General features: G+C 37.5%; 6 protein-coding genes, 1 long non-coding RNA gene and 1 other non-coding gene across 15 annotated transcripts; 6 read left to right on the plus strand and 2 right to left on the minus strand.

Annotated features, from left to right (window-relative positions):
- Window positions 1-14,159: 14,159 nt before the first annotated feature.
- Window positions 14,160-62,461, plus strand: MRC1 (mannose receptor C-type 1). The gene is made up of 30 exons (XM_072328455.1): window positions 14,160-14,659; window positions 19,036-19,437; window positions 20,544-20,717; window positions 25,101-25,265; window positions 27,291-27,404; window positions 29,084-29,230; window positions 32,974-33,156; window positions 36,998-37,155; window positions 38,096-38,209; window positions 39,266-39,381; window positions 40,559-40,707; window positions 41,816-42,015; window positions 42,501-42,625; window positions 43,337-43,424; window positions 44,110-44,254; window positions 46,224-46,265; window positions 46,385-46,548; window positions 47,709-47,776; window positions 48,407-48,507; window positions 49,019-49,161; window positions 49,885-49,999; window positions 51,873-52,042; window positions 53,587-53,689; window positions 54,661-54,890; window positions 55,831-55,996; window positions 56,624-56,776; window positions 58,747-58,863; window positions 59,112-59,279; window positions 61,773-61,826; window positions 62,124-62,461. The coding sequence occupies exons 1-30, from the start codon at window positions 14,599-14,601 to the stop codon at window positions 62,363-62,365; spliced, it is 4,377 nt and encodes a 1,458-aa protein (XP_072184556.1). The 5' UTR covers window positions 14,160-14,598; the 3' UTR covers window positions 62,366-62,461.
- A 4,853-nt stretch (window positions 62,462-67,314) lies between these two features.
- Window positions 67,315-95,425, plus strand: LOC140247865 (macrophage mannose receptor 1-like). The gene is made up of 30 exons (XM_072328070.1): window positions 67,315-67,451; window positions 68,948-69,346; window positions 70,300-70,473; window positions 71,095-71,259; window positions 71,428-71,544; window positions 72,457-72,606; window positions 73,665-73,847; window positions 74,024-74,178; window positions 75,016-75,129; window positions 75,903-76,018; window positions 76,757-76,905; window positions 77,291-77,490; window positions 77,890-78,011; window positions 78,752-78,839; window positions 79,531-79,675; window positions 80,158-80,193; window positions 80,285-80,454; window positions 81,338-81,405; window positions 83,312-83,412; window positions 83,740-83,882; window positions 84,548-84,662; window positions 84,766-84,914; window positions 86,567-86,669; window positions 87,156-87,388; window positions 88,803-88,968; window positions 89,099-89,251; window positions 89,564-89,680; window positions 89,920-90,087; window positions 91,353-91,394; window positions 91,792-95,425. Exons 1-30 carry the CDS (start codon window positions 67,391-67,393, stop codon window positions 92,034-92,036), a joined length of 4,347 nt encoding a protein of 1,448 aa, XP_072184171.1. The 5' UTR covers window positions 67,315-67,390; the 3' UTR covers window positions 92,037-95,425.
- Window positions 85,537-85,608, minus strand: TRNAM-CAU (transfer RNA methionine (anticodon CAU)). The gene has a single exon. It is a non-coding gene; the product is annotated as a tRNA-Met (tRNA).
- Window positions 95,426-108,661: 13,236 nt separating the features above from the next.
- On the plus strand, window positions 108,662-137,541 carry LOC140247828 (macrophage mannose receptor 1-like). The gene is given in 31 exon segments (XM_072327878.1): window positions 108,662-108,817; window positions 109,856-110,257; window positions 111,115-111,288; window positions 112,614-112,772; window positions 113,173-113,286; window positions 113,830-113,964; window positions 114,785-114,967; window positions 115,665-115,697; window positions 115,700-115,821; window positions 116,479-116,592; window positions 116,909-117,024; window positions 117,323-117,471; window positions 118,498-118,697; window positions 118,980-119,107; window positions 120,135-120,216; window positions 121,359-121,503; window positions 122,997-123,032; window positions 123,154-123,329; window positions 124,192-124,259; window positions 125,029-125,129; window positions 126,271-126,407; window positions 126,860-126,974; window positions 128,167-128,363; window positions 129,478-129,568; window positions 130,527-130,762; window positions 131,575-131,740; window positions 132,778-132,930; window positions 133,294-133,410; window positions 133,907-134,068; window positions 136,079-136,108; window positions 137,069-137,541. Coding segments are annotated over 31 exon segments (4,284 nt in total). The 5' UTR covers window positions 108,662-108,720; the 3' UTR covers window positions 137,215-137,541.
- An 830-nt stretch (window positions 137,542-138,371) lies between these two features.
- Window positions 138,372-173,001, plus strand: LOC140247830 (macrophage mannose receptor 1-like). Its single transcript, XM_072327880.1, has 29 exons — window positions 138,372-138,409; window positions 140,536-140,840; window positions 143,004-143,165; window positions 143,827-143,940; window positions 144,933-145,079; window positions 145,920-146,102; window positions 146,946-147,100; window positions 148,303-148,413; window positions 149,547-149,662; window positions 150,484-150,632; window positions 151,475-151,674; window positions 152,918-153,045; window positions 153,956-154,043; window positions 154,646-154,790; window positions 155,994-156,029; window positions 156,128-156,297; window positions 156,925-157,007; window positions 157,810-157,910; window positions 158,263-158,402; window positions 159,325-159,439; window positions 160,438-160,592; window positions 161,247-161,349; window positions 162,952-163,181; window positions 164,917-165,082; window positions 166,044-166,190; window positions 167,288-167,404; window positions 168,039-168,212; window positions 169,929-169,955; window positions 170,485-173,001. Exons 2-29 carry the CDS (start codon window positions 140,774-140,776, stop codon window positions 170,745-170,747), a joined length of 3,792 nt encoding a protein of 1,263 aa, XP_072183981.1. The 5' UTR covers window positions 138,372-138,409; window positions 140,536-140,773; the 3' UTR covers window positions 170,748-173,001.
- On the plus strand, window positions 172,401-203,574 carry LOC140247829 (macrophage mannose receptor 1-like). The gene is made up of 30 exons (XM_072327879.1): window positions 172,401-172,533; window positions 174,136-174,534; window positions 175,410-175,583; window positions 177,113-177,277; window positions 178,077-178,190; window positions 180,362-180,508; window positions 181,422-181,604; window positions 182,125-182,282; window positions 182,535-182,645; window positions 183,707-183,822; window positions 184,257-184,405; window positions 186,710-186,909; window positions 187,214-187,341; window positions 187,596-187,683; window positions 188,225-188,360; window positions 189,479-189,517; window positions 189,621-189,784; window positions 191,118-191,185; window positions 191,618-191,718; window positions 192,356-192,498; window positions 193,208-193,313; window positions 194,121-194,317; window positions 196,054-196,153; window positions 196,810-197,042; window positions 198,215-198,380; window positions 200,202-200,354; window positions 201,113-201,229; window positions 201,481-201,648; window positions 202,451-202,486; window positions 202,843-203,574. The coding sequence occupies exons 1-30, from the start codon at window positions 172,467-172,469 to the stop codon at window positions 203,040-203,042; spliced, it is 4,326 nt and encodes a 1,441-aa protein (XP_072183980.1). The 5' UTR covers window positions 172,401-172,466; the 3' UTR covers window positions 203,043-203,574.
- Window positions 203,575-221,303: 17,729 nt separating this feature from the next.
- LOC140248888 (uncharacterized) lies at window positions 221,304-225,773 on the minus strand. Its single transcript, XR_011902903.1, has 3 exons — window positions 225,739-225,773; window positions 224,818-225,013; window positions 221,304-222,060 (listed from the first exon to the last, which is right to left on the minus strand). It is a non-coding gene; the product is annotated as an uncharacterized lncRNA (long non-coding RNA).
- Window positions 225,774-230,459: 4,686 nt separating this feature from the next.
- On the plus strand, window positions 230,460-265,622 carry SLC39A12 (solute carrier family 39 member 12). 8 transcript variants are annotated; one of them, XM_072330003.1, is made up of 13 exons: window positions 230,627-230,765; window positions 232,152-232,261; window positions 236,068-236,349; window positions 238,741-238,948; window positions 240,537-240,739; window positions 245,010-245,181; window positions 247,816-247,988; window positions 249,208-249,360; window positions 250,529-250,639; window positions 253,044-253,107; window positions 256,660-256,818; window positions 258,461-258,648; window positions 263,564-265,622. In XM_072330003.1, the coding sequence occupies exons 2-13, from the start codon at window positions 232,199-232,201 to the stop codon at window positions 263,690-263,692; spliced, it is 1,905 nt and encodes a 634-aa protein (XP_072186104.1). In that variant the 5' UTR covers window positions 230,627-230,765; window positions 232,152-232,198; the 3' UTR covers window positions 263,693-265,622. The 8 variants fall into 8 exon arrangements, with proteins under 8 accessions (XP_072186103.1, XP_072186108.1, XP_072186104.1 ...); XM_072330000.1 differs by having other exon boundaries at window positions 230,630-230,765; window positions 231,909-232,261; XM_072330001.1 differs by having other exon boundaries at window positions 230,630-230,765; window positions 231,909-232,261; window positions 250,532-250,639.
- Window positions 265,623-280,021: the final 14,399 nt, after the last annotated feature.

Consider the following 280,021-nt stretch of genomic DNA (forward strand, 5'->3'; position numbering starts at 1 on the left):
TCAGTGATTGAGCACCTGGTGGGAAGGCAGGGCCAACCAAGGGGAGCTCAAGTGTATGCAATGCATCTGAGTGATCAGAGTGGATGGAGCCAGGAGCTATTCCTTCCTAGACCTCGTGTAAGGGTTGGCAGTGGAGGTAGGGATGTCTCTTTGGAGATCCCTGTATATGTGAGGCCTTCTGAAGGTAAGCAGCTTTTTTTTCCTTTGTTTCTGTTTCCACATCTGCTGCGTTTGGGCTTATCCTCACTTACTGCAGCCTGCAACTTTGCTATCCTGCTCTCAGTGCTGTGCTTTCCATCACATTATAGTGTTAGAACAGTTATCATCAGGAATTGAATTAATTATCAAATAATAACACAGGGTAGCCTAGTACTTGGTTATTTGATCTGTGGCAATGAAGCTGTTTTGACTTATCGTGCTTGTGATCTGTGTTTTATCTGAGAAATGAGTCATAAGCCATGGTGAGAGAATGTGGAGGAACTTCCATATGTGAGGGCTCTCTTGTGCTTTTTTTTTTTGTTATTTACCTTTTCATTGGAGTGTATATGGGCAGCATGCAATAACACAGAAAATCCTATGGGGGGAATAAAGGCAAATATATATATTTAGTATAGACTGAGAACGTATTTGGAGTAGAATCTATTGAACTGACATCAAATGTAAGAAAACAACCAGTAGTGATTGTAGAACCTTTTATTTTGCTTTGACTTTGCTTAGCCCTCTTCAGCATAAGTTTTGAGTGCTTAAGCATGCAACTTTGATTCCCACGATCAAGGTTGGTGTTTATGCCCCATATTCCCTGCACTGTTAACAGCTGCTGTGCCAGTAGTCATGTGTTGGACGCTTTGAATACTGCTGTTGAATCCAGCAGGAATACATTTTGTGGTTGCTAAAGCCTGCTATCAGTAAAACTGCATTCACTCTCATGAACTTATCAGTTATCTGCCCAGCCAGTCTCTCTGTTTTCAGTTGTACGACTGATTCACTTGATTTTTACTTAAGCTGAGTTCCCATCTTGATGTAATAGTAAGCAAAGTACCTGCTGTTACTGAAATCACACGGGGATCTATTTCTAGCCACTTGCCGTGGCTCACCTCTGTATTCATGCTACTTGAGGATTATGTGGCTTTTGCAAACCAAGTGTCAGACTGTCCCAATTTACTCCGCTCTGCAACAAAGTGTGAACATCTACATCGCTTGGTTCTGATGCCTCTTATAGCTGTGAAAATTTCCCCGAGTGAACCTTTTCTTTGTTCCCTGGTGACATACTCTTGTAGCTGATTATGCAGTTTTGTGGCAGGGTTCATTGAGGCCAACTCAGCAGCAAAAGGCCTCAGGAGAGCAAGTAATGTATGCTGCGTTCTTTTACGTGAACGCAGGAGCAGAGGACAGAGTGGTGGCTCTGTGCAGCTGTAAGAACACAGTCTGTGTCAGCTGCCATCTGAAACAACATGTAAAGATTCATGTACACATTGTCCTATGGGCTCTCTTGGTATGTGTGTTTGTTTAGAGGGTTCTTTATCCTCATGGTGCTATGAGGGGGAAGGAGGGAGAAGTAAGGATTTTTTATTGTATTGTATTTTAACAGAGTCTTATGAAACTTGGTTTGTAAAATTTCTTGTACCTTTTGTGGAATCATAATTTGCTGCCTGATTGAGTGGATAATGGGTAGGGTTTGCCGTTAGGAACTATTAACACTTCTGCTCACTTAACTGTGAAGTAGATTATTTCCATTTAGTAATTTATCTTAGCAAGCTCCTTCTCTATGAAACAGCCACGCTTTCTACTCTTCAGTACTACTTATCTTCCAGATAATCAAGGCTTCCTGTAAATGCTCCCTGTCTGTGAGTCCTGCTGACCACTTCAGAGGGCGGCTCTTTGCCCTGGTTGCTCAAACCAGTTCCTGAATTTGCCTTTTCCATGAACCAGACTGCCTTGAATTTGTCTGTCAGTGGAGCTGAATTTGACACCAGATTTGTTGCTTGTTTATTTATTGAAGTGAAATGCTGAGTTGTGGCTTGGACCAGTCACTGAGCACCTGGTGGGAAGGCAGGGCCAGCCCAGGGGAGCTCAGGTGCATGCAGCTGGGATTCAGACCTCATTAAGGGTTGGCAGTGGAGGCAAGGGTGTCTTGCTGGAGATACTGCCTACCTGAGGCTTTCTGAGGGTAAGCGGCTTCGTTTCCATTGTTTCTGTGTATGCAGCTGCTGCATTTGGGCTTATCCTCATTTGCTGCAGCCTTGGACTTTGCTACCCTGCTGTTATTGCTGTGCTTTCCTTCCCATTATAGTGTTTATTTATTAAGTATAGATTGTAGGTAGCAAGCAGTTGTGAATGTGAACAACCTGATCTGAACAGCTACTGAGCTGAACAGTGCTCAGTGGGACTCTGTTGCTCAGCATCAGAAAAAGTCCAATCCTAACTCTTCTGGATGTCTACATACAGGGGGCTTGTGTAAATACTCAATGTGAGAACTGTATATATATGTTTATAGAAATGGAGTTCCACATATATGCGTGTCTCCTAATGATTATCCCCTTCTTTCACATATTTTCTCATACTTAGTTCTTATAGTAAGCATGTCCACAAAGGCTAATTGTAATTTAAATCATAAATTAACTTCATTTTATCAATACATACACACACATTAACGTACCTTGGCTTTTCCATTCTGTCAATTGTCTTGTCATAATACTGTGGGTGTTCTGTGCAGCCTTTGAGTTGTTTTTTGGAATAGGGATAGTCCTGCTCTTTCATCTGTAAAGTGTGTCCTCACTGGTTTGGTCACACAGCTCCAGTAACTGGGATCCTATGTTTCAAGATTTCAGAGCCCTGTGCAACCCAAAATAGTGCACACTATAGTGGTTGGCAGACCTGCATGTGGCGGGATGGGAAGATCTTAGAGGTCCCTCCCAAGCCATTCTATGATTCTCTTCCACTTGTTTAGCCTATAGCGTGTTTTCCACGTAGCACCTTGCCATGTACTTCGGTTTGTCACGCTGTGACCCTCAGAGCTGACTGCATTATTTTTGGTTCATCAGTGGCAAAGTTTCACAAATGGCCAGGTCTCAATGCAGGAAAATAGTGTCTTTGTTCATGGGGGCTCAGGTTTGCTTCCAAATTGCTTAATGATACAAGCTGATGGTTGCATCCTATTTGCTATTCTTATCCACTGTGGTATTCAGGAAGGCAGTTACTTGAGTATGCATAGCAAGTCAATCAAAACCTTGTATGTGGGTTCTCTATACATCATGTGCTGCTTTTAGGGATTAGGTAATGCTCATCTAATCCCAAGGATGATTCTGGTTTTCATTTCATCTGGGCTATGTGCTTTGCAGTTTTGAGGTCTTGTTCTGCACTCCAGCGTGTTGCTGTTGGCTTCATGTGATGGATGGGGGCATGGAGCTAGGAGAATATTGATTGTTCACGGTGTAAAAGCAGGCTGTTCCTACCTTGCTGTTGTCATAGGCTGTGTCTAGATATTTTCCCGGTGTTAAATGATATCTGCTGCAGTGAGAGCATATCCATCAGGACCATAGGCTGCTTCTGCAGCTTCTTGGAAACAAACAATAGATATTTCAAATCCATGACAAAATACAGCATAAAAAGTCTCTTGCTGCAGGGCTGGTGTTCCATAACATAGATTGTTCTGAAAAGGAAGTATTTTCTTTATTAATGTGAACTAATGTGAGTGCGTGCATTCCAAGCACTTAAAAATGGAAGAGACAGTTTTTAAAGCATTATTAATTGACTGCAATTTTTATTGTATCAATAAATGAAGACTGAGCAAAAATAAAAGTGCTGCTGGGAGTGTTATCTGACATGTCCCACCACCATTATTGAAACTGAACTGATAGGGAAATAAATAGGTTGCTCCAAAAGTAATGTCTCCTGTTTACCTCCATGGAAACTACAGCAGATGCAAAGAGCACAATAAAACTAACTGATAGACCAGATTTTCAACTACAAAACACTGTTTTTCAGCATAGTCACCAATGTTTACCATTTTGAGCAAATGAGCTGATCAAGATGTTCTTCATTTCTTAGTGTAACAGCTGTGCATGGCTGCCCAGAACATAGCTTGTGTTTCATGTTTCTGTCACTGCTGTTGAAATGCACCACACATCATCTCAATGTGCTCACATCCCCTGCTGGGTCCCCATAAACATTCAGCAAGCACTGATGAATGAATGTCAATGGGTGTCATTTTTTTTCTGCATGGAGGAATGAAATTCCACACTTTTGCTTCATCCACACTTCAGTGTTACGTGCCATTCTGTCAGACTGCCCCTCTCCTGCTATCTGTCATATAGCAACAAAATGTAATGGAGTGCTAGTGGGAAGTTTCAGCTTATACTGCCCTACCACCAGCTTCTGCCTCTGACGTTATGAGCCAATGTAATAAAAGAGAAGGCATTACTTTTGCAGCCTTCCTTCTACTTTGTTAGGAAACAGTTCTGAAGATACCAACTCAGGTCCCATAATCAGCTCTTCATTCTTTCTGGTCTCTCACTCAGGAGGAAGCTATTCTGTTATTTCAATTGTACCATTAGCTACAGCAGGACTGGAGCATTTAAAAGCAAATACTTTGGAAGCCGTTATACTTAGGCTGCTGAGGACAATGCTCTGAAGGAAATACCAGTCTGCTTAATTAGCCTGCTTTCCTCAGAAATTACATTCTTAACAGGCCTTGTATAAGTTTCCAGGGAAGCTTGAGTGAGTACATTTGGGTATTTTTATCATGCTGTGTGTGCTATATGGTGTCCCTCCTAGTGCTTTTTCCATTGGTATTTGGGGTAATTTTCATGCTTTTCTGGAAATAGACTTTGCTTTGAGGTAACTCCCAGCCTTTTCCCTGCCTGTGCTCTGGAAGGTGCAGATCCTGATATGCGCACTGTGTGCCCCAGTGTAGGGAGGGGACAGCAGTGGTGTGATTGTATCAGCCATGAGTGGTGGAGAGCTCTGGGCTGACAGAGGTGCTGGGAAGGCTGTGGGGTTAATCTGCTGTATCCCAACTAAGAGCAGAGCTGCTCCTGGTACGGTGCAGTCCCACGAACAGGCAGCGGTCAGGAAAACAGTGCTGACCCCTGATGAGTTGTTGTATTTGACTGTTCCACTGCCATATGAAGAAATGTGAACTCACTCCCTACAGACTGGTTCCTGCTGCACATTCCACTGCCATAGGTTCTGTGGGCTTAAGCATCTTTCTTAATGAACAAAATGACTCTTTCATGGTTCCCCTTTAAGCCCCAGGATTCAACAGGACAGCTGAGGCATTGTATATGTTTTCATACAATTTTTAAGCCCACATTGTGCACTGAGTTTACTGAAATATCAAGATTTCTTTTATGTATTTGTTTCTATCAGAAGCACACATCTATATGTTGTCCTTTGGAAAAAATATTGGTGTGAAAAACAAGAAATAGCGTAATCAGCCTTCTTGGTAACATCATGCATTGGAATTGGAGTGAATATGTAGCAGGGCTCGATGATAGGATTTCATCTTCCCTCTTTTCAGTGGTTCAGTGCCAGATCTGTGAGGTGCTGGCATTGCTAGAATGGGGTCTGACGTGGGGTAGGGCCTGAAGAAAGGGGGAAGGAATGAAAGGGAGAAGCAAATCTCCACTTGAAGTGGGGTTCAGTCAAGAGGGACCAAGAAAGGAGAGGCTTTGAGCAAACAACTCAATCTTCAGCAATGAGGCTTTGTTTCTGGAAGGACACGCATGCTTTGTATATAGCGAATTCATCCACACCAACTTGATACTGTCTATAAAGCAAACAGTGTTTTAAAGCTGTGTAAAAATTCAGATCTTTTCCAAAGCTGTTAGAAGAGCTATGAAGTCAGGCAGGGCTCTGAGTGAAGCCAGAGCTGAGATGTGTTCTGACTCATCCTAGGCCTTACAGAAGCCTTCTGCCTTGGGTGCAGCAGTGAGGCACCTCCCCTGGGAGAAGTTTGAAACAAGCACAAACTCAGGACCTATAGGCAAATCTTCTTGGCTGGTATTCTGACTCCTATGGCACGCGATATCCTGAGCACTTCAGTGTTGGGCTCCAATTGCTTACATTTTCACTGCTTTGTTAGGGAAAAAAAAATATATCATCTTTCATGATTTATGAAGCACTTTAACTTTCTTTTCCCTATACCTGCATTTGCTGTTTTCTGCTTTGCTCTCAGCTGTACGAGTTGAGTAAAGGAAGCATGGAATGTGTACGTGAAGCACGGTTTACTATATCCTGCTTCACTGCCTCTGTGACATTTGCTGATTTAGTTTCCTGTAAAAACTCTGATACATCACCTCACTTCTGGTCATAGATAACAGGCAGGAAGAGCTGCCAGGACTCCAAAAAAGAATGGCCCATGTAAATCCTCTCTGCAGCACCGAGCAGAAGTGAGCCTTTTTATTTTAGGAAGAAAAAGCAGATGACATGTTTTGATAATGCAGAAGGAAGCTGTTCTCTGAAAATACAGATATCTGAAGTTGTTCGTGACTTCAGACCATTGCTGTACAGAAGTACCAGATAAGATGACCACGTTGGTGTGAAATACAATGTGAGCACGAAGCTATGGTTTCAGAGCTCCCCATTCCTCTGGCATGCAGCCACTGCCTGAGCCATTCCATGCTGGGCTGGTTGAAGGAACAAGCAGCTCTGTGCCCATAGTACAGTCAGAAACAGGCTGTGAGGATTTCTTATAGTGAGGTGGGAATTGCAGCCATCTGATTCCAGGAGAGGCAGTGGAGGTAGCCTGAGTTGGGTTTATGTGCCAATAGCACAGACAAGGATTGGTTGATGGCAAACCAGGGTATTTTGTCTGACTCTGACACTACTTGAAATGACAGAGAAATACTGAAATATAAAGTTCTTTTTAAAACCTCTGGGCTTGAACGCCACCTGTGAAATGGCAGAGATAGCAAAATATAGAGACACTCTAGTCTTGACAAAAAAAAGAAGCACCCAAGAAGGGAGAAACTCTTCACTGACACAAAATTAGTCTTAAAGCATTGCAATAATTGTTTTCTTTTATCAATTTTGAGAGTTCACATTTAGGACTGAACTAGCCGCCAGGTTCTGTGTTCTCTGAGTTGTTTTTGATGCCTCCCATTGAAACGAGGGATGAAAATAACCCATCCGTGACTGCGGGCAATCTCTTGCTTCCAGCCAAGGAACCAGGAAAGGCAAACAAATAATCCCAACCTCCCCAACCCCTTCCTGTTTGGATTATTATCCCTTTCCCCTAGGCACCTTTTACCTTTGGCTGGATGTTCTTTCCCTTGTGTGTGTGTGTTCGTGTGTTTTGTTTTTTAATTGACTTACACAATAAATGCCTTGTCCATGAAAATATCTACAGAAGTTGGAATACAAGTCACCCACAATCAACCTGGATCTGTAAGGAGGGGAAGACTCCTGGAAACAGGACCGTTACTTTTGGCTACAGGGTTATTATTCAGGAAAGAAAGGGAGAGTCCAGAAGGCTCTTTAGCCCTTCAGTGCTGTCACTGTCTGTATGGGTGAGAGCTGAGCTCCACTGAAAATGGCCACATTCTTATGAATCTTGATCGATCTAGCACAGATTTACAGACTGCCCTGAGATGCTGTGGATGCTCCCTCTCTGGAAGCATTTAAAACCAGGTTGGTTGGGGACCTGGATGGGATTTTATGTCCTTTGCAGCCCAAGATATTCTGTGGTTCTACTCAGTGCGTAACATTGGTGTGCCTTAAACTGATGAAATGCATATGGTGCCTGTGTTGCACACAAAGAATCTGCAGAAAAACAGTAGTTTAGTTTAGGAGATGTGGATTCTAGTCCTGTTTTCCCATCAGAGTGCTGTTTTCCTGGGTTTGAAATCTCTTGGCATAGCTCCCAGGAATCTGGACTGCTTCCCTTTAAATTTTGCAAAGTCAATATTCATAAATATTCCCGAGGAAATGCCTGTTGAGTCTGTTACAAAGTGGTACGAGACATTGCATTCACATCTCAACATTTAATGCTTATTTTAATAGCTCTTTTAATGAGAAACCAGTTGGACAAGTAACAGTGAAATTGGCTGTTTTCCTTAAGCATGCAGCCTGTACAGTTTGGCTGTGTGGCACAAGATTTTCTGCCTTCTCATAATACCTCCTGACAGAAAAGAAAAAGGTGATTCAGCCTCTGCTTTATTGGCAGGGCGTTACTGTTGGAAGTGCTTCTCAGTGACAAGATGAAGCGATGATAAATGTTGGGATGCTTCTGAGTCAACAACTGAAAAACTTCATTCCAGGTTCACTGAACAGTTTTCAGAAGGCAGGATATTTGGAGCTCCACAGTACTGGTCATGTATTTAATGTGTTGCTACATTTCTGACTAACTTCAAGTCTCTTGCTAAACTTCTCAAAACTCAAGTCAAGGCTGCTGAATTTCCCAGAACTGGTGACTTACAGTGGCTTGGACTCACCCCTCCTATCTTAAACCTCATAAGAGGAGAATAGCTCTAACTTTTGTCTTCCCTTTATCTTTCTCCCACTAAGACATAGCATAGGAGGTGCTGCCTCAAGAGAAGGTGGAAAGTTCTTTATCTCTTGAGGTGGCACTGCCCTGAAGTTTAGCTGCAAGTGGGCAGGTGGAGGAAAAACAGAGAAGGACCATCGTGGCAACCCCAGCAGCATCCTGAGGTCCATGTGAGGATCTGTCTCCAGGGTTTCTTCTGGAAACCTTGTTTTAGCAGTTTCTTCAGCTGCTCATTCTAGTTTGTGTCTCCTCACAGCAGTATTCAGTATCATTCCAGCCCTTCTAACCCAGCAGATCTGCTCCTCCCATCAGAGCTCCCTCGTGACAGCCAGTGCAGCCTCTTTCCCTCTAGCCACCTCACAGGTCATCATGCACCTCCTTGGGCCAAATTCTATAAAATTCTTTCATATCATATGCTGGAATGCAGGATAGCTTTGAGAGTATCTCAGCCACTTCTTGGCTCATAAATTGTAGTGTATTTACTACTCAGTACTCAGCATATTTTCTCCTCTAATAAGCCAAGAAGCATAGCAGCATTATTGTTTTAAGGGTAAGGAAGCAAGGGTGGGAATGAAGCGAAACAGTCACTGAGTTAGGCACTTCAGTCTGACTTTAGGGAGGATTGTATGTTGTCAGGACTGGTGATGCTGCTGTGATGTGACACGTGCTGTGCAGATGATGTGAAATCCATGGTGGGAGGCATCCATCACTGTACGCTGCCCAGATCTGATGCACCCTGCTGGGGTGTGTGAAGCATCTCATCCTATGAACCCACCATGACAAGCAGTTCTCAAAGTTGCTCAAGTCTGAACTTGTAAACGGTTCTGGACTGATCAAAACTGCCTTATTTATTGATGGAAAAAAATGCCAAATAAAAGCATTCTCAATTTTAGTCATTCCCCCTTATTGCTTAATTTCACATTTTCTTTGTGAATCTGAAATCTGATTCCTTTTTTTCAAATAAAACCCTTCTGCCATAAGGGCAGTACTTTGTTGCTGTAACTATTATGAATGAATATTCATGAAGCCCATACTTACTGGTATATTGATTACTGACTCTTTCTAATGAGGAACATTGCCATGTTGCTCAATTACTACCCAACAATTTGCAGAACTTGTCGGGTATCCTCTTGATACTTGTAAGATCAAATCAGTGATGATGCATGGTTTTGTTCCAGTTTAGATGATCTGAAACAAAGATAAAGCAAGCAAGGAAAAAAAGAACCCCCCCAGATAACCTTATCTGCAAAAAACAACACAGAACCATCAACCTAGATGCTTCACCTGACAGTTACCTACTGATCCTGTAACCTGTTCAAAGATGTTTGATGGTTGGACTAGATGATTTTGTAGGTCCCTTCCAACATTGTGATTCTATGATTCTTAAATGCAGCCTCCTACAGATTTATTCCTGTCCTAGAGGATGATAGCTCCTGATAGCTCAAGTCTGTGGTTAATAGTCTTCGTTAATATTTGGAGTTAATACTGATGATGGATATGAAGTCTATTTTCTTTGAATTAAACTGCATTTTCTTGTGTTTGTACTGTGATGTGGTAAACAAAAAGGACTAACAAAGCAGCTCTATTTATTCTTTTAGCTCTCTGTACCATATCTTAACTATTGCATTTTGTTGCTGTAAAGAGTATTTCCTGGTAAGAAAAATATCTTCATCCTTACTGAAGGTTCTTTGTTCCATGCGTGAACTACCACATTTCTGCTGTTTCCTTTCATCCATGGTAAATAACTAGAATAGAGCCTACAATACAAAGGCAGAAACTATTATCAAGACATTATGGCATTATATTAACTTCAAGCTGCGTTCTGTTCAGCTCCTACTGAGTTCCGAATTATACTGAACTCTGACTCTTCAACTGCATGTAGTATTATGCACAAAGAAAACTTGTGGAGGTCGCTGTGTACTTGTAAAGTTAAGGGATTAAAAATGCGTATTCAATTTGTTAATGAAAAAGTAGTTTTAGTAAAAGATTTTTGGAAGTTAGATAAATTAGAAATGACAGTCTATATGCAGTCTGTGATCAAGCATCTGAGAAGAAAATATCAGGAGAAGTAAGCTGGAGAGAAGTCATCAACAAGTTGCACTGCAGAACTTCCAGACATCAGTGTCTTAATGCTGAAAGTGCATGTGGGAGAAAACTTACAACAGAAAAATCTTTGGTATGTTTGGATTCTGTTTTAAATGAGTTGAGTGGAAAGAATATGGCCCAATTTATAGTTATGTTTCTTCTTGATTCTAAACAGGCTGTCTTACTTTGCAGTCTTTTTATGAAATATGTGTATCTTATGAAGTTTCTGGCTTTGAGATTAAAAAAAAAAGAAAAAAAAAAAAAGAAAAATAAAAGCATGTGTACACTGAAATGATGTCTTGCTTAAGAGAAAGAGTTATTTTCAAAGTGTGTCTGTCTTGGCTCATTCCACCAGTCTCCTAATAGGCTGATTTGAAGATGTGATCACCTTATAATTAAGGGCCTTCTACCTGTATTTTGGACAAAACTGTCCTCTCCTCGCAATGCAATGTCTAGCTGCATTTCTGACGTAACAGAATACCCTGGAAAATGAAATTAGAATTGATGAAAGTCAATCTGTTTAGATGAACTGGATGTTTTACAGCCATGGGTCTTTTATACTTTGCCTCTTGAGACTCTCCTACTATGACAGAAAGCAAAAAAACATCTGGAATTTTTTTATTTGCCTTAAACATCTGGTAATTTTTGGCCGCATTTACTGTGGCTTTTAACTATGCAGGCAACTCTTATTTGTAGCTGTAAGGAACCAGATATGCAAGGGTGTGGACATTCCTCTTTATTTTCATAATATGGGTGAGGCATAAACCAAACCTGACATGTTAGGAATCATGAGAGTATAAATACGTTCCCAATAGCCATGCATGTTTATGAAGCAATTATGATGTATGCAGGGAAAAGTGATATTCTTATGTTCTTACTTTCCATTAAGAGCAGAAAGCTGGAATTTAAGAATTTGATATGTATGCATTTAAGGCACAGATTCAAGTTATTAGCTGTATTTAAAGTGAATGTTATACATGGTATTAGTGGTATTCTCAAGGGGCTTTTACTAGATAAAGGCTGTTTGGTGACAGGTATTAAAGCCTTGATTTTTCACCTTTTATTCTGTTTTGGTTTCAGAAACGATGAATGTTAAAATCAATTTCCGAATAACAATTCAGAGGAATTTGTGTACAAATTAAATATTAATTTTGCCCATTCCTGTTTTTTCCACTGCCCAATATTTTATTTATATAGTATGTTAATATTGGGTAGGCACTGTGATAACATTGTTATCACAAGCGTTAACATGTGAACAGATATGCTTTTTGTTCTGAAGTATATCTTTAGTATAAATGACAATGCAAATGTTAGAAATGTGCAGAAAACTACTGAATGCCATCTGAGAGATACAGAAACATGTGAAACATCAAAAAAAAAACCCAAACATATTGGATGCATGTGTGAAACAACAGACAGAAGTGGGTTATTATAGGTCTGGATATGATTTCATTTAGATAGAACTTTCCATCTTCCTGTTGACTATCAAGAATCAAGAGCTACTGTGACTTCCCATTTTCAGAGTATTTTGCCAGGAACAGTCACCAGTTGCAAGTACTGGCTGTGCCAGAACTGGAGAGGGTCAGATCTGTTTCAGAGAAATTTAGGCCTTTCTGTTCCACAGGTAAATGACATCTGGCTTGCTACCCACAGAGAAAGACGAAAACATATGTTTATCCAGGGCATGTTTAAGTAGTATCCTGTCATCAGTTATTTAGCAGATAGAGTTATTCAATCTGGTGACTATTTGCCTACAAATCTCTGTAGCCTGAGACTTTCCTGAATCCTTTTGTCCCCAAAGAGAGCATTTTTTTTTTCCCTTGGAGAGCATGCAATATGTATATGCAGTTGTACATTGACTCCCTAGGAGCAAGCCAGACCCAAACTTAATTGTTGAGCAGTATGATGTAGATGATACATATAGAGGCTGAGTCAATAAACTCATCCAGATCAGCAAGGAATATATACAATTGTGTGTACGTACACTTGTGTGTTTATATATATGTACCACTTTTGGAATGAGTTTGAAGTGGCAGTACCTCCAGTGTGTGCAAGGGGCAATGAGAAAAAGGCTTTTTTGAAGAACCAATAAAGGAAGTAATTTGTTGAGGCAAAGATCTCAAAAATGATTGGAATTCCAGACTTAGTAGGAGCTCTTCTAATGTCTCATTTTGGTTGGGAGGGATCTCAGGAAGTCATCTAGTGTGACTCCCCCCCCAAGCAGGGCTAATCTGAAAACTGCATAATGTTGTTAAGCAGCTGGTCCAGTTTAGTCCTGGCAGTCTCCAAGAATGGTCCAGTGTGGTCCCTTCTGTTGACTTCCACATATAGCTCATTCCTGGCATGGCCACTGATTGTCAGACATGTATAGCTACTTACTACCATTTTTCTGCCTATTTACGTGACATGTGTTGGCACTTATGTGCAGCCTTTTTTTAATCTAATGACTTTAATTATATCAAGACTGAACTTTGCATATTGTGTTCCTTCGCTGTTTACCTTTGGGGAATCCTTGGTATTCTCATGGCCAAAGTGTGAGTTATGGTCTAACAAATAACATTATTCGATCAGGAAAGTAACTTTTGTTCTCCACCTTGTGACCTGTTCCTTCTGGCACTGCATGCTTTCCTGGGGTTCCAGTTATTGCTGTTATTAAAATAAACACGTAAACAGATCTTTTCCCTCTAAAAGCATTGTTTAAACATACTTTGAATGCCTGAATGTTCCTAAGGTGGTAAGGTTAGAATATGGGGCAACTTTTCATTTTCAAGTTGTATTATGATTATTTGAGTTAGCAATATCTCCTCAGTGGAAGCACTTGGGTCTTTTATTTGTTCAGCATAAAGGTCAATCCAAGCACTTAGAGAATAATAAACAGGTGCCATCTACTGCAGCAAGGGAATTTGTATCATTTGCAGGATGAAGTTTCCCAGGTGAGAATCCACTCACATAATGACACAGACTCTGCTTCCCACCTCTTGTTTTGGGGCCACACTCTGCCTGACCTTCATGGCACCTACAGATGTCACAAGAAAATGTGGATATATTTACTTCTCATGTGTTGCCCACAGAAGGGCTCAGCATGGCTGAGTTGGCTGGCTGGCATCCCTACTTATGTTACTGGGAGCCTTGTGGAGTTCAAATGAGCTTGGATTTAATCTCCATTGTTTCTTCTCCTGTAATGACACCATAAAAGTATCTGCTCACACTGATCTGTCTACTTCCACAATAAGCCCATGTGGGTGCTTGCTCATCAGGCTGAGTATACAATATTACCATGCTCAGTAAATGTCACAAAAACTTCTGTATATAAAACAGCAGTAAGACTGATGCTTTCCATCCACTCGCGACCCTTCAGCCCATGTACCGATTTCAGCCTCAAAGCAACACTGTCCTGTTCCCCACAAAACACGAGGTATTTGGTGGTGTCCCCCTGTGCTCCAGGCAGGCTGTGCTTTAACGATGACTGAAATTGGTACATCTTAATGGAAAGCCGGTACACTTGTTTGGGGAAGCGATGCTTGCTCAGCTCCCTTCCTTCCCCGCCGGGACCCGCCACCTGCTCCTGCCGGGGAGGAGCGAGGGGGGCACAGCCCAAACGCTGCTTTCCAAGAGGTAGGTCTCCCCTCGCCCCGCAGCGGGCAGCGGTCGGAGCGCTGTTCCGTGCGGGCAGGTCGGAGCCCCTTCCCCGCAGGGCTCGTTTTCTTGGAAAAGCGAGCCCCGATCCACGTGCGACGCTGACAGGGTCGCAAAGGAGATAAAAAAAGAACAACAGAAGAAAACAGCCCGGCCCGCCTTTCAGCTATCACCGCGTTATCACCTGCGTGTGCCTGGAAGGAGGCTCTTCCCTCCGCCGAGGAAAATCAGCTTAGGAAAGCAAAGTTTGAACAGCGAATTCCTGTTATTTCAAAGCATCCCATGTGACAGGATATTTCCTTATCATTTCGAGCCCAGAGCTTTCCCCTGAGCCACCGGCCCTTCACAAGTGCAGCGGAGCTGCCCGGCGGGCTCCACTCCTGACAGCGGCGATGGCTCCCGGCCCGCTCCTGCTGCTCCTCGCCTTTCTCCCCGGCGCTTTTCCACTGCTGGGTAAGTGCCCGCAGGGACTGTGCACGGCACGCCGGGAACAGAGCGGGGTTTCCGAGCCCTGGCTGACCTGAGGCGGTGTGTTTGTATGTGTGTTTGCGTGGAGGGGGCAAGATGCCGTGCCGTGCAGGTGGAGAGTTGCCCCAGAGTTGGGAGGCAGCCCGCCGCCTCGTTACCCCTGAGGGCACCTGCCCTCAGGCAGCACCCTGTCCCGACTGGGCTGATCCATGGGTGAAGCTGCCCCATGCGGCGGTCCTTTGGGTTCTGGCATCCAAAAGCCCCAAGCCGGGCTGTCTTGGGAATGTTAGAGTAACCAGAGAATTGGCACAGGGGTCTCTGGTTAAAAGCTGGAGCTTGCGCATGAGAACTATTCTGATTTCCAGTGCACTGCTCTCATCCAGGGAAAGTTTTACACCTGCCATTCCTTAGCATCCTCTGTAGTCAAGGTTGAGGTTTACCAGAGCAGTTTTGTAACACCAGATTGTAACCTTTTTTGCCTTGTGTAGTTAGCTACAGTCATTGCAGGCTGTCTGCTAAGAGAATTTACCCTACCTGCTGGCTGCTTCCTTGCTTTCTCTCCCTTCCTCTGGCTTTTAGTGTGCTGCTGGGACACTCTGCCTTGGCCTTTGGTGTTCTTAGTACTTCTCAGACTTCACTAGCCACTTTCTGATCTCCACTCCTGTAATCCATGACAGTTTGCAAGTGTTACAAACTCCAAAGCTGTTTTTGAATACTAGAACACCTAAAATGTAATCTGTACAAAAGATACTTGGCACACTCTGTCTGGGACTGGAAATAGGCAAATCATTAGTGTGATGGGTAAAGAAAAATAAAAAACAGTCAGAATATAAAAACCAGTGGGAAAAAAAACTATCAGGGTGTGCTTGGGACAGCTGGAGGAAAAGATACTAGTGGTTACTGCTGTGGTTTAACACTGACAGATGCATGCCTAAGTACTGCACTGCTGCTCTCTTGTCTTTATTCCTCAGGGGGACTGGGTGTGGGAATATCTGGCCAGCTCCTAGGGTAGCCTCCTTCTCCTGAAGCTTTTATTGCTAAGCATGATCTCATGTGGTATGGAATATTCCTTTGGTCAGTTCAGGTTCACTGTCCTGGCTATGCCCCCTCCCATCCTTGTGCCTTCCCCCCATCCAACTGACGTTTGGGGGCTCAGGCTGTTGACACAGCCTTGATGCTGCGCAACTACTGCTCAGCAACTGCCTGAGTTTATATTAGTGCAATATCAGCACCATTCTAGCTGCAGGTGCAAAGCACAACACTGTATGGGCTGCTGTGGGGGAAGTTAATTCCAGACCAGACAGACCCAGCATAGTTCTAGGGTTGGTTCTTATGCCTGGTGGATTCCCATGCATTCTAATGGACCTCATTCCAGAGGTAATTTTTGACACTTTCATTATGGGTTGCTCTCTTAAAAACTATAACTCAGAGTACCAAGACTGTGTTACTTGGGGTGATGCTGTGGAGGACCTTACCTCCTATAGCTGATCTGTAGTGAAGAATGGGAGTTCTAAAGCCAGTGTTGCTACTGAATAGTGATGAAACACATGGTTATGTCACTGAAACCTGGGAATAAGACTTACCAACACAAATTACATGTTAGGAAGCTGATGTTACTTTAGTGTAGTAGTCAGTGCATGGGGGAATCTCTCCTCCTAGCATGTATGTGCAGGAGCTAAAGCACGTGCATTATATATTTATTTGGCATGTGAATATTCATACATTTTCTGTGAAGTGCCTGCCTATTCCAAGGGTTGACATACATGTTAAAACCTAATGCTATGCATGCACTATGTTATTATGGGGTTCTTTAAGGGATCTTTGGTGGTTGTTGGGCTCCACTGGGAGGTGCTATCTGCCCAAAAGTTCATATGCTTTGTAGGCTATTTCTCTTATTTGTTTAAGATATTATTTATAGAAATTGGCTGCTGACTAAGTTTGTAGTTATCATTTTGACCTTATGGTAGCTAATGCTATCAACCCTAGTGGAGTGCAGCATACTTCACTTCTGAGTGTTGAGACTCTGCTTTTAGATTGCAAGTATCCTGCTTATCTAGGAAAATCAGCCTTCCCTGGGTACAGTGTGAGTTTGCTTAAGCCTCTGAATTAGTTGCTGGTTATCAGTTACATAACTGAACAGTTTTCCTCAGCCCATTTTATGGTTGCACCTCAATCTGTTAGCAAGAAGCGATATCAAGTGGTTAGAGAGAAGTGTTGGCAGGGTATAATGAGTGTAGCACAGACAGCTGACTTTTTTTTATATTCTTCTAGACTCCCTTATATCTCACAAAGAAAGTGTTGCATGGGTATCTATTTTAGTGTTCAAATAGACACAGAAGTACAGCTGTAAACTGGAGCATCCCAGACCCATGATACAAGTCATCTGTATAGTGATGGATATAGCAGGAGTGACCGTAAGGGAAAAGGAATTCATTCTCAGTCACAGTTGCTCCTGTATCCTTCTACCTCGTTCTTCCCTGCTGTTTGGGTGCCAACTTATTTTCAGTGCCTACTTGTATAAGCTGCTGCGTTGTGTTTGCACACTGTGAACACCTTGTAAAGCTATAGTAAAAAAAGTAGAGGACCAAAGATTTGCTTTACTTCCACTATCCACACCTCTTTACTCAGCTTTCTGACATTGTTTCTGCAAACAAAACCCTTGGCTACAGCAGTCCAGGCTATTGACTTGGGACTACCTTTTTTTATGTGTCTAGCACCCTCTCTTTAAGACCGTAAGTTGCATAAAATATGTAATGTTGGATTAGGCCAGCAGTACAGTGTTAGCAGTTTAAAAGATCAAGCAGTGTTTTCTGCGCTTGTGAAAAAAGTCTGACTTTTTCTTTTAACCGGAAACTTTAAGTAAGATTTCAGGAAAGGGAGAGTTGCAAGCACTGCATGTATCGTTGTGCTAAATGCTGGTAGAAAAGCAGAATTAAAAAAGTTATCACTAGCAGCAACAATTATATATTTCCTTGTATTGTCTATGAGTAAAACTGATTGGCAAAGGGGAACAATTTGTGCCTCCAGTGCTCATCAGTTTTATACTGCTTCCCTGTGAGCTGGAAGCCAGAGGACAGGAGAAGGAAACTGACCCATGGATGAGATAAGTTTAGGTCAGCTCTTTCTCTGAGATAGAGGCTATTTGTTCCCAGCTTCTTCTTCTGTAGTAATTTATGATCATTTCCACATTGGAACATCAGCAGAAAAGGAAAAATGTTTTGTGGTTAATCTGTTTTCCCCTTACGTATTTTTGCATTGTATAACTTGCTTACTTTGGTAACCTAAAACACTAAAATTAATGATACTTTAATTAGCATTAATTCCAGTGTAACATAAATATTTCTCTTCCCTTGCTTGTAGCTTAGTTAAAGTACCATTTTAAGGCCTTGATCAACCTGTTAAATTATGAGATGCAAGGTTACAGAACTATTAATTTCTCATCCTAAAATGTATCTCAAGAGAACCAAAGGAGAAGAAAAAATTCTCCATCTCTAGATGAGACCAGCTCATGAATGATTACCACACAGTAGATCCAGGTCATATAAGAAATGCTAGGAACTTCTTCAGTGATTGCAGTTTTGAAACAAAATGGACAAATGTGTGCTGTTAAACATGCTGCGCTAAGAAGGAGAAATAACTTTGAGAGCTATACACGGTCTCATAAATTTTCATTAGTCACTAAGAGGGATTCCTGTTGATGGCAAGTCCCACTGGTGTCAGTATTCCATACCTAGTGGAAAAACATAAGAAAGAAGGAAATCACCAGTGAATGCAGCTGAGAGAAAAATGGTGATGCTGTTGTAACCCTGCAAGTAGCTTTTGTCTAAAGGTGAATTAGAAAAAATCAAAAATCTTTCCCCTTCAGTAAAACTTCAGGGATTTCAGCGGAACTTATGAGAGCAGATCTCTCCATCATGGAGAAACAGAGCCTGAGGAACTTATGCTGTAGTCTTCACAATGGGAGTCAGGATCAAGGAAGCAGAGCAACTGGAGCACTCAGCCTTAGGCTCTGTAGCACGTGGTGTGCATGCTCCCTGCTTTCACTGACTCCCATGGACGCTGTTTGGAACAGAACAATGAATGGACCTTTTTTCCTCAGTTTAACACATGCTTTAAAGCAGAATGAGGCACTAGATCTGTGTCTCTATGGTCTTACTATTTTAGTACAGATTCTTTCTTTGGTACAAAATAGTTTAAATGTCCTGAAATCTGAACTAGCTACAGTCACTTCAACAGCTGTAGGCTGTGGGAGGATCCTGTCCTCTTTTGCTGAGCAGATAATGAGATTTCAACCTAGTCTAGTATTTCATTTAGATAGTAGGTATGATTGTTTCTAGCCACATTTGCTTTTTGTCTTACAGATACTAGCACCTTTTTAATATACAATGAAGATCACAAGCGTTGTGTATTGGCTCAGAGTTCTAATTCAGTGACTACTGCTCCTTGTGTTCAAGAAAATGAGTCACAAAAATTCAGGTGGGTCTCAGATCACCAGCTTATGAGCATAGCATTCAAATTGTGCTTGGGAGTACCTTCGAAGAAAGACTGGGTTCCGGTCACTCTGTATCCTTGTGACAAGGCTAGCGAACTTCAGCGATGGGAATGCAGAAATGAGACTCTCTTTGCAATCCAAGGGGAAGATTTGTTTTTCAACTATGGAAACAGACAGGAAAGGAATATTATGCTTTACAAGGGATCTGGTTTATGGAGTAGGTGGAAAGTCTACGGAACTACAGACGATCTGTGTTCTCGAGGCTATGAAGGTAAAGTTCTATATATTAATTTCTGTATTTTGAACTGGCTGCTATATGTATCTAATTACAATATATAGAGGAGAATTACCTTAATCTTCTTGATAATCAGTGAGTGTGGGCTTTGGTGAAATCTATAGTACTTGAATGTGTTTTATGTTTTCTGTAGCGTTCCTTTTGCTTTCTAGTCAAAGGCCTGAAAATTAATAATTAGATAATTAACCACACAAGACAGCGGTTTGTCTGGGAGGAGAGAAAAGCCTTTGATTGTTCAGAACATGCATATAACTATTACGCAACAGTTAATAATAGCTTTGACTTTTTAGATGTGTACAGAAAGACAAAGTGTGAATGCCTATTTTGTTGATTATGTTCACCTCTACTCTGCAACCCCACCCCTGGGGAGAAAATATGATTTTTTTCTGTATGGATATTTTTTTCTGTAAGGATATCTTCAGCTCCAGTATGTTGATGGTGTTTTTCTAGATGTTTGACATTCCTTTGAGAGCTGGTGCTGGAGTGTTAGACAAGTAAATTGGATATTTTATATACACTCACAAATATATGTATATGATGGCATTTTGGCAGAGAAAGAGAAGTATCAATTTTCTAGGGTTTATACAAAGAATAATTACAGTATTGTGGCTCTGCATCAAGGGCCTTTGTTTAGGGTATAAAGAAGTTACTCTGTGATGCAGCTTTCAACTTATACCAATGTGACATGATGTCTAAAATGACCAGCAACTGAGTTATCAACAGAAGAATCACCAACTGTGTGGGCCTAAAAAGCAAATTGCTTGATTTTATGGATTTTATACTTTTGATTGTTATGTATGTAAAATTTAGCATGGGAATACATTTGTCTTGGCTCAGTCAGTTCTGGTCAGTAGTCTCATTTTCTGTCCAGTGGTCTCCTTTAAGTGATGGAAATAGAACTAGTTGTGGCAATGGGTAGCAATTTACAACTACAGATTAAAAATTATCAACTTTCCATTTATAATGCATGTTGTATACTAAGCTAGCAGACTGCGTGCTCTAATATGAACATAAAGCTGGACTGATATACATCCCATGCAAATTACCGCTTACACATTTTTTAAACTATTGTGTCTCCTTAGATACCTACACAGTGAGAGGAAATGCTGAGGGAGCACCTTGTGTATTCCCTTTTAAATTTGGTAATAAGTGGTACGCTGACTGCACAGATGCTGGCAGAGCAGATGGCTGGTTCTGGTGTGGAACCACTGCAGACTATGATGCTGACAAGAGATTTGGATTTTGCCCACTGAAAAGTAAGTTCTGTGTACTGCAAGTTCTGCTTTGCTCTTTTATTCAGCTGCATGGGGAATAGTGCTGTCCTTTCCATGTGCTCTACAAAGTGTAATTCAAAACTGTAGTTTTCTGTCTCTACACAGCTAGCTATCCTTTAGGAACTATTTGCATATGTGAAAATAGGGCTCAGCATAAAAAAAAAAACACCTGATTGAATCCAGGTGAGAGAGAGTGTGGATTGTATGCTGGAATATGTAATTGCACCATTTATTTGAATAGAAATTTAATTTGATGTAAAGATGTTACATTGGTATATTTCATAGGCCACACAGAAGTTTGTGCTGCAAAATTGGAAACTAAAATATAACTTAACTAAGAGTACTTCAGAAATGAGTTGCATTTGAATATGAAAGAACTTATGTGGTATTTTCTTAATATATGCACTATATACCTTAACGTTCTGCAGTAGAATAATTAAAAACAGTGAGAAGCATTTATATTATTAATTCCCTGGTTGAAGTGTAATGAGAGTTTGAGCTGTAGTTTATGTAATACAGAACTTTATGTAGAAATGTTGATATTCCTTGAAGTAAATTTGAGTATATGTTTGAATTATATTTAATTTCAATAAATTTTCTCTAGACTTCTGTAAAATATGTACTGAGCAGTTTGTGTGCAAACTGCTGCTTTTTCTGCCATGATGGGAGAGTCAGTATTTTTCCTTCCCTTCTTTATTATTGTGTTTTGTTGTAAAGCTCCAACTGACTTCATTTAAGAACAAAAGAGAAAAATATGCCTTTCCTCTTTCCTTTGATCTGAAGAAAACAGAGTGCGTTGATCTTAAATGATCTGACAATGAAGTTTTATTGTTTGAATGATTTCCACGAATGTTGCAGTCTTTATTTCAGAGAAATAAAAATTGCAAGTTTTTTCCTCTGCCAGTATTATTTTCAGTAAATTAAAAACATATTGGCAGTATTTATTTCATAAATACAACACATGCAAGACCAGCGTAAGCTTGTCACCTGTCTAGCATTATTGAGGAGAGCAAATAGGAGGTGTCATTAAAAAATTGTTTAGTTCTTTGACATAATTCAAGGAAATCCATTCAGATTGTTTTTGGAAAAAGCTGCTTTATGCTGATTGCCTGCACATTTCCTTCCTGATTCTTCAGTACTGGCTATAAAATATTCACATTTAGGTCATACATTTTAACAAGAGACAGGCAGGAGTAGGAAAGTTTTAGTCCTACAATAAAGAATTGTACTGTACTACAGAATGATAAGTTATTAAACTTCAAGAGCACCTTATAAACATATGACATTAAAGTTTTTGTGTGTTAAAGATTATTTCACAGAATCACAGAATGGCTCAGGTTGGAAGGGACCAGGATCATGAATTTCCAATCCCAGTTCCCCAGGCAGGGCCACCAACCTACCCATTTAATACTAGACTAGGTTGCCCAGGGCCCCATCCAACTTGGCCTTGAACACGTCCAGGGATGGGGCACCCACAGCCTCACTGGGCAGCCTGTGCCAGCACCTCACCACTCTCATAGTAAAGAAATTCCCTCTGACTTCCAACCTAAATCTTCCCTCCCTCAACTTAAAACCATTTCCTCTTTTTCTGCTGTTATCTACCCTTCCAAAGACTTGATTCCCCTCCTGTTTATAGGCTCCCTTTAGGTACTGAATGGCTACAATTAGGTCCCTCAGCCTATCCTCATAGAGGAGGTGCTCCAGTCCTCTGATCATATTTATGGCTCTCCTCTGGGCCCTCTCCAATGGTTCTCTGTCTTTCTTGTACTGCAGGCTCCATACCTGGACACAGTACTCCATATGGGGCTTCACAAGAGCAGAGTAGAGAGGAACAATCACCTCCCTATCCCTGCTGGTCACCTCTCTTCTGATGGAGCCCAGGATATCATTTGCTTTCTGAGCTGCAAGAGCACACTGCTGGTTCATGTTAAGTAAGATGTCAGCGTGTTGCTTTTTTGAACTATCTGGGGAGTAGAGGTGCTGATATAAAGTAGGTGGTGCAGACTATTACAGCTCTTTGTTCTAGGGCTCAGACAAACACTGAAATTAAGATTGAATCCATCACTTTTCTACTATAAACAAAACCAACTAAGTGTTGTCCGGTATGAGGTGGGCTAAGATTAAAAGCAATTTTAGCTAAACGAAATGTGGAAATCTGACTGGTAGAGGTAACAAAATTGTATGAGCCCTTTAGATGGTGCTTCAAAAAAGATGCTGATATGGTGACAATGAAACTTAAATCTCTACAGGAAAAACTGAGAATTGTTGCTGCTACTACAGACAGTTTTTAATATCCTAGGAAATACTGATTCTTTACAGGATACACTATGTCTTTTTGAGCTATATGTTCCATTGCAGTATTAAAGCATGTGCTGAGGAAGGTTGCACGAGGTAATATCATTGGGAACACAAGTCGTGAGACGTACATGCAGCTGTATTCAGGAGGCAAAAGTCCACTGAGGCCCCTTTCTTGACAGTTGAAAGGGATAGAATTTCCCTGAAAATTTTCAAAAGACTTGTAAGGAGTGCATAAAACTTGCAGCTGGTGAGGAAGGAAATAAAGAGTGCAGGAAATAAGGAAATATTTAAATAGCTTTATCCTTGAATATTAATCATTGGCCAAATCTGCATTTGTGCATCCATTCAACTTTATTTTATGATGGACTTTTTCCTCATGCTGGTCTTTTGAGATGTTGTGGGTTTATGTCTAGTTCAGAATGCCTTGTAAATTGGTCAGCTAAGTTACAAAGAGTCATTTATCTTGTCTTCTGATTTACCTGGAACTCATAACATGGTTTTGGATCTCACAAATCATCTAGGAAAAAGGAAGAGAGAAGACTTATCAGAAATAATTCTCACTAATTTCAACATATATAAAAATACACACTGAATTATTCTGTGTAGAGGTAAATTTGAGTTTTTTTCCAATTATGCAGTTAGGTCAGGTGTGGTTCCACATGAATTAAGTTCAGATGCTAAAATATATCAATCCAGAAAAGTGAATCCTCTTCTAGTTTCTCTGGGGATATTAAACTTTAAACAATATCATTAAGATTTTTCTGAGCCCTGCTTTCTTAAGGTGTTCAATTGCCTAGAACTCAAATATTAAAAAAACAAAAATTGAAATATTAAGAAATGAACTTTATTTTTATGAAAGGCCAAAGTTCTACAGAACAGCCTCATATGCAGCTGTAAACTAGAGACAGGGAGAGGAATGTTGAAGGTCAAATGAATGCTTGTTCTTCTCTTCCTCTCTATTGATTGCACAATATCTGTAAAAACCCTTTGTGTAAGGCCAGACAATCCGTTTTACTGAATTATAGATTTTAATAGTTACAGTCTCTCTTTTATCCCAGACATGTGCTTGTGCACATGGTTGTGTAGAACACAATGTAGTGAAGAAATTTTGGCTTCTGATACTCATAAAATACTTTGGATGGAAATTGCCTTCTGAATAATGGTAATGGAATGAAAGTTTCCATATTTATTGAAAGGTCCGTATTAGAGTATACTATGAATTTATTTTGTTGTCTAAGGCTAATTCAAAAAGAAGCACTTCATATAGTCTATAAACTACCAGATTTAATACAGGAAGAAGTGGAACTGGTTACTGACCTGTTGACATCTAATATGTACCACCCTTTGTCTTGAGTTTTGTTTATTGTACAGCTTTCCTCTTATTTACACGCACAGATTTTCTGAGTTCTCTGAATTGAGAAAAGGAAAAGACCTCTTTCTCTGATTTTTTGCAGCTTGCAACTTCAGGAGCTGATACAGACAGGCTTCAGGAATTTCAGGACTTTTCCTGTTGCCAGCAGACAAAGTGACCTCTTCTTTGTTCCGCTTTTGTCTTGCAACTTTATTCTCTCTATGGAGTGATATTTGGCTCACTGTTGGGGGGCCCCCTTTGGCTTCCATTTTTCAGTCTAATGCTTGGCTCTGATTACCTTTATTTTAGTAAGACAATCTAAAGCCACTTTATGTAGTATCCAAAATTGTAAAATAAATGAGGATTTCATAGCTCAGAAAAATCATCTGGTTTATTTTTGGACTTTAGCTAGTGTGAGTTTGTAAGACCTTAGTGGGTTCCTCTATGTGACAAGTCAGTTACTTTAGAACAACTGTAGCTGTTCATCTTAAACAGCAGCTTTGTTGTACTGGAGAAAAATGTGATATTGTTTTGTGATGCTGTCCAACATGGCTGTCATGGTTTGGCCTAGACCTGGGTTTACTAACGCATTAAAGAACTCCTTTTGCACCTGTTCTCTATTGCAATGTGTAGCTTTGTGTATTTTTGCTCAGTGATTTATTCTATATTGTATCTGTCTAAGTCTTTGTGATCAGCATTTCTTTTTCTCTTGACAGTTAATAGCATTGATTCATTGTGGAACACCGATCCTCTAACAAATGTCCAATATCAGATAAACTCTGAGTCTGCACTAACGTGGCATCAGGCAAGAAAAAGCTGTCAACAACAGAAGGCTGAGTTATTAAGTATCACAGAGTTGCATGAACAAACATACCTAGCAGGTAGAGTAACATCATCCATCAGGTTTTTTTGAAAGAGATTTGTTTTAACTGCAACCCTTATATACCATGTTCTGTCTTGAAAACTGGCATTTTCTTCAGTTCTATTAATTGTGGATTTAAATTGTTATCTAGAATAATTCAGGTGGAAACTTGAAAAGATAATGATTATCATAAATTAATATTTCTGGAAATCTACAGTGATATAAAAAACACAGCAACTGATTAATTTAAGCAGTAAGGAAATAATTTTGGATTGTGTATAAATTCAAACTATTGTTCAAAGAAAAGATGCAAATGTCAAGAATGCATTCTTTTTATACCGCATTTGCTGTGTGTACTCTAAGCATTTTTGCCATATTTCATTAAAGCTGCTGTATCATCTTTATATGCTTAATTATGAAAAGAAAGAGAAAGGAACTCATAAACAAGAGAACTTAAATACAAATAGCTTAAATTCAGATTCCTTCCCCGCTCCCCCCAGTTCATTTCCAAACTTCCCACCCTCCAGTTTATTTCCAAACTTCCCTTCTGTGAAAATTCAATCTTGAATTCATGCTTGAAGACATTCATGTCCTACAGAGGCAGCCTTGTTTTCACTCTGAGTCTGTCTGCACACATGAGGTAGTCCAATATTACAGCTACTAGATAAATTAGAAAGCATTTTGATAAGCTTCTATGCTGTAAGCTGAATTTTTGTACCTTCCAGATTCAGAGGCTGATTGATTATTTGATAAATCTACTTTTAATACTGTATGTAACCTGTTCTGTGAAAACAGTTAAAGGATTTGGCCAAAACATGACTCTTCTTTAGTGATAAAGTTAATCTTCAAATTAATGCTCAAGAGAGCATTTACATTTCGGAGTGAGTTGTTAGTAGACATGTTTTAGTTGCAAACTATAGTATATTGTTGCCAAAGTCAGTTTTTCATTTTGCAGCTATTCTCACAGAATTAGGTTATCCTATCATGCTCAGACCTTGATTCTCTTAAACCATAAATTGTTAGTAAAGAAGTAGTACTGGAACACATTAACCTGTTGATGCCAAATCAGACTGGCATTAACATTCCAGTCCTTTTCAGTACTTAACAACCCCTGCCTTTAACTTGGCTGTGCTTTAAGTGCTACCCATAACCATAGTGCCAAAGACAACTAAATACATAAAGTAAATTTGAATACTGGCATGATGCCATCAGTCAAGGCAGAAATGCTTATTGAAAGTTGTGCAATGATTTCCTGTAAGCTATGCAGAAATGCATCAATTCAAAAGCAATCAGCACTCGTCCAGCTAAGCTTGCAATTCTTAGTTATAAAGCAGAGAGAAGCAATTGAGTTATAATTCCCATAAAAAATAACACAGAATTCAGTAGGAACATGCATGGGCATGGTATTATTCTAAGTGCTTTTCAGATGTAGAACAGTAAGTTGGAACATGTTTTGGATTCCTGACTTATGGCTAAAGTAGTGAATTCAGATGAGTTTCAAAACGTACCAGATGTGCTGTTAAAAAGATGACTTTTGGAATGACCTTATTTAAGTGTGGTATGATAAAATATAAACAGCTTACAATACTAGTTTAAAATATTTATTACATTTGAAGTTCACATTTGTTAATTTTGTTGGAAAATAAAATATTTACAGGAAAGAATTCATATTGGATCTTAGAAAACTGATTATTTATTTATTTACTTACCCTCTGTGCTGCAATCAGTTTTATACTTAGTGATTCTAGAAAAAAAATTGATTTGATTCATATTTCTGATAATCTGTTTACAAGAGCATATATATATTATTGTTTCTCCGTTCTAACATAATTCCCAACATCTAAAATTGTGAAAACTCTGCAAGTAGAAGTAATGTGAGCAATGTGAAACCGTACGTGCAGTTTAGCTTAGCCACCTGAAGTTAAAATTTTTAACTCTTGCACTAGGTAAAAGGAGAGCCAAAGGAAATTAAGCTTTCAAGTTTCAAGAGAATGTTTGCTCTTGCTGTGCATTACCAGTATCTTTCTTTGTCTCTGTTCCCTAGGTTTGACTGGCAAGCTCACTTCTGCTCTCTGGTTTGGCCTTAACAGCCTGAATTTTGACAGCGGATGGCAGTGGGTTGGTGGTGCTCCATTTAGATACTTAAATTGGGTTCCAGGTGAGATTACTTTTTTTCTAAGAGGTTAATTCTTTTTCTTCTTCTTCTTTTCCAGTTTGTTTTGGTTATTTGCTTAATGACTGGATCTTTATTTTCATTTTGGATGAACCAACCCTGGCAGTAATACGTACAGAACAGGATATATTAGGCTAGTCTACTCTGAGGCAAAACCAGCTGCTTCACACCTGAAGCTGCAGTGCTGAACTCCAGTGCCAGTATTAAAAACATAGCCTCCTATGCCATCTGTAGACAGCAGTGAAGAGCTGCTTTTCTGTTTTTTTATTCAGTGTCTGTGTTAAGGTGACTTGTTTCCTTCAGGACTCCTGTTTCCTTGCACCAGCTCTTCAGGAAGTCTTTGGAGACTAACTTAAGTGAATGTCTGAATTTATACAGTTTGAATACTCTTCATTTTCATCAAGCACGTCACATGTATTTAATTTGCAGTAACTCTGTAAGTTACTCCATCATGTCACTCAGTAGTTCCATTTTGGTGGTAAGCCCCAAACCAAATTTTAGGTGGAAAAAACTTCTTTGTAAGCTTTGAAGAGTAAATTGAACCACTGTCTAAATAGCTCTCCAATGGAGAGAGCACACAAGGCAAACAGATGGGCTGACATACAAGTTCCTGAGAGGATGTTTACAGGTCTGTCTGCCAAAAGCACAGGTGAAGAGCTGCATGTAGAGAAGGGTGGAGAAAGCCTGGCTGAGTTAGAGCCAAAGCCGCAAGGGAAGCTGTTCATGACTGCTAAAACTGCAGGCAGCTCTCATTTATCCTGTAAAGAATTATTTGAGTTTTGGAGTAACCAAAATTGGCTCTATTTGTTTTTCACTCTGCTAGCATCTATATAACTAACGTTATACTTGTGCTTTCTAGTTCACAGTTACACTTTTTGCCAGCTTATCTTTATCTCATCCCCATTTTCATGGGTGCTTAAAACCTAACTGTCCTTTCCACCAGTAAATTTTTAAAGAATTTGGGGAAGCTTTACATTCCTCTATCTCACAAGTTCTAAACAGTAAGTTCTAAACAATACAAATTGGATGTGGTACTCAGGGATATGATTTAGCAGAGGTTTGTTGTTGTGGTGTTGTTTTGTGTTTTTTTATTTTATTTTATTTTATTTTTTTTAAGAGATAGGCTACTGGTTAGGCTGCACTTGGACTTGATGATCTTCAAGGTCTTTTCCAACCTGAGTAATTCTATGATTCTATGATTCTATGATACAACAAGATCAACAAGTTCAGATTAGCAATATAATCGTTTACTATTTATACTAAATGCAGAATTTGACTAGCTTACTGAGCAGGTAACAAATTGCACTATAGAATTGAGAAAGGGGGAAAAAAAAACAAATGAAATATTTGCACTGTAATACCACATATCAAGGCTTTGAACCTGTGAAAAGAGTGTTAACAATCATGAACTGGATAAATACCTCAATGTGTGGTCACTGTGAGCAGAATATCTGCTAAAGGAACAAACTGCATCATTCAGTTTAAAGGCCTGTTGAGAATCACAACTGCCTATATATAATATATTATAATTAAAGCATGGAACAAATTCAAACATGAAGGCAATTGGGAGTGTAACCATGAGGCGTTTATTCTTAGTTGTTATTGATGAATAGTTTGTCATTTAAAAAATGTTATCCGTTTATTTATTTACTTATTTATTAAAGGACATCCTTCTCCAGAACCTGGAAAAATCTGTGCAGCATTAAATCCTGGCAAAGTTGCCAAGTGGGAGAATTGGGAATGCAACCAGAAACTCGGCTATATTTGTAAACGAGGAAATGCTACATTAGCATCTTTCATTGTTCCTGCAGGTAGGCTTGGTAATAATCCCCTGACAAATTACTAGTGGTGTAAAACTGAGAAAAGATAATGTCTGTGCAAAATGTGACTTGACCAAGCTTCCCTGTAAAAGTGAACGTTGTGTACTTCCTCTTTATTCTGGTCTCCTTATTTCCTGAGTTCCTTTTCCAGAAGCAAGCAAAACTGTCACATTTTGTACATAGAATAAGAGGGTAAATAATTTAATGCTTAAAAAATTGTGTAATTATCTAAAAATCCATGTTCTCACTGAAACTAAACTATCTGTCTTGCTGTCATTTTTGCTGCTTATGAAATGGAGTAAGTTTAACAGCACAAATTAATAGTAAATTTAATGAATTAAAAAAAAATATTCTAGGATTTAAAAATTTGTTAACAACTTTGTATTTATGTAATTATGTATGAATTTATATTTTCTATATACCTAAACTATTTAGTTTAATTACAAAATTCTTTAGATTAAATACGTGCAGACACTATTTTAGAAGAAATATAATTTGGGTACATGGTACAGTGCACAGGAAAGACAAATTAGGCATAAGTTTTCATAGCTTTATTTAGACTTGTTTCCTTATCCTACGTCTTTGTGCTATCATTTACACTGTAACTTCTTCCTTTGTTTCAACACTCTTTCCTTTTCTTACCCCTTATTTTCAAGCTTATTCCTCTTTATACAGGTTATACAGGTATCTCCCAAATCCACTGGCATTATTTTGCACAGGGTTTAGAAGAAGAAATCCAAACCCCTACCATATTTCTGGTCAATTTTTAAATATACATTATTGGAAGATCAGATGTCGAATGATGAGTTTCCAAAAAGTTTGACTTGAAAAATATGTTTTTTAATATTGTTTCTGCTGCTGCCAACATATGGCCAGCTCAGTGATATCAAAAAACCTGAAACAGTGTCTTCTGTCTAACTTGTTTCTCTTTAAGAAAAATGAGTGAGCTAGTGCATTATTAACCCAATATTGAAACCAGTGTTACTTAAATAAACTCCCATCTTGAAATTGAGTTGATTGCTTGAGTTGGGAAGGACACTAATGCATATTTGAACACTTTTCTGAATTACAATGCAAATAATTGTTAGCAATTCTATACTTTTGATAGCCAAAATCTTTATTTAGGTTGAAGTAGAGTTGACTGTTTTTCATCTTTTCAGTTTCATAAACATGTATTTAAACACTGATACTTGTAAATCTACCACTGATTCAGTGTGGCCTATTTTTTATTTTTAGATTCAGTCTTAATTCAGAGCTAATGGCTATTTCTTTCTTATATATTAGGGTTTTGATTTCACACCTCACCCTTCTCAAATTCAAGTGCATCAGTCATTTGCAGGAAGAAGAGAAATGAGACAAAAGGTTTCACTTGTACAGAAATTGCTGAGTAAATGTGGTGACAGGTTAAGCAGAGGTTGGCAGTGGTTCACATCATAAAATATTTTCCAGAATGTCCTAAGGGAGGAAGTCATAAAAGGAATAAACATGCAGTCACGCAAGGTGTTAAGTGCCCTCAATTTCTAACGATGTAAAGGAAAACTCATGTCAGACAATGTTTTCCTCACCAGGATTCTAAAGTCAAAATATAAATTAATTGCAAATTCATGCAGGCAATTAAGTTGTGCACCCACTACTAAATGCAGAGGCAATTCCTTAATATTTTGACCCCAGAAGCTACATTTAAGTTCAAAAGAGCAGCATGTGAGGTTTGTGGTAGAGAACACTTTATAACAGAATGTAATCACGTATCGATAACAATGAAGAGAAAAATCTCTACAGGTTCTTTCTTTTTGTAGCATTAGAAGATTTTCAGGAACTCAACAGCTGTGTGGATTTTCTTTGCTGGATTTTTTTTCCTTTTACTTTTTTTTTCCAGCAGGGGGCCACATTATTATATACCTTTAGGTCGTTTAGATTTTAGGGCTTCAAAGCAGTTGATCTGTAATACAGCAAAAGTATCAATTAGAATCCATTTATTTCACATGCAAAATATGCAGGAAATATAAGGAAAAGCTGGCTGGCTGTTTACCTCCAGCAAGTGACTTCCAAATAGTTTTCATCTCAATTCAACAACGTAAACTATTGAGTTTCCAAATATTTCATAAACCCCAATATCTGATTAGAGAATGAAACACACTTAATTTAACTGCTATGAATGTTGTGTAAGCTCTCTCTTATCAACCACAAAGAATGAGTGTGTGAGAGAGAAATGTTAATGCTCTAATCATAAGAATCATTCAGCTAGTACTTTTACCTTCATAGACACCCAAGTCATTAACTGGGTGACCTTCAGACTTCAGGAAGCCAAGCTTATAGTTTGCAGAACTATTTGGTCTTTTTAAATCTATGCTTCATTTTTATATGTTGATCTATTCAGTATTCATCAACTTGGTATTTGTTTTTTGTACGTTAACATGATTCCCATTGTTACATATTACATGCTTTAATATGTCCTGCTTATTTTGTTTAGGTCACATGCAGCTCAGGGTTTCATACTCGTTTTCTTTAAAATGAAAAGTAGATCATGGGGCTTTGTATCGTGGTTTTTTTCTGTAGAGGAAGAGGGAAGAACAGAGTTAACTTTTGCTGACAGCTGGAAATGAACAACTTGAGGCTTTGTCCTACTGAGAAATCCCCAGCTATGTCATTCAATAAAATTTGCTCCAAAGTAATTAGGCTGTCAACTACTTCTCCAGTTTTTCTGCAACAAATTCCCTCGTGTTACTGGATTTACAACCAAAAGAGTCTCCCTGCCTACTGTAGCTGATTTAGTGTTGAGAGTAACGTTCATACAGTCTCCTTCAGTATGAAAGAGAGATTCTTACAAAGCCACAGGGGAATAGAGACCTGTTTGATTGTCTCTGTAGCTATGCCTGAGCTGATAGTGTCTGTTCTATTTTGTTTACTGTTTTCAAAAGGGTGTGCTGAGCCAATGTGTTAAAGATGCATACAAGTCTAGATTTTTTCTTTTTTAAAGCTGCTCTCTGACTGCTTGCTATAGCAAAGCACTGTAAAATACACATGCTCAGAGCTGACTCCAGGCACAGAATGGATCAGGTAGCTGCCTAAAACATGATACTAACCTCTACAACAGCACTTGTCATCTCTGTTTCATTTCTCTGAACAATTCCACATACCATCAGTTTGTCTTTCCAACATCTTTATCTATTCTCAATTGTGCTTTTAAAAAGTGTTCCTCAAAGTAGAATTCGCATTTGGGTTCTTGCATGATCCTGTAGAATCACTTGATTTTTCTTTGTTAATCTAGAAAATGCAGCTAGTCCATAAAGTGCTTAAAGTCTAGTGCAAAAGAATTACCTTCTTGTGTAAGTTCTGTAAGCTCAGTTTCTTATCCTGTACCTGAGCACCACTGAGAATGAAAAGGAATGCTGACATGAAATGCAGAAAAATAACAGCATAATTCTTTAGATTTTACAATTAAATATGTGTGTGTGCATGTAAAGGTCAAAAGTGTGTTTTTTGCAGTTAATTTCTTTCCATTTTTTTATTTCACAAGTTGCAAGCACTTGTTTCCAACTCTATTGCCCTTAAAAATATCTGGGAATTTTAACTTTTAATCATACATGCCCATGATGATCTTTTTAGATATTTTTCAACCCTGCTATTCTTGAGGATGAAAATAAACAATTAATTTGTTTGTTAAGCCTTTGCTGATGTAACTTTAAATCTTTTGTTGCAAATAGAATTCTGAAGTTCTTCGTTCTTCTTTTCAGAGACTGATGTGCCTATTAGATGTCCTGACCAATGGATATCGTATGCTGGTCACTGTTACATCATTCACAGGGACCCCAAAATATGGAGAGATGCCTTAACATCTTGCAGAAAAGAGGATGGGGATCTGGCTAGCATCCATAATGTTGAAGAGTACAGCTTTGTTATTTCTCAGCTTGGGTACAGTGAGTATTTAATTTTATTTATTTATTTATTTATTTATTTATTTATTTGCAATAATACATCATTTATACTAAGAAAATAAGAAGTTTAAGAGAAAAGGAGAAGTCTGTTTTTCTGTTGTTTTTTTGTTTGTTTTTAACAATGTCCTCATGACACAATTCAGAAGGGTTTACATTTTAAACTTTAAAAGTTGGGAGAAAAAACAACAACAACAGGAGAATTAAAACTACACAGACTATGCTGTTATGAAAAAGCTGTGGTCAGTGTTGTGAATTGCATCAAACAAAAACTCCTTTCTCAGGGTCTACTTTTACCTCTTATACAAGTTAAGGCCATTTGTAACATTTTCAGGAGCTGGAAGAATTTTTACTTTCACTCTGCGAAGATAGTGAAGGGAAATAATATTTGTTGGTCAGAAAATTTGGGGGAATTTATGGATCCTCTTACTGTCATGTTCATGTTTTTCAAGTCATGTCAATTGGGTTTCTTCTGAAATAAGGAGCTGTCTGTCCCAGTATGTGTATTCAATGTTTACATACTCAAGTTCTTGCAAGGCAAGGATGACCTTAGGTGAGAAGCTCCTTACGTGAGATGCAACCATGCTGATGCTGAGGCTATTTTGTAGCTGCTGCTGCTTTACATGCAATTTATTTTACATTTAGTGTCAGATAGTACTCTTTGATGGGTGAGACATGTTCACACTTATGTTTGCTTCATTGCAGTAACTAATCCTGTGTGTGCTTTTAGTACCCTGTGAGATATCTTATTCTCACTGAAATGGCAGCAAGCTGTCTTGAGCTGCTGCATAACAGCAGAAATAGCAATCTCAAAATGGCTGATCTGCTTTAGTTTTGTATCCCGTACAACTCCATTGCAACTTGTGTTTGTTCTTACAGTCATAATATTGTAGGATATCCCAGGTTGGAAGGAACCCACAAGCGTTATCAAGTCCAACTCCACATAGAAATGCCTAAAAATTAAGACGTATATCTGCGGGTGTTGTCCTAATTGTTCTTGAACTCTAGATCCTGTTCCAGTGCCTGACTACCATTGGGTGGAAAACCTTTTTCTCATTTCCATCCTGACCATCCCCTGATGCAGCTCTATGACACAGTTCTGTAGCTTTTACCAGAGTGCAGAGCTCAGCGCTGCCCCTCTGCTCCCCTGTGAGGAGATACAGCCACCATGGGGCCTTCCCTGAGCCTCCTCTGCTCTGGTCTGAGCAAACCCAGGGACCTCAGCTGTTCCTTATACGCCTTAACCTCATAGTCCCTCCCCTGTCTTCCCTATCCTTTGGGTGGTCTCTAATAGTTTTATGACCTTCTTATATTTTGGCATGCCAAACTGCACATAGCACTCAATGTGAAGCAGCATGAGCCAGAGAAGCGCACAGAGTAAGAGCACTGTAAGTGTGATATGCTGTTTGTGAACTACGCAAAACTTCAGTTCTTTGAAAAGGGATGATTAGGAAAGGTGAGACCTCTTGATGGAGGCATTAGGACATTTGAAAGAATTTGAAGGAAATTAGAAGCATTTTCACCTCAGTCCTTGAAAAGCAGGTAATTCCAGAGGTTAATACTTTTTTTCCAAAGGCCTTTTCTGGACTGATTGTATTGCACTGTGTTTTAAAAAGTGAATATTTCTGAAAGGCATATAGTTCTGAAGGAAGCCAGACTTCTCACAGATGGCACATATACTGCAGCAGACTATTTAGAAAGTAATTTTTTTTTTTAGAGGAGAAAAGTTGAAACTGCTGAGGATGCCTTTAAGGCATTTGTTTCTCAGTATCAGATTGCCACTGCTCACCCCTGTGATGAGAGCACTATGTACTGCAGTGCCTCGATAATCTTGCCTGAATCAGAACTCTGCTGCAATAAGTGTTGTACAAACAGAATAAAAGCCCATCTTTGCACCAGACAATTTAGTCTAGTGATAAAACTGGGCAATAAGGGGTATTATAAGTATGGTCACAGTAGCAAAACTTCAGTTATCCACAGAGATTTAGAGAACATAAAGAATGAAAGAGGAATGTATCGTGCATATTTACATGGAAATGCAGAATCTGATGTTGCACAAACATGGCTCAGTGCACACTTGAGAGAGTGGAAAATAGCTAATTTATGAAGTTGTAGGAAAAAGATCTTAGTATTTAGTCACACAGCTTTTGAGGTCACCAAACTGTGTGCCAGCATTTCTTCTACAGACAGGAGAAAATGTTATGTAGGAAGGGGTTCTGCTAATTCTTGTCCATTTTTATTTGCACAGTTAATTTTATGTCTCAGACATAATCTTTGTGTTATGGTGTGCTGTTTTTTGTATTACTGCATTACCATGGTATGAGCTCACCACACTAGAATGTCATGCTGTGGAGGAGGCTTCTGTTGTGCTGGGTGCTGAGTGGAATCTGGTGTCCTCTGAGTCTGAGTATTACGGGAGGGTTGGTAAGAACGGTATAGATGAGCTATGAGGGCTGATTATACTCAGATATAATAAAAATGGGGAAGGAAATGGAGGGAAAAAGGAAGGATAGAGATGATGATTCAAGTGGCAAGCTGGGAAGGTGATTTTTCTAGGAGCATGATTTGTCAGAATGGGATGCCTCCATCTTTCTGTAGCTAGCAGATGGCAGAAATGTCACAGGAGAGTTTTAAGCTGCAGAGGTGTCTATTAAAATCTGAAATGTGTTAATCAAAAAGGATTGCCTTAGGGGAGATGTTTTTTAACAGGGAAGCAACAGAAGAGAATCAATTCCAGTTTCCATTTGAAGAACTCTTGAACAACTGGTATCTTTTTGGGTGGACACAAAATCCCATTCTTAAATTTCATAGGCAATTCCGTTGTCAAGTCTACTGTGATCATTATGGGTAGAAAACATTAAGAGGAAAATCATTCAAGAAGAGAAAACTGTGAGAACAAACTGTGAACATGAAAGATGTCTGAGTATTGTTAATTCAGAATACTGTTCTATCATGCCACCACTAATGATGGAATTAAATATGCTTTATGTCTCTTGTAATAACTGCCAATTGCAGTTAACAAAGTTACAAAACCAGTACTATAACAAGGTTAAAAACCAGTACTACAAAGGAATGCCCTTTGATGATGATTAAATTCAATCATTATCAATGCCCAATTTTTAATCTTCCATAGGATTTTATTCAGAAGATTTTTGCAGAAGACGACTGGATGGTGAATGATATAGTAGCAATATGGTAAAGTGGAAACTTTTAAGCACAGATGAGTAAACCTCTAAGAAACAGCAGCTGTGAAATAAGATGATTGATTAATCCTACACTTTTCCCTCCAAGTGAAAATTTACTCCACAGTGGACTGACAAAAAGTGAAGCAGCTACAGAAATTGCATATTGCTGTAAAATGAAACAAAGCATAGGAACAGATGATGGGACAACTTGCAAGCGTGCTTGTTGACTGTCAGCTCTAAGAGACACTCTGAGCATCTGAGCATTAGAAGAGCTGGCACTTCTTTCTTGCACTAGAGGTGAATGAAAGTGGAGTTAGGATTTTATTTAGGTGGTTAATTGTGCTATGTTACTTATTTTATGCAAGAGTTTTAAGCTGGAAAAGGAGAACAAACCGAACTATGCTACAACATAGTTCAATAAAGAGAACAGGTTTGTGCTTCTGTATGAAGCTAAACACTGCTGTTTTATTGCCACTAGAGTGAGTGGCTTTTCCTTAAGAGTGGACTGGGTGTATGGACAATGCTATGCCCTCTATATGAAACAGAGAGCCTTAATTTCCTGTGACTGCCTTTTAGCCTCCCTGAGAGTAAGATCAAATGAATAACATCATATATAAGGACTGTTATCAATCATGTTTTAGAGCCAGATGATGAGCTTTGGATTGGGTTGAATGACCTCAAGGTTCAGATGTATTTTGAATGGAGTGATGGGACACCTGTAACCTACGCCAAGTGGCTTCGTGGAGAGCCCACTCATGCAAACAATAGGCAGGAGGACTGCGTTGTTATGAAGGGAAAGGTAAAGTCATGTTTAACTATTGACTTAATTATCTTTATTTTATTTTATTTATTTTATTTTTTGCTGCTTCCTTGAAAGACAATGAAGTGGTGGCTCTCCTTCAAGGCTCACAAGGTCCAGAGATTTCCATATGTGCATGTGGACTTTGGAAGAAACTTTTAATTACACTACAAAACACATGAACATCTAAGTGCTGGAACCTGCAAATGGTTAAACTGCTAGGTAGCAAAAATAGTTACATATATAGTTACAGATAAGTACTGGCATGTGATTTATTTTATTTTATTTTGTATATGAAGAGATGTTGGTAGAAGATGAAGTAAACTTAAAAATGGGATATAACATCTGGTTAGATATATGGGATATAACATCTGGATAGATATAGCCAAGAACCAACCAAAAATACCAGTTCAAGGCTGCAGAATCTTGGCATTGTAGTGACAGGACAAAGTATAATGATTTTAAACTAAGAGACCAGATTTAAATTAGATTTATTAGGAAATTCTTTATAAAATGGATGGTGAGGCACCAGAACAGACTTCCCAGAGAAGTTGTGGATGCCCCATCCTTGCAGGTGTTCAAGGCTTGGTTGGATGGGGCCCTGGGCAGGGGGATCAGAGGAAAATAATCTTGATGGTCTTTTCGAACCCAAACCATTCTATGATTTCCTTTCCTCCTGCTTGATTAACAAATTAGTTGTCTTTGTAAAGATGATGTATTGCTGTCACCTCAAGGGTGACTTTTCAGCAGGGTTAGTAATCAAAAAAGGGATACATTAATGGTGAATCACTCTCTGCAGTCAGACTGAAATTCTGTACTGAAGTTATGTGTAGGTTTTGCTTCCTTAAAAGCTAGAAAAAAGATCCTTAAATACTTAAGCATAGAGCACATCTTTGAAACATAAATCCACTTGACTGTGATGTTCTGTTCTTATGTTCAGGATGGATTTTGGGCAGACCATTCTTGTGAAAAGAAAATTGGTTACATCTGTAAAAGGAAACCCCTGTCAGAATCACCTACAGAAGAAGAAGCTATTGACACGGGCTGCCAGAGAGTAAGTGAAAAAAAAAAAAAAAAAAAAAAAAAAAGTTGTTGAAGCTGAATGGGCTGCTAGGAAGGATTAAGAAGAGAAAATGGCTCCTGGGTGAATCTGGAAGGAGAGGGGAAATAAAGGAGAAGTGTTTTCTGTGTTGTCATCATTAGAACAGTTGGCCTTCTCATTTTTATGGGCAGGTGGTACAGGTGAATAAGTCCAGACTCTGACTCTTTGACTCTTGGTGTTCCTTTTATTTTTCTAGAACTTGAAAGTGTACAAAACTCAAATGTGTAGCTCTTGAGTAGGCTATTATTCCTTGATTGGAGTTCAGACCTTCTTAAGAAATTTGCCTTCACCAGCAGTTGCTCTTCAGCTCTGTCTACATTTTTTCTTCATTACTGTTCATGGCAATAAGAATGTGTTTGTTTTCACACTATTCTCAAGGCTTTGTTTAGATGTTTGGCCATGCTTCCTGCTTTGAAGAATTTGTTACAAGTTCCTAAGCAAAACTGTGCTCCTTCTGAATGGCTGCTGAATTTATTCCTTGTTAGATAGTCTTCTTGATATGAAATTGAAGAACATTGTGAGAAAATTTGTGTTAATTGTGGCTTGGTTACAGCAAATGATTCCTCTGTAGGCATATTCCTAAGATAATTACATTTGGATGACAAAACAATAGGAGAGAGTGTTAGTGTTAATAATCTATAAACTTGTTTGATGTGTCATTACCAATCTAGAAAGGCAAGCTTAAATTCGCTTTCCATTAGCATTCTCGTGCTTGCACACCTATGTGACAGGTAGAGTACTGAAAGCACACAATAAAATCCCATCATATCTTTTATAAGTGGAAATCACTGATAAAAAATCATTATAAATCAGAACTTTAAAAAAACTTTCTTCTTGCCTGTTTCCACTCTGCCTTTTGCACTTCAATTGTTCCTTTGTCTAATGGTTAGCTGACGGTGTCATGAGTCTTTTTTACTTTTTTGTTTATATTTATGTTTTTTATATGTTTTTCTAAGAACTTTATGAAAGTTGGCAGCATATTTAATCACTTAATGGTTATTTTGACAGGGCTGGAAAAGACATGGTTTTTACTGTTACTTCATTGGGAATACGTTTGTAACATTTTCACAAGCAAATCAAACCTGTGAGAGGCATCAAGCATATTTAGCAACTGTTCAAGACAGGTAAGAGAAAATTGCTTGCATTAGGGGCTGCATGAGAACTTGACATATAATAATGTCAGAATGTCAAAATAAAGATTTTGATATGGATGACAATCTTTCTTGAGATGAACATACAAAACTTGTAAAAGATTTTGCATACATATTGAAATCTATGAAGTCACTTTATAGTAAAAATAGTCAATGTATATGAAATGATTTTTTGCTATTGAAAGTTATAGGAAGGAAAAATAATAGGAAGAGGAGTTTCAGAATTTCAGAATTAAACTACTTACTCAAAGTTTAAATAGGAATCCAAATGAGGATAGAAGTGCCTGGTACTTGACAACATCACAATACATGAGTCTTCAATGGGTGCTAAGTTTCTGAGCAGCTCATACACGTTATTGAATACAGCATATTTCAAAAATAAGAAAGTCTGGTGTGCCTGCAGCTGACTCCGTGCTTTACACTTTCTCTTGTCTCTTTCATTATAATTTAAACAGATATGTTCCATTGTGAAAACTGTTTCATGGATAATAACCCTCTAAATGCAGAAAGAACTGCAGCTGTGATTAAAAAGTAGTTAAATAATGTGGTCTTCAGACTAAAGGGAGACTTTTTTTTTTTTATTACATTAGCTCTGATTTTGCAAAGGGTTTTTATTTAAACACTGTAATGAACTATGACAGGCTTTACCTCTGAGTAGGTTTGTTTCCTAAACATTTTTTTTCATGTATGATCATTGGATCTAATTTGCAGTTTTCCTTAGTTTAACAGTTTATTATCATCATACTTCAGCCTTTACTTTAGTATATTTCTGTAATAGTGCTGAGGCCTTTTGTGGTTTTGGATTTGCCTGTAAAAAGAAATTATTAAATACAAGGGTACCAAAAAGTCTTTAAAATACAGTGATATTTCAATTAAGTCCTGCCATGTTCCTTCCTTCCCATATCCTCTCCAATTTCGTAACAGTTCACCATTATACACTTTCTATACTGGACGTCACAAGAGAAGACAGAATTGTTCAGTATTCAAGCTTACAAATAATATTATGTTTTGTTATTTGGTTTGTTCATGTAAATCCCTCCATGTCACTCTTTCAAGAAAGTACAAAGGTAGTTCTGAGAAAATAAACTGTTTACAGCTTTTAAAAATTAATTTAGTGATATTAATTTAACAGTTGTGTTCTTTTGAACAGATACGAACAAGCCTATCTGACTAGCCTGGTTGGGCTGAAAACAGAAAGATACTTTTGGATTGGACTTTCAGATGTAGAAGAGAAGGGAACTTTCAAGTGGACTAATGGCGAACAAGTCTTATTTACACACTGGAATTCTGAAATGCCTGGTAGCTATGACTCTATGCTGTCTAATGAGTGCAGTGCCCAGAATATATTCCCACTTGTGTTTTTTATTTCAGTCTTTAGCTCCTGTCTGATGGTATAATGACCAATTGCTCTCAGATATATCTGGCTGCTCTCAAGCATGCTGTGCTGGTCCTAACTCCTTGCATGGTGCTTAACTGAGGTTTTTAACCTGGGTGTAAAAGAAACTTGGAAGTGCTGTCAAGGTTCTGATTTACCGTCATTCGGCATGTACTACTTTAGAAGATCATTCCCTTCAGACATACTGTGCCTTACTCAAAAATCCTGCCTGTTCAGCTGTATCTCATAGTACATTTCCTAAGTGCATGTTTTGAGTTGTGGGAAATCACAGCATACACAAAACATTTCTGGCCTTAGAGAAAACAAGGTTGTAGGAGAGGACAAGAGGAAGGTTTGTGGGTTTTTTTTTTTTTTTTTTTTTTGTAGTTTTTTTTTTTGTTTTGTTTTGTTTTTTCATTTAATATTTTTTCTAGATGAATTGTGATTTCCTTATTTACCAGGTTTTCTAAGTTTTGTGAATAGAAATCTGGATATACTATATGTATTATAATACATAATATGTAGATATATATTTGTTATAATACAGTGGGAGGGGCGGGAGGAAGCTTTTCATGTCTGACATGGTCACATCAGAAAGAAGATGGTCTCCAGCCTTTAACATTCTGATATGTTATATCAGGCTTTTGGGAGATAGCCAGATCCTCTTCAATTGCAGTGTCTAAGGCAGCAGCAGGCCTATGTATAGCAAGCTCATTTTATTAAATCATAGTCAAATCAGACAAATTTGGTTAAACAGCTCTTATCATGTCTTCAGTTTTAGGGAAGAATTGGTTGAATTGCATGATAGAGTCAGCCATTGGAAGTTGATGTGATTTGATATGCGGCACAATTCAGTATCTCAGATATGGGTGAAAAACTTTTTTTGTTTTTTGCCTTTTTTCCCGTGAGTTAGAAACATTTTTAACTTTGTACAAGCAAATACTTTAATTTCTAACAGGACAGAATGCGAAGTTTTCTAAAGTTCTCAGTGACCCCTGAAATGTTGCTTTTATGTATTCATTTTTCAACTAGGAAGAAAGCCGGGCTGTGTTGCCATGAGAACTGGAACAGCAGGTGGATTATGGGATGTAATAAAATGTGAGGAAAAAGCAAAATTCCTATGCAAAATGTGGGCAGAAGGAGTGACGCCTCCACCTGTTCCTACAACAACTCCTGTTCCCAGTTGCCCAGAAGGTTGGAACTCAAACAATCGTATTAGCTTTTGTTTCAAAGTAAGTATGTTGCTTAGTTCTCAGTTATGGCGGTTTCTATTTGGTACACCTACATGCAATAAGAATTGGTGTACAATAGACTTACTGCTTAATCAGCTTATTCATGGATTACACATTCAGGTCCTGTGCCCTTTTATTGAAATATTTGTAATTTACTTTTTTTTTTTTTTTTTTTTTTTTTTTTTTTTTAAAGTCTAATCTCGAGGTCTGGTCATTAGAGCTTAATTTCCCTATTCTTGTTCTATTTAAAGTGTCGTTCTCCTGACAATTTGCAGCAGGTATTGCTGACATCAATGCAGTCTGCCAGCTTGACTCAAAGATGCTCAGATGAAAGCTGTTTTTCAAACAGACGAGCACTGACCTTACATTGTAATTTTCTTTAATCCCCATAGAACAAGTTAATTTTAAGTGAATTGTTTTTGAGTTTCTTGATCATGTGATCTATATGGTCTATTATGCCTGATGGTAAAATATACTGTCTTTAGCCCTTTTCTAGAGGAGAGCAAAAGAAAACATGGCTCGAATCTCAAGAATTCTGTCGAACTATAGGAGGAGATCTGGCCTCCATTAATGGTAAAGAAGAGCAGTATGTGATATGGCGTTCTATTGCGTGAGTATCTGTAATGTGGTCATCTGATCACTTTATTTATCCTTTTGATCTTTCTGAAATATTTCATTTTAGGCATATGTTTTTACTTCACTGTAAACCAGCATCTGTATCAAACAGCAAAAAAAACAGTGCTGATGAAATAGCAGTTCTAGTATGACTAGCAACAGTCACCCTAGAGGCTAATGCTATAGTAAGATTGGCAAAATACCTAGTAGAGACAACGTTAATGATCAGATGTAAAAACTTTTACTGTGGATTTGTGGATTTTTTGAAATTAGTATAGATGACAGTTTGTTTAACATATGCACATGTACAAATAGGAAAGCAGTCAAGATGTAAATCTAGTTACTTAAGGTGCTATTTTTTAATGTGATTCAGCTGCAGCAAGTAATTTTGTGTTTGGAAACTCTACATGCCTTTAAAGTGAAAACAGAGAAACCGCAGGTACTGGACTGTTAGCGAGCAGTGCTAAAAGCTAGAAATAGTTGAATTTTAATATTTGTCCTCTCAAGTTATTATTTGTTTTAGCTTTAAGCATTATTTGTAGAGAAGCTGATTAACTGCTCTGGATGATAGGTTATAAAAAATACCGTAATGCCCTTATTAGTTTTGTTTTTATGTTTAAGCTCCTTAGAAATTGAATATTTATTCTTGTTTGTTTGTTTGTTTTTGTTTTTTGTTTTGCTTTGTTTTGTTTGTTTGTTTCTTTAGAAACAATGGTTTTTACCACCAGCATTTCTGGATGGGCTTGTATTACTTAAATCCTGATGACGGCTTTGTCTGGAGTGATGGATCTCCGGTCAGTGGTTTAATTCTTCAGAGCTGTCTTTTTCCATTCTCTGAGTTTCTCAAGTGCATGGTGTAAATGTTTGTGTGCAATTTTATGTTTAACCATAACACTTTACTCTGTCATGCTCACATTAGGAAGCTTATGAATAGTAATTTAATTATTATTCATGGATGAATACATTTTGTGGCTGATTTTTATGGCTAAATCATACTGATTTTTGATAAGAAAATGTGCATTTAAATAGAAGTTAATCATACATAAAACTAAAACTAGAATTTAAACAGGAAAATTAGAGTAGCAGTAATATTTTTATGAGAAAAATGCCAACATTTTTGTTGTTTCCCTATAATGTCCTACTATTTTACTCAAATGGGCTATTTGCTTTATTTATCAACATGTGGCATTCACCATCATTGTTGTTAGATGAATTTTACAGAATTTATGTCCTTAAAAGGATCGGTATTCTTCCAAGTGTGATAAGAAGCAACAGTTACTTAAATTGTGGTCCAGTTGCAACCTGAAAACAAATCTGAAATGTCACTATTTACAGGGGGAAGCTGGTTTCCTCTTACCTTTGTTTTTCTACTTGACAATAGAAACAGATCTTATGCCTGTGCGTTGATACTGTCTCTCCCTTCTCTCTGTTATTACTGTACTGTATTACAGGATCCTCATAAAACCTTTTCTATCATAGGTGAGGTATGAGAACTGGGGCTTTGGAGAACCCAATAATTATCAAGGAGTTGAACTCTGTGCAGAGATCAGTGGTGATTCAAGCATGCTTTGGAATGACAGGCACTGTGATTATCTATATGGATGGATCTGCCAGATAAGAAAAGGTACCGGTTGCTTCCTTCCATGTATTGTGATAACGAAAAAAGAATTTCAGTTGTTTGGGGTTTTTTTTTGTGTGTGTTGTTCCCCCCCCCCTAAAAACTAGGAGATGTTGCTTTTAGTATTCACATTCACTTCTTTGTGTTTTCTTCAATGAATGCTACTTTTTCTTTTTCTTTTCTTTCTTTTTCTTTTTTTCTGATTTTAGCTACAACTAAGAAAATTGTTTACAATATTTGAAATTTTTTGTATAAAGACTCTCTCCTTTATTAGCCATAGGTATTATTTGGTAAGCTAACTTAATCTATAATTGCAAGATGTAGCCTGATTAGGGAATAATTCGTTTTGCATTAGCTAAGTTTTACATTTATTTAGTAGTTTATCACAAAGTACTCTTAAAACCTAAGTTTGTTATCTGAAAACATTAAAAAAAATAATTATTTTGGGAAATTATGAGTTTCACAAACAGGACATGGAAGTACCTTTGAGTATTTTGGAAAGCGCTTAGTTAAGCTTTTTGCCATGTTGGAAGGGCAAGGGGCAAAACAAGGATGACTCATTTGTAATTGTCAGATTATTGACAGTAAGTTTCCAAATCTACAAATCTACTGTGTTTTGGTAAAAGGATTAATTGGGCACTGATTTTTTATTTATTTATTTATTTATTTTTAGTAAATATCAATATCAATGAGATTATTTGTAGTACAAAAATAATTGATAAACCTATAGAGAGATGTCCTGTTTTAGAAATTGTTTTCCTGTGATAATAATGACATATCTGAATCTTTCTCTGTCGTGCCATAACCAAAACAAACAGGGATGTACTGTAGCCTGGAATATTATTTTTAGAATGGACTAGTTAAATTCTTGGGCATATGTATTTTCCAGTGAAATTGTCTGTGGAAATTTTTAAGATATCAGTGTAAGCTCTTCTGCGAGAAAATCCTGGTCGATGAAAAGCTGGACACAAGGCAGCTTTCATCCTGGAAGGCCAACTTTATCCTGAGCTGCATCAAAAGAGAGATGACAGCAGAGCAAGGGAGGCAATTGTTGCCCTCTGCACTGCTCTTGTGAGGCCCCATCTGGAGTATTGCATCCAGGCCTGGGCCCCCCAGAGCAAGAAGGACATTGAACTATTGGAGCAGGACAAGAGGAGAGTCAAGAAAATGATCAAAGGGCTAAAGCACCTCTTCTGTGAAGAAGGGTTGTGCGAACTGAGCTTGTTCAGCCTGGGGAAGAGCAAGCTTCATGGAGATCACGTTGCAGCCTTCCAGTATTTAAAAGGAGCTTATAAGCAGGAGAGAGACAGACTTTTTACACAGCCTGACAGTGACAGGACAAGGATGAATGGTTTTGAGCTGATTTAGATTAAATATTAGGAGGAATTTTTTTACTCACAAGGCGATGAAGCACTGGGGCAGGCTGCCCAGAGGAATTGTGGCTGCTCCATCCAATGAGGCATTCAAGGTCATACTGCATGGGGCTCTGGGCAGCCTGATCTGATTCATGGCAACCCTGCCCACAACAGGGGGTCTGTAACTAGATTATATTTAAGGTCTCTTCCAACCTAAGCCATTCTTTGATTCCTGCTGTCTTTCGTTTAAGCCACAATTCATGTATTAGTTAAGTGGAAAAAGGAGAGAGAAATAGGACTGTCTTAATAGCGAGAATGCCCTGAGACATAAGATTTTCAGCATGTAGGGAATGTTAAATATGATCATTTAATTTAGGCAAATATCAGGGTATTTATTATAAAGTGCCTTGCACATTAGGGATTGCTTGTATTTAGAACATAGGGGAACAAGAGTTTTTATTTGAATTTGGCCAAAAATAAGAGATTTAAACCATTTAGTTCCTTCTAATTTTTGGTATTAAATCCATTGCTAACATAAAATTCAGTGTTAAGAGGCATGCCTGTTGCTCATGGTAAACATTTTCTCTTACTGCCATAATAAATATTTCTTTTTCTTACAGGTGCAAGTTTAAAGCCTGAACCAACAGAATCTCCTGTACCCAGTAAGTGTTCTTGCTTTTCCTATTAATGTATGTGTGCTTAAGCATATTTTAAAAATTCTACTAATGAGAATATCTTGTACCTTAGTAACAGTATAGTTAGCTTATTATTTATCTTACAGAGTATGTGACTACTGATGATGGATGGATTATAAATGAAGACAGGCATTATTATTTCAGCACAGAGAGTGTTCCAATGGAAAAAGGTCGAGAGTTTTGCAAAAAGAACTTTGGAGACCTCGCAGTCATTGAGAGTGAAACTGAAAGAAAGTTCCTCTGGCGATATGTAAGAAAAATTAATTAACGCTATGCAATAATCATCCAGAATAAATGAGTGCATGCATAAGTCCTGTTCAGTCTGTTTTCCTCACAGGTTTTGTAACAGTGCAGTCAGTGAAACTTCAGTAGCATTAAGGCAGATGAAAATGTATGAGAAATCAAAGTTCATTTTTTTTTTTTTTTTTTTTTTAGATTGCTTCCTATCAGAGCCAGGGCCTTTTTTGTTTAGAAATAAGTACAGTAAGCATTAAATACATCCTTATTTGCTTTTAAATCATACCATGTGGCAGTTAGGCCACATTTTCATAGAATTATAGAATCATAGGTTATCCCAATTTGGAAGGGTCCCACAAAGATCATTGATTCCATTATATCTATCTGCAGCTGCTAATGTGCTAAGGTAAATCTTAATGCTTAATTTCAACTAATTTTTGGCTTTGTTTTAGCAAGAAGCATTGTAATCTTGAACTACAATTTGGTAGGGCAAGTGAGTTAACTGAAAGATGATGGATGAAACATTCGAAGTAGCGAATCAAAATAGGTATTGGTTTATACACAACTCTCAGAACACTGGCTTTTGAAATTGTCAGTGTATCTAAGATGTAGTCTACCTAACAACCTCTTTTTGCTCAAGGAGGCAGAAGGACAAGCGTCTTATATGGAACATAATCAGGGGTGAAGTATGTGAGTGGTGGACTATAAGCAAAGAGCTTTTAGATGATGTTTCCTTGGTGACTGAAAGCCTGATTACTGTCTTCAGATCACCTTCTTTAAGTCAGTAGTCTACAAGTCAGATTTGAACTACTTGAAGCTTTTCCTGACCTTGCTGAAGGATGTCAGTGAGTTGACACAAGCCTATATTAATTGACATCCAAATTGCAGGATTTATTTCTTGTAGGGTATTTGTAGATGATGTCTGTCATAGACACTGTTCAAGAGTTGACAATTTCACAGATATTAAACTGTAAAAAGTGACAATATACTAACCAAACTTTTTGGTCAGTGGTGAAGTTTGACTGATGATTGTCAGCTATGAGCTGCTTTAAGTTTGCTGTTGTAACTAGACATTATAGCAATTCCTATTCTCTGTGAATAAATAGTATATTACTCATTATTAATGAATTTCTGTGATAAGAAGTGTATACAATATTAATTGTTATATTCTAGATCTTGAAAAATGGCAAAGAGGATGCATATTTCATTGGTTTGCAACTGAGTGTTGATCAAAGGACAAGGTAGGTGGCTGTGAACCATCATGGTTGCATTTATTGAGCAGAGAAAAAAATTTATGAAGTGCTCGAATTAAATTTAATCCTGTAAATGTGTGTGAGAATATTTTTAAGTTTTACTCAAAATTTCCAGGGATTAGTGATTCATGCTTGGTGTTTTTTATTCTGAAAGTTTTAAAACTGTATTCTGTCCTAAATTTATCACAATTTTTTCTCTGCATAGTAGAATGATCAAGCATTTTACTTGTGTTATGACTAAAATCTCTTATATGTGTAATAGGTAAAATGAATGTATGACTTGGGGAAAATGGTGAGAATCTGTACTATCTCATTTTAAAATGCTGTCCAGCTTTTATGTTGGTCTAAATGGATATTTTGGGTATTGTCCTATCAGCTGTAGAAGTGTCTGCTTATTGTGTAAATCAAAAATAAGCACACATATTATGTTTATGCATGGAGAACAATTCTAAGGTGGTTAGCAGAGTGACAAACCTTGTAGATTAGACTATTGAATGACTATATTAATTATTATATTAGACTATGAATGACTATATTAAAGATATTGTAAAATGACTTCAATATGTGATCAATCCTACTTATATTAAAGAAGTGTTTTCTTGGATCATTTTTCTTAAGTTGGATGGATGGCACTCCAGTGAATTATTTGGCATGGGCACCACATGAGCCTAACTTTGCAAATAATGATGAAAACTGTGTAGTCATGTATAAAAATTTAGGTGAGTTCTGTATGTTTGCTCTTGAATTTCATTATTTATGAGCTTGAGTGTCCCATTTTTTATTTATTTTTTTTCTTCAGAGAGGCACCCATTTATTTTATTTTATTTTTTTTCTCTTTTTTCCCTTCATTTGCTGTTGCATGTTGTTGTAGAAGACCACAGTATTATAGTTTGGACTTAACATTTCATGGTTCCTATGTTTATCTTAAATATAACATGGGGAAGCTTGGATAGAAGTTTGTGGTTATGATTTCAACACAACTGTTTTATATTTTTAAATTAAAGTTAACTTAGTGTGTCACTATAAAACTCTACTGTCTGTTTCTACGTTGCTTTCAACGCTGATGACAGCATGTATAAAGTGCCTTATTTATCCTAAATTCTGAATTAGAATTATAATAAATGGAGGGGCTTTAGATGTGATCTTTCAGCTTACTTTGGGTGAAAATTATTTTGATCTAACTAATTCAGGTTATGGTGTCACACAATCCCCCTTTTATCTTACATTTAGGATTTTGGAATGATATAAATTGTGGTTATCCAAATCCCTACATATGTGAAAGGCACAACAGTTCCATTAATTCCACAGTTCCTTCAACAACATTTTCAACTCCAAGAGGATGTAATCCAACTTGGCTTTCCTTTCAGAATAAGGTACTGTAACAAAAGCAGAGCATGTTGATGTTTGGCAAAACATTAAATAGAAAGTAATAATTACAAATACATTATTAAATAATTTATTTTTTTCCAGAGGGCTGGTTGATGTCTACATGTTTTTCTTTGTTTGCCCATCCACAATTTCATTTTTTGACACTTCATTGGAAGTGATATATAAACATATTTGGTTGCAGCTTATGAAAGTCATTCTCTAGTCTTCTCTTCAAACCTTCTTTTATGCATTTCCTAAAGAATTTACATATAGTTCTTGAAGTATTGACACTTTGGTTTGTGTTTTAACCCTATTATAATACTGCTTCAGTAATGAATATATTTTGCCTATCTTGAATTTAGAACTGTGAAAAGTTTTGTAGAGTCAAATTAAAATTAAAATAAAACAAAATACAAAAGTGGGTTAATATTGGTCTTGTAGAGATTATCAATATTAGTTTTCTGGCATTAAAAGTCAGATTTTGCTTATTTTCTACCAATTTCAAATCGAATTTAGTTTATGTCTTGTTTAGGAGAGTGTTTTCTTGAAACTTTACCTAGAGAATGGACATGATTTGAAACTTCATTTTGAGCAGAATGTGTTTTGTCCCAGTTAAATCTGCTATTTCACCACCTTTTCTCCTTCCTGCTTTGCATTCAATAGTGATGTTCAATCTGTAAGTGATGTTCTAGTAAAGGTAATAAATAGAGAATTTGTTCCTGTTTTAGTGTTACAAAATATTTGGATCTACAGAAGATGAACGTGTCACTTGGCATGCTGCACGAACAGCTTGCATGAATTTAGGAGGAAACCTGGCCACTATCCCTAATGAGCAAGTGCAAGGTACTGAGAATAGTTCTGTAGCAACTAGATGAGATGACATTTAATTTTTACAGATGGTTGCATTTGTGTAAATATGGACAACATTTGAAGGATGTCTTTGCATCTGATTTTGGTTCCACAACATACAATATTTAGAAATTTACAGTGAAATCTGCACCTGAATCTACCAAATTCTATTGCTGGCTTAGAAATGCATGCATATTATCTTGGCGACCAAAGTAATGCCTTTTCTGCCTGCACATGATGCCAGTAGGACTCAGCAAGTTTCATTCCAAGTGATGTAGTTTCACTAGTTGGCGTTAACTCACTGCGTGGCTTTCCATAGTAACTCAAGTAGAACAGCTTTGGGATTAAAGCTTTCTGTCTCTGGGCAGTTTGCGACAGGTTTGACTGATCATACACCTAGCCATAACTCACTACATATTTGCATCATTATTTTCACCAGACGAGTTTATTTTAATGATTACAAGAATCATATCAGTGACTGGGTAAATGGGCAGATATCCCATGGTTGAATATAAATGATGCAATAATTAGGAGAGATTTTGATAGATGTTAATAACATCTCTTTTTAGAAATGTTTTAAACTACACTGAGAAACAGATACTGCATAATGTTTGTGAACTGTTTGTGAACTTAAAAGAGCATGCTGATAAATGATACTTTGTAAAACAAGTCATTGTACTCTGAGCAGTTAACTAGTTTAACTAGTTAATTAGCTAAAACTTTAGAGTGCTAATATGAATTTAGCACTACTTAATTTTTTTCCACACATCAAGTGATCAAGAGTCAAACTTTCACAGAACTCATCAAGCATGATTGAATTTCCATCCTACATAAAACTACAGTTTCTCAGATAACTTATGCAGGGCTTGAAATGACAAATAAAACTATAAGCATTAAACTATTGTTTCTGCAGTTACTGTGGGTATGAAGACTTGAATTCTTGTTACAATTTCTTTCAGAGCAGCAACGCTAACATTTGGCATAGAAATCTGTAGGTCTTAGTCTTGGAAATGCTAAGTAAGTTGCATCCATTTTAAAGACTGAAAGAAGATGTGTGGTTAATAGAGTAGACAAATTTATCTTTTTTTTTTTTTTAGAGAAGAATGAGCTCATAATGTTGACTAGCAGTTGGCAAAAGGCATCACAATTTTATTTTAGCAATTTTATTTTAGCAAACTGGTATACTGTGTGGTCTTGTGGGCTGATGAATGCCAGCTGAGATAGCTCTGTTTTTAAGCTATCTGTACTAGCTGAGATGAGCAAAGGACCTTCCTGGGCTTTTTAAAGCTGTGGTAATTGTCTCTTCTGAGACTCATTTTAAAGCATCTTTCTTGTGTGTTCTGTTGCTTGTTATGGCAGTGCAGGCTACTATACTTCCTTCAGTGAGGAAACAGTTCTGCTATTATAGATGCAGCTGTACAAGTGGCTGGTGCTCAGTTGTGTTGTCTGTATGATACCACAATAATATAACCACTCTGGTGGGATCATAGAAAATGTATATAATCTACTCCACTTTATATTTCTAAATCAGTTCTAGTACTGGGATTAAACAATGTTTTGAGACCCTATAAAACTATTCTTGTCATGCTTTTGGAATTCATCCAAGTACAAGGTTAGACCCTTAGCTGGAGTATGTTGCACAGAACAAGAGAAATATATGTTGGTTATCTGTTAAACTCACAAGTTGCCTACTTTTTATCTTAAGTATTTGTGTTGCCAGAAGTAAACTGTTGTTTACTTCAGTAAAATACCATATGCCATTAATGACAATGAGGTCTGACACCTAGGTTCAATCACCCTTCATGGAAAATATTTCTCATTTTCTTTCTCTTTTACTATTTTTAATTATTATTTTCTTCAACTCTAGCTTTCCTCACTTTCCACATGAAAGATTTTCTCACTGACACATGGATTGGATTAAATGATATAAATCATGAACTGAAGTTCCTCTGGACAGATGGAAGAGGAGTTTACTTTACAAACTGGGCCAAAGGCTTCCCATCAGGACATATAGGATCATACTCATATGATGGCCAGGTAAATTGCAATCACAAACTGTCCACTGATACATGCTTTTAGATTACACATTTAGGCACTTGCTGGGATTTAAAACTTTACTGCTCAGTTTACTAGTTTCATATCTGTATAATTTACTAGCAGTACTGACATCACCATAGTTGTTTTTCTTTCTTTCTTTCTTTCTTACCTTGTGATATTGCCCAAAAAGTGTGTGGAATAAGCACATCTTCCTCGTCTTCTGACCACTGCTGTGCTTTGAATGTGAGGTGTTTCGTATTTAGCATGTAGCTTGCAAGATTTATTTACAGAAAAACATTCCCTGTTGTACATATGAGCTAATTTAGTCAGTCACATTTGCAGGAAGGACATATCTTTGTAAAAAGCTAGGCATTCGAGTTTCATGGAAAAAAAACCAACTTCCCTATTTTGCTGTTATACAAACTGATTTCACAGGTCATAGAGTCCCTCTCACTAATCTAATGTGATTTAGATTGTTCTCAATTACAGCATTAGCTGTATTTCTCTTGAATGAATTTTTACCACACAAATCCTAGTTTTATGAATATTTTTTCTTTTTCTGGTTTTGAAAGTATCCCCTCTGAGCTTTTTATCTTTACTGGGGAAAATGTTTGAGAATATGAAGTTCAAAATAGAAAGCATGTATAAAGTGTTACTTTTGGAAGGAACAAAGCATTTTTTCCCCCTCTTTTTGTAGGAGGTATTATGATTTCTATGAAATTATCTATGAAAACTTTGTTTTCAGTTTAAAAATTTCAAATTTATTTTTACTTGACCTCAGGAAAAAAAAAAAAAAAGAAAAAAAAAAAAAGGAACATATCATAGCTTATACAAAGTACTTTGCATCTGTTCAATTGGAAATATTTAAATCTTAATGCATAGCACTTACTATTGAAGTTTTTCTCTGTATAGCTTTTGCTAGACAGCAAAAGTAACGAAGAAAGTAGTGCATTAGTCACTCTGTATTTAATATGTGTGAACAAAGTTTCTAGATATTGTGTTCATGTAATAGAAACTGAAATTTCACTGTTAAGGTGATACCTACAGATTAGTGACTTTGAGTAGCAACTGGTCTGAGTTTGCTGTGTCTAGTATTATGGCTTGCAATAAGAAATTTTAAGGGACGGATATTTCAGAAATGTTACATTGCCCATTGAAGGTTCCTGTTTGTTTGTTTGTCTGATTGTTTGTTTTTGGAGTTTGTTTTCTTTTTCCGTGAAAAAAGTTAGTCTTTTCTTCAGTATTTGATTTAATTTCTCTTTAAATCATCTGGGGCTTTCCTTTTCTTCATGCTGTATGCTTGGAGATGGGAGGAACCAGAAATTTCTTGTCTGCCTATTCACTGCAAGGTTGCTCAAGATAGAGCAACATTAAGAAACTTGTGATGTGCAAGAGGAACAGAAACTCTACATCATTAAAAACTTGCAAAGATATGAGAATAAATTAGAATGTTATATCTGTATGAAGTTGTAAACGAGAGACCAAAGTTTCTTATTCACATTTTCTAGTTATTTGTAACTGATTTTGTATCTTCTTGTCCCAAGGCTGATTGTGTTGTCATGAGAAATAATCCTGTTAAGGAAGCAGGGAAGTGGGCTGATGAGAGTTGTGATAACAACAGAGGATATATATGCCAAATTAAAGCAGGTATTGCTGTTTTCTTATAAAGTATAACCAAAGCTTATGAGTATTCAGGATCTTGCTGGGGTGTTCTGTGCTGGATTTCAACACGATTTCACTCTTAATAAAGACACATCAACAGACTGTTTTTCAGGCAGGAACACCAGTATCATGTTTGTCAGACCAAAGGTCTTCCAGCTGACTGCTTCCAGTAACTGCCATATTACTAACTTCCTGAGCTGGAATTTATATCTGCATATTCGTGTTTAGTATGAAATTTCACTGTAAGGGTGGTACCTATAGATCAGTGTTTGCTTTTGAGAAAGAGCAATTCTAATATTGCTGTGTGTAGTATTACACCTTACAACAAAGCATTTTAAGAAACTGATATGACAGAAATATATACGAATGATAATTTTTCTGTGATTTTTGTCTGTCATTTTCTGAACATGTTGGCTTTTAAAACGTATTCTGGGAAATACTAAATTGTACAAGCTGAATGAACTGTCTAGAGTGTGAATGTAACTCATTCACTATGAACTTGAGGTGATTTACCTCCAAAAGGAAAACAAAAACCAGTGAAAACCTGGATTTAAATATCAGATTGATTTGGAAGAGCTGGTCTGTTTTGTAGTCTCCATTTTCTCTGGCAAAAATATCTCTTGAAGATAACAAGCAAAACACTTCTGTTGATGGAAAGTTTTGTCCTACTCTATTCCAATTTATTTAAGTTATACTATTCTGGAGAATTATACAGAATGCTCCTTTATTCTTTGTCATGAATTGCTCTAAGCGGCTCTTTTCCTTTTGACAGCTCTGTAATTGATTTATACTATAGAATCTTGCCTAAAGAATAGCATGTTCAACCCATGTTGGTCAGGGAGTATGAAATCCAGAAAAGAGGCAGGTTGCTGTGTCTTATTTGCAATTACAGTCAAATAATATTCAGCTGTTAAACTAGTACATGATCCTTTTTTTTTTCTTCCTTTGTTATACAGATGCTGAATTTCTCCCTTCTACAACTACAGACCCAACAAGCATTATCCGTTATGGTAACAGTAGTTATATGTTTGTCCATACAAAAATGAATTGGGCGGATGCACGAGAAAACTGCAAACGTGTTCAGTTTGACCTTTCCAGCATCTTAGACCCCTACAGTCATTCATTCCTGTGGTTAAAGATATTAAAGTATGGGGTGCCTATATGGATTGGTCTTAACAGTAATGTGGTAAGAACATCAAACTAATTAAACATGCTGCTGCTTTTCTTATGGAAAAATCAGAAAATGCAAAGTCATATTATATCTTTATGTTCTTATTTATTTATTTTTTGATCCTAAATACTTCTTATACTGTCATATCTACAGGTAGGGATCTCCACTCTTCCATTACTCTTCCTAAATTATATACAGTGTGCATAACTTTTAACACTTTTTCTGTAACATTAAACTCTATGCACTTCCAGACAGTACATTGCAAAATAGCATTTTGAATTATCTCTTTGTAGTTGAGATAAAATCCATGTACAGTGAAAAACATTTACTGTGAAGTAACAATGGTTCTGATAGAATCACTCTTCAAACATTTTGAGGGTAGTTAGCCAAATTATTAATAAATTGGTTTATTTTATTTGTCTGCCCTCTCCCATTTCTTTGATATTTAGGTACATTCTTGTATTAAAATATGTTGTCTTTTCTGCTTGAAACAGTCACTTGTCCTGCATCCCCCACATTTGGCTTAATACACAAAGGAAATAAAAACTGGTGGGCATAATGTAGCATTTCTTAAATACATAAATGATGAAACGTTCCTCATAATAACTAAATTATTTGATTGTTTTCACAAACATTGGTGGGAGATAAATTGTTTTTTAAATGTGCTTCAAATTAAAATATTCTATATTTCTTGAAGCCTGAGAGGAAAAAAAAAAATTACTCTTCCCACTTTACTCCTAAAAACTACTTTAAGTGAGATTATTAGTACATTCAAGTTAAGAGTTTTGTTAAGTTTAAAATTCATTCAGTGTCACTTACTCTGCACTTCTTTTTTGCTAAAAATCATTTTTTGCCCTAACTGAAAACTTCTTGCACAGGCATCATCATAACAGGCATTTGACTGATGCATAAATTGTTAAGACTTAAGATTTCATTCCCGGGGTTTTGTTTTCAGACAAATGGGCGTTATGAATGGATTGATAACTGGAGAATGAAGTATACTAAATGGGCTGAAGGGGAGCCAAAGCGAAAAATCGGGTGTGTTTACCTAGACATTTCTGGAGCCTGGAAGACAGGATTCTGCAATGAAAGTTACTTCTCTGTTTGCAAAAAGCCTGATGGTAAGAACTGGAAACTAACTATTGCAATTGTATTGATTGTCTGACTTAAAATGAGGGCCAACATTTAATTAACAAAGCTAGTGTGTCTATGGATAGCCAATTGCTTTACATTAATAGCTATATATATATATTTCAACTTTATTCTGGTATAATTATGTAAAAAAATTAAGAAAATTGAAGAATCAAAAGATAACGAATCAAAGGGCAGTGGTCACACCCATATGGTGTTAAAGGGAAATAGCTGACTGACCAAACCATAGTTACACAGAATATTTGATCATAGTAGCTTATGGCATTAGCTCACAACCCATAGGACCAAGCTCATATGGCCCCTAATTTAGCTCTGACTGTGAGTAAAGATAGAGATATAGAATGTGTTAAAGCATAACAGTGTGCTTGGATTATATTAGATTTCTTAAGGCTGCAGTACTTTTTTCTTTGATTAAGGACATTCAGCTGTTATGTTGCAGTAAGCAGTACAGACTATAAAAGTTACATTTTATTAAATACTTGAATAAGTTTACTAATGTTCTGTTGGAATAGTCTGTTCATGATAAAGGAATATATAAGACAATGTGTTCGTAATTTTTTTTTTCCTTTCCCTTTCCTTCTTTTTCTTTTTAACAGTTCAAGCTCCTACTGAGCCCCCGCAGCTTCCTGGAAAGTGCCCTGAATCAGAAGGACACCATTCTTGGATTCCTTTCCGAGGTCACTGTTACTATATAGAATCTTCATCTACAAGAAACTGGGCTCAGGCATCTTTAGAATGTCTTCGACTGGGTATGTATCGTCAGTTAAAGAGCTTGTCTTTCAGAATTTTTTTCTCTCTGTGGAAAGCTGAACATGCAATATACACTTTGTGATTTCAAGGATGGTCCAAGTGTTGACCCACAATTAAATCTAATTATTACCCTGATTTTGGAGGAGATGGAGGATAGCTGTCTACCATTTGTACATGCTGCATTTTATGTGTACCAGGCATTATAAGAGCTGTGTGGCCTGGAGTGGAGATCAGTAAAGAGAAAGCTTTGTTCTTTGGCCCTGCTAGAAGACAGTCATTCTCATCACTAAGTAGCAATCACTAAATCTTGGTTTAGTGGAATTTTTTATCAATTGTACATCTGATCTGATTTTGCACCTTGATTATTCCTGTTTTGAATTCTGATAGTTTAATTTCCTTCTCGTGTTGTGCTGCCTAAGCCTGCACCCAGTGCCCAAAGTAAGGCTGCACCACTGTATAGCAGAGTGGGACAATTGCTTTCTTGATTAGCTTGCTATTCTCTGCATGCTGTGCTCTGGGATGACAGCCCTTTTGGCTGTCAGGGCATGCAGTTGACTCATATTCAACTAGCCATTTATTTGCCTTGATATCTTTCATGCCTGGTCACTGGGGCTGAGGCTGTTGTGTAGCAGCCCTAGGACAGAACCATAAAGAATGATGTACCTTTCTCTGAATCCATAACTTGGGTTCTTCCCCTTGCTCCTCTGGACTTGGGAAAAATGGTCTTTGGTGGGCTGATGGCTTCTTTGATGGATCAGCAGTAGCCAAGGAAGGATACTCATGCTACCCTCTCTGCTAATGTCTCTGTGTTGAGGATGTGCAGAAAAGCTTTTCATGACAAACGTTAACAGTTACAAAATATCTGAATCATTCTGCAAAAGGGGAACAAATAGAAAAACATGAAGACTGCAGTGAAAAAAAGAGGAACGTTCCATGTTCTCCTATATTTTGCTGTCCCTACTTGCACTCTGTTTTTTGTTTGCAGTTGGGCATTTTCCAATTATATCTCATCCATAACAGAATTCAGAACCATAGTAGAATTTATCACTAGCTCAACAGTAATCCACATTTCGTTCATATTTTCATTCTTTTTAACTCTTACCTTCCTTACCTGAGGAAAAATACCTTCAAATATTCATTCTCCCAATCAAAGCAGATGTTGCAGTATTGACTGGATTGTAGCCTCATGCAAAAGAGAGCTGAAGATGGTCTTCATTTAGTGTTTAATGACATTCCAAACAAAGCTGCATAGTTCGTTCTCTCTGCTGGCACACTGCAAGCCCCATGCTGTGATGTCTTGACTTTGCTACAGCATCAAACAAAATGAATCATTATGGCAGAATGCCTTGTGTTGTATGTGGATGACTAACCGGATATCTACTACACTACCTGGACAACAGATGACCAGAATGATCTTTCTCTAATGACTGCAGTGAGAATATAGGAAAATAAACAAGAACTAGTTGAAGACTTTCAGTAATGACTGTGCTTCAGAAAGGCAGCAATTGAGCTATATATGATCTATATAAAGGCTTGGAAAATATTTAATCATCAATATGTGAAGTTAAATTGTGCAAAGACTGAAGATTCAGCTACTTTTTACTTTAATCTTGTGATTTTGCATAGAGACTTTTTAATGTTAAACCATCAGTAGGAATTATTACTGTATAACATATTAGCTTGTATTTTTCCTTGAGCCATTATTCAGTTTTATTGCTATTTCTCAGTGATGATAAAATTGTGCTAGTGCAATGCCTTGGAAATGATTAAAAAAAAAAAATACACCAACAAAAATACATGAGTTCTTTGTGGGATATTATCAAAAGTTAGTTCTTGTTCTGAATTTCAAAATCCATTTGGAACTTGGCACAGATAATCGGTGGTAAAAATAAGATTGGCATTTCACAGAACAATGAAAGTGCCTGACACTGTAAAACTTTGAGATATTTGTTTTCTTTGGATCTTGCAGGTGCATCTTTGGTATCAGTTGAAGACTCAGCTGAAGCCAGCTTTCTGACATACATAATTGAACCACTTGAAGGGAAGACATCAACTTTTTGGACTGGAATGTACAGAAATGTAGATGGTAATTTTTTTTTTTAATTATTTTTATTTATTTATTTATTTTTATGAAGAATTGCCATAAATTGTTTAATATGGATATAAAAAAACTATATTATACTTCTCTAATACATTTCAAGAGAAATTAGAAAGGGTAATCAGGAAAGCTAGTAATCAAGAAGTAACCAGCAGATTTCTCAGGAAGGCAATAAAAACAGAGCAGAAGATGAATAATATCTTATTCTTTAATGTGTTCAATATTTTCTCACTTAGGAGAATGGCTGTGGCTAGACAACACTGCAGTGAATTTTGTCAACTGGAATACAGGAGAACCTTCCCCTCAACAAAATGAACATTGTGTTGAAATGTATGCAAACTCTGGGTACTGGAATAACATCTACTGCACCTCCTACAAAGGCTATGTTTGCAAAAAGCTAAAGAGTAAGTGCTACATTTATATTTTTTTAATATAAGGAATATTCTTTTTGTGTGCTAGTATTTAGTAGATGACTTTTATGCACAGTGCATTTTAGCTGAGCAGTTTGTGTTTTTATAAATGTGAAGAGAATGACACTTGCATACTAACAGAAAGAAAGAATAAGTCTTGCCAGAAAGCAGAAGGGCTGATTAGCATTCAGAACCCTTTGAATTGCTTTGAAAATATTCTGTTCTTATCTCAACTGTTCCTAGTGTGTGCCTTTAACAAGCCTGTCTGTCCTGTGTTGACAGTTGTTCAGTTATCAAGTTGTTAATGTTCTTTGCACACACAAATTAGTTTATTTGAAAATATATTGCTCAGGAAATCCCCCCTTTTTAGCACAGGGGGGTTACCCTTTCCTTGTTATGGAAGGCTCATATGTGTATTATTTTGCAGTGTAAAGCAGTGCTTCTTTTAACTGATTATTTTTTATTTGTGAATTAACAATCAATTTTGGCTTTTTTCCTCTATGTTTTGCTGTTTTGAGAAGATAAATAAGTGAAAATTAAGGCAAATAGAATAGTTTGTATGTAATAAACTGAAATAGCAGAATGTGCAAATTTGGCACATTTAGGGCATATGTTTTCCTAAAACTCATACCAGTCATTTCTTCCAGCTTGTATTGCAGTATCAACAATCTCTTACTAATAATTACTGAGGAGAACAAAATACACTTAAAAGCTGAGCTGTCCACTTCCCTAAAATACTGGAAATGAGTGAAATTCTGCTGTCCTTTCTAAGAATTTGCTTTTATGGCTTACTCAGATGCTTGTAACAGTGACTGTATTTTTCACAGGAAATACTGTAGAGCTGTTGGGTTTACCTATCCATTCAGAGTTTAAAGCCTGTCTTTTTACATTGTGACTGGGAAATGAAAAGACAATTTATTTTCATTCTTTAACTAAAATAGTCATAGAGGCAGATAAAAAATGTTGCAATTAATGGCCGCCCCTTTCTTTTCAACCATTCATATCTCTTCTTTTTACTGACACCGTAATTCACCTGTTCTGATACTAAACCAATTCTGAGAGTTGAAATGGCTGAAAAACAGTTATGATTAGGTTCAAACAATCTAGCTTCCTGAGCTGGAATGTTCTAGAGTCATTGAACTGCCAATGTCAATTCAAGGACTAAGTAGTCACTCAGAATCATTTGAGTCTTAAACTGCTGTAGTAATGCAGCTCAGGTCAGCAGAATTTTGCAAACCTGTGGTAGCGCTAAATGGAGTGTTAGAAGCATCACTTAACTTAGTTTCATTTACTGTGCCTTGCTGCATTTGCTGCTTTCTGAAAGGTTGTAAATGCAAAACAGTGACTGAAATATTCTTGTAAAATAGATGATATTTGCTGTTCCACTTGCTAAGATAAAAATTATTTCAGTAACTTGAAATTCTGGAGCTGCTCTGTTACATAAATAATCTAACTTAGTTTTGTAAATAAGTATGTAGTCTAAATAATTCAACAGTTCTACAGGTGCTAGTGGATTGGACTTCAAAATAGTGGCTAGGAATATTATGTTCATGGCATTTCACTATAACTTGTCTGAGAATCACAGAATTGTAGGGATTGGGAGGGGCCTCTGGAGATCTGGAGTCCATCTCCATGCCTAAAGCAGTTTCCTACAGGAGGTTGCATGGGAAAGTGTCCAGGCAGATCTTGAATATTTCCAGAGAAGGGGCCTCCACAGCCCCTTTGGGCAGCCTGCTCCAGTGTTCTGTCACCCTCAAGTAAAGAATTTTTTCTTCATGTTCCCATGGAACTTCCTGTGTTCCAGTTTGTACCCATTGCCCCTTGTCCCGTCACTGAAAAGAGCCTGGCCCCAGATCTTTCAGATTTACAAGCATTGATTAGATACCCTCATAGAGTCCTCTTTTCCAGGCTGAACACTCCCAAGTCTCTTGGTCTTTCCTCATAAGGGAGATGCTCCAGGATCGTAATCACTGTTCTCTTTCTAGAAGTTTCCTGTCTTTCTTGAACTGGTGAGCCCAGAACTGAGCACAGTACGTGAAAATTGCTAAGACATGCTGGAGTTCAGGAATAGACTTAATTGTCTGTGGAGGCAAGCCATCTCTTAGCAAAGCAAACATATTTGCTATTTACATGTAGAATGATGAGTACTGCAAGGATTTATAATTATATTCAGGATCATGTTTGAGCAGGTCTGTCCTAAAGAAGCTGTGTAGTCTTTCCTTTGGTTTTACACTGGTGTGGGGATCTGCCTCCATATTCTTTTCTGATGTTCTTGGTATATTTATCCTGCTAGTTTATGTAAACTGTGAGAGAATGTAGCACAGTTGGCCATTGTGGTTTGACTTTTGATATATGTGCAGAGCTGTGTGTGAGATTTGTATTACCATATACTTTTCTGAATGTGATTTTCACTATGAGTTTTCAAATCACATAATTTTAATATAAAGTGTAATAACATAATTATTTTTCAATGTTTTCAAATACCAGCAACTGAAATACTGCCATCAGCTGAAATGCCACCAGCTGAAATGCCTACAAAGGGTAAGGATATTTGCTTATTTTCTTTCAGGTAGACAAAAATGTATCCAGTGGAAGATCATATTAAAAAGAAAAAATAACAATCATATTCTATATTATGTATCCTACATTTTTTTTGGTAGGATTTTCTACATATTCCTACATTTTCCGAGTAACTGTGTGTTTCTTAGGAGCACATAATTTCCTAGTAGAAAATGATATACTCCACTGAGTATCTGAACAAAAAATTAAAATAATTATTTGTGTTACGAAATGCAGCTAGCCTTTTAAAATCAACTTACTGTTTATATTTGTTTTCAGCGATGACCAAGGATGAGGAGGCTTCTACTCTAAGCCACGGTAAAACAGGAATCGTAGTTATTGTTGTCATCATCATCCTTGCTGGAAGCAGCCTTGCAGGCTTTCTCTTCTACAAAAGAAGAAAGAATCGCTTGTCAACAAATGACAGCTTTGAGAACAATTTGTATTTTAATAGTGATGGAACTGGAGATACAAAGGATCTTGTGACCAACATAGAACGGAATGAACATGCGACACTATAGTATAATAAAATTAATGTAATATGTAATGTAAAATGTAATGTAATGTGCCTTGTTTTAATAAAATTATGCAACTACAGTTGCATATTTTCTCAGTGCAAATACTGTATTAGCCAGTTGCAGTGTGTGCATAATATTACATACAGCATCATCGTTATTTCATAACCATCTTGTGTAAGATTTCAGATGATGTTAGGGAAAAAGATAATGCTAATTATTAAATGGAACAATAGCAATGGATGCAGTAAAGAAAATGAAATTTTGGTTGATTCACTTAAGGAAGCTTTCAAGATTTGTAATTTCTGCACGAAATTCATTTCAGACTATGTAGTGATATACAGAACCTTCAAGCTATTCAACAAACATCTCTCTAATTCTGCCAGCTTTCAAGTACTCTCAGTGGCATTACTACAGTGGTAGTTGCTAGGTAACAAACCTGTGTTTAGGTATCCTATTTGAACCAAGAGACTGAAAAAATCCTTTCATGGCAAAATTCCTATTCCTGTGATTTCACACCATGTGGAGAACAAAGTACTTAGTTATTGTTGCTTATCTCTTCTAAGATTTGGTCAGGTAAAAATGGGAGGCAGGCCTTTGAAATGGAAAAAGCATAGTTGGCTGGAGTTTTTGCTGGCTACAAGGGGACTTGTCTGGGAGAGGCAATAAAGTTAACAGCAAAATTTCCTTTTTATCAGGACAGTTACAGAGAAGGGGGAGAAGCAATACCAATATGTGTTCTGAAGGCTTGTAGGAGCACTTTGTTTTGATAATTACATGTTGCTTTTTTATACCCTCACAAGCAGTGGCATAGATTTGTGAGGTGCGACTGGAAGTCAGGGGCTATTTAGCCTAACCAATGTATCCGTTAGTACTGACCTAGTTTCCTTGCAGAAATGCCTAGGTTGGTTACCATTTACATAATTCTTCAATTTCCAAATGTGGGTTTTATATTTCTAGTTTTTCCAAATCTTATAAAACACAAATCATGTGTGATTCCTCATTCTCGTATAAAGGTGTATGATAATTTGATTTTGCGGTTTCAGACTCATTCTGTGAAATAAACAATAGCTAACTTTGATTTTTAAATGGTCTTGCCATTAAGACGGACTGTAATAGGATAAACTTAAACAGGAGAAGGCAATCCTGGAGACATTCCAGTCTGAACTGTGATCAAATAACAAACTTATTTTCCTGTATCTATCCAGGGATTATATGCTTAAAACCAAGAAAAAAATGCCAGCTGTGATCTAGAAAAATCTGGAATTTTATATTCATATAGTGAAGATGGGGAAATCTGTTCTGGAGTCCCTTTTCTCTTTCTGCCCTTCTCCTTTTCTAATAATAATAGCAGTTATTTCTTCTGCAATTTCCTTTTTTTTTTTTTTTTTTTTTTTTTTTTAAAACTCATATTTGTTCAAGCTTGTCTTTTTGGGGATTATTAATTCTAATGGTTCTTCATCCCACCTGATGTAGTTTACAAACCAGAAACTTCCTGTTCAGCTTTGATTAATGATGTTAAAGATGATGATATTTCAACAATATCGTTGAAACAGAAAGAAACAGTGAAATGCCAAGAGGCTGTATTGGGATTCTAGTCTCATTGACTGCCTGTTGTGCAAAAACAAATCAGTACAATCTCTATCCAAAAGAAGCTCAGTCCTGTTCTGAGGCCCTCCACAATCCTAAAGGCCTCAGATCACACCAAATGATTCTTCCAGACAACTTTTTGTCACATGTATGTATGCAAGTGTATAACTGGAAAGAAAACAAAGATTGAAGAGATGTCTCATTTCCTCATACTCTGCCATACTTAGTAGGTGTGTCTCTACAGCTAAAGATTGACAGGGAGAGAACCCAGCTCCTGGAGTCTGTCTTGTTCTGAATTCATCTACCCATTCTGAGCTGGATGCCACTTAATAGCTAGCATTAGGTGTAGCTGCTTTTTTGTAATGCTGTTCTACTGTAAGACATGTAAGATATTTGGAGGAATATGAAATTTAAGCTGCATGCTTTACTGTCACTCCAATTGCAATACAGTGGAGTTAGAGCAAATCTCCTATGAGAAAGAGCAAACATGAAAGCAGTGGCATTTATAATACAGAAGATCATTTAAGTTCCATTTAGTTAGCTTAAGAAGAGCACTCATATGCTATACATGATGTGTACAGTAATGACAATTTGACAATTTTTCAGTTTTTGAATGGAAAGCAGAGAAAATAACTTGATTACTTTAAACAATATCTAATTAACATAAGACGAAGTGGACTTGTGATCATTTCAGTTTCCTTTTTTCTTTCTTTCTTTTTTTTCTTCTTTCACATAGTTCCCTTTAGACTGAATACATAGCACAATGTTTTGACGATCATCATTTCTTTGGTCATGTAAATCTTCAAGAAAGATTGAGGAGAGTAGTTTTCAAAGTATTTCTCTTTCCACATTCTCTTGTTATTTCAGTCCTGGATTGCAGTGGTTTAATCAAACATTGGTGACATGTCCTCCTTTCCTGCTGCTAAGCGATCATATTCTTGACAAGTCACTGAATACTTAGAAGAGTTTCCATGATTGGGCTTGGGAAACTATTTGTGTTGCTCCATAAGTATGAATAAAATCAGTACATCTTCTTATTGATTGTCATGTCAACGTTTCTTTCAGCCGTTCTCTGCTACAGGCTGTTATTCCTTATAGACGCAGTCTTTCCTCCTAAGTACCCTTGCTGCTTTTGTGCTCTTTTATTTTGTGTCCAGAGTAGATGCTGCTACTTAGGTCTTGCTTTTGTGAAATATTCTTATTTAAAAAAAAAGAAACGAACAAAAATCTTGATTGAAAAGATGAAAGACAAAGGATGGATAGAGAAGTGAAAGAGACCTTTTGGGTGATCCTTAATAGTTCATATCCACAGCCCCCTGATTCTGCTGAGCTTTCTTACATTTCATCTCAGTGGTTTAGGTGGATGAATGACAAATAAAGGAGGTGATGTATCTTGAAAATAAAGTAAAATTCCCGGTGCTTTTCGCTGCTCTTTCAATACACTCTGAACCTACCTACAGAAATGAAAAGCTTGTTCCCTCTGTTTGGTTGTTTGTTAGTATAGGATGTTTCTACTAAGATTTTTGGTTTCGGCATTGAAAAAAAAACACACCTTTTTCTGGACTGGAAACTTTGTGATTTTGCTCTATATGTGCGGATTCTGAATAGAAATCTTACATCAAACAGGGTAGTTTTTTTTTCCTCCTCCACCCCAGATATTTATAGTGGTGCCTTTTGAAAATGAATTATTGAACTTTAGGGACACATCTTGTAGAACCTGCATGGACTTAACCAATTAATTTCTGTGGTAGTAACTGAAGAATGACTTGGGAGCAATTGTTGGTAGCATGCAGAATTTTGCCTTGCCTCTTTACATCCTGCTACATTTCTTGTGCTTTGTTTCTGTTTCCTCTTTTCTGCAGAAGAGGAGAGAGAGAGACTTCAGAGAGAAGATGGTGAATCTGCATGGTGTAACTTCCTGCCTGGGAGCAGAGATTGCCAAAGGAACAATGCTGACACAACACAAAACTCAGTGCTGCTTTTCTGAGTGGAGTGCCTCTCTGCTGTCTTCTGATCTTCTTTCTCACTTTTTGGGTGTTTAAAGGCTCTTCTCAGACAACCATGGTGGTGAAATGGACCTTAGTATTTTATTTTGTTTTTTAAGCTTCTTTCAGCAGATAATTGAGAACAATCCTTCATTCTCTTGTTCTTTCTTGCTATTTGGTCCCTTTTTCTTGCCCAATGGCCCCATTGTTTTCTCTCAGCATTGTAATTCTTGATCTGATCTAATTTCATGTGGACTTTTCTAGGCTCCCATGTGGACTTTTCTAGGCCGTGTGTTATTCATTTGCATCTGAGTCAGAACAACAGAAACGAGGTCTAAGGTCGTCATATATATATCCAGGGTTTCCTTTGCCTACAATTGCAGCAGTTTATTTTAGCACTGAAGGACCTTAAAGTGTACTATCTGTAAACTGAATATCAGGGAACTTATTCCAAACCAGCTTCTCCTGAAGATACGGGGATGGAGATATTTCAAAGGCCATATTCAAGCACTTAAGAATTCAGAAAGTGCTGTAATCCTACCACAGGCATGGGTGCCTTTTCTCTTCCTGAGCCTCTATGTATTTCTAATTATTTTACATACGATAGAGCAGAGGGTTTTTTTCAAAGTAGGCAGCAGAATTTTGTCAGAATATCTGAACAGAGTGTACTTTTGGATGTGGAAACTTCCACAGACCAGATGGATGAAAAATGTGGCAGTATTCTTTATCAGTTTACTTTCCCTCTTTAGTGACAATTGAAAATCCATCATTTTCTAGTGGCAAATTACGTTTTTCCCTTAATTGTGTCATTTCTTTTCAGAACTTCATCAGTTGTTGCTGTCAGGTTGGGTACACTTCTCTGTGTGTCAAGGACAGAGCAAAACAAGGGATAGGTGCTTCCTGAAGAAAACAGATTATTCTACAGCTTTTCTCTTCTCGTGGAAAAGCTGAAATGCTTCTTTTTTCTCTAAGATCACAGTTACTTGATTTGCCTGGTTTTCCCAGCCATTTTCCATGGTACCATATTGAATTCTGTTTTTTGGATCATGCAAATCTTACTCTTCCTTTTTATTTTCTTTATTTCCATTAGAGAGATGTTCATATCAACTTCACCCTAAAAATAATGATCCTGAGTTGTATGGCATGTTTCCAAAAAATCTTCACTAATATGTGACATCTTAGAACTAACATATCCATGGAAGAGAAAACTCTTGCATTCAGTACCAAAAATAGCTTAAAAGGTAAAGCTTATTCATTGAGGTATGATTTCAAAATTACAAATGTGACGTGATTTGGTTCCTTATTTGCAGACCAGAACTTCCCTGTATCAGCTGAGTCTTTAAACCAAAAAGGATTTGTTAATCTGGGTCAATGCAGAAGGGTTTTCTTGCAAGACACAATTTGTTCTTCAGCAGGAGTTAGAAACGGAGGGGAAAAAGGAGCAAAACATCTGGCAATGGCTGTTTACCTTTTTGTGATTTTTCTTTTTTCCTTTTATACATCTCTTCAAGCATATGGTAAGTCTCTGCTGAGTACAGAGTTTTGTATGTCACCTTTCTCCTGCTTTTCTGACATCCTTCCTCATGGAGATTGAGTTTAGATCTATTTGCAGCCCAGCATGTTATTTGGAATAGTTTCTTTCAACTCTTAAATCTGGTGATGTTAGACATTGCTCCCGTCAGCCAGTTTTCAAGGGGTGTATGAGTAAAAGTAACAGCAGGTGTGGGTGAGGTGGTGCTGATTTCTGAAAAGCAGCTGGCTGAGTGTGGACATAGCTGACCTGAAAGTACTCCACTGAGAGGCAAATCAGCTCGGGTACACAAGGCAGTGAATGTTCTCTCAGCATGCATGGAACCACTGGCTGATGTCTGCACTGAGTTTCCTACTCAGCTCATGTGGCTGTTGCACATAGACTGTTGTTTACTGGAATTCTATTTCCTAGCTGGTAGCTTTAGGAGGGACCTTAAAAGCTGCTGCCTGTGATTCTGGTCTAATTCACCACGTGTGAATTTCTTCTCTGCAAGTTTTTGGGCAAGGCTTAGCTGGCTAGCATGAAGCACCTCCGCAGCTGCAGAGCTGTGCCAGGGTGAATTCCATCTACTTGTTCAGATCTTTGGATTTTTGTAGGAATATCACCACAGCAGTTTGACTGCTCTCTGGTGTGCTGGGATACAGGGTTATGAACTCCATCTATTTCTCTCCTGGTGTGGCAGAAAAGCTTAATGGCACAGCAGAGCGAGCTGGGTCACGTTGCTGTCAGTTGAGGGGAGCTGAGGGATACAAAGCCAGCAGCAAAGACATTACAGGTTTGGAGCATGCTGAAGTTCTGCCCACATTTTTTTGCAGTTGGTCTTCAGAAACAAAGTCCTGTCGTGCAATGCTTTACATTTCTATTTACAAGTGTAGCTATTAATGGCACTGAGGACCAGTTATCCTGTGCTCAGAACTGAAGTGATGATGTTGCAATTTGTGGTTTCCCTCCTGAGAAAAGCACAAGCTGAACTCTGACTCTGTGAAGAAACAACTTTTTGTATGGCTGCCAAAATTCCAGATATGATTAACTAAAATTGTAAAGTGGTGCACTTGTTTGTTGAGTTGCAAAACGCAGTGTTATGCTGGGCCAAATGGTTTGATATTGCATATGGAAACCTTTTTTCATGCTTCTAATGCTAAAAGCCTTTTACTAGCAAAATTAAAACCTGTTTAATGTGCTGTGTAGCAGTGAAAGTTTGCAGAACTCATGAAATCTAATATAAGTCATTTTGGAAAGGCATTTTGAGAACAGTGTGCTTTAAGGAGGAATGTGAAAAAGAAGAAAATTCTGTTCTGTACTGCATGTATCTTAAAAACATTGTAATGAATGGTTTTCATACTGTTGATGAAACTATGAATTTCTTTCACTATCAACTCTGAATATCCAATGTTTGTTGTCAGAGACTGCCATATAGCAAGAAAGTGACTTATTTCCTATGACAACTGTCCTCAAAAATTTGCTTATGAATTTGCTTTATAGATAATGGAATATTTTTAATTTATAATGAAGATAGCAAGATCTGTGCCCAAGCTCAAAACAGCAGCTCAGTCATAACTGCCATGTGCAATGAGAACAATGAGCTTCAGAGGTTTAGATGGATCTCAGCCACGCAGTTGCTGAGCATGGGAATGAAGCTATGCCTGGGAGTGCTCACCAAGGATGATGAGGCTGCCATCATATTGGAAACCTGCAACAGGACAAGCGAGCTTCAGAGGTGGGAATGTAAGGATGAGGCACTTTCAATCCAAGGCAAGGATTTGTTTCTCAACTATGGCAAAGGGAAGGGGAAGAAAATGAGGTTATCCAAAGAATCAGGCAAAGGGAGCCAGTGGAGAATCCACGGAACTGCAGGCAGCATATGCTCCAGGCCCTATGAGGGTGAGTATTGAAAATTAATTTCTGTATTTCTTGGTAAATTAACTGCCCCACTTTAAATGAATTCAACTACCTGCTTGTCACTCAGCAATCCTCATAGTAGTGACATCAGTAATACAGCTCACTACAAATGGCTTAGCAATGCAACAAAAATATCAGAGAATCATGGAATAGCGTAGGTTGGAAGGGACATTCTACCCTCTGCTATGGGCAGGGTTGCCGCCCACTAGACCAGATTTCTCAAAACCTGTTCTTGCACCTCCAGGGATCCACAACTTCTCTGGGCAACCTGATCCGTTGCCTCACCACCCTCTGAGTAAGGGATTTCCTCCTAATAGCTAATCTAATCTCTCCTCTTTTAGTTTAAAACCTTTCTCCTATGTCTTATCAATCTTAGACCATGTAAGAAGTCTCTTTCCATCTTTTTTTATAAGCCCATTTAAGTAGTGGAAAGTCCCTCAGATCTTTCTCTTATCCAGACTGAACAAACCCAGCTTCTTCAGTCTTTGCTCCTAGGGGAGATGTTCCATGTCTCTCAGCATCTTTGTGGCCCTTTTTGGACCTACTGTGACATGACTGTATACTTTTCTACACATCTCAAAAAGTGTGATTCTATCAAATGAAAGAATAAAAGGCTTGTGATGAAATAAAAAAGAGAATGGGAATTTTCTTTGAACAGCAACAATGGAGGGAGATGATGTGGGTAGAATCTGTGACTGTTTCAGAATCAACTCATGCAATGAGAGAAGCTGAGTCATGAAACAATAGTCCAGACATGACAAGCAATAAATGTGACAGCTTTTCATTTTTCTGAGGGCCAAATCAAGACTGTTTAAGAGTGTTAATTAGGGATGTCCATGGAGAGATGTCTGTGAACAAACCCCGTGATCAATATCAGATACTGTAAATTGTTGACAGATACCAAGTGACTGCTATTGATCTGTTTCTCTCCATAGATATCTATACACTGGGAGGAAATAATTTTGGTGCACCTTGTGTGTTCCCTTTCAAGTTCAATGGTAAATGGTTCGCTGAGTGCATCCGTCGGACTGAATACTCAAGCTCTCTCTGGTGCGCAACTACTTCAGATTTTGATAAAGACCAACGTTTTGGATATTGTCCATCAAAAGGTAACTTAGTTATAAATATTTCAGGGAAGGCATTAAGTAAAATGTCACCCACTCTCACACTCAAAATCTCCTCAGGATGTGCAAGTAGTACTTGACAGCAAAATGGATTCTGGGTAACCTAATTCACTGGTAAGCTGTGCAAGTGAAAATGGGGGCTCTGCTCTTCATTCGGTTTCTCCAGCTGAGATGAGGAGATTGGTATCTATGGAATCTATGGTGAGGGTGGTGTGTGGGACTGATGGAAAAAAGCAGAAAGAAGTGCTTTTGAGGCATTTTGAGGCAAGTAATGTATAGAGTAGGAAGGGATCCAAAGTAAAAAAGAACGGATGGAGAGACCAAGATATTCTGCATGGGGAAAAGGAGGTTAATTTGGACTGCACTGTGAGAGAAGTAGAAGAGATATAATTAGAAAAGAAGAATGTTAATGTAGAGAAATGAGATTTTTAAGAAGTAATTCTTTATGTTATAAGTGTGTTATTTTTATTGAAAGCACGAAGTACATATGTGGGGCAAAACCTACCAAACCATACAGTTACACTGTTTTAGTCTTCACTGAATACTTTACTTTTTACACTAGCAAGTGTGATTATCTTGTCAAGTTGTGCTTTTCATATTTTATAGACAGTCTCCACAAATTCTTTTGGAAAATGAATCCTTTGACTGAAACCTACTATCAGATAAACTCAAACTCTCTTTTGACATGGCAACAAGCAAGAAGAAGCTGCCGGCAGCAGAATGCAGAATTACTGAGTATCACAAACCCTCATGAAGAGATGTTTTTATTAGGTAAAGCTGAAAACTACATACAAGCAAGTGACCTTGTCACTTTCTGGAAAAAAAATCCAAAATCTTAAAATAGAGTGAAAAAAAAAAAACTATATAGAAAAGATGTGACTTTTTTCCTCCTCCCCCCCCCCTCCCCCCCCCCCCCCACTTTTATTTTTGCACACATAGGACTCACCACTGATCTGGGATTCAGTGCCAAGCTCTGGACTGGTCTTGTCAGACGACTTGATAGCAGCTGGGAATGGACTGAGGGTAGTCCTCTCAGATATCTAAACTGGGCTCCAGGTGAGTGTGTTCTTCAGAAAGATGATGATTCAATATTCGGACCAAAATTCTGTTCTCTTCCCCAAATCCCAGTTACCTGTTTCCTTTTGTTTGTGTAGAATTTGCACAGGTTACGTGCGTGTATGGTAAAGGTAGGATGTTACAATAATGGGATTGCATCAGATATGGCTCACTGTTGTTTCTGAATTTCCCAGGAAAAGCAGAATGAAAAACAAGAAATCCAAGAAAACCACTGAAAACAAGCATTTGCACCTCACTCAATGTTTGATTTCCGTTTACAGTTTTCTCATCACACATATTATTCAAACCAAACAAAAACCTCATGAGTGGTATATAGAGAATTATGAAAGAGGAAAAGAAAGGAAACTCTGTATACATGTTTTCAAGTGCTCTTCTTATGTATTGCTTATGATGCATGCGTGATGAATTCTTACTAGGTTTCTAGTATATTTTTCAAGATTTAATTCACCATAGTGTGTGTTGCCGTAGTACATAATTTCATAGTAACAGTTTTGATGTCAGAAGAATCCAAAGGATGAGCACTTGTGTGGAATTCAATATAAATTTCACATCCATTTTTTAACAGCAAAGGATTCTTAGTGTTTTGCAATAGTACCAACCCATGGGGAGTTGTGCCTTAACTGAATTTTTATGAAGTGTTTTTCTGTATGCTGCAGTATTTCAAACACCATCATTTTCTCCTTGAATTGTGCATGGGAAAGGGGAAATTCTCATATTTGAAACATGGGTTCTCCCAGTGGGCTCACTCGTGTCTCCTCATCACCACTCCTGGGAATTCTCACTCTGAAGAATCAGACACTTAATTGTGACTGCACATTCCCTCCTGCGGTGAGATGAAAATATTCAGTGTTAACAGAGCGATTCTCTGTATGTTGTGCCTCTTTTCTAAAGGAAATCCCTCTGTGGAGCTTATAAAAATGTGTGGAACTTTCCAAGGCAGGAATGGCAAATGGGAAAATGTGGCTTGTAATCAAAAGCTGGGATATATCTGCCAAAAGAGAAACTCCTCCGCTGTGGATGACACCTCCACTGTTCCCTCAGGTATGATGTGTCCTGCAAAAAGATGTGAGCCTGAGCTCCTTCCACTCTGTCTGCTCTGTTATGAAAAGAAAATACTGGAAGTTGTGGCTGACATCTTTTCCCATTGGTGTTCTCTTTTCACTGGAAGCAAAATAGTCTTTTCTATGGGAAGAAAATGTTTAGCACTTGGGAATTCTCAGCATGTCTTTAGCTCTGCTGTAACTCCCGCAGCAACACATACAATAGTCTATAACATCGTTCACTGAGTTGGGGGTTTAATGGCACATCTTAAATACTATGGCTGGCTGCATCCATACAGCTTACTGGGAATGGTTTCTGACCCATGCTTACCTCTAGACCTGTGCTTGGATTTTGACTGGGGGCATGCAAGCTTGTACATGTCAAAGCTGTGTTTGGGGACTGTGATAAAGTCTGAGCAATGTGGCTGATCCCAGGAGAACTGTGCACACACCTCCTGCTTTCATCTCCAGTGTACTGAATTTGTGCAGACCATTTGAACCTTTACAGAAGTGGAAGGTGGTTGGCAAAACTAAATTCACACCAAGAAATAGGCTCTGAAGGAATTGCACTGCATTTCGGTGCAGTGAGCATTTCTGGTATAACATTAATTTGTCTGGGCCTTCCTGTGTATAATATGGGCTGTGCAGGAGCAGCAAGTGACTGGCAAGCACCTGGTGTTCCCTGAAAAAAAAAAAAAGAAAGAAAGAAAATCTCCAAAATTCAACAAGACAAAGTTCCTGACAAGAGGCCCCATGGCTGTACCCAGAGCCTCATGGATGGGGATTTGACATAGAGTATTGCCCTTTAAGTTAGCATACCAAATTAGTGAGTATTTATTTCATCCTCTAAAAGAGCTATTAAGTAGCTTCCAGAACAATATTGTTCTGATGGAAATATCTGTTTTGCATTCTTTATGATACTCCCACCCTTTTTGGGGTTCTCTACTAGTTTGTACTCCAGTATCTCAGAGAGTATCCAGTACACGTAATTTTCTTTGTGATTAGCAGAAAGCACTCAGCAGAACCACTCACTAATTGTTTGAAATATTTTTTTCTTAGGAGACATGAAGCCTGTTAAGTGCCCCGGGGAATGGGTAGCCTATGCAGGGCATTGCTATAGAATTTACAGAACACCCAAAATATGGAAACAAGCCCAATCATCTTGTAGAAAAGAAGATGGAGACTTGACAAGTATTCATAATGTTGAGGAGTACAGTTTTATAGTGTCTCAACTTGGGTACAGTGAGTATTCGCACAAGACATTTCTTTGGAATTATACTCTCTTGCTGTTAATTGTGTAATCGTTGTAACCACAGTCTTACCTGTTAATTTGTTTACTTTTTGAAACTCCTTGTTCAGTAATTGTAGATGTTAGACACCATAGCTCAATTTTAAGGCAATTAACTTTGTTTTTCCAGAGCCAGATGATGAGCTGTGGATTGGTTTAAATGACTTCAGACATCAGATGTATTTTGAATGGAGTGACGGGACACCTGTGACATACACCAAGTGGCATCAAAGACAGCCTACCCACACACCTAATAATGCAGACTGTATTGTTATGAATGGAGAGGTAAAAATCCTTCCCTCACTTTTTTTTGCCCTTATACCTACCACAGGGAAAAAAATTCTGTGTCCAAAAAAAAAAACCTTAGTTTGATTGAGAATACCTAAGTATGGAGGGAGGCTGGAGACCAGGTTTGGGAAGATGTATGGTGGAGCACCAGAAGCGATGCACTCTGCTGAGAGTTGATCTACTTTATAAAAGTTGCAACAAATCTCCCATCTGAAATTTGTTGAAGTGACCCCTCACCTGCCTTCAACATGGCCAATCATAGCAGCACAGCATAGATATTGGAACAGGGACTTCCTTATGTTTCCTTTAAAATATTAATGTATACCTTTATTGCAGTTACTCTGGGAGCTCGTATTACAGGAAGCACAAAGAATTAGGTATAAAAAAATTTTGTACTGTTTTACACTCAGTTTAAAATGACATATTGTTATACTTGGGAGACGGTATGTTTTTCATATCTTATTTTTATTTTCTCCAAAACTTCCTTGCTGATGTCATCTGGGTGTATGAACATACTATTGTATGTATGAGTATGAATAATACTACAGAGGTGAGAATAGGGTGAAAGAGAAAACGTTTGCTTACTTTTCTCAGCAGCCACTGAAAGTTTAATACATACCTCCGTAATCCTCACACTTCTGAGGAAATGTGGCCCTCAGTTTGTTGTGTTCCCTGTCTGGGAGGTTTGGAGAAAGTATTCAGGCTTGGAAATGCTGAGGCAACTCACTCCATATGAAGAGAGAAGTGATCTCTCTGTGAATAGTAAATATTCCTATAGAACCTGGATTTTCTGTAATTTAACTTCTATTTGTGTTTTTTTCTTGCCTTACTCAGGATGGGTTCTGGGCTGACAGTTCTTGTGAAAGAAAACTCAGTTACATCTGTAAAAGAAAACCTTTGGCAGAGGAATCAGGGGAAGCTGAAGTTACGTACCCGGGCTGCCAAAAAGTAAGTGTGAAACAGAAGCAGTGAAAAGTCACTGCATCTCAATTTGACTTCCATGATGGTAAGTGGCATAGAAGTCAATTATTGCAATTTGTGGGCTCCTAGAAAACTGTTACTTTTTCTGTGTTGATGCTTAGACTAATGGACTCACAATGGTTTCTCTTTTCCTCACTTACACATGCAATTCATTCTGCTCCCTCCTGGTGCAGAGCTGTTCCTTTTGCCCCCAGCAGCCTCTCCTTGCAAACCTCATTGCTTTTGAGCTGGATCCCACAGGTTGCATGGAGCCATCTTGGTTCAATCCACCTGTCACAGGAGGCAGGAATACAGGAATATCTGAGCCTGCTGTTTTACAGTGTGATTGCAGCATGGCCTCTTGCAACAGCTGCACATAAAAAATCATATGCTGTTTTATGCTATTTAAAATGGCATAACATAATGCTGTGAGAGAAAGAAAAAAAAATGTTTTCCATATTTTATTTTTAATTTCTCCAGGATTTTCTTGTTAGTGTCACCTGAATATATGAGCATAATGTGGCTGTGAGCTTCTTTCCAGCTCCAAGTTGTAGCCATGACCCGTTAATGACAAAGGCATCTGTCAAGGGGCAAGAAGCACTGCTGTGACTGCAAAGCTGTTTTGATTATTGTCTACATTCTGTTTCATGGCTTCTGAGGTTTATTTTGGTGTGGGAAGTGATGTTAATGTGGCTTTTAGAAGAGCTCTGTGCTGGGCAATCTGACAGTTCCCCTTGTGTATCTGTTGTTTGCATTGTCAGGGCTGGATGAAACATGGCTTTTACTGCTACTCCATAGGGCAGCTACCAGCAACATTTTCAGAAGCAAAACGTATCTGTGAAGAAAATAAAGCTCACCTGGCTACTGTGACAGACAGGTATGGCAATGTATTCTTGTCCTTTCAGATATGCAACCAAGCCAAAAAATCATCTCTTTCTACTCTGCAGTTATTATTAGTGTCTAATGTGATACCACTTCTTTGGTGTAAGATACATGTTAAAACTAAGTATAACAAAATAAAGCAGACAGTGCTATGTTATCAGGATTAACACTCAAGCTACGGCTGCTACCCACTCACACTCTTGTTGAGTGTGGAATCCTGGAAACAAAAATTTGAGTCTGCCCCAAATAATCGCTGTTTTAAAACTCATTGAAAGGAATTAAACAGATAGATATGAAACTATTTATTTCTTCTGGATTTGAGATTTTAGCCTTTTCTTTATAATATGAAGATCAGGAAATGCATTCTTTTTAGAATAATTATTTTATGCTAGACTAAAAGGATTTAAAGTTATAAACCCTATTTTAAATCACTAATTAAAATAAATGCATTAACCCATTTGGCTTATATTTCTCATTGTATTGCACAAAGGGAGAAGAGAATCACTTTAAATTATAAGCGTGATTTACATTACCTAATTATAAAGTAAACAATTTGTATTATGATGAGATCTACATATTTAAGACCATGATCCTTATTCGAATCTATGCTTATTTTTTCCATGTAATTAGCAAATCATCTTAACTTTACTAGATTTACTTCAATTAACAATTTGAAGAAATGGTAAGATTGCAATAAAGCTTGATGCGTTACTTTAGTACTTATTCTTCACAGATATGAACAGGCCTTTTTAACTTCTGTGATTGGATTCAAGCCAGTGAAATATTTCTGGATTGGACTCTCGGATGTGGAGGAGCAGGGGACGTTCAGGTGGGCTGGTGGGGACCCCGTCATCTTCACTCACTGGAACATGGGAATGCCAGGTAGGCACCAGGGGTTCAGAGTTTCTGCTGTGGGGAACCAGGAAGTCAGGGTTTAGAAACTACAGGATGATTTTAAAACAGTTCTGCCATAAATGTGCAGAAACAACCACGCAACTTCTGTATTTGTACTGAAGCTGTAGCAGCTCTTTCCAAGTGGCCACCTCGGACTGCATGTGGCGACTGCTGTCATTCATTTTTGGTTCTCTGCTGGTTTTTATATTTTGTTGATCCATAGTGTAATATAAAGGGAGTTTTTTTAATAGTTTATTTTAACTACTTGAACATCCAAACACAGTGGGGACAGGTAGTTTTTAGTAGAGAGTATATGGTTTGAGATGATGCAGGTACATATACAGAAGGTTTTAAAATTGTCTCTTTCATGAAGGAAGGGAGCCAGGCTGTGTGGCCATGAGAACAGGAACTTCAGCTGGATTATGGGATATTCTCAACTGTGAAGAAAAAAACCTGTTTCTGTGCAAGCAGCTGGTGGAGGGAGCAACCCCACCACCCCCTCTGACGACTCCTCCACTCCCGTCATGCCCAGATGAATGGCAATCCATTCCTCAGAGCAGCTTCTGCTTCAAAGTAGGTGTTTAACAACTGAAAACAAACATTTGTCATTTCAAGTAAGAATATGCTCCATCTACACACAGAGATGTCCACACGGAGGGTGGATTTTATCCTGCTTACTTGATGGGTCATTTGCGGTAACATATCTCCAACCGTATCCTGGGTGGAGCATCCTGAGGTGCTGAAAAGTGCTGCCTGCTGCTGGAATTGAAGTTTGGGGCTACCAGGATTCTGAGATGAAAAACAAAGCTGAAATAATCAAGTTTGCTAGGTGATGACACAAGCAAGGTGGCACAAATAAATGGCAGATGATTAAACTAGAGATCAGAGAACAGAAGGAAAACAGAGGCTCAGAATGATGATTGTAAATTACTGTGATATTTGAGACTGTATTTAACTGCCCACTTTTCACAGATTTTTCAGAGAGGAAGGGAGAAGATGGAAACATGGTTTGGTGCAAGAGATTTTTGCAGAGCTATTGGAGGAGATTTGGCATGTGTCCACAGTGAAGAAGAGCAAAGACTAATATCTACTTTGTAAGTATCTGCAAAATTCATTGTTTAAATATAGGAAAGAAAGCATTTTAAAAATGAACATTTTGCAGGACATGAGGAATTTCCAGTGATCAATTTCTTCTTTGGAAAGACAATATGCATTTCTGCAAAGTGTAAACAGGTAGAAACAAATGTAAACAGGTAGAAAGAAGTGAGCAAAAGTGCTTCTTGGCCAGCCTTTGGGTAGATTCATGTATGTGTGAGAGCAGCCTGAACACACAAAAATGAAAGAAGGGTCATAAAAACTGGTTTCATCTGAGTTTAGTTGAAAAAGAGAAACCTATTGTAGTTGACTAGCAGATGAAGTATAATAAGGAATATTTCATGCTGTGAAATGTAATTTTCCTTCTTTAGTTAAGGGGAAAAATTGGAGGCTAAGAAAGACTGACCTACTGATGTGTTTATGTAAATGTTTAACTGGCAAATGTATACTGGCTAGTCTGGGTTTGAATGCATAAGTTTCTTTGTGGGACCAAGACCTTAAGATTTTAATTTAATTCAGTAATTTTGATAATGTGATATCTGTGATCATTCCTGTGCAGCTCTGTTTCCCTGATTCCTGTCACATGCAGTGCTAGGTTGTTTTTTCCCACATGTAAATGGGGGGGTTACTTTACATGAATTCCTCAAGTGATAATTCAAGTGCCAAAACTTTCACATGACATATATTCGCCATCTCTATTTCACACTCTTATTGTCTGTATTTGTACATAATCATTCAGAAATAAAGACTATCGTCACGTGTCTTACTGGATGGGCTTAAATGCTTTGGACTCTGATGGAGGATTTACGTGGTGTGATGGTTCACCAGTGAGTAAACAATTTCTTGTTCCTACTCCTTTTCTTATACTACACATACTACACAGATGCCTTGTTAAGCATGTACAATCTTTAAGTCAATTTCCCAAGTCTGATTTAGGAATTAGTTTTTATCTTTTGATAGTTCACAATCATACACAGTAGTAAAACTGTTATAGCAATTAAATAACACCATAGATAATGGAATACTCCGTTTTCTTTCTTGGTTTAAGCTATTCTGGTTGTACCAACCTCTATATTCCCATTTGTCATTTACTGTGAGAAATAATTGTGATTGCTTAGTCAGGGTAAGGTTTTTTGCCTTCACCCTTATAAGCAGCTCAATGTCTGCAAGGCCCAAGTCCATACGATGGCAGTTTTGGATGTCTCTGAAACATCAAAGCAGGAGGAAGTGATCTGAAGAAAATTCTTAGATTCTACTTCCTAGAGCATGACAGAACAGCTTCATCTCTTCACCTATAATGGAGGACAACAGTTTTTTGGCTTACTAGTTTTGGACAGTAGGTACACAGAAGAATCACTATACTATACAATGGTCTTGTGGTCATGTCCTTTTTCCAGAGCTTGGCACAAAACAATAATGTGGATTGTGAAATCAAATGAAGTGCTTTCTTCTTTAACAAGTTCAAAAAAATGTTTTGGTTCAATAGAAAACCCTAAAAAAGTTGTGTTTTCACTATAGGTAAATTTTCAAAGATGGGCAAATGGAGAACCAAACAATTATGATGGAAATGAAAAATGTGGAGTGTTTTATGGCTATAATGATATGAAATGGAATGATATATTTTGTGAACATATGCAAGACTATGTTTGTCAAATAAAAAAAGGTAGGTTGAAAACCTTTTTTTCTTAAAAGTATTTAGAAACAGTTCAGAACATCCTCTCTAGGTCAGATCACGCTGCATGCATTAATGCCAGCTGTTCCACCAAGGACAATGAAACACTAAGTGGATTTCAATTTAAATAAAAGCAATCGAAAACTGTGAATTCATCGATGAGATACATGTGTGAATTTAGCATGCACATGCAGCTTGCTGACAAAATGAAATCAAGTAGCCTAAATCTATAGTTCGTAGTTTATGTTAGCTTGGCTCTAATATAGTAGTTGTTTGCTGAGTGTGATACCTTCTTTCAGATATTCTTAGAAATTCTGTGACAAAAACAATTTTACGAGTAACTTCTAGCTTTCATTTTATTGCTAGAAATTAAAATGCAATGTTAAATGATTAGAAGCAATTGCATAAATATCTCAAATATATTTCTGATATATTTAATATACTTTTAATATAAAAATTGATTTACTTTGCAGGAGCGTCACTGAAGCCAGAACCTACATCCACATTTGGTAAGTCTTGTATTTTCAGCATATGAAGAAATTTTCGTACAATGGTGTTAATGTCTGTTATGAACACCCTACTTAATGTTTCGTATTGCAGATTATGAATACATTGTTAGTGAAGATGACTGGATAATATATAATCAGAAGGAATACTACTTTAGCAAGGAAGCAATGCCTATGGAAAAAGCAAGGGATTACTGCAAGAAGAATGGTGGTGATCTTGCCACTATTGAGAGCGAAAGTGAAAGAACATTTCTTTGGAAATATGTAAGAAACTCACTGTACTTCACAAAAAAGGAGTTTTGTCCTCCACTGAGGCCCCCTTTTCAGCTGGATTTGAAGTAGTAGAAAATAGTCTTCATAATAAAAACTCAGTGCCACCTTTCATGAGTTTAACTATCTAGAAACTTTAACATAATCATTATTCTGATAATAATTGCAATGGGTAGAAAAGTCTTCCATTTCTTCCATTTCTTTACAAGACCATTGCCAGAGTGCAACTTCCAAAAATTTTGTTCTGCTTAGCTGAAAATTACTTACTGAGTGGGCACTTTGTTTTCCACTTCATTCTCTTCACGGAATTTAAAAAAATAAATAATAATAAAATAATAATAATAAAAAAAAATCCCTCTTTTTGTCAAAATAGATTTTAATTTTTCAAGAAATAGTTTGTGCCAGGCTGCTTTCCAATAGGAAGTGAATAACTTGGTGATTATAGTCTTCTATATATAGCTTCTATACTATTAAAAACTAGTATGAGTTCTTCCTTTCTTCCATGTGATTAAGCACTGAACTCCATTATTAACTTGTAGCCTTATGGTAATGTTCAACTATGTTTTTATAAAAATTTAAAATTATGGTTTTATTTTATAGCCCTTTTAAGACATATTTTTGCTTTGTTTTGTTTTTATTCTTCTTAACACAGCATTTTGTTCCATTTCTTTTTCATCCCATTATGCTCTTATTTTTATAATTGGATATTCATTTTGAATTTCGCAGTTCGGGCACATAATCCCAGCAACTCCTTGCACATTGCTTGCCATCTAACTGTATAAATATATATAAGGTGTTTTTGATTGCTTGTTCATTTTATTTGAAATCTATTTTCTTGCATCTCATTGAAACTTTTGTGTGTGTGTGTACGTTTTAGACTTTTTATAAAGATCGAGGAAACTGCTTTTACATTGGCTTAACTGTGAGCCTTGACAAGACGTTCCGGTAAGTGAAAGCATTAAGTATGTAAAACTCATGTATGATGTATGAATATTTGCCAAGGCTGTTTCTAAGAGGATACTGAGGCTTAAAGGTGGACAGAGTTTGTCTACAGCCATATTTTGATGTAAAATCTTAAAATACAATTCTCATTCTCAAGGTAGCACATCTCCTATTATATTTTCATTATCTTTTCTTCTAGTTGTAGGCCCTGTTTTTGTTCTGCAAGGCCATGTTTGCTCATAGTCAGTGTAGTCTGAGTTAACACATGCACTCACTCTCCTTGCAAATGCAAGAGAAGATAAGACGAAAGTCTCTAGAGATGTTCCAGATGGTACTTAAAGACAGTATAAAATATTCAAATAATCCAAACCTTACTCTGCCTTCATCTTCTGCCTTTTTCTAGTGTCTTCTTCAGGGATTTGAATGTTGGTCAGATTGGTATCTGCTTCATTTCATCTTTTCTTCTGGAATTCTCAAGATGTCTTTCTTGTCCACAACCCACAGACACTCATCTCTGTGGAGTTGAGACGGTCTAATTTCCTAGAATTTCTGCTTCTCCTCATTGTCCCCTACCCAATACTTAGAAAAAAAGCCTAATTGAATCTTTTTTTTTTTTTTTTTTTTTTTTTTTTTTTTTTTTTCTGGATGATGCTGTTACTTTATCAGAAATCATAGAATCATAGAATTCTAAATCATAGAATCATAGAATGACTCAGAATAATATAAACATAGTTTCCAACCCATAGTTGGGTTGGAAAGACCCTTAAAGACTGTCTAGTTCCAGCCCCCTGCCCTGGAAAGCAATCACTTCCACTAGATCAGTTTGTCCAAAGCCCTATCCAACCTGACCATGAACTTTTCCAAGCTTGGTGTATCAACAGTTTCTCTGACCAACCTGTTCCACCACTCTCACAGTAAAGAATTTCTTAATGTCTAATCTAAATCTACTTTAAAGCCATCTACCCTTTTTCTATCACTATTGTCTCTGACAGCCCCTCTCCCGCTTTCCGGTAGGCCACTTTAAGTACTGAAAGGTCACAATGATGTCGCCCTGGAGCCTTCTCCAGGCTGAACAACACCAGCTCCCTCTTGGCTTTTTGGGCTGTATGTGCACATTGCTGACTCATTTTGGCTCATGTCTTTAAGACATTCCTTCCAGTTTACTGTGCATTATTTTTTTCCAGTTTGAGTCAGGAAGATTTGCAAGTGAAAGCAGTTAGGCATCCTGTTGAATTCCTTATTTGTAGTCTACTGGCAGGAACATGCATACTGTTGCTTAGCCTCACAAACTGGAAAAACACTGAATGGCCCTGGAGCTCATGATGTTTGAAGGCAGATTCCCTACTTGACTGTGCTCCCTCCAGCACTCTGAGGCTTTTCAATGTTTCTTTTTTTGTAGGGCATTTTTGAGAATAAATTTGAGAATCACCAAAATAGGAAGTATTTTTTTGCATAACTGAAAGCAATAGCAACATATACTAAAGATTTCCTTTGTTTAACAAAATGGTTACTACTGTGTAATTCAAGGGTTTCTCTTGCCCTAGAAGATGTTATATTGCTGTTTTGGCCCCAGGAAATTACTAAGTTAGCCTCATGTTTTTGCATCTGTGCTCCAGGTAAGGCCAGACCCGGTGTTATACTTGTGTATTTTCTTTAAGTTATTAATACTCAGAGACAGAGAAAAGCTGTGACTTTGAGAAGACTAGCCGAGACCTGGTTCAGGTCAGCAGTGTACACATTAGACATGAAGATATTCTTTAATGATTCCAAATGAAAAGTTTTCCTTTTAGCAGAGAATAATGTGTGTTTGTAAACTAGGATATTGAAAACAAAATACCAAGCTCTAGTATGTCCTTAACAAAAAAATACTGCCATAAGAATTGTTAATCTCCCAAATCACTTATTGCAGGTGGGTGGATGGAACTGCTGTTAACTATGTTGCCTGGGCCCCAAATGAACCAAACTTTGCAAATAACGATGAAAACTGTGTGGTCATGTATGTCCGAACAGGTGAGTGCTGTAACAATATTCCACCCTTCATGGTGTGGGACAGGCTTGAGAGGACTGAATGCACAAATCTGGGTCTTAGAGATCTGAAGTAGATTTTAGAGAGGTTAATTAAACTTTTTAATTATGATGACCCTTTGGCAGTCATGAATTTTGCTGTAAACCTGAATATTTCTAAGTAGAACATACATAAAAATTACTTATTATTTCCACGGGGAGGGAAATATGATAATCAGTTCTACTTCCTATTATAGATTTGCTATTATTTCCTATTATAGATCATTCTTTATTTCTGTTTCAGTTTTTTCTTTTATTCTGATTTGCTTCAAGGTACATGGAATGACCTCAACTGTGGCAGTGTTGAGTTTTTCATCTGTGAAAGGCTTAACAGTACTGTTCGTCCAAGCATTTCTCCCACGGTATCACCACCCAAGGGTGGGTGTCCAGAAGATTGGCTCCTCTTTGATAATAAGGTACAGTACGGAAAGTCAGTATAATGCATTATTAAAAGAATAGAAAACTTCCTTGGTTCAGTTTTTAAGTTGAAGCAGCATTTTTGTTTATCACAAAATATATTAATGACACTAAAAATAAGATTCCTGAGATAATAGTCTGTTGGGACCACAATTGTTATGAAAAAAAATCCTGTGCCATACAAGGAGAAAGCTTCATTTTTTATTTCTGCTATTATTTAGTATTGCTGAAGATAGATGAACAATTGTGGGAGAAACAACTTTTGAACAGTTGTACATCCTTGTTTACTTTGCTGAGCTTATCTGGCTGTCACTTACTGCTGGGACGCTTTTTTGGCCTGTGTGCATTCCTTTCTGAGGTCTTAAGCATTTCTTCCTCAAAGTCGAGTCTCAGAAATGCTGTGGAACCATTGCTTGAACTTAATTTCCACCAAAATTTTTAGACTGATGTATTTCTTCTTCTAATTGAGTACCAAAATATGGAGGTTTTCCAGTATGCATCTTTTCTTTCAGAAAGACCTAAAGGTAAGCTAGAAAGGACCAAGTTAAATGTCCTTTTGGTTTAAAATATCTAGCTTATCTCACTTGTTGCCAAGAGAGATGCTTTCACTCAGAGCTTTAAAACACCATCCAACTTCAGCTTTGGCACACTTCTTTCTTTTCAGTGTTTCAAAGCATTTGGCCTTAATGAAAATTATACACTCACATGGCATGCTGCACGGAACAATTGTATTTCTTATGGAGGAAACCTGGCTACTGTATCAAAAAAGGAAAATCAAGGTATAAAGTACAAATCTTTTGATATTAGATGAGACATCAAATGATCATGGAGAAACAGATTATAACATTTTCCTTCCATGTACAATGTTTATCTTTTCTTCAGCTTTCCTCATGTCTCTCTTAAAAAATACCGCAACCGATGCCTGGATTGGACTGAATGACATAAATCATGAGCATACATACTTATGGACAGATGGAAGTCCAGTTTACTACACAAACTGGGCAAAAGGTTCCCGAAGTTACTATAGTAAGGTAAAATTTTTTTTGTTATCATGGAATCATGAAATCGCAGAATAGAATAGGATGGGTTGAAAGGGACCTTAAAGGCACTTAGAGGGCATGAGGGAGACAAAGCAGAGACTAAGACCCATTCTCCTATGTCTTCAAGTTTTGTGGTCTGTCTCCTCATGGTTGGAAGCTAGCTTAACTTCTTCCCCTTGCAGGGACTTCAGACAAGGTAGTTGGCCTGTCTGTATCACAAAACCACACATCAATTTCTCTTTCTGTTTCCTGAATACTACATTTCCTAGTGATTTCCTCATGCAGCCTGGCTGCTTGCTCAAAAAGTTTGCCACACTTGTACTTCCTCTGACCTCAGACCCTAGGAGAACTTCCAGGTTCTTGAGTTCCCTGCAACAGAAGATAAGGGCAGCTCTATTCACTCATCAAAAGGTCTCTCTGCCCATCTGAATTTCCATCTCAGCCCAACCACTGTGGCCGCTGGTCACCATGTGTATCTCAATAATGCTGTTCCCAGAATACAGAGAGAGAGAGAGCTACCCAGTGCCATTCTGATCACTCGTGTTCCCTGAATGCATCTTGGAGTCTGACTGTTAAAATAAATTACATTGCTTTTTAATGTCAAAACTGCTGCTAGCAGAGGATGGTTTCGATCCATCGACCTCTGGGTTATGGGCCCAGCACGCTTCCGCTGCGCCACTCTGCTGCTGTTATTTTAGCTTTGGTGGATGCTGTAAAGTTACCTTTCTACATTTATTTGTGACAATCGTGTTGCTTTTGAAAGCAAAGTAGCCATGGGGCAGCTCTACCTTCAGACATTTTTTTTTTCTCAACTTCTTTTTTCATCATGATTTTGTATGAATCCAGACAGATGTTTGGAAGCATTGTGAAAAGTTCAGACAAGTGAGCAGTTTCCTTCCTGAGCTGAGTTTTAGGCTCTTCAGGACTCCTCCATCTTGCACATGAATATGTTTTCTGTAGAAGGCTGTGTCCCCCTCCCTGCACAAGTTGTTTCAAATATTCTCTCCTTCATTTGCAGCCATGACATAGGCTACTGCCTCAGAGGGGCCAAAGACAGTGATATTATGCTGATCCAAGGGAGGTAGATGTGCTGCTTCCTACTGCATAGAGATGGAGGAAGCTGAAGAGCTGAAACTATGGTGCAAAGTAGTGTACCCTACAAAGGATGGTTTCTGGTTGCTGCCCCTGTACTTTGAGCAGTGGCGACAACTTTGGTTGATTGGTGCAGAAAGAGGGTTTTAATTCTTTAAGCAAACTTCACTTTGTTGAGCTTCCACATAACCTGCAGGAAAATGGCTGAGCTTAAATGTCCTGTGGGCCAGAGCTAGTGTGTGGGCATCTAAGTCATGCACACACACATGTATGCAAGCACAGAGATTATGTACATATAGATTGTCCCAGATGCTTCTTCCTGCCTCTGCACTACGCTTTTTAACTTCCTCCATCATCCACAAACTTTACTACTTGTAAACTGTTGTTGCCATGTTACTACTTCTTACCATTTCTTATATGATTTCATATAGATTGACATAATTGTATTCAGACGTGTACCTGGAAGTGATAGGGAAATGTATATCCAGTAGGAGAAGGAATGCTTCCTATTTATTCATATCTTTTTCTTACTAATCTTATTTCCTCCATAGGATGACTGTGTCTATATGAAGAAGAACCCTATTGAACAAGCAGGGAAATGGAAAGATGAAGACTGCAAAGCAAGCAAAAGCTACATATGCCAGAAAAATACTGGTGAGTTTTCTTTAAGCACCTTCTAGAATAGTTTATGTATTATGGTTATGTCAAACCCATGATAAAAGTGCTTTTCCCATATTCAGTGTCATTTTAACTATAATTAATTTGTCAATATCTCTTGCATTAGGATCCATTTCAACAAGCACACATACTGTTTCCTGCATGAAAAACTCCTTCCTGTTTCAAGGACCAGATCAGTAAATTAAAAATAATAGTAAACTATGGTTCACCAGGTATTTTACTATTTTTAGCAGTCAGAATGGAGAGACCATGAAGATCATTTCTGATGTGAAAAGTTTGCCAGAGAACATGAAAACAAGGCTTAATCACTGCAATGCTAATTGGGAATCTTAACTTGTTATTGCAGTCTCTCTCAGTTGCTTGACTACACTGATGCACTAGATCCTCTTTCATTGCGATACCGTGTCTAGCCAAGATAAAGCTTCTAACTTACCTTTTCATTTATTTGTTTACTTGTTACAGACCCTAATTTGCAAAGTTCCCAAGCTGTGGTTCCGATGTTTGGCTTTAACAACTATGATGATGACCGCTATGCAGTCATCAACTATAAAATGAACTGGGAAGAAGCACAGAAGAATTGCAAAGACCAATACGCAGATCTTGCCAGCATTTTAGATCCTTATGTTGAAGCTTACCTGTGGCTACAGATACTGAAGCATGGAGAGCCTGTATGGATTGGTCTTAACAGCAACATGGTAAGTCAATAAAATGCTTGTGACAAACACACCTGTACTCCAGATCAGCATAGATCAAATATATTTCTTGCTCAGAGGTTGGCAGAATCCACTACTGTGTCCTCCAGCAAGAGTACTATCAATCACATGCTTGGCAGGCATCAAAGTCTTGCTAAGATACTTACTTGACTTCCCTCCAATTGAGAAGCTTCAAACATCTATATTTTTGGCCTATTTTTAACATAAGTAAGAACTGCCACAGTCTACATTTCAGAGGCCACTGAGACTGTAGGTGCAGCAGCTAGTGGCTTCAGAGGTAAAGGAGGCTATGAACTTCTGCTTCCAGTGCTATGACACACATGTGAGAGAGCACAGATCTTTCTGAGAACACTCTGATGAGCATACCACAGAAACAGCTTGGCTTAAAAGTAGTTTTTTCTTTGTGTGGTTATTTTGAGCTTTATTGTTTCAAGTTAAAGGCAAGCATTAACTCTTGTCTCATTAGCAGGGGAAATGGGAATCTGCAGCATAAAGAGAAGAGTAGGCCTCTGGCTGTGGGAATACTATAGGGTGGTTTTCAGAGCTGATGCCAGTGCCCTGCCAAAAGCTGCCAATAGCTTCAGCCAGTGAAGAGTGTGAAGGGCTGAAAGGAGAAGCATTTGCTAAGGGCATATAAAAAGAATAAGAAAAAAGATAATGCAGCTGGATATTTGTGGGAACAGAGTTGTAAGGAAGTCAAGAGCAGAGAATTAGAGCTGGAGCTTGTTGGGACAGGCACAGTTCCTGATGTGAGAGAAATAGCAGCTAAATTTGGGTGAGAGCAGGCATAGGGGAACCAGGATTGGATACAAGATTGGGATGGAACTGGACAAGAAATAAAAACTTCCGTGAAGAACTGAATAGCAAATAGTGGTGAAACCCACTGGAAAAAATACATGTTGTAGAGATAAAAATATTTATGTTTAGTAGCTGGTCCTTGAGTTGGGTGGCAGAGGTCTGCGTATGTGTCCCATGAAAACTGTAATCAGTATTTCTTGTTCCAGTGGAACTTCTGCTAGAAAAACTTGTGTTAGAGGAATGCAAAGAACAGTTTCTCTGCAATTTTTGTTTGATTTCTGTGTTTATTTGGACTTCTCTGATAAAATCTTCAGTTACATACTCACATTCACTACCACCGAAGTATGTCCATTTACTATACAAACTGTATAGTGTGAACTGAATATTGCAGGTTGAGTGGTGAATAAATGTCTGTAGCACTACCATCCTATCTGCTGCAGAGGGCTGAGATTTGGTCATGACAGAGGAAAAATTAATTATGTGCAAGAAACTGTGATTCTGACCTGTCCTAACTTTTACATACCTTCAAGTACAGTCTTAATTTTCTTTTAATCTAAATCACGTGTGTGATGTAATCTTAACTGTCATTTGGTTTTAGACTCGCGGCCTTTACATGTGGTCAGATAGAAGGAGGAGCAGATATCATAACTGGGCCAGTGGAGAACCAAATAAGAATGCAGCCTGTGCCTATTTAGATTTGGATGGTTTTTGGAAGACAACATCTTGCAACGAATCATTTTTATCTCTCTGTAAACAATCTGATGGTAGGTTATGAATAGGAGAAATGCATTTTGAAAGGCTGGAATTTCAAGTCCTGTCTTTACTTCAACCACAGCAGACCATGTGTTCCTTGGCTTTTAAAAACCCACTGAAAGCTGTATGTCTCCTTAACAGAGTTAATTCCTACTGAATCACCACAGCTTCCTGGAAAGTGTCCTGAACCAAAACACGGTAGATCTTGGATTCCTTTTCGTGGACATTGCTACTATGTTCACACCACTTCTGAAGTAAGCTGGCCTGATGCTTCCATGATGTGTATTCAGATGGGTAAGTGCCTTTTTATGAGAGCTGTTCTGAAAGTAATACCTTCTATTTTACCATGTCAGCCCATGGTGTTAAAGGTGGACGTTGGTAGTACATCAGAAGAGTTTGAACTTTACGGCCATGACATTTTGTTGTGAACTTGTGATCTAACAATTTGAAACTCTTGAGCTTTAAAGGATTCCTCCTCTACCTTTCACTCCTCCCCACCCTCCCACCCCCCACTTTTCTTTTTCTCACAATTATTCACTGAAGTAAAAAAAAATGTATAGTGAGAAATATTGCTGAAATTTTTGTATTGTTTATTTGATCTTTTAGGTGCTTCTCTGGTTTCCATAGAAGATCCAGCTGAAATGAACTTCCTTTTACTTTACTTGTCTCCACTTGCAAGTGATTTCAGAAAATTTTGGATAGGATTGTTCAAAAATATTGAAGGTAATTATTTCATAATGACCCTAAAGGGTTATGGAGTTAACTTTCTGTGTACAGCTCGTGAGCATTTAAAGTTGACAAGTTCCCATTTAAACATCCCTGTCTGTTAAAAGAGTAAAAACAGAATCTCTGTACTGACAATTTATTCAAATAAAAAATTCCACATGCAGTGTCCTTGGGCGTGGTAGACTAGAAATATTCCACCAAGTCATCCGTTTACTATTTAATACTTTTCAATTTAGGGGAATGGATGTGGACAGACAGAAGTGTGGTAGAATTTGTCAACTGGGAGTCAGGAGAGCCTACAACAATTTATGACAAACACTGTGTGGACATGGATGTCTCAAGTGGAGCCTGGAGGAACTATTACTGCTCTGTTGACCGCAATTTCATTTGTAAAATCCCAAAGAGTGAGTTCTAAATTCTATCTACTGACTTATTTTATAAGTAGTGGGTAACTTGCATCAGGCCTAATTGTACATGCATTAGATACTCTTTGTGGATGGATATTGATGCATGTGCGTCAAAGCCAGGAGTAACTTTTGTTATGAAATATAATGCAGGAGAAGAATTTGAGTCACTTTTTTTATCTTCTCAGTTTAAGAGCGATGATTTTTTGCTATTTGCTGTGGCAAGAACATATCAGTTGGTGAGAGCATCGAGAAAGTTACATTAGAGTGCAAGAGGCATTAGATGAAGAGCAGATGACTAGTTTAGTGATGAGAAGACAGACAGATAGCTAAGCTGAGAGGTGGCTGTGCAAATCACTGAGCTTCTGGAGAATGAAAGCAAGAGCTGCCATTGGGACTAATAGAAATGAAGTGTGCTCAGTTTAACTGAATAACCAAGCAGAAAGTGCCAGCTGAGGGTGGGCAGCGGAGCCCAAATCATTCCTGTGCTGACCCAGGCATAATGAGACTTGCCAAGACTACCAAAGAAATCAATACATTTTATTCTTAATGTCGGCCTTGTGGTTTTCAGTTGAATATGTCACAGCCTGAGATGAGGCCCCCTGGCATGCACAGCAGTGCTTCATAAAGTATGAAGGATGTAAATCTGAAAATGCATACATGGAGTGTGCCACATTTTCTTGCATAAGCTGGGAAATGGTTTGAAAACGCAAACAGATCCCCTTCACATATAATTCACGCAACTTGAAACTAACCAAATCTTTTGTTTTTGGATTTCCACATATTGGCAGTAGAGACATCCATGAGCTCTAAAGTGCTAGCCAGCCAGCCAGGTCTGCAGGGAATTTGCTGCATCCCAAGCAAGAGTGAAAGGAAAAAGAAATTACCTAAAAATACAGCTTAAATACTTTTAAGTGAAAATGTGCTTTTCAGTTATTCAAGTGTTAAAATTGAATTCTTCAGAATGAAGGATGGGGACTGTGGAAGTATGAAAACCTTTAGCATCTGCCTCCCCAGCCAATAAAAGTGTTCAAAGCAATATACAGTGAGACCACAGTTTGGAGTTTTAAGAACAAATATGTTTAAAAAAATAGTTGATAAATTCATTAGGAATTTTCAAAGACAGTGTTTTCATATATTTTTTCATCTCCACTAAGTAAAATGTAATAGGAACACAATATAACAATTATGTATATGGTATGTATTTTGTATTTGAATGACTACTTAAAAACTGTGTATAATATATATATGTTTTAATTTTAAAGTTATTGAAGTCGAACCAACCCATGATTCATCTGTCAATCAAGGTAGGTTTTATAAACACATTGAAAAGAAATTTCAATAAATTATAGACATTCATTAGTTACAAGTTAATGAGCTTCATTGAAGCACCTATTTAACTATCATTAGTGATTTTATTTTAAACCCGTTTAAAAGGAGAACTTTTCTCTCAAACTGGCTGGCTTATTGATATTTTTGTTGTTTTCTGAATAAAATAGGGTGTAACATAGTGCTACTTTTGAAAGAAGTCTAGGAGAAATTGAACTTAGTTTTGCTCTATGTATCCAGAATGGGTGTCAATTTTAAGTATAATTGTTCAGCACTTTTCTAGTTTACCTGGCTTGTTTACTTATGGAAATGCTTGCTGTATGCAATGGTAATCTCTGGTCATTTGTAGTAATTGTTCTGTTTTGTTTTTCATAGCATCAAAAAGAGAAGCTGCTGTTTCATCCTCACATAGTCGAGGTGTGATGATTGTTACACTAATCTTCCTTCTGCTAGCGGGAACTGGCCTTATAGTCTATTTTTTCTACAAGAAGAGACATGAACAGACAACTGTTACAGCCAGTTTTGGCAATGCCATATACTGTGGTAGTCCTGATCCGGTAACTCATGAATCAAAATGTCTTGTGACCAATATGGAAGAAAATGAACAGGCAATGGTTTAATAAGTAGGGTAAACTTGGGCCTGATTGGAAAGGAACTGAAGTACTGGAATACCAGAATTTTGAAGTTAAACTGATTTTCTCTTATGGAAATTCTTGTTTATTTTGCACGGGATACTTCTTGCTAGTACTAGCAGGAACAAACAGTCTTGCAACACTCTAAATCTGCTCACAAGCAGTAGTTCTTGGGAGGACTGTTGAACATACATAAAATCCTGGAACTACACTGTGTAAAGGAACACTCAGGATGTTCCAGTCAATGAATGGGTCCTGCATCACCTTCATATACTGGGATTGTCATAGTCATCACAGGAAACAGTGAGAGTAAGTGTCTTAGCACTCCCCAAAAAGTACATATAGATCTGTAGGAATCCTGGAGATGCCTCCTCTGATCTCCAGTGCAGACTGGCAGAATCACTTGGTACACACTCATGCTGCAGCAGGACCAGCGCCCTGCCCCATCCAGGTAGCCTGCTCCAATGTTTATACTTGCTCTTGGTAAAGTTTGCTTTCTTTGAATCACATTTGAATGTCTCTCGTCTTCCCACTTTTGTATAGCAAAAGTCTGTGCACCTTTGACTAGATTTTGGCAGCATATTTTCTATATAGACCCATTTAGTTAATTGAACATAACATTTATGTCTCTCATTTGCCTATTCTCATTTTTGCTCTGACGCTCTTCTTATCATATATCCATACATCAAGTCTCCTATTCCTCTCAGTGGCCCTTGGGTGACCCCTTCAGTTTTTCTCTATCCAGATCCAGCACATAGTGATTCACTGAGTCAGACCAGTTCAGACAAAGCCTGGACTTTTTTCACCAGCCTTGCAGTACATGCACTATAGAATGAGAGATGATTTTGAAAGTCCTGCTAAAATCAAGGTAAATGAAATTCATTTTTCTCCCCGTCTTTGGGGATTGTGAGCCAATTATTTTTTCATATGAAGTAATCGGTTTTTCCAGGCACAATTCACCCTTTGTAAATGTGTTCTGACTGCTTCTTTTTCTTGGCTTATTTTGGTTCTGGAAATGGTTTCCAAGAGAATTGTTCCATTGCCCTCCTAAGGACTGAGGCCACCTCCTGCAGTCACTGTAACTTGTCAGAGGTGATAGAGTGCAGACTCTCAGTGACCACAGCCAGTTCCCTTGGTATCCTCATATATAACCTCTCAGGCCTCATGGACTTCTATATATGCAGCTAACATTAGTCCCTAACTCAATACTTCTGTGCCATGCATAGCACTTTTCTCCACTATCATCTGCTGCTAGCTATTTAAGACCTGTGGAGTTGAGGGGTGATTGATGGCATTGAATACCTCAGTCATGAACTTTGTAGGCCTCCTCCTTCATCTGTGGAACCATGTCTTCCTTTTCTGGTGAAGTATCTACAGAAACCCTTTGTGTTGCTCTTCATTTTCCTGTCTAGTCTCAACCACAGCTGAGCTTTCACTTTCCTCATCCTGTCTTGGTGTACCCAGGACATGTCCCTCTTTGTGTGCTGAGTAGCTTGTGCCTTTTTCACCTTCCATACACTACCCTTTGAGTTTTATCTCAATCAGAAATTTCTTATAAAGACAGGCATGCTTACTATCCTACCTACTCTGTGCCTTGCACATTGGGGCGAGCTGTTCTTGAGCTTTAAGGAGGTTGTTCTTGAAGATGCAAAAGCTATTCTGGGATCTTTGGAATTTCAATTACCATATCCAGACTTGATTTTCCTTTGTGTCACCACTGTGTAAATTCAGGTCAGAAACCTCCAAAATGCAGATATTACATATTCTCCAAGTGGGATTTCTAGAGCACATATCTGTAACACAGGAGTGATACAGTACTTCAGGGTATTTCCTCACAAAACTGTTATTTAATCTTATTTTAATGGTCATTTGTAAAATGTCAGTCTTTTCTGAATTAACACATTTTCCTTTTCATATGACTTACATAAGGATCGAAAGGTCAGCTAAGAAGTATGAATATATTGTGAATAGAAACATTTTCTCATTTAAATAGCATAATAGGAATTTAGAAGGTTTCTATGAAAGGAGAACAGGCAGGATGCATTATAGTGAATTCATAGATGACAAAATTTATTTAAAATTTCTCATTGAAATTACCAATACCAGTAAAGATTTCTTCTCTTTTTAGGCCATTTCTTTAAAATCTGAAGCTTGTTATTAGGAAGGCTTTCATAATTTCAAACCAAATTCTCTCTCAAAGTCTGTTTCAGTTCTGTGAGCTTTGTTCAAGACTTCATGACCAAGCCTGCATTTCATACAAGTGTATTGTCTGCTTTCAGAGTCTAAAAGTATACAATATTCCCATATTGTTTTGTTTTGTTTTTTACTTTTCCTTTGAATCTTATGCTAAATGCAAACAATCAAATGACTTGAAGCTCTTAGTTTCAAGATCTTTATTTAATTTGTTTGTTGTTTTTATATATATATATTTTTTAATCTTTTGACAGACTTTAATCATGTTTAAGTTAAAATATTTTAGTTGTACATGAAATATATGTAAATAAGTTTTTGTTCTACTTTGTCTTTTTAAATAGAGCCATTTATCAGAAAAGTTAAAGTAACAGGAAAAAAGGGGCAGGATTTTTGTAGTTCTCCTGAAATAAGCATCTAATTTTCCCAATCTAACATGTTCTTAAACTCCAGTAGTGGTTTGTCTCTATCATCCCATGAAACAGTATGTCTCAGTATTCTTCATTCCTGAAAGTTTACCCTAATAAATATCTGATATTCTTGTAATTTAAAACTATTCACTTAGTATACTGCCCTAACAGTTTCTTACATATTTGATAGCTCTTGTCAATTCTCCTCTGCAGACTTTCTGATATTAACACCTGCTTTTCCCTTCTGAATTCCCTGGTTATTTCTTCTTCATCTTTGGTTCTTTTGATGCTCCTGCCTAGAGAAATGGTTACCAGAAATCAATAATCCCAAACCAGGAAATGTATCTAATGAGAAATTAGATAGCAACAATTTACAGAGGTTGATATGCTTTATAAACTAATAGTCCCATTGCATTTGTAAGAACTCATAAACTCATTACACCAAGAGTGTGATGTGACTGTAGAAGGCCATTAGTGCACACAAGAACCAGCAGCGGATTGTAAAACCTGGGCCACACCCAAGACAGCAGTGAGTGGTACCTGCTAATGAAGACTGTGATCCTCTAAAGGATGTTCCAGGCACTTTCTTAGAAGCCTCAGTATGGTCTCTGCAGCTGAGGTTATGGTTGGGGTTGGTTGCCAAATTCAACCATTTAGCTGTGAGGGACCATCCATGAGTGAACTGCTTAAATGAAGGAGTTAATATGTTGTGTCACCAGCTGTCTACTATTCAGAACTGCTTTCATCTTGGTGAAAAATAAATCACTTGTTCTAAGATCTGTGTTTCCTCCCAAATTCATTCTGTATCAGTGAAAATGGACTTTACAAGAAATGTTGGCCTGTAGATTCAATTGGAATAGATAAAGAATTGTGAAATGAACTGATGCATTCAGGCCAGATTCCAATGGGCAAGAGCCAGACTTTCTGTGATCAATAGAAAAAGTTTGAACTGCTCCATAAACATGAAGTTGTCCTGATGTCACTGAGTATGGGCACAGAAAAAGCTAAAGTTCCTATTGTCTCTCCTTGGTCGTGTCCTTATCTGACGTATCCAGATTTCTTGTGTGGAGAAGCCTCTGGGGTGATGGAAAGGAAAAATTTCCCATAGAGAGGTATAGCGAAAACTGCTTGCAACCCAAGAACATGCTGAAAGAAAGCTTAAAGGCAATCAATTTCTCTGCAGATACTGTGGGTAGTGGAGAGTTTTGTTTGTAGACAACCTAGTAGAGAATAAAGAAAACCCTCTGGTGTACTGTTACATGCTTAATTTGAGGAAAAGTTGTCAGTAAATTCACCTGCTGGATATGGCCAGTTTGGGATCTAACTGCTGGGTGTGGAGAAAGCAAGACAGACAAGGTGGAAAAAGGGTATGTTGGGTGTATGATTCCTGTGATCAGTGGGGAGAATGAGAGAAGAATCAGCTACAAAGAGGCAAGTGGAACAACGAGGATTGATTGAATATCTCTCATCCTCCCAAAGATGTCTCCTGCACCCCATCTCACAAGAAAAATGCTTTTTATTACCAGGCAATGGGAACAGCTGCCTTCTCTCCTGGTGATGCTACAACATGTGATGGTGATGGTTGTTAGCTTCCTGTCTAAAAACAAGTGTCTGATAACGGCACATTATTATGTGCACCGTGACTTAATGTTGCATTTAAAAACAAGCAACATTTAGGATCTATTCTGAGTGAAATCTGTATACAAAAAAATTTTAATAGGAAATGGGAAAACAGAAATATGCAATCTCCACACATTGCAAAAATAACAAATGTCTGGGAAAGAAGAGACTGACTTGCTTCTGGCTGATTATTTCCCAAAGCAGCTACATTTAAATCACACAACATTAAAGCTGTTCATTCTTAGTTGGATTAAAACTGAAACAGAACTGATTTTCCCACTAAAAGCTGTCTACATTATAATTGCTTTACTGAAGATGTGAAATTTAATTATAAAAAAATGTAGCAGAGAGGAAAAGTAGAGAAGGGGATTTAAATAAATGAGGAAGATAGAAATAAAAGATAAAAAGGAAGGACTTCTTTGCGTGAAAGCTATTTTTATTCAGCTAAAGAGTCACAAAAGACAAGAATATTCTATGAATTGTCTTCCTTTATTTTCCATTGCTTTTCATTCACTTTCATAAGCTGACTAAAATTACACTGAATACTTGAATTATTTCAGTTCCAAAAGCTTAATGTTTAATCCCAGACCCACTAATTATTCATATACTGCTTTTAATTGCTACCACAAGCAATGAAAGTGTCATACAAAGTCGGTTTTGAAAATACCTTGTGTGTTCTCACTTAATATCATTGTAGATAAGATGGCTACAGGAATGCCATTCTTGGCTGTGGAATCTCCATCTCTGGTAATATTCAAAGCTCAGCTGGAAAAGGTCACAAGGAAGCTCTGAGAGGGGACATAGCTTTGAGCAAGGCATTCAACCAAACAACTTCCAGTGGTCCTTTCATGTACAGTTCTGCAGTCAGCAGAGGTATACAGGATTGTACAAACAGGAGCCAGTTCTGCACATGGTGTGAGCAGCTCAGAGCTCCATCCACCTGGAGTCAGGAATCACCCTGGAACATATGTTGAATATACTACGTACACTTCATGAACAGCCAGGGGCTTCTTGAAATGTCTGCAAACCATTGTCTGTAGTGTGTCCCAAAGTGGCAAAGAATGGCAGGAAGGGTTGATTGAATGTATGGGATATGATTTGTCTCCTGTGAGCCATCTTTTCCAGCCCTGGTAGCATAGATATCTGTAGAGCCTGTATTATTGTGACTACATAATGATGCTGACATAAGGTTGTGTATTTAAATTAAGCCAGTTATTTGGCTTTATCATGATTTAAGAAAAGCTTTGCAGAGTCAGATGACGGGTCTGCTCAGCCCAGCATGCCAATAGTCTCCAAAAGCAGGTGCTTAATGAAGAGCCTAAGAGTCAGCAAATATTCAGCAGCTGCTCCTTGTTTGCCTTGACCTCCACGTTTGTAGCTGAGGGATTTTCTGAGCCAGAAGTGGTGTTTTGGATCCACCTGCTTATAAAATTAATTCACAGCTAAGCTGGGTTTGAGTTTTACAGTGCTCCAGCGCCTCCACAGAAAATCCTCAAATACACAATTTTTAATTTGCCATTTATGTGAGGCAATTTACTCAATTTGCATGGAACGGGAAAAGAATTCCACACAGAGTCTTAACAACAGACTAGATAATACACTCAGAATATGCTGATATAAAGTTTTGCTATATAAATCAGTGTGGCATAACCTCCAGTGTCAACACAGAAAAAGATTTTCTAATGGTCTGTACATAAGAGGGTGGAGGTCTGGCACCTCTGGAGAGGCAAACTACTTTTTTCTCCTGCAGTTTAAGACTAATACTGCAAAATTCCTGGGCTTGTACCAATGCAGCTTGAATCACAGATTTTCAGTTCAGAACTCTTAAAAGAAAACATCTTTCAAGACAATCTGCTTCTCTTTTTGTAAGTAACCCAATGGTACAACATGATGGTTAATTCAGAATTTGAGTGGAAAGAAATGAAACTCTGATTCACACCTTTTCATGAAGAACAATAGTATATATATATATTATCCTTTACTACTGCATTAATTGAAGGAAACTTTGGTAGGTCTTTACTCGCACAATAATCTTCAGTTTCATATTTCATTTCAGAAGACAGTTACTATATGTCCTTTATGAAGTTCATGGATGTTTCCTGTGTTGCTCTGTACCTAGTGTCTGGGTTTTATCAGGAAATACAAGTGCCCAGAAGGTGTGCAACTGGATCTATTCTTAATTTAGGTGAATATAGTCCTTATGGAATTTTGAATTTAAGAATACCTGACATGAAACATCCTCTTTCATGGCAATTTGAGCAATACATATAGCTATTGAAATAGAATGACAGAGATTTGGAAGCATATCTACAAGTGTAAGCCTATTTCAATAATTTGTTTGTAGAGAACATGAGCTAACAATCTGGTACTGCTGGTAGGGAGAAGTCCTGTGTGACTCAGTGAATGCTGAAGAGTCAGATATAGCAGTGGGTGAAGTCATTCTTTTACCCATTATGATTATGATGAACTATTATGATTTGACTGCATTTCTAAGCCTGCTGATGAGAGCAGGTGTGGATGTGTGCAGCCCCTTCAGATGCATGGCTCCCATGGCACCTTTCTCACTGATGAGCATAGGGTAACCTGGGCATTTGGATTTGGCCAGTAGACAAGGGGAGCTAGCCCTGGAAGGCTTCCTCAAGGCCCTGCTGTCCTGAATTGTTGCAGCATCTTTTATTTACCACTGAGTGGAGTCCTTATCTAGTGCACTTCTTATCAAGCATGCAGACTTGCAAGGCTTGATTCCCTAATCTGATGTGCACAGTTTGCTCAGAGCAGTGTGGCAGTGAAGCCATGGCTGCCGCCAGATCTGGATGGAACAGGGCAAGGTTAAGTGTGGGGCTTGTGCAGGGTATCCTCGTTGGGCACCACTGTGAAATCTGTGGTTTCTACAGATAATTTTGTACAGGCAATATTTATGTAGAAAATGAGAAGTCTATAAAAGAATATTAATTTCAAAACACACATTTTTACCTATTAGACACCTCTGGCATGTGCTGGATTCCTTTCCATGACCCTAATTACCTTATTAAATGACATGCTGATGCTCTCCTGTAATCCGTTTCTATGGGAAATTGAAGGATTAGAGGGGTTTGGTCCCCTGCAATCTAGATAAATTATCTTCACAGATTGGAGGGGGAGGTGGGATGAAAAGAAATCACTTACATAGTCTGGAAGCCACAAGAGATTTTTTTTTTCTCAAAAGTTTTAATAATTCAGTGGGAATAACATCTGTTTTCTCAGAATTATGTGGAAGTCTAACATTATGGAAATATGCCTCAAATCTCTCATAAAACGTATCTCTGTTAAGCCATTGACAAGCTGTTTTAGCTGATATTTTGCAAGCTGTATAGGAGACATTTTGGATTGATTTAAAAGGAATTATTACTTCAAAATGACACATCTTTAGCATTTCTGGGATTTGAGATACAGTGAGTGGGCGAAAAAAATATAGACCAAAATAAGCGTCAATGTATTTACTGACATCTAGTAGAACGAACAACAGGAATTTAAGAAAATGTCTCAGAAGTTATAACAGATTGTTACATCTTCGGTGTGTTTAAAGTGAAGACTTGTCCTTCAAAATTGGTTTCTTATTGACTTGAAATGAATCAATCATTCGTTGAACATGCCCCTTATCATATATATTTTTTTATTATTATTATTTTTGCAGGAAGATTATGCCAGCAAACATTATTTTTGATTTTTGTTTTATTACAAGTAAATTAAGTTTCTGATGGACAGAGGTAGTTGAGTTATGAACATTCAAAAGCAAAGTGGTTTACTCCTGGAAGAAGTGGTTCATTTTGCCAGGGCTGTTCAATAGTTTACTTGATGACTGAAGAGCTATCCCTGTGGTTGTTTTAAAGGATACTGAGTCTTATCTACACACAATGCTGGGATGAGTGTCGCAGTATGAAACCCTCACACTAAATACAGCAGTTATCCAGCCATCCTAACCTGCATGGAGGAGAAATACCACTTAGAGGTAGTCACAATGTGAAGCTCATCTAGATAACTGCGAGAATAATGATTATATTTCCTATCATGCAGAATCTGTGCATTTGTTTTTTTGTGATGCTTTTAGCTGATAGCACTGAGTTTTGCTTCACAGTAAAAAAAATCAGTCTGTAAACCTTTGGTACACAGCCACATTGTGTCCTCATGCTGCAGTGTGTCACCAGTGTGTCACTTCTGTGTGTGTTCTCTACCAATGTGTCACCTCAGCTTTCTAAGCTGCAAAAATTGTCTAATTATAGAAGTTAGAAGAAACATACTCTCAGTCTGGGCATGACTGGAAGGAAAGTGTGAAATGATTTTAACTCTTGTAATGCTAAGGTAGGCACTCGAAGGCATGATGTAATTAATGCACAGGTTAGAGTCCTTAGGGATTTATATCTTCTGTGAACAAGAACCTTTTATCATATACATAATAGAAACAGAACAGAGGCAGTGTCAGCTAAAACTAGGCAGCTGCTGACAGATACAACTTCACCTTATGAAGCACGACTTTTTTTCCAACTGCCTCTCCAGGAATTCAATTTAGTCCTGAATTCCTTAGTTCTTTTCTTCTCACACTGTTTTCTGTTTTCTGATTATGCTGAAATTCTGTCACTGTTTACTGAGAATTGTCTCTGAGTACAGCAGCCAATTCTCTAAGCACTAAGGTTAATCAAACTCATCTTTTTTATTTTTAAACAAACAAACAAACAAAAAAAGCACAGACAAAAAACAAACAAAAAAAACCCAACGAATACCAAAAAGAAAATAATATATTGAGTTTTTCAGCAGCCCTGCATTACTGGATTTGATCTTGAATCCAGACTGTTGATTTATGCAATGCTGTGCAGATCTCTTTCAGAACTAGTCAATGTTCGTTGCAACTATTTGTCCATCTCCAGTTGTTTACTTGCCTTCTAGTGAAGTCGCTGAGAAAATGGTACTGATATAAATATAGCAAATGCATTTGTTTTATGTAATGAATTATGCTCATGAATGTGGTGACAGTGTCTCACATAAAATAGCAAAAAAATGATACTCTTCACTGAAGCTCTTCAGAACAGTCTTCAGTTTGATAGACTGTGTTGCTGCCAAGAAAATGGGCAAGATTACAAAAAATGCGGGCAGAAGCCCAAATTGTGCTTGAATTCACATGGTGCCATTAATATAGAAATTCAGAGAAGTTAACGATACTCTGTACCTGCAGAGATAAGAATAGCATCTACAAAAGTATTCGGTGATGGACACTGGCCCACTCAGGTGAATATTTAGAGGTGTTAGCTGGATGCATTGGCTGCAGAGGATGCTGCCTTAGGGAATTACTGTAGTTGGGAACTGGCTGTGACTCAAATCTAAAGTTTTAGCCAAGGCTTTCCATATCTACAGATATTTCAGATAAACCAACTAGTTTTGTGATTCTGAGAGTCATGACATTAGAGCTGAAAACATTTTTACAGGTAACAGATTTTGTAACACCATCATGTAGTGCAAGTGTGAGAATTAGAGGATGTGTGGTTTGCCTAGGAGGGAGGGGAGCCTGATCTATTGCATAAGCTGGGAACAAAAGACTAACCTTTCACTTTTCCTGTGTTCGGAAACCATGGAACCTTTGTGCAGTGTAGAATTTTCTAACTCACCATAGATATTCTGGTTAGTCCACAGAAATCTAGCTGGAGACTACCAGTTCCTTTCACAAATGTCTGTCAAACTGTTGTTTTTACACACAGCTTCTTAATTATTTTTCACTTTCTCTTCCATCCTTTTAACTTTCATTAGGTGCAGAGATGGGAATAGCAAGGTTCAACTCTGCAAATTTGCAAGTTTCCTCTATCAAGGATTATCTAGTTTTTGGTAAATGATGCAAAAGAGCACCTGGTAATTCTGAATTAGATAGCTCCACAGGATATTGACGCTAGTGAGTGTAATACAGTTTTCCTGCCTGAAATGCCCAGTTTGGGCACCTTCTCCTCAAACATATAGGCAGCTGGAGTAGGTCTAAAGTAGAAAACCCTGATAGAATTTGTCCCTACAGGTAACTGCATCTGTCGGTTACAGTGGGGCCAATCTAGCCCTGGGATCCTGGTCCCAGCTCCATGCAGCTTGTGTGGATAGCAGTACATTGTGCAAACTAAATGAACTTAACTTGCCCTGATGGTCTGAGCCATAACTTGCATAAACCTGCATAGTGCCCAGACTGTGCCTGGAAGATCTGTGACAGATTTAGAAGCTCTTCATAACAAAGAAATCTGGAAATTATTTCAGATTGAAGTTGGTTCTTGAAGCAATTCACAGAGCTCCTTTCACTCTGTGTGTAACTGTGTGTAACTGCCCAGGAAAAGAACTGAGGCATACAGATTTATTTTTTTTTTAAATTTTTACTGTTTAAAGATTTCTTTAGTAACAGTCCATGTGAATGTTTGCTCAATCTCCTTCTGTGCTGTTAATTATGAAAGAGATCTCAGTGTACTGATGGGCAGTCGGCTGAATGTGAGCCAGCAGTGTGCCCAGGTGACCAATGGCATCCTGGCTTATATCAGGAATGGTGTGGCGAGCAGGACTAGGGAAGTCATCCTGCCCCTGTACTCAGCATTGGTGAGGCCTCACTTCGAGTACTGTGTTCAGTTTTGGGCACCTCAGTAAAGACAAGGCATTGAGGTGCTGGAGCAGGTCAACAAGGGCAACAAGGTTTGTGAAGGGCTTGGAGAATCAACCCTATGAGGAGAGGCTAAGGAAGCTGGGGCTGTTTAGTCTGGGGAAAAGGAGGCTGAGGGGAGACCTTATTACTCTCTTCCAGTACCTGAAAGGTTCTTACAGCGAGAGTGGGGTTGGTCTCTTCTCTCTGGAGACAGAACAAGGGGAAACGGCCTCATGTTCTGCCAGGGTCAGTTTAAGATGGACATCAGGAAAAACTTTTTTACTGAAAAGGCACTAGAATAGGCTTCCCAGGGAGGTGGTTGAGTCACCATCCCTGGATGTGTTTAAAAACTGTTCCGATGTGGTGTTCAGGGACATGATTTAGTGGAGGGTTGTTAGAGTTAGGGTACTATGGTCAGATTGTGGTTGGACTTGGTGATCTTTAAGGTTTTCTCCAACCTGAGCAATTTTCTGATTCTATGAAATTTCTTTTTTTCTATCAGAAAATAGATTTGATACAATTGCAGTTAGCAGATGTATGAAGAGGGGATGAAGACATAAACTTCCTTGTAGGGTGATGAAGAAAGAAGAAACTTAAGGTTCTTCAGATGGAATTCTTCCACCTTCATACATACTGGTCAGGCCCCAGATTTCAAGTACGTTTTTGGAGTTCATCGGTCTGCAGGGTGGGGAGACATTTCTTGCCAGACTTCCTGCTTCTCTTGCATATTCAAGTCAAATCACACACTTGGCTATGGTAGAGAACATGAAGAAAAGGATTTAAAATCTATATAAAATTAGAGTATTATCCCATGGAAAATATTTTGAAGCATTTGTTTCTGGAATGTGGTATGTGTTTTGTTTTGTTTTTGTTTTTTTATTTTTTTGTTAGGAAGGAAAAAGTGATAAAGCAAGGGAAGAAAACAATGACAATCACAGAGATAACATAAAGAACAGAGATCTTTTTACAGTTATTTTTATAACCACATACAAATTTCCAGGAAGCATGACTGGACGAGTTATTTTATCTAACAGAAGTCATGCATGTTAGCAACAGTCTAAATTTGTATTTTGATTATTTGTGACAACTACCTAGGAGCTACTAAAGGGTAGTACAAAATGGATGAGTGTATCTTAAAGCATACAAGCCTGTTGTATCTCAGCCAAAATACTGAGGTTCAAATGCTCTTGGATCGTCTTGCCTAGGGAATGTCCACAGCTGTGATATGACCTTCAGGTGCAAGCCTCCCAGATGGGCCATTCATTTCCTGGAATATGGTGTCTGGGGCTCCACTGCTGGAAAACCTTGTGTTGTAGTTTAACCTGGCAGCAGCTCAGCACCACTCAGCCATATGATCATTCCCACGCACCCCTCCAAGAGTTCAAAACAAAACAAAACCCATAGATTGAGATTTTAAAAATAAATAAATAAATACTGAGACAGAAGAGGAAAAAATAAATAAAAATGTAATTATCACCACCTACCAACCAATTTACAAAAACAGTACAATACAAGTTCCCTGGACTTAATTCAGGAACCTGTCCTATTCCCACCCAACCCTTGATTCCACCCCATTAAGGCAGTGGATCTTCCCCACGGAGTGATCTGCTCCTGGATGTGCTCCCATCACTCAACAACAGTCTCAGCAGCAGAGTGCTATTAATGGTGTTTTGGCTGTTATCAGAATATCCTGGAGATTGCTTTTGCTGAAAGAGTGACAACTGAGTTTAGCTGACTTCTGATAACTGCTTATCACTTTTGTTTTTATAAAGTGTTTCACTAAATAATCTGTCCAAGTACTTAATTCTCAATTTTTTTTTCCCCAATGCTGAACTCTCCCTTGTTAAACAGTTTCCATTGTTCCTTTTTTCCTGTACTTTCTGTTGTTTCCTGAGTAGGAGAGTTTGTGACCTTTCTCCATATAGTGATGTTTTATATCCTTAAAGATTGCTATTTGGAGCTCTTGTCTTCCCTCCTCTGGACAAACTTTGTTCTGCTTCTCCTCAGAGGCTATGCAATTATTCTGTATCTTTCTGGGCTTATAGTATTTCTTAAAAGAAGAAAAATTAATAGGTTTAATGTTATTTCTACTTGAAAATTCTCCTTCCTCTGTTACAGTTGTCTTATTACAAAAAGAAAGCAGATAGGTTTGTAAAAGGCACAGATGATAAAGAATATTTTTAGTTTATAGAACAGGATTTTTGAGGATTTTTGAAAACAGAAGACCATGTCTGATTTTGTGGATGGGGTAATAAAGTGGACACATGGAGTGTTGAGGTGTTAATTTAGAGTTTGCCCAGGAGTAAAGATGGTTTAGCCTCAGCGGCTCTTTTTAAGTAGGCTAGGCTGATACTAAACACTTGAAGAAGTAAAATCTGATAATGGTCTGGTCCCTGTTTCTGTTGGATGTGTAAACATCAGCCACATGAGTCAGCAAAATAAGTTACTCAAAGAGTTCATTAGGGTGTATTACCTTAAAGAGTTAAAAAAATAATATGTAGATTAGATACTCCTATCAGATTAAGAGAACTTCTTAATTCTTGGAAACATTTCCTGCACTTCCGCTCAAGTCAAGGGCATTGATATTTGATACTGGTGTTTAACTAATCTAAGTTCGAAGAAAAACAAGTGGATTCTTAGAATTTGTATGTTAGTGAAATGCTATGTAACACAAAAACGTAATGCTTGAATCTTGCTTGTTCTTGCTTTGAATTATACAGTGTGTAATAAGTCTAAAGACTAAAGAAGTAGGTATTTAAGGAATATCTCCTTGTATCAGACAAAATCCTATGCTATTTCTCATTATCCTTCGACTGAAATTTGCAAATCTCCAAATTAAACATATCGTTAAATCCGATTTAGACACTCTTCTCCAGTGTTCAAAAACCTTATGCATCTTGTGTCATATTTTGGATATTACCGTTAGTGATTTAACATCACTACATGAAATATTTCACTTCAGTTTTAATACAAGGGTAGAAGGTAAGGCTTATTTAATTTCAGTATGCATCTTTTCTGTTGGTTGTTTTTTGTTGTTCTTGTTCTCAATTGACAATTCTGTCACAAATCACTTTGCTTGTGAAGGTTAAAATAGTGAGAACTTGGTGTATTTTTGGCTTCTTCATGTCACGGCAGTACTTCACGGATCTATATTTTGTTTGCATTTTGTTTTCCTTTTCTCGTATGTTCATGGAGCACAGGGCTTTTCATTAATTTGTAATAAATTCTAGATATGAAAAGACTGAGGTTTTTTTTTTTATTATTATTATTAACTGCATTGTATTCCTGTTAGTATGATACAGGCCATATGGAGCAAGCAATTCATCTAATTAAAAACTGACTTTCACAGCATTTTTTGTAGGAAGTGTCAGGCAATTTCACAACAGCAAGATAACTGATTTTTCATTACTCCAGAAAAGTTTGCTGTCTTTTCAGATCTCTATATGAAGATGGGGAGACTTACCTTGGGGCTAAGTGACCCCAAAGGGTCTTTGCTATTGAAAGATCACAGAGCGTTTTATGGACTCAGTATATAGGTCATTTTATGTCACTGTAGCTTTCAGTGCACACCTGGCAGCAGTGTTCAGCAGATCATTGTCTGCAAAACAACCACTATGGCACTCCAGTTAGTTTAGGTACAACAGATATGCTGAGGTATAGAGTGCTGTTCATGCTCTGCTGTTATTTTTCTCAACTTTTGAGAGATGAAAAATTTAATTAACTTATTTGGGATTTCCAGATGAACCTTTAGCAACATAGCCTTTACACTATTAGTAAATAATCTGTTATGAGACTGGTGTCTATGATGTAGGTCTAAGAACTAATGCTGCAGCCTCCCTGAATTTGAGGGAAAAGAGAATTGACTAAATTCACGACAAGGGGTAAAGCTTTGTTTTATAGGCTGGCTTCTGAACTTCTGGGTGAGGACTGGACAATCTGTGCCTTACAGCTTGCTAGTACTAGCACTGCCCTCATGTCAGGGCAGACCCATGAGATAAAGGCAACTAACTGGAAGATAGCATAGGTGCTATAGGGAAAGAACACAGTGCCATCTCCTGTGCATCACTCCCCAGTGCATGTTTCTGTTTCCTGTTGTCTTGCAGGCAACAGGAGCTGTCAGATAAAGGTGACAAGGCTCCTTTTTCTTTGTTCTTCCTCATAGTCTAGTCTCATGGATTTTGATGTTACTGAGAAGCAATCTCCCTCCAATAACCAGCACAGCACCCTGTAATCCTCCATCCTGGATACAGTGGGGAAGATTCAATAGTGCTCATTCTGTTCATGAACCAACGTTTGCTGTACTGCCAGGTGTCTGGCTGTGCTGGTTTGAGGATCAACAGAGCTAAGTGAAGGGACAGTTCCTGTTTTGTTTTTATGTTTTTGTACAGTGTCCAGTTGAGAAGAAAGAGGAATGCCTCTTGGGTTTGTGCCATACATGTGCCTGAATAAAACAAGGGTCCTAATAGAATAAATGACAACATATATATATAAATGGGCCAGAGGAAATACTGTCTGTCTGAGACACACCAGTTCAGGCTAAAGAAAGATTTATACTTTCTAGGCAAGATGTTTGGCAGTTGATTAAAAGACTTAGGAAAAAGAGTAATGTCTAATATCTTTTCCAGAGAAAGGTGTTGGCTTTGTCATTTATAGTATATTTTGTCACCATCTGAAAAAGAAAATTTGGTTAACTTTGCCCTTAACTTCCTAATATCTGAACCATTTCCTTGTAATTTCTTATTTCGTAATTCAATTTCTCCTTTTTATTTTAATCTTGCAAACCTGCTCAGAGAATTAACTCTCTTGCTTTGTCTTTCTGCTGAGCAGCCAAGTAGAAACAACTCTGTGTTTAGGAAATGTAATCGTCTTGGCAGCAAAGAGACGATGCCAAATTTCTTTGCTATCACACTGTTAACAGTTTCAGAATAAGTATGCTACTACACTTCAAATAATATTTTCATACAACAAATTGATTTTTTTTTTTTTCCAGTTTAACAGTTTTTCTAAATAAAACAAAATATTTACCTGATAGATACCTACTGTGATAAAGTCAGGCCTAGATGCAACTAGAGAGACGTCTGTTGTGGTTTGGAGAGGAGCACTGCTTCTTCCAGATTTACATACAATCAGACGCCAAACTGCTGGGTGCTTGTTCTGTGATCTGAGTAAGAGCAGCTACATGGCATTTCTTGAAACTGTGGCTGGCTATTGGGATCGCTGCCAGACAAGATTTACCTACTCCACAGGAAAAATAGGGACTGAATTGAAAGTGAGATGTTCATCAGGCAGCTTTGGTTGTTGGTATCCGAGCTGTATTGCTGTAGAAATCAAGGTCAGTAGGTTAATGAGAAGGAGAGTCAGAAGGAAAGAATTCTAATAATTTTATACACAGTGAATTTCACTTGAATCCTGGTCTTTTAAAATTCAGTCCTATCACACATGAAAATGCAAGACCAGTGTATTTTTTCTGATAGTTTCTTCACTGTGTAATGAAAGATTTAAAAGCTGAGGTTGCATTTCTCCATGGTACGTCACTGCTGGTTTCATCCCATGAACTCTATGGATGTTTATCCAGGAGAGAGAACAGCAAAGTACTGATATAACCCTCTGTCTATCACCTGCTTTCTCAAGGCAGCACAGTGTGCCATCAAAGGCAAAATTAGCGCTGTGGTCTGTTTTTCTTTTTTTTTTTAATACAGCATGTGACAGAATATTTCCTCATTTAGCACTCAGGGACTTCTCTCCAGCCTAAGAAACTGAGAAGCACTGCTCACTGTCCTCACTTCAGCGAGGCTTCATTTTCAGCAACAAACATTGTATGGCTTTTGGTGGAAGGAAGAAAGCAGCATTTGCAATGAGGTTCTCTGGGTTCCTGTTTGGTCTTATTCTCATTCACGGTGCTTTGCAGCTGGAAGGTAAGTGCCTTCCTCTTCTCTCCTGTAACGCTGTATGTGAAAGGCTTACTTGTGCAATTCATTAGTGCTAGTAACACAATGGAAGTAAAATCTATGTGAAATACCTGGTTTACATTTGGGTAGTTATGGTAGACAATATAACTTCTACCTCTTTTGTTGCACTTCTCTCACAGATGTTAAACAGAGAACTTTTGGAGAACCAGATGTCTCCTGAGTAAAATTGTTTGTTATGGATTGCCTCACAGTTCCTGTTTTTCTTAATTGTACGTGGTATCGCTGCAGGAGCTGAACTGTATTGTGTTGTGTGTTATAAATTAAGTTTTTGCAAGCTTCATTATGAATTTCCTTTTTTTTTTTAATACCTTTTTTTTTAGTATATATGATACTCAGTGATCAAAAGAGGTATCATGGACCCCCCCAGGTTATGAATGCCAGAAATCTGGAGTGCTGCTTTTTCATATTGTGTTTGATTTCCCAATACCATTTCTAGTTTTACACTGCCGAGGCTCACAGTAGACGCTGCAGGTCTTGCAGGTCAGCAAGGCTCAGGAGCCTTCAGCAAGTCCCACAGTGGTTCACTCATATTTATAGTGAAAAAGAAAAGAAATCTGGATTCTGGAGGGAAAATAAATGGCTCAGCGTGATGGCTGTGACAACTGTTAGATCTGGCAGCATGAGAAAAGTTTGTGGAGGTAGATCTGCAAGGCTGTGCATCTGAGGACACATGGAAATGGGGCAATGATGACAGCAGTTTGTGTGAGGGAATTCTTATGACTAACATAAATAAATCCAACAAGATAGACTTAGCTCTTCAGATGCTGCTGGCTCCCACTAATCCACAATGTAACAATATACAGTAAAGAAATGCAAATTCTGTTATCTATCTACTATTTTTAAACAATAAAATAGATGTTCCATTGGGCTCCATTCAAAGATGTTTTTATTTGACATGAAAGCAACGACTCCTACTTTGAATAGGAAGCAGAATATGTCACTTACATTGATTATTCCTATGCTTTGCATTGTTCTGTTTTACAGATACTGAAATATTTTTAATATATAATAAAGTCAGCAAACTCTGTCTTCAGGCTTCTATTGCGCAATCAGTTCGAACTGCCACTTGCCATCAAGACAATGAATCGCAAAAATTCACGTGGATTACTGATCATCAGCTCATGAGTGTGAGACTGAACCTATGCTTGGGTGTTCCATTGAAGGAAGATGAGGTTGTGATCACCCTGTTCCCATGTAACCGAACAAGTGAGCTCCAGTGGTGGGAATGTAGAAACGAAAGCCTTCTTGCAATCCAGGGAGAAGACTTGTTTTTCAGTCCTGGCAAGGAAGAACATGATAATGTTGTATTAAAGAAGAGGCCGAGTCCAAAGAGTAATTGGAAGATCTATGGGGCCATGGATGTTTTATGTTCCCAGAAAAAAGAAGGTAAAGAAAACCGCACTAATTTCTTTGTGATTGTTAGAGTGTTTAGGATCTTTAGCTCTGAATATTCTGATTCCTTCAGAAACAATCATAATTTAAAAAAATAATGGTACTGGGAGAGTTAAACTTGAATTCAATTTCATATTTTTGCAAAATATTATGTATGTTTTATATAATGCATATATAATATACTATACACACTGTAATATTATAGTAGTATTATAGTATTATAATACTGTAGTGTATGTTCCATAATTAGCCTCACAGTATCATAGAACAGCTCAGACTGGAAGGGATTTTAAAGCCTACTCAATTCCATTCCTCTGCTGTGGGCAGGACTGCTCCCCACTACATCAGGCTGCTCAGGACCCCATCCATCCTGGCCATGGACACTCCAAGCATGGCGTATTCACATCTTCTCTGGGCAGTGCTTCATTACCTTCTGAGTAAAGAATTTCTTTCAAAATCTGATCTGCACCTCCCCTCTATTAGTTTAAATCCATTCTCTCTATCATTGTCAGACTGAATAAAAAGCTGGTCTCTTTCTTATAGGCTCTCTTTTAAGTACTGAAAGGCTGCAGTAAGGTCTCTCCAGAGCCTTCTCTTCTCCTTGCTGAACAAGCCCAGCTCCCTCGACCATTCTTCATAGCTAAGGTGCTCTAGCCCTCTGAGCACCTTTGTGCCCCTCCTCTGGGCCTGTTCCAACAGCTCTGATTACTCTAAATTGCCTTTCCTCATAGCGATACAGCTATGGGAAAGCTAATATGGAAATAACTTAGAGATGCAATTTAGCAATTAACATAGCATTTATGATAGTTTACATTATTTTCTATACTGTTGTTATCCTTTTATCTTCTCAGAGACCTTTACACTGCTAGGAAATGCTTTTGGGGCACCTTGTGTGTTCCCTTTCCTGTACAAGAAGCAGTGGTATGCCGAGTGCACGGCTGCTGGCCGCTCAGATGGCTGGCTGTGGTGTTCAACAACTGCAGACTATGACACAGACCAGCGATATGGATTTTGCCCAGTAAAAGGTAAGTTATCTGTTCCCTCACAGTTCTCTTTAGCCAACCAGTGGTAGCAGAGGGTCAACATCTTTATAACAATGCATAGTTTACATCAGCAAATTATACTGTATTGCCATATCCTACAGCACCCTACAGAAGGAAATAGCACAGTGTTGCATAAAGATTTGTAGAAAACTGATGGGTAAAATAGCATGCAGTTCCCACCAACTGAGGTGGTGCTGCTGATCAGCAGGATAACTTTGAGTTTTTCCTTCTTTCCCAGACAGGATACATTCTGTGATCATTGTACATGCCTTCTCTGAGTACACCCATTGTGATGGACATGGGCATAATAATAAGCACTGTAGGAAGCACCAAGATTAAGTTAACATGTATATTTGCTTAAGTGGAAAGTGTTATCATTAATCCTAATGAGCCCTCTTCACATAGTCTGGATAGCATTCTTTCCATCCAACCCTGACATTTCTCTGAAAGTGAATTTTTTTCTGAAAATTGACTTCCATTTCTATGGTCACTTCTCTCTCCATCTCCCTTCCTGGCTGTATGATTGACAGGTAAGCCTTTACAATCCTTCTTAACTCTCCCCTGCCTTTTTCCCCATCGCTCTGCAGTCAAATATGCAGTTGAGGTTACTACAAAGATATTACAACAGTAAGCCTAAATGGCATGTGACACAGGGGTCAGTGGATACTTTTCAAAGCCTTTGAAAGTCATTTCTCAATTTTATTTTATTTTTTAATTTTTTTTTCATTCAGCTTTATACCGGCTTTGGGGAATAATCAAACATCTAATCCAATTTTGTATTGCATTTTAATAAGCAGGAATAGATCCTCACCAGATCAAAGAGCAAAGATAATCAGAAGAGAAGCAACTCATGGCTCAGTACCATGGCAGTGCCACAGCTCTCAGACTGTGGGAGGAACCACCAGAGGCTTTTAGCAGAGGAAGATTTATCTAAGAGCTGTCTGATGCTAAATTCAGTCCTATAGCTGTATCTCAGAGCTCTCAGTGGAAACTGCTGCCAAGAAAGAGAAGAAGCTGGATATCTTTTTATAGATTTCAGCTAAGATTTCTGCCACAGCACTCCATGTAATATACATTTCTATGCAATCACTTCCTTAGTAGTAATTCCTGGATTATGTATGGGTGGGTAATATTTTTCAGTGCTGCCGGCTGGGTCCTTACCTTCATCTTTCCTTATCCTGCTCCAAAAATTTTCAGGGCTCTTGGAAGAACAGAATAACAGACACGAGAATGTCATGCATATGGAGAACCTGCAACTCATTTTTCTGTGAGTTACTGTCACCCCATTATAGTTATTTTATCCACAGACAGAGATACCACTTGGACTACAGATGTGTTAAGAAATGCCCACTACCAAATAAACTCTGAATCTGCTCTCACATGGCACCAAGCAAGGAAGAGCTGTCAGCAACAAAATGCAGAATTACTGAGTATCACAGATATTCATGAACAAACATACCTTAAAGGTAAGGAAGTAAAGCAAACCCTAATTTATTTACATTCAGGTTCAGTCTATCACTGTAGCTATGGACTACCTGCTATGGTCTCTTTAGAATTTACTCTTACACTGTACTGATATTTCCACATGAGTATCTCCAATCTTGTAAAGATTTATGTTGTTCTACAAAAACACTGATTCTGAATTTACTCTGAGATGACATTTTGCAATAGAAGATACAAAGAGTAAGAGTGTTTTGTTGCTGTTGACTGCGTTTTCTGTTGATCAAAACTTTAGTGTTTCCATTTCTCACAATATCTAAAGATATTCATAGTTAGATATTTAAGAATTTCATGTCTTCCTAGAGAAATTATTAATGACTTTTGCTAATTAAAAAATGATATATGAATCTTCTTTTGTTTATTTAGAGTTAACAGAAAGTACAGATTCTGCACTGTGGATTGGCCTCAATAGACTGGACTTGAAGAGTGGCTGGGAGTGGATTGGAGGCAGTCCTTTCCAGTATTTAAACTGGGCTCCAGGTAGCTGTGGCTTTGATTGAGTTCTGTACTTCTGAAGACAAAGAACTCGTACTTCAAATTCATCTTTAAAATATTTTCTCAGATTATTTGGGCATGAGAAAAAGTAGAACATTAGCATTAAGCCACCAAAACCATATTTGTATTTTAGCCTTTCTTGTGTTAGCTTTAGAAAATTGTATTTATTTATTTATTGGTCCACGGTTTTCTTTTTCTATAGCAATGTAAATCAGAAACTTCTATGTATTGCAAAAATATTTTATTTCTGAAAACAGTACTATATCTTCCACAGTTACTTAGTTTTCCATTTCTGGTCTCCAGCAACAAAAATAATGTTAAGAGTCAGAAGATTGAGCAAATTACATGTTTACGTACACTTAAACTATATTGCAATATGCTATATTAGATGGGGGCATTCCAACTACTGGAGACCTGTATCAGTTCAAGAAATGTTTATATGTTTTACTAAGGGATATGGTTTAGTTGGGAAATATTGTGGACTGGGTGATCCTGAAGGTCATTTCCTTATTTATATCTTTCCCAAAGGAAGTCCCTCTCCAGAATCTGGAAAACTCTGTGTGGTTTTGAATCCTGAAACAAAAGCTAAATGGCAAAATTGGGAATGTGATCAGAAACTTGGCTACATCTGTAAAAAAAGAAACTTTACCTTGATACCCCCAGGTATGTGATCTCTGTTGATAATTAAAAATAGGAGCTGTTGTTGAAATTCCTTGATGTTCCCTTTGGCAAAGATGAACAGAAGAAATTTATTAGAAATTAGAACTATTTTTAACAATTACTGTCACTTTCATTTTTTTCCCATTCGTGATTTTACAGCCATTGCACTCTTTCTAGAATGGGCTCTAAGTCCCACCACACAGGGTGAAACAGCCAGGTCTCTTTTTGATACCACAGAGTTCTGAGCATGAAAAAGGAGAACAAAAAAAAGTTGTTTTTCAGAAGAGAATGTAGTAAATACAACTAAAGGAAGAAAAACTGACACATAGCAAATATAAAAGTTATTTTAAGTAAATATGTCCCTGCAGGTATTTTCCTGTGCATATGTCCAGTTTGAAATTTTTCTAGTTGATTTTTATCTATGGAGACACTTAATCTTTCAGAAAATCATAAGTATTCTGTTAAGTACAGATGATTTTGATTTTTCTTAACTGATAAACAGCTTCTAAGTATTACAGAGGGTGTTACCATTTCTGTATTAGTGTGATTTTTACAGGTATTTGACCATTATAAAACCTGCAGATTTTGTGCTAAATAATATATGTATTAAAAATAAAATAAAATAAAATAAATTCCTAGTTAAAACAGCAAGTTTGAATCATATTTATATCTAATGTTTTCTGGCCATCTTTTCATTATAGTGAGAATCCCCAAAGAAAATTCTTAGGTTAGAGCTTTTGTACAGGATGAGTGAAGTTATTTTTAGCCTCCTGTCATTTCCATGGCATTTGGACTCTGCTAAAATACTGATATTTATTTCAAGGTGACATTGGGCCTATTGCTTGTCCAGATGGATGGACATCATATGTAGATCACTGTTACAAGATCTTCAGGGAAACCAAAGGATGGCAAGAAGCTTTGACCTCGTGTCAGAATGAAGGGAGTCACCTGGCCAGCATCCAACACCTTGAGGAGCACAGCTTTATAGTGTCTGAGCTTGGGTACAGTGAGTGTTTCCAGTTGTTGGTTCTTTTCTTTTTCCTTTTTTTCCCTTTTCTGTGTGCAAAGAGTAACCAGCTATCTGACCTGAGAAGTAGAAACTGTATTAACATTAAATATTGCAGCCATCATCACAAGAAGCACTTACAGGAATGAGTTTTGCTTTCTTTTACTTTTTGATTCTATTATCACCCCCTAGATTAGTGAAGAAATTGTGAATATCTTTCCAGATCTTTCTTTTCTCATTTTTTTTAATGCTACCTAAATTTACCCTTCATTTTCAATAGCTTTTCTTTCATTAAGAATGCCTAAAACCATAGGATTGTGCACCAATTTAGGCCAGAGTGTACCTTGGAAGTTATCTGGTTCAGCCCCAGCTTGCACAGTTAGCCTCAGATCAGGGTAGAAGGCAATTTTAAGGTGGTCCTGTGTGGAGAAGGGAGTTGCACTCGATCCTTGTGAGTTGCTTCCAACCTGGGATGTTCTATGATTTGTTCTATGATTTTATAATCTAACTTTTAACATGTACTGTAATTATTGTAATATGTGTGTGAATCAATTCACATATAAGATAATCATGCAACAAACTAAATAATGTTCTGCTTTATAAATTAAGAGACTGTATGTTCTAGATCTTGAGGCAGCTAAAAAAAGGATGCAGCATTATAAGAGGTCTTTTCTAGTTCTGTGATTCTCTGTTCTAGAGCCAACAGACAAGCTCTGGATTGGCCTAAATGATCACAAGTTTCAATGTTCTTTGAATGGAGTGATGGTACGCCAGTGACATACACCAAATGGCATCTTGGAGAGCCATCCAGCACCAACAACAGGCCAGAAGACTGTGTTATGATAAAGGGCCAGGTAACATTATTCAGCACACCTTTGATTTTAATATAAAAACTAAATCGTTAGAAGAATAATCTGGCTTCCTATTTCAACAACTGTGTAGGGCCAGAAAAGGGAATGGAAGGACAAAAGTTGAGACTCAAATATGAATAGTAAAAAAAAATTAATAATAATAATAATAATAATAATTAAAAAAACATGAATTATTGTGCTACTTAAGACATTTTCTCTTTGAGTTCATCACAAAGTAACCTCTGAAATAAAGCAGGTCTTCCAATGTCATTTGGATACGTTCTCCAACTGCTTTTTTTCTGGTGGCAGTGATAGCACATGGGGATCCCTGCTGCTGCCCTTGTGCATGCTCCTTTGCCTATCGTTGAGTGGAGCAACTGCCTGTTCTGGGACCTGCTGAACAGGTTGGGGACCAGCTATAGCTGAAAAGTGGCCAGGAAATCTGTCACCTTCATTGCCATTCATCACTACCAGCTGTAGCATAGACCATAGACCACTCTACCATTTCACTGAGTGAGCTGATCTAGTTTTGTTATCAGCTTAGGGAACTGCACATAAAAGTGGACATCTGTTTCAAAATGGAAGGAGAAATGAAGATCTGTTCAGTTTCTTTATTCATGTTAATCTCATTGTTATTTATTTCTCTTTTCTGCCTCATAGGATGGTTATTTTGCAGATTCTGACTGTGAGAAGAAAGCTGGTTATATTTGTAAAAGAAAACCTATATCACAGATAGCTGGAGAAAAGGAAAATACTGATGTAGGTTGCAAAAAAGTAAGTGTATAAGATTGGAACATTATTTTTTAGATCAAAAAAAGGACTTTGTCTGAGAATAATCAAATATTACTTGAATTATTATTTATTTACAGATTTCTTTTTATTATTTATTATGGAGTTTCTCACTCTTAAGTTACATTAAGCTACTTACAGAAACCATTTATGAGGAATCTGAAATTTCAGTGCAAAAGTTTGCTAATTCATAGTTTTTATAATTATTGTCCTTCATTCATTTTGAAATTATACAGCTCATTTAATACATGGATCCACAGTTATTTGAAACTCAAAAGGAGATTCTATAATTGTCTTACAGGGATGGGGAAGATATGGGACCTACTGCTATTTTATTGGGCATGTACCAGCTACATTTTCTGAAGCAAACAACACTTGTGAAGGACAAAAAGGTTACCTAGTCACAGTTGAAAGTAGGTATGATAATGACTTTGTCTGTTGAAAAGGTAAAGGTTGTATGTTTCAAATTACTCGTGGAACCATTTCTCAATTGTTAGACAAGATCTAACAGTAAATTATCCAATCTACAGATGAGGTTTGTAGTTGAAAACGAGCCACATTTTGATGGATTTATATGGCATCTGTAGCAAGGAAGAGGAGAAAAGGGTTCACCATCAGATGTCTAATCTAATTAGATAAATCAGATACACTGAAATTATATAAACTTGGATAAATACTTTTATTTTCATTTGTGTTACTGTGGTCTTCCTTACAGGTATGAACAAGCATATCTGACTAGTCTTGTTGGGCTGAGGCCTGACAAATATTTCTGGCTTGGCCTCTCTGACATGGAGGACCAAGGAACTTTCAGGTGGAGCAGTGGTGAAGATGTCTCCTTCACACACTGGAATGCAGCAATGCCTGGTAGGTGCTGTGACTGTGAAGGGTGGAGCCCATAGTCCCTACTCACATTTTTACTGACAACATTTTCTGAATGTTATCATTGAGCCTTCCAATGTATTTTACAGGAACAAACAGTTCCTAAAATCTTTGTTGTTGTTGTTGTTGTTGTTGTTTTAATTTCAAAGGGACAATTTGAATTAAAGTTTTATACCAGGGTGTCTGATGTACTTACTCTTAAGTTTGACTTTATGCCTCATCTGCACAAAGACTGTCATAATTAAAATCTTGAAAATTGCCTTCTTTTTGATAAACAGGTTACAGATAGTTCCTGAGATTATTCTGTACTCATCTCTGAAAAAAAGAGTGTGAAACAGAGCAACTGTAATAAGGACTTGAAGTTAGAATTACAAAATGATAGAATCAAAACTGATTATGCCATATTTTTTCACTTACAATGTTAAGAAGCCTACATTCACATAATACTGATAATGCACAAATGAACAGAAAGCGAGGTTTTGAAATGCTATGAGGGAATCTGCTCTTCTTGAGATAGAAAACATCCTTCCCAATTAATTAATTTCTCAAATCTTTCAGTGAGGTTATGAAATCTTAAATGAAATGCAAACAGCAGAGGGCTATGGAACTGGAGTAAGAGAATGCAGTAAGAGAAAATTTCTTGCCAGGTACTTGCAAGCAGATGAACAGATGAAACTTCATCATATCTTTTTGAGGCTTAAGAAAGAATGAGATCCTCATTAAAAGCAGAGGTTTCCCCTGTGAAAAATAAAAATTTCTATCCATAGAATTCATTATGAAGAACATCCAAAATAGAAAGGAAAACAGAAAATCTTCAAGCCGACTATGACCTCCTCAGACGGAAACTTATTCAGCTCTCTGGAAAACATTAGAATGTTTCTCTTCTGTTCAGGTTCTATTCAAGTGCTAGTGTATGACAAGAAGGGAATGGGCACTTCTCAGAGTTTTTAAGCAAGATTCAAGTAATTTAGAGTGTATGATGAAAGTCAGCGCTTTTTATTTCTCACAAAGGAAGTAAACCAGGGTGTGTTGCCATGAGAACTGGAACTGCAGCTGGATTATGGGATGTTCTTGACTGTGAGTCTAAGCAAAAATATATCTGCAAACAATGGGCAGTTGGTGCAACAGCCCCACCTATTTCAAGTGCTGCTCCAAAGCCCACATGTCCTGAAGGCTGGATATCAAATGATGATGCAAGTTCCTGTTATAAAGTAAGTGCTTAATAGCTAAAAGAAATGCTTTGATTTTCACCTATTTTGTTAAATAATTAGACCACTGTAATGGAAAAATGTTATAAGCAGTATAATCCACTTCTTCTACAGAGTATTACTTGGTTTCTACGAAACTTCATTTTTATTTGATCAAGAGCATATTTCTTCATTTTATATTTTATGCAAATTACATTTATGTGTCTTACTTTGTCTTATAGATATACACACATATCATTATTTTATGTTACAGGTAGTGTATGTTTTAAAGTAATTTCTTCACAGTCCTTTTGCAGGTCAGATATTAAAGAGAAATCATGGATTGAAGCTCGAGATTTTTGTAGACAAATTGGAGGGGATCTGGCCACCATTAACAATGAAGAGGAAAAAAAAATAATAAAAAGAGGAAACAGGTGATTATCTGTGCGTTTTTTGCCTTATTAGACTCTAACGGTACTTAAGATGTACTATTACATATATACTCAGATAATTTCTAAAGCAGAGATTCCTAAAAATCTAAAACACTTTGATAACTTTGAAATTTTATCTACTTATGAGTGTTAACTGCTTAAAAAAAAAAAAAAAAAAAAAAAAAAAAAAAGACTTATTTTATGGCTAATGGATATCATTTAGGAATATATGAAATTGTAGGAGTGGGTGTTCTCAGCAGGGTTGAAAATATTACCAATATATTTATTTTTCACTCACCTTGACAGCCAAAGCTGAGGCCATCTTCAAGAGCAATAGCCTCTCTAAATCAGCAATGGCCTTTCCTAAGAAAACAGTACAGTGGAAATACAAGATCACTACTATCAGTGATTTTGATAAATCAACCACTGATGCTAAGGAAATGCGGAGTGACTGTTCATACGTCAGTTAGTGGTGATACAATGTCAGCTATTCTTACAGCTCCATTGCTATAGTATTGATGATTAGTTAGGGACTTGATATTCTTGAAGGTCTTAACCAACATAAATGATTTTACAATTCTGTTCTCTTGCTTTATTCAAGAAGCATCCCTTGTTTACGCTATGTAACAATTACTAACATGTTTTTAAAGGCTTCACTTATATTTCTAAGTTAACAAAACAGTGTTTGTATAGGTTGTAAATGCAGGGCTAGTGTGCTGCCAATTACATCTGTTGCATCAGCGCATTCAAACTGTGAATCCCAGTGAGTATAATAAGCATTTGTAAACTGCAGGGAAATTGTATCATAGGGGCTGGTACGGCAGGTAATAGGGAGAAAAATATTAGATTTTTCTGTTCTATATTTCTATATGTGTAAGTATAGCCTGCACCAAAGCTAATATGATAATTAATACTACTTCACTGCACTTTGGAAAATGCTTGAAAAATGATAGTTTAATGATGTGTTCCTGGATGCTGTTTGCATTAGTGTTTACAAACTGTTCTGTCTTATAATTTGTGTTTGAGTCAGTCACTGTTATTTTGAAAGAGTTTGGATTGGTATATATTCCTTGAATCCAGATGAAGGATTTGCCTGGAGTGATGGCTCTCCTGTAAGTACTTTAATTTTTCATCAGATTTGTTTGGTTAAGATGTCTTGGGGTTTGTACATGTGCTTTTTGGGTTTTTACTATTCTCTTCAAAGAGAATGCTAATCCTGCGAATGTTAATATGGCTGTTAACCTTTACTGCCATCAGTAAAACCACAGCAACACATTTGAACACATGGAAATAATCTGCATGTCGCTATGGTCTGCAGCTTTCTGCACAGCCTTCCAATATATTTTCGTTTCCAAAAATGGAGTATGAACACATAGCATCACAACATAAAACTTGGTCATACCAGACCTTGTATCCTTTTTCTGGTCAGAAACATATGAAGAGGTAAACATGCAACAGATGTATTTCTCAGTGTCTTCCTACATCCTCCAGTAAGCAGAGGGTCAGGCTCTTTCAGAAACAGCTAAGATCTGTATTCCTACATGATATTCCTACAGAACTCCATTTCTTATTATCTCCAAATGCTCTTATACTCTATTTCCTTTTTTTTTTTATTTTTTATTTTTTCCATGCAAGAACCTTTCCTTTTATCTTGTAACACTTTAGTTTCCTTAAAAGCTTTTGGAAAGAGAGCTTGCCAAGAACTTTTTCAAAATTCCAAGTATTTTATATCAAACACCTCTTCCTTCCTGTTTGTATGACATTTCCTTCAGAGGTAACTCCAGCAGGCTTGTAGGACAAGGCTTCCCTTCCAGAAGCCGTTCTTGCCCTTATTAACTCAGAGAGAGGAAACAGTGAGAGCTGAATTGAAGAATGTTATGTTCACTGCTACCAGATGGCTATTGGACAATATCATTTTGAACCAGGTCACAATCAGCGAAGTGAAAACTACATTGCCTATGCAGGAACAGTGAGAGTGGGTTGGGGTGAAGTCATCAACTAGATGAAGCTCATTAGAAGCAGCGCATTTGACCATTTTTATTCTGTGTGTAATGTTTGAGATATGGACAAGAAGAAAAGTCCTCCATGTCAAGACAGCCTGATCTCCCATTCATTGACATTGCCCCATTTTAAAAATTCTTATACCTATTTCTTTTCCTATATTTGTACTCTTCTCATAAGACACAGAATCTGTGTTTCTTTATGCCAATGGATATAACTGCTGAAACAGATTAAAAGATTATTTCTTTTATAGGTTAGGTTCACAGACTGGAAAGATCATCCAAGAAGTTCAGGAGGTCACATGTTCTGTGGTTTAATCTACGGTAGTGAATTTTCTAAGCAATGGCTTCTTTCACTCTGTGAAGAGCAGCATGACTGGGTTTGTCAAATTAAAAAAGGTAGATTTATTATTCTTTTTAATCAGGAAGCTTGAATAACTTTTTAAAGTATTTGCTTTCTAATCTAATTTGCTGGAGAAAGATACAAAATTTTGAAAACTATACTTTCTTACTTTCTCCAAATGCATGCCAAGAAAAACATAAAAGAGATAAAACAGGCCAGGATTTTTTCAATGACAGATGATTAAAAAAAAAAAAAAAAAAAAAAAAAAAAAAAAAAAATTTCTTTCTTCATGTAAATAATGGTGTATAAATAATGGTGTTTCATTATTTATAACTTTTTGTGTGCTTTTGATGTGGGAAGTAAGAAGTTGTGCCTTCCTTACAGCACTGATCATGGATAAAGCTGGAAACAAATCTAAAAATCATCTGGTGAACAAGTAAATTTTTTCCTTGAGGTCTGACTGGATTTACTGCTTATTATATGCAGCGTTCGAGGCACGGACTCAGATGTGAACGATCCAAATCGTTTATTACAAGTTCTCACATCCCTTATATACCTTCACAAGTTGTTGTTTTCTCACTTTCCCATCCGCCCTTATAACTTTCCCAACCACCTTTACATGTCAACAAAGCATTCTACAAAACACTTTTCAACTGTCCATGCAGGCACATATCCAATCAGAGCTGTGAGAGCCTTCTCCTTCCAGAGGTGTCCTTGGTTCTCATGCTGTTTATCTTGCTCCACAGCTGCTGCTCTGAACAGCTTTTCTTGAATTCCCACAATTATAGACCTCCAGAAGAGGTAGCAGGAGATGGCTTTCCTATGGGAAAAAGTTCCAGTAGAATAGTTTGTGCTGGAGTCACTTACTTAAAGAAAAGTGTTCAGGATCACAGTTGGTATGTTTGGTACTTGTTGCTGAGGCTAATCATAGCTATAGCAATACAGTTAATGAAAATCAATAAAACAAAGAAGTAGTGCTCCATGTTCTCCTCTACAATTATGCAGGAAACATCAGCTTTTGGAAAAGAAATGGTTCAAAGCAGTGGCATTTATTTTTCCATCTGAGGTTGAACTAGTTTGCTTTTAGTATGTACAGCTGTATTTCCTTTCACCTATAAATATTTGGGACTAAGAGAGTATTAGATAGAGATGAAGGGAATCTGGTGTTAATTTTCATCTTATTTTTGAGAAGAACCCTCTGGAAAATTATGATATACCTACTGGGGAATCAGTAAAGAGAATATAAAACCAAAGCTTAACATGTTTCAGATAAATCTATTGTGGTTCATAGCTATGGAGACTATTTTAATTAACATTGATCTCAACAGGCACACAATCCATCTGTGACTTTGCTGAAATGAGGCACAGCTTATTATATAAAATTATAAGACCATTTATTTTTTATAATAGTTGAAATTTGTGGCTAAGCCTGCTTCTTTTCTAGTCAGTGGCAAAGGAGTGCAAAAGTCTGCATTAGTTCTTGCTTGGTTCCTTGCCGTCACTCACAGAAACCATGCCACATTATACCTTCTGTTCTGTTGTGTTGCAGGAGTGATGCCAAAACCTGAACCAACTGACACATATGGTAGGTTTTGCATGCACTTATTCTTTTTCTTGTCATTTTTTTTTTTTTTAAATCAAAATTGTTACTCTCTGTTTTATGTCCTACAAATGAAGAATTTAAGCCTATCTTACTTGTCTTCCAGAGTATAAAACCACTGAGGATGGATGGGTCATTTATGAAGATAAGCTATACTACATCAGCCGAGAACAAGTCTCCATGGAAGAAGCCCGAGAGTTTTGCAGGATGAATTCTGCCGACCTTGCTGTAATTAGTAGTAACAGTGAAAGGAGGTTCATACAGAGAGCTCTAATAAAAAATGTAAGACCAATACAGAATAGAAATAATTTTGACAACCCTCCTGCAAACTTTTAATTATCTTAGAAATAGAGATAATGTTACTTTTGCCAATTAAATGTAACTGACACCAATGAAATCCCCAACAAAATGCTATTTTTTGTTCTGTGTGATTTGTTTTCTCCTGCCTGGCATGTGCATTTCTACTTGCTTTACATCAAAGAATTTTTTTGAAATTAACATAGAAATATAGAATGGCTTAGGTTGGAAATCATCTTAAAGATCATTTTGTCCCAGCCCCCTGCCATGTGCAGGGCTGCTGCCCATAGATCAGGTCCAGGGTCCCATCGAACATGGCCTCAAACGTTCCACAGTTCCACGGGTATTCACAGCTTCTCTGGGCAGCTGTGTCAGTGTCTTACTGTTCTCTGAGTAATTAATTTCTACCTAATATGTAACCTAAATCTCCCCTCTATTCTTTTAAAACTGTCCCTGCTTTTTCTAACACTACTAGACCATGTAAAATATCAATCTCCCTCCTGCTTATAAGCTCCATTAAAGCACTGTGTAAGGCTGCAGTGAGACTTCTCCAAGCTAAACAAGTGCAGTTTGCTCAACCTTTCTTCATAGGAATAGTGTTCCAGCTGTCTGAGCACCTTTGTGGCCTCCCTCGTATCTGCTCCAACATCCTTCTTGTACTCCAGATGGGGCCTCAGAAGAGTAGAGTGGAGGGTGATCACTTCCCTTGCTCTGCTGACCATCCTTCTGTTGAGGCAGCCAAGGATTCTATTGGCCTTTTGGGCTACACATGCACACTGCTTGCTTACGTCCAGCTTTTTGTTCACTAGAACCCCCAGGTTCTTAACATAGTTTCTTTCCGTTTTAGGATAAATACAGCTCAGAGTCAGAACAATACTTCATTGGTTTAAAAGTGAGTCTAGATAAAACATTCAGGTAAGTTAAATCATCGCAGTGTCTGTTAATATGCAGAAGCAAACTATTATATGTAGTCAGAGGTACTGAATGTGGTGTTTATCAAGGACAAGAACTGAAGCCAGTTGTATGTTTAACAAGTACAAATCAGAAGCAAATAATCCTAGTTCCATTACTTTTTCCAAAAAAGAAAAATGGAAAGAGCATATTTTCTTAAGTAAATACACACCAAAACAAAAACTTGGCAGCTGTAATCTTATGCTTTCTAAGTCTGTTTCAAGTATTGGCCCAATGAACAGGAAGTATTTCTTGCATCCACAGAAACATCAAGAATACTCAGACTGAGGAATGTAATATTAAGTACATTAATTCAATGCTAATTGAATTAACATTGTTACATTATCAATATTAACAATATTAAGTAATATTAATTAAGTGTGAAGAAATTAAGATAAATTAAACTTCTAATATCCTCTGTGTTACGTATTATGACTAACTGAATAATACTTTCTGATATTAGTTGTAGGTTGACCACTTCTGGTTGCCAGTGGAAAATATTCTTGACTTTTTCTTTTTCTGTACTGCAAGCAGCAATAACTTACACAAATTTATTCAACTTTGAATAATTAAATTTGATTTGAAAACCAGAGAGAAAAAAAACAGTAACAGTTTTATCCAGTTCCTATAAATGCTTATGGACTTTGTCTTCTTTCTGGAATGTTCATTAGGATTCTTATCTGATAACTGAAAGAGTATTAATTCATAATTATTTGTGTATCTTCTCTTTAAGCTGGATAGATGGGACTCCAATAACCTATGTGGCCTGGGCTCCTAATGAGCCTAACTTTGCAAATAATGAGGAACACTGTGTGGTAATGTTTTCAAAGCAAGGTAGATAATAATATTAAACTGTTAGATTTTACTTCTCTACGTTTGGTTTATAATTGATTCTGACAAACTTCTACTGTTAGTCTCCATACAGTCTTGCTGCTATTTTCCACACTTCCTTAAGAGGGACAAACCAACAAGATACAATGACTGGCATAACCTCCAGCCTTAAAAGTGTCTATGTATTCAGTATGGGGAGACTTTAGTCCCATGTGTAATTTAATGCAAGTACCTCTCTGGGTTCATGAGATTGGTATTGTACATTACAGTGCTCTGCATTATTTTGAGTAAAAAACTGATAGGTGAGTTGAGCCTATCTTTAGTCCTGTGAACTTAAGAAAGTATTTATGACTTAGCTGCAAAACAAAGGGAGTTTAAGGTACATGCCAATAAGAAGATAGATAACAAATATTTTATAAAGTTTGAATACTATCTGTGCTCTCAGATTGATCTGGAATGTTCTATCTCATACATTTTGCATGTTTTCTTTTCATATTTGCTTTAAGTTGTATTACCTCTGCTCCCTGCAGTGTAACGATGCGATGGCTTGAACAAGCCATAAACAAATACAGGCACTGTGGAGAGCCCTGAAAGAGCAGGAGCAGCAGGGTCAAGCAGTTCAAATTAAACAAAAGGGGCTATAGCTGTTCTATGTGAGAACTTCAACTGGCTCATTCAAAGCTGCCATGGTTACTTTGCTGTCAGATAAAACTGCACACTGAAATATAAAGAGAGTACATTGTGTTCAGATTTAAAAAGAAAAAGAAAAACACAACAACTTCATGAGATGTTTATATTTTTTCTCATCCTCTGCCTCCTGTAATTCTTCTACTTTGACAGCTTAATGTGAGTGAGGAAAGCAGAATGAAGTTAATTGGTAACCAGGGCATTTGCTCTCTTTTTCCTGTCTTTTGTTCTTTTTGCAATTACTAAGCAAGGAGCCCACAAACTGTTGGTGCTGAGAAGCTAAAGCACATAAATGTGTTCCTTTTGTAAGCAATATTTTTCATCATATTTTCATAAATGTGGCATGAAGATCTTTTACTCACTTTGATGGTCTGAAAAGTAGAGTTTACACTCCTGTTCAAAATAGATTGTTGCAAATGCTATAACATATTGACTTGTTTATTCAATATATTTTTAGGCTTGTGGAATGATGTAAACTGTGGTGCCACCAATAGATTTGTATGTGAAAGGCATAATAGTTCTATTAATTCAACACTTGCTTCTCCGTTTCCTCCTGGAGGATGTCCAGAAAGTTGGCTTTTCTTTAAGAACAAGGTACATCAATAAGTATCTTAAGTGAATTGCATATAGCAGCAGGACTGAAAAAAAGAACTATAATCACAAAAGTATGCATTATTTTATGATATTATGAAATAAAGGAGTAATTATCCAGTCAGTGTATGCTGACTGTATACCAGGACTTCTCTGGAGGTAACTATAGACATTTGACTTTCTAGACAAACACAATATATTGTTACTATTTAATAATGCTTCTGATGATATGATACTCAGTTCCTGGTTTACACCTTGTGCAAAGAAAGGGTCCAAATATCTGCCTCACTGGACATATATGCTTAAAGGTCTTGCACATTGCTGATTTATTAATTTTGAAATATGTCAATTATTCTAGCCCTTCCTGGAGAGCTGTGCTGATTGATAGTATTCACAATCAACAGTTTCCGTCTTTGTTAGTCTGAATGGATCGTTGCAATTTGTTTTTCCCTCAGTGTTTCAAAATATTTGCCTCCAATACAACAAGAAAGCTGGCATGGCATGACGCACGAGAAGTTTGTATTCATCTGGGAGGAAACCTGGCTTCTGTACCAAATAAGCAAGTACAAGGTACATAAATGTGCTCTCCTGAAACACCTTACCTTGCAAAGAAAAATATCTATTTCCTACTAAGGAATGTGCTAAACTCTTGAATACATATTACAAAATTATCTGCTGAGAATGGCTTATTTACGGGTCAGTTTATGTTTGGTTTTAATTCTGAAGGAATATTTGCTAAATCATGTTACGTGTAAGAAATAACATGCCTGTTTCCAATTCTTTCGGTTACTTGGCTTTTGAGAAAATTTCAGACTGTTTTGAGTGAGGATGTCCAAATTCCTCAGACTAACAAACTATTATTTTTTTCTCTTACTGTCAGTACTATTTTTCTGAATTGCTACATGTGCGTACAGTGTAGGGAAAGGGACATTTTCTAACTTGCTCCAGAATTTTCTTCTTTGGCTGCTTTTCTCAGCCTTAATGCTTGTTTAACATATGTTCCAGAGATGATTTTCTAAACACTTAGTTCAAAGATGTGTTCTGTACTGGGAAACGTTATCCTTCTAATTTGGCTGCTGCTGGGGTGCATTAAAAAGAGCGTGTCCAGCAGATCGAGGGAGGTGATCCTCCCCCTCTCCTCTGCCCTGGTGAGGCCTCATCTGGAATACTGTGTCCAGTTCTGGGCTCCCCAGTACAAAAAAGACAGGGATCTCTTGGAAAGAGTCCAGCGGAGGGCCACAAAGATGGTGAAGGGCCTGGAGCATCTCCCCTATGAGGAGAGACTTAGGGAACTGGGTCTGTTTAGCCTTGAGAAAAGAAGGCTGAGAGGGAACTTGATCCAGGTTTATAAATACCTGAAGTGTGGGAGCCATAGTGGCGAGGCTGGTCTCTTTTCAGTAGTGCGTGGGGACAGGACTAGCGGTAATGGGCTGAAACTTCAGCATAGGAAATTCCGCACAAATGTGCGCAAGAACTTCTTTACGGTGAAGGTGACGGAGCACTGAAACAGGCTGCCCAGGGAGGTGGTGGAGTCTCCTTCTCTGGAGATATTCAAGACCCGCCTGGATGCCTACCTGTGTGACATGGTGTAGGGAGCCTGCTTTGGCAGGGGGGTTGGACTCGATGATCTCTAGAGGTTCCTTCCAAACCCCTACAATTCTGTGATTCTGTGATTCTGTGATCTAGGCTTTTCCACATTTTTTCCTGCTTTGGGTGAGTCATGATGAATTTTCCTTAATAAGAAGTTTTTGCTTCCCTCTAGCTTTTGTCTACTATCATTTAGAGGATGCTACAACCAATGTTTGGATTGGGATGAATGATATCAACAGAGAGTCCACATTTCTTTGGGCAGATGGGAGCACCATTTCCTACACCAATTGGGTTGAAGGTGCACCACAGACCAAACAAACCTTCTTTGACTATTATGAGTTTGAAGTGCTGAAAGACAACACTGTGGAGGTATATAGAAAACTTAATTAGCCTCTGTATCTTAGGCAGACAGATGATTTTTCTAAGCAGAAAGTTACAGCAACAATAACAAAATGTTGAAACAGGTCCTTTAGCCAGAAGAAGGGAGTTTAGTAAAATACCTGATAGCCATTCCAAATTTATCAAAAATATTTAGCAGAGATTCCGAAGAAAAAGGACAAAAGGTCTGAGCTATTACAAACTAACAATGAAAAAAAGTAAAAACAAACAAAGACATGCATTACATCAGTTCCCCCCCAAAACTGCACTACCACTAGCATTAAAGTTGCAACACAAAATATAGAAAAGTTATGAAATTGTCACAAAATTAATTTGTCCATGTGTGTTTCCCATTCCTGGTTAATGTGACTTAATCTTGTTTCACTAGTTTCTGATGGAATAGAAGGATATCTTCAGCTAAAGGGCAGTTGTTCTGTTGAAGTTAAATCTCTTTTCCAAAGAAGTTTCTGCAGAAATAGAGGGCAGATGGTGGTCACAGGAGACTCTTAACATATGCCATCAGTCAGCTTGTTTATGATTAAAACTCATTCAAGTCAGCATAGCATTAAACTCAGAAGAAATATGCAAAGATGGCCAAGGCCAGTCCTGAAAGTAGGGAAGCTATCTGGAGGAAATCTTGAAGCAATTAAGGAAGCAATGGGAGATTTCTGTTGGTCCTAAAGACATCAAGATAGTGATATCTTGATAAAGGCTACAAACAACTGGTAGATAGTACGAGCTTTCTGCAAGATAATCAACTTCAGTTATGATAAATCCAGAGCAGTGCTTTTATATTAGTTCATGTATGTTTTGTTCATACATATATATTTTCAGAAGTAAACCTATATAACTGTAAATCAGAAATGAGAAGATTGTAATGATAGTCTTATTTTTATAGACCTTTCTTTTAGACTTTTATTGGCATCAGTGAGAGTCTTGTTCAAATATCAGGGTAGGCCATTTGTCAGGAATCTTGACAAACTGATCCATTGACAAAGGTGCTCAATAGGCTCCTCTCTCCATCACCAGGTTTGCAGTAGGATCTTCACCTCAGTGTACCCTGTTTGCCTATTCTAATGACTGTTTACATTTCCCTTTTTTTCAGACAGATTGTGTTTTCATGGCAAAATTAGATGGCAAATGGAGAGATGATAGCTGTGACAATGAAAGAGGTTACATATGCCAGATGAATTCATGTGAGTTCCACTTAAACCAGTCTCCTAAATAGATTATCTTGGTTATACAGGAACAATAGAAAATGCACTGGAAATGAATGTCACTTTTTCTAGCTTTGAATGTAATTTGGAATCTCTCAGATTTTAAGAGCTTCTCCAGTCTTAAGACAAAACTTTTTCTAAAGTATAGTTTGTTCCACAGAAATTATTGGAGAGGAACCACTGTCTTAATTGGGATTTTGTACCTAAATCAAGAATAATGCTAGAGAATAATACATGAAAAGATTTCTTCTTGGTGAAATAGAAGATCTTTAGGCATACACTTCAAAAGCAGAGTAAAATGAGGAACTTGCAGTGATATCTCTTTTTTGCCTCATTTTATCTCAGGTACAACTGTTCTCTATGCTCTGTTGATTCACAGGGCAAAATAAACACTGCTTCACTCAAACATGCAGACAACATTCACACAGCCCTAATGGATGGGTTTATGACTTTGTCAACAGTGATTTATTAACATTAACTATCTCAAGTTGTGCTAATACAACAGTAAATGTTACAACAGTAAATGTCTTAAAAGCTATCCCCAAACCCTCTCCTGCCAGTGAGCAGAAATAAGTGTGTATTCAGATATCCAGATACAGTCAAAATATTTTGAATTATGGGAACACAAATATCCAATTTATAAGGGGAATTTCTACACTAACCCAGCATCTAGCAAGTGCTAGCAAATCTACTTCAAGGTAACCAGGAGTCTGTTTTTTACATTAACAAATTTGGCTTTTGTTTTACATGATTTTTTGTTGGTGGTGGGTTTTTGTGTGTGTGTGTTTTATTTGACTTTCTTTTACATATTTTTCTTGAACTTAAATGAATAATTTAACTTACAGTTATTTTGGACCATGTATTTTTTCAGTTTCTTCTATACTGGATATCAGTGGTCTGTTTTGTATTCTTTTAAATTCTTCCTATTCTTGTTCAGTAGTTACTGCGCAATTTAACTCACCAGCAACAAATCCATCTCCTGACTTTGTCCAGTATGGTGATAGCAGTTATCTAATTGTCTCATCTGAAATGCAATGGGAAGAGGCCAGGAAAAACTGTCAAGAACAACACGCAGAACTTGCAAGCATTTTAGATGCCTACATCCATTCATTCCTTTGGATCCAGATGCAGAAATATGGAAAGCCTGTATGGATTGGTCTTAACAGCAATATTGTAAGTGTTGGACAGATGTGTGGTTCAGGTGCTCAGTGAGCTCTTCTGCTTCTTATGTTTCTGTAGGATGTTTAGCTTATAGCAGTTCTGGAATAACCATCCTGTTGATGGTTACATGAATTTCTGATGGCCCCATGAAAACTAATTACAGGCTTTCATGCACCAAATCCAGCAGAAAGAAATCAGAAAAGAGGTTGAGCAGGTTGGACCTAATACAAAGAGAAAGCTCCAGAAACAGTAACAGAAATAAAGTTACAGACTGAGTGTCACAAGCCAACTGTAGCTTCTGTGCAAAAGCCACTAGCTGCTCTGAAAGCCATTGTAGCTCTCTACCATATATAGGGCTACATGTAACTTTTATTTATATCATAGTGGTTGCTATGAGTATTAGAGATTTTATAGATGATTTTGACTATTTAATATCAAGTAATCTTTACTCTCCAAATTGCTCACAGTCTAAATTTAAAGCAGAATACCAGGGGTGAGTTATTTGTAATTGCTTCTTTTATTATGAAATGAGGTAATTACTTAAAAGATTGACTTATTGGTGTTTCTTACTATGATTTGTAAGCTTGTTTTAATTTTAAAAAATCCTCTTGACAGAGACGAATCACTGAATATGATTCATTCTTAGTTCTTATGTAACTACAGCTTCCAGTGACATTCCTTGGAACTCTGAATAGTGTTTAAATCAACAGAACAGCACCTTTTTTTTTCCTGAAAATCTGAAATAGAAATGGAATATTTTGTGCCTGAGCTTTGTATGCTATAAACACCACACAGCTTTACTACCAAAGCTTATCTGTTTTCAGACTAGAAGCTATTACAAATGGACTGATAACTGGAAAACCAGATTCACTAAGTGGGCAGCAGAGGAGCCAAAGAAGAAAAATGCTTGTGTCTATCTAGACCTTGATGGTTCCTGGAAAACAGCACCCTGCAAGGAAATGTACTTCTCAGTTTGTAAGAAATCAAATGGTAAGTGAATATAATCATTCAAAAGACACACTCTTAATTCCACTATTTTGGCTAAACCTAGAGACTTTGTTATGGCTTAGGTTAAAACCTTCATAACAGTAACCTTCAAAATACTGTCTACCTCCGTGCAGAATCTGGAAGTTTTTTTGGCACATGAAAGCCTTTTGTATAAATGGATATGGCTGCTCTGCTTTTATAGTGTCATAACTGTTTGCATAAGATGAAACTCTGTCCTCAAGGTATTTTGCTCTTTCTGAGATGTGGGCATAAATCATGCTTGAGATTGTGTAATGTAAGTGCTGGAGCTCGCACCACCTGCATGGACAGCAGCACCTGGATAAGTTCATGTTCTGATGTCACACTGGCAGCCAAAATGCGAAAAAGAATTTTACTTCCATTCGCTATTGCTAGAGCTAAAGTGGTTCTAGCTGTAAGAGCCTTGGGAATGTGAATGATACTTTAACTCGTGGTAGACATATTTCAGAGTTATGTTTATCTGTAGATTTTGCAGAAGCATGTTGTTTCCCTCCTTGATTAAGGAGGCTTGACTTTAAAGCTACACAATATAGTTTTCCATATGTGAGATTCCAGGCTTAAACACCTGAAAGGGACTTCTGAGTTAAACAGTCCAGACATACATTTGATCTTCATATGCAGTGTAATAACCAACAGAAGTGAGTTGTACATTTAATATATAAAGTGTGACATGCTAAACTGATGGCTCATTTGTATAAAGTGACCACACATGGACTGCAGGCAGCTGTACAATATGGGACTCATATCGACAATTTGTTAGCTTACAACAACTTGTTGTAATGTGAGAATGCAAATTTAAGTTGTAATTTTCATCGCTCAGGGTTTCTTTTCCTTGTAGTGCTGCCAAACCAGATGTGCATTATAAGATGTGATTTGCTTCCATGTCCTAAGAAATGTGGCTTGAGAGTCTATGTTTCACAATTCTGAATGCCTATTTCTCATGTGTTGCTCACAATGCAATACCAATTTCAGACCTTCCAAACAATTTTGGTCTTCTTTAGTTGTAGCTCCAACTGAGCCTGCTCAGCTGCCTGGAGAATGCCCTGAAGCAGCTGATCTGCAAGCTTGGATCCCTTACCATGGGCACTGTTACTACATTGAGGCTTCAGCAGCAACAAGCTGGGCTCAGGCCTCCCTCAAGTGTACTCATTTAGGTGAGAGACTTCTTTGTCAACTGATGTGATCTTTACAAAGGACTTATACAAATACTACACAGAAATGTAAAAACATTGATTTTAGAATACCATTGAAAATATTTATTTAAATAAAGGCAGTGATGGGGAACTATGGCCACCAACCACCTGCAGCTGTTCTGTTCTCATAAGAATCATAGAATCACAGACTGCACCAAGTTGCATGGGAAACATAAGGATCAAGTACAACTCCTGGAGAAGAAATGGGTGAATCCAGCATGCATAAAACATTCAAAAGTTATCATTTTTACAGCCTTAGAATAGGAGATCATTCCAGCAGTTGCTTGCCTAGATTGTGGTCATATGCTTGTTAATGCTTTTCAGGTGCTACACTGGTTTCAGTAGAAAATGAGGATGAATCTGATTTTCTGATCCATACAATACAGCTACTTGGAAACAAAGTAGGAGGCTTCTGGATAGGACTTTACAGAAATGTGGATGGTAATATCTTTCAATAATTTACTTATGAGGCATTTTTATCTATACTGCCTTTTTATGAAGTCTGTTTTCAGAGACATGAACTAACAATGGATGATGCTTGAATTCTACCAGTCGCTCTATTTTGATATTTAATCCTGTGGTGCTATTTGTGAAATATGGACAACTTCAACAATTTCCAGAACTCAAATATTTTATTTTATTTTATTTATTTTATTTTTCAGTTATAATTTTAAGGAATTCTTTTCTACTCTGGCATTTCTCATTGTCTGTAGCCATTCTGGATGCCAATTAATGTAATACAGTTATCCCTGTAGTAATCTTCTGCAGTGTTATTGTAGCATTTCTACTGTTCTTCAATGGTCTTCCAGTAAGGAAAAATGACACTTTCTCCTACTGAAAAATGGGTTACTATGACATCTTTGAAGCAATTTTCTGAGGCATTGAAACATCTGTGTGGTACAATTTAAAATTTATTATTGTATATATTTCTCTTTAGACCAGTGGTTGTGGTTGGATAATGCTGCAATGGACTTTGTCAACTGGGAGGAGAAAGAGTCTAATGAGGAGCACCACTGTGTGGAAATGAGTGCACCATCTGGTTACTGGGACAATGCTGATTGCTCTTCTGAAAAAGGATTTATCTGCAAGAAACCCAAAGGTAAACCTTAGAAACAGCACATCTTTTTACTAGTAACTGTCATACCCTTAAATCACAAGTCTGGAAATTATATCTGATGGTATGATTTGACATATCCCACTTTTCCAGATATCTGTGATAGTTTTAGCAGCAGCGTCTGCTCTCATACAGACATATGGTAAAATCCTGTATATGTTCTAGGTTGAGAATGAGACTTTCAGAAAATTTTTAAATATCTAACGAGGATTCTTGTGCATACTTATACCTTTTCCAGGAACTAAGTATTGTCATAATTGTTATACTCTTGGAAGGAGGAATTCATCTGAATATTCAAGCTTTCTTTTCAAGTGTGCTGTACTCAAATATTATCTCAAAAACTGATGTAATATTGGGCTTCATTTAACAACTCCAAAAAAGATTAATGCCTCAGGAACACCAAAAGGTCTGCTGGTTGCATTGCACTCATAGTCTCCTGAGTACTATCCTATTAAATGAAAATGTTAAGAAAGTCACTATAGAGCCTGTCTCACCAGAAGGTCTCAAAACTTTTAGCCAATAGTGGATATGGCAATCTAATGTTTTGGGATGGGAGTGGAGGGGAAGTATATAGTACCACCTTCTTTTCTTGTATTCCCAAGTGGAGATGTAAAAAATATAGCTGCCTTAAAGAGAGCACTATGATTCCATTCTTTTAATGTACATGCTAAAATCCAATTACCTATACATAAATAAATAAATAGGATGTCATCTCTAAACCTGTGTAATTTCTTTTGTAGTAACTGTGAGATGAGGTTTAATTTTGTAGCTTTTGCTTGGTTCTTGTTTTTGCTTTGTTCTTTTTTGTATTCAGCCATGGACATAGAATGTGATGCAGTGGAGACTGTTGTTCTAGATGCACTGAGACATGGGCAATGTTTAATTAAATACTCTCCTTGTACTCTTAATTTTTATCTTTAAATAAGCATGTTCTTGGTAGTAAATCAGTTAAGTGCCATTAGCGGTTTACTAAGGAATTTTGAATCATATTCCAGAAACTCAGACATTTCTTCCTGAGGTTTGAAATGTATTACTTTTTATAGTTAAGCTGGAACTGTGTATAATTAGAAGAATATTGATATTAATAGTTAAGTTCCTAGTTCTTAAGAAGAAATTTGGATAAATGTTATCAGCAAACAAATGCTACTCACATATTTTTATCCAACTTATAAAAACATCAAGAAAGCACTCGAGTCCATAAGATGCTCTAATATACAGCTATTGGAGTTACTATTCCTTTGTGTCTGTTCATTTTAAATTTATCTCTGTTTCAATTTCATTTTATATTCTGCTTTTATAAAGTCTACTCTGAGTTGTGAGTTTTTCTGAACTGTAATGCAGAGGAAGCTTGAGGAGAAATACTTAGGAAGTCTATTCACAGTAATTTTTCTTGTTGACTAAGAATGCCTGATATGTTTTACTTTTCCCCTTTTCCTAAGTTTGAAGCACTTTTTTTTTATCTCTCTTTCTTCAACAATACTAATAACAAAAGATTTCATGGAGATCTTTTCTCTGTTTGTCCCTCTGTTATGCATAGGAAGCTTGAATGATTAAATCCCTAATTCATGGGACAATTTCTAGGGAAGACATTTAAGAAAACCGGGCTTGTAACAGCAGCCTCCTGCTAAGTATGGGAATGTTAGAATACACTGTGTGAAATTAATCTCTAATGTTGTCTATCTTGTTTTTAATAAACTAATATTTGAAGTAAAATGTGAAAATATTTTTGAATGAAGACTTTTAAGTCACAATTTGGATTTCAGTAGAGAGTAAAAAAAAATAAATATTTTAATGAATATTATAGTTTGATAAGACTAGGTAGGAAGATGAAACTAGCAGATTATTTTCGCCTTACTTATTGCACCCTTTATTTAATTAATCTCACTAATGTATTAGTAATACTTCAGTTTTTTTCATCCTGTATAATTTTAGAGAAATAATCAAACATGAATTGTAATGAAGTGTTTTGTTATTTCTCTCTGATATTTGTTGAAGTTGAACCAAGTGGGAGTCCTCTACAGAAAGGTAAGAGCTTTCCTAAGAAAACTAATGAGAATCTAAATAGAAAAAAAAAAACAAAAACAAAAACAAAAACAAAAACAAAAGTACTTAAAATGAATTTTCCCCTATTATCCCCTTTTAGAGAATACCCTGCTGGCAGTTACTGAGATGAATAATTGTAAATAACTCACGGAAACCCCATGCTGCCTTATACAGGCACACGAGTGCTTGGATGGTCTTGGGTGGCTGAACTGCTGCAGGGTTAATGCAGATCTGACAAGCTCATCAGTGACCCAGCTAGAGACTTAGAGAAGAGAGACACAGAGAACTGCAACTTGGCTGCAAAAGCCTGTATAGATGTCTATGCAACTTGCTTCCACAAGAATCATTGCAAACAAGTTGATAGGAAAATTAATTTCCAAATAATTAGCATCCCAAAGCTACATATAAAACATGACCTAAGTCAATAAATCAAAACTGTGGCTTTCAAGATCTGCTCTCTGCCGTCACAATGTCTTCAGAGTCTTTTGTTTCCCATTTTCTCAGTAGAGGAGGTTCTCTAGCCAGTGCTGATCAATGAGTGAGAAACTTCAGTGTGGCTCCTTATGGAAACAGAATATTGTCTTTAATTTAATTTCCTAGTCAGCTCTATTCATCACATAATTCAAAGCAGAAGAAAGCCATGAAATGAAGGTGACTAGTCATAGAGCTCAGAAGTCAAATAGTGAACAAATCATAGATGCATTACTCACTAAATTCTTATGCATGCTTTGACAGATAGCTTTCTATATCACTAACTCAGATCCACTGAAACCACATTAGCTTTAGCAAAAGGGATCTGGCTATTGATCAGCAATGATTCAGAGCTCAGATTTGCTCTGAACAGACTGAGTCTGCTCAGGAAAGAGAACAGTTTGGGTTTCGTGTTGTGTGTGTAATAAAAGAAATACTAAGATTTCTTATAGTAGTATGCATTCATTTCAGACAAGCAAAGAAATGAAGAGACTCATCCACCTGTTCATCCCTCTGTTTGGCCTGTCTTTTTCTTGGCCATTCTCAGTCTTCTTGGAGCTGGTGTGTTGATCTACTTCTACAAGAGAAAAAGGCGAAACCAACTATCAAGAGATTGAAGGACTTCTAAATGATATGTTGGTTCATTAAGGAATTGGTGAGAATGGGTTCTGTGGCACAAGCTAAGTCAAAGGAGGAAGTTACTTGCTGAAATTGAAGGATGTACCTCTTAAATGTCTCTAGCAATTTTAAATCAAATCCTTTTTCTCATTTTGCAATATTTTTGTTTCTTTTGTATTTTTATATCTTTTGTACCATGCATATTTTACAAGAGCCTTAGCAAAGATGGTAACGTAAATAGCTTGTCAAGAAAAAAAGAGCATACTGAAAAAAATGATGACAACTTATGAGAATAAATGTTCAGTAAAATGTAATTACTATTAAGAACTGGGTTGCTGTAGCTATGCAAATAATTGAAAAAACAATAAAAATTTACAACTGCTCAGATTCTTTGCAATTGTAAACTCCTTTTGCCTCATAAACTTTGCTCCAATTGTGTCATGGTTTTGTAATTTTTGCTATTGGTATTCCACATCATAACATCATGTGCGGCACGGAGAAGAGCTACACATCCCAGAGGACCTCACACTCAGAGAGGGAAACACGTCATGGAAGTGACACTGGCTCTCTCTCTCTCTCTCACTGCCTGACAGCGAGTGTGGGTGTGCTTCCAAGCTGTGGCGCCTTCAGTTTCAAAGTAGGCTTTTCAGTATTCGGAAACCTCTCTCTCTCTTTCTCTTTATTTTACTTGACTTATTAGCCTCAATTTCAATTAGATTGTAATTAGTAAAATAAATTTTCCTCCTTAGATCGTTGCCGCTTTTCTGTTTCCTTGAGCCCAGGTCCCATCTCACTACCCTGTTCCCTTTTTCCCTTCCCATTTGTCAGGGGCCGAGGGGCCCACAGGCCTACTGCCCCTGTTACAGACATAGATTGATCTAGATAACACCGTGACAAACTGTCCACCTGTACTATTGTTCCTTGTAGCTGCATATCGCATTTATCTAGAAAAATGGAGCTGCATATACTTGTTTCATATAACTTTGGGATATAAAGCTGTAGTGGAAATGCTGTCATGATTTCAACCAGTGATTGAGCATCTGGTGGGAAGGCAAGGCCAATCCAGGGTTGCTCAGGTGCAAGCAATACCAGGATCCACTCGTTCCCAGACCTCATTTAAGGGTTGGCAGTGGAGGTGAGAGTATCTCATCCAGGAATCTCTGCCTACCTGAAGACCTTACTGGCCTTCTGAAGGTAACCAGCTTCTTTCTTTTGTTTCTGTGCCTACTGCTGTCAAATCTAAGCAAGGTCTCACTTGCTGTAGTTTAAGACTGCTGCTTTGGCGTCTTGTTACACTTTCTGCCCCATTATGGAAACCTTGCTCATTTTCTTACATGGAAAATACTGTTCATACCTATACTTATACATATACGTATACATATATATAAATGTACGTATGTAGATTTTACATATTGTTCATACCTATACTTACATACATATGTACATATAAACGTATGTCGATTTTATATATATATATATGAAACTCAGATGTATTTATTTTTTTGGTCTACTAATGTGGTTGTCAACTGCAATATATTTTGTTCTGAAGACCAGTTTATTTTACAGGATAGAAGTGATCTTTGTCCTCCCCACTCATCATGGCAGGCACTGGTTGCTAAAGTCTGTCTCTCAGAAGCATCACAATATTAAACAAACTGCTATTTTAAAAAATGGTAACACTAAAAGTACTGCTTCAGCAGCACACTGCTGAAGGTTACCAGCAGGCAAAGAACACCAGGACAGTCATTATTACTACTTGCTAGTAAACTTGCATGCAGCAGAAAGCCTAACCCAAGCTTCAGCCGGGAACTGTCCCTCAAAGGCACCAGAAAGACTACTTAAGGAAAGGAAGATGGAAGTGCTTGCATCTGAGCAGTGACTTCTCTTAAGAGGCTTCTCTCTTCACTTCTTTGTAATCACCTTAAACAAGCACCAACTTGCCATATTTAAATGCAAGTAAAAGGAACTGAAAGTTGAGAAATGCAGCAGGAAAATCTGTATGACACCTCCTGAACGCTGCCAGGGATGGTGACTCCACCACCTCCCTGGGCAGCCATTCCAGTGCCTGACCACTCTTTGAGAGAAAAAGTTTTATCTTATGCCTAATCTAAACCTCTTGTGGTACAACTTGTGGTCATTTCATCAGGACTTGTTTGTTGCCTGAGAGAAGAGGCCAAACCCCATCTCATCACAGCCTCCCTTCAGGAAGGTGTAGTGTGCAATGAGGTCTCCCCTGAGCCTCCTCTTCTCCAGGCTAAACAATCCCAGCTCCCTGAGCCACTCCTCATAAGACTTGTGCTCCAGACCACTCACCAGTTTTGTTGCTCTTCTCTGGACATATTCCAGGGCCTCAGTGTCCACTGTAGTGAGGAGCCCAAAACCGAATACAGTACTCGAGGTGCGGCCTCACCAGTGCTGAGTACAGAAGGATGGTTACCTCCCTGTTCCTGCTGGTCATGCTATTTCTAATGCAGGCCAGGATGCCGTTGGCATGAATGAAGTTCATTTTTCTTTATTATTTTCTAGACAGTGAGACCCAGATTTTTTATCATAAATAAAACCAGCAATTTAACACAGTGGTGAGTCTAGCCTCTGGCACAAGTAAAATGTAGTATGCAGAACACTGATCCCAAAATGATGGTAACCAGCATCAGTTCCTTAGTTAACGTTTAGCCCACCTCTGTGTCTGCGCTGATCTTCCCCCATCACCCTTCAGCCCTGGGGAGCTGAAACCTCACAGCTTGTGAGGTTACTGGAGGCACTTCAGGGAGAAGAGGGGACCAGGTAGAAACTGTGTCCTCTAGGTACTTTCCCTCTCTCACAGCTGTTTCATATTGTGGGTTTCAAATGCATGTAGGATGTGGTTTTATCCAGTGATGTCAATTTCTATGTCTTTTTTTTTTTTTTTTTTTTTTTTTTTTTTTTTTGCTGTTTGTGATGCCTGTCAGCTTTGCTCTTGTGTGCATTGCTGACCCTAAGCTCACCCTGAATCTCTACTGCAGTTATTAAACAATTTATTGAGCTCCTACTTTAACTTAAGGCTTGCAACTTTTTTTTTTGTGTTTTTTGTTGAACTTTTTTTTGTGTTTTTTGTTGTTGTTGTTGTTGTTGTTGTTTTTGGGTTTTTTTTTGTTGTTGTTTTTTTTCTGAAAAAGCTTCTTAGTACTTTTAAACTATCAAGTTAATCACTTTATACATTAATTTTTCCCAACAATTTAAAAAATAAAAGCAAAGATAATTGTCCCTCCTATGGTGTTCTACTTTGGCACGTAGACCTTACTACATGTTGATTGATTATTTCTCTTATCACTTTTTTTCAGGTATTTTTGGTCACAACTTTGAATTTAACTGATGCTAATTTTGGAAGGAACTTGCTCGTCAAAGAGAGTGATGTTTCCTGCACGCATTCTAGCTGTTGCAAACTGTCACATGACAGGATATGTTCTTACTTGGATTACATCAGCACTTTGACAGAGAGAAGAATCTGTTGCTATCCTCACTCAGAAGGCTTTTATACAATACTTTTGGTAGAGGAATGAAAGGAAAATATAATTTGCAATGACTCTTGCCAGGTTCTTAGTTTTCCTTTGCCTTGTGAGTGGTACATTTCAATTGCAGTCTCTGGGTAAGTTTCCTGCTGGTTTTGTATTAAATTAGGCATGAAAATATTTTTCCTTGAGCAGTTTTAATAGACAGACTGTATTATATTATCAGACTTGATATGTGATGTAAATAACATGTTATTCTGATGGCTCCCAGTTCACAGAATGAAAGAGGAGAGATGTGCAGAAATTGAGGGAAAAGAAGGAATCAAGAGTAGGATACTTAAACTGGTGCTTCTTTCTGTGAATGTGCAAGTTAGATGGTACTGTACTGTAAGGGAGGGCAATGGAAGGTGGGGTAGCATAGAGCTCTCTCTACTTACTCTCCCCATCATCTCCAAAGTGCAATGATTAGTTATAGTTTTAGAGCCTGTTTGATACCTGACCTGTATTCCTTTTGGTCAGCCTTTTTTGTTTTGTTTTGTTTTATTTCATTTTGTATTGATTTTATGTTTGTTTTTTAAAAAAGATGGAATAATGAAGTGAACCCACTGAGCTACACAGAGTACTACATTGCAGTAAGCTCCTTCGTGTGTGAGATCTTCTCAGGGCTTTTGTGCCTTCAGGAACCACAGCTGATCATTACAGGGCAAAATCAGATTTTCCTACAAGGTTTACATACCAGACTCTGAACACAACATTTAAAGCTCAAACCATGCTAATACACCATTTTATTTATAATTTCTAGGTGCAAAAAAAGTGTATATAGTAGTAATAAAATTAAAAAGATAGTATGACCTCTCAATTTAGATAGGAAAATGAACTGGTAAATAGTTCTATTAAGTCCTCATTTAATGTTCTGAGAAAAGAATCTATTGATCCATCAGTGAGGTTTGTTATCAGCTACAATGTGCACATCCTTGTCAGTGTACAAGCAAACAAGAGAATATAATCTGTCTGAACATTAGTCCCAGAAGCTGAGGGAAAGGAAGAATAATCACTAGAGCCTGACTCAGCCCAGCCAGGTCCTGTCAAACCTGCTGCAGGTGGCTGCTTTTCCTCATTGACCAGAGAACTGAAAAGGGCTCCTTCCTACATGTCTTATCTGTGTGACTTAAGTGCATGCCATGACCAGACTGATTCTGGACTGTTTCCAAAATTATCATTGCTCTTTATTCCTCAGATATGTCCTTTAGGTCAATTCTCATTTATACTGCTACACACTGTTGCTTCTTGTTTTCCTTTAACCTCCATTTTTCTATCTTGCTCTTGTTTCTTCCTACCAGGCTCCATAACATGCTGCTGCTACAATTATCTTCCTCTCCCATCTTTGTAGCAAATGTATGCTTGGGATTCCCCTACTTCTGGACACGTGTCCACACTGTTGTGTTTTCCTTGCCAACTACTTTCCCAACAGCACAACAGTTTATGAGTTGTATACTGCAAAGATTGCAGCTGATCTGTGCACTGGTGTTACACAGATTATTTTTATAGCTCCTTGGGGGTACCAGAGGCCAGGTTCAGCAACTTCAAACAAGCTACTTCTCTTGCTGATGAGCTAAGAGGGAGTTTTTTCCCCAGAGTTTCCAGGGCCATAGTTCAACTGCACGTTTCCTTTCTTCTTCTGAGTTTATCCAGAAATTATTTTTTTAATATACAGTTGTGCTTGGTTTATGTAGTATTACTATCCCTTTTGTGAATTAAAAACAAGTACCGAGTAATATTGGGTATCATCTCACTTCATTCTAAAAACAAATTTAAAAGAATGTTTAATATATATACATATATATATATTTATATGCATATATATATTTAAGTACATTTTTAAATGGATGATTGATCCAATTTCAAACTTTCTGGTGCTTTAGATTTGATCATAGAATCATTAAGATTGGAAAAGGCCACTAGGATCATAATAGTCCAACCACGAACCCATCCTCACCATACCCACCAACCACATCCCTCAGTGCCACATCTACATCTACATGTCTCTTGAACTCTTCCAAGGATGGTTGCTCCAACACCCCTCTGGGCAGCCTGTGCCACTGCCTCATTGCTCTTTTAGATATATTTATGTTTCTTCCTAATATCCAACCTGAATCTTCCCTGGTACAACATGAGGCCATGACTTCTTGTACATATGGTTGATGCTGTGCATTCTTATAGTGCATCATTACATACTTCATTTTCTTTATCTGATGCAATGCCAACATCCTAACTGTAGCACTCTGTTTCACTTCCTTCAGATGACACAGAGAAATTTTGGACAGAAGATGCTTCTACTGGTGTACTCTATCAAATAAACTCAGAATCAGCTTTAACATGGCATCAAGCAAGGAAAAGCTGTCAGGATCAAAATGCAGAACTATTAAGCATCATGGAGACACATGAGCAAGAATATGTAGGAGGTAAAAGAGTAGAAAATAAGACCATAACATATGCTGGGGAATTGTGTTGCTCTGGAGCTTTAGAGTGTGCAGTTGTTTGCCTTGTCTCTTGGCTCAGTGAAGATGAGTGGTTCACTAGGAGCCACAAAAAAAGTGCTCTCAGCAGCTCTTCCATTAGCTGGTGTTTTTTGGGGGGGACTGCCCCTGAAGCAGTATAGGGGAGAAAGTGGCCCCATCCCAGTATTGTATTCCAGGTAGGGTCTGCTATGTCTGTGGCCTGCTTCAGTTGGAGGATTCCCTCTGCTTACCTTACCTACTGGTATGCTCATTTCCAATCAGGACTAAAGTCTAGTCCTCAAATTTACCTCTTTCCTCTGTGCTTCAAGGACTATTGTTAACAACATAGGGGTTATAAATGGGAACATACGATGAATAAACTGTTATTGAAATAGTGAAATCAGATGCTGATTTGCCATTATTAATAGCAATAGGAGATCTCTGCTATCTTTACAATTATTCATTTACACATCTTAATATTTAAACCTTTTCATTAATGTGAAAAGCAGTATTTGTGGGCAGGTTTAAACCAAGAAAGGTAAATTACTTTTGACTTTATTTCTTTTACATGAGCTAGCGAATAATGAGAATAGGAAGGCACCACTGACTTTCTTTTCTAATTTAGAGCTAATTAAAAAATTCAGTTTTGCATTGTGGATTGGATTGAATGCTTTGAATTTCAACAGTGGATGGCAATGGGCTGGGGGCAGTCCTTTCAGATATTTAAACTGGGCTCCAGGTAAGAACAGCATTTACTTTATAATCTTGGAATGGATTCTGATAAGACACCAACTAATTAAACTATCCCAGCTGCTTCTATTTCAGAGAAGCCTGTGCTAATTTACAATAGCCAAAGACCTTTTGTTTTCTCTCATAAGCAAAGAGCTTATTTATGAATGGAGAGTCTCTTTTGATGTGATGTAAAAACTTGCAGATCAGAGATCAGAATGTTACCACAGTGTTATTCAAGAGTATAAATTTAAATCAAATGTTCAAAAAGTAGCAAAATATTTAGAAAATAATGGCACTATGTTGTCTGGAGAAATTCTAAATATTATGGAGAGACTTACAGAGTGAGCCTATAATTTTTCAATGCTGTATGCAGAACTGCATGGAGCGATGTGTAGGAAAAGAGACTGGGGAGTTCATGGTGCACATCACACATGGGCAGAGGGACAGCCCAGAGAGGAGGGAAAGCAGCCCAGAGTGGTGGCAGAGGGGTAGGTGTGTGGTGTGCTGTTGCCAGGGCAATGAGAGCAGCAGGCTGGGTGTAGGAAGTGGTGACCACTCAACAAGCAGTCTTGTCCCCTTGCTCACCTGGTTCTTCAGCACTGGCAGGGCTGGTGCCAGGTCATCAATTTTCTGTTCCTTTCAGAGGCTCTTCTACAACAAAACAGAAAAAAAGAAAACATGTTTTATAAGAAAAAAGAACTGCAAAATTCTTGAGACGTGCTAGAATGATTGTTCTGATTACAAGCACCAGTGAATCAGGAAAAGAACTAGAACATTCCCCATAACATCCTGTGACAAAATCTAGTCATTTATCTCACTCAATGTATAAAATGCAAAAGCAGCACCCTGCAAATTACAACAGCCGTTATCCTGTGGGAGGGTTTCTTCATATCAAGCACTGAAAAAATCACAATAAGATAACAGTTCTACTGATAATGCAATCCATTTGTTCATCTTTTTCTATGTATCTGCTGTGAGAATCTGTTTTCTCTCTTGAAGGAAGTCCATTCCCAGCTCCTGGGAAAATCTGTGGCACAATGAATCCCAGACAGAATGGTAAATGGGAAAATGAAGCATGCAGCCAGAGATTTGGCTACATATGTAAAAAAAGAAAAATCAATTCCAAATTTGATAATATAACCAAAGGTATGTATAGCAAGAAAGATTTTTCTCTGATTTTCAGAGAATGCAATCCCCAATTTACCAAAGACGAGGGAATACAACATTATTTTTTAACCAAGATTTCCAAAAACAAAGCTATATGTGTACACACAGGCTTTTACACATAATGAGAGGACAAAGATGTAATATAGTTATCATCTGTAGGATAATATTGTTATTTTGTTCCATCATTCTATTATTCATTATTATTCATTTTACTAAAATTGATAGAAGTTGCTCTGTCACAGTAACCAGTGATAGCAATTGCATTCTCCTTTGCTCTGAATGAACAATTAAAAGGATTGATTTTTGTATTGATATATATCAATATAAAAAATCCTCTACAATAATGTGCAACTGAATGAGTTCACATGTGCAGAGGAGGAGAAGCAGCATTCACACAGACTGTGTTTCATCCGTTGCCTACCAAGAAGTAAGAGTTCAAAGACACATCAGTGTAGCTATGGGCATGCCCCATACAGGAGGGATCTGCCAGAGGCTGTTGTCTGGGAATGTTATAGAAGCTGCTTTTATAGCAGGAGGAGAAGAGACAGATCTATGCCTCAGTCTCTCTTGTCTGGAGTAAAAATTAAAATTGCAATGTGGATGTTTTTATTGGTTCTTTACTTGACACTTTCCTAATCTTTCTTATCATTCTATTTTTTACATTCAGCAAACTGTGCCTTAATGCCATTTGATTCTTATTTGACAATATTTGCTTTTCTACCTGCAACTTTCTGTTTATTCTTGTAGTACTACTTCTTGTAAAGAATACTTATTTTACTCTTTATAAAACTGCTCTGAAAAATTGTGCTTCTGTTTTAGAGGAAATGAGATATATTAAATGTGCAGAACATTGGTGGCCATATGCAGGCCACTGCTACAGCATTCAAAGAGAATCCAAAGCGTGGAAGGATGCTCTGACTTCATGTAAGGGGCAGGGAGGAGACTTGGCCAGTGTCCACAGCATTGCTGAATACAGCTTTCTGGTGTCACAGCTTGGTTACAGTGAGTATATAAGTGGGCCTCTATTTTGTTTGGTACATCTGCAATAAAAAAGCTGGGTTTCATTAAATATTAATGCATTCTCTGAAATATCACAAGCAGAACTTATGGTGTTGCCAACTGTTGTTGCTGCTGCATGAACATAAGCATATATTTATTAAGAAACAATCTATATTTTGAAGTATTTTGAAATGTGAAAAAGTCTTATTCCCAGCAAAATTAGATAACAGGATTCCCACATAAAGATCTCTAATGTTTGCAGGTTTTGTGCTTTTTTTTTTTTTTTTTTTTTTTTTTTTTTTTTTTTACATCTCTATAGTTCCAGAATTGAGTTTCACATCTGAAAGAAATTTAACTTCCTGCTAAATCTCTAAACCAGTCCTGACACTCATCTCTCGTGCTGGACTTGGTGACCACTCCTGACATACTCTCTAAGGACTGCCAGTTAAGGAAATGTATTGGCAAATGTCTTTGTACCTTGTACTCCATCTCATCTCCTGATCAGTGGGGTACACTGAGACACACACTGCTTTATATCCATGCTGGGGTTATTTTGTTGTTCTAAGTCACAGGGGCTCAGTTTGCACAACATTTCTGTCAGCCATAAGGAGCCATATGTTTATTAATTTCAGGGATTTATCAGTGGCATGTGAAGCCTCTTCTCTACCAACCAAATCATTCCTTACTACAGATCTGAACAGAAACCAGCATTTTGATTAGAGAATGAAGGCCATCTCTTGTGCACCACATCCCAACTTCTATCTGCCCCTCTTTGTTCTGGATTTGAAAGTTTTTTCCATATTACATAGCAGACAATAAGCAAATCTTTCTCTTTTCATGGTTCAGAGCCAACAGAAGAGCTATGGCTGGGCCTGAATGACCTGAAGACTCATTTCTACTTTGAGTGGAGCGACGGGACCCCTGTGACATTCACCACATGGCAGCGCAGACAACCCACCTACAGAAGCGATCTAGAGGACTGTGTTGTTATGAAGGGGCAGGTAACACTGTGCCGCCATTTTATAAAAGTGCAAACTAATAACTGCCTCTGACTGAAATCATGTGCCACCATCTATTTATTCAGGAGTCTTTTATATCTTATCTTAGAAACAAGTTTGGGATCAACCAGATAAGACTTGAGAGAACAGGGAAGATCAGAATTGGAGAGACACCACAATTCTTATGCTTCCTTTTGAAATTTCTTTCTCTGTGCAAAGCCAGGTCATGAGTTTTATATTAGAATTTACTTCTATTCTGTTGGTTAAACAATGGAAAAAAGTTGTAGCTCTGGAGAGAAAGGAAGATGAACTAGTAATACATTACATGGTTATCAAAGAGTCTGTTAACATACTTTGTTTTCCAGTCTGGTAGACTGTTAATTTCATCTATATCACTTCATTGGGACATATAGATCTGGCACTAGTGCATAGTTCTCTCTCTCCTCGGTAATGTAATAAGGGCAGTAACACATATCTGCCAAATAGCCTAATCTAACGCCCCATGTACTTTATTTTCTTGCCATCATGATTGTTTGGGTTTTTATACTCATTTATACAGATATGTATACACATATACAAGGCATCATGAAAATAGAAAAACTACAAACACACACAAAAAAAATTGAAAATGCACAACTGATATGTTGTAGAACAATATTTATGTCTGTCAGTATTAGACGTTAACAGTATTAATCCTTAAGCACATTTCATGGATAAAAAGCTCTTATTTCACTTTTATTTTTTAACATAATTCCTTCTCTGATAGAAACCAGTTATTTTCAGTCTTCTCCTTGAAGGATGAAATAATTGGATGTACTGTGACACATTTAGGTGTACATTACATCTGTTTCGCTGATCTCCTTGCCATAAGCATAATGAAATATTATCACTATAAATGCGTACCCATTAGCCCTGGATAAGATGTGTTTTACTAACTCTCTCATGAAATAGGTCATTGTAATAGCCAATAATGCTGAGACTTCAAAATCTGTTTCATTTTGTTCTTTCATCTCAAAACAGCATCAAATGAATGTCAAACCATTCCTCAAATGTCTTTTTTTTTTTTTTTCTTTTTAAGAAATCTCCATCAGCAATCCTGTAGTCTCTTTATGTTACATACTTCAATGGATCTTGTAGTGAAGAAGAAGGAAAATGATTACTTTCTTATGCTATTTTCCATTTGTTTATTCTCTCTGCTTTTCTAGGATGGGTACTGGGCAACTGAAATTTGTGATAAGCAACTTGGTTACATCTGTAAAAAGAAGCCCTCATCACAGTCTCCTGAGGAAAAGATCAAGGACCCAGGCTGCCAGGAAGTAATGCTGTCTCATAAGTGATTTATGTTGGGGAAAATGAACATGAATTATTTTACTTGCTCTTCATACTTTTAGAGACTTGGTGTTTGTTTCTTTGAGAAAACCTAATCTTTTCTCACAAGCAAACTATTAAGATATGCATACACGTCATTTTTTGCACTGAAATTACTCAAGAATGTGAACAATCACTTACATGTAAATGAATAGTTCCTTCCCCACAACTCCCAGGTGTTCCACCTTTTAGCAAAATCATATATATATTTTACACCAGTTCATTACTGTTCTATTTATACTCGTAGCCAAACATGCAAAATTGCCTCAAGCCACTTTGTTCTGTCTCTAAGATCTGCTACTTAAAGTTTTCACAGCCAAGTCTTTACAGTATTGCAAGAACTCTAAAAGAAACAAAATAATTTCCAAACATAAGAAGACCAGGTTTTCAATACCATATTACTTCTGATTGATCACTTAGTCGGTCTTTTAGTGATGTCAGTGGGTTATTTCTTCCAAATTTCACCTTTTTAGAGAATCATTAAATCTACTCTAGTCAGCATCAATCTCTCTAACAACAGAAAGAAACAGAGGTGAGTTTCCTCCTTTCCACCCACACCCCAAACAAGCAGTGGCTGTGTTCCTCTTGGCTCAGAAAGTCTCCTTGCTATCCCTTCAAGGATGGCAGGAACAGCTTTGAGGAGCTGTGCTTATACAGGAATTAATTTCAGAGCTGGAATACTTTTGTATTTCATCATATCAGATCCTACAGCTAGGGAACGTGTGGCCACAACTCCCCCTGATTGAATCACAGCCTTATTATGGTGATGTTTGCACAAACACAGCCTTATGCAGAACTGGAATGTGATAGCATAATCACTATTTTCTTTGAAAATTCACATATATATAAAAGAAATGAAGAATTTATTGTCATCCTATAAGTAAAAAAGGCCTTTTGTAGGAGAAAAAGAAATGACAAAAATTTCACAGCTTTTGTTTATTAACTAATTTGCCTAATCTCGTTTCCAATTCCCACTGCAACAAATTAAATATCAAATATTGACATATAAAAGAGTAGTGCTAATTTCTATATTGAGGTATCTTTAAAGTTCATGTTAAGGTCATCCTTTTCTTCTTTGCAGGGTTGGAAAAGATATGGTTTTCACTGTTATTTAGTGGGTTCTGCACTTGTAACATTCTCAGATGCAAATAAGACATGTGAGCAGAGCAATGCTTATCTAGCTACAGTGGAAACCAGGTAGGAGATTATCATTCTTCTACTTTGAAATTAGTACTTCTACTTCAGAAACCTTCAAAATTTGTCCCTTTCTTTGAAAGCCTTGGAAAGCACTTTAGTAATACTTTTTAACTGTTCATAAGAAAGAAAAAAGACTTCATGTTTAAGGATTTCTATTTAACTAATTAGAACTGCTTTCAAATTTTGAAGGTTCTTGAGTTCTGCTTTCTCTTAGTTTTAAATTTCTAATCTAAGAAGCCTCTATTTTCTTTTCTTTTGGGAATTGGTTACTACTGTTTTCCTTTATTTACTGAGTAGTGTTATCTCATAAATGTAGAAAATAAGAGGGGAAAAAAAAAATTCCTAAGAATCCTCTACACCAAATTCTGAACAAATGTATGAATTCTCCCAGTACATTTTTACCGTAGCCAGAATGTATTATGCGTTATGGCACCTACCTCCATCTTGAATGGGCTTTGCACTTCATGGCCTCTGAGGAACATCACTGCTTTCATAGGCAGTGTGTAGCAAATTTGACTGCAGCTTAGTCCTCATCTGCTGGTAGATTTGAAGAATCACAAATTGTGACATTTGCGGTGCAGATTTGGTGATTTTTGACATTTCACAGAACCAGGTAGAAAGGAGAGGATGCCTTCCGCTGAAAGGAGGAAGTTGTCCCTCACCAAGTTCTTTCAACAACACTAAAGCTTGCTGAGATTTTGCTTGAACTTTGCTGAGGACTTGTTCCCTTGGGGTCATACTAGCACAATAGATTTATTTGTACCAATTTGATCAGCAGTGGAAGGCAATGTGCTGTGTTTGAACACTGTTTTCCACCCCAGGAATGAGCAAGCCTTCCTCATTAGTTTGACTGGGCTGAGGTCTGAAAAGTATTTCTGGCTTGGTCTCTCTGACACAGAAGAACAAGGGATGTTCAGGTGGACCAGTGGTGAAACTCCTTCCTTCACGCACTGGAATTCAGGAATGCCAGGTAAGTTCTATGTGAATTCAACCTTTGTGATCTGTGTGGCTGAAATTCAAGCAGATTTCTATCTCCTAGTACTGGAAAGAAGAGAAGGTACTTTTGCATTTACACCTGTAGGTTATGAACATCAACAGACCTTGTGTTTGGCTCCAGTGTAAAACACATCCGCAGCAGTGTCAGCCGCTCTGTAGCTCAGTTACATCATATAGAAACATATTTTTATGGGCTACACTGAATGCCATACTGTATAGGAGCTTACAAGTTCCATAGTTTCTCTTTATTTATTAAAATATATATATATATATTAACACCTGTTAACAACAGCTCGTCACTTTGAGGAAAATGATTATGTGCAGAGTATGGGACCCACAGGTGAGAAATGGAGAGCAGACATTCAGCTGTTCTGCATTTCAGCAAAAGGTGACTGGAGGCTCTTGTCTTCACAGTTGCAAGTTATGTGTTGAAACAAACTTGTTTTACTTGATATCACCCTTCCTGAAATTGAATTACCTGGATTCTGAGAACTGCAAAGCAGTTGACAGGCCATCTGTTACAAATGATAATAAAATCAAGTGCTATGTACCCTGTGATTTCCCTGGGGAGGCAAGATATGGAACATTTGTATCCTAGATCTGCAATCTCCAGTTTTAGGAAAAGTGTGTCTCTGAGGTTCATTGACCCCTATTTATGCTATGGCTAGAGATATTCAGAATAATTTCATTACCACAGTGGCTGTAAATCTGTGTAATATGCAGCTTTATATCATAATTTTGTATGAATACAAAGATCTAATTTCCTAGAGAGCAATTAGACTTTGATTTTGTTCATTTCTTTTATGTATCCCAAAGGAAAAGAGCAAGGCTGCGTTGCCGTGGGAACTGGAGTTGGTGCTGGATTATGGGATGTCATTAGCTGCCAGGAGACAGCAAATTTCCTTTGCAAGCAGTGGGCAGTGGAAGTGCCTCCACTGGCTCTTCCTGCCCAGGTCTCTGCAGCCACCTGTGCCCAGGGCTGGGATGGAGCCCCACAGTCAGATTCCTGCTTCAAGGTCAGTGCACGGCTGCCCTGTCAGCCTGAGTGCCTGGCCTGGCATGAAGGGACCCAAGTGCTGGGCATTTTTGGAGAATTATCTCCTCTAGGAAATTGAAGTGTAAAAAACCCCGTGTGAGAGATGTACATCGAATATAACAAAACACAACAATGATAGAGCTTACAGCAATGAAAATGGGAAGCTAAAAATGAGCTTCATTTTACTGAAATGAGAGGTAAAAACCTCACCATGTTTATCTACCTCCAAGAATCTGGGACTTCAGACAAGCGTAGTACTAAATCTCAAGAGCTGGCTGTGTCACTTGAATAAAACAATGTCTCCTAAGAGAGAGATAATGGGAGTCTGTCCCCTTGTCAGCCTTCTTTCACTGAACATTTGATATTTTTAGTGATACTTTTAGATCCAGATTTAGTTTGCCATTGGTGACACTTCAGCAACTAAAAGCTTTGTGTGTTCTCTGGATCGAGTTAAAATTGTCTTCTTTCTGAAAAGAAAAGGTAAAGAGAAAGCAAAATAGGTGAAGAAAATGTAAATAATATGGAACATTGTTCTTTCAAGTCTTTATGTAAGTATCCTTCCCTTTTTTTATCCAGAGATTCTGCCTGCTGGAAGGTCTCATGATTTTAGCCTTCTGTTTACAAGAACATCAACTTTTATGTCACACCAGTTAATTGTTGCTACTCTTATTATTGATTTTTTTTTTCTCCATGTATCTGCTTGCTGCTTATCCTTGCCCCAAAATGTCAAGCATCATTTTTCATGTCGATGTGTACTTCATATTAGTGTGCAGAGCTTGCAGTGCTGTATAAAAGCTCTTCCTCAGCCTTTCAAAATGTCTGTCTCCATCCAGTGTTATCTTTCCTGTTTCAACATATTGATTTACCTGCCTCCCATTTCTCAATAATCTCCTGCTTTCTACTGCAAAATGGTAAGACTAGTCAATGTTATTTTTCTTTAAGCCCTTCAGTGTTCAAAGCTCTAATTAAGCTATAAACCATTGTGACACATTTTGTTCTTCTCTGAAACCTAGGCTAATCTTTCCTTACTATTTTAAAATAGAAGTGAAAAGGTAGTTACAGTCTACACTACTAATGTCTAATATTACAGGTCTTGACATATGTTGTCTTAGTTACAAAGGGTTGCTAGAATAATATTGATTTCAATTACATTGGCAGTCATATTATTACATCAAACTTTGTATACTATATTTAGTAACTTATCACAATTTTTTTCTCAATAGTTCTTTGTGAGGGATAAAAACCTAAAGAAGAATTGGTTCGAAGCTGAAGAATTCTGTAGAGAATTAGGAGGAAATCTGGTCACAATCAATTCAAAAGAAGATCAAGTTTTAATATGGCGGTTAGCATTGTGAGTACTTGAACAATCATTCTTTTTCATATTATTGTTATGCTAAATAATAAGATATATTAGGAACTGAGTAATTTAAAAATTACAATAAAAATGATAAACTTTAAAAGAAAATAGAAAATTTTCATTTAGTAATATCACATTGAATTGTATTTTAAATATATATGTGTATGTATATTTCAACTTGAATATTTCAAACTAGTTTTGAAACTGAAGTTTTCATCACAGTTTCTCATTAAGGCTGTTTTCCAGATCTGATCAGCACTGTACGTGTGAACCCCCTCTTCCAAAAGGGAGTCGTTAAAATGTTCAGGTCTACTTATGTGGGTTTTTTTAATGGCTGTGATTCATATTTTAATACATACATTCAAATAAACCCCAAACACAATAACACCCTTGATGTAGAAATTATTAGCCTATAAATTGAAGACTACTCAAATCAAATTCATTAACTTTTATTTATTTATGTTAACATGGTAGATGCCACTTTGCCCTCAAGTGCCATCACAAGAAGTGCCATGGAGGAAATCGGAGAAATTGAAAAATTGAACTTTTTTTCATTTATTAGATTGTATCATAGCTCTCTACTCACGGTTTACTTTTAGTAAAAGCTCTTACTATGAACTCTTGCTACGAGTGGGAATTGTACTTCAGCCACAGGTATGGTACCTGAGCTAGCACCAGGCCACTACTTCTCCTTCAAAATAATTGTGTCCCACACCAGCACAGAGCATTGGGATCTCCATGTCAAAGAGTGCAGTTGATAAGCCTGGCTGTGGGCCAGCAGGGAAGGAGTAGCTCCCACTTCAGTTGTGACTCAAAACTGCATGTTATTATGCTTTCCAGAATTTATATGGCTCCTCTTTTTTGTTCATGTATTGTATGGTATATATTGCATGGTTTCTTTCAGGGAGAAAGGACTGCAAACTCAGGGTTTCTGGATGGGTTTGTTTCTCTTAAATCCTGATGAAGGATTTACCTGGATTGATGGTTCTCCTGTGAGTACTTATTTTCTGGATGTTTTTTGTTTCGTTTTGTTTTCCCCTCTAGCTTTTATAACATATAGATTTTCACAGTTTTGGTGCTTTTTTTCAATCTTATTAAACTCCAGCTGTTGCAGGGCAGTGCTTCACCAATCAGATGAACAGCTGCAGCAATTGTCTCAGCAATGGCACTGTCTCAGCACTCTGAGGGAAGCATATCACTCATCTCTATGTTCATCACTAGCACCATGCTATATTCCATCTTCCACCGCATGTGCCCCTAGATCTTCATCACACCTCGGCCTGGGCCTCACTGTGTGACAGCCTGGGGAAGTCAGCTTGCCATATCTTACAGAGTCAGACTAATGTTACTCTCTCCATGCATCCATTTTTCCTCCATGCTTTCTAGAAAGTGTAATTTTTTCACCTCTGAGAAGTGATGAAAAGTAAACATACCAGTAGGACCTCCCCAGCCCTCTCAGAGCTGTCTGAACTCCTTTCAATTGCATAAATGAGCTGCTTGGGCTGATAAGACCCTGACACTGTGTGACAAAAAAAACTCAACTACTTCCACTCGGTTCAAAGCATGTAGTGAATGAGATGTGTTTCCCACACAGGTAACTTATGAGAACTGGGATGAAGCTGAACCTAATAATGTTAAAGGAATTGAACATTGTGTTATGTTTAATAGATCACCCCAGATGCGCTGGAATGACTTGTACTGTGAACATTTGCTTAATTGGATTTGTGAAACTAAAAAAGGTATGACTACTTCACCATTTAATTGGACTGATAAGGACTGACAGGCACAAGTTCAAAAACAAATAGTATGGATTTCAGTACATTTACAAGAAGAAAGATGGTGGGAAATTTTCATTGTAAAACTACACAGGTGAAGGTAACGCCTAAAGCAAGAGGAACAAATTGAGATATTTCAGTTGTACTCAGATGTTGAAAGTTGAAGAACTTACTTTATCTCGGGCTTTATCTCTTTTACCTGTGGGTTGAATAAATTTGAAAGGCAAAGATACTTATCTCCTTAGCAAGATAAGGAGATTTTATCTACTTTTATCTCCTCCTTGTCCTTCTGTCTTCTATGGGCTCATACAGGAGACCTGAAGATACAGGAGACCTGAAGATGCAGGAGACTGAGTTCCCTAGGCTAAAGATAAAACAAAAGCTTTGGTTCCCATTGTAAGGCAGATAAAGGGAACCAAAGAGAGGGTTAAGTTGCTATAGGAAGTAGGATATTGAAAAGCTGATAAAAAAAATAGAGTTACTGTAGCCCTGAAGGACTCCTAGATCCACTTTAAAAGCTCCCAGAAGTAAAAAAAGGAAGATGGATGTACTTGGGGAGCTAGTGAGAGGAAGGGTAGGGAGGGGAAAGGAGAAGCAGTTGCACAAACAGTGCTGAGTATATCTAATTGACCTCTGCCAACAAATAGTGAGAAACTCACCACCATTGAAAAATTACTTACCTGAATAGGAAGAGTCTCTGTTCCATTGTGGGTAAACTAGATGTTTGCACATACTGACAGAATACTGCTGCTCAGCAGCACATCCTGTGCAGCTGTAGAGATGTACTGAGCTTGCTGTGCGGCACAGAGGCTTTGTGAGATGCTCAGGAGGAGTTCACAAACTGTGGCAGAAGTACTCTGATCAGCTTATCTTGACCACAGATGATCTCAGTAGTAAATAAAGAAATAAAGAGAATAATTAAAAAATAATAATTATAAAGGAAATAATTAGACCTTGTTACAATGTATATGGATTAGATGAGATCCCAATGAGAGGGGAGATAGTCAGAAGTTAATTACCTCATTTCTTAGCATATGACATCATTATCTTGCCTGGTGTGCCTGGAGATCTGTGTGTAATGTTACATAAATCAAATATATCTGTTTTTGATTTTGTTTGTTTCTTTTGTGTTTGGAATCTTGCTCATAATGATGTTTTATTTTACAGGTACTCTGCTAAAACCTGAACCAAACAATGAAGATGGTAGGATTTTTTTCTTCTTTCAATGAAAGTCTTACTGTATAGTTTTTGAACTTTATACAGACAAGATATGGTGTCAAATATGTTTCTTTGCCCTCCAGAATATCAAGCTATAGAAACTTCTGATGGGTGGATTATATATGAAGACAAGCAGTACTATTTCAGCAGAGAACATGTTCCTATGGAAAAAGCACGGAGAATTTGCCAGAGGAACTTTGCAGATCTTGTCGTCATTGAGAATGAAAATGAAAGACAATTTATATGGAAATATGTAAGCACTGAACCTACTAATTTTCTAATATATTAGTATTTACATATTAGTTACTATTTTTATTTATATTTATGTACTCGTCATTAATTCAGCAGAATGACTGTGGGCACTTTTGAACCCATCAAGAATTGCACTGTTTTTTTTTTCTTTTAACTGCTTGATAAGATTGTTGCATTGGTCTTGGAATATCCAGCACAAAACAGGGACCTGAGCCCCATCCACACAGACAGGCAGTTCATGGGCAGTGGGACTCTGACTGCAGCCTTCTGGAAGGGCTGAGGTCAGCAGCCAAGAATGCTGAGGAGGGACTTTTCAACTCTGATGCAAAGCAGATAAAAAAAATAAATAAAAAGATTTTAGCTGTTTATCCAGGCTAAAGTCCTGAGTTTCTCTCCTACATTACACATTTGTATTATGGTATATTTTTCCAGGCCCTATAGAGAAATCAGTACTGTCTATAGTAGGAAGAGAAAAAAAAGGCATGTGAATGTTCAAGGTGTAGCAAAGGACAGTTCAGACATCCTGCATCTGTTGCCTTCTTGCAGCCCAGGTCTGAGACTGTGAAACAAACATAAACACAGCTAAGAACAGTCCAGTGATTAACTGTGCCAATCACTTTTGTTTTAGATTAACAGAAAACTGAGTGGTATATTTCTCCAAAAGGAATCATATTTCATTGGCTTATTTGTCAGTTCTGATCAGAAACTCAGGTGCGTAAAAGAAAAGCACTAACGCTACTAATGAACAGCAAACAGTGGTAAGCATGGGGGTACTTGTGTGTTCTTTCCTTCAGTTAATAACACTTGTGTAACAGAACTCTGGGTAGATTTCAGAAATCTGAGATGATGAGTATTGTTTTTTCTATGCTTAAGCAAAACAGTGTGTTTCTTTCAAATCAGGGAGAGCAAAAATGTAAAATTTCATGAGTAACACTCCTTTCACTTGAGAGATCTGTATCCAAGCACTACTTCACAGGCAATGAGCAAGATTTGAGGTGTTTTTGACATCCAGCTCATGTTGGGATTAACTCAGATCTCTAATAGTTGTGTAGAAAGCTCAGGAGGTTCATACAGAAACATGTAACCAGAGAAATCCCACTGGCTCAAGTCATGTGAGCCTGAAGCTTCTCCATCTCACAGAGCTCTGAAATTCCTGCTAGGAAACCTGTTTTAGAAATCTTTAGAAGACTTTCATGAGGATATCTTTCTAAAATGAAAAGCAAGTCCATTCTCTGGTGTTATGGCCTCATCCAACTGTACGAAGCTGTTGAGTCCAACATTATTCATCCAGGCTTTGGCCAAATAGGACACTGATGGGACTTTAGTGTGACAGTACTGAACATGTGAGAGGCAGCACTCATGCTGTGGGTCTGTCCTCTCTTTTTATGTTGGGCCTTTGTTCCCAGGTCACTATCCATACCTTGCTCAGCCCTTCTGCTAAACAGATCTCATAACTCAAAACATCTGCTAGAGGTGTCTGTCCGGCAACCCTGTTTTTGGTTTTTTTTTTCAGCTGGCTGGGTAAGACCCCAGTGAAATATGTTGCCTGGGCTCCAGATGAACCCAATTATTCACATAATGATGAAAACTGTGTGGTAATGAGAAAAGATTCTGGTGAGTAAAATAGCAACAAGAAACATTTGGTCATACATCTTAATGGACTTATGGCATCAAAAGCTAAATGTTTTTCTGCATGTTTAAATCTAAGGTTCCCCATAATTTGTTGCTGAATAATGGGTACTCTTTTTCCTAACAAGTACATCGAGGTTGAATTGCGTGCCAGTGCTGACAGAAGACAAATGCACTGCAGAGGGTGGAGGGCTCTGTTTGTGCTGCTAGTGTACATAGCAACTGTTTCATATGCCTCTGGAAGGTTACATTTGTGAGTTATGAATATTGACTGGGTTACCCTCTGCAATGGCGGTAAGAGTGTTTGACAGAGTGACTGCATTTCTTTTATTTACAGGCTTTTGGAACAGTATAAACTGTGGTTTGAAAAATACCTTCATCTGTGAAAGACACAATTCAACTTACTCAGGATTTGTTCCTACTGTACTCCCACCTCTGGGAGGATGTCCTGAAATGTGGATTTTGTTTCAAAATAAGGTACCATAACAAATATCAGCAGCTTTCAGAAGCTTTGCTATATGTAAACAACTGCATAAATGCTCTCATTTTATACAGTACTCCCTTAAATGACATTCTAACTAGCAGTGGAGTCAACTTTTCTGGTTTTTATATTTCCTGTTTCCTCCAAATTTGCATTTATTAAGTTATAACTTTTAAGTGCTCAAATGCAGCTAGCTGTTGTTACTTCTTCAGCTTCTATAACTATTTCTATTACCAGACATCAGTTTCTAGAACTTTATTTTTATTTTAGACATCTTAATTGCATGGAAATACTGTTCCAGTATGCTGATGTGTAACTGTAGTTCCCTCTGTCTAGATAACACTGAGCTGCAAAAAATGAGAAGTCATGGTTTTTGTAAGTAATCAGATACCACAATTAAGCTGAGCAAAACCAACCTTAAATTAATTGTAAAAAACAACAACAAATAATAATAAAGTATTGTTTTTTGCTAAGCCTAGCAAAAGTACACCTAATCACTAATACACAAAGCACTGAGAAACAAAGAAAAAAACACAATTCACTCCCATTTCACAATCAATAGGAAAACTACTACTGTCTGTGGCTTGCAACTGAGGGAACTTGACTTGAGAGATATCTAGAAATATTTTCAGCCCCTGAAAAGATTATACTTTTCAAGAATGTGATACCCTCCCTTGGATATCTGCTTCATTTCTCTACCACTTGTGGAAGTTGCTGTCTCTTCCCAAGGTTAACCTTGGGCAGCCACAGGTCAGAGCCCTGAACACACAATGCTGTGATTAGCTTTGTCTACCCATTGGCTGAATGTGTGTCATTTCAGCAGCTCCCCAAACTGCTGTTTGTTGTATGCAGGGACTGATGAATAAATCATATATGGTTCCCTTTGACACCTGAAATTTTGCCAAATTATCCCTACAGTGTTATAAAATAATTGGATCCAGGGAAGAAGAGAGACTAACTTGGTACTCCGCGAGAAGGGCTTGTGTAGAACTTGGGGGAAATTTGGTCTCTATACACAGTGATCAAGTACAAGGTATGATTTCTCAACCTTTGGTGTTAGCTACAAAGCCAAAACATTTAAGGAGGTCATAATTGTTAGTTAAGACTGTAGCTGTGGCTGCTGTGTCCAAATAAATTCTTTCTTGTGATTATTAAGTATGTGAGGACTCTGAAATTACATAACTATTTTGGACTGGATCAAAGCATTCAGGTCCTGTATGAACCCACCACCACTTTTCTCTTAGTTCCCTTTTTAAAAAGTCAAAGGTATCTTCAGAAAACTATGCATTGGTCACCAGTAACTCTCCAGGGTAAGGACAGAAAATGGTTCCAAAAAGCTCTCCTGACTGCTGTAATATTCAGTATCTCTTTTTAACCACTTCAACAAGCAATACCTATGTCACCTACATTGCCAGGTGATATAGTGGCACAGGAAGTCAGGGTTAGAATCTGAAACATTCTTGACAATTTTTATTTTTATTTTTTTGCTGGGGAGAGAATGGAGAAGGGAAGGAAGTAATTGGATGAGGTTAGGTGCAAAGATCTATAGCAACATACCAATAATCTTTGCATGACAAGATGGCAGCAATCATTATATAAGATCTGGAGCTGAACTGCCAACTGAACATGAATCCGGAAGAAACTTATTGTCCATAGACATCCAAAACATCTGTTCCCTCCTCATCCATCACCCTCCTGAATCCCTCAGACCTTTCCCAGTGCTTCTTCTTTTCTGAAAAACTCATTCTTTGCTTCCACTAACTGGGATTTTGGCCATTGTAAAGAGTTTGAGCTGCCCTCAGAAATTCAAGTTTGACAGTGTACAAACTTCCCCCAGAAATGACATGTATGGTTGATGCTACCTTTAGGAAGACCAATTAATTCTTCCAAACTCTCTTCTAACCCTAATTTGTATAATATTTACAAGAGCTCTATGAGTAATGTTTTCATTGTAAAAAGTGTTTCTTTTATATTTTTTAATATAATGAAACTACTCCAGTTAAAATACTCATAAAATTTTTTTTCTTTCAGCATTCCTCACTTTGCATCTAAAGGATGTCACTGATGAGACTTGGATTGGATTAAATGATGAGCATTCATACATTTGGACAGATGGGAGCCCTTACGATTATGCATATTGGGCAAGAGGATTCCCCTTGTTTAAATACAATAGAATTGGCACAAAGGTATGGGACAATACAGGTAAACAGAAAATAAAATCAATACATGCATAACTTAGATAGCATCCTCAAATTTAATGGAACCAGCCTGAGTTCTGTCTAAGCCAGGACCCTGTATCTTCTGCTTAAAGCAGAAAACTTAAGATTACGATGGTGATCAAGATTTTTAAGCTTTAGCCAGAGATTAATAGTCCTGTTAAGTGCATGTAGTTATTTTCATTCCTTTGCAGAAGTTTATATGTGTAGTAAAGGATTGCTGTACTATATTACAGCTAGTATTGCTATCCCTATTATGTTTTACTGATAATAATCACTGTTGTTTCTTATTTCACCTTATTATTCTCCTTGTACAGCGTGAAGCCAAATTAAAAATTCAGTAAATTAAGTGTGGATTAACATAAACTATAGTAAAAATATCTTTTCTGCACTCAAAAATTTTGAAAAACTGACAACTTATACTAATCTGCCAAGGAAAGTAGTCTTACTTAAGTTGTAAACTAAGGTACATTTCTTTTCCAAGTGATAAGTTAAACAAAAAGAAACAAAACAAAACTTATGAACGTGGCCTCCTTAGAACTTTTTATTTGCTATGTATATATATATATATTTTACTTTATCAGCTATAACTTTCTTTTGTGTTGTTTTTTTTTTTTCCCCTAGGTTGACTGTATTGCAATGACAACGAGATCTGTAAATGAAGCAGGGAAGTGGGAAAACTCAGACTGCCTTAATAACAAAAGCTATATTTGCCATATGGACAGCAGTAAGTTCTATTTTTCATACTCTTTGTTAGAAGACTGGTACTGAACAATATAAGCACACAAGTCTCCTGCTACAGTTGCCAGCTTGTGTCTACAGAAACTGAGGTGAAGCCAGCAAGATTCCTTTCTTTCTCAAGAATGGCAGATATGAAGCCTGCTCTTGGAATAATGATTACAGAAATGTTTGTGTTTTATAGCCCCTCCCCTTACAGCTTTCAAGGGAGCAAATGCACCCACTTTGCAGACCACAGATTCACATACAGGCCAGTTGTCTGCATGTAGTGGACTCTTGGGAGGTAGGATCCATCTGATCCTGAGGGAAGTTCCCAGCACAAGTTAGAGGATCTGTGCCTTCAAAATCCTGTTTCTCTCTGTTCACAAAAGGAGACTAGCTTTCTGAGACCTGATTAACAGGCACAGATATGGATATCTGAATAAGGTTATTTTGCAAAGGCAAATACAATGCATGCAAATGTATTGGTAACATCCACATAGGTATCTCAGTAAACTGTTTAATTCATAAGCAGAAGTGCTCAGCCTTCATCAACCCTTCCTCTCATCAAAACCCTCTATATACTCCCTTGGAGGGGTTAATTAAAGTCAATTAGATTTTGTGTCAGTTAGACAGTTTGACTAACTGACTTTAAAGTCAGTTGGACAGTTTGACGGTTGTGCTCACCGATCCCTTGCAATGCTTTTATATCGCAAGACTAAGACTAAGGATCAGGACAAAAGTTTTAATTCTCATGATATATCCTCAGGGTGGGAGACACATCCAAAGAACAGCTACACTGCAGAGTCTGCAGGAAGAGATACAGGAACTACTGAGTAGTGAGCCAAGTTCTGCAGCTAAAAATACAAGGGGAAGCCACAACTGGGCCAGATGCTTCAGGCTGTACCCTGTGCAGTGGAAGAAAGTTGCACAAGGGTATCCCTAGTGAGAACACTTTAGGGAGTTGTCAGCACTGTATGAACACAAACGTCCTTTTACTGTCCTCTGCATCGTCTCTTCTACTTCCACATGTACTGTTTAAGGTGCAACTACAATTTCTTTTTTTCACTTTATTCCACAGTGAAAAGAAGAAGGAGAGTCACAAACTGTTCTTAGAATGAAATTCAACCTTTTTGAAACTCAAAGGGTGTAGAGATCCTGCTCCATGCTTCTGCTTGGGAGGAATTTCACTTGCAGTACAGTAGGAGAATCTAGAGAGAACTGGATAGAGAATAGCTTTGTGACTCATATTCATGCCTTTTCAGAGAATCATTAAGATTAGGAAAGACCACTAAGATCTCCTAGTCCAATCCTTATCTGATTGGGAGTGTGTGTCTGCAGACACGCTTGGTTGTCCTCTGCCTCTCCCCAATCCCTGGGTGTACTATGTACATTATAATTATAAGCAATTCAAAGTTACTTTTATTAAATATTTCCTACATTTTAAATGATAAGTGGTTTTATTCAATGTTTGTACTTCAATACAAAATAACAAAATATCAAAATATCCATCTACTACACTATGTTTATCCATTATTAAGAAGTTATACTGCTTCTTAGGCAGCTAGGATCTATCAATGTTTTCTCTTCCTCCTTTCAAATCTTTCTGCAGAGCCTGAACTATTCCAGTCCACATCTGCTCCAGATTCTGACTTCTTCCATTATGGTAACAGTAGCTATTTAATCATTCCTTCCAAAATGAGTTGGGAAGAAGCAAGAAAAACCTGCAGGGAGAAATCTTCAGAGCTTGCCAGCATTTCAGATTATTACTGTAATATGTTCCTTCTGCTCCAGGCAGCACAATATGGTGAGCCCCTTTGGATTGGACTCAACAGTAATATGGTAAGATTAATAAGGTGATGATTGGTGTGGTTAAATGCTGTTATTTGGTTATACCGTTAATAAAGGAGGAAGATCTATAGTGTGAATAGGTTTGAAGGCCTAGAACTAGTGGACAACACTCACCTCATTTAGCTTTATTCATCTTTAGAACACTAAATTTCATCCCAGGAAATGGAGAGGGATGGGAGTCTCTGATCTCTTTACTAACAGTATGGGGATCTTGGATATACACACATGTAGACTACCTGGTAAACTTTTAGATGACTGTTTTTAGGAGAGCTGAATACAACTCAAAGGGACCAACAAAGTCATTAATGCTAGCACCTTGTGATCATTCACAGCTGCATTTTAATCACTAATTTTAGATCCAAAGGTTTCAAAGGGACACCATGTCTCTGAACACCTTCTTTGTGCGTAGAACAAAAGCAATAAAATTAAGAGCAGTAAAATACATACAAACAAATAATAAACTGCATCCAAATAAATGAATGAGATGACCCAGGTCCATCACTGTCTAGAGGAACACTAGAATGAGCATTAGCTCTGTAACTGAGTGCCAAAATAACTTTCAGCTTCTCAGATAAATAAGGCATTACTCAATTCACTCACATTATCAACATGCTTTTATTGCATCTTTATTTGAGGTAAGTAAACTACATTGATGTTGAAAATTATTTCTCTCATGAATAATAATTTTCTTTACTTGTCATAGCTTTCATTGATTGTACTTCCACATGACATGTAACTAAGTAAAACATCTGAATCACAGTATCCCTAGGGAGCTCTTGCAATTGATGATGTGTTACTATAACATTTCTGATTATATGATGCAGTAACACTAACAGAAGGTCACAATATCTGAGACAATTTCAGCTGTTGCTGAAAAATATACATTTTATGGCTTCTAACCCTGCCTCTCCATGCTAGACAGAATCTCAGAATGTCTATGTGATTGGTATGTGACTATGTTACGGAGCTTGACACAGATCTCTACACTTGCAGAACACCACAAATCAATCCAAAACAAATGCTGATGTTTAAGTCCATTTAATATCAAAGCTGGGTGATAAAATAATCATAGAAACATGCATTAGAAAGCTGTTAATAATTATGAGCTAGTTGGATCATTGCATATCTTCTCACCAGACATCTATAGAGGATCTGACCCTGCTCTTGCAGAGTGAAGCTCTAAGGTTCTCCAGGCAGTGACCTTGCCCAAGTTGTGCTGAGCTCAGGAGAAGCTTGTGTATTTGACTTAAAGGCTTCTGTTCCCTTGTGTTTATCTTTCACTTCTAATTTTCCCAGATTTTCATGGTGGTAGTTGCAGTTTACTCCTCAGAGCTGCACTCGAGCTAAGTCTGACAGCTACCTTCATTCATATCCCTGATTCCTCCTGATAGTTCTGTGGTCTTTGAGTTCCTTGTGGTCACCTTGCTCTTTGTGCTGACCTGCCTCCTCACATCATCCAACAAGGGACTGTCACCAAGAGAACCTTGGAAGCACCATCTAGCCTTCAAAACACCTTCATGGGCTGTTTCAGCATTGAAGGCATTCTGCTATGTCTTAAATTTGTGCAGCTGTGTTCTGATTTGGTTAATATTCTAGTAGTGCAAGCACAGATATACTGAATTCTACATCCTGCTGCAAAATTGTGCACTTGTGTGGAAATCTGCTTATCTGCAATAGAAGATGAGGGTGTGGAAAAACTATCTTAAAAAGTGTGTTTCAATTCCAGAGTTATGAGTACTACAGATGGAGCGATAAAAAGAAGGTTGATTTTTCTAATTGGCGCTACGGAGAACCAAAAGAGAAAATAGCATGTGTCTTCCTAGAGCTCAGTGGGAAATGGAAAACAGCACCTTGTAATGAAAAGCATTTTTCTGTCTGCAAAAAATCTGAGGGTAAGTTTGATATTTAATTTTAAAACAGAAACCCTCCTGGATCTGCCTTGACTAACCTACACATTTCTAAGTATACTTTAAGGAATAATATCTTTGTTTTGCAAGAATAGCAATAGATCTCATCATTCACCAGTAGAATGCTGCAACTTAAAATGCTTTAGTCAGATAGGACCAAACTTTCTGCTTTCTCACTTGTCCTATATCAAGTGCTGTTAGCTCTAATGCAGTGTTAATGGAAATTCTGAGGTTTTTTTGAGCTGTTTTTCTGTAGTGTAGCTATATTTCTTCTCTATACCATGTTCTGAAACTTGTCTTCAAACATTTTCAACTTTCTTTTTAATTAAAAATGTATGTATTAACTGACAATGTCACAGTTTCACTCTATGTCATTGCTTGGGGGGAAATGAGGGGCAGCTACACAAATATTCAATGAGTTTCAGATCATTCCATGCCTTGTTTGCTGTAAAACTCATTATGTTAAGAAGTATCATCTCAAGGAAAATATTAGAGATTTCAGATGTAACTTATAGTTCAGTAGGAATCTTATTTAAATTCAGATTGTTATTTGAATCTCTTTAGGGCTTGGGGGTTTTCTACAGTGTTGTTGTTTGTTTTGTTTTGTTTTTTTAATCTGCTTTTTACTGTATCTCTTATTTGTATGAAGCTGACACCCATAACGAGTAACTGGAACTGTAAAAAGCCCTGAACACACAGATATCCTTTGGGCATTACCAGTTTAATTTAGCTGGTAACACTGAAGATCACAGGTGCGCTGTTCAGCTGTGACTGAGCAGTTCTGCTCCTTGTTGTCACTCTCAGCATAGTCACTGGGAATTCTAGCAGTGTGTACCAAAGTACATTGTCACAGCTTTTAAGAAATATTTTTTTAATCTTGTTTACATATCCAAAGAACTGCAATATCTAATCAGTGAAAGCATCCATACTATTTCATTTCTTTTAGATATAGTTCCATCTGATCCTCCACAGGATATTGGAAGATGTCCTCAGTCAAGTCAAATCACTTGGATTCCTTTCCGAAGTCACTGCTATTACTTTAATGCCAATGAGATGAGCTGGGTTCAGTCCATGACTCAATGCATTCGGTCAGGTAGTAACTGCTTTTAATTCAAAGTTGGGATCTTAATCTTGACATTAAAAAAAAATTATAATAAAAAAATCACTTTTGAAAAATCTGTATATTTAAAAATAAAACGACATTAATATCTCATGGTTTACCATTGATGCTGTTTCACTAATGGTGAAATTAAGGTGATGAGTTGCTTTTGTTTTAGAAGGTTGTTTATTTTTCTTACCAGCTGTGCTTATTCCTGACTCTGTTTTCTTTAGTTCATCCACAAAATTTCTATTTTTAGTGAGATGTAAAAATGGATTAACTTATCTTTATCCCTATCTATACTTTCCTATATCTCTCCTATGCATGAGTAGAAGCAAATACTGTAATAGCAATAACATATTTACAAGTAGTGGTGTGTGATTTGAAGGGGATTGCAAGCTCTGCTTGAGAGCCCTCACTTCACAGAGGCAGTATGTAGAGTCAGGTGAGAGCAAATGCCTCCCTCCCTCCTTTTGGAGGAGAGTGGCCCTGACCAAGACCATGAACTGCTGCTTGGCTGTATGCCACCTGCAATTCTTTATACCCAGGTACCTCATCCTTGCTTCAGGAGGCTATGAAGGAGAAAGGGAAGCACTGTTCTGCCTAAAATAACAGGTCCTTAGTTTCACATCTCACTAGACCCTCTTGGCTCTCTTCTCCTCCACTTATAGTTTGCCCCCACTGCCAGAAAAATTAATCCTGTAGTTTGAATCACAGATTTGTTTGCTGAGAACTTTTACCAGTCTGTCAAATCCATTAAGAATAAATAATCACCCATAATATCTATGAAAAATATTATCCAAATACTCAAAAAGGATTATATTGGTTTTTTGCCTGATTTTCAAAGTCATCATCCTTACATCCTCACCCATCATGCTTTTCATGTCTTTCATTCCAGGAAACATCACTGACAGTCTGTGCTGTTCACCTGTGCTACTTCATGGTTTCTACTTTAGCCCTTCCTTACTCCCTGCCATTGTGGAGGGGATTTCTTATTAATCTTTTCCTATATCCAAGTTTCTAATTTTGGCTGACTTCTATGTTAAGGAATACCCCCAACTGTCTTCTCTTTGTTTTCTTATGTGTGACAGGTGGAATGTTGACTTCTGTAGAAGACTTAACTGAATCCAACTTCCTGGCAGAACATGCAGACTTATACACAAGCAAGACAAGTGGCTTTTGGATTGGATTATACAGAAATATAAATGGTAACTCTTCTAATTTCGATACATAGTCATAAATAGGATTTGTTAAATGCGTGGAAATTTGATTTAGGTATATTGTTGCTTTTGAGGAACTAGTTCTATGTAACGAATCATTAAAGAAAAAAAAAAAGTTTTAAAAATTATTGGAAGTTTCTTCTTTCAAACAACATCTATAACAGTCTGTAAGAATAAATAAATAAATAATAATAATGTTTGTTTGGCTCCAGTGAAGGTTCTTGGCTATTGCCTGGATCTATCAAAGGGTATGTGCCTTCCTGCCAGCACAGCCCTGCCTAGCCTGTTAGAAGGAATATTCCCACCTGCTTTCTTTGTGCTCTGGTTGAGAATATACTCCAGGCCCCAGCCTGCTCCTGACTGGGCAGTGTCTGCACTGTGGGTGTCTGGCCAGAGCTCTGTCAGGATTAACTGTATGGAGAAAATTAAATAAGCATACTGAAAAGCAGTTACATTCTTTTTACGGAGAGAATAAGAGAAAATACATTATAAAGTAGCCAGAAAATGATGAAAGTGGTATCACTTTATTAGGCTGAGTAAATTAATATATAGAGGAAAACAAATATTCTTAAAGATCTTTGATGTGTAACGCTTGGTATTGCTAAAACATTTGCAACAACAGGGCAGCTGGTGTGGCAAGACAACAGTGCGTTGGACTTTGTCAACTGGGATGAAGCAGAACCCTTGGAAGAGCAGAGTGAGGATGAGTACTGCGTGCAGCTCTCTGCCTCCTCCGGGTCCTGGAATAGCATACCTTGCTCCTCCAGAAAGGGGTTTATCTGTAAGACACCAAAGAGTAAGTGACTAATTCAATATATGCTTTTGATGTTTATGGTATACTGTTAGTAGTAGTAGCACACAATATCTTTATCATACAAAGCTCACAAAAAGTCACATAAAATGACCTGTGGACTTATTGCTTGTTTCAACATTCAAAAAAAAAAGTTCCAAACACATAGAGACCTCATCGTGTTTTACTGTATTATAACTTCAGATTTTCTCACATTTTGTAATGAATTTTCAATTCATAACTAAATCAACTTTTTCCATAAAATTGTTAAATTCTCTGTGGTTTTGCTCCCCTCCAGTATGTATACACATACACACTTTCCTTCTAGTGTCAGTCCTTTTCTACGGAACAAGACTTGTATCAATAATTTGCTTTTCTTCCTCTTTCTGTACTGTTACACACTGTTCCAGCAACAGATAGATGAAGCAATTCCATTTCAATAATAATAAAACAGAAGCAGAATCCAGAGGATGTATAGTGACCTTTGAAATGAGTAGAACTGTTTTGGTTAGCATTTATTTTTTAATGTTGTGTTTCTGTGTAATTGGGCACCATCTGTTCTGGTCAGGAAGCAGAAGTATCAGAATACAGTGAGCCAAGAGCCATGTGGTATTTTTGACTTCAACTGTTAATTTCACTGCGGAGGGGAAAAAAAAAGGAAAGAAAAAAGGGAAAAAACAACAGTACTATTTCCTGCTCTGTTTCACAAACCCAGGGTTTGAAGAGTTTTTGAGGTTCTGCCCTTTCTCCTAGCAGGGCAGAGCTGCAGCTGGTGAGGAAGGCAGCTGTATGCACTGGTAGCGATGGCAGAGCATTCTCAGAAAATTCCTCTTTTTGTGGAGATTCCTTGTTTTCTTTGAGCAACTAGAGAAAAAGTCACTGCAGAAAGTTAATTCCTAGATACCAGCCATAGCAGAAAGCACACACTCAGCACCTATACTTATTTTTATTGGCTGGGTTTGTTAGCAAATGGCCCTTAAGAGCAGTGCCAAAACAATGCCAGCACAAATCCCTACCACCAGGCTCTCCAGCAGAATGGTTTATCAGAACAAACAAACATTCCACTACAGAGAGCTCTGCATCCTTCCAAGAGATGACTTAACAGTTGCTTTTTTCCTGCTTGCCAACAGCCCAGAGCTCAATGTGCACAGTGCTCGGCTCCTCATGCCTATGGCACTGAGCACCACCTCGCTTCTGCTGACACCCAGCACTCTTGGCTGTGCTGGCATGCGGGACATCTCTTTCTTATGGCACCCTCTTAGCACAGCTGGGAACAACTGCACAGGAAAGTTTGAGCCTATAAATGTGGCTGCAGATGCAAATGGGTTGCGATATGTCAGAATGCGCTGGGTCTCATAGGATCTGCATGCTGTCAAGGAGAGTTGTCACATATCATGATCAAGCTGTTTCTGGCCTGCTGACATGTGGACGTAGTAAAGAGGACAAGATGGATCAACCAATGGAGAGCCTGCCTAACACTCAGAAGGTACCTGCGGTCATTGAAGAAGAGGCAAGAAGGTGGATTAAATTGCAAAACATTGTTACAGTGAACATCAGGTTAAGATCATTCACACACTTCCATCTTCATTGATTTAGCAAACATGCTTCTAGGAAAAGCAAAAAAGTAACTTAGATGTGCAGGTTACTGGATCTTTTACTGCACATAGAACTGTTCAGATGGAAATGTGCTTTTGACTAAGCATCTGCCTTTTTCTTTGACAGCTGTTCCTGCAGTTGCAAATGCGAAAGGTAGGCTTTGTTTTTCCTTTCCAATAGTTCCAAAGAGATGTGAAAAAAAATACTTGCTTTTTAATGAATGGGCACTTATAATTTACTTGACTTCTATATATTTATTTGTGTGGGCATAATTTGCTGTTGCCATTGAATTCACTACCAGCATACTTAGCAGTACCTGGGAGACATACAGAATCTCAGGAACAGTAAATGCTTATGTAAAATGACCTTCCTTTGTTTTCTCCTTCTTTTGCATACTGAGGTAACTGACACAATGATACTACACTAGATTTTTCTAATGTAATTTTTATCATGAGAAAGTATATAAGAGTATTTACATCTTAATGACCACAGCCTCTTTACACAAGAAAGCAGTGGAAGAAGGCTGGGGATGCTGAGGTTATCTTTCCCTTCCTTCAGAAGCTTGTGTTTCTGATTAACACCACAGTAACTAAGAGGGAAATTAGACCCGTATTTTTTTTTAGAAGTTTACATATTTATTTATGGATATAAGTACTTCTACTTGCTTTATATTTATTTCCAGGTGGCCGAAAGCACAGTGATCAGAACACTGTTTGGATACTCCTTATTCTGGTCCTCTTCATTTTAGTGGGTGTGGGCATCATGGTTTATTTCTTCTTCAAGATCAAAATACAGAGTGAGGCTGAACGAGCAATGGGGCTGCCCAGCATGCTGCTGGAGTACAGCAGTGCCCTGGCCAGAGGGGACGATGAAAATGATCCTGTCAGCAGCAAAGGAGGAAGTGAACACAGTGCTGTGCAATGTGATAACACAGCTACTCTATAAATCCAAGCTTAAAAAGTAATCTACCTAGAACAAACAAATCTTAGTAAACCAACATATAATATGAACTAAAGCAGCAATTATTCTTTTGGTATGGGTTAAGTGCTATACAGCTATGCATCTTAAAGTGAGACACCTGTCCTTCATTCATGGCTTCAACTTAGATTAGACATACCCTACAACTTTGAATATTTTGCATCAACTGTGAGACTTTAAAGGATCTGTCTATCTTAAATAAAAGATCTATATCTTACATAATGGTACTTATGTGTTGAATTAGCATATGGAGATGTTATAAGATTGATGATTGAATGTCATTAACCTTGAGAGGCTAATAGGAAGAAACATGAAAACAAGGCATATAACTAAGAAGAAATATAAATAAGCTATAAAACAAGTGACAAATAAAGCTGGCAGAATCTATTCCTATTTTTATTTCACTTGGCAGCTCATTTTTGAATGTTTTCTCTTATTATCCTCCAGCTCTCTGACTGAGCTGAAGACAGGACACTGTCCATGCTGCTCCTAGGAAAAAACAGCCCAGCAAGGAGCAAAGCATAGAGCAGTGCCTTGGCAGTGTGCTGCCTTACGGGACTACTGTGCTGTTTGTCATCTATAAATTCTGCATGTATGGCTAACTGCAAAATGAAATGAAAAGATCTCAAGGATTTCTAGAGAAAACAGACCCTTGAAAAGTTTGTGAGAACTATATAAGAGAGGTCATTGGGAAGGAAAGATGCCCATGACATTGGACTCTTGGCTTGCAGATGTTGCTGTCAAACAAAAAATATTGCCGAGGCTAGGAGTGAAGGGCGTTCTGTGTTTGAGATATTTTTACTGAGTCCCCTTCATATTACACTTTCTTTTTTTTTTCCTTTGTATAAATTACAGCATGTAGCCCTGTTTATCTTTTTTTAATTACTGACACCAATTTCAGTCAAGTGCTGTTTGATGGGCAATGATATACCCTAGGCAAACAAAAAGAGTAAGCAAATAAATAAAAGCCCCATAAGTATAGTAAATACTGTCATAATAGTAGTCGTATTTTGACAGCTGATATGGTAACACACCTCTATAAGCTATAAATGGTTTTATTCTCTCACACTGACACTTTAGTTTTGCAGAATCTATTGTGAATTTGCCTTAAAACTATGAAAAACATGAGGAATTACGAAGGTGATTTCTGTTGAATATTGTTCCTTCCAAATAATGAGAGGTTTTTCATCATGGCTAAATTTGATTTTATCTTAATAAAGGGTTACAGCTCATTTCTTTCAGACTATTTTTTTTTGTCTCACGCTTGGTGCAAGAAATGAATTTTTAAGTGTTAAAACACATTATTTAATCTTTATGGATTAAATACTTTTGAAAGGGAGCTTTCAAACTGTTTCACTGTTAAAATTACTGGTTAAAAGAAACATTTGTGAAGATTTGGTTAATTTGTATTGGCTCTCCTGAGCCAAATTCATATGAAATTATGGCACTGTATTTTCACCCATTTGTCACTGAAAATGAAGTTTCAGATGCAAAGTCCAAAGTCTGTAATTATTTATATATTTCAAAAATATCACACGTGACGGGATATTTCCTTATTTAGCATCAAGTTTTCTCTTTCAACCCAAACTCTCCAAAGCTGAGAAGGACCCAGCACCAATTGTTCCTTTAAGATTTCTACTGCAGCAATTAATTTCAGCTCATCTCTTTGTGATTAAGAAGAAAGGAATGAAGTACTTGACTTCTGCAATCTTAATTTTCTTCTCTTTTGTTGCTACTGCTTTTCAGACACTTGGTGAGTCGTTGTCTTCTATTTCCTGCAAAAATAGATGTGAAAGTGGGAGTTTTTGTTATCATGCTCTTTTCTTAAGTTCTTAATGATTTTTTTAATGCAGCTATCCTGCATTTCATTTTCATCCTAACTGGAGCAGTTCTCAAAAGTTTGAGAAAGATGAGGTTAAAATGTTGGCTTGCTTTTAAAATGAAAGGAAGATCAGAATAAGGCAAAGTAGGGAGTGAGAAGTCAGGACAATGGGAGCAATAGCTGAAATTTAGCATGCTCCAGTATGCTCTGAAGTAGCTAGATGTAATAATTAAATGATTTAATCCAACTTACAGCTTTCAGTTTAAATGGGCAAGGAAATAACTATGTCTTAGTTCTTAATTTAGATTTGAAGAAGTGAAACTTTCATAGATTACTAAACTGGTACAAGTTACACTGGACCTTAGGAGATCTAGAGCTTTAACTGCAGACATAACAAGCAAACAAAAAAAAAATGGTGAAAAGTTCATTAATCAGAATGTCTTAAGAAACTTCTGTCCCATTCTCTAATCAATATCGACTCCTACCCCATCTTAGCAATTTACTTTTTTGTTTGGAAGGTTATTTCATGGTTATTTCATTCAAAGCTTTGCCCTTCTGTCCCATAGTCCTAAGGGTCCTTGTAGATGAAATTTCTCTCCCTTGTGAACCAAAACTAGTGGGAGTTATACACTACTTGACATTATGAAGAGCAGGCGGTTCTGTTTACAAGCAACTGAATAAATGTCAACTGAATATGTTGATGGGTGCACAACTGTGATGTAGATAGCCCTTACTAGCAGGACCCATGAGTCGTGGTGGAGTACTAAATAGGCTGTCCAAAATCCTTTGGGTGTATTAACAGTTTTGTTTAGTGTTAGCATACTCTCTTTCTCAGCAAAGCACATACAAAATCAGACTCATGCATCATATCTTTACTGCTGTACACCACTCAGTGCTTGTTCTTGTGAGAATTTGTTTGGGATTTTATTATGCTTAATTGTATTGATTTCTTATGATAAATGTATAAATGATAACACACTAGAGCAGGGTAAGATTATAAATCACTGTTCTTCATCCTGAAAAAATAGAACAGGCCAATTACCAAAGAAGAAAGGAATCACAGGAGGCTCACTCATTAACTGAATTAAACCCAAATACAGCCAATTGAAGATGTATATAGGAAGACTTAAATCCATGGTGTACAGAGTGATGGCAAAAGAGTGATTCAGTCTTCATTGAGGTTTCTTTTGGAAATCACAGAAGACACATATATTTCAGGATGCATATGGGAAAATGAAATCCATCATTAAGCATACAAAATTCTACTATACTGATAACATTTTGGTAACAATGTCACAATATGATTTCCTTTCCCTTGTTCCCCTGTATTGTATTTACATGAGTTGCATGTATTTTTCTAACTCAGAAGAAAAAAGTCTTGAAAATGCTGTCTGAATTTTTTGCAAAAGAGACTCAGAACTCGTGACATGAGTTTGGAGATCAGTGTAGAAACATCAGCAGAGCACATACCTTTACTCACATGCTCCCCTTACTATTTGTTCATATATTAATTCTTATTATTTTGTTTTACAGACAATGAAATATCTTTAATATATAATGAGGATAGTAAGCTGTGCCTAATTGCTCGGAGTTCTCACACAGTCACAGTATCTGCTTGCAATAAGAACAGTGAATTACAGAAGTTCAGATGGGTATCTGACCACCAGGTGATGAACATGGCATTTGCACAGTGTCTGGGAGTGAGCTACAAGAAAGAGCAGGCTAAAATTTCTCTGTATCCCTGCAACAAAGAAAGTGAATTCCAAAAATGGGACTGCAGAAACTCAACCTTGGTAATCCATGGAGAGAACTTATTTCTCAGTACTGGTAAAAGAAAAAAAGATAATGTTTTTCTGGACTCAGGATCAGGTACAATGAACAAATGGAAGATATATGGGACCATGGATGACCTGTGTTCTCAAGGCCGTGAAGGTAAAGCTTGATTAATCCTGACAGTGTTTTGTGCTCATTTGCCATCACAGGTACAGCTCTTTTATTTCTGCTCCTCATAGTCTAACAGCAGCTGCTCCCCTTGAAGCAATGGAGGACTGGGAGATGATCAGTTCACACAAGTTATATTCCTCTATCCTGAGACACGATGGTGCTTGGCTTCAGACAGATTATAGTATATGTACAAAAAATTGTATTTACTTTCAAAACAAATGAGGATCTAGCCTACTGCTTTTTAATTATTAGCTTTAAATTGAGCACTTTATTTAATTGACTGGTAGTAAAATACTGCTTTAGCTAGTTTTGTTTTCTGTGTTTTTTTTTTTGTTTGTTTGTTTTTTGTTTTTTGTTTTTTTTTTTTACTAGTATTAGCAAAATATTATTAAGAATTTTGGATAAATGGCAAAAAATCTTTTAAGATTAATACTCCAATAGCAAACATAAACAAACAATCCCTTACACACTACCATGTTGTCCCTCCACAAGATTTCAGTTTATTAAAAAAAAAACAACACACAACAAATAATTAAATATGTGACTAAATTATAAAGTATGGCAGGAAATTAACAGACTTGATGAAAATAAAAGCTATTTTCAGAAAATTACTTTATGTGACAAAAACAATTCCTGTTTATAGTACAAAACTGTGGTATTTCCAGTTGTTACAGCTGGTGATTTCATGAGACAATGGTAAACTGCAAGATCTATGCAGAGCTTTTGTGGAAGACTGCTGGTGACAGTAGCTCCCCAGTTTCACTAACATAACATGTGAAATACTTTCTCTGCCAAACTTTTGTGGAGTAGAGATAAATAGACGTTCTCACACCAGTGCTGTCAATTCTGTTTTATCCCTGTAGATCTATATACGCTACTAGGAAACTCCCATGGAGCTCCATGCACCTTCCCTTTCCAGCTGAGTGGGAAGTGGTACGCAGGGTGCACAGATGCTGGCCGGTTGGACGGCTTGCTCTGGTGCGCGACAACCCCCAGCTTTGACACCGACCACTTGTATGGGTTCTGTCCCACTGGCAGTAAGTCCTAAATGCTGATGAAGGTGCTGTAATACAACACTATTAGGCAAATACAGCAATATTGGAATGATGTTACTAACGTGGAAGGGAAAACTGTGGTATTTGGATTATTTCACTAAGAAATATCTATACCATATAGTAATATTTCTTGTAGAAAAATAATAATACGTTCCTGAGGGTCTACAGTCAAGCTGGAATTGCTGGGGTATGTCATTAAGTAGCTAACACCTGGGAGAAGACCAGCAGGCTTTAAATGTGGCTGTATTTAGCTAAAGCATCTGAAAATTGAGTTGCTATTCAGAGTCTAATTATCCCAGTTTCATTGCTATTTGTAATAGCAGTAGTATAACTATTTCCACCCACACAAATTCTTGTTCTGTATCACAAGGTTGATAAACAGTTAATGGGAAGAGGCAGGTTATTTTCTGAAAAGCAAAAAGGAAGAAACTGTCTCATAGATCTTACTAGAATGTCCACTGACAGCTTTTTCCTGTCATACTTCCTAACTGATGACTTTTCTATGTTCTGCCTCATGATCTACTGAAAGCCTTAGGTAGATGTATGTGAATCTGACAGCAGAATGAAGGACATTAAAATATGTAGTTACTGATGATAATAAAAATGCTGCCTCAGTTCCCATGTTGTAGTGCTTTACCATAAACCCATATTTGCCATTTGATAGGTGGGAGAAATCTGATTCTTTTCATTATCAACTGCCAACCACCAACATGTTTTTCATTGACAGTACTGAAAGCATTTTTACAGTATGAATGGGAATGCATGAAGAAGTTGGCATTATATTATTGGAGAATATAATCAGTATTTGGGTCTAGAATTAAAAAAGAATGTTCACAATAGTAGTAAACCAGCAAGAAACAAAACTGAAAAGAAAGAAAACATTTCTTCTGGATAATAGCTTATGAAAGCCATTTTTCTTGAGAAAAGGGAATGTTAATCTACAACTTATTAGTGCATATCCAGGGAAAAGTGTTGCTAGCAGACAACTTTCAGAAGATAATTTCTAAGTTAAAATGACCCATGCAGTCTAGAAATAGAGCATACATCTTTTGTTGTAGTTGTCAATGGAATTAATGATGGCATAACTTAAGGAGAAGAGTTTCCATAATTGGAAATATTTTCATTTCAGTCACATTTCAACCAAGAATTCACTCAGATATAGCTTATGAGCTGCTGAAAAAGTTTTCAGAGCAGATAATAAACGAGCCAGTTTTATTGTTGTTGTTGTTGTTTGGTTTTTTAATTGTTTTTTTTTAGCTTTTTAAGAATATTGGATTTGGCAGAAAAATTGAAATTAAAGAACCAAAGCTCACTTCTGTTAACGACAGTGGCAAACCCCCTTTTACTTAACAGAAAGCACAATAACTGAAGGGTATGTTTTCTTAGAACTGAGGCTTATTTACCCAAAGTGTTCCAATTTCATGAGAAATCTTGTAGTTAAATGCTGTTGTAACATTATGTAAAATGTTTTTAACAAAGTGCAGTATTAAAAGTTTTCTTTTCTCATACAGGCACTGACAATGACAAATTTTGGAGTACAGATCCCTTGACAGGAACCTTCTACCAGATAAACTTCCAGTCAGCTCTCACGTGGCACCAAGCAAGGCAGAGCTGCAAGCAGCAGAATGCAGAGTTATGGAGTGTCACTGAGATACATGAACAGATGTCTCTAAGAGGTGAACAAACAATAAGTAAAAAGAGTGTCAAATAGTAAAAAGAGTGTTAAGACTTCTTGACCGATTGCAAACATTTTGGTGCTTTGATCACAGTACAGTGTGTACATAATGTAATTTTAGTATCTGTATATCCAGAGAAGTATCAGAATGACTGTAAATTATGGTTTTTAAAAGGGGAATTTACAAAAGCGTGGAATTGTTATTTTAAATTATTTTTATTTCAGATAATAAGTTAAGAGTTTCTGATTAGTTTCACAAGACTTGGATCAAGATCAGAAAACTTTAATGTAGCAGCCCAAGAGAAGGGCCCTACAAAAGGATAGTTACTACAGTCAGCAGTAAGAATATGGCTTTTGTGTTAAGAAATCAGTATTCTTCATGAGGACATAATGAAATAGATTTTTTTAAGATAACACACAAATTTTATACAAAACACTAGTGAAAATCTAGACTGTTTCTTCATACACAGATTGTGTAGGAAGAAGGCCCTGTATTAATTGCACCAAACTTAAATGAACTTGTAACATAAATATTAACAATTGCAATTAAATGTTTTATTTTTTAAAGATTACTGTTTACACATAACAGTAGAATAGCATTAAATTCAGATAAAGTAATATGCAAACCAGCCTTTTGCATGTCAACTGCAGAACGGAATCTCTGTATTACTTTTAAGTACAAATTCTGTACTGAACTTCAGAACTTCTAAGCATATATTTATTATCCTTCTCTAAAATTTGACACTGCAGAGCATCTCATAACAAACATCATTAGAATTCCAGTTCTTTTTGTTCTCTAGATCTGATTGACAGCAACAGATCACCTCTCTGGATTGGGTTGAACAGTCTGAATCTCCGCAGTGGGTGGCAGTGGAGCGGTGGTACTCCTTTCAGATACTTTAACTGGGCACCAGGTAGTAATCAGTCACTGTTGTGTTTTTGTTTTGTTTTGTTTTGTTTTTTCAATTCATTTTTGGAATTAATCTTTCCTGACAGAATATTGAATGAATATTAATTACAGTCCCTTCACATGTAGTGAAAGTCTAGGAAAGCACTAGCTGAATGGTAGCTGTATGGGAACCATTAGGTCATGGCCTGAAACAGTGATAGAGAACCTGGTGAAGGGACATTGCCAGCCCTGCGAGCACAGGTGGAAGCAATTCACCCTGGTCCACCCCTTCATAACCTCATTTAAGGGCTGGCAGCCCTTACTCAGATATTGGTTTTTTTGGAGCGCCTGGTGGGTTCTGATCCTTGGAAAGGATCTCTGTCTTTCTTGTGCAATCCCAGATGGGTTTAAAGCAGCTATATCTGCAATTGCCTGTCCTTACAGTAACATATTAGGACCGCCTTCAAGGCAGCTGTAATCCGCATCTCCATCTCTCATAGGATTATCAGACACTTAGCTTGAAAGGATCCAGAGGTCAGTGAGCTCAGTCCTCAGCTTCTGTACTTTATCTCCTTTCTTCTCTCCTCTTTAAAATTTGAGAGAGACTGTAAATGGAGTTCACAGAATTGGCAGTTCATCTTTGAAGATCTTCTAATGACTGTCATGGTAATAGTGGAAGCAAATGCTGAATAAATATGCACATACTCCAATTTTGGCCCTCTCAAAGGGCCCTTGCATCTTCTAGTTTTGTCTGGCACAGCAGATGGGAGGAAAGCCCAGCATTAAGTTTAGTAGAGGGCCTTCTGCTTAGCTAGTGAAAAACTTCAAACCTTGCAGAGAAGGAAGAACATTTGGCTCTCAAGCTAAGCATCCCACGCTCCTGGAGTTCTTATATTCTCTCTTTGCATCTATAGATTTCCTTATCTGAATATCTCTTCTTAAAAGATACCAACTTACTGTATTTCTGCCTAAAAATTAGCTCAGAATGTGCCCTCTGACTTCATGAATGTATCTGAGGGCTTTAAACTCGTTACCATGTAGTTCTATTAACTTAACTGTGTCTTGACTTCAAACTGTGTACAAAGCACAGTGTTTCATGGGCTGTGAAAGTGGAGGCTCTGATTTTCTGTAGCCTGTGTACAGCATCGCTACTGCAGCAGACCAGGTATCACTTCAGTCACAGTCACAGAACAGCTTGCTTTGGGAGGGACTTCAAAGCCCTCCCAGTTCCAACCTCTTACTGTGGGCAGGGCTGCCACCCATCAGATCAGGCTGCCTGGGGGCTGATCATCCTGGCCTTGAGCACCTCTGGGTATGGGGTGGGGTGCTTACTGCTTTCTGGGCAGCAGTGCCAGTGCCTCAGAACCCTCTAAGTAAAAAATATCTTCTAATGTCTAACCTAAATCACACCTATTTTAATTTAAAACCACTCTCCCTTGTGCTATCACTGCTAGACCATGTGAAGAGTCATTCCCTCTCCTTGTAAGCTCCCATCAAGTACTGGAAGGCTGCAATGAGATCTCCCCAGAGCCTTCTCCAAGGCCAGTTCACTCAACCTTTCTCATAGGAAAGGTACTCTAGCCCTCTGATCATCTTCATAGCCCTCTCTGGATCTGCTCCAAGAGCTCCACATCTTTCTTGTACCGGGTGCCCTAGGCCTGGACACAGTACTCCAGATGGGGCTTTATACAGGTGGAGTAGAAGGGGATGATCACCTCCTTCACCCAGAATCGCCTGTCCACTGTATACTGGCTGCGCAAGAACATCAGTTGTGCTGCAGCTGGTTGTAAGCAGTACATTTATTAATAGATATACGATGACACCCTTGAACAGGCTGATAAAACAGTTGGGGTGGAAAGAAAGGACTTGCTGCAACTTTTCCATTAGTATGGAATGTCCAGTCTCTTCTGCACAAGTTGACCGCTGTCACAAAACTCAAAGGACTTCCTTATTTTAGAGGCTCCAATTCTGCAATAAAATATTGCAGAAAATGTGAATTGTGCAACAAGCATCGAAATAAATGTTTTGATAGGTTCTTTTAAATGGCATTTCCCTATCTGTGGTAGAAAAATAATTGTAGTAGTGAAATCATGTGCCCATAATTGATACATGAAAAGGCTGAAAGTAAATTTTTCTTTCAGCTGTTGGTGTAAAAGCCATGATATGTAAAAGTGATTTGTTTTCTGTTTTATGAAGGAAGCCCTTCTCCTGAACCTGAGAAACTCTGTGCAGTATTAAATCCCAGAAGAGATGCTAAATGGGAAAACCGGCCATGTGAGCAGAAAGTTGGCTATATCTGTAAAAAGGAAAACTCCACGCTGGGTCCTTCCAGTCTTCCAGTAGGTATGTCAAGCAACTAAAAAGCTTTTGATAATTGTACAATTGTCTCACTGGGATGAAATTTTACGGCTAGTTAAAAAGAAAAAAAGGTATTTTCATTTGTTTTTCTGTTTTGTTGAGTAGAACAAGGTTAAAAAAATAAAAGTTTTGTATCTTAAATACATTTAAATATTGGAGATGTTCCTGGAACTTAGCAACTGCATAAGCATTTTCTAATTAACCTTAATATTCATTATTCCAGAAGCAATGATCTAAACTGTACAGTATCCCAAATATACAATGGACTGCACATTGAGAGTGAAAGAAAATAAAGTCAGAGATTCTTCACTGTTCCTGCAGTGTGTAGAAAAGACCTATCCTTATTACTGACATCTGTGAGACTACAGCAGTAGGCTCACACCACCTCTGTGGGATTGCACATGACCTACAAAAATGGCGAGCAAGATCAACTTCTTATAGACCACTTTTCTACTACACTTTTCCCCCTACATTTGTCTCCTCTGCTGTTTAATTTAATGAGTCTTATTACAGAAAAATATGTGCACATGAAATTATCATGCTGCAGTAGTAGGAATACCTTTAAGAAATGTGTAAAACATCTTTGGATGGGATGTATTGTGTGAAAACATTGTGTGCTATTTCAAAATGTTTCCCTGCCTATACAAGTGAACATTTCACACAAATGAAATCCAGTTATCACTGTCTTCATTACTGTCTTATTTAAGTAGGGGATATTTTCTTTTAAAGCACAGTGTGCTGTCTAAAATGCTTTATACATTGAAGAAATGAATAGAATTAGTGTTTATTTATAATCAACATGTTTTCATCCTAATTAATTAGTTGATTTAAAATGTCACTGTGTCTATTTTACATCATTTGCATAATTTAAAATTGTGAAATGTATTTTTCTTTGGAGAGGATGCAGAACCTGTTAAGTGCCCAGAAGGATGGTTGCCCTATGCAGGTCACTGTTACATGATTCATAGAGAGCCCAAGGCATGGAAAGATGCCTTAATGTCCTGCAATGAGAGCAATGGCAATCTGGCCAGTATCCACAACCCTGAAGAGCATGACTTCATACTGTCTCAGCTTGGTTACAGTGAGTATTCCTATGGGATGATATTTGGGAGAAATGGAAAACTATATCATAAATGTTACAAAGTTTCTTATTTGTTTTAAATGAACGGTTACAGAGAAACTCGCGGATACAGAGCTAAGAAAAAAACCCAATCTACAATAACAAACCCACAGAAACAGGAGGAATCTTTAGCACTTTTCATGGTTTTCATTTTGATTTGCATTTGTTTTTCACAGCATGAAAACACTTGAAAGAAATAACAGCTCTAGTTTCTGCAGTATTTGGGCTGATTATCTGCCTCAGACATAGTGTAGCTACAGATAGCTTTATCATTAAAAGCCCATTATAATCCAAGGAATCTCATTTCCTGCTGGTATTTCACTTTTTAGCTTCTTGGAAGAAAAATGTGCATTAGGTCTTAAAATAAATTCCACTGTTTTTTAATCTAGATGAACTCACTGAACTCATATTTCAGCTCATCTCCATAAAATCTCTCTCCTATAAGAGTGTCACGATCATACAGGTGGATTTCTGTTTTTAGAAGCCACGGATGAGCTCTGGATTGGCATGAATGACTTCAGCACTCAGATGTATTTTGAGTGGAGTGATGAGACTCCTGTGACATATACCAAATGGTTGCCCAGAGAACCATCCCATGCAGTCAATGGGCAAGAAGACTGTGTTGTCATGGCAGGAGAGGTAAAATCATCACACCTATACAGCTTGATTTTTATTTCTTGTGGGTGGACATTAGATGCTAAGCAAAACTTAACAGCCTGATGGTAACATTTAACATAACCTCACATTTAAGCAAGAACTTGAAATTCATTCAAATAACACAGGTTCTTATTTTCCCATTGAAGCAATACTGTAAAAAAAATAATGAATAACATTTGCAAAGAAAATTGATTCTGCCTGGCTGTGTTTCACTTCATCTCAAACTGTTTGTAGGATGGATATTGGGCAGACAGTACCTGTGATAGGAAGTTAGGTTACATCTGCAGAAGAGAGCCGCTACAGGGAGTTTCAGGAACAGTGAAGACTGATGCTGCCTGTACAAAGGTAAGACTAAAACAGAAGCAAAATCTGCCTAACAAAACTCCATTCTCTTCACATGCTCCACACTGTAATTCCTTTTTTCCCTTAACAAGTGTGATTGTAAATCAAGGGTTATAATTTTCACTACATTGCCTTATTTTTAACAAAGTTATTTTGATTTTTTTATTGTTAATGAATCAGCCCCGTTTTCTGCCAAAACTGCCTGTGAAGAAGTAAAGTCACTATTGTGGCTCTGTGCATACTTATACTGTTCTACTATCTGTTATCAAAGACATAACAGAGACTGGGAAACATTTCTGGACATGATGCAAATCACATTAATGAAGCCAAATCAACACAGTCAATTTACTTTTATGAACTAATCTTAATTTTAGAACATGTTTTTAATCCAACTGCTTTTCTACTCTTTTATTTTCCCAGTTTACTACTGCTCAATATTTAGTAACATTTCCCATCATTCTGTACAGGAAAGAGCTGATGTTCGTTGCTGGAACAAGGCAGATGCCAAATACTGGGCACAGATATATATTTTTTAAACCTTTCTCAGGTGCAGCAAGCATAACTAGAGCTAGTAAAAAAGAGGAAATCAGAGTTCAACTGTAATTTTGAATATTTTATCCTCCAGCAGTTTTTCTACTGCCTCTTCAGTCAGACTTTTTTAGGTGAACCATTGAGTTAAATCAATTAATTAGTTTAGTTTTACTGTTCTTTTAGCCAAGAAATGAAAGGAATTTTGAGTCAGTGTCTCACTACAGAGGACTATTCTCTTTAATTCTCAGGAAGGAATATTTTATTCATCTGCTTCTGAATACTTATTCTCTGCCTCTGACTTCCCCATGAGTTAAAAATAATGATTTATTAGTTGACAAAGAGAGGGATTTATATGTATTAAATCTCTCTGCATGCTCACTAAGCTTAATTATGAACAGCCTATTGAGTTTCAAATGAAACACTGTTGCATTATTTTATATTAAAAAATATAGATTTAAGAGTCTACAGTGAAATTCAAGCTCAAAAGTGTACTCATTTTCTGCAAGTGTGTTATTACACATTCTTCTTTACAGGGATGGACAAGACATGGTTCTTACTGCTATTTAGTTGGACGTGTACCCCTAACATTTTCAGAAGCAATGAAAAGCTGTGAAAGAATTGGTGGCTATTTAGCAACTATAGAAGACAGGTATGAAAGATTCTAAGAACTATACTTTTAATGGAATAATCATAGCATTTTATAAAATAGCTGAGAACCTTTTGGAGAAAAAAAAGTAAAATAAAAAGTGAAACCAGAAGAGAAGAATGCCTATCTTGGAGCAAAGTACTCAATAAATATGGTATGTCTTTTCTAATGAAATATATGTTATGATTTCATTTTTTCCAGTACTCTGGAAGAAAAGACCACAGTTGCTTCTGTTCCACAAAGAACAGTTTTTCAGTGTAGCTCAGCCTCCAATGTTTTTGGAGCTAGTATCTCTGATATTCAGTCCACTGAGATATTTCCTTTACAGATTAAACCTAAAGGAGACTTTATTCTTTCCAGTCTTGTGCAGTTTAGGATGCTAAGAAACTGCTAAGGGAAAACTAGGTTTAATCTCCATCTAAGTCATCTCATTTCAGGTATGAGCAAGCCTACCTTACCAGCTTCGTCGGTCTGAGCTCTGAGAAGTGCTTCTGGATTGGTCTCTCCAACACAGAAGAGCAAGAGATCTTCAAGTGGGCAAGTGGTGAAGGCGTTTTCTACACAAACTGGAACTCAGCAATGCCTGGTACTCCTTCGCGTGAGCGGTCTCAGTAGTTTGTGTTTTAAAGCTGGACCTTAAAAGTCCCATGCTAAGGAAGAGATATGTACAGCAACTCTTATGCTTTCAAATGCTTCATAGGAAACACTGTCATGGTTAGGCATTCAGTTATACTTTTGCATCCCTGTTCCCAAGATGTCATGTTGTATGTTTTTGCAAGTTATGGAATGGATCTTCTAGTTTTTCTTCTCCCTTACCCCATACACCAGTACCTTGCTGTGCTTCCTTCTCTCAGCACCTATGATCATTCAGGCACTGTCAGCACAGTGGCCTCCTTCAGGCATGTTTCATCTCAAAGAGTGAGAGACATAAAGCAAAAGAGACTTATAGTATGTGTACACCTTTTCTCTTCACATTGGCTCTTCAGCAGGCTCCCCAGGGAGGTGGTTGAGTCACCATCTCTGGATGTGTTTGAGAACTGTTTGGATGTGGTGCTCAGAGATATGATTTAACAAAGGGTTGTTAGAGTTAGAATACTATGGTTAGGCTGAGGTTGGACTTGATGATCTTTGAGGTCTTTCCCAACCTGCATAATTCTGTGATTCTGTGATTCTGTGATTCAGCAAAGAGATGTAGGCAGTTCAGACATTCACTGAGACCCCAGATCATAGTCTGGTCTTGACGATATCTGTTCATCATAGATCAACCCTTACTATAACCCTGCAATATTTCCTGTCTGTTATGCTGCACTTAGCTATCTCTGGCCTTCAGGGTAGTGAAACTAACTGTAAGTAGCCGTGCTTTAAGGTTTTCGTCAGAGGAGATTATCACAGGGCTTTCTTCCTGGTATTCCAGACATCTGTCTGACATAGTCCAGCAAATGAAAACATTTCAGTAGTTGATTCAACAGACAGTCATAAATTACAGTAGTATCATCAGAAATATGCTCCAGCTGGTGTCATTTCCAGCTATGGGATTATTTCTAGGCTCCCCAGGGCTGTTTCTTGGTGACAGGAGTTTAGTCTGCTATGGCAGGGCCTGGACGCAGCTGGAGCTCAGTGGTGCTCTGCCAGTACCTCTGCGTAAGCACTTCCAGCACCACAGGGTTGGCTTCCTTATTGTTTCCTTTTAATCATTGCAGCTAGCTCTATTTAATGTACATTGTAAGAACCAGTTTTAAAAACAAAATGCAGAATAGGCAGGACAGTTTGGCAGTCAAACATCCTCTTTCTCGCCATGCACTGGCAAGCAGCTTGCTTCTCTCTGGCTCTGAACTCAGCACTGTAAGGACTTTCTCAATTGCAGCTAGTTATATCCTTTCAGCTCCATAAAAGGCTCACTGTTTTTATAATACCTAAACAAATCAGTAATAAATCTATTCCCCTGTTGACATGGCAGACTCAAGCAGCTGCTGACTCTCTCAGGTCTACCTGCCCATTTCTCTGCCTCCCACCCCCCTGAACTCCCTGCTGCAAGTGACCAGTCTATCTATGATGGAACAACTCCCTCTGCGTTTCTGCAGCCCTACCCAGATTTCTCCACAGAAGCCAACATGTAGCAATCCAGCTTTCTTCCCTCCTACCTGGCCATCACAGAGTTGATGCCCTCTTTCCTACCTACTGTTGCATTGAGAATGCAGTGCAGCATCACACTTAGATAAAGTGGAAGACGGTATAAATGAACTGCTAAGCTCAGAATCATTTGCTCCTTTCAGCTCTGTTCCGGCACAGCTGTGCTGCTTTTGCTACAGAAGGCAATTCACTCAATTCTTGCACAGAAATCTCTGCATTATTTTTCAATTCACAGTTTAGGCATATCCTTCAAGACTTAGGATGGGATTTGGACCAAACCAAAACACCACCACCACAATGGGATGGGTTCTCAGAATATGAACAATTGGGGACTCCACAGGCAGGGAACCTAGAATTTTGGTTAGGCTAAGAGCTTGAAAGTTAAGATTGCCTGCTTTTGACAGAGCCATAGACCACTGTCCTGAAAGCAGAGAATGAGGAGTTGGAGACGGCATTTCAGAAGGATTCATGTTCCTTGGTGCTCCTCATTCCTCCTGTGTGACAGGCTGCCAAATGTTTGCTGTGAGTGGCATAGGAAAAGACTAGCGAGGCATGGGGAAGTTAATGCTGTTAAGCTATAACGCTTTTCAAAGGGGAAAAGCATTGCTCTCTGTTTTCCTTTTTAGAGAAAGCTTCTCCACTGAGCAGATGCTCCAGACAATATTTCAAACAGTCCTTTGTAAATGAATCGCACGAGCTGTAAAAATGGCGGGGGAACTACTTGAAAACACATTTTAATTTCCTTTTATTTTTCACAAAGGGAAAGAAGTAGGTTGTGTTGCCCTAAGGACTGGAAGCGCAGCTGGACTATGGGATGTTCAGAACTGTGAACTAAAGGCAAAATTTCTCTGCAAAAAAACAGCTGAAAAAATAACTCATCCATTTGCTCCTGGAAAAAATTCTGATTTCAAATGTCCTTTGGGTTGGAATACAAGTAATAGCACTAATTCTTGCTTCAGAGTAAGTGTTATCTTTTCTTGTAATCCTTCTCATGAGACAAAAGTGTTCTTAACTGATAACATGTCTAAGCTTCAGAGAATGACACCTCACTGTATGAATGTAGTGAGCTTTTACATTGTCTGCCCAAGGAAATCACTGCAATTATCACTGTACCAGTGACATTTAGGGTTATCCAAGTAGCATATTCTTTATGTTATACATGATAATCATAATGGAATGTTTTCCTGTTTTGACAGTACAAGGCAGTCAGTGAACTTCTTTATATGTTGCAAACATAGTGAATTACTTTAAAATTTATTTACAGGCCTTTGTGAGAGAAAATAAACATAAGAAAACATGGTATGAGGCCAGAGATTTCTGCAGAGAAATAGGAGGAGATCTGGCTGCTATTAATAGTGAAGAAGAGCAAAGAGAGATAGAAAACTTAATAACGTAAGTAAAATAAACACCTAATAACCACTTAGTCTTTGAATCCTTTGAAGCACTTATACCAACCTCACTATTACAGACCAAGTACTTCCTAGCCTGTCCTTGCAGCTGTTACATACATTTATATTATTGGTTTCAAAGCACTGAGTAGTCCTCAAATCCTTCAGTAAGTGTGAGAGTGATTGTTCCATGTAACCTAAGTAATATAACACAGCTAATGTGCCCTTTTCTTCATAATATATCTTTTCACATTCTAGAAAGAAATCGCCATCATCTCAACTTTTCTGGATAGGTTTGCAGAATTTGGATCCTGATGGTGGGCTGTCCTGGAGTGACAGATCCCCGGTGAGAAGTCAACATTCCCAGTTTCCATGACTGGCTTGGATGAAAGTTGTATTAAGAATTACCAGGAATTATTGCCTTACCATTGGGTAACCCTAAATCAGTATTCTTCATAGTGGTTTAGAAAAGAAAAAAGTTATAAACCACGAGATTAAACCATCAATGCAGTGATAACATGAAGTTCCAGTAAAAGAGATACATATCTAGGTGGTTAAGTAGATGAGAATCTTTCCTAATTTTCTTTGGTAGTGGTGATATATTGCCACATTCCTCTCCCTGCTACTGATTTATAACCTCATTCAATTCCAGACCAAAGCAAAATGGTTCAGTGTGACTGCCGGAGTCTCCAAATGCTGTGTGAGATGAAAGCCTTTGTTTTTTTCCTTACAAAATGCTATATTGCTTTAATAGCCCACATGGGCCGTGCAACCACACAAAAATAAGGAGAGGTTCAAAACTTTGTAGCTGTCTCTCTTTTCTTCCAGAGTTCAGCTATTTTCCCTGTTAGATATGAATAAAAATCAAAGCCATGTTTCTACCATAGGTGAGTTATATGGAAACAATGCCTTTTTATGATACGCCATTAGAAAATTGTGGAGCAATCAGCACAGTGTATTTCGTTTCCTGGATTAGCCAGCACTGTGAATACAGCCAGGACTGGATTTGTGAAATAAAGAAAGGTAGGCTAATTTTTACTTTAAGCTCCCCCTAGAAAAAACATTTCTGTTGCAGAATCTCATATTTTAGAATAGAGTGATGGAAGTTACATGCTCAAAGAAAATCTGTTTGATTTCACGGAGATTCTGTGCATGGAATGATAGGCCAAAACATATCAATTCATTCAGAATACAATGCTTCAGCTGAGAATTCTCAACCTTGTTTTGCCTTATTTTTAAGATTTTATATTGCATGATAATTTTTGTTTGTTCGTTTTCCAAAATGTAATTATCGCAACTACAGAGAAATAAGCTAAGAATCTATTATGGCTTTCTATCGAGTTGCACATTTCAGAACAGTTACTGCGGTGTCTCTCTTTAAGCTTCTGAGCAATGTTTAAAGTGATACCTCTCTATTGCAGATTATTTCTGTGCTTGTTAAGTTTTCAAAATAATCTGATTCCAACTAACTCGCATTGTCATAATGAAGGGTACAGAAGCAGTCCTAATACTTTGTGCTTGCAGAACTTACATAACTTTTTATCTTTCGTATCTTTTAACAAAACATGGAGTAAATTATTTTTAAAAGGTGGCAAATTCTTTTGTTTTTACCAAAGCTTATACGTTGCACACTTCATTTAATGCAATTACAGATACAGGAATACAAATATTATGCTGAACTGCTGTAGAAAAAAATAAAGATGACATTTGTTTCATCATTTTATTGCTTGGTCATGCAAGTTTAGATACATTGCTCCAATATTTCTCTCAGTGTTATATATCTTTTTTTTTTTTTCATTAAAATTTTCTTGATAGTTGGTAGCTTTTCAGTCAAATGTGATTTTTCACAAGGTAATGTCATGGAAAAAAATAAGTTTCACCAACAAATGAACAATAATACATTTTTTTTAAGAAGAAATTTGTTTAGAATCTAATTTTTTTGCTCAGATTTGACAACATCCATATAGAATTTCTTATTATCATGCAAAGTACATCAACATCCAAGTACAGTATTTTCACTCATTTTATTGCAGAAAAATTATGGAACTTTGATTGTCACTAAGGTCATTTCTGCTAATTGAACACCTACATTGGTTCAACAATTGGAAAATATTTTACTTTTTTTTCTCATTTCATTACAGGAACACTCTTGAAGCCAGAACCTGTCAGCCCTTCTGCCAGTAAGCTCCTGTTTATCTCCTCACACACAAAGGATGCTGTCATGTAACAACAGCAGTCTTCACAGGGTCTGTGAAGAATGCAAACTCCTTTTCTGTGTTGCAGTGTATGAAGTCACAGAAGATGGCTGGATTATAAAAGGGGACAAACAGTATTTTTTCAGTACAGAAAGTACATCTATGGAAAAAGCCAGACTATTCTGCAAAGACCAACATGGAGATCTTGCTATTATTGAAGATAATAATCAAAGAATTTTTTTGTGGAAATATGTAAGAGGAAATTTGATTACATTTTACTATATTCAACATATATACTCTGCTGCATATGCTTGTGAGGTACAGGAGGACATGCTTGTTGCATAATATTAATACATCTTATCAGCAGTAGCTGATACTTTTATTATTATATAATATATAATAATATATTTTAATATTATATATTATATATTTTATTATATAATATATAATAATATATAATTAATATATTATATTATATATTTTCAATATTCAGTGAAAAAAAAAATATAACTAGACATATAAGGACCAATGAACAGAAGTCTACTTTTTAGTCACATTCTAGATGATGGTGTTATACAAAGATTTGAGGCTACTGCCAGGGTAGCTCTGACACACCACATCATGCTGCTGCCCTAAACAACTTTTTAAAGAAAGGTTTAGCCTGGTCCAGGTCAGGGATTGAAGAACTGAAGAATTATCAAAACCTTCATGAATTGATTTTGCTGCATAACATCTCAAAACTAGTCAAGTATTTAAAAAACAGTGCCCTGACATCAACTGAGATGATGCTAGTGGGTACATGTCCATGGCAGGGGCATGACTACTATTAAATAGCATGGATGCTGGCTCAGACCTCTGCCATAGCCCTGTTTGGTTTATTGATGTCAAAGCTGCCACACAGACTACTGTCTGTGTTACACTATTTTGGATGTTTGCTTTTGTGTGGGAAAGGATATGAAAGGAATAGGAAACAGACAGCTTGAGGTACAAGAAACTACACAGCAGCTTAAGAGGAAAATAAATATTTACTTACTGAACAGAACTAAAATATTTTATGTTCTTTTCATTTCACAACTCTTCTTTGTGTCTTTCAAAACTGAGAGCACAAACCAACTTTGAATGCCTTGATTATACCAGTAACACAGTCAGTGCAGTAGCAATAAAGTAACAAAGCAACACTATGTGATTTGTGCTATTTATTTCAACAGGTGTTCTGTCTTGTGCCTATGCATGTTCATTCAGACAATGTGTATTCATCTATTTGCATCAATAGCACAAAAATACTCCCTTTTTATATTACTTCTTTTTCTTTCCTTTTCTTTTCTTTTCTTTTCTTTTCTTTTCTTTTCTTTTCTTTTCTTTTCTTTTCTTTTCTTTTCTTTTCTTTTCTTTTCTTTTCTTTTCTTTTCTTTTCTTTTCTTTTCTTTTCTTTCCTTTCCTTTCCTTTCCTTTCCTTTCCTTTCCTTTCCTTTCCTTTCCTTTCCTTTTCTTTTTTCTTTTCTTTTCTTTTCCTAACAGTTAACTGGTAAAGTAAGCGCTAACCAAAAGTACACTTTTTTTTTTTTTTTTCCTTCCATGTGTTTAGATCTTAAAAAATGGCAAATTGCAATCATATTTCATAGGATTAATCCAGAATGCTGACCAACAATTTAGGTAGGTAAATGTGCTACATTATGGTCCATAAAAAAAAACAGAGCAAAAGTTTTGTACAGCCAGATTTCCTTCTGGAGATACTCCTGCAAGGGCCTCAGAAGCAGTTTTGGAGTTATGTTGAAATGTATGCTCCTCTTGGTTTAACTACATGGAAAAATCACTGGCTTAAATTATGTTTTAACAGAGGATATCCACGTTTCCAAAACATAGGTGGTATCTTATTAAAAATGAAGTTATTTTTGTTTTTTGATTTGTTATGAATGAATCTCATTATCTTTTAATCTGAAGTCTAATTACAAACTCAGCTGTAAATACATAGAAAATATATTTTTAGCATAGTTTTTTGTTTTTTGGTTTGTTTGTTTGTTTTCCTGAACTGTTCAATGAGCACAGTCTGTTTAACATCTACTTTATTACTTCCATGTTTTTCAGATGGATAGATGGAAGCACTTTACACTATGCACCCTGGGCAGAAGGGGAACCCAACTTTGCCTATGCTCAAGAACACTGTGTGGTCTTAGAGAAAAAATATGGTGAGTTCTACTTTTTAAGAAACATATTTCTTTGGTTATTGCTCTTCCCTTGTTCATTAAATGTATCTTGCCAACTGGAAATGAAAGTATGGTCCTTATATCTGATGTTAATTAAGGGACAATATTAGCCATAAGAAAGGAATATATGAAACTGATTTTGTTAGAGAATGCAGGGACAAATCAGTCATTAATTTTCCATCTGCGTGAGCAGTATGTTCTATTCAAGTAAAGGGAGAATTGTTCCTTCAAAAAAATAGTTTGAGAATTGTGAGTAAAGGAATTATATAAGTAACCAAAGGCCTAATGAGCATATAAGTATCAAAATCAATTGTTCTTTCACTGAGAAAACGTTACTTTACATTTGCAGCCTTGAGTATAACAATGCTGTTGGTGGGTTTTACTCAGAGGTAAGGCAGTTGTTGCATCTGCCACATCATATGGGTAGTACTCCTACAGTCACAACAGGACTAAAGCCCTCCTGCAGGTGATGATAGGAGGTAGCATACAGCTGAAGTACACTATCTGACACTCCTAGGCAGAAAGTTTTCAAAGCTACAAATACACAGAAATACAAGCTCACTTTTCTACAAATTTCAGTCTTTTGTGTAATGTCTTGTTATCTGTGTTTAAACTTCAGGTTTGTGGAATGATGTTAGCTGCGGTTATTCACATGGCTTTATCTGCGAGAGGCATGGGAGTTTTGTGAATGCCACGCTTTCTCCAGCAGCAACTTCACCTCCAGGAGGATGTCCTGAAGACTGGCTTTTATTTAAAAATCAGGTTTGATAGTGTGCATCTATACACAATGATACCAAACCCTGGGGACATACCTATAACTATACAATGGGACCTTTTATGTCCCAGACACCTTTTGACAGTAATTTTTCCAAAGTCACATTAAAAATTTAACCAGTTAGCTAATTCTTAAAAAAATATGATTTTTATTATTTTTCAGAATAGTGTTCATCTAAACTACCATGGAACAAATCTTAATAGTATGTACTTTAAGAAGATGGAACTTAATTCAACTGACAGAACCACCATTAGTGTACAGTCAGTCATTTGAGTAGGAATGAATCAGAAATAATGTTCAAGCACAACATCTTACGTATCAAAAATACTTCTCAAAAAGTTCACATGTTTCAAATGGAATTCCAGGCTTGGCTTTTTTAATGTATTTATTGGCAGCACTTCTTTATCGGATGATGGAGTATGGATTTTCCAGTGCAGCTAGTTAACACATTAGGTTCTATGAATTATAAATACTTGCTTGAATTTTGTTCTGGCATTCACAGTTTCTTCCAGAAAGTTAGGGAGTACATTTTAAAGTCATGAAAAATTCTGCCTTGACTCTAGAGCCAAGTCCCTGCCAGCTCTTTTCTGGTCTTTTGGGGTTTATTTCTACTTTGGTTGATGTTATGCATGCCTAAATTCCTTTATTCCTTTTGCTGTCATTCACTGATGACCTAACTTATTTCTCTCTCCCTAGTGTTACAAATTTTTTGGTTCTCAATTTCAATATTGGTATACTGCAAATACAGACTGCATCAACCTTGGAGGACATCTGGCTACCATACAAAACGAACAAGTACAAGGTATAGTACTGTGGCCCCTTAGATGATAGCACTTATTCTGTAAACACTGTTCATTTCCTGAAAAGAAACATGGCAAGAAGAGACGGCATGTAGATGTATATATTGTACAATATGTATACGTCAAAACAGTCTTGGACTAAAACATTTCTGGAAGAACTGGAACTATCTGTTTCATGCTAAGGCTTGCTTGCTCACTCATTTCATGCAGACTACTTTGCATTATTCATAGAATTTGAATTGGCATAGAATAGCAAATTCCTAACTGGCGTTTGTAGAGGGACAGAGGGAATAAAGAAGAACCCATGGTCTACTTTTGCCATAATAGAAATATCTGTTTTACTAGAGCTCTCAAATGACTGTCTAAATTCTGCAAGGGAATTCCGGAGTACAGTGTTAAATGCACATTTCCACCTTGACTATGTTTCTAGGCTTCCATTTGTAGGTCCATCAGTCAATCAAATCATCCTGAAGGTTGAAAGAAATAAACTCATTTGACAAATGGTCAGGTAGATGTTTGTGTGTATTACCTTATTTCTGATCTTTCCTTATAGCTCCTAATGCTTTCGTTCACTGAGATGTTTTGTGGTCAAAGGTTTGGTAAAAACTTAGCATAATAAACTTGACATAATTAAAACTGGTTCATTCCTGCTTAAAGACTAATTAAAATATATTTAGAAGATTTTAATAAAGCAAGCAAAATAATTACAGATTTGTTTATTGCTTGATGTTCTGGTTGGTGTTGTGACTGATTGCGCGACATGTTCAGTTTCTTTTCTATTGTGTGTGTTTTTATTTTTTTTCCCCTAGCTTTTCTCACTTACCATTTGAAGGATGTTTTATACAATCCCTGGATTGGCTTGAATGATGTAATGAGTGAACTCAAATTTGTTTGGACTGATGGAAGTGCTGTTTCCTATACAAATTGGGCTCCAGATTCCCCGAAAACTTATGAACCCATTTTGTTTGACAGCCTCCGTCCAGAAGATGGCCACAATAGGATGCAGGTAAATACTGCTCAGTTTACCAAAGGATTAAATACGGAGAACAGCATCACTCAAATTAAGCATCTCAGTTTGCCTCAGCTTTTCCTCAACTTACTCATTTATCTATAAACTGGGGTGAATATTACAGTGCCTTAGTGTTTGAATATACTAACACATAGCAAAAGAAAATAAGTTATTGCTGCAAATTTGCCGAAGAATTTGGGAATATTCTGGGACAGACTGACTAAATGAAGTTTTCTTTTTCACAGTAATTTTCTCTCTATTTTGGAGGAAATGCAAGTAGAGCATTCAACTTTTAGAAGCTAGCACACTGGAAGAAGTTTACATGTTTAGTAAATTAAATCATGTTGGAAAATGAAGGAAGACAGCATGCAACAGCTGAACATTTTTTCTACTTCTTCCACATTTAAAATTGTAACTGAACTACTAAGGCCTGATAGATACCAACTGCTTTCCAAACCAACAAAACACTCTCCACTTCTAGATATGAAATTAAATGCCATAATGTTGTAAATAAAATAGCTTCCACATAGCACAAACTGCTTTCCCCCTTTTATTTCCTTCTTTTCAGAACTTACCCTTCACTTTCAGTGTGACTACTCTACTTGCTATCCAACCTCCCCTCATTTTGTAACTTACTCCTCCAGAGAACCCAGAAAGCCAGATTAATCTTCACCTCAGCCAATTCATTGTGCTTTTGCCCACTTTGCTCTAGTCCATTTTTGAGGTGTGTAGGAAGGCACTACAGTTCTGATAGTGCTTCAGGGAAACATCCTGAAACAAACAAACAAAACAAAAAACAGAAGGCAAAAAAGTACATTCTAATTCTCTCCTTCACCTTGAACATACTATCACCCTCTGAGAATCCTTTCCTGCAACTCCCCAGGACAGTGGTCACAGCCCCAAGCCTGTCGTGGAGTTCAAGAAACATTTGGACAATGCTCTCATACCTAGGGATAGAATTTGGAGTGGTCCTCTGTATTAGTATGATCCTTCTGGGTCTCCTCCAACTTAGGATATTCTATCATTCTATGATTTTCAAAGGAGTTAAATATCAATGAAAAGTTGTTCTACATTGGAAGCAATTGCTCATCTGTTTTACTCCTATTTTATTATCATCATCTTCTACTTCTTCAGAGTAAGACCACAAGAGTCACTAAATCAGGTGTATCTAAACTTTTTGAATGGCATCAGAGCAGTCTGCTATGGATTGTAACTAACTTGAGGTTCCATCTTCTTAAGCACTCAGCACCTGATTTGGCATGACACTTTCACGATCATCACTTAGATGCTTCTGTCAAGAATAACTACTGTTTGGCTTAGAAAAGCATAGCCTCCATTTATTTTTATTCCATTCCCATTTAAAAACCGAAACTATGTAGAGCTGCTCATTTACTGAGATGGAAACTGTGACAAAGATTTTGAAAATAATAGTGGTTTTCCAATATATTTTCTTGAAAATGACTGAATGAATAAACAGGTTGAGCTGAAGATATTTGCAAGGCAATGAATACCAAGGTGGAGCTAACCACCACATAGGAGGCCTTAGAGGAGACAAAAAGAGAAGAGGAAGGTGTTTCTTGAGTTGTAATACAAACCCCAGAATGTCAGAACTAAAAGAAAAAAAAAAAAAAAGGCATGAAATTTCCCATAGCTATTTTACTTAGTTTTATAACTTCTAATATTAATCTAATATTAATGTACTCACTGCCAAATTCCTTCCCTTCCTCCAAAAGTATGACTGTGTTTTTCTGAAGAGAGATTATACTGATATAGGAAAATGGAGCGATGAGTCATGTTATAAATCCAGCGGGTATATATGCCAGAAGAACAGTGGTGAGTTCTGTGTCACTAATCCTGTGGAATTCATAATGACAAAATTAAAATCACTTTTCTTTTTTTAACATAATTTAGATCACAGTTATCTTTTTATAGTTGGTTTGTTATAGACAAAACATCAGTAAAACTTAAGAGCCCATCTTGCACTTCAATGTTACTTGGAAATATTTTGGAGAAAAGAATTTACAAAAGCAAAATTTTATTTTAAATAGGTTTAATTAAATAGCTAAAAGACTTAAGCATTGTATTTACAGAAGTTCATAATAATCTAGAAATTATCATAATTGGTAAGTAATTTTTACATTTGTCCAAATAGACCTTACAGTCACAGTCATGAAGATAATAAACCACAAAGAGATATTGAAAATGTACAGAGTATGTGTGCTGCTTTTGACTCCCTGATATGTAAAATGTACTGAATGTACTGATTTGAAATCCCTAGTGGCTGAAAATGTATTTAATCTGGAAGTTGCACTGCTATTTTGAAGTTATCTGTTACTTATAAGTAATGAATGAGAAGATATTCCATTCAAATTAGCAGTTTTCTAGTATGGTTGTAAATAATAGTGATGTTATTCAGCTGCTCAAACCAAACACGTGTCCTCCAGATTTAAGTGTTCTTCTGTTTGGCATTTTTATTTTTATTCCCACAGACCCTAAACTCTATAAGTCATCGGCAACAGTGTTGGACTTCGCTTTTGATCATTCTGATGGCATTAGCTACTCTGTCACCCATTCCAAAATGAGCTGGGAGGAAGCACGACAATCCTGCAATAGCAATTCCTCAGAACTTGCTAGCATTTTAGACCCATATAGCCAGTCACTACTGTTCTTAATTGCACAGGAATATGGGCAGCCTATGTGGATTGGTCTTAACAGCTACATGGTAAGAACACATGCATTACAGACAGCTGACAGGCACAGGTCTTAATGAATGCTCTCATCTTGAAATCAATAGCAATTTCTGACAGTGTATTTCTTAAAGCAGCACATTATGTCAGTGCAGTACCTATCTATTACATTGTTCATCAAAAAGACTCATACAGAGGAGGTTCTAATGAACTAAGAACTCCAAGGTGCTTTAGCACGAGGAAATACTCCTGCATGCCAGTACTTAACGATGTTGTGTATGGTTGGGAGTCATCAAAGGGTCTCACTGATAAACTTATGTTAATCTAATAATAGGTATACCAGAAATTATATGCAAGGGTACACCCTGCTCTCCACTCATGTTTTTATCTAACTCAGACATTTGTGACCTGGAATCTCTAGTTGTATATCAGAGATCTATGAATGATGATTTTTTATATACATGTTTATGTTTGCAAATAATTATCTTAGAGAATAACTATTTATGGTTAGCAGTAGAAAAATACAATCCTGAGAAGAAGGAAGGGGAAAAATTGTACAAAGGAATCTGTAGTCTATATAATATGGTAATTGCACATACTGAGCAATGAACGTATTCTTCCTGGTGTAATTTCTCCCATTAAAAATTTAGAATATTGTGGGGAAAAAAAAAGGTTCTGTCTTTGAGATGTATGTGCCAACTGTATGACATAGGAGGGTGAACATTTGGATGGTAGGTGTGTTTTGACATGCTACAATCTTCTACATGAATCACAGTCACGATATCCACAGCTAAAGCGATAGCAGTCAGCATTGCTTATTAAGAACACATCCACCTGCAACATGCAGAATTTTTGGGTGGGGATACCAACATTATGTCTTACCTGATTCTTAGTTTTTCTGCCTTCAGTCATGTTTCTCCCCCCTCCCCCCCCCCCTTTTTTTTCCCTCCATTCTATACCCCCAAACACAAAAAATGTTCTGAATTAATGTTAGATGCTTTTTTGGATGGCTGAAAGAAAATTACCCTGCAATCATATCTGTGTGTAACAGACACTGCACATCTTGTTGCAATTAGCAAGCACAAAAAAGGTGGCAATTGTAAGCATATGAATCCATACTGGTTACATGAGAGTCCTCTGAGTACCCTGTGTAGTAGTTCTATGACTCTCAGCATCCTTGAAATTACTGCATGGATTTTGCTTTCAGACAGAGGGCAAGTATCATTGGATTGACAGATGGAGATTAGTTTACAGCAAGTGGTCCAGTGGGGAACCAAAAGAGACATTAGCATGCGTCTACCTAGATACTGATGGAACCTGGAAGACAGCTTCATGCGAGGAAAAACTCTTTTCCATCTGTAAGAAGTCAGATGGTAAGCAATTTAATATGCTTTAGCTAGAGGGTGTGAGGATCTACCAACTGTGCTAATGTAATAAACCACCTTGTTTAATGCACTAGTATATCAGAATACATAAGCAGCTAACTAACACACTGTAGTGGAAATGCTAAGTCATGTCCTGAAACAGTGATTGAGCACCTAGTAGGAAGGCAGAGCCAACCCAGGGGAGCTCAGGTGTATACAATGCACCTGAGTGACTGGAACAGGTGCAGCCAGGATCCACCCCTTCCCAGACTTCATTTAAGAGCTGGTAGTGGAGCTGAGGGTACCTCTTGCCAGAGATCCCTGTTTACCTGAGGCGTTCCAGAGATAAGTGGCTCTTATTGTTCATTTCTGTGTCAATGGATGCTGTATTTGGGCTTGTTCTCATTTGCTGTAGCTAAAGACTTTGCTGCCCTGATATTGTTACCCCATTTTGGCATTATACACATTAAGTATTCTTGGGAATTCTTTCCAGAAGTAAATAAATTCATAATGGTCATTACCAAAACCCTAAAAAACCAAGAATTTGAGTACTTCCTCATTATCCACTCAGAAAAATCCTTCATGAAGTTATGTATGCGGTTTGGGGCACTGGAGATCGAAAAGGCTGCTATTGAAATAGGATTTTCAGGTGACTAGGAAACTAGAATTAATGAAGATTATAACTGAGGTTGTGTGAATGACTAAGAAACAAAATGCTAAGAGAAATGGATTAATTAATTGAAAAATGGTGGGAATAATTAATCCAAACAGATGATCAAATTTAAATATTGAAAACCAACCCTAAAGAAATTGAATTTAATTATTTCCTATATCTGAGTTGGAAAAGGAGTAAAAGACAGAAATACAGGAAGAAAAACTTGGTTTTAACAGAACCAAAGCCTTTAACAATCACAGGATAAAAATACAGAAAACACAAATTAAAAACAGGTCAGAAAATTTCTATCACTGGAAACTGAGGAAAAATAGCATTGAAAAACATCTACTCCAAACTATGTAATTATATATGAAGTTTTTGTCACCTGTGAGCACAAGGACAAAGTATGTAACCCACTGAAGAACCTTCTAGTTTTATGGTTCAGATAAATGTTCTTGTTTTCTTCAATGTTACAGAAGATACTGAACCATTAGAAAATGTAAAACTGCATGTCAAATCTACATCCCAAAGCGCTGTAATTTGGAAAAAAAAAAAAGTCCTCATAGTTTATATGTAATATCCCTTTCCCCTTCAATATTATGGAAATCTAATTTGAAAGCTGAATGCTCCTTAACAAGGGGAGAAGTAGACTGTGGAAGACTCACAGGAAGAAAATGCAATTTGGCAGAACATTTAATCTTCATTCCATCTGCATTTATCTTTTCATCCAAAATCTTCCTAATGTATCAATCACTATAAAATTTATTTAGGAGGCAGTTTAATAAAAAAAACTCTGCAAGCTGTGTTAAGTCATAACCCCTTCACTCGCAACTACAATTTCTGGTACAAGGTTTTGATCCTGTCAAAAACTGAGAGTGAAGTCAGAAACCATTTAAAAATATGTTTTAAGCAATGAGACAGAAATTTATGCTAGAAAATTAGTTGGATATTTTATTGACATAGAGTCATGGCAAAAATCTTAATTACAGAGAATTCATACTTACAGACTAGTGTATCTTCTTAATCACCTTGACAAATAAAAGAAATAAAAGAAAGCCATATTCAAGCTTTTAATAGAACATGATTCAGTTCTCTGATGACAAACCTAATTTAGGTATCTTTTAGCCTTTTTAAAAAGAAAAAATTATAAGTTCCACTACCTGACCTCTTACCAGTAACAGCCCCTACTGAGCCCTCTCAGCTTCCTGGAAAATGCCCTGAAACAAAGGGACGCAAGTCTTGGATACCTTTCCATGGTCACTGCTACCACTTTGAGGCTGCCAGGAAAAAAAGCTGGTCTCAAGCTCATCAGGAATGTGCCCGACTAGGTGAGTGTTGTGTTTTAGAAAGACTAAAGATGCAGTGAAATTCTTAAAGTAATGGGTGATATTGGTATGAATGCCTTATGGTACTTTAAAACTTCAAATGATGATTTTAGATTACTTTATGAAGAAAACAAGGTTCATGACGTTTCAAAATAGCCAGAAGGAAAACTTGAATTTGAACACTTGTGCATATTGTAGGTTCCTACACTTTTGCAGAACATACTGCCCATAGTACCGTGTTGCCCTGGCAAAACCAAGTAGGTGATTTCCTGGTGACCACAGCTCAGATCTGTGTATTAGTACTGCTAGGAGGTTTGGCGAATATAACAACTTCTGCACATAGAATCACAGAATCATCAAGGTTGGAAAAGACCTCCAAGATCGTTTAGTCCAACTGAACACATTCACAACTCAAGTACTGTTAACAATGCTGCCCAGCCACTGGCAAGTGACAGAGCTGTAGTGACAGGATGCGTGGTGCTGAAAGCATCCCTTGTGTCACTTTCAGCCTACCTGCAGTCTGGAGCGTGGCTAGATCTGTCTGAATGTGTTGAAGGAAAGCAATTTGTCTTCTCTAAATTGCAGACGGCTCAACAAAAAAATTCTTGTCTTCTTACTGAGCACGTGCTCAATATGCAATATAGGGTTACAGTAACCATGACAAGACTGGTGAACATTACTTGAGTCAATAATATTTTTGTTTTTTGACTTAAGCTGTAATAAAATGAGACATTATGATGTTACGAATTAATGCTTTTCAGCTGCTGAATTGGTATCTGTGGGAGACTATACTGAAGCAAACTTTCTGGCAGAAACCATTAAGATACTTCATGGGAAGTCTCCGAACTTTTGGATAGGGCTGAAGAGAAATGACAGAGGTAATATCTTCATTTTTAATCATGTATTACCATATCATACAGAATTATTATATGTTATTAAGGAGAAAGTTAAAAAAAATCCATATTTGAAATATATACATACAAATAAAATGCTTATTTCAAAGCATGTTTATATACACCTATGACTGTGATAGAAACAACTATCTATTCATGTTAAAATTTGTTCTTTTCCCCATCACAACCTGTTCAATAACATTCTTTTATACATATACACTTATTTAAAATATCAGGACAGTGGGTGTGGACAGATAAGTCAGAACTAGATTTTGTCAACTGGCAAACTGGAGAGCCTGCAAACAGAATGTATAAAGACTGTGGAGAAGTCTGTGCATTGACTGGGTTCTGGAAGACCAACGTCTGTTCTTTCAGAAAAGGATACATCTGTAAGAAAGCAAAAAGTAAGTAAAACTTTTAATGTATTGAGGCTAATAATGTCTCCGTGTATTTAAATTACACACTGTAAAACACGTAAAAATGTAAATTAAAGGCTAATGTTAAAAATAACAGCAGCACCCTGTTGCCAAAATATTTAGGCCTCAGTGGCAGCAGGATATTCTACGTGGATTCTGACTGCCTCCTCATAAGGCTCTATCTATAGCATGGTAAAATAACATTCAATAAAATGCTGATCGTCTCTTGATTAAAAAATAATGATCACCTGCAAGAAAATTCAAAGGTTTGATTGCAGAATGACACTAAGTGAAAGTAGTAAATAACAAGGCCACTTGATTTTTCAGACTTTGTAGTTCTGTTCACCTGATAAGTTTAGGAAGTGCAATTACACTAGGGACCACATCCATTAGGAATGGCTGTCTCCAGCAGAAAGAGGCAAAGTACACAGATCGTTTTCAACTCAATATCCTCATTATGCATTTCTAACTTATAAGGCCTCCATTCATGAAATGTTTTGGCTTGAGAAAATGCCTAAAAACGAATACAGATCTTGTGGGCAGTTTCTCAGAAATAAACACGTTTGAAAACATTTGAAAATCCTTTGGGGAGTAACAGGCTGTAATCTCGTTTCTTGTTGGCTAAGATAAGATGGTTTTAGTAGTGTGCTGTGACATTTCTATCTGTCTCCCCGAGAGGCCAAGTGGGTTTGGGGTAAATTCTCAGGAGCATCCAGTCTTAGGGATTTAAAATTTCTTCCCTTTTTATTTTTAAGCATTTAGAATAAATTTTTTCTTTTCCTTCTGAAAGCTCCAGAAAGGACAGAGATGTCACCAGAAAATATGGGTAAGTAGACTTACCTTTCAGTGGGGGTTACTCAAATACAACATGAAAATAATAATAAGAGTTTCTAAATACTAATTTTGAGGGTATTTAAAAATAAAAGTTCTATAAACTCAAACTGTATCCAGGTGCAGGAAATATAGGTAATTCTGAATTAAACTCTTCCTGAGTTTAATTTTGAATGGTCAAAACTTGTCTAATTGTAATTTATTCAGTTGTTTGATTGAAGAAGCCTGAGATGTTGAATAGAAACTCTACTTGTGTACTGCATTTTTCTGACTTTTTTTTCAAGAAATTTAGGATTGGTTTCTGAAACCTTTTAAGATCAAAAGCGCTGATTCTATTTCACTCATTTACAGGACAGAAAACGGAGACACTACTTTCTACTGGCATCAAATGGCTGTTTGTTTTATTAGCCCTTTTTATAGTTGGAGCTGTAAGTGTAGTTTACTTCTACTTGAGGAACAAAGGACAAAACCAAAGAAGTGTTTGGGCCAGAATGAGTGGATCAGAAGCATCAGTGGACATCCAAGAAAACGATACACATACCAACAAGTAGTCTGACAAAATACCCGTAAGTTCCAGAAAAAACAAAAACCAATCTATGCAACTGTCAGTAAAATCTCATGACGTTTTTGTGTTTTCCTGCTCAAATAATAGTCTTATCCCATCACAGATATAACGTCAATGTATCAGTTCATTGTTTAGTATGAAGAGTACACTTGTTTTTCACATAAATGTGTGGCTGAGAAGTGTCAGGGCAAACCTATAATGTTTATTATGTGAAATTGTTGTTTTGGGTTTTTTTCATATGAAGGAAATAACTCCTATCTCTTCATATTTTTTCCTGTTGTACTGTTTCAGTGTTATTTACACTATGAAGGGAAATCCTGCTTACTTCAGAATTGCAGCTTCACAGTTTATTATAGTATCTTTTCATTAATGTAAAACCTACTACCATACTTGTCTCTGTGAGTTACGTACCATCTCCTTACAAATAAGTAAATACATTGAAAAATAATTGAAAAGATTCCAGTAGAAAGATTTCTGGTCAGATTCCAGGTCTAATTGAAAAGATTCCTGATCAGAACTTTGGGAATGATTGTGTCATTTTCTACAACCTTTCCCTTTTGCATTATTCTGTAAATACTGGCATTTTTCCACAAGGTTCAAATTAATACAACAAGAGCTGATCTATCTGTTGGGCATTTCTTCAGTAATCATGCTTTCAGAATGTAATATTGATGCCTCTTTTAAAATCTAAGCAGGTGTAATAAATATCTACATTATATTGCATAAGGCTGTCTCATAATTCATTGACTGACTTTCCAGTTTAGAGGAATAAAATCAATCTATGCTGTTTGAAGCAAAATTCTTCCATTCCTATTGTAATTTCATTTGTTCATGTACTCTGTTAGATTCCCTTTCAGAGATTTTTCAGCTGCATGCAGTAGCAGTGTTTTCCTCCAGGCAGTCAATCATTCCATGTGTTTCTCATCTCCATTCAGTTATGGAAACACTTTGCTCCCAGCTTCTGTAGGGCAACTGGCAAATAGAAGGACTTGGGAAAAGAAGTGTATGAAGAAGCTAGAGCAAAGGCGCTTCTACCAAGTATCTACAAGAAGAAACAGATGCTCTCACAGGACTGTCTGTAAGAACTGTAGTCAGGATTTTCTATGTTTAAGATGACTGACAAAAAAAAGGTAAAAGAAGTAAGTTGTAAATGTGGAATAGGTTTATGCACCAGGATACATGTGTTTGTGTCTGACTGGCTTCAGAACACACTTGTATTATTATTGATCTTTTCCCTAGATAGCCAGTAAACAAGGAAGTATCCTAGGTAAAAATATTACTGTTAGCAAAATAGAAGTTGCTCCTCACTTCAGTTGTTTTATCAAGGTATTGCATATTTGCTATCAGATATTTTTACCTGAGCTTTCATTTTTTTCTCTCACCCTCCTTTGTTGGGTGAACATACCTTATTATACAGCTTTGTATAGTATGAGTTTGTAGGAAAGGCTCTCCAATCACAGATATTGAAGGACATATCTAGATTGTAAGACATTTCCCTTTCTAGTGTGTCTGCAAGACTTTATTTAATGAACAGATGTGCTAAAAACACCCACCACCAAAAACTAAAGATTATTCAGATAGGTAAAAATGCAGCAAATTGAGAATAAATCCTATAATTAATGCCCTTTGAACACCTTGGAAATCCCCGAGATAAAAACACATTAGGAGAAAATTCCTAAATTGATATAGTGAAGCCCATAATCCCATCACTCCTGTGATGAAAAAGGAGTCACAGTTATTCTCCAGAGGAAACAGGAAATAACACTGCTTGTAAGTTCTGCAGTTAAAATCAAATGAATGTACAACTGCTGTAATGACGTCAGTAAAACGAATCACAGGCAATTCCTGACCACAGTATGCTCGTGTCTGTGGGATAAACAGGAATTGCAGAAACGTGTTATTTTTTTCTCACTGTACTACAGCTAAAAATATTTAGGATTTTTAAGAACAGATATCCCTTCACAAACAATTGTTATTACAAATTTTAAATAAGACATTTTAACAGCTTCCCCTTTCCCCCTACTTTTCCACTTAAAACAAAATTTTATAGGGAGGAAAAAAAAAGTTAGCAATTCAAGACTTTTCATATGGTATTAAAGAAGATCATAACGTTCCTTTCCGGAAAACAGGAAGTTGTCTGAGATGTGCTGCAGCTGCTGCATTCTTGACTGCTTTAACGTAAGACAAAAACATGCCCACAAAAGAAGAGTACAGAGGATGGAGTATCAAATATTACTGCATGGGATCACTGCAGCTACTCCAGGAGCTGACAAATCTGTTATACCATCCAGCAGCTTAAATCTTTTGTTTCTGCTTTCCTTACAACTATGCTGTAGAGACGTCTTGATTCACTCAAGCAGATTCCTTTCATACAAGTGGGACAGTTCAACATTAGGAAAGAGAAGAAATATGACAAGGAAGAAAAAACAGAAACATGAGGTAGAAGATGGTAAGAAGAGCAGTGATTTCACTTTCTCAGTTACATTCAACTGCAAGCAGTGGATACAGATGCACTCATACCTTGCTAGAGATAGACACACAATAGCATCACAGTGAATCACAACTCCTTGGAGATGGTGAATACAGCACCAAGGATGCCAGGATGATGAAATTTACTCTCTCCTTGGTATCTTTCAAACAGCAGACTGTAAAATGAGTGATCAAACAATTCATCTTGTTATTTATTTATTTTTGTCAATCATGCATTGCAGTAATTTTAGTTAATTCTTTTGTATTCTGTTACCTCTTTGTTTACAATTATTGTCAGGAAGTATCGGTGGTGCTTCTATCTTTGCTGATCTGTATAAACTGCTGTATATAACAGGCTGAATCAATGAAATCAATTTGTAACACGTAAGTTCTTTTATTACAATCCTTTAAAAATAATAATAATAATAATTAAATCATTCTTTCACACATTTTAAACATTCAGGTTAGAAGATTCCTATTTTTGATGAACAAGTAGACAAAGCCTTGTAAGAATTTTTCAGTTTTTTTACTGAGTGGGCTTTAAGGTCCTTACAACCCACGCCATCTGATGATACAATTCCACGATATGAGAAACCCGCTTGGCCCCAGGGTTGAGCAGATGGTGTCCATGACCCGGCGAGCGACCGGACTCGCAGTGGGGCCGAGCAACCGGCCTCCCTCCCGAGATGGCGGCCGGCGCTGAGCGCCATGTTCCGCGGCAGCCGGCGGCGACACCTAGCGAGCGAGCGACAGGCTGCGGCCGGGGAGCGAGTCCAGCAGGAGCTTTCAACTTCTTTTTCTCTGCAGTAAACGTTGACAGAAGTGTCGAGTACGTCTGTGGCGTGACAGCGGACTTCCTTCTCTGCCGGGGACTGGACCTAGATGTCCAGGACTCTCTGCCCAGTCGGGCTGCGCTGTGAAGGGCTGCGGCCGGGCGGGCACACGGTGCGCTCAGCACGGGCTGTGTGGGGCTTTGAGCATCGCTGCGAGGCAGAGCCTCGGGGCACATCAGTGAACTGCAGGGAGACAAGATGAAGGGAGAACTGATTCCAATTCCATAATTAACTTTTTATCTGGTGAATGAGATAATGTGCTGGTCGTCTCTCCAGCTGGAATGCTCTTTTACTGGTCTAATGAGGATCTTAGGATTTTTTTATTTTTTTCCCGTAGCTCTTATGTTTGACTTTCAAATAAAGCAAATGTAGTAAAATGTTAATTGTTTTCTTTTGCTTTTCTTATTTTTCTTCCCTTGCAAGCCCTGTGGGATCACCACTTCAATATTCCAGGTAGGCATCTGTGCCCTGTGTGACAAAAACTGTTTGCTCTGCTTCTCCCTCAGCGATAAAGGGATAATAATGTGTGCTTATCTCACAGAAGCATGTTAAAGTTCAGTTAATTGCTTTTCAATCTTAAAACTGAGAAGTCCCCCAAAATGCCAAGCATATTAACTTAGTAGTGGCATAGAACTGACAGGAATTCTTCGTGGCTCAATCTCAGAAGCTTGTTTACACTCTAAATTTCTTCCTCTTGAGAATATTTAATGGCCGCTTTTATTTCCAACTTTACTTTCTTGTTACTGTCAGGATGAAATTATCTCTCTTTATCACCATTCTTCCAGTAATTGTCCATTTGCTGTCTTTCCGTAAGTGCTCATTTTGTTGCTTTCACATTTTCTCAGGCTTTCATTAGGTGCATTTGTTTGCTAATTTTCCAAAAAAGTGAAATGGAATTGCAGTTAGAATCAATGCGACACTGACACATCAGATGTCATCAGTATAGTTGCTTACAGTATTTCTCTCCATTTTTTTCCTGTTTTTTGTTTTCTTCAAACATGGAAGCAATGGAAGACTTAAGTTACCTGTGAACAGACTTGTTCTATGAACTATTACAGCACGTACATAAGATGTCAGAAGTAACTGCATTTTGAAGTGAGAACTGAAGTTAATCCCAAGAACACAAGACCTTGTCAGAATATGCTGGAGAAAAATCACTGTAACCATGATTGTGTCAGAAAAAAGCAACCTTGAAGTTGTTGTTTGCTCTGGTTCATAAGCTATTCCTGAACTGATCTTCAGTGCCAATGGAATATAAAGTGACAAATGCCATTTCAACCTGTCAGACACTCTCTGTGTTTCCTGAGTGCTACAAAACAGATCTAACTTTCTCATAGGTAAACTGAATTTTTCTGAGGTAAATACAGTAATAGGAGAATTAGGAAATATAAATGATAGTTTATAGAAGACTAAATGTGGGATTTCTTGGATTACAAAATCATACCTCAAACTCTGCTAGAATTTTAAGTGCCTGGTACGCACCAGTAAAAGTAAAACTATGAAAAAGCACATGCAGCAACAGCTTTTAATTGGGAAAACATTTCTGACAGCCTACTGAGAACTATTTGGTCAGTCCCCTGTGACATTCAAAAAGTGTGTTAGAGAATTAGGAAATGTGCAAAAAAAATGCAGCTATAATATATAGGACTATGACTGGAAAAGAATGCGTAAGATCTAGAAGATGTACAGGAAAAGGTTATCAAAGTAATCAAATCTGTGATTGGGTTACAGTGCACAATGAGGTTAAATACACTAGAAGTTTTCAGTAATAGGACACAGTGATTAAGGGCCAAATATTATGCAAGTATAGAAAATCATAAGCATTTTAATTGTCATGGGATAGCATGGTGATAAAAATGGATTTACCATGTATCTGGACGATAAGTCTTCTAGGATCTGTTGAATATGATTATCCAAATGTGACCTCTGGCTCTGGAGGGTTATCAGAATATGCTTTTCCTTCTTCCACGTCTGCTGATTTGATTCCTTCAAAGGCTATTTTTTACTGCCTAAAATAATCAACTTTTGTTTGCCTGCCACTGAGGTATTATTAAAGCCTGAAGCAATGTTTAATTTTGCCTTGGAAAAGAAAATATGTCTTCCTACAAGAACTTGCATGAAGTGTGATCTCTTTATTTGTATGCAGTCATTTGTGGTGCTCAGAACACGAGTAGAAAGCCAACAGACAGGTGAGGTGTTCTGAAAGATGCTGGGTTTTTGTAGACTTTAAGACCCTAGAAGTCCGCAGCTGGGCCAATTACCGAAATAACACCAAGAGGGTGAGTGGTAAAATGGCGATTTCTTAAAGCAAACACACACTTATATAACCTACGCCCTTCGTGTACGCCTCTCTTGTACGCGTCATTGATCCTTCCAGAAATTAGGGAGGGCCTGTCGCGTGACAGCCCGAAGTCCCCGTATTTCGCCTAATACAACATCTCCCCCTCCCCATGCTAAGAAAACTTAACCCGTTACAATACGCAAGACTACAGATTCCTAACAAACTCTTAACTAAACCTTAACAAACTCTCTATAATATAATTAGTAGCATAAGGCACAACCATGTTATGAAAACACCACCACAACTGTGTGGAGCAAGTGATTGAATAGTCCTCTTGTTGTCAGGAACCTTTCGAGAAGCAATTCTCGTCTGCGATGTTTTCCATCCCTCTTCATTCTTCTTACGCCTGATGTATCTTCTCTGTATGGTGAACATCCGTCAAAGTCTTTCTGTCCATATCCTCGATAGCGTCCATCAGCTCATCAGCACACAGCAGCATGCACCATCGTTGCATTAACGCGTACTCGATATGTAGTGACTAGGTAACTAGAATCTCAACCTATAGGATAAGAAGATCACACCTTAAGAGATAAGTGAAGTTGCAACCACAGATTAAGTTGGCTGAGACCCAACAATTCTCAACTGAATCCCAAAGGTCCTTGCACTTGTTGTTCGAGCGATACTTATCACTGAGACCAACAGGAGCAGAACAACCTCAGGTACCAGATTCCCCATTGACTGCTCCTGTAAAGAAAGAACTCTTATCCCACTTCCCATAGTCAGTAAAGCGAGAAATGAAGCAGGACCCATTGTGAGTCCTAACGTGGCTGGGCAAACCAACCACAGCAACAGCGATTGTCCAATGGTATCGGACTGCAGTCGAGCCAGACCTGACATGCTGAGTGGCCATAATGACAATAGGGGAGGTACTCACAGCAATAACCCACCATTGGCAGGGAGACAAGCAAGGCTCCCAGGTGACATCCATTTGCCAGATCTGCAGCGATCCCAGGCCAATGACAGGTGTGCTGGTAACTTTATCTGCTGTTGCATTACCTGTGGCAAAAAGGCTTGGCACCCCAGAGTGATCACACACACGTAAGGGTGCAACAGGAGCTGTGCGGAAGACCAAGGCCTCTCCCAGAGTTCCAGCAGCCTCTGTACTTGAGAGACCCTCCTGGCCCATCCGGGCCAACTGCTTGACTGCAAAGATGGAATCTGCAACAATGTTAGAGGGTATCATTCGCCAGAGGTGCACTGCAGCGGTTACAGCCATCACCTCAAGCATCTGCACGCTGACCTTTCTGTTTGTGAAGACAGCAGCCTGCCAACTACTGTTGGAATCCTGCCAAACCATCGCCCTGAGACTAAGAGTCTCATGCTGCACAAGCGATCCTTCCATGCAGCTCTGTACGATCTTTTGCCAAACTGCAGGCCTTTCGTTAGACCGATTTTTGAGCTCTTCTGCATCGGATCCCTTTGGCTGACCATACAAGGGTTTCCTCAATCCTGAAGGCATTCCCAAAGCACTCCGAACCCACTGGAGGGTTCCTACCATATTCTGCACATCCCATAGTGTCTTTACATGTGGTTGAATATCAAGACCCACCAGCTGCATTATCTCAGGACTAAACTTATATCCCAAGCACTCTGCTCTAATCCTCCCCTGCATGCCTATACCATGCACAGGGTGAAAGGAATCATCCTGCTCAGCTGCCAACACTCTCCCAAGCTCTGTCATCCACCCTTCTTTCCAGAGTGTGTATTGCACCCACTTGAGAATCACGCATGCGAGGCTTTCAGTGTCATGAGGGAGCACAGGGCCATGCACCGTCAAAGTTTCCGCTGTGTTTAAAGCTAGAGGCAAACGAAACTCTCGGCAGCAGCCAGCAGCCCGATGCCGGAAGGCGGAGCGGCTCCGCGCCGGCGAATCGAGCCCCGGTCCCCTGCATGACAGGCAGGCAGCAGGAGCCACAGCGAGCGAACAACTTGCAGCTGCGGGCCTTGTCCCGTTGGTGCAGCGCAGCGGGGGTCGGGCCCCAGTCCGATCAGGCGGCCCGCGGACTGATCGCAGCGGCGAGCTACCCCGCCGCCGCCAGCAGCCGTACCGCCGCCCCCCCCGCGCGGAGGGCAGAGACGGGCCAGACAGATAGCACCACGTTTGCGCTCCCCCCGGGTCTGGAACACGCCTACTTCTCCAACCACTTGAATTAACCGCGCGCCCGCACTCCCCGCCCCCCAATGACAAAGGAGAGGGGTCGAGAGGGGATGCGGTCGACTGGAATTCGCCATCTCCCTGTGGGGGTGCAGCCAGCGCCCTTAAAGCAACAGCTGACTGCAACTTTTTTCCCTCTCCGGGAGGTGCAGCTAGCACTGGAGCAGCGACTGGCTGTAATACTTGCTCTCCCTGATCCAATCTCTCAGCTGCTTTTCCCGGCTGGTCCCGGTCAAGTACAAGCCCAAGCGACAAACACGCTTCAACAAGCTTCCCCTCCATCCTGGAGGCTTTAAGAGAACCCAAAATCAGACCCCAGGTCGCAAAACTCTCACTAGTCAGTGGGGTGCTTTTCTGATGGTCTAACACATACTTAATAATTTGCCCTGGGGTGGTCAAAGTCCCAGGCGCCGCTCTAATTATCTGTTGAATCTCCGGAAGCGATCTCTGCTTGAGGCAATCTATCACGACCAAGGACTGAACGTCCTCAGGCAGGTCAGACCCCTCAACAGCACGAAGCAAACGATTTGCAAAATCAGAGAATGACTCAGAGGGCTCCTGTTTGATGTCAGTCCATGGGAGCACAGGCTCTGCGACCTTAGCCACTGTCCGCAGGGCTGTGAGGGCTGCAGTTGTAAGCGCAGCCAGCTCCCCTGCTCTAAGCGTCCTTGCCTGGCCATCAGGAGATCCCACCATACCATCTGCTAAACCCAGAAGGCGAGGGAGAGTGGTCCGGGTGACTCTAGCCCCTCGGCCCTCACCTTCACGTTCATTGGCTGGGTGGTCAGCATTGCGATTCGCCTCTGCCACCACAACCTGAAGCAATCTATTCCATTCATCATACCACAGAGTATACTGCACGGGTTCAAGAATGACCCGCATCAGGTTGGTCACATCATACGGTAAAAGACTTGAGGCCATAAGAGCCTCAGCAGCCGACATAGTCACCGGAGAACGCAGACCCTTGTTCTTAACTAATTCAGCAAGGCGAGTAATTGCCTTGGTATCCAGAGGGGTCCACGCTGAACCCTCCTGCTTTACAACTATCGGAAGGGCAAACATTGTTGTTGCCGGGTCGGCTGCCTGGAGATCTTCTGTCGCCCGAGCCCAATCAGTGAGTGTGGGCGGGCTCACGAGGGGGGGTGCTGTGGGGCCACATCCCCCCTGGGCGGGCTCTTGGGCTGCCCGCTTCAGATCACCACACCCACAGCCATGCTCACTATCTTGTGGGGCGGAGTGATCCCCCCCCTTTTGGGAGGGAACACTTTGGCAGGCAGAATCTGACGGTGGGGAGGTACCGCCCACCCGCTGCCCGCTGTTATCAACTCCATTACTGACATCACCACATTCCTCAGGGGGCCGCCCTCCCCCTTCGTCCCTAAAAGGTTTCAAGGAAGGATATAGGTTCCGAGCAGGATAAGGAGGTGGGGGCTGGGTGTCGTCCTGGTCAGAGCGGTCTTGCGCAACTTCCTTCTGGATTGTTCTCGAAGGTGAAGCATTGGGTGGAGACGAGGAGGTCGGCGCCATCTTGGACCCTTCCGAACCTGCAGAAGAGACAAGATTCCCCCCCGCCTCCAACCCCAATAGCTCCCTAGCACGCTGGATTGCGAGTTTCTCCTCCCGAGCCGCTTTCAACGCCTCTAAGATAAATCCCCAGACCTTGAATTCCGACACCCTACGGATGGCTAGCGTTCGCTGAGATAACGCGGTCGTAATTCTATCCCAGTTGTCAGGGTTATATAAATCAGAGGGGGATACTAATAGTCCTTCTTTCTCCAGCAGCAAGAGGACTGCTGTAACCTCCTTCTTAGAAGGAGTTTGTTTTCCACAGTGAAGTTTACAAGCATGAAGAATTACCTTAATAACGGCTTCCATGTCGCCCCGGCCCACGTCTCCGGCCGCCCCCGGGCGCTTCCCAGACAGGTCCTGGGGATTCTGAGCGCTCTCTGTCTCTCCCCCGACGAAGAATCTTGGCCACGATCTCTCCGTCCAGGGCTTCTACCACCCGCGGCAAAGGGAAATGAACCGCCGCCCGTGGTAGGATCCTTGCCGTTATGCTAACAGCTGCCCCCGTCTCTTCTAGGTCTTCTAAGTCTCCTTATCAGTCTACACTGTTGTAAATCGCAGCTTATCACGTCGGCGGGTCACCATTTGTAGACTTTAAGACCCTAGAAGTCCGCAGCTGGGCCAATTACCGAAATAACACCAAGAGGGTGAGTGGTAAAATGGCGATTTCTTAAAGCAAACACACACTTATATAACCTACGCCCTTCGTGTACGCCTCTCTTGTACGCGTCATTGATCCTTCCAGAAATTAGGGAGGGCCTGTCGCGTGACAGCCCGAAGTCCCCGTATTTCGCCTAATACAACAGGTTTTTAACTTTATTATACTCTAAAGATATTGCTTTGTTGTTGGTTCAGGTGATTAGCAAGTGTGTAGAGCTATGACACATTATTGTATTCAAATAAATATTTGTACAGCTCCAGCAGTGCATGCATTGCAAGGCCAGAAAACACTGGTAACTGCCTGCTTTAATTGGAGCCCAGAGTAAAGTGAATCAACTCTTGTCAAGCTATTCTTGTTCCATATCTCTTACTTATTTTATGAAGAGTTTACATACTTTCCAACAGCTACCAAGCAATAGAAACAAATATTTAATACTCTCTTAACACTGTCTTTATAGTGTCAGCTTTGTTTTAGAAAATTTGCTGTTTTATTTCCTGCAGAATTTCCTTTCCATGCCCTTTATTGCTTCTTCCTTACCTTAATAACATCCTTTAATCTTTGCCTTTAGGACTAAATAATGAATGTAATATATAATAATAAATAATAATAATAAATAGTCATATTATTATATAATAATAATAATAATAAAATAATAAATAATGAAAACAAAAAAACAAAAAAAACCACACAACTGTACTCAGTATCTAACTTCATGACTACAAGTGTTCTGATACTGCTATGGGGATGAGAAATATCTAAAATTTGTGCATATAATCATAAGTATTTTTAACTCACTGCTTCTGTTTGCTTCTTTTTTTCCCCCAATATCTGTGGTTACAGGGCAGTGAGCACCTGAAGAAATGGTTTCTTAATTTTACTGAATTATATAGAATCATAGAATAGCTTAGGGTAGAGGGAATCTTAAAGATCGTCTAGTTCCAACCCTCCTGCCGTGGGCAGAGTTGCCTACCAGTGGACCAGGTTGCCCAGGATCCTATTCAACCTGGCCTTAAATGCCTCCAGAGATGGGACATCCACAACCTCTCAGAATACCCTGTTCCTGTGCCTCACCACCCTCTGAGTAAAAAAATTCTTCTTAACATCCAATCTCAATCTCCCCTCTTTTAGTTTAAAGCCATTGCCCCTTTCCTGCCGCTACTGGACTGTGTAAAAAGTCCTCAAGTATAAAAAAACTCCCCACAGATACTGTGGCAGATCACCATGAGGTCACACCAGAGCCTTCACTTCTCCAAGCTAAACAAGCCCAGCTCTCTCAATCTTTTCTGACAGGAGAGGTGCTCCAGCCCTTTGATCATGGCTCTGCCTCTTGATCCACTTCAACAGCTCCACATCCCTCCTGTAACAGTGGACCTCAGGCCTGGATGCAGTACTCCAGATGGGACCTTACAAGGGCAGAGTAGAAGCCCAGAGTAGAGTCCCATTCCACTGCTTATACTTTTCCTCTTTTCCATCAGCCTAGTCAGCAGGTCCTTGCACAGCCATGCTGCTTTACTGCCTCATCTGCCCAATTTCTTATTCTGGGGGATGGGGTGCTATTGTGCTTGATCTTTCTTTCAGGAAAAACATCTTTGTGATACCCTCTCTTGCTCTTTGGTTGAGATAGTTTTGCTGCTTGAGAACTAAAAAAGTAAAGGAACACCTACTATAGCCAGACGTAATTACTTTCAGGTTTTATCTTTGTACACAAGATTGAATTAATCCTGGCATTGGTTGGTTCTACTGTATAAACATGCCCACATGCCTTGTAATATAGTTTGGCTTTAAGTCCATTTAAAACAAGAAATGAAAATTATCCTTACATCACTTTACTTTTTATTTTTCCAGTTTAGCAAAAACAGTTTAAAAATCACGTTCAAAAGTGAAATGAGACACAGCAATGTAAACAAGCCTGTGACCACATACAGCTGCTCCCTAAGAAGTTTATATGAGATTCACTTCTGCTAAAAATAGAGACTTGCCTAGAGTAAGCTGTGTCTCCTTGTGCTCCCATTTAGGCTCTGCTCTAGTCAAATGCTTTGCGCTGCACGTCATGCAGTGACTGACAGGAACGGGGCCTTATGTAAATATGATGGATGAGGTTTACTAATGAATTCAAGTTCAATAATTTTTGAATATCTAGCCCATGTACTTTATCTGTCTTTCCTGGAGAAAATGTCTCGGGGAATTGAGACATCTGTTGTGATGGATTTTGTATGGCAAATGTCAATCCCAAGCAGTGAGTTATTTTCTATATTTAAATTGGTTTTGGAATGGCATAAATTGTACTTAAACAAGCCCTTTTGTCAGTGAAATTCATCGCAGTCTTATAAATTCAGCAGAGATTTCAGAAATTCTGTCATCTGGGCATGTCCTACAACATTTTATTAAACAAAACGAACTCGTGGTTAAATATCTATGGCAACAAATACCTATAATGTTATATTCGACAGATGAGTAACTTGCAGACAAAGAAATATTTTCATATTACACTGTTTGAAGCTCTCATTATTTAGTCATGCGTTTTTATTTTCCTTAGAAGTTGTTTTGATAGTGAATATTAGTCCAGTGCTTTGCACTGAATCCATTAAGAAAGTAACTTAGAAATGTTGCCAGCCTTAAGCAATCCTTACACAGAATGATCACTGCAGTATTTGCTGTGTTCAGTAACTTTGGGGTTTTTTTGTCTTCACTTCATGTTTAAAGTAGAAAAATAGAGAGCAACTAAAAGTGTCACCTTTTCAAGCAAACAAACAAAAAAATACGAAGCCAGTTCTCTCAGCTATGGTGAATCAGAGGAAGATAGAATTAATGCAGAGCTCTAAAGAATAAATTTCTGTCATGATCAGTATTTTTTGCTGTTGAAAAAGACACATTCAAGTCTGAGCAGGGTCATCAGAGCAGCATTTTGTTATTGCGCAGGGGATACGAGGGAAATTTTAATAGTCTGCTAGTTTTCATTTTCTACTGGCCTGGATTTTTATGACAAGAGCGGAAACCATGCTGCAGAGAAATCAACTGCAGAACTGCAGCAAGTTTGCAATCATGAATATCCATCGGCTCACTTAGCAAATTAAAAATGAAATCTTGGTGTGTTTTAGTAATACTGTTGCAGCTGTCTTCCGTATTTGTACAATAGTATATAATCAAGCTCTAAATGAATTCTTTGTCTGGGTGATAATTTTTTATTATGCTGTTCTCTTCCTTAATGTTTCATGTATCATCTTTTGTGAAACATCATTTAAGAGCTCAGTTCTCCATTGACTGGATTCTTTATTAAGCTGACTGCTTATGAAGATGTTTTACGTTTAGTTAAAGATTCTTAGTCCTGGGTTATACAACTGTGAATGAGTTCCATATTTGAGCTACAGCCAAGGCCAGAAATGCATAATTCAAAAATGCATATTTCATGTGAATGTTTAAAATAAACATGTTGAAAGACTGTCACTGTCCTCTCCAGTTTCGTGCCTGTTGGTGAGGCCAGGTGTATGGGAAACTGTTGATCACAGCCTGAACCTCTTCAGGCTGTTGCTACCTGAGGGTAGCAACAAGTCAAATGCAGGAGCACAGGTGAAGTTAATTCAGCTGTGCTGCCAGAAGATCTCTCAGACCTCATGTAAGGGCTGACTACCAATAAGGCAGGATCTCTTTCTCTGGAGGTTGCTCCTTTGTAGAGTTTACTGTGAGCCTTCAACGTTGGTGAACATTTCCATTTTTCATTGGTTATCTTTCTATCCTGATAGTCTTTTATATGAAACCTCTGCATAACCTCTGTTTACCTTTTGACTCTATAACTGTACACCAGGATTCTACATTAGACTTCTGCAGATCTTTGAAGGTTATAGCCACCCTAAGAGGACCATCAGAATTAAAAGCACAAATGACCATTTTTTGATGGACCTTTAAAAATCACTTCAGCGATTAATCTAGTGCTCCCCTATCAAACAACAGAGTATTTTATATTATTTTGTGTATTTTAATATCTATTATAAATATTTTATTTTTATATTTAATATTACATTAATATTTAATAGGCCACTCTCTTCATGTGGGCAAAAGTTATGATTTTAAGGAGGTGAATGGAGATTGGCTGCACTTGCGAAACTATAGGTATATCTGAACCTCAGATTCACCACCCTAAAGCAGATAGATGTTACCTAATATTGCCAGCATTTCCACCTATTCCAGCATATAGCATTTACTCTCACGCTTCTGCAAATCCCTGTAGTGCTGTTGTATGCATGGCCCTGCTTCAAGGGTCCTTAGCTCACCCTGCATCCATGAACTGAATGTACAGTGCCTGTCAGATCTGCTAGTAAACAGTGTCTGGAATTCATGCTGCTAAATACGAAAATATAATTCTAGTCCATAAGGAATGCACTTGAGCACTGCTCGTCTGTTCTTACGTTGGCTCATCCCAGAGCAGCTCTTCCCTGAGTTATGTTAACAGTGTAAGTAATATATTAGGTATATTACCCTAGCACCACTAGGGCAAGGGAGTCATCCAGGATGACTAAGGTAGATGGTAGGATGGTGTCTGTTCAGTATTTCCTAGCTTGGTCATTCCTTTTCAGGTATAAACTCAAAGGTTGTGGGAAGTATAAGAATGGTCGTATACGTAAAACAGCTTTGTGTGTTCTTGAGGCAGTGAGTAACATCTTTGAACTTCACCAGGTAATGACCTGCTTATCTGTGGAGCATTTCTCAACCCTTTGTCAGTATGATGTGCTGTGTCACTGTCGTACATAAAAATCTAACTAAATTATTCCTATGTTTTTATTGATCTGCTAACAACTGGAAGCAATCACTGCAATTTAAGACAACATACTCATGTTTAGCATGAGTCACTACAAACACTTTTAATGCCTTTTACTATTTAGAATAATAATGTTTCCAAGTGACTCATATGTAAAAAATGCAATACATTGCGAAAAAAGCTAGAAGAAAACAAAAGCGGACTGTGTTGATACAAAGATAGCTGAAACTTGGAATACAACAGCTTAGAAAGAAAGTTCAAGCTGTTTATGGAGAAGTAAAATAAACAATTTAATTTGACAGTTGCAGTCTGGGGATGTGACATTCATTAAGTGTACCAGGAATTGTATTTAGCAGGTTAGATGTTTGTGCACAGTTAGCATTTGGAAAAATATGAAGTTCAGGACTGGGGAGGCTTAAGTGCTTTAGTTCTGTCAAGAGAGACACCAGGAGAGAAATAGTTCAAATGAGCATCAGTTCCTGAGGAAAACTGGTGAGAGAGAGAATACTGTCAAGTCAAACTTATCAGTTACCAACTCTAAATGTTATCCCATAGACTAGGGTGATACATTATTTACGTTATGTAAAGTCCTGTAGAAAATATCTGGATTATAAATAATTATTTTTACTAAAGTGTTCCGGTAATTGTCCAGAGGTACATGCAGTAGAAGGTAATACAAACTTCGATTTTTCTGAGCTAACCAAGTGTTGTGTGGAATGAATAATGGTTTGGAGATAATGTGCCCTAAGACATCAACAAAGTAGTATGAATCAAGATTTTCTACATTTATTTGTAGTTGAAATTTGGGTAAGAATTCATCATTTAATTCCTTTAAAATGCTCAAGTAGTCACTCTTTGAAACTGTATTTAAAGCTTACGCTCATGTCACCAACAAGAGGCAACTCCCTGTAGCTTTCTACTTCAGTGAGCAAGCTGTAGGACTGGATTCTTGGAAATAAATGTATGTTTTTTCCAGCCACTGATTTCTCCAATCATAACCTTTAGTGTACGTCATACTGTATGTATTAACCCACCCACCTCAAAAGTATTTTCCGTGTGTTGATTTTTAGAACCAAGTACCATAAGGAATGTGAGGGAGACGGACAAAAATGTTGCAGATTACTTCTTTTATGTGTGAGTACTAAAGTTATGATCACTTAAAAAACAACGTATTGATTCCAGGAGCCGGAATTAAATGTTTACTGCCAGTACTCACTAAGAAATACATGTGCAAATGGAAGTGTTCTGCTAGCTCTTCTAGAAACTAATCAGGAATATTTACTTTCAGCAACTCATGACTGCAGTATACTGCCCACAACTTGGTGTTTTTGAAGCTGTGGTCTCCACAACTTGGAAGGACATAGAAAGAGAAGTAAAATGGTTTTGGAGGATAGTAACAGTCTGAAGGTGAAAAACCTGAAAGCATAAAATCATAAACATTATCTAGAGAAAACTGATGAGGGGTATGATTAAAAAAATATGAGAACTGTGGGTAAAATGAATACACAACTGCTATTAATCCCATTTTACAGTATACTCACTGAAAATAGGATGTATGGAACACTTACAGTACTAGGTAAAGCATTTCCTCAGAGGATTCCATAGCTGTGATGGACCTCTCTATGGGTGTTATTTTGGATATTTCTTTCATTACATTTCCCATCCTGCTCTTCATACAGTTCAGACAAAAAGTAATGAAAATATTCAGATTTATTAAATGGAATAAAACTACTAATGCCTTTAGTGGGGTTTTCAACAAAGCCAGGAATTCTTCAGAAAACCCATGTCAAGAAAGATGAAATCCTCCAAACTGCTTCATATTTGTAAATTCTGGCTTACTTACTGGTGAGACTAAGCCAAGCTTCAAGCTTGAACTTTTTTTATTTTTAGGCTTTGGATATTATTGATAATCTATGACAAGATTCATGTAGTTCTCTATTGTTTTCATTAGCTAAAGGGAAAGGTAATTTGATGTGTACACATTTGAGGATGTGCTTGAAAGGGTTTATTAGCTCATGATTATATATTTTGGCTCATACTGTAGTGCATGCTATGCCTTCCCAGAAAATAGACTCATCCTTGGTTGGAGCCATGAAATGTAAGGACAGCAATTCCTCCTGAGATAAATGGATGGACGAATGTATGCATTAAAAGAAGGAATGGAGAAAGACAGAAGTGCTGGAGATAAACTGTACTTGGAGAATCGGAAAAGTCATGACTTAATGTCTTAGAATGACTTCCTTATCTTAGATTCTGCCTGTTTTTACTGCTTGTTATTTTTACTTATAATATTTATTGAGATATAAAATTTACCCAGACTTTAATGTTAATGGGTATTGCAGCATGTTTAACTGAGTCAAAATGATCTGCCAAAATAGATCAAATTCATTACAAAATAAATTTCAGGATGTTTCTTCTAAATATTTAAAATAATATTGACTTTGATGTTTTTCTGTTTCCAGATCTTTCACTGAAAGTTAAGGAATAAACATAATCAGACTTGTGATATACATTTGAATATCTATCTATGTAACTAATCATTTACCAGTGTATGGAATAGAAACACTTGGAAGTTGCTCCATACAGCAGAGGGCAGCAGTGATAAAATGGCCTATCAAGCAGGTGATTGCATATGTCTACTTTTATCATCTTTTATTATAATAAGACTTAAGTAATAAAAATAGAAATTGATAAGTAAGTTGAAAGTAAGACTTTTATTTCATTTTTCTTTCTTGGCAGCATTTATTTTCATTAATAGAAGAAAAATTTCATATATGGTTTTGCGAATTCAGAGCTAGAATTACAGTTTTTCACATTGCAGAAAGGTCACTGAACTTCCTATCTTGTTAACTTTTTTTTTTGTTTCTTTGAATAAACTAACCCGGTTCTGAATTAACAAATGGACATTCTAATTATTTTTTTCCTGAGATTGTCAATAGGTAGTTCCACAGATGCAGTGTGTTATGGATTGCCTTATTACATTCAACTGTGGAATATCTTGCTATACTTCCATATCTACTATACTATCTACCTATCTATATATTTCTGTTCAATTTTACCCTCATGAAAAATAATAAACTAATTTAAGTATAGCTAAAATATACTTTTATATATTATACATAGATAACTATATATAGAGAGGTATCGATGTATAGTATATAGAAATAGATGATGTAAGCTTTACTCTTCTAGATAGATATACAGAGAGGGATCTGTGCATTGTATATTGGAAGCAGATGTAAGCTACACTCTCCTTTAGATATACAGAGAGGGAGGCTCCTGTGCATCGTCATCTATATGGGAAGCAGGTGTAAGCAGCTGCACTCTGCTGTGCATCGTCGTCTATATATATATGGGAAGCAGGTGTAAGCAGCTGCACTCTGCTGTGCATCATCATCTATATATATATATGGGAAGCAGGTGTAAGCAGCTGCACTCTCCTGTGCATCATCGTCGTCTATGTATATAGGAAGCAGATGTAAGCAGCTGCACTCTCCTGTGCATTGTCACCATCTATATATATGGGAAGCAGATGTAAGCAGCTGCACTCTCCTGTGCATCGTCGCCGTCTATATATATGGGAAGCAGGTGAAAGCAGCTGCACTCTTCCTGTGCATAGTCGCCATCTATATATATGGGAAGCAGGTGAAAGCAGCTGCACTCTCCTGTGCATCATCGTCATCTATGTATATGGGAAGCAGATGTAAGCAGCTGCACTCTCCTGTGCATAGTCGTCTATATATATGGGAAGCAGATGTAAGCAGCTGCACTCTGCTGTGCATCGTCATCATCTATATATATGGGAAGCAGAAGTAAGCAGCTGCACTCTTCCTCTGCATCGTTGTCGTCTATATATATGGGAAGCAGATGTAAGCAGCTGCACTCTTCCTGTGCATCATCATCATCTATATATATGGGAAGTTAATATACAACCAGTTATCCTAAGATATATGCAGTCTCTGAGTTTATGCTTATTCTCTTTAATAGACAGGATTTTTTAGTCAGACAGTTCTGTGTCACTCAAGGCTCATCACTCAGAACAGGGAGGAAATCCAGTATGTTGGATGCATCCATTCTCCAGACGTTCATCAGAAGGTGTATACAGGGAACGAGTTCTTAAATCCAGAACTCCTACATTCCTTTTTTCTCCTTGACAAGGATTTATAAAGAACCTTAGATTTTTCTTAAATTTGCCTCAGCTTCATCTTCTGTTTTTATCAGGGTTTCTGAAAACAAAATGAAGTAAAATAAACTAAAATAAAATTCTAGGTAAAGCTAGACTTCTTAAGAGAGAGAGTTAATTAAAAATTTCCCTCAATGCATCAATGCTCTGCATACTAATCCACTCCATGCTTTCCTTTTCTATCTAACAACTGCCAGGCATTGACTTGTTCTACTTGGCTGCTTTGAACTTTACAGTGAGCTTCAGATTGTACGTTGTTAGACAAAGTCTAACAACATCTAGTTGTTAGATCTAGTTACTAATGAATACTTACTTTAGGTAAGTATACTCAATTAAGTTGTGGAAATTGATATTAAACTTCACATTTGTGGTTTTCCAGACACATTTGTGTGTGAGTTCATGTATGCGATACTTTAAAAAGGCTCTTTCTGTGAAGCTGGAAGTAACGCTGAGCAAAACTGGGAGTGGGAGTTTTTAAAAATAAAATGAGAGTGATTATTGGTAAGTATGAAAATTGTGTTAAATAGGGATAGGACAAATTCTGCAGTCATTATATTTGTGTTAAAAAAGTAATAGCTAAGAGAGGGTACAATAAAAATTGTAACAAAACTTTTTGTTTTGACAAAACAATCCTTTGTTTTCCTTTATCACCTGTCCAAACAACATAAGGTAATTTATACTGTATTCTCTTTATCCAGTTATACTTCTATACATAGCAATATACATATAATGCCATCAAGTGACATATATATTAAATAAAAAAAAAAACCAAAAAACAGAAAGATTGTTAGCAATGAAAACAAATTAATAAACTCAGTGTTTACATAAAAAAAAAAAAAGACAAAAAGGAAAAGCACAAATCTGAAAGAAAAAAGTCTATTAAATATTAAGTATATTTTTCACAAAGGGAGCATAAAGTTACACAGTGTGCGGCGTCTGCAAGGTAAGCAGTTTGTGGTCACAAATAATTCTAAAAAATTGAGGGGGTTATTCACTCTAAATTTCCCATTGCTCCCTTGATGAAAAGACAAGTTTAATACATTCTGTTACTGTTTTCTCCACATTAGGTTATAATTAGAGCTAAATAGAAAATGCAGACAAGCGGTTCTTGGAACAGTATGTGGGAGACTACAGGTACTGATTAGTAGGAGATTGGGCGTTAAATCTTTAAATCAGTAATTAGAGCTTAAAATAACAACTGAAATCATTTTAAGTGATAATGTTGCAAATAAGTGATTATTTTCAGCTGAGTATTAGAAAGTTTTCCAAACACAGGGCCACAGGTGTGATAGCTTGCCTGCCACCAGATTCTTTAAAACAGGTTGTCTTGTTGTCTTATAGTACTTGACAGAGATTGGCTTTAGTCTCCTTGAAAACTACCATCCTGTATTCCTTCCTTAATGTAGCTTTAATTTTAATATTTATTTGTTTATTCTTATTTGTTGTTATCATTCCTAGAATCCTAAATGCATATTCATTAATAAGTAAAGTGAGTTTTATGTTGTTGTTTGTGGTCTAGGAATAGCATTAATTAAATAGATAGGTAGATAGATAGGGGTGTAATATATCTGTGTGCATTCTCTGGCAGAAAGCCTTCAAGCTATGAGCTCATGTTTTTGTTATGGTTGAAAAAAGGTGAAGTCTAAATTCTCCTGTTTCTTTGCAGTGAGGGTGGTGAGGCACTAGAACAGGTTGTACAGAGAAGCTGGGATGCCTTGGGGTTGTTCAAGGCCAGGCTGGATGGGGCTTTGATCCACTTAGTCTAGTGGAAGTTATCACTGCCTGTGGTAGTGGTGATGGAACCACATGATCTTCAAAAGTCCTTTCCAAACAATCTGATCCTTTCAAAACACGTTCTTTATTCATTGCAGTTGGTTTTTGCATTGATAAATAATAATAAGCATGTATGAAACTACAGTAATAACTCAGATAAAACTAGTAAAAAACAGAAAAAATGTCTAAGAATGGGACTTGTCTCTGGTTATGCCAGTGCTGTTACCTTCAAAAGCTGGATGACATTAAACTCAGTTTGTTATTTTCTAATAAGCAGCACTCTGAGGAGAATTAAATGTATTGGCCTATCTTTACTCTGCTTTTGTTTTGTATTGGGCTGAACTTCAATTTCAGACTTGGATGAGTGTATATGTATTTTTAGTAACTTCCAGATGAATTTACTAGAACAAGTACAAATATTTACTCACCTAGAATCTGAGTACAGTAAAAGATCTGGCAGTAGAAGCACAGCCTCAGATTTTTCAATCTAGTAACACTGCACGTTAAATTTAAGTCATCTTATACTATATATTTCTAGTGGTTTTATGTATTTTGACATTTTCAGTAATATAACTTACTTGACACAACAAGAAGGGACTAATTCTGCTAATTCTGCAGAGTTGTTTTAGTTTCTTCTTTCATTAGAAAAAAAAAAAAAAAGCTAAAAATATCTTTTCGTTTCCATTTAGCTCTTAAAATGAACTAATTAATAAACCACTAGGAAACCACTTTTTTTTTTTTTCTTCCTTAACTTGTTAATTCATTGATCTTCTGAATAAAGGAGATGCAGTAGATGAGATCTGTCAGTACTTCAGCATAATTGTATATAACTATTTAGTATGGTACCAAACAGAAAACTACTTACTAAATTGAAGGAGATTAGAAAAATTGTGGGTGATTAAATACTCTAGAAGGTTATGAGTTGCTTTGAAAATAGATTGATTTAGAGGTTACTACTGAGATCTTCCATGATTCAACTATTTAAACTACTGTTATCTAAGGATATCTCACCAGAGGTCCTACTTACCTGTAGCCTTCCAAGTGTAAGGCCTCAGGGAAACAGGGATCCTTTGTTCCTTGGCTGTTGCATCTGAGCAAATTCTCACTTGCTGAAGCTTAGGACGTTTCAACTCTGCTGTCAGTGCTGTGTTTTCCATTGTGTTACAGCATTACACATTGTCAGAAGACAATATGGGAGATTACACAATACATAAGTCTGTTTCCTACACAGTAAATAACAGAAATGTTAAAGTGTTAGTCTTGAATTTAGGAGCTTTTTGTTTCTTCATTTTGTTACTAACTGGTGTTCTGTGCTGCAGTGCTATATAGTTATTCATATGTAATCATATGTTTAGTAAAACTGTGAGTGCTTTGGGTTAGATGATATGTTCCTAGTAAAACCAAATCATGTTTTTATTTTTGGAAACATAAAAAAACCAGAAATGAAGAATGCACGTGATAGATTATGGTAGCATTCCAGGACATAACTGAACAGGTGGAAAACTTAATAACTCACTTTCTTCATCTTTATAGCATAAAAGGAGGTAAAATAGCAGAAGCTGACACTGCATCATAGAATGGCCTGTGTTAAAAGGAACCTCAAGGATCAGTAAGTTCCAACTCCCCTATCATAGGCATAGCTACCAGCTGCTAGACAAAGTAATAGATCAGATTACCCTGAGCTCCATCCAACCTGGCCTTAAACACCTCCACATGCACATATCTCCTGTTCTACCTATGTTCTTGATTAGAATTAACAATACTGTTGAATAATCATCACAGTTACCCTTGTATCCATTTTTTTTGCTGACCAGAAAAATAGCAAAGGAAAAGTTGTATGAGGTTGAAGCTTGTATTAAGATGCAGGCAATAAATGAGACCTGAGAAGATCACACATTTCATATAAAATGATAACAGATATTCAGATTATTTATAAGGAAAAACTCACCAATATGGCAATCTCCAAGAGAGACACTGCCTTAGTGGTGGTCAGCCCTTAAATGAGGTCTAAGGGAGGTGGAGTCAAGCTCCACTCCTCTGGGAGCACAGCTAAATTACTCTCACCTGTGTTCCCACACTGACCTGACACTTGCCTCAGCTGATTAATCAGAGGTTCAGGCTGTGATTACCAATTTCCCGTACACCCATATAAGTTTTTATGCCAGGAATGTCTGAAGACGACAAATGTCAAGAATTATTTGTGTGGTATGTGAAAAAATACTTCTGAAGGTACACTTCTCAAAACTTAAGAGGCTTTGCTGGTCTAGAGTGGAAATAATCCATGAATTCCTTTCTTCTGTTCTAAATAGATTTCCTAGTCTCCCTTAGGAAACTTTCTGTTAACATGTAAGTCTATCAGTCCTGAACTAATATATGGCTTGTTCCAGAGATGCATATTAATATGTTGTCTCGCTCCAATTAAGGAGTGAGGCAAGGTTCTTTTGATAAATTATGCTCGGCGTGAGATTAAGAAGAGAAACATTCAAATGTTGACCCGACCAGTTTATTGGGAATAATAGACGGCTGAGGGGATGGGGAAGGGAGAGCGGCGGATATCAAAATTAGGGTGATGGGGAAGGGAAAGTGGGCGATAGGAAAGGTGGAAAAGGCAAGAATTACGGAAAGCGGGGAAAGTCACCTCCTGAACGCAGCAGTGTCCCGTTGCGGTCCAGGAAGAACAAGCGTAGGGGAGAGCCGCAGCAGAGGGTCAGGCCGCAAGCAGCAGATCGCAGAGCGGGAGGTAGAAAGGGCAGCAAGGTCTCGGGAGGCAGCGAGGTCTCACGGAGCAGAGTCTCGGGAAGCGAGGTCTCACGGAGCAGAGTCTCGAGCAGCAAGCCCAGGTGAATCCGGTGTCCGCCGTAGGAAGACGTTGGAGGAATCTGAAGCCAGATACCTAAGAGTTCTTCATGCATGCATCTTCTTCAGCATGCAGGCGTTCACGTAGTGAGGCATCTGATGTCAGACAACCTCCTTGTTCATGAAGAGAGGCATCTGATGTCAGAAAACCTCTAAAAATCCATGGTTTGTCCATGCTCTATTTATCCTTCTTCTTCCCAGCCTTCGGGACATTTCTGGAAGGCTTGGGTCAGAGTCCTGTGAATACCTCGGAGATGGGCCTCTTCCTTGAGATAGGCCCACACAAAAAGACCACTTTAGGGCCATTCATCTGTATCTTATCTCCCTTTCGTAGCTCCCGGACTTGTCCATCTGTCATCTCTCTGTCATCTGTCACGTCACCCTTAAACAAAGGGGGTCTGGAACCGTGGCTCTGACTTGCCTAGACTTGTCCTTCTGTGCGTTTCAGACAAAGGGAGTTCTGGAACCTTGGCCAGGCTTCCCTGAACTTGTCCATTTCAGCAGACTTTGAGACAGTAATGTAAAAAGCATGGCCTCTTACATATGTGAAACCCTACTAATGAATATCTCATATCATTTCAATAGAATTCAGTCTCTTTAATTAATTGACACTCTAAATATATGATAGTGTTGGAATTGGCATGTGAGGCCAATGAGGCCAAATAGACTGTAGTAATTTTAAAGCACTGATGTATTTTTTATATTAAAGTACTCTGGCATTAATTCACTGGCAAGGGTGCTTTATATATAGAAATAAGACTTGAATTTCTTGGAAAATATAGTCCTTTCATATGTCAGTATGCTGCCTATGGGTGTAATTATAGTAATGTGCATGCATCACATTAATAACATGGGGGAAATCTGCAGTAGTTCAGAACTCTGTTTGCCAAAATTGCTGTGATTAATAAAAGGGCAAAAACTACATTTGCTTAGTCCATCAAAACAAGATTTATGGTATTTAAGGAGTAAGGGTTATATAGCTGCATTTCTCAGTTAAGCTGTGAAGTTCAGCGGGGGTCTTGCTAAAATGATGCCCACATCCTCTCCCTATTCTGCTGTACAAATACAATTAAGCAGCTTGCCAGGTTGATACTGTTCATGTTCACATCCTTGTCATCTCTCAGTGAGTCCTCTAGAGAGTTTTCCTATTCACACATAATTTATTCACTGATCCTTTGAAAAACAGTAAATTGCAGAGTGCAGTTATTCATGGCATTTGTGAATGGGCAACTTGCTTTTGTTCTTGCAGCAGGTGCGTAGGTGGGAGAAACAAGACAAGCTGCAGTGAGTCTCACTGGCTCACTTAAAATTAAAACCGAACAGCTGAAAATCCTGTAACCAAAGAGGGCTTTCTGCATGTAATTATCATTTCTGTGTCTGATTACACTGTTTGGAAATTGCTTTCACTCCTAGTCATAGAAGTTAGGGGACATGACAAAATGAGCATCCTTAGTCATAAAGAGAGTGCTTGTGCATGAAGATGTGCTTTGGTTGAGATCATGAACAGAAACATGAAATAAAATATGAATTTTGAGAAGTTCCCATGTTTATCAAATTGTTATATTTTCTGATAACATTTTACTGGAATGTTTAGCTGTGTTGGTCAGGAATCTGTTACTGACTTGCAAATATCCCTCCATGATGTAAATTCAAACTGATTAAAAATGGTGATTCATCTCCATAAATTCTTGATGTCAGATTCTTGCTTGAGCATGAGACAGCCCTAAAATAAGTATAGAATCATGTTTAAAAAGTGTTGTTTGCTTATTTGAGTTTGCTGTGCCTCTGGTTTTCATCTGTTGTCATGTTAGAAGGGCAAGTTGCTTTGATTTGAGATACCTGGTTCTGCAATATCTCTTTGGTCTCTTTCTCCATACACATTGTCATTCTACAGCAAGCAGAGCATCACTGGTGATTTTTAATAAAGAGGAAAAAATAACAAAACAGAGGATATGCAACTAAATTTAAGCAAAAGTGGGAGAGACTGTTATAAGAAATGAGAGAATTACATTAGTGATGTTAGTCGAGGTTTTGAGTCATTTCACTGTAAGCAAATTTTATTAGGCATCTAACTACATGTCTCCGTTGTGATCGCTGTCCCATTTTGTTGGTTGATGCAATATTAGCATGGGTAGGTAGTAGAGGAATAGTGCTACTACGGAAGAGTTTGAAAAAGAGGAGTTAGCAGTTGGTTTCAGAACTCATGTAAAAAGTAGTCCTCCTGTTGTGCAGACAGAAAAATCCCTAGCTGACAGCTCATGGCTGAAAGCAGAGGCAATGCTGTGATGTTAAGGGTTAAAATGGGAGGAAGCTTGAGTCCTCATTGGTAATCTTGCCACCAATGAGAAATTCATTTGCAAGCCAGAAAAGGAGGTTTGCAGTACTTAACCTGAAAAAAGGATGAATTTTTCTGAAATCATGGTGCCCTGTACTAATTGTCATCTGTGGCTTTTTAATACACTAAACATTTCCTTTTGTTACCATCACTCTGTAATATGAACACTAATGTGAGACATTGCCAGTATTATTATGCAAATCTTCCCTCAGAAGCTTTTGATAGTAGTAAAACATAAAATGTGTATTTTGAAACACCAGCTTCTTTCATCAAACTGAAACGATTCATCCTCTGTTTATACACATTAACCGGGTGGAATAAATTCTTCATTTCAATTACTAATTATACTCAAAATGCCAAATTATATACAGATAAACATATTGTATGTTTGGTGATTGAGCAATCTATGGAATTAAGTGTTGGAAGCTATTCCCACATCATCTGAGGAACTGTTTTTATTAGTGGAACAAATGTGGACTTAGTGCTTTACAGAGCAAATTACGTAAAGGCCAGAGATGCCTGTTATATGTTTTTGCTTTTCAGTCCTTCATATAACAGAAAAAAGGGTAGATTGTGAAAGTAAAATAGAACACCTTTCAATACAAATGTCGGGCACCTTTTCCATTATTAAGTAAATAATAGTAGGGCTAATTTTTTTAAAATGTTCAGCTTTGATCACACAAGAGTTTGCCCTGTCCCATATGCCCACACTTTGTGTTTTTTAGAGCATCATTTCTTTATGTTTTGCACTTCACTTGATCAGTTGTTCTCTTTTCCTTCTTTCAGTTGCCAGCTCTCAGCCTTACAAATACAAGACTGTTCCCTTTGAGCTGACAGCCTTGGAGGAAGCGCTGCTGGCATTTTAGAACCCAGGGCTGTGTCTCTATAGCTCTAAAGAAAAACACAGTGTTTCTGTTACAAGTAAGGTAAGCAGCCTTACTGCTTCTCAGGGTTTGAAGAGCAAAGCGAGATGTTAATTATTCATTACTGTGCTGAAGATTTGGAAGGTGGGAGAATGATATGACTGGTGCATTTGTCACTGTGGAAATCTGTCAGTCATCAGTTCTCACTATATTCTAGTGCAGTAATACAGTAGCAACGTGGTGACATAAATGTCAACCCCTCAGGAAAATCAGTGTGGGAGGAGGAATATTTTTCACTGCGGTTTGAGCTGTCCCTGCTTTTGTAATTGGTGTGAGTGTGGTACAGAATAAGAAGGGATGAAAGAGACTGTTCTCTGAGGACAGCGTTTCCCAAAGAAAAACAACTTTGGTTTTTGTTTGTTTGTTTGTTTGTTTTTCTCCTGTTCTGGTGTTTTCAAAAGGAAATTAAGTTTTGATTTAAAAAGAAGTTCAAATATATTATAAAATTGATCCATTAATGTAACGTAGCAGAGAACAGTTAGGGTGCTAACTTGTATTACCCATTGTAATGAAATACATTCTTCAGTAGATTTTTCCCATCTTGTGTTTTGTTAGAGTGGAGCAGGCACCATTTACATAAAATGATAACCACCAAGATATGTGAAATACATTCAATAATGTGATGCTTAGAACTTGCCAAGAAGAACATGTACTAATTCCTGTCCACCTCCATTGTTACCTTAAGAGCAGCTCTCTCCATAGCAACTGAAAACTTTTCAAGGCAGCAATAAACTAATCCTCTCCAGCTTCCAGAGCACCATCAAGAATTTTAAAAACATTGGACTTTCAGCAGCGAAATACTTCTGTGGATTCAAGAGGCCACAAAGCTAGATACACAAGCATTCTTTCTCCCTTCAGAAGGTAAGAAAATAATGTTTAGATGTCAGTGTATCCCAGCAAGAATGCTAACAGTAACATTCATCTATATACCAGAAGATTTCCTGGCATCTAAAACTTAGTAACTTTAGTGAGTGAATGCCAGCTTGGATTCCGCAGTGGGTTTTTTTTGTTGTTTGTTTTGTGTTTTTTTTTTTTTTCTTTTTAAATACTCTATTAGTTGGGTTTATTTTAAAATCACACACACACACAGATCATATTGCACTTTAAAAAATGCTGATCTTGTGTGTGGCTGTTTAATGCAAGTGAATTGTCATCTGAAAAGGTCTGTTGCTGCCAGCGTATGCCTATCAATAAAATGAAAAAGTCTTTGGGGAAAACAGAAGTGAAAGTTTTTTTGTGTTTCTTCTGTACTGAGATGGATTGTTGTTAAAGTGATGGTACAGTCTGACGTAGGGAATGATAGCATCAAGACAGATTTACAATACAAAATGTGTTTTGAATCTAGAGTTTAAGAAGTCAAGCTTGTTCTTTCTGATGTTTGTCTTGTTTGTTCCCTGAGTTCTATGAATGAAATTATGACCTCAGTCTTGTAACTCTTTCCCCTGATCATAAAATGCCATCAATTTTTCAGGCTATCCTGTTCATTCTGTTTCATGTTGTATAGCTGGAACTTGGTAATGTTGATAAACTGCTTTGGAAATGAAACTTGCTCTATATCACTGCTTTCTAACATAATTACTGTACTTTGTATCAGAATTAGAATGGTAATCTTTATTTACAGATTTTTATTTTTATTTTTTGCTACTAAAAACCTGTTTCGTAATGGAATGAAAGTGAAAGCTTCAGTATTTTCCTGTTCTTACTGTAGAGGATTATTAGTGAATGCAATGCCATGACACTGAAATGAAAACCATACTCTTTATTTTTACGAGGAGAAAAAAGTAGTTTCAATCAATCTCTTACTGGTAATTCTACAGAAATTTTAAGGCCGTGGTTGTCTTAGTTTCCTGCTGTTCTGGGCTGTAAAGACCTTACAGGCTCCCTGTTGTTCAAAAACAGCTTGTCACTGCAAATCCGCTTAGACGACCAATTAATAAATCCTTTCAAACATATTGCATTCACACTAATTAAGGGGTTGGGTTTTTTTTCCCCTTTACTATTCAGATTCCTCAGGTTTCAAGTTTAAGCTGTGAAGTGCAAACAACACTCCAACACTCAGTGCAGCTCAGGCACTGCAGGAAGAGGAGATGTGCTTTCTGAGCAAGCACCCAGCTCTTGGGGTGGTATGTTCCGCTTTCCTGCTCAGCGTGCTCCTTGCTGAAGGACAGCTTGGGGAAGAGCACAGGCAGGATGGCAGTTCTGCTCCCAGCCGAGGCTATCTGATGGAAGTTTTACGCCTTCTTTCAGCTGACAACCCTGAGCTCCACACAAACCACTCACGAGAACTGGTCAAAATGGTGCTGGAGAGAGCTGAGTGCCCACAGCGGATTTATGGCATGCAAGAAGATTGTAATCTGGTCAGTGCTTCAATTAATGAGTGATATTTTTACAGAATCTTCAGTGAGTTCTAAAGTTGTTTGTTATAGTGAAGTCATCCTAAATACATAACCTAAACATGCATAAGACTCATTGCAGCCAAAACTTGATCGTCCCTGCTTGAAGCATTTCTTTGCAAATTACTAATGCTAGTTGTTTGATCTTGTAAAGAAGAGGTGTTCCAGATGTAACAAGTCTGACTTAAAATTCCCATGCTTCAGTCACATAACAGTAATAGTTTTCCTTGAAAGTTTTCAAGTGTTTATTTTCCAGCAAGGATTTTCCTGTTTCTCTCTGATCTAACTATAGAAGCGTGAGCTTGAATTTGGCTCACAGAAGATTTTCACTGCAGAAGACATTGGTAAAATCTGGGAGAAGTTCAGTCACTTTTGTTGTAGGTTTTGGTTCATAACAATAAAGCTGAGAGGATTAGCACGGATTCGTCTGCAGTTTCACTGAAGTATTGAAGATTCAGAAAGGTTTTTGGTAAGCAGTTTGAGTCAAGGAAAATCAAAGGCAGAACAATGAATCTGCAAGACCAGACTGAAGCTGGAAACAGTCCAGGGTACAGCTCCACAGAACTCTCAGCTGTTGAGTTGAGATTATTTTTCAGAGCTGATTCCTGGTTTGACAAGGAAAGGAACAAGAGTAATAAGATCATAGATTGTGGGAGGAGGGAGACAGTGGCAAATAAGCGTCTCAGCTGAAGGGATCTACAGAGAGCTTGGTCAGTCTTGGCCTTGGTTAATGTTCCTCCAGCTTTGGCTTTGCTCTGTGAATACATACAGCCAACTATCTCTTTAGGTTAGAATTATGAGTATATTCATAATGGTGACTGTTTTGAGAATATACCATTCCTAGCAATCAACCAAGCCAGTGAGGTGGAGAAATTTTCCTCCTGTGCAGAGGATGTTAATTGTCTTTTTCTTCAAATGTTCCCATTTTTCTTGTGAGCCCTAATATGAAATTTCCTACATAAATAATGTAGTTGTTCATTTTTGTTTTGTTGTTTGTTTATTTGTTTGCTTTTATTTTTTAATAAAAGGAGATTGTACAGGAGGTTATCTTAGTGTTTGTAAGCAAGGACCCACATCAAAGAGAGAAAGTGTTAAATAGAAACAGGTTCAGATGCCTCCTAATCATCTCAGAATGGGTCTAGGCTTTGTTCTCATTCCTTCTTTAGCTTCTCTGAATTGCCATCGTTTATCTTCTGTTTGTGATCTCTATTTGGAGAGCATAATCACTGTGTTCCTGAATGGAAGAAATCTAAATGAAACCCTGATGGGGCTTACTTTATCTCTTTAGGCTTCACCATGGAGATTTTCTGTGAGGAAAAATGTAAGGGCATTCACCATTTGCAGTACATTTCAGTGCTGGCTGTATTAGTAATACTACATGCATCCCGCATTGCCCAGGAACGTAGCACACTACAGAAAATGCAGACAGTGAGAGCTTCATGGTGCTGTGTTGAGGTCTTACAAGATTTAGTAACCCAAGACAGAGCTGCTCACAGTTTTTGCTGCTTTTCAAGATCTCCAAAATCTGAGAGAACGCCCCACCTTAGCTTGGCATTTTCTTTCTCATGCTTGTTGGGAATAACTAATTGATTTCAGGCTGAACTTTCCCTTATAAGCCCAGGATTCCAGTCATACCAGATGACTCTGGCTTCAGTTTTTTGTGTTTTGGTGTTGGTTTTTTTTGTTTGTTTGTTTGTTTTTGTTTTTGTTTTTGTTTTTTCTTTTTAATGTTGACTCCAATGGATATTTACAAGCAATGAAGTTTAACACTGTTCTTAGATTCCTTTTGGTTTGCTGTTACATACTGGCTTCCAGACTCTTTGGTCAGTGGCTGGTAGCTCTTGAACAGCATCTGTCACTCCTTTATCTCTTATACACACAAAGGGTTTATATTTCTTGCAACAGTAAGAGATGCTTTGTTTTGTTTTTAACTTCTGATCTCTTAAACAAAGAAAATAATGTGTTGTTCCCAGTTTCAAGTCTGGGCTGTTTTTTTAATAACAAATATTTTTTCTAAATCAAAACCATGCAGATTGTTATGCCTGTAAAATATTCCTTACAGCAAAAATTATAAGTGATGAGCCCACTTACGTTCTCTTGATATCTCCTTAAAAGTTACTTTTAATGGGCTGACCACATACAGTAGAAGAACTCCATCTTTTTTACCATGTACCTTATTCCTTCCAAACAAACACCAAAGCAATTTACTTTTTATTCATCTTCCTTGCAAGAACAAACAAAAGACTTGCTGATTACAATTTATCCCCACTGGGTTTTGAAATGTTACAGAAGCCTTTGAAATTGCTCCAGTATGTACAGAACTTTTGTTGTTGTTGTATTGCTGTTGGGTATTCAGAACTACTAGCTGGCTAATTTGAGGCCTTCAGGATGGAGAACAGAGCACCTATTTTATCCTAGCCTGAATATTAATGTTTGGAATCAGACGCTGGAAAAAGTTAGACTTGCAGAACTTGATAGGCAGTTCTGGCAGGGCAGAGTAGATCATACTTTTTATCATATTAAAATGGAGCTTACTTATGGGTATAAATATTTAATTGGGCACTACCATCCATAGTTCTCTTTTATTATATTGAGTATTTGTGTCAATTTTTGCTGGAATGTGTGTTTTATTGTACTCTGTGTAGAAAAATGAACTAATATACAAGGTGAGCTACACCAACCAACAGATCATTCTTGCAGCCATAAGCAGTTCATTCTGAAAGCATGGGTTATGTTTAGGACTCATGAATATGAGTGTAATTATGATCTCAAGTTGTAGTTTCTTCTCACAAATGTACAGTCTGGCTGCCCTATCTTAATGGTTGAGATTAGTTGACATGGCTACTTAGTGCTTGGAGAGAGACAACCAGAAAAGAAATATAACTGCACAATGAACAACAGTAGTCACAGGGTCTCTTCAAGAAGGACTCTTTATTCTGGAATTCACTATCTCATTTCCCATAGCTCTGCATCACAGAGCTCTACGGATTTTATGGTTTAATTTTAAGGGTTAATTTTGAGGTAGCAAAATTTTCTGGAAAATGTCTTTTCATCAACAATAATTATAGTTTTACATATATAAACCTTTGTCTGCTCAAATAAAAATCATGCATAGGTCCCTCTTGAAATCCATTTGGAGGACCAGATAATGTTGAGAACTTGAACTGTCTTTCTGCACTGAATGGAGCTGTTCTGTTTAACAGGATGGACTGTGGAAAAAATAAAGATAGCCACATGGTTGTTGGGTCAATTAAGAGTCTTAATAGTATATTAAAAATGATGTAACTTTTGTTCACATACCATGGATTAACTGTGGTCAGTTATGGTCTTTGTCATATAACAGAAACCCATATGGAATCATTAAGCACTAGGTCCTATCTAATATATCTGTAACCAGGAATAAAATCTGTTGAAACCAGAGTAGAATCTGTTGGAAGACTTTAATTTCTCTGCAGTGAAGTTTTGGTAAAAATTCTTCCTGTTTTATAGTAAATCTTAAATCCCTTTGGAGTCATGACATTTCTTCAGAACAGAAGCTCTGGAAAAATAAAAAAGATGCCAGGTGTGATCTTGCAGCTGTAGAACTGAAATGAGTTATATGTGCCCTCCTCTATTTCCATCAGCCCACATCTGTGTAGTTCTGTGTAGTCTTAGATTCGATGCCTTGTATTTAACAGTGGAATTTTCCTATTATCCTATCATATTGAATTACAAATGACCAGCAGTGTGTTTCTTGATTTGAATTTCCATTTATTTCAATTTCTTCGCAGTGCCTTGAACCAGATGCTATGTTGCTAATAGCCGGTGGAGATTTAGAAGATCATCTCAGTGAAGAAGTATTTGAAAGAATTTCTCTTGTTCTCCTCTACTACATTCTTCATCACAGAGATGTGTGTTCTTCAAAACTCAACTTGAGTAATAAGGATTATAAATTTTACCTAAAGAGTATGCTCAATTTGAGACACGATGAAGACTGCTATTATTTTTCACGGAATGAAACAGAAGACATTTTGGCTGCAGTAAAGCAACATTTTAAAACTCCTGAAACCCAGGTAAAGAAAGAATAAGTAAAAATACCTTTATAGTTGCTGCTGATATCATGTCTTTAAGCAACTGACACAGTGCCTTTAAGCTAGTTCAACCTATATTGCAGACAACTGGCCAATAACAGAGCATGAACTGGTCTTTTAGTGTACCTTCTGTCCAATGCTAGCTTTCTCCTTGAGTTGCTTTTCGGCATGTGCTGCCTAACACTTCCATAGACCCTGCTGAGAACTAGTTGGGGAAATAGCTAGTATAGATACAGTTGCTCTGCTTAATGTATGTGGAAAAGAGTGTAGCTGCATAAGTACAAGATCTTGCACTTGGCTTCAAGGACAGAAAATATTTTCTCATCTACTTTATTTACTAATTAATATAGATAGGTTACCAGTGATTGTATCTAAATGGTTTAAAGCAGAGCAGTTCTAAAACTGGTCTGGCTATAGAATGAAAACTGTAAATCTGTCTGCTGTCATGTGAACCTATGAGATTCTATCTCCATACGAAGTGGGGTGGAATTAAGATTACGTCCTAAGATCTGAGGGGCTCGTTTATTTTTGACACATATCTAATTACCTTTAAGCATGGATACACCTTGCAGAAAGACTGACATGGATAAGCTTAAATTTCAGACTTAAAGTGTGCATTGAGCATATTCAACTCTTAAAGTCGTGCAACAAGATTTTTTTACAACTATTTACTATTCCTGATCTCAATTTTGATAAAATGATAGAATTATATGCTAGACTTAACAATCTTAAAAAACCCTACTCTTCTCCTTGTAAAAAAGCAGAAAAATTTTAGTAGGTTCCTCCTAAAGTACAGGTTGACCTGCTGTGAGAAGCCCTTTAGGTCTGTTCATAATATTAAGTTAAATTTGGTCTATTGCAAGCTTTGAATTTCCTACTTTCTTCTTCGTTTCATTGCGTTTTAATGTGCATCATACTGTAATAGGAATTTTCTGTGCAAAGAGAAGATGGCAAAGAGTCCTGGCTGAGCAGAGAGCATTGAGGGCCTCTAGTTCCTCTTTCTTGGTTCTTTGTGTGATTGTTTCCCCATCATAAATTATTCATTGACCAGTATATTTGCTTCTCGGTCTTGGTGAATGTGCTGATTTCCAAAAAAAAAACCAAAAAAAACCCAAAAACCAACCAATGGTATCTGGGCAAATATAAAGAGGCACCAGTGGATATTTGGCATGTCAGAATAGCAGGCCATAAAGTGCTTTGCTGTGCAGTCTGTTTGTTTGCATTGGCTGCATATTCAATTGTCAAATCTCTTCAGTAACTGAGACTTTACCACTGACATGAGGGAAAAGCAGGTTGGTTTGTTTGTTTTAATGAAAGATATTCAAAACATTTATAGACTTTCTAATGCTTAGAATCACAACACCCGAGTTATGGAAAAGGGCCAGCCCTGCACAACAATGATTGAAGAAAGGCAGTTTGTGTCTTCTTCTGTGTTTCTGCTTAATAGAAAGTATCCTCAATCATACCAGTTAGTATGTTATTAAATGAGAGAGGAAATTTGGGATTCTGGGAATGAAACTGTATTGCATGAATAGGAAATAAGATGCTAGCTTCTGCCCCACGGTGTTCAAGGCGCACACAGAGATTATGTGTAAAACAAGCACTTACTGTACTGGATCATCTGACTTTTCAGTTTAGTTAATATGAGAAAAGATTAATGAGCTTTTGTAATTTTCATCTTTTATTTTTTTTCCTCCCAAACCCCAAATGTTTGCAGTGAAAATGAACAAGAAAGCCAGAACTGGAGGGAATAAAGGGATATATTTTCAGGTAACAAAGAGCAGTAGACTGCCTGCATGCACACTTCTGGGTGTATATAACTGTCTACAGCATCTCGTTGGTCACCTGGAAGTCACCCTTTATTTGCAGAATGTTTACTTTCCATCTTGTTCCATATAATTGCCCCATCACAACGTATTGATTTCATTTAATAAATAAGGAAGGGAAAACATTAAGAGAATTTCTGAAGTCTGAGATTTATAATAGTTTAAAATCCATGTTATTTGGGCCAACATCTTGTGCCTTAACAAAAATTTCTCACTTTTCTGCCACTTCCTGGAATGTGAAGGTAACTGAGCATGACGTAGGAGAATCAGAAATATCACTGAACAGGAATAACCTGAATGAAGTTCTGTACTTCTTCCCTTTAGAATCTGGGTAAAATTTCATCCTTTTTTATTCTATCCCCATTCTCCTGAAACTGTCCTCTGTTTCTCATTTGCTGTCCTGCTGTCAATTGCAGCTTTAACCTCAGTGTTTTGTTTTTTTCTGGCTGGCTGTGAATGTGTTCTCTCCACTTCCTTCTCCTGTCACTCTTGTTATTTAAATCGAGGTGACCAGGGCTGTCTTCATGCTGTTTTCTCCTGATTTCAGTGTGTTGATGTGAGTACTCTGGAGAAAAATGCTGATATAATGGACAGAGATGGTGCTGATGAAAACACTCTTCCACGCTTGGCTGCTTTGATTATTACTTTGGCCCTCCAAGGAGTCTGCATGGGAAAAGCAAGCTTGCCCTCCCCAGAATTCTTTATAAAATATATTTTCAATTCTTTAAACAGTACCACAGAGCTTCAAGTGACAGGTAAGGTATTTCTTCATCTGTAGGTGCTGGAAAATAAACTCTTTTTGGGGGGGGGGGGGGATGGGGGGTAATTCTCTGGGAGTTAGAAAGTATTGTTCCTGTTGTCATGATTTATGACGGCTTCTCAGTGTAGTCTGGAGTCTGAGGGTGGAAGTCTCGCTGTGAAGGCACTGAGTTTGCTGGGGCCTTATCTGCGTTGCTTCTTCATGCAGAGTGTCATGCTGCTGCTATCAGATCACAGGACTAACTTAGGGGGAGAGGGGATCATTCACATGCGGTGGGCACATTAGGCACTCTGGTCCCTCACACTGCAGTGCAGACATACCCCTATAGGAGAGGAATTAGATGCAGAGTTCTAAACCACCTACTCAGGGCCTACTGTGCATTTAGAAGGTTCGGATAAGATACCTACTTTTTCTTTTTGGATACTGCTAAAATCAACACTTTTACAAGATGTTTAAAAGCACTTTTTACATGAAGCCTGGGTTGAAACATTTTAAAATGTAGAATTAAGTGTAGGTAAATTCCTGAATTCCTGAAAGAAGAACAAAATCAAGAAAGTGGAATTGTAAAAAAAAAAAAAAAAGAGAAATCAGAGTTGCCTACAATTAGCAAACAAAGCTTTATTCAGCTGTGCTCAGAGCTGTTTAAGGAAAATAAAATTAAATTAAATTAAAAAAAAATCTCAGGATAAGCCTTTCTCTAAGATTTATTATTAAGAAAATACCGTTTGCTTTTTCTGAATAACAGTATTAGAAAACAAAGGATCATCATATGGAAACAATCTTGTCGGTCTAAATTCCACTGTAATCAGTATGTATGTTCTTAATGTACAAACTCAGGTTTACCTAAACAATCATTATGGCATCAGCTTGAAAGGCACAGAGGTGAAAGGAGATGACCAGGCCAGAAAACAAATGGAAGAGAAATGAAAATGTGATAGAACATTCTCCCTTGTAAAATTCAACATTTCTTTAGCAAGCTCACCCACTGCACTCAGTTATCCCATGGGATACATGCCCTGCCTTGTCCAGGATTTGGACTGGGGCTTCTGGCTCCATGCTGTCTACTTCAATGCTGTGATTGGACATGCTTCCAGATTAGCAACTTGACCAAATGAGACAGAAAATCCTCTGCCCTATGTTCCACTTCAGAAATAAAAGGGCAGCATCACATCCTCAGGGGTGCTTTCAGGGTACCCAATAAAAGACCTTTATGTCTGGAGTATCTGAATACCTGCATATGGTTGGACAGTTTGAAAGATTATGAAAATATTTGGCATTAATTTGTAGATAATTTTGATAGAGACCCGTATTTAAATGAAACATCAATTGCTTTTCAGTCACATCTCTTTTCCCCTGAAATTGTCATTGTGGTGCTGTAAAGGAGGAAATGCTGCGTATATAGGTGACTTAAATTTTCTGAAGGTGCTATACTGAAATTACCTGCAGTACTGAACCGAGGAGAGAAAAATATTAGGAGGAATTAATATTAAAATTAACATTTTTTTAAAAAACTGCTTTGAGTTTTGTCTGTCTAAATGTGTATTTTCCCATGGTGACGTTTCTGCTTCTTGATAAATAACCAGAACTGGAACAACTCCTCAATGTGCTTACAGCCAGAAAGTCCTGCACTGTAGATGGGCAATTCCAAAGTTACAAAAGAAGACATTACGGTATGACAAGCACAGGTATTGGAGCCAGGAATATTCCAGTCAAAGCAAACTATACAGAAGAAGACTATCTGAAAGGTTATTATAAAGATCACAGGAGTAACACAAATTGGGATCAGGTAAATCTATTTTTGTTTTTTATATTATTATATAGTATTAGTCACAGTTTTAAGTGTTTTTAAGTGATATTACATGACAGTTGTTCAAGTTTTACAAACACAATGTTATTTCAGGGATAACATTTATGAATTTCAAAAGCTCATGTAGATATTAAATTCTATTTTTATTTAAGTATATTCTATTCAATATTGTTTGGCTGAAGAATTTTAGGACTGCTGAATGTGTAATAGAAGTGGGTTGTGAAGTGCTGGTGGGGGCCAACAGAATGATTGGTATTAGAGAGAGCTGCTGTTCATTCAAGACATGGAGGACTGGGTTCTATGTTGTCGCCGACTTTTTCCACTCCTATGTCTCAGGTTTCTAGAGCTCCTTACATGGCTTTGTTGAGAAGATTGTTCTGCACTAACTAAAAAACAAAAGATGTAAAGATTCTGCGTGACTTGATTTTTAATAGGCATTTGTAAACTGAAGATTGTGGATTTCCAAATACTTTTATTAGTCTCCCATGTAGTCCAGAAGCCTCATTTAGAAAATGTGTGAAGTCTGTAAGAAAGAACTATAGCTACAAGCCAATATCCTCTTTTTGAAGCGTTTGACTTTTGGCTCTTTTGGCTCTTTTTGACAGGGGTTCATTACAGGTGGTGTTATCCTAGTTTAAATAATAAAGAGTTGCTGTTTATCACAGTGATTAAAATGGTAATTGAGTTTCTTCCTTTAGACTGAAGGACATTCTTCAGACTGAAAAGGGAGAGTTTTCTTTTTTAATGTATTCATTTAAAATATATGCTTCAATTAATATGTTTCTGTTATTTTTAGTTCTTTATACTTCAACTTAATTCAAAGGCAGTGTTTCTTCTTACTGTAGATGTGCAACTGACTTTTGCTGAGTGATCATTTTATGATGTGGAACTGAAATGAATGGCTTCTGTTTAAATGCCATTCTGATAGATTTGTGTAATTTTATTTGTATCTGGTATGCAAATCCTTTTAATATGGTTATTTCATTCCAAGTATCCACAAGAAAGAATCATGCTGGTGAGCTGACATGAGGCATTTAATGGAGTCTCAAAATAACTTTAAATGAAAGTCACTTTAAATGTATTTCATATTAATTTTAAATTATGAATATCACAGATCAGCAGTGATATTAAGCATACAATAAGCAAAATCATTCTCCAGAAACACAAAAATAGATAACACACAAGCTTAGATTCCTTGAACTTGTGAGACTGACTGCAAATCAAAAGAAATGTGCACAGGAGTGTTATCTGAGGCTTGTGGGTCAAACAGAGAGCCAAATGTTCTGTATAGATGCTGAAAAATCACAAAGGAAAAACTAAAAGGAAGAGAATTTATCTTTTTTATTGATTCTTAACTTCTCTTCTTTGTTCCATCCCTCTTCTACTCACATCTATTTTCCTTGTCATATTTTTTCCACTGGAAGGCTTTGTGTCTCAGTGTTGTTGCTAATTTTGTCTCCTGCTTTCTGCACAAATCTGTGCTTCATGATTAACAGATACTGCCACAGATGAGGCATTGACTGGTTTACAGCTTGTGTTTGCTAACTAGATTAAGACCTGTACTTTGATTTATTTAGTATTTAGTTATTTATTTATTGAAACATCATTGCAGGAAAAAAAAAAGGTCTCTGCTTTCTAAGTCATTGTCTCTAAGATCTTAAAAATGCACATAAAACAAGCAGGTAGAAGATCTAATAAGAACAATAACATTAATTTTCATTTAACTTTGTTACTATAACTGCAGATTCTTTTATGTTTCCCCATTAAAGAGATATGTATTTGGGAATAAATATCATCCATTCATCCAATCATCCAGTTTTTCATATGATAATACACAAATTTTCTTTTTCTTAATCATCCTACAGGAGTATGTATGTAGTTACTTCCTTAGTGTGGAAATTTAGTAGACTGGCTCCCTACATTAAGCAGCTTAAAAGGCAAGATTTTGTCACTGGAAAAGGTGCAGGTCCTCATGCCCTCACAAGAACATTTTAGTAAATGAGTGTTACAAGTTATTTGTGTGTGGACAATTTTATTTTCCAGATAAGATCTTGCTTTTTCTTTTAAAATTCCTTGTTGTTAGATCTCGGGAAAATTTAGGTTCTTGGGGGCCCTCTAAATTCCTTCTCAAACATCCCAGTTAGATCAGGTTCCACAGGGCCATGTGCATTTGAATTCTAAATGTCTTCAAGGATGGAGATGACTCTGTCTTTCTGGGAAACTTTTACCGCTACTCTATTGCCTTATTTGATGAGGGTTTTATTATAAAGAATTGGAATATCACCTGCTGCAACTACTTCCTATTTCCACTTACCCTCTTGTTGTACATCTCAGAGAAGGCTCTGTCTCCATCTTCTTCCTCACACCATTAGGTAGGTGAAGATGTGACACCTTACATGTCTTGTCTTCTCCCAACAGAGCAACGCGGGTTCCTCAGCCTCTCCTTGTTTCTGCTCCTAGTCATCTTGGGCACCTTCAGACTTCTCCTACATGCAGCATTTTCCTCATATTGTTGGTTATTATAATCTGGATGCAGTGTGCTGAGCAGAAGGCAGTAATCATCCTCCATTTCACCTGCTGATTCCATTCTTGCTGATAGAGCCCAGCGTGCAGTGAGCCTTCACTGCCAGCAGGGCCCACTGGTGGCTTGTTCACATTGCCTGTCAGGACCCCAAGGGCTTTTATGTTAAGATACCACCCAGTTGCTTTTCCTCGACTTTTATTATTATATGGAGTTATTCTGTTTGAGGTGCAATGAGTTATCTTCACTAATCTTCAGAAGGATTTGTCAGCCTATTCCATTGGCTTGTCAGGATCTCTCTGAATGGCAGCCATTACTGTCAGCATATCTATCATTTTGTCTTAACTGGATTTCATAACTGTGAATGATGCACTCTGCTCTAGCACTGAGACCACTGATGAAGGCATTAAATAATACCACTGTATACTGACCACTGAGGAGTGCTGCTTAGAACCAGCTATGGGCCTGGACTTCCAACTGTTGATACCACTCGTTGGTGTTCCACACTTTTGACTAAATTACTGTCTAGAACACAAACATAAGATCTTTTCTACTTTGGTAGTTCCTGAATTCTCTTGCTGCTGTGCTTCCACTTAGAGATGGAACTAATGAGATTCAGGCAGTAAGATCATCTATTACTCTGAACATCTGAGTGTGATATTCAGGCTCATTGTATTGGTGCTCAACTCATCCCATTTCTTAGAGAGCTACAAGGCATATTTCACTTTACTAATGGATGAACAAAAATGCAGAAAGAGTTCTCTGTTTAATTGGGTTATTTAAAAGTAAGGTCAATTACAACATTAAAAATATATATATTTAAATACTAATTTTCCTCTGAAAGAAACCCAACCAATTTACAAGTTTCAGTGGCTAGAAAAGCAATACTCAGGAGTTCCTCAATTCTCAGTTTCAGACTATTTTAAATGAAAGAAACAAAATATTTACCTTTGAATTGAAATACAGAAAATCAGATGGGATTAAGAAGTGGAGGTTATTCCTGTAAGGGAAGTTTTTGCTATCAACTTTGTCTTTTTGAAAGGTTTAGCAGCAGTTCCCACTGGAATAGTATTAGTGCGGAATGTTTGTATCTTAACCAGAAGCTCCACACTGGAGATGGAAGAGCAATTCTTCATGATTTTTTTCAAAATAGGTCCTCCTCTTTTAAAAAAGAGACTTTATAACCAGAACAAAAAGAATTTAAAATTCTCATGTGCCTCTCAAAATGCAATTATTAAGTAGTCTTTTAATCAAATCTACACTATGTAACAGCTAGAATGCTGACCTTGAAGCGATATGGCATTGTTATAAGTATTTGAACACAGGCTTTGTCCAATATCTTACTGGAGATATAACCACAAAGCACAAGGACAAGCTTCAGTACTGCCTTGATACAGAGCTGTATTAGAATAATAGCAGGGTGCGTGACATTTGTTAACACATAAGGTAATCATAAAGCATCAAATAGTTTTGTCATGTCAGATCCTCATGGTATTATCAGAATTGTAGTATTTCTGAAATATTTACTAATATTAAGTTTCAATGAAAAAAAAAAAAAAAAAGGATTAATTGAAGTAAATGAAATAATGTAACTAGAATAGTGTACATGGAAAACAAGTTTTTTTACTTTGTATGACTATCTGTTCTCCTAAGATTACATAATATACCCTAGCATAAAATGTGGATGCATGCGACATACCCAGTAATTTCGTATGTGTTTCTCCTTAGGTTTGTTTCTCTGCTGATGAACTTGTGAACATATTTTTAAAAAACAGTTCTTCATCCATTTCCAAGGAGCACTTCAAGCAAATGAGTCCAGCAATTGTTCAGCAACTATTAAGTTGTTCATGTCAACTTCCTGAATCCAAGCAGACGAAACTTCCACCAACAACTTTGGAAAGTGAGTTATTGTGTTGCTATCAGTGTTGCATCGTTCCAACTCACGTGAAGAGGTGCAGGGGCTTCTGGAGGCATTTCATTCATGAGTAATCTTAAAGCAAACAGGATGAGACTTATGCTCTGTAATTTTCTGCTCTGCATGACTTCATAGTGTGCAGGTCAAATAATAGCACTTTATTGGGAAGTGGGGGAAATTCAGTGGTTTTGATGTTACATTAGAGCCAATTCTTGTTTAATATGATATGTTTTTTCCCCATTTCTTAGAGAAGTGGCTGTTGTAGGCAGCAGGTGAGCTACAGTAGGCCCTCATCAGAGGGTTGCTGGGCAGAAATTTTACAAAATTTCTGCAAGGTTTATACTGAAGTCATTACACAGGTTATATATAAGGCCTCACCACCATGTTAGCTGTCATTTTTTTAACACCATGATGTGGTAAATGCTTAATATAGATAAATTCTGTGTGGTCATTGCTGATTTTTCATGCTATGATATTTTACAGCAGAGGAATTTTGGGCATATTTTTGTGAAAAGAAAACTAACAAAACCAATTGTATGGGCAGCAGAGGTTGTGTGATAGAGCGGTAACAAGGGCTGAGTCAGAGTAAATTAGACAGCTTATTGCCATTTGCAGTTACAGCCCTCACATGCTACTGCTTCCAGGCATATCTGGCACTTTTGCTGATGCAGCTTCTCCTCTCACCATTCCCTAGTCCACCATCAGAAAAAAAATATGAACTAAGAGCTTCTTAATACGTTTCTGGTGTTTGTTTTTTCTTTAAGTAGGCAAGATTCTGGGAAATGTTAGAACCATAGATGTGCTGGTATATGACAGGAAGAGTTAATTTCTGGCAGGGGGGCTTGGGAGCCAGTAATGGGCTACAAGGAGTGAGCATCTGACAGTAATCACTTGCACTGAGAGCATCTCTTATTATGCTGCTGGAAAAACTTGGCAGGCTGAAAATCAGCACCTTCAAAACCTTTATCTTAACGTCTCTATTGCTAGCTGTAGGTGTCTAGATCCATTAGGAGCTAATAAACCTTTTTTACATCCCAGTTGGCCAACAGTCTTTCTGGAACAGACCTTTTGGTCTCTAAATTACATCTGTTCTTTAAACTAGACATGTTAGTCAGTTTGTGGGAATAAGCAGAGATATGATTCTACAGTGTGCAGATTAATTGAACTATGAGCACGAATTAAAATACATTAGAAAATAAATTAAAAGTATGAAAACAAATCAAAGACCTTCATGGATATCCCATTAATAGTTACAGGATGAAGAAATGTACAGAGTAAGGGGAATTATTAAAGCTCCCAAGGAGGTAACAGTCCTTTCTTATGTCTCTTTTCATTATCTGAATATGTTGCAGTCTTTATTTCTTTTATCTTTTCTAAGATATGGTGGTATGCTCATTCTTTCAGATAAGGAATCAAGGGACCAAGAAAATGAGGAACTTACCCAGGTCACGTACAAGGTTCATGGTAGTTTCAGGGCGTGTTTGAGAATTCCCTAACTCCAATACTGTCAGCCTGATCACTGACATTTTAATGATCTCAGAAATGTTTAGGTCTGCATAGATGAGAAAAAACTGAACAAAGTGGAAGGTGCCAGAGCCCTTTATGCAGCTTATTCCCCTTGCTGGGTTGATAAAAGTTTCCATAAGTACAGGGATACTTTTGCTGGCTTGACACAGGCAAGCAATGGACTTCATGTTTGACCTACGTCTGCCCTGAGCATAGGCTCATTAATTTTATTCTTGGTTCTATTTTACTGACTGGCTGTGCTGTTTTGGATAAGTCACCAGGTCCCGACCTTCCATGAGTATCTACTATAACCTATTGGATGTGCAGTCTGTGGGTTTTACTGTCTGATTTTATGAGGTGATGAGCTATTAAAGTGTGAAACATTAAGTGACGCTTTTGAATATTTTGGCTTTAGTTCCTTTATGTCTGCTTTTCATCAGTGTTTTACCTCCATCATAAGACTTTCATACAGATTAATCAGGATTCATACTGTGCAAGAGGCTGGGAACAAGAACAGTGTGTTAAAGAAGAATAATAAGAGTAACCTTCCAAAAATCCCAGTAACCTGGGAAAAATAAGTCACTGGACCTGATGTGGTGACTAAAGAAGTATATGCCCACAGCACACTTATAAACAACATTTGAACCAATAGGTTTGCATCTAGATCCTAACTAAATGCCTGCATTCATTTGAAACTTTAGGCTTTGGTCTCTTGACTGGTTTGGTTAACAATGTGGTGTTGACTGTAAAAATACAGAGGTGATGACATAGAGAAACAAGCACAAACCTGTTAAGTCAGGTAACAAATGAAGGCCAGAATTCACTGTGCTGCTCTGAGCATCTCTAATCAGAGCAGTTATGTTCTACTCAGCACTTTAAGCCCTGAAACTTGAAGATATTAGACTGCATTAACTGTAAAACCTGACAAAAAAGATTTTTAGGCTTCCAACTCTGTCATCTGTATCACATATGACAATAAAACAATGAATGTAGCACAATGAATCACTTCGTAGCCTCAAAAACAAATATGAAACAAAGACTCAAATGCAAACAAATGCAGATACTAAATGTTTAAAGGTTCCCTTGTTTTATTTTGTTTCTTTTTCCCTACAGAATACGGCTACAGCACTGTTGCAGTTTTACTTATTACTGTTGGATCTATGTTTGGTACATCCCTAATTTTATTTAACTCCTGTCAAGAAATCTACACGCTCATTTTACAGCTGTTTGTTGGTTTGGCAGTTGGGACCCTTTCTGGAGATGCGTTGCTACATCTTATCCCTCAGGTAGGTAATGCATGTTTAAATGTTAATATCTTAGCACTCATGCACGTGTACACGTATGCACTGACACACATGGGAAAGTTTCATTTAAACCTGGCTACTGTTAAGAGGTTTCAAAATAAAGCTTCCCATGAATCTGTGAATCAACTACTTGGCATTTCAAATACATCTACAATTTGTAGTTCAGAGAGAGATTTTAAGGACTAAGAAGCAGAATTCAGTGAATGATCAATTCAGAAAAAAACAGACTTCTCATTTCAGTAAAAACTTTCCAGATAACCCACAAGTCCTGTGCAAGGCAGGTTCTCCAGATGCTTTCATGAGGCAGATGCTGTAACAGGCTGTAGGAAAAATTGTTCAAATATTCCATAAGATATAAAGAATTCCCTTCACAAATACATCTGGTAGGTCCTGGAGCTCTCAACCAAGTTAATACTACTGCCTTGAACAGCACAAATGGTACAATTTCTTCCAAAGTTTGCAGAATCAGTTATAAGAATATGCATCATGTAAAACAGAAACAAGTTTTCCATTGCGTATTCATTTATTTTTGACTGAGTTTCCTCTGATTTGGCACGAGTGTTACAAGGAGACTTCTGCTGGTCATTCAATGAGAGTTTCATGCCTTCACAACTGATTATGGTTGAAATGTTTGTTGATTACTGAATGCATTATCTCTAGAAGTGCAACTGGGAGAGTAGTTAAAGAAGGCAGTTCTCAGTGAGTGACAGACAAATACCTTCCTTTAATCAACATATTTAAGTTTGAAAGTATTCTTTACCATTTCAACAACTTCTTAAGTTCCATCTTTCTGAAGGGAAGCAAAGTAAAGTTGCTGTTCTCCTAGGGGAAAAATTGAAGCATTTGACGGCAGAAAGCTTTCCACATTACTTTCAGATTGAAGTTTAAATCTGAAGATGATGCAAGCAACTTCTGAGACTTGTAAATATCCATATACTTCAAAAATATATTCACTGAAAGTGCATAAAGGATAATTTCATATAACTCTCTTGAAACAATGCAGCTCTAAGCAGTGAGAGATGATGAAGGCTTGTGATAATTAATTTCATCCATCTACTCAGTTGATTGGCTCAAAATACAATTTAAGTTGGAAGAGGTGGCAAAAGAATATCTTGAAAAGAAACCAAATGGACACATGATAAATGGATCCAGCAAAACTTAAAACATTGGTACTTATTTTTTTTTCTTTATCTCTTTTTAGACTCTTGGTTTACATAAACATGAAGCACAAGAGGTAGAACATTTCTATGAGGGAAAAGAATATATTTGGAAACTTTTGGGAATAATTGGAGGGATTCATGGATTTTTTCTGATTGAAAAATGTTTCTTTCTTTTGGTAACACCACGTGAACAGGTAAAGTTTTATATGTTTCATCTTTTAAAAAAATCTCTTCCATTTAGAGATGTTGCAGTGCACAAATTGTCAAAATAACTGTGGAAGTATCTAACTGTGGAATTATCGCTTGTATGACTGAAACATGGAAAGACCCTTTCTAAACTGCTCCTACCAGACTGACTTTTGATTTCTATTTTTCTTTGCTCCATAGATATTTTTGCTCCATGAATGTGCTCTCTATATTTGTAGCTTAGAAAAGGAAACAGTTAATTGAATGTATTTTCTAAGTGTACTAGGAGTGGTGCAGGTGAAAAAGGGCTTTTGTCCATATGAAATAGTAATGTTAGTCATTTACGCACAGTTCGAAGAGGCAGAAGACACAGATGAAAGCACAATATATTTTGAAGGATGAGATCTTAAAATTTCCAAATGGTTTTTTACTCTTGTCCCAAAGTTTTTGAAAATTTAATATAAATGTTGTGGTCAGCAGTCCCCAGACGTACATTAATAATATCTCCCTTCTCAGTTGCATGCTGATGGTAATTCTATTGTCTTATCTCAGTGCAGATGATGCCTGAAAATATGGCTGTGCACAAGGATGTAATGTAACAGTGTGACAGCTCGTTAAGTTTCTCAGCATGAGAGGCTATTTTAGTGTCACTTAAGAAAGCTAAGTGTAAGCTTAGCTTTTTGTGTTTTGCAGAGAGTATTTAATGACTGGCCTGATTTAGATACTTTGTACTTAGTTTCCTATCTTTGAGTCAGCTATAAGAATATTATGTGAAATTAATGGATTTAGACTGTTTTGATAATAATGATATTTAGTTTGGTAAAAAAAATAAAAATAAAATAAGAAGTTGCCACTAATGTTGCATATTCAGAGAGAAGAGCATTATCATCTTACAATCAAAATAACAAGTTTTAAAATGTTTAAGCAATTTTTCGTTTTCAGCTTCAAAACAAAGTATATTTCCACAAGCCAATGTGATCATTCATGCAATATTTGATTCAATTTTCAAGCTTTTTTTTTTTTTTTTTTTTTTTTTTAACAAGATAAGCATTAAGAGATGTTGATTCTAACAAATAAATATGATTTTTGTAAATGCTGAACTTTCTCAAAAGTTTGAGAAAGTTTGCACCTGTGCTCCAGGGGTTTAAGAACTAATTGCAAAGCATCTTCATTCAGCAGGGCCTTTCTTTAGTTAATGGGCACTGGGAACATTCCCATGATCTTCCAGTGGAATCTGAATTAAATGAACATTCAGGCAGAGACAAATCTACTTCAACCATACAGTTGGTAGGTTATCAATATGAAATACTTCCCTGATTTATTTTTTTTTATAATCTTATTTCTTTGTTCCTCAAAAATGAACCAAATTAGTACAATAAATCAATGTTATTTTTCAGACTTTATTGATTTTTTTTTCCTTTATTATGTGACATGATTGTCAGAAATCTATAGATTTTGAAGCTTACAATAAGCTTTTACAGAGAAAATCCAAACACAAATTCTTCTAATGACTTAATTCTTAAGTGTGTATGAGATTGATATAACTACACACACCCTGTACTACCTACTGATGAGAAAAATTTGATTTCCTTCCTCTCTTCTTCTTAAAATTATATTAAATGTAAGGGCAGACTCTCCCACAGGAAAGACTTCAGGATTTTCTACAGTAAGAGTTAAGTATATAAGTACTGAACAGAAAAAATGTTGGTATTTTCTTGGGCATTTTTTCCACAAATTTGGAAAGTAGAATTTGGGTATCAGGGAGAAGTGCTTTCCTGTATGAAATTACGTAATTCCCTGTCCACCTGTGGAGGATATACAGATAGATTTGTCTTTACAAAGTAAATACACTCGTTACTTCTACCCCATTTTCTCCTTTTCTGACCAATTTCTTCACCTTATATGGAATACTTAGATATCTATATTCCTGGTAATTTAAATCAGAGACCTTCTGTAATGTGAATTCCATTTTAACAAGCAGCTGTGATGGATAAGAGCCTCATGAGCCAATGTTCTTTTCTGAAACACAGTTGAGCAACTGTCACTTGAATGCAGAGCAAACAGCCTGCTGAAGAATGTTTACTAATTTGTGAGTCATGTCATAGCTTCCTGTTTATGATAATGAACAATCTAGTCCTTCCTTTCAGCTGCAAGATCACCCTAAAGTTACGTATATCGTATGAACTAGCCTGACTTAGCTAGTTTGTACTAGAGCAGCCAATTTTTCAGAGTCATGTGAGTAATAGTAAGAAAAACACTGGTTGACTAAGAAAAGCTTATAAATCCTACAGGTCAGTGATTAGTCCTGCAGTTTTGACTCAGAGTTCAAAGAAGTGGCATGTGAATAAATATTACAAGAGAATTGAAACAATCACTGGAATTCATATGGCTGGCTGCAATCATGGGAATTAAAGAGTTTTATTTTTCTTTCAAAATGTAGAATTTAAAAACCAAATCCTCTGCTTTTGCTTCTCTTGCCTCCATAGCACAAATCCCACACCACAACCAAGCTAATACCAGCCAAGAAACATACCTTGTTTTGCAGCCAATACACATCTCTGCTATTGTTTTGCCCTAACAAAGCACCCTACTGGGCTGCTTCTGACTCTCCACTGGCTGCGATAATAGCTTTAATATGTGTTTTATGCTTTGTTTGGGCTACTAAACAACAACAACAAAAGACAGTGATTAGTAATCCAACATTTCTAGTTTCAAACAAATATTTTTTTTTGGCATATCTCACTCTTTCATAAATCTCCAATTTCTCTAGACAGAAAGAGGAGTCTGAGGAAGCCAGAGGGTCAGACAGACATTCCTCACCTTCTCCCTTCTTTTCCCACAGTTGTAGTTTCTGTAATTAAACATCAGTGTTGATGCATTAGATTAACTCCCCGGGACAAGGACAAAGCTGCTGTATTTTTCTTTACTTCTTCACTAAGGGTAAAGAATACAGTAGAGCATGCTATTGAGCTATTATGTCTGGTCAGAGATGCCTCATGATGATCAAGCCCTAATGAAAGGCCAAGAGGTGGGGCTTTTGGGGTCTGTTCGCCTTGAAGAACAAAAAAACATCTTTTTCCTTCAGTTTTGGTAACTCCGATGGAACAGTATAAATGAAATACATCCTGTTGGGCTATATTATAAATAATTGCACATGCTGCATTTTTTTTTCTTTACAAACAACAGGGAGAGGAGAACTCAGCTACTGTGCTTGTAGCTATGATGAGACCTGTGATCCTCTTTTTTAGCCTTATATTTTCACAGAGTAATTGTGAAGGGCATGGAACACCAAAGAGGCAGGTATACTCACATTTTCCTTGGAAGTCCTCTATTCAGCAGGAAACTACAATTGTATTTTTATGACAAACTTGGAAGATAAAATTTGAATTATGATGTCCTTTATAGTTCTACATTTGGCTCAGATATTTGTGTATGCAAACAGAAGCATGATTTTGGGGGGGGGGAATTACAAAACTACAAACATTCCTGAGCAAAGTTTGTATTTTTTTATTTCTTTCTGCAGTATCCATCACACTGCCAGCACTCAATGTATAATCCTAATGGTCTCCATGGAAATGACAGCAGCAATCTTAATTTCAGAATGCCTGAATTCATTCTGTATTTTCCTATACTTCTAGCAGTAACAGGAAAAGCCCTTTAACACTGCTCTATTATCTTTCCTTTTCATTAGAGAAGCCCAGAAGATTCTGAATCTGCTGAAGTTCCTCCAGGCAACAAGGTGATCAGCACAAAAAGTTAGTATCAATAAAGAGTCCAGACAAGCAATTGGAAAAGTTTTAAGACCTAAGATGGAATAGAAAGTGTGAAGCTGGCTTAGCTCTGTGTTTGCTGTGTGCTACATCACCACATCTGATGGTGCTTGGATACGTAATTAAATCACTGCTTAAAGACCTTTACAACTGCCAGCCCTGTAATTGTGAAGTTCATTAATCTTATAGTGTCCACGCTTTAGTGTTTGTTTATTCACTGTTGCAAGCTGTTTTTCTGAATCCTTTGCTTCAAAAGAAACATTCAAAATTTAATATGAAACAGATTTTTAAAACTGTAAACTTTGCTGGGGCCTTTATTCTGAAGGTAGTGAAATAACTGTATTTTGTTTTGTTCTTTTTTTTTGGCTCACTACGTTGGTATAATTCTGCTTCCTTCTTCTCTTACATGGTAAAGCAATAGCCCCTTTGAACTAGAAATGATTTATTACATGTATGGAATTCTGCACTCAGGATGGCTCTCAGTTTTAGGATAAACTGTTTTCTTCACAAAGCACTGCAGTAATTTTTGTCTTTTCTGTTTCAATGCTGTTTACTCCATAAAGCTCTGACTGTACTTGTGTAATCTTGTTGAATTTAGTGGTGTTGAAGTCATTCAACTGAGAGAAAAGCATTTTAATTGAAATCAATTTATTTACTATAATCAACCTTTTTATTGTTATCTCAAATTGGATGTCATGAGTTGCTTTGTTAAACAATTTCATTATCTTGTAGGTTTTCGGTATTCTTCTCTGTTCTTGTGAACTTCCTTTCCATTTCTGAGACATTTGAATGCTGGATTTCCATTTTTTCAGCATCACCTATCCAGCAGCTCACAATCCCGTGCCAGTTTCTGTGGAACTGTCTAATCTATCTCTAGATGTTTCCATTCTGTTCAGGCATAACACCCTGCTAGGCAGAGAAAGATTCCTAGTGATCTCAGTGTTCTCTGTTGCTAAAGGGTTATAACTAAATTTGGTGTGCTTTCTGACTAATATTTTTTGCTTCCATTTCTTCCTCATAGTTCAGTTTTACCTTTGTATTAGAAACCTGTAAGTGAAACCATGGTAGGGAAGGGAAGTTGCTTGGAGGGTTTCTTAGTGGTGGTGGTGTTTGGTTTGGCTTTTTTTTTCTTGAGAATACCTATTTTCAAAGTTTCTATCATAACAGATTTTGTTTTCAAGGAGCTCAAAGCAAAAACATGCTGAACTTAATGTTAATTCCATCCTCAAATGGAATGGAGTCTGACACCATAAGGCAGAAGCCTGACACCTCCAGAAAAGCATTTCAGGTAGGACTGAGAGGAGGCAGCCCCTTAGACAGCCATGAGTAACTCAGAAAGCAAGGAGCTACTGGAAGAAAAAAGACCTCTCCACTGGCCCTCTCTTTCTCATATATCCACTCTCATTCTTCCAACTTCTTAAAAGATAAAACAGAAGCATATTTTCTTTTGTATTCTCAGATGTTAACTAGAAATATTCTTGCTGTATGAGTAATGAAAATACTGAAAAATAGATCTATTTACGGATAAATGTTTGCTTTAAACTTGTATTCAAAGCTCAAAAAGCTTGATCTCTGGGGGGAATCCTGCACACATTAGTTTTATTAGGAAATTCATGGAACAGAATTTACTATATGTATCAATCCTCTTATTTCAGCAGATAAAATGATCAAAATAAAGGGAGGATTGTTTTAGAGCAGGAGGCCACATAGAAACTGTTGTGGCAATTTGATAGCTAAGTTTCAGTTGCAGCAGTGTAATGCAGGTGCTTTAAATTTTAAGGTGCTTTAAAATTGGCTAAAAGCAAAGGAATCATTTTGATTTGTTTATATATGCATCTTCTTAACTTTCAGTTGAGTAAGTTCATGATGTTTATATTCACAATCGCTCCATAATGTTAACCTGACTCTCATGTTATATTATAAACAGCACACTGGAATGAGCTCCAGTAATTATGCTAAGTCTTTTTCAACAATCAGCTCCTTGCATAAAACAGACTAATAATGTCTCATGGCAGGCCCTGATTTCGTCTTCACCATTCCTTACTACCGGTCACAACCTTAACATGGTGCAGCAATCTATTATTTCTGTATAACTCATGCCCTGCACTATTGATTATAAACTGCACAGTGTTTAGAAAGAACTGTGCTAACTGGGGACATCCATGTCTGGCTCTAGAAGCTGGCAGGGAAATCTAACAGGTCTGCCAATTGTTCTGAACCCGCAAAGCTTCCAGGCAACTGGGGAGGATTTTCTGAATGCGGTTGTTACGCTTTTATGTGTACTGTGTTGGCTTTTTTATAATAGCCTGAAAGCTTCAGTTCTAGGCAGTTTTTATAAGACAAACATCCTCCCCCGTAACTATAAAATGGTTACCTCTGTAACAGCATTATGGAGGTAAAACCTTGTGATAACAATATTCAGAGAGTTCTGCATAGCTCCCCAGACTGACACATTATGTCTGCGTGGAGTCAGCAGCACTTGGGGAAAACACGTGTTACTTAGGACCCAAATCATGACCTCGCTTCTCCAGGCATAAATACAGCTCCTTGCAAAATGAACTGTCCATTCGACATAGAGGGAAGCTGGATGGATTTTCCAGGAGGCCTTAGAAGGTCCTGCTTGTAAGACTGTGGATAAAATGGATTGCGGATACTTTTGGGGAGCCTACAAAATTTGTTGCAAAGCCTAGACCTTGAGCCTAAATGTTGGGCTCACTTCTACTCAAAGAGATGAAACCCCTCCCATAAGTCCACTCATCTGGGTTACAGACTAGATAGGGAGTGTCCAGTTCCCTGCCTTGATATCAATACTTGTATCACATCCAGTGCCTCTCTTCTCATGTCAAAAGGCCTTGCAAAATATCCCAAGCATCAAATTTGCTGTTCACACTAAGTTCACTGAACAGAATGGGAAGGAAAAACAGCTGTCTGCATCCATGAGTGATGCTGTAGACAGGAGTACGATGAGCATAACTGCTATTAATTGATTGCAACAAAAGCTGGAAATGACTCTGTAGCACTGCGCTAATAGTGGTACTCTGGGGCTTATTGCCTTTTAGCTCTTTCTCTCTACTTAATGCAATCTCATAAAAAGCATACCCTGAAAATATAACTCATTATTGTTATTATTGTAATGCTTTACAGCATTAAAATGATCAGCTCCATGACACTAAATATTTGACTTCATTGTAGCTATACAGTTCTGAGAATAATGGTATAACAACTCCCTCCTTTTAAGGAAAAGCAATATAGGATGCAGGAAAACTTCTGAAAAATTCGTCAACCAAAGCCAGAAAGGTACTTTCTGGTATTTTAATCTCTGAGTGTTTTGAAAGAAATGCAATAGCAAGGACAGAAGAGTTTAACACAACTGTCCTCCGGTTCCCGTGGCTTTCTGGTATGTTTCAATTTTATAAAAACAAACATTTGTAACATAGAAAAAATGATAACATCTGTTTGTGTTTGAACTTCTAGGCATTTGTGGTGCTTTTTTCTTTTTTCTTTTTTCTTTTTCTTTTTCTTTTTTTTTATTCCTAGATAAGAGAATTAGCTTGTTAGCAATCATGGTTTTGGTGGGTGACAGTCTTCACAATTTTGCTGATGGCCTGGTAATAGGAGCAGCATTCTCATCCTCAACAGAAACAGGTGTGACAACGACTATTGCTATTTTATGCCATGAAATTCCTCATGAAATGGGTAAGAAATATATGTGTTTTCTTGACTAGCTTCGTAATTACAGGTTTTCCTAAGAATGCTTTCCTGTATTATATTAGTGGGAACTGCTTAAGGCACCATCATTGACAGGTCAAGGAGAAATGGTTTCAAACTAAAAGGAGAGGAGATTTAGATTGGGTATAAGGAAATATTTTTTACAGTAAGGCTGGTGAGGAAATGGAACAGGTTTCGCAGTGATGTGATGGATGCCCCATCCCTGGAGATGCTCGGTCAGGCTGGATGGGTATCTGAGCACCTGATCTAGAGTAGGTGTCCCTGTTCATGCAGGAGAGTTGGACCAAGTGATCTTTAGATGTCCCTTCCAACTCAAATGATTATTTGATTCTGTGGTTAAAACATGTTAAATGGATACGTGTGGGATGAATATATGAAAAGGGTGTGTACTTCTCGGTTCCCTTTAAAAAGAGAAGTGGAGACGTCTTCCTTATTATGATTGGCTGCCGCTTCATCTCACTTCTTCCACTGTAAATTCTATCAGGTCAGAGTAGCTCCTTATTCTCATGTTTATAAACAGAAGAAAACTATAAACTGTGAGCAAGAGCCATGTGTGCCAAATGGCATGGCTGACACAATGGGCTATGCAAGACTTTTAATATGCAGCAGAGCCATTTAACAATGTAATCTTCAGGGCACTCTCACTCCTGCTTCTAATCAAGACTAACAAGATAATAAGGGAAGATATATGACCCATTTTACTAGCAGACAGGGCTGCAAGATAGCTCTATTGAAAAATTTTCCCAATTATCTCCTTGTTGTAAATCTTTCAGTATTGCTGAAGCTGTTCCTGACATTGTGTTGATGAACATATATACACTGGCAAGTCCAAAATGAGAATTTTTGGATTCTGGTTTCTTTTTATTTTTAAATGACTGGAGTTTTCAAGTGCTATATATGTAGAAAATTTCTCCCCCTCAAAAAATGGATGGGGAATTATTGTAAAACTGGTAACTTGTGTTTGTATAGCAAGGAAACTATGAAAGTACTGAACAGCTAACACCAAGAAGACCTTCTTAATTCTGGTGCAGTGGTGCAGTGTCAAAGTTGTATTTCCAAATGAGCAGAGAAAAATTCATAAAATCATTTGCTGTGGGCCTGCTAGGAAATCATTTATTTTAGAAGAATAAATATCTGTGATGGTTTGTTTTCTCATGTACAATTTACTAAAGTTAATTAGGTTTGAAATCAGTGGAATTAAACTGAAACTGGAATTGGATGTGCATAGGTTTTTCTGTACAGCACTGAAAGACCTGGTTGTAGATACACTCATGATTTTAACTGTTAAGTTCCCAATCAAGGAAGATCTAGAAACTTGGGGAAAATATGCGACTTCCCTTTTGCATTTATCCAAGCTGGAAATGTCACGGAACATTGAGAACTAGCAGAAGTTACTCCTGTACACTCTATGCTATCTTTAGGAGCAGCTAAACAAATACAAGCTGTTTGGGGTGGTTGTTTTTCCACACAAGATGAGTATACAACCAATTCTATAGAAATCTAAGAGCAATTCTCCATCCTTCACTGTCTCCTTTGTAGATTTATTAGGAAGAATCTTACAAACGCATTTAACCACTAACAATTTTTTGTCCTCTTTTTTTCTATGCAGGGGACTTTGCTGTGCTACTAAGTACAGGGCTCCCCACGAAGATTGCAATTTTGATGAATTTTATAAGTGCACTAACGGCGTTCTTAGGGCTTTATATTGGCCTTTCTGTATCAACGGATTCATGCATTCAAAACTGGATTTTTACTGTTACAGCTGGAATGTTCTTGTATTTATCTTTAGCAGAAATGGTGAGAAATTTTGCCTATTAATATACTTTCCTTCTAACAGGAACATCATAGATGAGTGTCAAGTGAATGCAGGGGGTGAACTTGAAGGGAAAGAAATTTTATAGGCTTCTTGGAAAGAGCATATCTTCTGCCCTGTATGTGTACGGAGCTTAGAAAAATGGTCTGGTTTTGTTTGGTGTCTCCGTCAGTATAGATGTAATAATAATGAAAAGGTGAAATGAAGCTGTAAAGAAGGTAACATATAAACAAGACACAGGACTTTTAAACAGGTTAACATTATCAATAGAAGAATCAAAGATAACTGAAAATAACATAAACAAACATTTATGCAGGACTTTAAAAATCTTGAATACCCTGATTACATTTTTCTTTTTTGATCCTTTTTTCTGTATATTCTTAATCCATTATTTCAACTTCGATTCGCAGTTTCTGAACTAAAATGTGAGTTGTGCATCCTGTGGCCTTTCTGGTCTGCCTTTTTATCTCCAAGTGGCTTGGATGAGTTCCTAAGCAATTCAAAACCCATTAGATTGTCTCATAATTCCCATCATTTTTCATAGTCCTAGTTCAATAGCAATGATCTAACTACAGAAAAAATATATATATATATTTGAAGACACATTATGAGAGAGGTCTAAGGACTGTGGAAGAATGTTGCGGAGTCATAACTCATGAAGGTGCCTCGAGATGCATCATTTATTGAAGAGGTGGCTAAATGTTACACTCATAACAACACAGAACTTAATTACCTTTCCAGCTTACTATAATTCAAAGTGTCACGCTTTTTAGCTAATGTATATTAATGTAAAGTTGTTTGCAAGCTTCTGAACAAAGTCTGAGTGTACCATGTCATTAGATCCAGAGGGGAAAAAAGGAATTTTCTCTCTTTATGAATTTTTACTGTGCTTTTCTTAAGCCTGACTGTCTCTGTTCTGTTTACTACCACTCCCCGCCTCATGCCTTTGATATAATTTGCCAGGTTCGGGACTAATATTTGAAACCTGATATGCCATGTCATCATTATTATCTACTTAAATATCTGCTTGTAGTCCTTGACCTTAGACCTTGGGTGTATTTCAGTCCATTTTTTCCTACTATAATAGAAGTAATGTGAACATAAAATGCTCCCAAGAGCTTATGAGAGAGATGCTGAAGGACTGTGAATGTATCAGCTGTCTGGATCGAAGTGGTGAATAACAGACAAGAACACTGTGTACCAAGCTGCATAGTTGCATCTTGTTCTGACAGAGAAATTTGGAAGTTATGCTGCCTTCCTATTCAGTAGGCATGGCTTTATTAACATGGCTAAGGGCTTAGTCGTACTTTTTGTTTAGCGCAGAATCAGAATCTATCAGGGATTAAACTTCCCTAACAACACCATGTTTTTAACTTGTTCTCAGCTTCATAACCATGATGTGAGTAGAAAAAGAAGAGAGAAATAGAAGAATTTTATATTCCTCTCCCCTCCCCCTTATGAACAGGAGGTATTACAACAAGCTTTTCTTTGCTTTTGTCAAGAACTGCCATTGGATTTTCCAGAGTGCAGGCACTGAATATCACAGGGAATCTATAGATCTGAAAAGTTTCAGGTGTTTGCATGGACCATCTCAAAAGAAAATCTCCAATGCTTTACATGTCTTTCAATTTTCTTCATGGAAATATCTTTTATTCTCTGTAGTGTTCTCATCTGAAAACAGCTATTAGTGTTCCTGACAAAGGTGTACAAATGCCTAATGGTATCCAGAGCTATAATTTTAAGAATCTATTTTCTGAGCTTTCACATACTTCCTGTATTGGTCAAATATGGGACATGATGGAACAACCTCACTGATTTTTGCACTGAGGAACACAGAGGGATAGGAAATGGAGGCTCACTGACAGGGCAGCACTATGAGACTGCTGCAGCAGTAGAGCACACAGAATTATTTCTGTGTTTCTGTACCTTAAAGTGGTATTCTGTCTCCATTTACAAGCAGGTTAAGCTAATTAAAATTCTGGGTTGCGGGGCAAGGGATAAAATGATTTATAGCCTTCACCATTTTACCCAAGGAATTTTGCAAAATTTCATCTTCATTGATATCAGGGAGAGCAGAAGGGAGGAGCATTTTGTCTTGTGACTGTGTATGCTCTAGTGGAATTGTAAATTGATGGCTCAAGTCATTCATGTAAGTCAAAACCTGTAATATCATGGCTCTAGATGTTTTTTAACCAAAATTAAATCTCCTGAAAAACAGCTTTTTAAATAAGCAATATATAGAGATTTTTTTCTGCCTGCTCTCTCTTTAAAAGTCATAACTATAATAGCATTGCACTATTTGCGCCAGTCCTTTCCTTAAGTCATATTTTTCTTTAACATTCATTTAATCTGAACCAAAGCTTGAGACACCAAGATATGGAATGTAACAGAGTAATTCCCTTCTAATTAATTGTTTCTGTGGCCAAGCACATCCCTTCTTCCTCTTGAGAAACAAACTTCCAAATCCTTAATCAGCCTCTCCAATGAGTATCTGTGATGTAATCACTATGGATGAATATTTATGAAACTACATGCATGGTATTAAACCCTAAGGACTGGGGTGTAATTTCACAGTGATTGTACAAATCATATAGGTTTACGTGGTCCCTGACCAGAAAAGACTTATTATCTAATTGAAAATGAAGAGGATAAGAGCAGGAAAAGGTGTTTAAGTGTCCAAGAAACATGAGCTAGCCAGTCACTCTCTGAGGCAACTACCTGAAGTTTTCTCTGACTAACCTTAAAAATCTTTCTATTTTCAGAGTCAAAAGAATATTTCTAAAGTGGCTTATTGTGCTGTTGTGGCACAGCAGCTGTACACCATGTTGGTAGAGCTTGTGATAAACCAGCACGTGGCTGAAAGCCCTCATCCCTTCATTCTTGCTAATTCTTCCTGTCATTAGTTTTCTCATTATATGAGCTGGAGCAGATACAAAATAGTCAGTCAGTTAACAGTAACTCTTTTTCCACCAACAGCTTGAATATGGTGCTATTAAATGGTGGTGTTACACCACTGAATAGCTGATTGAATCACCACATGTGTCCTAACCCTAGCATTTGTCTCAGCTGTGCTATGCCCATTTCTGTACAGCAAGTATAGAGAGAAGAGGAACATCAGCTTTTATTGTTAAAGGGATAAGCAGGAATATCCCATTGGCAAGGCCATTAAAATGGTCTGTGCACTTGGTAATATGCAGGTATGTTAGATGGAGGGAGTGGAGATGTGCACTAGACACTGAAGTAGTATTGACCGCTGAGAATTCTTTTTTAAAACATTGTTAGCAGCCTACTATGCCATGGGTATAGCATAATTCAGCACTGACACCAGTAAGAGAAAACAGTAGCTTTTGCAGTAGAAGGGGAAACATTTCTTCTAGTACATTGTCAGAGAAATTGTTCATCTGTGTGCTGGGGAAGGCAGTAAAACAATGATTATAAGGCTAGATTAATAAGACCAAAGGCCTAGACTGAAAGCCTGGATTTAGAACTGGGTCTTACTTGTTTTTATTCATATACAAACAAAAAACATGCGTTCTGAACACTGGTGTGCTTTCAGTTCAGATTTTGATTTACATCAGAAGTGTTTGTATTTTATCCAGCTGAGATATCTCCGATGACTGCTAAATATATATTAAAGATAATTATCTAAGTTTTTAAGATGTGAATTTGTATCGTAATCTAAACCATTGCCTGACTGTTTCAAAGATTTAGGACTTCTGGGTTTGCCTGTTATTTTTATACAAACCCTTAAAGCGGAGGCAGACTTTTCACTATAAAGACTTAATTTGCGCCCATATCAGCTTCCAGAGGAGTGCAAAAGAGGCAGAGACCCCATTCTAACAGAGAGAAGGATAAGCACAGTAGTGAACAGGGGTAAATGTGCCCCAGCACCTTCCTTGCTGAGCACTGTTTTGCTGCCTCGCAGAGGAGGTGCTTCCCATGGGAGGAGGTTCTGAGGGTGCAAGGGAAATAAGGGGATTCTTTTTGGCACATGCTGTGAGTTGGGAAGGAAGGCAATATGATGGGAAGGTGTCTGGACAACTCACTACTTTATTACTATTATTATTGTTTTTTGTTTTTTAATTTTTGTAACAAATTTTGTTTTGAAGTTCACATAAAATAGACAAAATATTACCAAGTGCTGTACCAGGCCATGGTTCTATTTCCAAAATGGACGTAAAAATATCAGCAGTCATTGCTCTCACTCCCCATGTCAGTAACACAAAACATAAATACTGAGAGTCTGAGCCTGAGGCATTATTTGCACAGATTCCATTGAGATGTACATCTTGTTTGAAACCTTGATAAAAGAGATCATGTAGGGTGGAAGGTCAGTGTGTGAGCAGCTTTTAATATGATTATAAACAGCTGCTGCTGCTTTACTTGGTTTAAAACTTTCAGAGATTATTAAAGGTGGTTTGTTGTTGTTGTTGTTTTTCCCAGCATGTTAAATAGATTCTGTTTTCTACTTACGTGCTTACTACAGCCCAAGTAAGAAGGAGCATTACCAGTTATTTCAGTAGGAGCAGGACTGACCCTATATATAGTACAGAAAAAAAGCTAGTTTATTCCCACAAAAGGGAATCACTAATTTTACTAAATAAGAATTTCCTTACAGACAGCTGCACAAAATTACTATTAACAAATTTGGGAATCTCATCTGTTCTTGTTGGTGTTAGTGAAAGAACAAAATTGGACAGAATTTTATCAATCAGGTAATTTCTATGTCAAGATCTCTGTTGTTACAATGTGCAGAACATGCTATGGATTATTAGCTGCATCCAGAAACCCAGCATTTTGAAAGCCTTTTTAAATGAAGTTTGTCTTGTTTTCCCATAAGACTTTTTCCCAGAGATGAATATATCAGGCTCTCATTCTGGTGTCTTATTCTTTTTTTAGCTTCCTGAAATGACTCATATTCAGACACGGCGACCCTGGTTGATGTTTCTCCTACAGAACCTTGGATTACTACTAGGCTGGCTTTGCCTCTTACTCCTGGCTATTTATGAACAGAAAATTAAAATATAAGTTTTCTTTCGGAACTCTTGAAGTACCACTTATGACAGTGGATAGTGCCGTTCAGTTTTGTCATGTCTGCCATAGCAATATATAAATTAAGTTTTTGGAATTTTTATATCTGAGCAGTAGGTAACTATTTCAATTTATTAACTTATTCTTCAGACTTTGGATTTTTTTTTCCTTTTTTGTAAACATAAATATTTAGAAATATGCTTTACTTGTTGCTGAGTTTCTCAGACCCCCATGCTCAAACTCACAGAAGCTCCTGATTGGTTTTTATTGAGACTGTTCTACTCGGATGCTCTCAGTGATTGCTGCCAGTCTGATTGAAGAAAAGAATAAAGCACATTTAAATGCAATAATTAAAGTGGACTAATCATAGTTGAATAATTTGAAGCAGAAGACCTTGTTATATCTTAGTACAAGAAATAAATGTATTTATATAAAACTAAAACGTATAACAAAACTAAAATTTTAAATTGCATACAGCAGTCTGTTTATAGTATCTGCCTTATTTACTTTGCCAGCATAATGATCCTTGGTTGTCTTGCAAGTCCGGTGTAGCAAGTAAAAATGAAAAGTTCTTGACCTAGAAATATGGCTTCTTTCCCTCAGCTTCCCTTCCAGCCTTCTCAAATCAAGAGAATCCTTGAGCTAGACATTGCTTTTAAGCCATCATTATTAAACACCTGTAGTGCCTTCCAGCTGTGCCCTCATAGAGACTGACTCCTTCTAACCTGAGGGTTTTTTTGGTGTAATTAGTCCTCTTGGTTTCAAGGGAATTCTGCGTAAATTACAGATGACTCGTTTAATTTTGCATTGCAGAATCAACCCTGAAACAAATATAAAAATTTTGTTCTAATTCTGAGGTGCTGAGCAGCTTCCAAGAGGTACTGAGCAACATTCAGCACTGTGATGTCCATTACTTACACACTATCAATTGTAGGCCTAAGAAACCCTCCTCTATCTAACATGTTTTAATGTGAGGATTGAAATGCATTCCTTCTCCCTGCTCTGATGAACTGTGAAAATAGGGACAGCAAGTTACAGAACAAATTTTCTTTATGCAAGTAAATGCATCTTTTCCTTCCTTGTCTTAGTCTACCTTGATAAAAGACTACATCGTGATACTGTATGTCTGTCTCACAATGTGTTTACTTGACAGCTCCTACTGGAGGTACAACTATTCCTACATTACAGAGAAGATCAGGCACTATTCTGGAGCACAGTCAGTTCTCAGAGAGATGTGCTACTTAATCATCAAAATCTAAAATGAAAAATATTGTGAATCTTACATAAAAGCCTTGATTCATAGGGCTGTGGGTCTCTAGTCATCATCAGGCTACCTTTGGGGAAATACTGAATGTAATTGTAAAGGTTGCTTTTTCTGTGCCTGTAGGTTATGAGAATCTGTAACAAATACTCCAATGCACAGCTAAGTGTATATTTACATACCTTCAAAAACCTTGTCCTAAACAATTTATCCAAAGTCACACAGGAAGTTTCTAACTGACTGGGGAAATGAACCAAGTGTTTAAAGTCCCAAAGTAAAACACTAACCTGTTTTATGTAGGTGTGCAAATGTTATGACTGCTTTTTCTGTTGGTTTAACTTTGAAGGCTGCCTAGTCAGCTGACAAGCCTTAGCTTCTCTTTTCAAAGCTTACATTTTTTCAGGAGTTTGTGCTTGTTTTTCAGAAGGTAAGACTTTTAAAAAGCAGTTTTCCAGTATTACATCTGATTGTATTGGCAGTGATTCAATGACCTTCATCTGTGACAGTCAATTCAAGCAATAGCAGGACATCGCTGGACGTAAGCAAAATCTATTCCTGTATCTGATGGTGCAAATGAACATTGGAAACTTTTGTTATTTCAGAAAGCAGAGCTACTGTAATTTGAATGCTTACACATGGTTAATGTTCACTACAACAAGAAAGAAAGGTTAGAAACATAAGCATGTTTTGGCAATTTTATGATATTCTGAAATCGTTTTCTATCATTACTGTGTCTGAAAAAGGGCACTTAATTTCTGGCAGTGTGTTTTTTGAAGATGCATACAAGCAGAGGTTCACACTGAAAAGAATTGTGGATATACCGTGTTTGTGTCTCTTTGAAAAATACCATCTTTTGACTGTATATATATATATGTATGTATGTATATATATATGTATAAATCAGGTTTCTTGATTGCATTTAACAAGTATATTCATACAGCTTCTACTGCACAAACAAACACACTGAACAGAATGCCTGTAGCTCCTTGTTTCTGACACAAAGACTGTGTGCATCTGTATGAGAACCATTCGGTCACGTTGTGAGGTGGTCTCAGCTCTGAACACCTGACATCTCACTAGCATACAGAAGTCTGAATTCTTGTGGCACCTATGAGAAAGTTGTTGTCACTATCAAAACTGGTGCCTCTGCTTTAATTCAGTATCTTTCAATTGGATACTGAAAATGGAGTAATACCAGACATAAAGCAAGACTAGACTATATTTCATAAAGGGTACTGGAAACTATTTCTATATATCACCGAACTGAAAAACTAAATCAGTTTAAATCAAAGAGATCCACTTGCAGGATTCGTCTTTTTGTCAAAGCCCAAGAAAAACAATTGAAGAACATGAGTTTATGTCCTCAAAGGAGAGAAGATGGTGCAAAACTATTCCTATGATGCATTCTCTTTTTGTTTGTTTTAAATTCTGTAGAGTTTATTCATACAGATTTCAAACAAGGCTCTATTTAAAGCCAGATATTTCTTTCTGTTCCTCCAAACCTAACAGCCAGAACATATTATGCCAATGTTTTCATTGAGTCAAATCCTGAGTAAGGGCTGCAGAACTTCATCACTTGCAGCCGCTAAATCATGGCTGGGTATCTTTCTAAGAGGTATGCAATTACTCAAACAGATGTTATGTGCTTGATGGAGAGATTACTTGGTTAAGTTTTACAGCCTGTTGGGCACTTCTGATTAGATAATCATAGTGTTCCTTTAAAACCCTAAAATATATCAATCTGTTGAAGCAGGAATTTTTCTGAAAGAAGAGGGTTAGCGCTTCTCTCTTTCATCTATTCTTAGTTTTCTTGCACTCTTATGATTAAGAAAAAAAAAAAAAAAAAAAAAACAAACAAGAAAATATCTTGTTGTTCTACATATCTTACTTTCCTACATATATAGAAAATGAGAGATAGAAGGTTTAGAGAAATTGTTTGTTATAGTGTCTTTTCCTGGAAGTGGTAGAAAATCTCATAAAAAATAATTCTGATTCCAAACTACATGGGCTCAAGAGTAAAAGTGTTGACTTTGTACCTCTTGTTTTGTATATGTTACACATTACCCAGTGACTTTTAAGATAAATAGTACCTTCTTTGCAGCCAGCTATTCTAATGCCCTTAGAAAGTTTCTGGAGCTCATCTGCATGTTTTAAATACTGCCATCTTTTCCATCCCTGCATTTTATGCTTTAAACATGAAGATGGCATTTATCCAGAGAAGAAAAAAAATAAAAGGTATTTTTTAACAAAAGAATACATGGTTAGTTTGGTATGACAATTTACCCTTAGAAAAAAAATACTTGTTTCTCTTTTACCTTGCACTGAAGAAAGCTTATTATAATCATAACAATTTTTTGGCCTGCATTTAGAGACCATAAACAGGTTTATGTCAAGCCAAGATTAAGGCTGGTAATTTGTAACAAAAGAGTGATTTGTCAGTGTTTTTAGCTTCTCTTGCTTTACTGTAACCTGTTGTCAAGTCTTCCTTTCATCTTAAAAATTATCTGCCTTCTATTGTGATTGCAGCTGTAGGAATGTGACTACAGAAAGCACAAGCAGTAGTTACACAAAGGCTTTAATCAAAACAGAAAGTCATCGAATGTGTTTTACTAGAGCCACCTTCATTTCCTTCCTCCAAAGGAGCAAAAAGCCCATGTGCAGAGCCACCGCTGTGGGTCATGCAGTATGAGTCTTCATCCTTTTATATCTGATATGAGGGCCTGCACAGTGGGAGATGTGGCATAGTAGCCCAAAGTCAATGCTAAGCTCACTGGTTTGGGGTTAGGAGCACAGAGGGCCATACAGAACCCCATGGTATGGGGGTAGGACACAGAGGGCTGGCTGCTTCCTGTGTGGAGGTGGATGACAGGAGGCAGTGAGGGCCAGATGGCTACAGAGCTCTCCCTGAGAGGCCTGCCTCCTGCTCCCACGTACTTCAGACCAGCACTTTATTGGCTGCACTGCAAGGATGAAAGGTTTTATAGATACAGTGTCCCAGACGGTTCATGTTGTCTTGGTTTTGGAGATCAGGAATATCATGAAAGTAATCTGGTTGATAACACACCCCACAACACCCCAGCAGTTAAGATGACCCACAGGAACATCATTTCTCTTCAGAGGAATCTCCCATGGTGTCCTCATTAACAAAGGAGAAGGCCCCAGGTCAGGACTGGTGTGCAGACCTTGCCCCATCTTCATGGCACACCCATGCACACACAAACGAGGCACTGTGTGGCAGTCCCTCCTTTCCAGAGTCTCAGGTCTGATGCTGCCATTGAGTGCTAAACATGGGACTACTTAGCAAAACAAATCTGCCTAGCAACCATCTACATGTTGGTCCAATATAGCACTGACCAAACAGTAATCCTGTATGATATGTGTCAAAATTTTTGTCCTGTTGAAGCTGACTTGGCAACTCTTCTTCATCCTTCTCCCAAGGCTGAATAGAAACTTGTCTGGACTGCCCCATGACAGAGAAAGGTAGGTTTGAGGGATTGGACTAGTCACTTACTGTGGTATATCCCAGTCTTAATTTAAGACCAGTACAATTTCTGCAGTCTTTGTGTGTCTGCTAATGTTGTGATGAAGGCACCAGGGCAACGTCTGTGCTGGTCTGCTGGGTACATGATGTGTGAGCAAAACCCATATCCTTGGCCTGGCAATGGTTTCAGAGTATCCCAGCTGTCTCTGCCCTTGCATGTCAGACATGGCATCCACTGTCACTGTCGTTGGCTTGTCTGGCAAGGACTTTCTAGAATCTGCCCTATCACCTGCTTTTCTGTGCTATGCAAATATAACCCATAAATCAGTCCTATAAAAGGACTCATTCTCATTCTTCATCATCCATGCTGATGAATTGTTGTTCAACACTGGAGCAATATATTGTAACTACCCGTGACTTCTGAAGTTCAGAATGGGCAACACAGCATTGGAAATTTCACTAAGAACCACAGAAATTGAGATTACTACCTATACCATGGTATCAACAATTCAATTCTTCTCATTTGAGAGACTGTGCTATGAGTACCAGGCACAAACACAAGTTGTTTTGTATCCACACTGAATTGTTTTGATGTAGTCCTGGTGGTCTTGGGTGGTTTTGTTCCTACCATCTGGTACTCTGTCCTGCTTTCAGTACTTCAAAAGTCATCTACATATTTCTGTGTAAATGTTTAGTCTTAGCTCTGGAGCAGGAACAAACCAATATTCCAGCTACTGTTCCAATCCAAAAAGTGATGAGAATTTCATTTGTAAAATATGCAAACAAAAGTAATCTATGTATATGGTAGAGTAATTCAGCAGTAAATAGCTGTAATGACCAGAAAAATCAGGAAGGCGGAACTGGATAGTATGCATCTGGTCATTTAATATGCTCAGGTCAGTATAGCAGCATTCAGAAAACTTGACATCCACAGCTGACCTAAAGCCATGCATGCTATTTGTTCCACAAGTGCTATTCACATGAGGAGACCAGGGAATATTAGAACAGTTTTGTCATTCTGTAGGAGCTCATTGGTGACCATTTCTAATGGAACTTAGATAAGGCTCTAGAAGGAAAGATGCAATGGAAAATAAGGCTTCTTTTATTTGGTTAAGAAATGAATACAAGTGGCTATACACTTTAAAATGCATAATGATTCATCACCCTGCACAAATGCAAAGCATCTCCTTTTCCACTTGGAGACAAACATGGCAAAATAGATACATACCAGAAAAGTCAGAACAAGGAAATGTCCAAGGAAGAAGTTCTTGTAAGTGATAGGACAAATGCCAGCAGAAACAGTCTATGTGTAAAGCTAATCAACTCCTCCTCACTATAGTTCATTCTCCTTGGCAAACATAAAACCCAGCATGTTAGTGGAAAATATCATGTCTAAGAAGTAGAGTTTCAACACTGGAAATAATAGTTTAAATATTATAAAACAGATGACTTTTAATAACTCTTAAACTTGAGATATGCATTAAAAATACGATCCATATGTTCATAGCCACATATTTTGGAAAATACATATTCATAGTTGATGAAACCAGTATAATTTTATCTGCAGAATTTCAATTCCATCTCAAGTAATAAGAAAGAAACAAAGCTTATGAGAGCAGATTCTAACATTTCCCACTACCAGTAAACTTACTTTTTAATTTGGCTTGCAGTGCTTGCAATTAGCAAGAATGTGCCATTTTTTCTAGACAACAGAACAGCTGACTGTCTGGCATAGTGTTGTGTGGCATTATTAGGGAGTACTAAGAAAACAAGACTGTTGCAAAGTCTTTTCTAGTGTATAATATTTTAATATGCCATAAAAATTCTTAGGCCTGATGGCATTTAATTAACCCTCCATCTTCAACATTGATTCTCCTTTATGGAGCTATGTTTTTTAGAAATAATTCCAACACACTTCAGAAAAAGCAGTGGCTTTTTCTTTCTTTCCTTTTCTTTCCTAACCCCTGTTCTCCAGCATAAGCTCTGCTATGTGTTAAATCTCAGTATTGGTGGACAAAACCTAATTTGTTAGAAGATCCTTTTCCGGATATTTCATAATTATATTGTATGTAAGACCATGGGCTTCATTCTGGGGAAGGAAAATTAGAGCAAGAGCAGTTCATACCCGCTTTTTTTTTTTTTAATCAGAAAACATACTCAAGATTTCTGTGCATAGAAAACATATGAAAACACAGAAGAAAAATAAAACAAATGTAAATGACTTTGCAGATACCAGTGTTGGTATTCAGCACACAGTCTTCAACAGAATGCAAGTGATCGGATCTCCTGCACTTCTTTAATCACGCTTCTTTAAAGCCATTGCTTCCCAGCTGACACATTTTAGCTAACACCGGGTGTGTGCCTAATCTTCACTTATTCTTCAGCATAACATTTGCTAACCACTTTCACTTTTACAGAATACTAGCATTACATATGAAGTCAGAGAAAAACAGTTACTAATAATGGATAGTCATCTGATTTGGGGAATATAAACTGCAAGTTGTTGATGATCTGAACTAAATACTAATGAACCAAAAATACACTCTTGAAGCTTACAGTTCAAGTATGAGTGTAAACCATAGCTTTAACAAGAGTCTGGTTTGAGTCTCTCATATTTGAAATATTTCATCTCTCCTTCTTTCTGCAGAATTCACAACGTAAAACATATGCCAGATGCAAGAGAGTAGGAATAAACCTACAGGTCTCTTCTATCTTACATATGATTTACTTTTCTGTGCATTAAAGATGGCTATTTGAATAGCAAAAAGTCCCCTCTTCTGCATTTATCTGTGCCCTGATTATGTCAGGAAAGACAAGATTTGTCAGAGAATTTTTAAGCCTGTTCCCCAGCAGTCAGAATTAGTGGCCCACAAGGTAAGAAACATGAAGTATTGGCAGAAGAGACATCTGCATTCACTGTATATGATGTGTTTATAAACTAGTTTCAGATTTGTACTTTGCTTTCTAATTCTTTTAATCAGTGAAAATTACTAAGAATTACAGTATGTAAATCACTTCTGAATTCTCGGGTCAGTTTTTACTTGTGAAATGTTATTAAAAAGGATAATTTCTGATTTGCACTGTATTAAAAATAAAAACAAATATAGGCTTTTTCATGTCTTTATAACAACATAAAAATCCCACAAGTCTGCACAGGGCCTCTATTGCTGTGATCTACATGATAAGGAGATCATCTGAAATATAGTTGACAACTAGCATGGTTTCTCAAGTACTGAAGTTCCTAGGCAGTATGCTTGATGAAAAACACATTGCATGTTCATTTATCTCCTATGTCTACTTAAAATTTAAGATATAAACATCTCTCCTATGAACATACTCAACAAACCTATATCTGGTTTGCATCCTTCAGTCACTGCAATGACATTTCTTTAGCTAATCCATTGCGGAACTGATTTTTAGCAAAATAGAAGCAAACACAATTTGTTAAGGTTGATGTGATCTTATAATATCCTACCAATAAGTTTAATATTGTGGTTCTGACTGCCTTCTGTTATTGCTTTCTGGTGACAGATAAGCTGGTGCAGATACTTCTTCCATAATTAATCTGCTCCAAGATAAAATAATAATCATAATAAAGAAAGGGAAAAAAAAAAAAAAAAAAAAAAAGAATGAGAGAAAGAGGGTATGAAAGAAAAAGAGGAAGAAAGAAAGAGAGGAAGAAAGAAAGAGAGGAAGAAAGAAAAAAAGAAAGAGGGAAGAAAGAAAGAGGGAAGAAAGGAAGGGAGGGAGGGAGGAAGGAAGGCAGGAAGGAAGGAAGGGAAACAAAGGAGTTGAAAGTAAACTTCTAAATGACACAGTGCCTGACTGTGCATGACTCTATTTTAGCTCTATGAAAATTAAATGAGAAAAAACAAAACTCCATGCAATGAATGAGAAATGTGATGCTTGATATCACTGTGACTACTAAGTAGCTGTCATAAACTATAGCATAGTGGTTTTGGCAGTAAATTACTTCCCTTAACCTCTGCCTGTTGTCTATACCCTCATACACTTTTACCAGACATGCTCTATATTGCTACAGGCTCTAGAAAGGGGAGGAAGAGAGGTGAAATGAACTGCAGTTAATTCACCCATTCTAACACTCCCAGAAAGTCCACATCTCCACAAATTATCACAGCTTAAGGTTTACAAAGCATATTAGAGCCAAAGATTTTGATGTTTAGAAGTTTAAACAAGTTGCCATTTTTTGATAAACGAAACCAAAAATGTGCAAATTCTGTGTGCTATCGTTTCCAGCCATCTCACTTTCTACCAAAGCTACAATAAGAGGAGAATGAACCAAAGATCACTTCATTAATAACCTAATTTGACACTCTGAAATTCAGAGAAAAACATCCTATTTTCAAAAGTTAACAGTTTAATTGCTATCAATAAGTTTCTTCAGCTTCCTGCACTGCACAGTTCTGACTGTTCTGTGAGCTTTCCATGCTTTTGTTAATCCCCAAATGTGCCCATCAGATAAAGTTCTCTATTTGGATAGCACTTCTTTTCTTTCCAAAGTTGTTCATAACTCTGGAACATAAGCTTAAAAATGCCTAGTTGCTAAGAAGTCTCTTTATCTGAGAGAATGTATCCTCAGTTAAAGCGATAGACCCCTACAAATCAGAGACTGCCTTGAGGAAAACTAGGAATAAATTCGAGTTGAACATGAGTGATAAACTACAGTACTAAACCTAATGTAGCTCAAAGTTGAACTCAATGCATTTTAATTGTTTAATTTAATTTAACGCACACTGTATAAATCACATACCTTTAGATTAGAACAGTTTTCAAAGTGCCTGGTTTATTTCTGTAACAGTTTCAGGCCTAACTCCTACATAGAGTCTCTGTAGTTCATCTGCATAAAGCAATTCTGGACTCCAGAGAGTCATTTCAGCAGCAGTACCATCTGACAGACATCAGGGCTCCCCTGGTGTCCCCCTGGGACCAGATATAAGATGAGAAATCTCTACCCACTTCAGAGAATTGGTATAGTGCGATAACACGAAGAGCCATGATTCCTTGTGAAGACCTGTAGACATTTTTGGGCACAATGAAAGCAGGATTTTTTTCCTTTTTTAGTATTTCAGCAGAGCAGAAGATAACAGGCAGTCAGGTAAAATATGGGACATGAGAATACTATAAGGCATTTAACAGATTAGACTAAATATAAGACAATGGTTTTTCAACAAGTAACAGCTTTTCTATCTCTGGAATTTGCTGGCAGTGACTCCATGAGCTGCAGAAGAAAACGTAATCGGTTTGCAGCCCACTAGCTATGACAGACCATATCTGTCACAGATGACCTTGACCAGCAGTTCTCTGTGAGGGCAGTAATTGGGATATTGCTCCTCTATCTAGCTGAGTCTTTTCATAAGGCATGTTAAAGTTTAGTTATCTGTAACTGGCGAAATTATTTGAGAGAGAGACTGGGGAGCAGACTGATTAACAAGTCATTTGTACATGCAGCATTTGTATTGTTTGAAAAGGAAACTACAAAAAATCACTGTAGTTCACCCTGGTGTTTGAAGCTTTAACAGCAAACTGAGTTTCAACAGGCAACTCTCAAACACTACCTTCCTACTCAGGAAATTTCTCTTTAAGGAAACTGAAGCTTCTTCAACTCGATTGCAACGTGGCAACATTCAAACCAAAGATTCATTTTTCAAACTTTACTTTAAAAACAGGAAAAAAAAGCCTAAAAGGGAGCGTGCTGCCTAAACACCATAGCAAGATCAAAATGTTGTTGGAGCTCTGGTGAGGATTAGTGCTGTTCTGATGCTGTTATTAAGTAAGCGCTCTTATTTTAGACACCGAGGAGAAAACATTAAGTGAATTTAGACAGCTCTCACTTTATGAGGCACTCTTCTTAGCTGAGTGGTATATCTCAGTTAACCTCATAATTATAGACACAGCTAAAGGAAAAGATGTTGCTTTGCTTAGTACTAAAAAATTATGAGATCAATAAAACATAAGATAATTTTAAAGATGAATTTTTGCCTCCTTCTAAATATGTCAGTTCATATATTTATCCTCCAGCAATAGAAATGGAATTCTTTATTTCTTGCTATCAAAATGTTCTCAGCATTTATGATAGTAAATGTAGTTATCTACTCAACATTTCTTCTGTAAAAGCCAAAGTGAAGTAGTTAGTTAGTTTAACAGATAAATGAAGTTTACAAATGTGCATTTTGGTACTGTTTCAGTTAATTCTAGTACTTTGGCCATATGCTTTCTCAAAGGTCTGTCAGGTGACTACAACCAGTTAGTGCTTCACAGAAGTGCTATGAGTTGAATTCAGTCAGTTTATTGCAGCAACTCTGTTGTCTTTTTTCCAAAATGTTCAAGATTTCTCTACCCTTAGAAAGCTCTTTTGTTCACCTTATAGCTGTGGGATGGTTGTAGTAAAATGAGATAAAATCTCCTCCATGTGCTATAAACAGCTGTAGAATTGTGAGTAATTGTAAGTCAATGCTTCAATAATATTTAAATTCCTAACAAGTATAGTAAAGGATTTTTTTTTTTTTAATGCAAAATCTTTAAAATGCCCTTTCCATAAGAAAGTGTAACTCTAATGTTTCTCATGAGCGGTTACCAGGTTTAGCATAAAAATCCCTGATTTCACCCTGATTTCATCATGGAATTTTCTATGTATTTTTTCCTGATTTGTATTACATATAGAGAATAGAAATTAGAAGCTAAAGCTATTGTTTCTACAGAGGAACCAGTCTTTATTTCTTAAATGGTGTAATTTCTTCTGGGTCAGATGCATATTACTCATAAATTCACAGCAAACAATGTTTGAAATCATAAGTCATGTGAAAACACTAGCGTGTTTTGGGAAGTGACCCCTGCAAGTATTCTGCATGCTTGGTCTCAGAAAACATCTATGGTTTGAAAAAAATCTAGAACTAATGAAAGTGGTAGTAAATGGATTCTTAGGAACACTGTATCCTTCATGCTAACCATTTATTTATGGTGTGGGCCAGATCCAAGATAGAAAAAAAAATTAATAGCTGTATTCTGGCAGTGGAGCTTACTCCATTATTATGCACTGGATATCACAACAAAGAAGGACAGTTCCTATTTGGGATCTCCCAATGAACTGACAAGGCATTTGGCTGTCATCCCTAGAAATTTTGGATATACAAAGCCAGGCTTTGCAATAAATATTTACATTTGTTTGTTTGTTTGTTTTTAATACGTAAAGAGTTATGACAAGACCAAATGTGAAAAAGGCTTTAAACCTTCAAAAACATTGAAGTAATATTTTGTTTTTCTCATTGAAAACATTCATTTCTTTTAACTGTAATTGTGCTTCTCATTTGGGAATTCCTAGCAAGATCAAATTTCTGAGGCATTTAAGATAATGGAAAAGAAAATTTGGAAGCTGCTGTGGCAAATGGGTTATTATCCCGTGAATTTGTTTTCTACTAAGATTTCATAGAGGATCAGAATCTTAGGTGGGTATTTCAAATATCTTCAATAAGGCTACTTTGTAAGGGAACGCTAATATGTATCTGATTAGATCTTATTTGTGGAATGGGTATTTTAAATAATGGCTGGTACAAAATCTTGAAAAGAGTTTTCTTTCCTTTTTTTACACTCAGGTCAGGTAGGTACGCTTCTGCTACTTAACTGCCCCAGGTTTCAGTTTTCCACCAGTTCTGATTGTGCACAGTAGTTGTGGAAGGGTGGGAACGAGTTAAATGTATTTCTCAGACTTCTTGACTTTAAGGCAAATGTTGTCTCTTTTGTATTAGAGTTTGACATTATTACATCCACGTAGAAAAACTACGTAGACTCAATATCCTAACATGTTTTCCAAGCCACAATGCAAAAAGGGTTATTTAATAGCTGACAATGTCAACTAGCTGAAGAACAATAGCTCTAGCAGTATTAAAGAAATGCATAAAAACACCTTAACCTTATGGCAATTTTAATACAGATTTCTCTGTCTAATCACTTGTACAGCTCAGAGCATGCTTTAACAATCTGATCTCCTCTATGGAGTGATTTATCTGGCAATGCTCAGAGAACCTGACCTAATTTCAGCAACCCTTCTCGCACTCACGCTAATATGAAATGTGACAAGAGCACTTAAAAACTATTCTTGATAAAATCTCAGGGGCAAAAGGTGATTTGTGTCTGTATCCTACCTCATTACCCCAGCAGGCAGCTAGACAAACAGAGCTGTCTTAGCTGGAATCTAAGTGACTCATCACTTTAAAGCCAATTACAATGCTAACATATATTTAAAGTCTGCATTCTATAGTAGTTTGAAGCATTTCTTATGGCCTGTAAAGAGGAGATGACTGTTTAGAAGTATGACTCAATATTTATATCAGTAATATTTTCCTCTCTCTTAAAGATTCATGATAAACATTCCAAAATAGTTCACCCATATAAGATATAGAAAAGATTTGACAAGAGTAATTGCTTTTTCTAAACACCTGTTGAAATCCTTAGAACTCGCACGGTTTCTGCCTCAATTCAGAGTCCTCCTACAAGAGTTTATCACTTCAAAGCACACGTTATCTCAACTGGATATTGTTCAATTAGTCAATTTGTGTAGGTGTAGTTATTTCAAGACAGCTGAAGTCATGGAAATCTTTTTTTTTTTTTTTTTTTAATTGTTATTTTTGTGTGTATGTTTATACTGGTCTTCTCAATACGATGCCCTTTATTAATCTTGATTTGAATTTATGCTAAAAAAATACTGTCATATGTCTATACCTTGTCTAAGGTTATCTCTATACTTTATAAAGCATGGTATGGCTGTTCATCAGTAGCAGCTATCAATGCTACTACTGGTAATATGAGCATGATGGTTACAAGTCTCTCAGGACCTTACTTGCTCACAAGTAACAGTATTGAAATGTTATTTTTGAAACTGTTAATGTACGCAGCGATTTTTATATTCACACACATGAGCATTGTGCTCTTAGAAGTGTGTTCACAGCATCATGGTTAGAGTCTGAGAAACTGCCATGATTGTTACAACCAATTGGACTTAAAATGACCGTGATGTAAATTCTATGAGGTTCTGATAATAAAACTCCCAGGATGAAGTGAAGTAACAATACAAATTAAAATTGAAAAAAAATACCAGAACACAAAGGCACGGAACAATGTGGAAAAACATGGAGCAGTAGAGAAACTGCTGCTTTGATGAAAAGCTAGGAACCATCACTGAGCAAGGTTTGGGATTTTAGCTTCAAGACAGTGACCACAGTCATTAGGCAGCAGATTATACTTTCATCCTACAAGGCCTCTTTCAGTGAATGATGGCTTCAGTGGCTATTGGATCAAACAGAACTTCAAACACAAGGTATTTGATTGAGTTGCATTCAGTACATCAAAGTTGTGGTTATGAATAAGCAGCTGTCAATTACATTTCATATTATGAAACAGATAATCATATTTAATGTATCGGTGAACCTAAATCTTTAACTCTGCTCCCCTTGTATCTAAACTCCTTCCATCGTACCTGTCATCAAAGTGTGGGTTTTTTTATCATTTTCATTTTTTTTCTAAGTGGGATATATAGCTTTGTGTTTTCATTTCAGAGTTCATGCTGTAAAAGCAAGTCTCCTGGCATATGCATGCTATTTCACCAGAGTGAAAGGGAATTAGTCATATTGGCCAACATTTAAAAATCCTTCCCAACTAAGATTAATTGCCAGATTTTCCAGGAACTTTATCATCATTCCGGTCAGTCCTGATGTCCTTGCTTTGTGGTATATGCGGTAGTTGCTTTTTTGGCACAGTACATCATTTCCTAGACAGCTTCAAGGGCTGTAGTTAGATGAACTGATTTTGCTTTTTTAGGCTTTGTGCATTTTTTAGGCTGTGGGAAATGTGAGAACTCTGTATGATTTCCCTTGATTATAGTGAAATCTGAGAGTACCACCACAAGAGTCTGATATGTTTTTGCTCTAAATGTATGTAGACAAGTGCTAAACAAATATGCATGTGAGAGTTGCTCACAATATCCAGAGAATAGACTCTGCAACAAGAATCCCTTCCCATTCATGAAATCCTATATTTACCCTACGGTATTTTGGCCTCATAGTTTCCACGTATGTAGTCACAGCCAGAAGGAGAAATCTTTAAACAACTCCTCTTGAAAACAAGAAGGACGATAAGCAGAGAAATGTTTGAGGTACCTTATACCCACCAGCCAGAGATCGCACAGGCTGCAGCCATAAATCAGAGCTGGTTTTAAAATAGCTGGTCAGAGTCAGACAGAAGAAGCATGCTTGCAGCAGGACAGAGCGCAGTCTCTGCCAGCCACCTGAACACTACTGGTTTGGGGAGGATTTACAGCCTGCTGCTTTTTGTAGCCCAGTCCCTCTCCTGCTTACAGTATAAGCTTCCAGTGCCCGAGGAGGCTCTGGGAGATACATTCACTCACCCAACAAACTATCTCACCACAGGAGAGCTGCTGTTCTACAGCAGGCTTTCATTTACCCTTGGCGTCATAAATCTTTATAGATCAGCAGTGATGTTTCAAAATCGTTTTGAAGTGGGGGAGAAGGTGATGAAATAATTTGGATTTTGCTCTCAGCAAAGCCACAAAATGACAAATATTTAACAATTTATGTTTTTTTATTATTATTTGTTTGTTTGTTTTTTGCTAGAAATACAAAGATGATATCCATCTGCAGATGTAATTTACTCACAACATCTTTGGGCATATTTGTACAGAGAGAAAAAAAAATAATAGATTATGAAAATGTTGCTTGGCAAGGCTGACACTTGTTCTTAGGTATCATGGAGAAATGCAGTTTCAGATTGACAAACATACAAAGAAATTTCAAAGATCATATGGCCCTTGTCCCAGTAACAAACAATGGAGTGGACTGATGGTACACATGCAGCAGTCTCATGGATTCAATGTTTAGGAAGAGTTATGGTGCTGCTACAGTACAAGTGTAATGGGACAACTTAGTGGAGTGCACAGATTGTCAGACTGGGGTTGGGTAATGTGTTAGCTGCGATTTTTCTGCTGCTACCCTGAACAGTTAAGTAAAAACTAAAACTGATTGGAAAATGTGTTCTACAGAAAACAATAATTTCCCATCTAACTTCAGTACTGTACAGGTTACTGTTTTCTTATGTATCTAGCAAACATAATGGTACCTTTACAATCATTTTCTGTTATCTTTTTTTTCCAAACTACAACTTGGATCACAGACATCTGAATCAGAGCCAAAGGCTACAGGTGGCTCATATTGTATGCTTTTGTCAATAAAGTTGTTCGGTCCCTCCCTTTTCTCTCTTCTTTTTCTTTTCTCTTTTTTTGTATAAATGATAAACACAGTGATCAAGTAATTCCATTTAATTATTCTGAAGAGGTTTGATTCCAGATATTTGGGTGATGATAATAGTTTAGTATCTTAAAATTTTTCGCTGTTTAACTTGAAAGATTGTTTTGTAATCGACCGATTGTAAACTGATGGATCCTCTGCACTTGTTGCATATGGCCCCAGTTTGATATTTAATTTTGAATGTAATGCAACATTACCTCTAACATTCTTTGCCCTGAAAATCCAATCAGTATTCCATTTGATACCACTGT

Source organism: Excalfactoria chinensis, chromosome 2 (genome assembly GCF_039878825.1).
Source record: "Excalfactoria chinensis isolate bCotChi1 chromosome 2, bCotChi1.hap2, whole genome shotgun sequence".
In the NCBI taxonomy this organism is placed as follows: domain Eukaryota; kingdom Metazoa; phylum Chordata; class Aves; order Galliformes; family Phasianidae; genus Excalfactoria; species Excalfactoria chinensis.

Bases quoted from the DNA above. Each gene is read 5' to 3' on its own strand.
- SLC39A12 (XM_072330000.1), top strand. From the start codon at position 231,992: ATGTGCTTTCTGAGCAAGCACCCAGCTCTTGGGGTGGTATGTTCCGCT. The intron at 245,182-247,815 runs GTGAGTTATTGT...TTTTCCCTACAG, and splicing joins TCCACCAACAACTTTGGAAA to AATACGGCTACAGCACTGTT. The intron at 256,819-258,460 runs GTAAGAAATATA...TTTTCTATGCAG, and splicing joins TGAAATTCCTCATGAAATGG to GGGACTTTGCTGTGCTACTA.
- MRC1 (XM_072328455.1), top strand. From the start codon at position 14,599: ATGGCTCCCGGCCCGCTCCTGCTGCTCCTCGCCTTTCTCCCCGGCGCT. The intron at 53,690-54,660 runs GTATTGCTGTTT...TTTGTTATACAG, and splicing joins TATATGCCAAATTAAAGCAG to ATGCTGAATTTCTCCCTTCT. The intron at 56,777-58,746 runs GTATGTATCGTC...TGGATCTTGCAG, and splicing joins TTTAGAATGTCTTCGACTGG to GTGCATCTTTGGTATCAGTT.
- LOC140247830 (XM_072327880.1), top strand. From the start codon at position 140,774: ATGACTCTTGCCAGGTTCTTAGTTTTCCTTTGCCTTGTGAGTGGTACA. The intron at 143,941-144,932 runs GTAAGAACAGCA...TCTCTCTTGAAG, and splicing joins ATATTTAAACTGGGCTCCAG to GAAGTCCATTCCCAGCTCCT. The intron at 165,083-166,043 runs GTAAGTTTGATA...CATTTCTTTTAG, and splicing joins TGTCTGCAAAAAATCTGAGG to ATATAGTTCCATCTGATCCT.
- LOC140247865 (XM_072328070.1), top strand. From the start codon at position 67,391: ATGGCTGTTTACCTTTTTGTGATTTTTCTTTTTTCCTTTTATACATCT. The intron at 87,389-88,802 runs GTAAGTCAATAA...ATTTGGTTTTAG, and splicing joins TTGGTCTTAACAGCAACATG to ACTCGCGGCCTTTACATGTG. The intron at 89,681-89,919 runs GTAATTATTTCA...TTTTCAATTTAG, and splicing joins ATTGTTCAAAAATATTGAAG to GGGAATGGATGTGGACAGAC.
- LOC140247829 (XM_072327879.1), top strand. From the start codon at position 172,467: ATGAAGTACTTGACTTCTGCAATCTTAATTTTCTTCTCTTTTGTTGCT. The intron at 183,823-184,256 runs GTATGAAAGATT...ATCTCATTTCAG, and splicing joins TTAGCAACTATAGAAGACAG to GTATGAGCAAGCCTACCTTA. The intron at 187,684-188,224 runs GTGAGAAGTCAA...TTTCTACCATAG, and splicing joins CCTGGAGTGACAGATCCCCG to GTGAGTTATATGGAAACAAT.